General features: G+C 48.2%; 2 protein-coding genes and 1 pseudogene across 6 annotated transcripts; 2 read left to right on the forward strand and 1 right to left on the reverse strand.

The window, feature by feature from the left end:
• Positions 1 to 58,696: 58,696 nt before the first annotated feature.
• On the forward strand, positions 58,697 to 61,088 carry NEU2 (neuraminidase 2; the record flags this gene model as incomplete). The annotated part of the gene is given in 7 exon segments (XM_079924834.1): positions 58,697 to 58,897; positions 60,152 to 60,464; positions 60,467 to 60,517; positions 60,520 to 60,818; positions 60,822 to 60,881; positions 60,885 to 60,899; positions 60,903 to 61,088. Coding segments are annotated over 7 exon segments (1,125 nt in total).
• Positions 61,089 to 87,893: 26,805 nt separating this feature from the next.
• Positions 87,894 to 219,668, forward strand: INPP5D (inositol polyphosphate-5-phosphatase D). Of its 4 annotated transcripts, XM_079925061.1 has the most exons (27): positions 87,894 to 88,245; positions 109,463 to 109,526; positions 151,249 to 151,399; positions 153,718 to 153,889; positions 157,809 to 157,949; positions 166,286 to 166,373; positions 170,917 to 170,997; positions 171,148 to 171,219; positions 172,719 to 172,842; positions 180,150 to 180,256; positions 182,149 to 182,251; positions 184,393 to 184,589; positions 185,000 to 185,117; positions 188,788 to 188,884; positions 189,429 to 189,567; positions 191,074 to 191,182; positions 191,351 to 191,439; positions 196,295 to 196,376; positions 200,336 to 200,425; positions 202,881 to 202,994; positions 204,333 to 204,415; positions 205,524 to 205,611; positions 209,309 to 209,458; positions 210,567 to 210,663; positions 212,643 to 212,909; positions 216,777 to 217,380; positions 218,368 to 219,668. In XM_079925061.1, exons 1-27 carry the CDS (start codon positions 88,112 to 88,114, stop codon positions 218,368 to 218,370), a joined length of 3,564 nt encoding a protein of 1,187 aa, XP_079781187.1. In that variant the 5' UTR covers positions 87,894 to 88,111; the 3' UTR covers positions 218,371 to 219,668. The 4 variants fall into 4 exon arrangements, with proteins under 4 accessions (XP_079781187.1, XP_079781186.1, XP_079781185.1 ...); XM_079925060.1 differs by having other exon boundaries at positions 170,917 to 171,219; XM_079925059.1 differs by having other exon boundaries at positions 191,074 to 191,439.
• Positions 171,848 to 172,596, reverse strand: LOC307188356 (calmodulin-binding transcription activator 1-like; annotated as a pseudogene). The gene is made up of 2 exons: positions 172,505 to 172,596; positions 171,848 to 172,146 (listed from the first exon to the last, which is right to left on the reverse strand). The product of its transcript is annotated as a calmodulin-binding transcription activator 1-like (transcript).
• Positions 219,669 to 239,136: the final 19,468 nt, after the last annotated feature.

Here is a 239,136-nt window from a genome sequence, read left to right on the forward strand (position 1 = left end):
AAAGTATAATGAACTACCCAAATACCTATCACCAGCTCAACAGTTAAAGACTCATGGCTTATCTTCTTTTTTTTTTAATAAATTTATTTATTGATTATTTACTTTTGGCTGGGTTGGCTCTTTGTTGCTGCAAGCAGGCTTTCTCTAGTTGCGGCGAGCGGGGGCTACTCTTTTTTTTTTTTTTTAGGGGGCCTACTCTTTGTTGCGGTGCGCGGGCTTCTCGTTGCGGTGGCCTCTCTTGTTGTGGAGCACGGGCTGTAGGCGCTTGGGCTTCAGTAGCTGTGGCACACGGGCTCAGCAGTTGTGGCACTCAGGCTCAGTAGTTGTGGCTCGTGGGGTCCAGAGCACAGGCTCAGTAGTTGTGGCGCACGGGCTTAGTTGCTCTGCGGCATGTGGGATCTTCACGGACCAGGGCTCGAACCCACGTCCCCTGCATTGGCAGGTGGATTCCCAACCACTGCGCCACCAGGGAAGTCCCTTTAACTTTTAAAATTTATTTATTTATTTTTGGCTGCGTTGGGTCTTCATTGCTGTGTGTGGGCTTTCTCTAGTTGCAGCAAGCGGGAGCTACTTTTCATTGCAGTGCGCGGGCTTCTCATTGTGGTGGCTTCTCTTTGTCGTGGAGCACAGGCTCTAGGCACACGGGCTTCAGTAGTTATGGCTCACAGGCTCTAGAGCGCAGACTCAGAAGTTGTGGTGCACGGGCTTAGTTGCTCTGCGGCATGTGGGTTCTTCCTGGACCAGAGCTTGAACCCGTGTCCCCTGCATTGGCAGGTGGATTCCTAACCACCTCATGGCTTGTCTTCTTTCATCCCTACTCCTACCCACGCCTTCCTGGGCCTGCATTATTTTGAAGCGAATCCCAGACATCATATCCGTTTCATCCAAAATATTTCAGAATGTATCTCTAAAAGAAAAGGACTTTAAAATAGCATAATACCTTTAACATGCCTTAAAAAATTAATAATTTCTTAGTATCATCAAACATCTGATCCATGTTCAAATTTCCCTGATCGTCTTTGAAACGTTCCATTCCAGAAAAGGGACACAGTGTTTGTTTGGATCAGGATTCAAGTAAGGTCTATGTGTTGCAGTGGGTCGATGTTGCTTGAGAACCTTCGAATCGCTCCCTCACTTCCTTGTTTTTTCCTTGAGAACCTTCGAATCGCTGCTTCACTTTCTCGTTTTCTCCTTGTACTATGTTGAGAAATTGCGTCACCGGTCTTGTCTGGATTTTGTTGATTGCGACTGCAGTGTGTTTTACTGGTTCCTCTCGCTCCTGTGTGTCTTATAAACTGGTAGCTCTAGAGGCTGATTAGAGTCAGGCTGCATTTCTTCAGCTCGTGTATTGCCCCAAATGACTGACTAATGGCAAAACCCAAAGCAGCTTCCTTGAATCAAAGAGGCAGCCGCCAATCTGCAGTGACTCACATTTGTTTCTTGTGTTTACGGATTGTAAAGACTGTGAGGCTCTCCTAGTGACAACCCAAACTAGCATTTATGAACATCTGACAAGCTGCCCCCAGGGTTACAATACATGGAACTTGTATATTTCCATGGAAACATATACACTTTCCAATATGGAAACCGGTCCCTCCCTCGTATCAGCCTTCAAAGACTCACAGTGCCATGCACGAGCCTTTAATGGCAGTGAGGGATTTCATGGCAATGATCATTTTGGAGATGGATCCAGGGATAATAGTCACAATAGTTAATAATGAGGAAGGTTTGGCTGGAGCAAGTAGAGCAGAGCTGTTAACACGGAGTGAGGCTGCCCCTGGCTGCCCTGCGAGTGTTAACCCTGGGGTGACTCTAATGCTTAATACAGGCTGACAATCCTTGGAACAGTTAGAAACTCCTGCGATTCCCTCAGGGCACTGCCAGGAAAAGACAAAGGCATTTTCAGTCGGAAGATCAGGGGACAAATATTTTAAGAAGCATCAGCCTGCTCATTTCATGCAGAAAAATTGCCCCATGTGAAAATTTATAATGTAGTTTAATTTTATATAGAAATGTCAATTCATCAAAGCACATGTTTGAGTTCTTTTCTCATATGTGTGTATCTATATTTATCAATTTGGTACTTTTATGATATGAAATGATTTCTGGGACATTACATCTATAGTAAAGACCTAACTTATAACATCTTGACTTGAGAGGACCCTTAAGGGACCAATCTGGTGACGGACTGGGAGTGCCTCTGGGCTTTGCCCACTGTGGGCAGCTTAACAGTAACACCCTCCTTCTCACAGCCAAGTTTACCCTGGCAATACCTCCATCCAGGGCAGCCTGGGAAGTGGGAGACGATGGGGTGTGGAGTCTAAGCCTCTGGGTTCCTGGTCTGGCTCTCTTACTGGCTGTGCCACCTCAGGCTACTTACAAACTTTGAGCCTTAGTTTTCCAATCTGTGAGATGGGAATAATGTAAGAGAATTTAAAGCGGTCGTACACATAAAGACCCTCAACAGACGTTAGTTCCCTTCCTGTGCTCCTCTTGCTAGCACATCTGTCTATAGTAATCGTGTTCCCCTCCTGCTGCACTGCCCAGCAGCACCGTGAACCCCCTGCTTTTGGGCATATGGAAGAGGACTTGCAGGACACCCTTGGGTGAGCTGCAGACAATCCTAGAACCTCTGGGGATAGGCACTGACCACTAAGAAGAACATCACGTGCTTCATATCAGCACCACCCAAACTTCTAGAAAATGGAGGACTGGTTCCTTGGCCATCTGGGTCTCAGAAGACATTAATCCTCTAATCTAGCCTCCAGCCCCTACTGCTCTAACTTCCATTCTGCTGCTTCTCACCTCAGCCAAGACCCCTTTGGCATTCCCTCATGTGGGAAGCCCGGACTCTAATTACATGAGATACATTTTGGGTGCCTGGCTCTCCTTCACATACTTCTCAAAGATTCTCCCCAACACAGTTTCCTCTGAAGTGGGAATGACCTCATTAATCCTGCCTCCTGTTCTTTTAGCTGATTGGTCCAGAGCTAAACACCTGACCCAAGAATGGCCAACCAGAATTTTTTTCCTTAGAAATTCTGTCTTAGAGACACAAAAATCCACAATGGCTGTGGAGAGCCAAGCTGAAAGGTCATATCGGCTATGGCTGCCATTTTGGGTCATGTGCAATGTGACAAACAGGAGAAGCTGGTCTGAGAAGAGAGCAGGAGAATAAAGCAGTCCACAGAGCAGAGAGGAGTGGGCCCCATGGCCCCTGAGAAAAGGAGAAAGTGGCTCTCCTGATGGCTTTTCCCTTCCTATAGAGTTGAGCTTCATCTCTTTTATTTGGTTTCTTTGGGATTCCAGCATCCTTACCACATGCCTCTTTTACTTGAACAAATTTGAGTAGGCTCTGATCTTTGCAATCAAAGCAACTGTGACCAGGGAATGAGATAAGGATTCCTACTCTCACTACTTCTTTCAATATCATAATGGAAGTCCTCACCAGTGCAATAAGACAAGAAAAAACAAATAGAAGGCATGATGATTGGAAAGAAAGAATTAAAACTATCTTTATTGACAGAAGACAGGATTGTGTGTGTGGAGAATCCAAAGGAATATACAAGCAGAACTACAGTTGAACTCATCAAGGTCACAGGATACTGGGCGAACATGCAGAAATTAATTGTATTTATACATACTACCAATAAACAATTGAAAAATGAAATTACAAAACACAGACATTTAAAACAGGATGAAAACCATTCAATGCATAGGAACAAATATAATGTGTAAATCTTCTATAGTATACTATAAAATTATTGCTGGATTAATTTAAGGATTATCTAAATAAATGAAAATTAGGACATGTTCATAGATTGGTACCTTAAATTGTTCAATCTTCAGGTGTCAATAATCTCCAAATTTGTCTATAGAGATAATGCAATCTTAACCAAAATCCTAGCAGACTTTTTTTCAGAATATAAATTGACAAACTGATTCTAAAATTTATATGGAAATGCAAAGGACTTAAAATAGCCAAGACAGTCTTAAAAAAGAACAAAGTAGGAGGGTTTACGCTACCAGATTTTAAAACTTAGCATAAAGCTACAGTATTTAAGCAGTGTAATATTGGCATAAGGAAAGACAATTAGATCAATGAAACAGAATAGAAGTCCAGAAAAGACCCGTGTGTCTGCAGTCAGTGGATTTTCGGAAAAACAAAATCAAAACCAAACAAAACACCAATGCAGTTCATCGGGGGAAACAGAAGGTCTTTTTAATAAATGATTGCAGAGCAACTGGATATCCATATGGACCATAGACCTACATGTGAAAGCTAAAAGTATAAAACATCCATACGAAAAGCATAGGACACTATCTTTGAAGTAGTCAAATCTTTCTTAGAATGGAAAAGGGCAAAGAATAAAAGAAAAAAAATTGATGTTAGTCTTTGTCAAAATTTCTGCTCTTTAAAAAACAGGAAAATTAAAAGGCAAGCCACAGACTGGTAGAACATATTTGCAATTCATTTATCTGACCAAGGATTTGTGGTCAAGATACATAAGGAATCCTACAAATTAAAAAAATAATAATAAATGGGCAAAAGAGTTGAATAAGAACTTCACAGAAGAAGATACATGAATGGCCAACAAACATATGAAAAGGTACTCAACATCATGAGTCATTGGGGAAATGCAGATTAAAATCACAGTGAGAAACCACAATATATTAGAGTGGATACAGTTACAAAGATTGACAATTCCAAGCATTGGTGAGGATCTAGAGCAACCAGAACTTTGATATCTTGCTGATAGGAGTGTAAAGTAGCAGTGTAAAATAGTCAATCATTTTGAGAAATCACTTGACTGTTTCTAATAACATTAAATAAACACCTATCCTAAGACCCAACACTTCCACTCCTGAGTACACACTCTGGAGAAATGAGTACATACATCCACAAAAAGACTTGTCTAAGAACATTCGTAGCAACTTTATATTAGTTGAAACTAGAAATAATCCAAATAGTCATCAACAGAAGGATGGATAAGCAAATTGTGGTCATACTTCTCAGCAATAAAAAGAACAATCTGATAGACACACGTTGATGAATCTCAAATATCATGTTGAGCAAAGAGAGACACTATAGATGACACACTGTGTGATCCCATTGTTATGAAGTTCATGAGAGCAAAATTAATCTAACGGTGATAGAAATCAGAAGATAGTTCTGTCTGAGAGGGATGGGTATTAATAGGAAAAGGGTCTTAGCTTCATGGCTAATGTTCTAGATATTGGTCTGGTTGATGGTCAAGTGGGTGTATATGTATGTAAACGTTCATGTCTGTGGAGTGAATTGTATCCACCCACCCCGACCCAAATTCATATGTTGAAGCCCTAACCCCCAGTGTGATGGTATTTGGAGATGGGGTCTTTGGGAGGGTGGGGCCCCACGAAGAGGAAAAGACCAGAGCTCACTTTCGCTCTCCACTGTGTGAAGACACAGCAAGAAGTGGCTGTCTGCGAGCCAGAACCCAACCATGCTGGTACCTTGATCTAGGACTTCTGGCCTCCAGAACTGTGAGAAACAAATTTCTGTTGTCTAAACATCAGTCTATGGTATTTTGTTATGACAGCCCAAGCTGACTAACGCATTCATCAAGCTATATATCCAAGATTTATACATCTTGTTGTAATGTAAAATTTCCTTTAATAAGTACTATTAAAATTGCCTTTATGAAAACATTTACTATAGTGACAATTGCAAAAAAGAGGGGTAAAATATTTGGGGCCCAGCATAACACTCTTGTCCTTCTTCAATTGCTTCCAGTCTTTGTACAATGTAGGGTTCTCTTTTTTTCCTTTTTTTGTGTGTGGAGGGTCAAATTTAGATCAGAATCTTGCATTTATACACACAAATCAGCAAGGAGGTAGAGAATTATTTTCCTGGCTTAGAGCAAAGGGGATTTCAACAGGAATGGATGGCTAACAGCATTGGGAAAGTGACCATGGAAACTGAACAAGAGATGCTCAGAGTCAACCGTGGCACTTTACATGAGGCACACAGTATATAAAGATAGGGACACAAGAGATGTGGGCAAGAGCAGAGATTGAATTACTTTACACAAATAAAGATCTGAGCCTCTGCATGCCACGGTGCTGGTGAAATGAGGAGTAGTGAGTGGAAGGGGATGGATGGCACTCACCAACAGTACCGCAGATGTCTCATGTCAAGCAAATATGGATGTGGTGGTTCATTAACTGTCGAATGGTAACGTTTCCCAGGAGAAACTCATATTTGGAACTTTACCTATAAAAGCAGTAACTCAAAGCTGTGGGAGCCTGACAGCCCAGCAGGAGGTTTTGACTAGAAAGCTTTTCCATAAGTATGTTGTGACCTGCCTGACCATAGAAATCCAGGTCAGAAAACATAATAGAAACAAGTGTCACATTGGGACTCCTGAGACTGACCTAGATATGCTCCCCCAAACCTCTGTCCTCACTAAGCCCAAGACGGAAGGAAGCACAGGTGACTTCTGTGAGCCAGACTGACTCAGTGGGGAGCAGACAGAAAGGGCTCTCATCTTCCCCTCGACTCCCCACTTCAGCCTGCTCTGTGAGTTGGTACTGCCTGCCCAGCCTTGGGTGAAATCTCAGGCAGACCACATGCAAAGTTTTTCCAGTCACTCTTAGCTTATAAACAAATGGCCTCTTTTGCTGGGTATAAAAAGTGCACCTGAAAGCTATTTCAAAACTCCAACTCCTTCCCATCCAGGCCTCCCACAGCTGGGAAGCCTCTGCTTCATGCTCTGTCTTCTCCCTGTCCCCTTCGCTGCACTTTGGGCCCTCAGAGTGGGGCAATTGTAGGGGCTCCTCAGAGATACCTTGCCAGGGGTCCCTGACTGCAGTTTTGGGGCATGTGCAAAGCTCTCAAGCTGGCCACGTATGACGCCCCACGTTTCTGCAGCCACTTTCTGGTCCACCTGGCCCCTAGCAGGAAGTCTTTTGGGTGGAGTTCTTTTTTTCTTTTTTTTTGCGGTACGCAGGCCTCTCACTGTTGTGGCCTCTCCCGTTGCAGAGCACAGGCTCCAGACACGCAGGCTCAGCGGCCGTGGCTCACGGGCCCAGCTGCCCCATGGCACGTGGGATCTTCCCGGACCGGGGCACGAACCCGTGTCCCCTGCATCAGCAGGCTGACTCTCAACTGCTGCGCCACCAGGGAAGCCCAAACATAACTTTTATATGCACTGGGAAACCAAAAAATTCATGCTACTTGCTCTGCTGCAAGATTCACTTTATTGTGATGATCTGGAACCAAACCCTCAACATCTCTGAAGTCTGCCTGTATTGTTAAGTAGGTTTCAAGATGGCATGTATATAAGATCCCATTTTATGAAAAGAAAATATGCATAAAACATATAGAAAAAAAGACAAAACATTTACAACACATAAAAACCTCTGGGTGGTGGTGATGCAGTGATTTTTCTTTTCTACTTCTTCATGTGTTTAGTATCTAAAGTTTCCTAGTTTTGTGACAGGAGAGTAAAAGTGGAGCTATTTATTTTTTTTTTAAGGAAATTGTGGAGTTTTTTTTTTTTTAACTGATGCACTACTCAGAGCTTTGAGGGTGATTTATTTATTTATTTTTAATAGATCTTTACTGGAGTATAATTGCTTCACAATCCTTGTTAGTTTCTGTTGTACAACCAAGTGAATCAGCCATACGCATACATATATCCCCCTATCCCTTCCCTCTTGAGCCTCCCTCCCACCCTCCCTATCCCACCTCTCTAGGTCATATATGCAATGGAATATTAAAAGCCATAAAAAGAAATGAAATAGAGTTATTTGTAGTGAGGTGGATGGACCTAGAGTCTGTCATACAGAGTGAAGTAAGTCAGAAAGAGAAAAACAAATACCTTATGCTAACGCATATATATGGAATCTAAAAAAAAAAAAAAATGGAGTTTTTTAAAACATGAACAACTGAAAATTATTATTATTTTTTAAACACAAGACACCCTTGTAGCCCTGTTAAGACTCTGCAGAACGACCCTTGTGACGTTGTTTCATGAACCAACCCCTCATGATTTGTCTCTCACCTTGCTCTCTTGGCTCCTAGGTCTGTCCGTGTCGGTATTCTCCAGGGTCGAGTTCTGCTCTGGGGGAAATTCAAGTTCAGGGGCTCATTTACAGAGTTCCCATTTTCCAGTGAATCTGTGACATGTGAGAAATGTAGGGAGTTAGGAATGTGCATCTCATCTCCCCTTTTCAGGCAATTCTCTCTATGAGACTAGGTCAGTAGCAACTGTCACCCTGAGAGGAGAAGGAAGTGGAGTGAAGAGGGGTGTCCTTCCTCTCATGCCCCCGAAGGGGAATTTGCCACTTTTTGTGCTGTATTCAGTGACCTGCAATGCCATCACAATGAAAATCATAATTATGGTACAAGAAACTTCATAGCCACACATACGTCCATACACACATCCATCCATACGTGCATGTATAGCGGAAAAAAGAAAATCAGAAATGAGCTTGAAAACTTGGATACAAACCTGGTTGATGTCTTAGAGGACAATAGAACCATAACCACTGGTGTTGTCATTTCTACTGGACGAAAATCATTTGCAACTTATCAGTCTTTTAACATCTAACTTTACAATTTCTGAGTCCTAATAGATATTAAATAATAAGTCACCTGCCCTAGAGTGTCAGATCAACCGTAGGTGGCATTGTTAGTTAATGTTCTCGTATGACTTTGAAAGGACACCCCTTAGCAGATGAGATGGGGACTGTCCTCACTTTCCAGACCCAGATCACAAACCGTGAACCCAGAGCGCCAGCCTTCTTTCCTTGTGAGAGGTGGACGGGAGAAGCCCGGTGCTGGGTGGCCTCCTCAGCAGAACAGTGTTTTCTCCTTGGACCCTGGATCAGGGGATGCTGGGCTGTCCTGAGAGTTAACTCCAGGGAGCTAAAATGAGGAAGTCACTTTACAAATAAAACTGCGAGTCTGATGAGAGTATTTATGGTCTGAACATAAATGGCATCTTGATAAATGGCTGTGGCAGGACATGCTGTGGCCGTGTGTCTACACTGGCGTCAGCAGCCTCCACTCATCTCGGAGGCAACAAACTTGAGGCTGTCTCCCCATCAACCCCGTTTCCCTCTCCAGCCTCATCTCAGACAGAGCCCCACACCCACCTTTTCTCCTGCTCAGAAAGTCCCCCACCCCGGCTTTGGGCAGCTGATTCTGCTCTTCTCTCTGCTTTCAACGCTGTAACCCTGCAAGGTCCGATGGGGTAGCCGCTAGCCACGTGGGGCTATCACACACTTGAAATGTGGCTCATGTGACTAGAGTAAATTCTTCATTTTTTTAAAACTTAAGTTAATTTAAATGTAAAAACTGATAGTGTCATTATTAGAAATCTTTTGAGGTTATTTGGAGTAATCTGGGGATTGTTGCTACTTTGATTAACTTTTCTGGCTGTACGTTTAATAACTTCTTTGGCTGTAAACTACTTCTTTGCACATTTTATGAAGTCTAAATCCAGATCAAGAATTGCCCCTGAAAATTGAGTGTGCAAATTGAGAGAGGCTACAAATGTAAAATACCGAACAGATTTCGAAAACAGTACCACAAAAAGACTGTAAAATGTCTTATTACTAATTTTTATATCGATTATTGACGATAGGATAAAATTATAATATTTTGGATGTATTGGGTTAAATAGAATGCATTGTTAAAATTAAGTTTACTCATTTCTGTTTACTTTTTAATTTAAAAAGTTTTAAACGACGTATGTGGCTTGCATTACATTTCTGCTGGACAGAGCTGCCCTGACCCCCTTCTCCATCAGCACAGGTTCTGGGACTAGAAGAATCTGAACTCTAGATCAAGCCATACCACTCACTAGCTGTGCGATTTGGGGTAAGTGACTCTGTTTCTCAGGGCCTTCGTTATTTTTTTTAATCTGTAAAATGGGTATGGTAAGAACTGCCTTGAAATGCCTGCCTATCTTAGCCAATAAGTACCCACAAGCGCTCAGCCAAGTTAGCTGCTGCTCTTTCTGGCCACGTCCTAATGCATCCTTCAGGGCTTACCTAACATATCATCTTCTTTGGGGGAATCATTCCTAACCCTTCCAGAGGGTCTAGTTTAAAGCCTTTGCCTCTCTTATAAACTTTGCGGCATTGCTTGCAGTAAAATGACATCATTACAATATTTTGGGTTTCTTAAGGGCAGAGGCTCCCACTTATTCATGTGTGTGTGTTTTTAACTCTTAAGGAAATTTTCAAACATACACAGAAGTTGAGAGAGTAATATACTGTACCAACCACCCTGCTCCCATGACTATAGTATTCCCATTGTTGTATTTCTCTGGCTTCGCACGGTACTCAACCCAAAATTCTATGTTTGTGGTAGGTGGCAGACAACCACGCTTTCTTTGCTGCTCCTCGCATCAAGCAGTGGAGTTGATTTCTCCATCTGCTTTTATCTGGACTGGACCTGTGAGCTGCTTGGGCAGAGAGAATGTGGTAGAAGTGACTGTGCAGGCTCTGACCCTGGGTCTCAAGACCTGGAGGCTTCTGTTCCTGCTTTCTGGGAGCCCTGCTGCCATGTGAACAAGCCCGAGCTAGCCTCCTGGAGAATGGGCCACACGTGGAGCAGAGACAGACAGTCCAGGTGAGGCCCTCGTGGACCAACCAGCTCACTAGCGGCCAGAGAGGCCGTCTTTGACCTTCCAACCCCAGATCAGCCACCAACTCACTGCAGAGGTCAGACAAAGTGGCCCAGACAGAGGAGCCACCCAATCAACCCCCAGAATCAAGAGAAATAACAAATATTGTTGTCCCGTCTCTATGTTTTAAGGGTGGTTTAACATGTGGCAAAAGGCTACTAGATAGAGTTTAATGAAAGTTTTTGAACCAGTTAATGTCTCCCCAGCACACACGGAGCAGCGTGCTATCTGTCCAGTGACAGCTGCCGTACCCCAGGGGCTAAGAAACTGTCACACGGTCCACAACCCCGGCCTGCTGCCCGCTCAGCCACGTGGGCAAGTCACAGGGGAAGGAGACTCAGCTCTGACAACCCCCGTTTGTAAACGTTTCTGGTCCTACTCTGCTCAAGAGATGTGCTTTGAGCAGATGAAATGTGCTAGGAACTGGTTTAAAAGATTAAGGGATCCTGCTGCAAAGCTATTGCCACGGTATTAATCTCTCATGTTTTCAGGACAACAGAAACTCTAGCTATCATGGTGATGGTGAGAGAACAGGATAGAACCTCATGTTAGGAGAGAAACTCGTGTTCCCAGATATTCTTACACATAGACAACTGCAAGTCTCCCTTCTAGAATGCATGGAATCTGGGGGGTTTGCTGAGCCCTGGAACAAGACGGCTCTTTTAATAGAAGCCAGTCTTACTGTATCACTTGGGTCAACACTTTCTCCTGAAGTATCCACATCATCTTATTGGGGGAATTTGAATTCTTTGGATAAGGGCTTCAAAATGTTCCACCTTATTGAACCTGTCCTTGTTCATTTTCAGTGCCTTTTATTCTCCTTTCATTTAAGTGGGACTTTCAGCCCCAGTGACTCCAACTGGATGTCAAGGGGCAGCTGTGACAGTCGTCCCCGGTACTGACCTGCCAGGTGTCCGCAGTTCTGTTCGGGAGTGCCTCTGGCTTTGCCTTTGCTTCTGTGTCTCACGGTGCGATTGAAGATGGAGTTTCTCTGGATAGGGATGTAGTAATGGGGTGCTTTGTCTTGCATCTCCTGGTCGGCATGGGGCGTCCCCTCTTCTGAGAGGACCTCAGGTCTCACACTGGCCAGCTCACCAATCTCCCACGAACCACTCACTGATTTCTTCTGGGGCTTTCCCAAATCCGCAGAGTCCCTGGTCTCCATGGAAATAAGTCCAATTGTTTCTCAGCAGAATGACTGGAGAACAATAACCCCTCTCAATCGTCCCTGGTTTTGAGTGCTCTAGAATCGAAAGAGAACAGTTTTCAGTCACTGTCATCAGGCTAAAGATGCCATTCAGAGTATGGAATTCCACTCGCATTCAGATTTGAGGAAATTTGAAATAATCTCTGCATCCTGGCGACCACATCTTTGTCAATGAAAATTAACCACTGCAATTTGGATGCATTCGTGTGTCATTTTATAATTGAGGTTTGTTAATTCTATTCAGAGGCAACACTTGTGGGGAAGATGCTGAAAGTGGCTTGTGTAACTAACTTTCAAGTACTGTAAACATTCGCTGAATTAATCAAGAGAGGGTAGCAAAAATGGTGAGGGGAACAGGAAACCAAAGCAAGGGAAAGGAAGGTGTATGGCGACAAAAAGAAGGAGTCGTGGGAAGAATAGGAAGGGCCGTCAGAGAGTGACAGGTCCCAGGACAGTAAATTTAGAGACGGGAAGTCTTTTCTTAAATTGTTATTTATTTTTTAATTGAAGTATAGTAGATTTACAATGTTGTGTTAATTTCTGCTGCACAGAAAAGTGATTCAGTTATACATATATACCTTCTTTTTTTAAATATTCTTTTCCATTCTGGTTCATCATAGGATATTGAATATAGTTCCCTGTGGTATACAGTACGACCTTGTCGTTTATCCATTCCATGTACAATAACTTACATCTGCTGACCCCGACCTGCCACTGCATCCCTCCCCCAACCGCCTCCCCCTTGGCAAACACAAGTCTGTTCTCTGTGACCGTTAAGTCTGTTTCATAGGTAGGTTCATTTGTGTCATATTTCAGATTCCACATATAAGTGATACCATATGGTATTTGTCTTTCTCTTTCTGACTTACTTCACTTAGTATGATAATCTCTAGCTGCATCCATGTTGCTGCAAATGGCATCATTTTGTTCTTTTTTATGGCTGAGTAGTATTCCATTGTGTATATGTACCACATCTTCTTTATCCATTCATCTGTTGGTGGGCATTTAGGTTGTTTCCACGTCTTGGCTATGGTGCACTGTGCTGCTATGAACATAGGAGCACATGTATCTTTTTGGATTAGGGTTTTGTCTGCATATATGCCCAGGAGTGGGATTGCTGGATCATATGGTAATGAGGATTGTTTCCATAGTGGCTATACCAACTTGCATTCCCACCAACAGTGTAGGAGGGTTCCCTTTTTAGAAATGGGAGGTCTTAAACCCTGCGAGGACAAACCTCTTGCTGTCCACTGGGAGTCCAGTCTGGCTGGTGGCTGTCCACTGGGGGGTCCAGTCTGGCTGGTGGCTGTCCACTGGGGGGTCCAGTCTGGCTGGTGGCTGTCCACTGGGGGGTCCAGTCTGGCTGGTGGCTGTCCACTGGGGGGGTCCAGTCTGGCTGGTGGCTCAGTGGCCTCTCTGATAGGATGATGTATGGCAGCTGCAGGAAGGACGAGCCCTCCCGCATCCCACAGCTATCCCAGGGACTGGAGTAACAGAATGGTCACCTCCCTCTGGGGTGACCATAGGAGATACAGCATCTGAACCCACGTTTCATAGGAAAAAGGGGTGTATTAGGAACACACCAGGACTGCCAGGCAAATCCCTTTTTCCTCCCAACACAGGCCTTATTCTAGGGTAGGGGTCTTAGAGTGGAGTGAACCATGTGCGTCCTTCGAACGAGGTGTAAGCTGGTAGGGGGCTGCCAGACAGGGGAGCCAAGCTAGGAATTCTTTGTGGCTCCCCACCCACTTAGAACCTGGGGTCCCGTGGGTTCTGTGGAGGCTTAGGGGGGATGCAGACTGTGTGCAGAGGCTGTGTGTGTATACGTTTTTCTTGATTACGGGTCCAGAACCGCTATCATGTTCTCAAAGGGCTTAGAGACTCAGGAAAGAGATACATGAAGAACCGCGTCTTCTGTCTCTGCTTTCTTGCGCAAAACAGAAAGAATGGGGCCTGGACTTGACAGCACACCCCCCTTTCCCACTGCGCCCCTCTACTTACAGCCAGGTGCCCTGGCTACCCCAAGCCCCGCTTGTGGAGTTCCCCATGGGTGAGTGCTCAAACCCTCCCCTTCCCCCCGACCCCAGGCCCAACACACACCAGGATTTCAGGGCAGTTGGTCAGGTGATCTTAGAATATTCAGGAGGGACGTGGGCTACCCCCACCCCCAGGCAGAGAACATCCTTGTTTATCTAAGGCAGGAATTCAGACTTTCTGGTCAGGAGACATTTGAGTCTCCAAGACCATTCTGGTTCCTAGAACCAGCTACGTAAGGACGCAGAGCAGAAGGTTCACCCTGGGATGTTGCCTCCTGTCCTCCCTGCCTGAAGGTCTGGTGACATTCGATTAATGACCTGCCCAAGAATAATCAGCCTAGAGAACCGAGCATTAAGGTGTTAGAGATTGAGAAGCATTAAGACAGGGTCCTGCCCTGAGGCAGCTTGGTTGGGGGCAGGGGCACGGCCAGGCTTCTGGGGGCCTGGGAAGCTCCTTCACTGTCAAGGTCAGCAGTGTGACCCCAGCAAACTCCTGTAGTCCCAGCATCCAGCATCCATGTCCTGACCCATAAATGCTGGGTATACACTATGGGATCTGTTGGACAGGTCCCATCCCGCTAGCTAAACCAGACTTCCCTTGGAGAGTCAGCCTGCAATTTCTGGTGGCCAGAAAGGAGAGCGCAGTGAATAAGAAGGTCACGTTTAGGTTGCCGGACAATTAATAGGACGCCCCTCCCAGGAGCACCTGGGAGGACATTGCGTGTTACAAACACGACGAGGAACACACAGCTAGTGGGCAGGGTGGGCGATTTTCATTGAAAGCAGGTTTAACCTGAGTCAACGAGGAGATGTAACTACAAAAAAAGCTAAACTGTTTTCGGATCACGTTGTGAGACGAGAGAGATGGGAGGATGCTGTCCTGGCCAGATGAGTGGGGGACCCCTGCTCTATGCTCTGGTGAGAACCTGCCCATCCAAAAGGGGGCTGGGTGGACGGGCAGAGAAGACCCAGGAGTGACGAGGGCAAGGTCGTCACACATACACCCTCTCGGGCACGGGACAGGAGAGTGTGGAATTAGGACCATGGGCGAGGACAGACTTTAGCTTTGGATTCCAGAGCTGTCCGAAGGTAGCGGTGAATTCCCCGTCCCTGGAGATGTCCAGACAGAGACTGTTGGGATTTTAGGGTTCAGCGGCTCTGACATCTTCTCTTTTCCCTTGCCCTCTGGGCCTCCAAGCTGTGTTCAGACTCTGATACTGAGGCTGCTCTCAGCTTAGAATTGATCTGGGGGCAGTACGTGGGGAGGGATCCCGTGGGCAGGTAATGCAGGAGTTAATTATGTGTTGGGACCAGTCTGAGGAGGTCTCTGAACTGGGTTGGGGAGTTCCTACCGCATCCTTGACGACTGTGAGTGAGGAGGTAGTGGGATCCCGGAAGCTCCGGGCAGGCAGGCTGGGAGGCATCACACAGGTGTATCACCAGGTGTAGCAGATGGGGGCGGGGATGCGGAAGACATGTGAGAGGAAGGACAGAATCGCTGCCTCAAGGTAGTTTGGGGACAAGCAGGGAGGGAGCCGTCCCAGTGGCAGTGGCGGGCCAGGGTGACTGGGTGGGCCGGTGTTGGGTGGGAGTGAAGCCAGCCTGGGATTGGAGCACACTGGTTTCGGGGACGTGCAGTTGGAAAACCTTCCAGGAGGAAAGTCTGCAGTTGGAAATCCTTGACTGTTACAAACAGGGCATCCCCTGCTCTGACCACGGGGCATCTCGAAGGCCCTACCATGTTGCGGCCCTGAACACGTACTGTTTTTTGGCATTCAAGGTTACTATTATGATCATTATCATCACCATTATTATTTTAGGGTGCTTTAAAGAATTAAGGTATAATTTACATACAGTAGAATGTGCCTTTGTTAGGTGTATGGTTCTGAGTTTTGATGAAAGCATACAGATCATGTCACCACAGCTGAGATACAGGACATCAGTCACCCCAGAGTTCCCTTGTGCCCCACTGTGGTCAGCCCCTCCCCTGCCCCCAGCCCCCGGCGACCACCGATCTGTATCTGTCCCTCCAGTTTGCCTTTTCATGACTGTTGTGTAGGTGGAACTACAGCCTTTGGCGTCTGGCTTCCTTTGGTTGGCATGAAGAATTTGCCACCCAGCCCGGTTGCAACAGTAATGATCGCCAGTGTTATGAATTCATGGAAGCCAACACAATATATTGTGAAGGGCACTCGTCTGGGAGTCAGGGGACTTGGGTGCAAATCTCCTTTTCCTGCTGCCTGTAATCACCTACTTACACTGGGCAAGGCAGGGCCTCAGTTTCCTGTCCAGGAAACATGGTTTTGGGTGGGTGTTCTTGGGGGCTCCTTCGCGAACTCTCAAATTCTGTGATCTGGGGAGACTCAGAGAGCCCAGAGGGGAGCTCTGAGTGGCGACAAGAACCCTGGGGATTGCTCTGAAACGTCCCTATCATTTTCTTTAACTGAGGCGGCTCTGAAACCTTGAGAAAATGTATTCCATCCTTAAGACACCACACACGCACACACACACACACACACACACACACACACACAAGCACACGCACACACACACGCACATACAATTTGTGAAACCTGGAAAAACAACTCTGATTGCACCTCAATTACTGCCTATTCCAGGCAAATGTGTTCTGCATCTGCAATATGTTTACAATCGCTACAATTCTTCTATATCCATTCATTGCTGGAAAGGCTGACAGCCCTCCCCCACCTTCTAATGTTTTTCTTAAACTCCCAGTAGCTTTAAGCCCCATGTCTTACTGTTTCAGGTGGCCTCAGGGTGGAAGTGCGCGGGAGCGGCTTTGTGATTGGAAGGGGGGCTTATGGAAGAACTGCCCTTGCACAGTATTCATTCATTCGTTCGTTCATTCACTCATCATCAAGCGTTGCCGCCATGCTGTCCATGTCTGGCACCTGCTGGCACGGTGTACACAGCTTCATTTCCATGCTGCCCACATTCCCCTGTTAGGAAGCTCCAGAGGACAGGAATCGGTCTGTTTTGTTCACTGCTGTTCCTGGTGCAGAGGGCACACAACAGCAGTCTGTAAACATGTGCTGCTTACAACAGTGAACGTGCATGAATTACCTCCGTGAGGTCGATGGGGTCATTAGCACCATTCATAGATAAGGAAGCTTCGGTAACTTGTGCAGGATCGCACGGCTGGTATATGGTGCAGCAAATGTCACACCGCATGTGTCTGGCTTGTTTGCTGGGCCAACCTGTGATGTGGTCAAAAGATGCTGTTGTAAAGACCGGCTGAAGGCTGGCCTGGGTGAATGAAGGCAGGAGCTGGGCTCGTAGTCTTCCCTGTCCGTGCTAGCTATGTGGCTTCCGGCACATGAGTCAAGAGCCGCTGTTAGACTTCGCAGCACTGGGCTGAGGGCCAGGGGCCTCCCTGCATGAGTCAGTTGCCTGTGGGAGGTCAGGATCCATGGGAGTAGCTGGTGGGGGAGGGGAGTGGGAAGCTGACTACAAGCCCGGCTGTGAGCACGCCAGCCAGATGCTGGGGGAGGGGGGGGAGGACAGCATGGTGGGCAGGAGGAAACGCATCCTCTGGACCAGGGCTTCACAGGCACTCATGTGCAGGGGCTCTTAGAATGCAGCTCCTGACTCAGGGGGTCCAGGGTAGGGCCCAGGATTCAGGGCTGTGAGTCCAAGGACCAGCCTTGAGCAAGGTCCTAGTGCAGCAAAACCACTGCACCCGTGACAAGTGTGGGAGGGGGCCCCGGGGCACTCAGCCCTGTTCTGCTCTTCGCTTTGGCCCAGTCCGCATGGCATCGCCACAGGTCAGAGGCAGACAGAAGTCTGGATGGAGAGCAGGGCTGGGGCAGGAAGAGGGGAGGGGGCCTGAAGCAGGTGCTGTCCTTCCCCTGTCCCCTTCTGGCTCTTACAAGGGAAAGAAGTGGGGAGAGGGAGGGATGGTGGAAAACAAGAGGATGTGAAGGAAGAGCCCTCCCCAGGGACCAGGGGATGAAGCACATCTAGGCTCTAGACAGGAGAGTTGGGCCCCTACTCTGAACGGTCTCTCTGGGCGCTGGGATGGCCCAGTAAGACCTGGTCCTGCCTTCCTGCAGCGAAAGGTGCTACAGAAGGGAACAAATACTACAGGGCAGAGAGGCAGTGAGCAAGGAGGCCAGTGGAAGGCCCTTTGCGGGGAGGGTTGTGGTGAACAGATCACAGGGAACCCTGGGAGGGGGAGCTTCGTTCTCAGGCCAGTCAGAACCTCCTACAGGGCTGCGCGAGCTCGTGCCTGGAGCCGGGGCTTATGCTTGAGCTTGGGCTCGGCCGAGCAGGGCTTAAGCAGGGGGAGACCCTGGCAGCTCCAGGCAGGAACACTTGGGAAGAAGTCTCGACAGGACCACACTGAAGACCACCTTCATCTCCAGGGAGGAGCCAGGGCACTGGGACGCTGGTCTGTGCTAGCCGTCCACGCAGGGGGCTGGGGGAATGTGGTTGGCAAACGTGGCCTGAAAGGGGTGGGAGAATGAAGACCCCTTAGCTGTGACGTAACAACAGGCAGGGCCTCAATGCACTGACCCAGGGCCAGGTGAGTTGGGGCCCCTAAGAGGGAGGCAGGCCTGGCTCATCCCAGCTCACCTGCGTCATTTCAGTCCTGTCCTGGAATTGGTACTTAGACTCCTCCCTGGTCAATGGCAGTGTTTGCCTTGAGCTATAGACGACAAAGGCTTTTTTTCCCCCTTTCCTTTCCTCCCTCCCTCCCTCCTTTCTTTCCTTCCTTCCTCCCTCCCTCCCTCTCTCCCTCTGTCTCTCTTTCTTTCCCTCTCCTTTCCCTTCCCTTCCCTTCCTTTCCTTTTCTTTTCTTTCTTTCCCCAGAGCAAAGAAAGAAAGCTAGTGAGGAAGATTTTAGGCAGCAGAGGAACCACATGAAATTTCTGGTTTGGTAGAAAAGCCCTGGCGAGGAAAGGAGCTAGGAAATCTGCCCCAGAAGCTGCTCTGCTGTCAGGACGACTTTCACTGTGAGAATCCCAAATGTAACACTTGACAGTCATAGAAAATGTGGAAAACGCTGCCAACCACGAGGAAGACAGCTGTGGCCCTGCCCCTGGAGATGCCGCTGGGAACGTTTCGGTGTTCTCTGCAGGAACAGAGGAGAGGAAGGGAATGGGAGGCACAAGGAGAGCAGGAGCCTGGGAGAATCTGAAGTGGAAATTCAGAAATTGGGGAACAATGGTGGGGGAGAGGCCAGATCAGAAAGGCAGCAGGAGAAGGGGAGTTGGGAGCAAGTTCCAGCTGTGTGGTGGCCACACTGGGGGTGGGGGGGGGCTTGGCTTTAGGAGATTGTGGGGGGCAGTCCTTCCAAGACCCAGACCAGGGCGAATGGGGAAGGCGAGTGTATAGAAATAACGGCGGGGGAGGGGACGGGCAGGGTGGGGCAGGAGTGGTTAGGTTCGGTCGGGTGGCCTCTCGGTGGCCGCTGCACGTTTGGGCAGAGGCCTGAGGGAAGCCAGGGAGCGAGCCCGGGACAATGGCGGGATGCAGAGCTTCCGAAGTGGATTTGTTGACTCTCTTTTGGCTCAAGAGGGAGAAAGGCCAAAATGAACCCTGGTTTTCCTTGAAGGCTGTTGAACTGATACACTGGGAAAGGAAGCAGGAGTTTGAGGGAGACATTGGACCTGAGATCAGAGAGAGGGCACACGTGGCAGGAAGCTGGACTTGAAAATGGTCCTTCGTGACAGAGGCTGAGCCAACCAGAAGTTACCTGGAAGGATGAGTACGAATTACAGTAACACCTCACGGAGCACTGACTTAACAATAACAGTTTCTAATCCAAACAACCATCTCTTTAGAGGCAAGAACACTGGAACACCGTGAAATAAAGAGTGTTCTCAAAGCTGCCAGGCTGCTGCATCCCTCTGGGGCCACCCGCTTCCCACTGCACCACCATCAGCGCTGCTTCCTAGCAGCCCGGGCCACACACACAAGATGGGAAGTGGGTTAGACACAGCGACAAAACTCATGTGCAGGATGAAACGGATTGTGATAGATCAAATGTGAACAGCACTCCTTTTCCCGATGATGCAACAGAAATCAGTGAAATTAAGTTTAAACCTGGGAACTGGACAGTGGTATAGAGAGGGTGAGTGCATTTCTTTTTTACACGGTGGTACTTAAATGTCTGAGAGTAGTGGGACATGAACACGCATGCAACTCTCTATCTGTCCATCTACCTATTTATTTATCTATCTATTATCTATCTATCTATCTATCATCTATCTACCCATCTATCTAGCCATCCATCCATCTATCTCTCTATCTATCCATCCATCCATCCACACACACACATAAGCTGCAACATGAGGGAGGAAGAAAGAGGCTAAAAAAACAAACTAGGTATCCCTGCTGGCAAAAAGCAGTTAGCAACAAGCATAAGGGAGCAGAGATCTGAGCACAACTGAGCAGCATCCCTGTGGGCAATGGAAGAAAGAATGGGTCAGCTGAAAGGACACCAGGTGGCACCTACAGGTGGTGGAAGGCACAAGGGAAGGCAGAAAAACTTCAGATAATGAAACTTTAAAAAAAAAAAAAACTTTTACTTTAGTTTTACAGAAAAGTTGCTGACAATGGCATTTTAAACTTAGCTCTTCAAGGAACCAAAGAGCTCTGAGTACAGTAGGAAGTAGTTCATTCTTTGGCGGTCCTCACCCCTTCAGTGGGTGTTCCGTGTAAGCGAGCAGCAAGAAATTGGGAAGTGAGAGTCAGGGAGAGTGGATGGCGGAGGCTGAGAAACCCCAGCCGTATCACCACGTGCTGGAGGGGCCCTTGTCGGGGTCTCGGAGCTGGAACAGCCTGGCCTAGAACCTTCCCCCACTGCTTGATGTCTGTTCCACATGCTCTTTCCCACTCTCTTTCCGGCACGTGTTGCGGGGGGGGGGGGGGGTGGGAATTTGTCCTTCATCCTCAGAAGACCGGAACGAACTCTTGGGTAAGATGACAGCTCAAGCTAACCCCAGCTCCCTGCTTCTCACCGGATACCAGTGCAACCCTACAACAGGAAGACAGCCACCCCGCTAGGGAAGCTAAAATGAAGCATTGAGTTTATGCGGGGACTATAGCCGGCTCCTCCGCTAAAGATTCTCAGTAAGATTCTAAGTAAGATTAAGAAGCATCACTGATGGCCGGCTTGAGCTTTACCAGTTTATAAGTCAAAAGGTAAAATTGGGAGGGAAATACGTAGAGGAGAAACATCAAACAAGGTGATGGAAGCAGCACAGGGTGCAGAGCAGGATTTTTCCCGTCGCTCTGGAATTGCTGCTAAGGCCAAACAGAGTTTAGTTCTCTTCAAATTTCTGCTGCAGCTTGGGTCAGCCAGCAAACCACCCCGAGGGATTACTGAAGGAGGTACGCCTCCTCCCAGCACCCCACCTTGATAAAGCAAGAAGAGGAAGAGGGGAAGAGTCTGGCCTTTTGGAGCGCCACATGCCGTGCAAAGAGGAAAGTGGTTCCCAGGGAGCCTTGGAAAAACCCAGGAAGGGGAGACTCCCAGCCAGGAGTCGCAGAGCTGTGGAACCCATGGGCCTGCTCCAGAGTCTCCTGGAAGAGGGTTCCGAGCGCCTAGGGTGACGACGCCTTGTCTTTTTGTCACCGCAACTGTGCTTCCTGAGGTTTGGGGATACACTGAACATGGGACTGGAGGTAGCTTTGGGCTGGAGGATTTCTGAGGACAGGGGCCTCACACTGTAGGGCTTGAAGGGACCATGACCTGGTGTGTCCTAGAAGGAGACAAAGCATGCCCACTTCGTCCTTGTTCTCCATGGTGTTCGGTGAAGCCCACGCAGAAGATCCCAGAGTTCCCTAAAGTTCCTTAGAGCCCAGAGGTTGGCAAGAGGTAGGGGTAGGGGCTGCCCAGGTGGCCACTTGGCCAAGCAATGAGATGCCCAAGCTGGAGAAAAGGTTGGGAGCATACATGTACCTATAGGATCAGAGGGAGATATGGTGGCCTCTCTGGGAGGGATGGTCTCCAGTAGGGCAGGAAGGGAAAGCGGAAGAGGTACAGCTGAACACTAGCCCCAGACCACCTCGAATACTGCATCAGCAGAGGCATCAGAGCCAGGCTGAACCGGAGGGATGCCTGCTACCATGGACAGGCAGCCAGCCAAAGAAGGAGCCCTCGACTTGCTGATCACTGCTCACTGCCCAACCCCTGAGGAGGGGAGAAGCGTGTGGAGGTGTCTCCAGGCCAGGTCTCCTACCCACCACGCCCCAAACAGTCTAGCCTGTGCTATAGGGAGGGGAGAGAAACTTTGAATAGCGTGAGGTTGAACTTTGGAAAATTTGAACACGGCTGAAAAGGGCAAAGGATGTGAACAGATAGTTCACAGAAAATACAAATCCCTCTTAAGAACCTGTGAAAGATTTTTCAACCCCATGTCTGTAGGAAGAGAAGAACTCCAAAACATACTGAGATCTTTTTTTTCACTTATTATTTTAGCAAAAAAAAAGAAATCAAAACTTTGAAAAGTGATTGGCAAAGCCTAGGGGCAACAGGCATCCCCTCCCCCCATCACTGCTGGTGGAATTTTACGTTGATTCCGTATCCATGGGGACAGTTTGGCAACCTCTGTCACAGTAAAAAGCAAGTGTGCTTTAGCCCAGCAATCCCACCTGCAGGAATCTGGCCCATGGATCTGTTTGCAGATGCAGGGAGTGGCCCGTGTACAGGTGACCCCCTGCAGCATTGTCTTGGAGAAAGAGATTAAAGATGCTATGATTTCTTTCAATCAGGAACTGATCACACCAATTAGAAAAGTCTAAACATTTCCATCAGTGGAATAAGATGCAGTTGTACTGATCAAGAAAGAATCCTAAGCTATCTCAAGAAAGCAAAAGGGCACAAGAGTATTATGTTTCCACCAGTGTAAAAAGGGAAAGTATATTCAAATTTATTTGGATGTGCCTAAAAATTTCTGGAAGGAGTTACAAAAAATTAGTGTCAATAGTTACATGTATACATATTTTTATTAGAGGTGGGAGCTTGGGCAGATGGGAAATAGGATTGGGAGGGAGACAGACTTTAAAATACATGCCTTTTAATATGTATATATATTTTTAATAAATTTATTTATTTACTTATTTTTGGCTACATTGGGTCTTTGTTGCTGCACACGGGCTTTCTCTATTTGCGGCAAGCAGGGGCTACTCTTTGTTGTGGTGCACGTGCTCTCATTGCGGTGGCTTCTCTTATTGTGGAGCATGGGCTCTAGTAGTAGTCGTGAGCTTCAGTAGTTGCAGCATGTGGGCTCAGTAGCTGTGGCACACGGGGTCAGTAGTTGTGGCTTGCGGCTCTAGAGCGCAGCCTCGGTAGTTGTGGCACACGGGCTTAGTTGCTTCGCGGCATGTGGAATCTTCCCAGACCAGGGCTCGAACCCATGTCCCCTGCACTGACAGGCAGATTCTTAACCACTGCACCACCAGGGAAGTTCCCTTTTAATATTTTTTGATTTTTAAAGGTTATGTCAATGTATTAACCTATTTGAAAATTAAATAGATAAATCTTTTGAGGAAAAATGAGTAGGACAGACTCTTAAATACAGAAAAAAAAAAAAAAAAACACTTCTAAAAACTGAAGGAGACAGGGAAGTTACGGGATCTGACCAAGAAGCCACCAAGAGCCCTGCTAGGCAGCAGGGTAGTGAGCGTGGTCAGAAGAAAACTGCTAGCCATAACAGGGAAAAATAAAGCTGTTTTATGTTTATACCTTAAAAAACTGAGATTTCCCCAAAAATCAGATACAGAATAAGAATGAACTGTTAAATGGAATGTTTTAATTAACATTCTCAGAGTAATTTAATAACAGAGGCAATTTCATAATCATTAGGCAGTCTTAATACAATATAGCATATCAGCGCATTAGTGACGCAATTAAACGTGAATCTCCAGGAAAGACCTTTAAAAATGAAACTAGAAGGAAAATTCATCATGAGAAAAAATACTGTGCACGTCTCAAATGCAACAATGCTGAAAAGTCAGTGCAGGATGCTGCTCTCATTGTTAGTAACTTGTTTCTTGGGGGTTTAGCCAAAGTAATGAGACATAAACAAATGTTGTCGGAAAGGAAGATGAAATAACTATTATTTGCAGTGATTTGTATGCCTAGAAAGCCCAAAGAACCAATTAAACTATCGGAATTACAAATAATTCAGCCCAGGGCCAGAATAGGATAGATTTACTACATGTCAACAATAACAAGAAAATAGAGAGCTTCCAATCATAGTAGAAACAAAACCAGAAAATGTGGGATAATTGTATATGTAAATACAATCTATATAAAGGAAAAACTTGGGAGATGGAAGGAGCTTACATCTTTAGAGAAGCGCTAAAGCTATGGGTTTTTCTTGGATGGGAAAATGGAAAATTAAAAATATGTGAATTCTCACCGAGTTAATATAGAGTTTTAGTGCCATTCCACTAAAAAATTCCAATTAAAAAAACCCTCATTGGAATGTTTCAATAAAATGATTATGAAGTTCATAGGCAAGATTGGCGGATAGGCAAGATTAGCTCAAACTTTTTGAGAAACATGGGTAATAAAGAGTCTACTTCTCCTAAATCTCCTAAGATGCTACAATAATAAAAGGAATGTGGCACTGGCACAAGGTAGTCAATCAGTAAAACAGTGGCCTCACAAACATAAAAAATGGAGGGTTTACAAAACCAGACAAAAGTGTCACAAGAAAAGAAAAATATAGACCAATGTCTCTTATTAGTATAGATGAAAAAGACAAGGCTAGCAAACTGATATATAAAGAAGATTATACACCATAACCAAGTAGAATTTATCCCTGGAATGCACAGTTGGTTTAACACACAAAAATCATTTAATGTAATGCACCATACCAATGAAATAAAGGACAAAACAACATGATCATCTCAATAATTTGGCATCAATTAGGACTTGACAAAAATCCGACAATCCTTCATGATAAAAGTATTCAACAAACCGTATAAAGAAGAAAACTTCCTCAACTTGTTAAAGGGCATCTATGAAAACCCCACAGCTAATACTGTACTTAGTTGTGAAAGACTGGATGTTTTCTAATAAATCAGGAGGAAGATAAGGATGCCCACTCTCATCGCTACTGTTCACCATGGCAGTGGAGGTTCTAGCCAGGAAAATTAGGCAAGAAAAATAAATAAAAGATACTCAGATCGGAAAGGAAGGAGTAAAACTCTATTTGCAGATGACATGATCTTATATTTAGAAAATCCTAAGGAATTCCTTAAAAAAACTGTTGGAAATAAGTTCAGCAAAGTTTTATGATATAAGATCAATATTATTTTTTTACACTAGGAATGAACACACCAGAAATGAAATTAAGAAAAGAATTCCATTTATAATATCATCAAAAATATTTAGGAATATAAATTTAACAAAACATATATGCTGAAAACTATAAAATATTATTGAAAGAAATTAAGGAAGACTTAAATAAATGGAAAGACATTCCGTTTTCATGGATCAGAAGAATTAATATTGTTAAAGTGGTATTGCTCCCCCAAACTGATCTACATATTCAACACAATTCGAATCAAAATCCCAGCTGGCTTCTCTGCAGACATTAATAAACTGATCATAAAATTCATATGGAAAATTCAAGGACCCATGCCAAAACAATCTTGAAAAAGAATAAAGTTGGACTTACGTTTCCTGACTTCAAAACTTACTACAAAGCAACAGTAAAGATGTGGTACATATATACAATGGAACAAAATTGGGTTATTTGTAGAGACGTGGATGGACCTAGAAACTGTCATACAGAGTGAAGTAAGTCAGAAAGAGAAAAACAAATATTGTATATCAACACATATATGTGGAATCTAGAAAAATGGTACAGATGAACCGGTTTGCAAGGCAGAAATAGAGACACAGACGTAGAGAACAAACGTATGGACACCAAGGGGAGAAAGTGGCGGGGGGTGGGGGTGGGATGAATTGTATGTATAAAATAGATAACTAAATAAGAATGTGTGGTATACAATAAAATAAAATAAAATTCAAAAAAAAAGACAGTGTGGTACTGACACAAGGATAAACATATAGATCAATAGAATGGAACTGAGAAGCCATAAATAAACCTATCCATCCATCCATCCATGAACAACTGATTTTTAAAATTTTATTTATTTATTTATTTATTATTTTTGGCTGCTAGGGTCTTCATCGTGGTGTGCGGGCTTCTCATTACAGTGGCTTCTCTTCTCTTGGGCTCTAGGTGCACCGACTTCAGTAGTTGTGGCTTGCAGACCCTAGAGCGCAGGTTCAGTAGTTGTGGCGCAGGGGCTTAGTTGCTCCGTGGCAGGTGGGATCTTCCTGGAGCAGGGCTTGAACCTGCGCCCCCTGCATTGGCAGGCGGATTCTTATCCACCACACGACCAGGGAAGTCCAAGATCAACTGATTTTTGACAAGAGTGCCAAGACCATTCAATGGGCAAACAAGTCTTTTCAACAAATGGTGCTGGGACAACTGAGTATCTACAAGCAAAAGAATGCATTTGTGTCTCTACCTCATGCCATATAAAAAAGTTAACTCAAAATGGGTCAAAGGCCTAAATGTAAAAGCTAAAACTATAAAATTATCAGCAGAAAACATAGGTGTAAATCTTCTTGACATTGGATTAGGCAATGGTTGCTTAGATATGACACCAAAAGCACAAGCAACAAAAGAAAAAAGAAATTAGACATCATTAAAATTAAAAACTTTTGTGCTTCAAAGAACATCATCACGAAAGTGGAAATATAGCTCAAAATAGAAGAAAATTTTTGCAAATCGTATGTCTGATAAGGGTCTTATATCTAGACTATACAACTCAATAATAAAAATAAATAACCCAATTAAAATATGCCAAGGGAATCTAAATAGACATTTCTGCAAAGAAGTTGTACAAATGGCCCATAAGCACATGAAAACTTGCTCAACGTCACTAGTCATCTGGGAAATGCAAATCAAAACCACAACGAGATACTATGTCATAGGATGGCTGTAATGAAAAAACAGGTAATAGCAAGTGTTGGTGAGGGTGTAGAGAACCTGGAACCCTATACACTGCTGAGGGGAATATAAAATGGTGCGGGCATTTTGAAAAATAGTCTGGCAATTCTTCAAAAGATTAAATGTAGAATTACCTAGCAATTGACCTAGCAATTCCATTCCTAAGAATATTCTCAAGAGAAATGCAAACGTATGTCCACACAAAAAGTTGTACATGAATGTTCACAGCAGCATTATTCCTAACAGGCAAAAAGCGGTAACAGCCCAAATGTCTATCAACTGATAAATGGATAAACACAGTGTGGTAATCTATTTAATGGAATAATAGTCAGCTATAAAAAGAAATAGTATTGATATATGCTACAACATGAATGAACTTTGAAAGCCTTTTGCTAAGTGGAAGAAGTCAGTAACACAGGACCACATACTGTCTGATTTCATTTATATGAACCACCCAGAAAAGGCAATCCACAGAGAAAGTAGATTCGTGGCTGTCAAGGGCTGAAAGGGTTGTAGGGAGTGGGGAGTGAGTGACTGTCAGTGGGGATGGGATTTCTTTGGGGAAGATAATGACAATGTTCTAAAATTGATTGTGGTGATAGTTGAATGACTGCAAACACACTAAAGACCATTGAATTGTATATTCTAAAAGAGTGACTTGTGTGGAATGTGAATTATAGTTCAATAAAATTGTTTTTCAGAAAAGGAGCCTGTCGATAAAGTTTGGAATATTGATTAGCCATTTGGGAAAAGTATCAGTTTAGATCTAAAAACAAATCCCTCAAATAAACTCCAAAGGAACTAAAGCATTAAATATCTTCTTCAAACTATAGAATATGTTTTAAAATTACATATGACATCTTATTACGTGTTCCTCCCATTAACAATGTGTCTAGAGAATATTCTAGCTCAGTGAACTAAGTATATATACATACCCTTTTAACAGTTGCATAATATTCTATGTCATTTATATTTACATCACTTTATTATTGTTTAATTTGTTTCAATTGTCTCTTTTAATATATGTTTAAATTAGGTTCTTTTTTGTAAAAATGAAACAACCCATTCAAGTTACTTGAAGAAAAAGGAGGCTGGGAAAAGATGAACACAAGGCCTAGACTGGGCCAAGGTGTGGTAGGGACTGGCCCCTCCACCTCTGTCCGGGGTCAAAAAGTAGAATATTTTGAGAAGGAATTAAATGGTTCCCAAACGGAGGCAGTATAGGTGTTGAGAGCCTCCGTTGAGTGGAGCCGACACAGCATAGCTGTCAATCCTGTCCAGCCCCTCACTGGTTGAACTGGGCGTGTGACTTCCCCTTGGGGCCTCCTGTTCCTTGACTGTCATGTAGGGAGGACGGATGTCACCTAAGTCCTGAGACTAATGCGGGGATGCACAGTGCTGGCAGTCAGTGTGTGGTAGCTGTTTGCTTTATGTGTTATTATGCAAATTAACAGAGATAGTATTTCCCTCTATAAATATAATACATATTTATACCTATGTCTCACTTATCCAACACAGCATAAATTAAAAAGAGGACAAAAGAAAGAAGAATAAAAGGCTAGGGACATAAAACAACGAGGGATAAGGTTAAAAAATTCCTATTACAAAGACTCTTGCTCCGAATGGGCCCAAATTATCCCTAAGCTTCCCAGCAACCGTCATGGAGAAGGAAAATGTGTCAGTGACTCATTCGACCGCATTCAGGGATAAAAACTGACCAGTTGCTCAGAAAAAAGTTGTTAGTACTGAGGGATTTCTCTCAAGGGCTTTTATGGAACAGGGTGATGTAGGATAGTGATTTTCAAACTTTGAAGAGCCTGTTTAACGTAAGAATTCCTGGGGCCCAAGTCCAGATTTTGGACTGAGTAGGGCCGAAGTGGGTCTCAGGGATGTGCATGGCATAGACTGTCCTGGCTGATGCATGGGTTTCAGTCCGTTCATTCCAGTAGGTGGGCTTTCTCCTGGGCCCACAAGGTCACACATGCAAACAGCATTCATCAGACACTTCTTCCTCTGTGCCTCCTTCCGTGTAGGCTGATGGCTTCACACAAAACACAACCAAGCAGAAGTGATTCTTCAGGTGACACAGGGCAGGCTTCTGCCTGATTGGAGGATGCACTTGCCATCTTCCCCTTGGAGTTTCGATAAACATTTGGAGGGATCACCCCGAGCTGGAGCTCCTGGGTAAGTGCCTAGACGTGGCACGTCTGGTTGCCTGTTAGCTTCCCGCACAGGATAGACGAGGGGTGGAGGGGACGACACACTTCCCTGGTGGCGCAGTGGTTAGGAATCGCCTGCCAATGCAGGGGACACGGGTTCGAGCCCCGGTCCAGGAAGATCCCACATGCCGCGGAGCAGCTAAGCCCGTGCGCCACAACTACTGAGCCTGCACTCTAGAGCCCGCAAGCCACAACTACTGAGCCCACGTGCCACAACTACTGAGCCCGCCTGCCTAGAGCCCGTACACCACAACAAGAGAAGCCACTGCAAAGAGAAGCTCGTGCCCTGCTCACTGCAACTAGAGAAAGCCCGCGTGCAGCAGTGAAGACTCAACACAGCCATAAATAAATAAATGTATTTAAAAAAAAAAAAAAGAATAGACAAGAGGGCTGGGGAGAGCTGACATCCTTAAGGAAAACGAGGGGATAGTATCCCTCCAGGAGGGCCAAGAGTATCCTCATAAGGAACACTGTTTTGAATCTACTCTAGCCCACAGGCAGAAGGCCATGGAGCCACAAAGCCGCATTCTGTGGTTGTCAAGGTCCTGAAATGTCTCGCCTGGAAAATTCCTTGGCAGGTGAGGCAAGCTTCTTCTTTCGGCCTCCAACCCCACCCCCCAGAGTCAAGCATCCACAGAATGTCTTTCCTTGTGCAACACTATTTCCTGGTATCTCCTCCAAGATAAACGCATTGTGAAGGTAACTGAATGAGGCAGCTTGTTCTCTGGAAATATTACCTATAAACCAGGGGAAAATGGGAGCAGCAGTGTTGACCGAAGATGGCAGCATTAGTTTGGGACGTTTTGATCTACAGCCCCTTTCTGGTTTTAATTAGCCAGTTTGTCCTGTTGTCTATTGAGGCCACTTTTAGGTTAAATTCATAAAACCTATTGGCCAAGGATAAAAGAATGCCCAGCTTTTTATTTTCTGGAGCCAGGAGAGGACCCCCAGATCATCCCGAAGTGACTTCAGTCAATATTTAGGCTGTACATTGAAGAGGGAGGTGACACTTCTATTTCACCCTGTCGTATAGTTAAAACAAATTTTTAGATCTAAATATATAGTAGAATACAGACAGTGCCCATATTCTAAGTATAGATACCGATTGTTTACACACTGTAACCACACCCAGAGCCAGAAAGAGAACCTCATCACCACTCCTGAAAGCCTGTCTGCCCCTTCCGGCCCAGCCCCCAAGGGTAACCTCTGACTTCTAACACCATGGACTAGCTTTGTCTGTTTTGGTCCTTTGTGTAAATGGAATGGTTCAGAATGTTCTCTCTTGTAAGAACATGTGACATTAGGCCTGGAGACCCATCCACGCTGTTCCATTGACTTTAGGCCCAGGAGACCCATCCTATGACATCAGGCCCAGGAGACCCTGTGACATCAGGCCCAGGAGACCCTGTGACATTAGGCCCAGGAGACCCAACCATGCTGTTCCATTGACATTAGGCCCAGGAGACCCTGTGACATTAGGCCCAGGAGACCCATCCACGCTGTTCCACGTTGTGTGGACAGTTTGGCCTCTTTGCTCTGTGGTTCTCATGACGCAGCAGCCTCATGAGCGGAGAGTTAAATGCAGATTCCTGGGTCCCACCCTGGAGTTTCTGATGCAGGAGGCCCGGGGCCAAGAATCTGTGTTTCCAACAAGTTCTCAGCTGCTGCGGCTGCTGGTGTGGGGACCACACCCTGAGAACCACTCCTTTAATCTGGCAAGTCCCCTTTCCCCTGGAAAAGGACATTATTGCTGCCTCCGGAAGTCGTTGAGGGGCGACACGGACCCGCAGGCCTGGGGGCGGGACAGGGTGGAGGCCGGAGCTGGCGTCCTGAGCTGTTGCCAGTGGTCATCCGGGGCGGGAGAGAAGATCCAGCTCCTCTGCTGCCCTGTTCCTGACAGGGGCTGCTGTGGTTGATGACTCTTGGTCTATGAGCTGGACACGCCTGAGCCAGGGCCTCCTGGCTCCTTCAGGAGTGGGTGGAATGCAGTGGAGATCTCCAGACCATAAGCTGGTCCCACACTGGCCAGAGGCCCCAGCATCCGGCCGCACACAGCACCAATCAGCGCCTTCCCTGCCACACTCGTGCTACTGTCGCGGACTGGACACCAGGCCTCCCCAGGCCTCAGAGGGGCCTTAGGTGTGGGCTCCCCTTCCTCCAATGTCTGGCATCCTCCCCGCTGGAGACGCGAGTGGACGAGGGTCCTAGGGCCCTGCCTCCCTCCCTCTTAACTGGTCACATGCACTCCTGTTTCAGCATCCTCCCTGACCTTCTCTTCTCCTGCTGACCCCTCTCTTGGGATCTCAGCCTCCTCCGGGGCCTTAACCGCTGTTCCTCCCAGAGGCAGCCGTGTCTGATGGCCCAAGGCTTTGCCTAGAATCACTGTGGGGCCACCCACACGTGGACGCCACGCAGTCAACACGGGGACCCCACGCGGACCCACACACGGACGCCATGCAGACCCCACGTGGACCCCACGCGGAGCAACACGCGGACCCACACTGCGGACCCCGCGTGGACCCCACATGGAGCAAAACGCCGACCCACACTCAGACCACACGCGGACCCCATGCGGACGCCACGCAGACCCAACACAGGCCGCAAGTCCTCCCCTCTGTTCGGGAGCGGCTGTGCTAACAGGAAAGAAAGAGACTCCTGGTCACCCGCAGCCGCCGCCCCACCCAGGTCTCCGAGGACAGGACTCAGGCTTGAAGTGCTGAGGAGGACAGCGGCGACCTGGGCCGGGAGGTGGTGACTGAGACAAAGCCCCTGGAGGGGAAATGCCCTGGGCTGCAGACGCCGTGCCCTTGCTTCCCAGAGCGGGTCAAGCACTTTCCCTTTAACTCATTTGACCCTCACACAACCCTGGGGAGGGAAGGTACTATTATCAGTCACATGTTAGAGACTCATGTTAGGATTCTGAAGCTCAGAGAAACTTAGTAACTTGCCCAAGGTCACACAGCTGGTAAGTGGCTGAGGCAGGATTTGAACTCTGGTCTTGCAGGTCCCAGAACCCTGCCACTCCTGAGAGGAGAGGAATGAGCACAGGGGTGGGTGGAGAGACTGCCTTGGGAGGTGCAGCATGGAAGCAAGGAAGAAAGCAAAGACCAGGGGCAGAGAACACAGCAGGGGACAGAACCAGGAGCCAGGACAGACAAGCCCTGTTCTGTCTGAGGGTCAGGCCAGCAGGCTCCCTGGGGACTCACATCTGTTCAGCACCCTCTCCAGCCATGCTGTGTGGAGCCTTCATGGGGAGCCCTGGGCAGTCTGGGGGCAGAGGCTCAAACCAGTTACAGGGCTGTCCTCCCCTAAGTGGGTGGCCGACAGTTACCCATTTGCAGGCTTCTCAGTGAGTGGTGAGAGGGCGGGGTGGGTAGCCCCCACCAGCTCACTTCTTGTGCACCCCAGCTAGTGATGGGTGGTCTCCTTCCTTCCTCCAATGTCTAAGGCTGAAGCTGCAGGGCCCCCGGGTGAAGAGCATGTCCAGGCAGGGCTCCAGGGATGGGTCTCCCTGGGCCCTCGACACACCTCGACCCTCAGCTCCCCGTCTGGAGGATGATGGAACACATCAGGCTCACATGGGCTTGAACTGGTCAGTCGTGTCCTGGGTGGGTTCTGTCAACTCACATGCCAAGCCCCCACCCTGTGCTGGGCTCCAGGTCATGAGACAGAGGTGGCCCCCTCTCGCTCAGGGCCCCAGAGAGCTGGCAGGAGGGAATTTCCTAACATTCTGCCTTCATCCCAAGCATGAGCGTGCCCCTCCTCTGGCTTCTCTTTCCTTCTGGAAGCGTCTCTCATTTGTGCAATGAGAGTGCAAAAGTTAAATTGGATTATGGTCCCTGGCCTCACATCAACACCCACAAACGATACTCCCAGGCATCACATCAACACCCACAAACGATACGCCCAGGCAGCTCTTTTTACTCTTTGCCACGAGATGAATGACCCACTTGTTTAAATTGTTTTTACATTTTGGTGTTAAAAAGACTTCAAGATTATAAAACGTATATAATGTTCAAACTTAAAAACCGGTATAGAGTTTGAAAAAACCAGATCTACAGTCCACGAGAGCCTTGGTTCTGTCCTGGTGAGTGGAATCTATGCCTTGCCTCCGGGAACTGGCTGGTGGCAGCTCCGGAGTGTCCTGTCCCCTTTGGGCACCACAGTGACAGCGGCTGCTCTCAGCTGGGTTGGGGAGGAGAGGCCTCAACCTACTTTCTCCAGGTGAACTGAGAGCCAGCCGCTGCAGTGTTGTCCCGTTGTTAAGAGAACTTTCACCCAATTCATGGACGCTGGCCCTCTGGCACACGCCCCTGTCACCAGACAGGCTGTGAGCAATCGGAGAGAGTGACAAGGGCCACTCCTCCTGGGGTGAGCGGCCTCGGTCGGCCACCACCCTTGGCAAGCTCCCGCCCACCTGTGGGCCAAGGTCTGTGGACCAGCCAGAGGGAGGCGGGCCAGGGCACCCGAGCTCAGTGCAAAACAGACACTGCATAAAAGCGGGCGGTGTCCTCTCTGCAGCCAGACAGGGATCTTTATGTGTGGGAAGCTGCACTCTCTACACTGGGTCTTTGTTGAGTTCTAGCAGTAGGGCCGTTTGCACAGTGGAGCTGCCATGAACTCATCTATCGACCCAAATTCTGGAGGATTTATAAAAAGGCCTGCTAAAAATGACAAGACCAATACTGGTGTCTTAGTCAGCTAGGGCTGCCTTAACAAAATACCACAGTCTCAGGGCTTAAACAACAGAAATTTGTTTTCTGCCAGTTCTGGAAGCTGGAAGTCCAACGTCAAGCATGGTCAGGTTCTGGGGTTCTGATGAGAGCCCTTTTCTTGGCCTGCAGATGGCCACCTTCCTGATATGTCCTCACATGGCCTTTCCTGGGCTGTGTATCAGGAAAAAGAGAGAGAGGAAGGAAGAGGGGGAGAAAGAAAACTGTGTTCTTCCTCTTCTTAGAAAGCTACTAATCCCATCAGAAGGGCCCCACCCTCATGACCTTATTAACCCTACTACCTCCCAAAGGCCTCATCTCCAAATGCCATTACCTTGCAGGTTTGGGCTTTAACGTATGAATTTTGGAGGGACATGAATATTCAGTTCATAACAATTGGCAAAAGAATGAAGAGGGTACTTGCATCTCTGATTGGGAAAATCTCAGTCCCACCCTGATTTCTCAGAATGGTTCTGGGGAACAGGTATTTGTACAGAAGGCAGCCATCCTCCCCTTCTCCTGCTCCAGAACCCCTTCCTATGGTGTTTGCTCCATCCTCAGCCCTGGAGGGGGAGGACCCTGAGTACCACTGACCCCAGCCTCCTGGCCATAGCTGACCAGAACAGAGTGGACCTTTGACCCTGGAGGAGTCAAGCCAGAGGCTGGGCTGACCCAGTCAGATTCCCTCTGCCAGAGATGAGAATCGAGATGGAGATCAGGCCAGTTAGCAGGGGCTCTGGGCTGGATGGCCATGGGGGTGGGGCAGGTATTTTGAATTGGCCACAACAGGCCATGTATATGTGTAGCAGGGGCAGCTGGTGTGGAGACACAGACAGACAGACACAGAGGGAGGGAGAAATAGCTTTCCCACTTCCCATTCCTGGTTAGTCCTCAGCAAGCTGGGGTCTTTGTCTTATTCTACAGTTCCTTGTATTTTTCCAATAAAATCTCTTAAAATTTTTTTCTTGTCGTAGATTGAAGGGGTTCTTGTGCACTTCTCCCCAGTCGTCCAAAGCTGGACTTCCCTATTTGTGTAGATTTAGGTTTTTACACTGATTTAGGACATGAGGTTGAACTGGGCAGCTGTGTCCTTGTGGGTAGCATCCACTCACAAGCTGAGCATGCCTGTGTTCCCCCTGTGCTTGGCCCCCGATCTTGAGACAGACGTAGTCTCCTTGCAGACTTGGGCCCCAAAGGGCCAAGAGGAGGGAATTTCCCGACATCCCTCATCAACCTAAAAGTGCCCTTCCTCTGGCTTCTCTTTCCCTATGGTACCCTCTGTCGTCTATGTAGTGCTAGAAGCATTCCAATGGCCTCTGCCCACCTCCTGGCGAGATCCTGTGATTTCCCACAGCCCTGTAGGTAGCAGGGAGGCGATGAAGGCCCTGAGGAAGTTTTACCCAGGAGGTTAGGTAAACTGAGGCGCACGGAGGCCTGGGCTGTCAGGACCTGTTCGGATCAGGACCCGAAGAGTGTGCCTGAGCCTTCAAGGTGGGCAGAGAAGGGCGTAGGAATAGCCAAAGAGAGCAGAGGGCCGAAGGAGGTGGAAGGCGACAGAGCTGTGGTGGCAGCTGGGGCAGAGGGGCTGAGATTTCTGTGTCCATTTGGGTGAGTGAGTAATTCGAGAAGGAGATATTTTAAAATACAAACAACAGTGACAGAGTCCTTGAGGGACTGTGATTTCTTTGAATTCTCTCTCATCCGAAATAGTCACGGGATTTGGATAAAGCTAGACAGTCTCCTCTGCTCCTTCCAGGTGCGTGGGATTTAAACCAGGGGCTGGTTTTAGGAGGTGCAGCGGTCAAACAAGCAAAAAATGTATGGTTCTGTGTTTTACGTGTTTTAGAAGAAATCCAATTAGCACATCAAAGCTGAGATTTCATAGGTATTAATGCTTAGGATGAAAATAAACAGAATTTAATGTAAAGCCAATCTAGACGATATTAATAGCACAGGTGGTACATGGATACGTTAAGAATTGTAAATGTGGAAAGTAAATGACTGACATTCCGGAGACACTGAGTTGAAATGACTTGGACGAACCAGACAACACAGTTCATTTCTCTCTGAACTGAAGCTTTCTTGCCTCCCTCTGTGCCCACGGTTCCTAAAATGGGGTCCACTCTGAATAGCAGCAGCAGCATCTGGGAGCTTCTCAGAAATGCAGATTCTTGGCCCCATCACACACCTACCAGAAGCCCCGGCGGGGGAGGGAGGTGCAGCGGGGGAGGAGGCAGTCAGGCTGTAACGAGCCCCCCAGGGGTTCTGATGAAGCCCTGCTCCACCTCAGGGAGTCTGGCAATCTGGAATCGTGTGCAGGAGTGTGTCTGCAGGGTCTGAGGCTTTCCTCAAGCCCACTGCTCTCGGCCATCCCATTTCTCTGGTACTTACTTGCCGTGTTCACGAATCCATGCATTTCAATCATAAATTACCCAAAGCTTGTCAGGTGGCCGGCAGGGCATACCCAGTGTGTACAGGACAGCTCCGGTGGGTGTTTGGGGCCTCCCCACACCCGGGAGACCTCCCCACACACTGGAGGACCCAGCTGGGGGCTGCCCCCGACCACAGCAGCACTCTCTCCTATAGCCTGTATCCCTGTGTGTTTCTGGTCCTTCCTGAATCCATGCTCTCTCTCCTGTCGGCCTCTCCTTTCATCTCCTGAATGGGCTCCGGCCACAGCTTTCAGTGTAGCCTGATCCACAGGCTCCTGCCATCAGCCCTGCCTGGTACCAGCCCTGCCTCGCCTGCCTGGTCCTCCGAGCTCTATCCTCTAAGGCTCCTCCCTGGAGGGCTCAGCCCTATTCGTCCCTGGGGGCCCGAGAAGCCCGTCCACACACAGCCCACCCCCACTGGAGTCCACAGAGACTTCCGTGCATGCGTTGACCCCTCCTCTGTCAGCAAATGCTCACTGAGCACCCACGTCGCACTCCCGGCCCTGGGGATGCAAAGATGCAGGGCTTGGCCCAGGGAGATGGATGGCCACCAGAGTACAATGTGCGCATGCCAAGTTGAGGTCTCTCTGGGCTGCAGTGGGCCAGCCCCACCCCAAGCCCCAGCTGTGGGCTTCTTTGACCCCCCAGAACTTGGTACACACCATAGATGCTCAAGTCACGTTTACCGAATATCGGAGGTGAGGCCCCAGGCCGGCTGTACTGCTCCAACTTGGCCACCGCTGTGTTTCTTCACCCCACTTCCAACCTGCCCAAGTTTCCTTTTGTTCCAACAGACCCAGGACTTAATATGTGTTGGCGTTTTCTGACTTCACCTGGGCCAGGGCAGACAGATGTCACCATCCATTTCACGGTCACCGTGCAAGACAGGCCAGCGAGCCAACTTGATTTCTCCAGCAGTAGCCCCTTTACTCTCTGCAGTGACAACGTCTACCTTCTCGGGACCTCCAACCTCCCACCTCCCTCTGCCTCTCCCGGCCCTTGTCTCAAACATCAGAGAGGAACTCCCTACCATGCCCCGCTGCAGTCCTGCCTGCCCGGCCTTCTCCTCCTCTTTCTTCCTCGGACTCTGCATCCCCCCAATTTCACCTTGCCGAGGACCGTCCCCTCCTACCCCCTTTCTGCCTGCACTTCCTCATCTCTCCTGGCACCTTCACATCTGAGCATCCGTGTGCAAACCCCCAACTTTCTCCTGTGCCTGCTTCCCTCCATCCTCCTCGAGTCTTGACTCAAGGCTGATCTAGGCAGGGATGTGCCCTTCAGCCCCTAGAAGCGCCCTGTCCTCCAGCGACCAGGGCCCCCTTCTCCTTCTAGACGCTAGTGAAGGGTGCTCACCGGGATCACTAGGGCAGAAAAATGAGGTAATTTCCAGAAAGCCCAGGAAATGCCCAAACCTGGTCCTCTGAAATAAAACTAATTGCATCCCCCTGCTTACAACCCTTAAAGGGCTTTGGATAAAACCTGATTTCTTACCCCAGGCTCATCTCCCCTCCATCTCCCCTTCCCCCTCCCTCTCCCCTCACTGCTATGCTGTTCATGAGGCTGGACTTCACCGTGGTTTCCCTTCCTCAATTCGCTTGGGCGTCTTTCTTTAGGGCTACACGGACCTTTGGCTGAAGCAAAGGCTTTCTCCCAGCCCCTTTCCCAGAGCCTGGAGTCACTCATTAAATGATTTTTATTGACCCCGCCCCCAGGGACCTGGACCTTTATGCAAGCCGCAGTGGCTCTGCCTCTCCCCTGCCACCTTCTCCTGGGACTGGAGCTGCTGCGGCCTCTCACACGCAGCATCTCTCTGGCCAGCTCGCTTGCCTCTAGCTCCAGCTCCCACACCCAAGTGGACGGTCTCCTCCGGGCAGACCAGGGCCCATGAGGGTGAGGATGCAGGCTCAGGCCGACACCAGGTGGAAGAACTCCCAGACCCTCTCACCAAGATGGGAGTCATGGGCCAAGGATTGTCTTAGGGCCAGGTCACTCAGACCTCTGCCCCCAAATGAAAGGCTGGGCAATTTGTGACAGGTGACACCCTTCCCATTTGCTGCCCCAACATCCTCTCAGGGAGCTGGAAAGGGCTTCATTGGTTTCTCTCATTTTAAAGATGAGGAAGCCAAGAATCCACCAACAGACGTGCTCAGGGGCATACAGATAAGGCATAGCTTTCCCCCTGGGTTCCCAAGCAGCTATCTGCACGCAAAGCCTTCCTTCCTACTGGAAATGGCAGGTCAGGTGCACACGGGTCACCTTCCTGTTCCTTTGCCATGGCATACATTGCTAATCAATCACAGAACTTTCCCTCTGTAAGCCTAGATTTGGCCTTGTCCTCAGTAGATTCCTTGGGCAGCTGATAGCATGGATCAGAGCCAACAAGTGATGGGTCCTGCCTGCCATTTCTGGAATACCAACCTGTAAGCTGGTCAGCTCTTCGACTGCCAGAGCCTCCCCCTGGACTTCCTCATCCTCTCCTGAGGCTGATGGGTAAACCCTGTCAGTCTGGCCTGAACCTTCAAGCTTCCCCTCCCTCATCCCCATGCTGCTCCCTGAAGCGGTCGGTCCTGGGGCTCAGAGTATCCTGTGCTTATAGCAGGACAGCTCCTCTGATGTGTCCCCACGTGGGGGGTGGAGTAAGGCAGCAGTGCCCATGAGGCTATCCCTACGCACCGTAGGCACAGCCCTGAGCACCAGCAGGAAGCAGGCACTCTGCCACGCACTTCCGTCCAGGTTTTTAGTTGCAAGGAAGTCTTTCCTGACCCCCTGGATTTTTCCTCCGAGGTTGGAATAACCATGTGCTTGCACCACAACCCCTTCTCTGAAAGAACTAAACCCTAGAGGTATCACAGAAAGACCTCTTTGGGCCTCAGCCTGCTTGGTATTGGGTAGAAACATGCTCTGGGCATGTTCAGATGTTCAGGGGACAAAGGGTCTCAGACAGAAACACTGGAATTGCCAGAGGGTTTCAACAAAACACAGACAACGGTGATCTGCATTTGTCAGCCAGTTAAAAAATACAGATCTGTGTAAACATGAACATTATATGAAGTTCACTGCAAACAATCTATATTACATATTATACTTTACTTTTGATAACATGGCTTTAGCAATTAAAAATTTTTCTAAAAGTCATCCATTGTTTCCAAACATGTCAAAGATATATTTAAGAAAACTCCAGTATCTCTTGGTGGTTTGATGAATAATGCCCACTTGCCCACCCCACACCAGAATGTTCATGTTCCAATTCCTGAGACCTGTGAATCTGTTACCTTATATAGCAAAAGGGTCTTTGCAGATGTGGTTAAGAAAGTTGAGATGAGGAGATTGTCCTGTATTATTGAGGTGGGTCCAGTGTAATCACAAGGGTCTTTATAAGAGGGGTCAGAGAGATTTGAAGGTGCTGGCTTTGAAGAAGGAGGAAGAGGCCACAAGGCAAGGAATGTGGGCAGCCTCTAAAGATGGAAAAGGCTCCCCTGGAGCTCCCGGAAGGAAAGCAGCCCAGCCCACACCCTGATTTTAGCCCAGTGAGACCCATTTTGGTTTTCTGTCTTCCAGAGCTGTAAGATGATAACACTTGTGTTGTTTTAAGCCACTAAGAGTATGGTCATTTGTTATAGCAGCAGTAGAAAGCTAATATACTCTTCTTACAGATGGTTCATCCACTATTGATTTCCTCAAATTCCTTTCACACCAGCATGTACTAAACCAGTTTTTAAAACTTTTGGAGCATAGGAACATCATACTAAATGGAGAAAAGCTGAAAGCCTTTCCCCTAAGTTCAGGAACAAGACGAGGATGCCTACTCTCACCACTTTTATTCAATATAGTATTGAAACAGCATGAAGAACGTTGACCATCTTAAACTGGTTTTGCTCCCTTGAAACAGGTTGCATAACCCCTGGAGTTATTTTACAGAGACAAGGTTCCTTGCACATGTGCAAGACAGGAACCCATGTCTCCAGGATGACCCCAGAAACAAGAATCTTTGGTCTACAGAAAACAAAGAATAGAAATATTGCCACCAGAACTCTTTACGAAACGAGAAGTCCTTCAATAAGGAAAATCTGGCTTCCAGCAGCATGAGTAGCTTATATGGACTGAGTTAAGACTAGTCAATTAGCTTCCAAATTTGAAATCCCCTAACTTAAATTTTACCCCAAACCCTGGACTGGGGAGAGAGATTTGAGACCTGCCTCCTGTCTCCTTACAGGGACACCTCGCAATAAAGCTCTTTTCTCAAACGCTGGTCCCATAGCATTGGCTTCTGTGTGCGTGGGGCAGCGAGCCCTTGCTTGACAACAGTATTGGAAGTCCCAGCCACAGGAATCAGACGAGAAAAAGAAATAAAAGGAATCCAAATTGGAAAGGAAGAAGTAAAACTATCACTGTTTGCAGATGACATGATACTATACACAGAAAATCCTAAAGACACCACCAAAAAAACCCTACTAGAACTCATCAATGAATTTGGTTAAGTTGCAGGATTCAAAATTAATATACAGAAATCTACTGCCTTTGTATACACAGCAAACTATCAGAGAAATTAAGAAAACAATCCCATTTACAATTGCATCAAAGAGAATAAAGTTCTTAGGGATAAATCTAACTAAGGAGGTAAAAGACCTGTACTTGGAAAACTATAAGACATTGGTGAAAGAAATTGAAGATGACACAAACAGATAGAGAGATAATACTGTGTTCATGGACTGGAAGAATTAATATTGTTAAAATGACCATGCTACCCAAGGCAAGCTACAGATTCAATGCAATCTCTATCAGAATACCAGCCGCATTTTCCGCAGAACTAAAACAAATAATTCTAAAATTTGCATGGAAACACAAAACACCCTGAATAGCCAAAACAATCTTGATAAGGAAAAACAAAGCTGGAGGTATCACACTCCCTGATTTCAAACTATAATAAAAGCTGCAGTAGTGAAAACAGTATAGTACTGGCAAAAAAAACAGACATAAATCAATGGAACAGAATGGAGAGCCCAGAAATGAACCCACGTGTGTATGGGCAATTAATCTACAACAAAGGAGGCAAGAATATACAATGGGGAAAAGAAAGCCTCTTCAATAAGTGGTTTTGGAAAAACTGGACAACTACATGCAAAAGAATCAAATTGGACTACTCTCTCATACCACACACAAAAATAAATTCCAAATGGACTAAAGACTTAAATCTAAGACCTGAAACCATAAAACTTCTAGAAGAAATCATAGGCAGTAAGTCCTTTGACATTGGTCTTAATAATATATATATATATATAGGATATGTCTCCTCAGGCAAGGGAAACAAAAGCAAAAATAAACAAATGGGACTATGTCAAACTAAAAAGGTTTTGCACAGTGAAGGAAACTATCGACAACATGAAAAGGCCACCTACTGAATGGGAGAAAATATTTGCAAAAAATATATCCTATAAGGGGTTAATATACAAAATATACAAAGAATTCATACAACTCAACATCAAAAAAACAAACAACCTGATTAAAAAATGGGCAGATGATCTGAACAGACATTTGTCCAAAGAAGACATACAGATGGCCAACGACACATGAAAAGATGCTCAACATCACTAACAATTAGGAAAATGCAAATCAAAACCACAGTGAGGGCTTCCCTGGCGGCGCAGTGGTTGAGAGTCCGCCTGCCGATGCAGGGGACACGGGTTCGTGCCCCTGTCCGGGAAGATCCCACATGTCACGGAGCGGCTGGGCCTGTGAGCCATGGCTGCTGAGCCTGCGCGTCTGGAGCCTGTGCTCCGCAACAGGAGAGGCCACAACAGTGAGAGGCCTGCGTACCGCAAGAAACAAAAAAAACAAAACAAACAAACAAACAAAAAAAACCACAATGAGACACCACCTGTCAGAATAGCTATCATCAAAAAGACAACAAATAATAAGTGATGGCAAGGATGTGGAGAAAAGGGAACCCTTGTGCACTGTTGGTGGGATTGTAAATGGGTGTGACCACTATGGAAGACAGTATGGTGGTTCCTCAAAAAATTAAAAATAGAACTCCGTACAATCCAGCAATTCCACTCCTGGGTATTTATCTGAAGAAAATGAAAACACTAATCCTAATATGCACCCCTGTGTTTATGGAAGCAACATAAGTGCCCATCAACAGACGAATGGATAAAGAATATGTGGTATAAATAGATATACATATATATAAATACACACACACACACACACACACACACACACACACACACACACACACAAATGGAATATTACTCAGCCATAAAAAAGAATGAAATCTTGCCATTTGCGACAACATGGATGGGCCTAGAGGTTTTTATTATGCTAAGTGAAATAAGTCAAACAGAGGAAGAACAGTAATTCATGATTTCACTTATACATGGAATCTATGAAACAAAACAAATGAACAAACATAACAAAACCGAAACGGGGTTATAGATACAGAGAACAAACAGGTGGTTGCCAGAGTGTAGGAGGGTAGGGAAGGAAAGAAATAGGCCAGGGAGATCAAGAGGTCCAAATTTCCAGCTGCAAAATAAATGAGTCATGGGTGTGAAATGTACAGTATGGGGAACACAGCCAGTAACTATATAGTACCTTTGTATGATGGCATATTGTAATTAGACTTACCATGGCCATCATGTGGACATGTACAGAAATGTCAAATTATGTTGTGTAACAGGAAGTAACATAGTATTGTAGCCCAATTATACTTCAAAAACAAACGAACTCATAGAAAAAGAGATCAGATTTGTGGTTACCAGAAGCGGGGGATACGGAAAGGGGGAATTAGACGAGGACACTGAAAAGGCACAAACTTCCAGTTATGTTATAAGGTGTAACGTACAACATGATAAATATGACACTGCTGCGTGTTATCTATGAAAGTTGCTAAAAGCATAAACCCTAAGAGTCCTCATCACAAAGGAAACTACTTTTTATTCCATTTCTTTAATTCTGTATCTATATGAGATGATGGGTGATCACTAAACTTATTGTGGTAAACGTTTCACGATCTATGTAAGTCAAATCACTATGCTGTCCACCTTAGAGTTACAGCGTGCTGCCTGTCAGTTACATCTCAATGAAACTGGAAAGAAACAACGTTGGAGCATTAGGTTTTTGCCAGAAACAATGCCTTCGCTTACCAGGAAATAGTTACTGAAGGAAAATAATCATCGAATCCAATGTGCTGACTCCTCGAGGGAAACATTGCTGGGTGTGTGGTCTTCTCAGCTGACCACAGGCAGACGTGAGTGGTGCCGCGGAGGAATGGGGCTCCTCAGAGATGGACAAGCTCAGAGCCCTTGAGGCAGATTGGGCCAACTCTTCAAAGGATGCCTGCTCTCTTTACGTTTGAGGGTCCTTGTGTACACACTAGTGTTTTGTGCTCAATTCTCTGACTGTGTGAACTAATAAATTCTCTCCCTGCTGCTTTTATTTATTTATTTTTGGCTGTACCGCATGGTTTGTGGAATCTTAGTTCCCTGACCAGGGATTGAATCTGGGCCCTCAGCAGTGAAAGTACCAAGTCCTAACCACTGGACTGCCAGGGTACTCCCTCTCCCTGCTACTTAAAGTCCACTTCTATATTGGAAAAAAAAAAAAAAAAAAGGTCCATTTTCTTCCTCAAGACCTGTTGGGATAGTAGTAATGAGAACCACATTCTACTCATTGGGTAGTTCATCTTCAATTCATTCATCATCTCATTGAACACTCAGGGCGAGCCTATATGATCATTACTGTCCTTGTGCCATGTCCTCCACGTTCACAGTAGAGAACGTGGAGGTTCAGAGAGGTTAACTGACTCAGCCAAGGTCACACAGCCAGCAGGTGGTGGAGGCAGCCTGGCTCTGGCAAAGTGATAGACACTGACCCAGGCTGGGCCTCTGTTACACAAGTATCACCTTGGCCTCTACAGCCTGTGGCCACTGTTAAAAGATGCTGCACACCCACCCAGGCTACTTTATTCTGACAATTTCTGTGATATTTCACCAATGGATACACAAATCAGCTATAATAATGTTTTTCCAAGCATAGCTTAGGTGGATCTGTTTACCTTTGATTGAGCAACAAGATGGCTTCATTTTGACCCCAAGTTGGAATCCCTCCCTGTCTTACCCTTGACCTGGAACCCACATTAGCCGACTGCGAGTGACTTTGATCTTGACTCTGAATCAGTGCCAAAGAAGGCAGAAAACTGCAGAAAGTTAGTTCTAGGTGGCTGCTCTGATATTTCAGGCACCAGGAAAAACTGTCCATGTGCCAGAGGCCTTTTTAATCCAGAAACAAAGAACCTTAAAATCATTTTTTTTTTCTTGCGGTACGCGGGCCTCTCACTGTTGTGGCCTCTCCCGTTGCAGAGCACAGGCTCCGGATGCGCAGGCTCAGCGGCCATGGCTCACGGGCCCAGCCGCTCCGTGACATGTGGGATCTTCCCGGACAGGGGCACGAACCCACGTCCCCCGCATCGGCAGACAGACTCTCAACCACTGCACCACCAGGGAAGCCCCTAAAATCATTTTTAAGTTCAACGCTAACTTCCTAAAAAGGAACTTGGCAGAAAGGAGGGCTTTCCTCCAGTGTTCAAGAATCCACAAAGGAATGTCGTTGTCACTCAGATGAGAGCAAAAATATCTTTATAGATGTACTCACTTTCATGAACAGATTTACACCTAGAGAGCATCATGTAAAGCCCATTATGCCAAGGTTTTATAAATTTAAAATACTTGGAAGCTTTTTGTCCCATTAGTGGGGTTTAATGCGAATCTGTTTTGGCTCAAGAACGCCAAATGAATCAGCCTGTGAGTAGGAAATTGGGTTTTCTGAATCTACTTATTTGGACAGCAGTAAAGGGGCAGGGGCAGCTGAGGGGCTCGGAAGGAAGGTGGGGAGCTTGGGAGAGGGGCAGGGGCTCTGTCCATCTCATCACATCTTATCATGGTATTTGCGGCACCCTTGCCCTGCTGGTCCAAGGCAAGGGTGCCACAGATACCGACCGGCTGGATGAGGTGTTCTCTGAGGAGACCGTCTGCAAGGAGCACACTGCCGTGGTGGATAGAAACACGGAGATAAGCAGGTCATACAGACTAGCCTGTGGGGTTGCGCAATGCTCCCCGAGTCAGCCGCCCGAGACCAACCCTTGCCACTTCCGGACAGAGCCTGGGGGTCAAGGTCCTTAGATCCAGCTTGCATGCCTTCCTCATCCCTGCTGGTCCCTGCCCCAGTGGCTCCCCAGCATCTCTGAGCCTTTTAAGGCATGGTCCAAGCTCTTGTCTATTGGAGAGTCTGTGTTTTGAAGGGTTTATTTCTGATAGGAAACATAGTCATTAAATAATAATGCATCAATGTCCCATTCTAAACTCCTCAAAGACCTGGATAATCGATGGTCAGAGCTCCTAACTGTAGGAGACACCATTGCTGGGGCACAAACCTCCTGCCAAAAGTGAAGGTGATGGAGGCAAAGCCAGCTGGTGCTGGAGTGTGGAAGTGAGGCATGGGTGCCCCTGAGGCATGCTGGCCATGTGGACCCCTGCTGTGATCTCTGGGGACCTTTGGGGTCCAGGCCACATGGGTTGGGGCCACCTCACCACCACCTTCTCTCTGCTCTAGCAAACCTGCTCTATCAGCATCCTTTAAACAGGCCTCCTGCTTCCCCAGGTCCTTGCCTCTGCTTCCGCCATCACCAGGTCCTGTGGGGCTCCTGTTTCACCTTGTTGAAACCCTGCTGTCCTTTCCCTGGGAATGTGCTCTCTGTAAAAGAGTGCTATTTAAAGAACTTGCAACATTCAATTGGGGTTAAGTGTGAAAAAATTAGTACCTTATTTTCCAAGTTAGGGAGACTTACTTCATAATACATAAAACTCTACTCATCAGCTCTTCTCCTCTTGTAAAATAATTAAGAAGTGATGTTAGGTTGTTTAGTGATGCTCAGTTCAAAGGCCACCTCCTCCATGCAGGCCTTCCTGATATCCCTCTGATGATCCTCATTTTTTTTCCATTCCAAAGGTGAGGCCAATTAAGGTAGACACCTTACCTGCCCCAGGTGCTCGGGGATTATTTGTTGAAAGAACAAAGGAAGGACTTTTGTCTTTCTCTGGGAATGCTTGGGTAACCTTAGAGCAGCAGTGCTGACACCTACTTAGGGTGGCAGTGGGCTCACGGACACGGGGAAAGGACCCGTCCCGGCAGATGGGCTGTCTGATGCAGGACTGGCGGGCTCGCTAACTGCTGAGACAAACAGTGGCTATAGCGTCCACGGCGGAGCAAGCAGGGCGAGGCAGCTAGATCTGGCCTCCTCCTCTGAGCCTCTGGTCTGGTTCGTCCACTAGCGTAAGCTTCCTGGGCTACCCTTGCAGAGGTCAGAGAGGTCTACGGGCAAGTTCTTAAAGCAGTGGTCTTCCTCCATCTCTGGTCACTGTCATTAGCGTGACCCCCTGCCTTTCCCGTGGGGAGCCCTTCCAAGAGAGGGTTTTCAAGACAATTTGGACTCCAGGAAGGGGTGGAATTGAGGGTGGCATCAAGGAAGATGGTCTATTGTTTGTTTTCGTGGACCAGAAAGCTTGAGACATCCCTGGAGACCCCGATTTCTACTGCTGCAGGGTTAAACAATGCCAAGGGCAGCCAGGACAGGAGTGAAAAGGGAAAAGAAAATTTCAGTGCAAAAGCGGAGAGGGAGAAGGGGAGGGGAGGACAAAGCTGTGATGGGGGGGCGGGGGCGTTGGGACGTTCCCACCAGCCATCTTACTGTGTTAACATAAGCATTTTTCCAATTACCATTGTCAGAACTTGGCAGAACTGTCATAAGTATAGGAATCTGCAAGTCCCAGTGCTGTTTAGCCAGGGACTGTGTGAACATCCCAAATTTTATTTTATTTTATTAATTTTTTGTTTTGCTAGTGCAACTGATACAATAGATCTTTTCTAAAAATTGAAGTATAGTTGATTTACAATGTTGTGTTAGTTTCAGGTATACAGCAAAGTGATTCAGTTAAACATACATTTCTTTTTTCAGATTCTTTTCCCTTATAGGTTATTATAAAATATTGAGTATAGTTCCCTGTGCTATACAGTAGGTCCTTGTTGGTTATCGATTTTAAATATAGTAGTTATATATATAACTACTAATATATGTTAATCCCAAGCTCCTAATTTATCCCTCCCCCTCTTCCCCTTTGGTAATCATACGTTTGTTTCCTATGTCTGTGCATCTATTTCTGTTTTGTATATACGTTCATTTATATCATTTTTTTTAAGATTCCACATATAAGTGATATCATATGATAATTGTCTTTCTGTCTGGCTTACTTCGCAAGTATGATAATCTCATGATGCGTCCATATTGCTGCAAATGAACAAACTTTAAATCAAGGTCGAAAAGAACAACCTACCTTTGCCACATCCAAGAAAACTGTGTCCCCAGACATTTGTATCGCACCAGGCTTTGGCTTGAGGCCAGATGGCGGTGCAAGTCCAGAAGGTTGAGAGGGTGGCGCCCTCTGAGACGGGACCCAGAGCAGCAGTGCAGTGGGCTGTCACTTCACCACTGTGACTTCCGTTCCCCAGGGGTGCTTCCTGACCCTGAGATTTGAGCCACGGGTACCTAGTAATCTCAGTTTGTTCAGCACTTCACAGTTTACGTGTACATTTATTTTTTAGGGCTGGAGCCATAGGCGTGTGACCTGTGCAGTCACACAGGGCCCTGCCCTTAGAAGGACCCCTCACTTAGTTTAACGCTCTGCTGTTGCAGTTCTTAATCATTCTAAAATTCTTCATTCTTGAAATTCTTAATAATTTTTGAACAAGGGGCCTTATTCATTTTGCATGGGGCCCTGCCACTTCTGTAGCCAGTCCTGTTCATTATCTCACTTGCTCCTGGAGCCTTCACGGGAGAGGAGCCTGGAAGGAATCATTACCCCAATTCACAGATGGTGAAACTGAGTCCCGGAGGGGAGAGTGATGAAGCTAAGATGAGTGAGATCCAGGACTGTTTCCTCTCCTCAATCTCTTTCTCAGTGAAGGGGGGAGTGGGGTTGCCTCTCCCTTCACACACCTGCCTGGGGTCTTCCCTACGCGGCCCGGGCCACACCTTGGACCATTATCTCATTTCATCTCATTTCATTAAAAAAATACTAAAACCATTTGCTCACCTGTCAGTGAAGAGCTCCTGGGGGTTGGAGACCCCTGGAGGGCTCTCGCTGTCCTGTCCTGTGTCCTGTCGGGGTCCTCAGAGCAGGCCGGTGTGCTTGGAAGCCCTCTTTTCCATTCCAGAGACCCGCAGCCAGAGGTTTCGTCTTCTCCTGGAAAAGGCTCCTTGGGAAACGTTCCTGACCTTCAGACCCGCCTGGCTCAGCGCTGGCCCCGTGCCCGTGACAATCATTTCCTGGATGGGCGTTTAGCTTCCTGGATCCCATGAGCCCAGCCAGGGTGGTGGCTGCACACCTGGCCCAGAGGCCATGCAGGAGGAAAAGCGCTGCTCAGAGCGAAGGTACAGGGTAAGCCCGGCGGCCCCTTGAGACTTGGAAAGGGCTTGTGGTCCTCTAGGGTTCCATTCACTTCTTGCACATGACATCGTGACTCAGCTCCATCCCTTCCAGGTATGGAACACTTGCTGCTTTGTGAGGGAACTTGCTCCATTACTACTACTGTTGTGGTGGTGGTTGTTGCTAATAGCTACCTTCTATTCAGTGACAGGTCCTGGGCTAAGTACTTTCCATAATCGTTTTATGTAATCCTTGTGCTATCTGTATGAGCAGAGAATCATGCCCATTTTAAAGACATAGAAACAGAGGCTCATAGAAGTTGATCATCTTGCCCAAAGCCACACAGCTAGTAAGTTGGGAATCCAGGATTCAAACCCTATCTAATCAGTACCAAAACCTGGGCTCTTAACCACTACCGTCATTTGTCAAGTTTAATTGCCAGGATATCCATTTTTATATTAAACTCATATCAGCCACTGTATTAGCTATCTGTTGCTGGCAACAAACTAACCTAAGATGTAGTGGCTTGAAGCAACACACATTTGCTATCTCATAGTTTCTGTGGGTCAGGAATATGGGCTTAGATGAGTTCTCTGCTCAGGGTCCCTCACAGGCTGCGCTCCAGGTGCCAGTGGGATGGGGATCATTTCTCAAAGCTCCACTAGGGAAGGATCTCCCTCCACGTTCACGAGCTTGCTGGCAGCACTCACTTCCTTGTGGACTCTTGGTCTGAGGCCCTCAGCTCCTCACTGACTGTTGACCAGAGGCCCCACAAAGGCCTCTTCACTGAGGTAGCTTGTCACCAAGGTGCTCAACAGAGATTCCGGGAAGGTGGAAGTCATCAGCTTTTGTGGTCTCCTCACAGAAGTAACATCCCTTCCCCTTTGCTATATTCTACTCGTTGGCAGGAAGTCATCAGGTACAGCCTATACTCAGAGGTAGGGGATTACACAGAGGCATGAATCCTAGGACACAGGGATCGCTGAGGGCCAGCTTTGAAAGCTGTCTACCACAGCCCTCTGATGGCCATGAAAATATGGTTTCAGTGTTGCCTCTGAAAGCCAGATAGACTTGGTTTCTTATCCGTCCATCCATCCATCCATCCACCCACCCACCCATCCACTCACCCATCCACCCACCCGTTCTTCCATCCATCCACACACCCCTTCATTCATTCCACAAACATTTGAGCAGGACACTATAAACCAGACCCCACATTCGGCTCAGAAGTTACCAGCATAAATGCAATTATTTCCTCTTCTCCCCACTGCCCCCGCCTCCAAAGGCCCCCAGTGGAGCTTGTACACGTTCAGGGTTTGGGGGGACCCGCTGAATGCTCTGTTCCTCAGGAGGCTCAGCTCTCTTTGCTTCAACCGCGCCTCATGGGCCACATCCCTGAGATTCCTTATCTCCGGGTTCATTCGCCTGCATCGTCTCACGCCTTTAGGAAACCTATTCTAAGCACCTGCGAAGTGCACCATGTTATGGTGGCAGGTGCATGCGTGAGTGTGTATGTGTGTATAGGGTTATATCTGATTTTTTTGGGCTCACTTTCCCCCTTTCTCATTTGTAGTTTTCCGTCTCCTCTTAGGTCCCGAGGGAGGCCAGGCCCACGGCTTTTTGGAGACACCACTTCGCTGCCATGTATGCACGGAGCTCAGCTCAGAGGCTGCCTACAGTGTGGCAGGCTGTTGGTGGGGGGGCCTGGTGGGGCGAGGGCGGTTGGGCAGGGCAGGAAGCCGTGCCACACTCCCGGGTGGGCAGGGCAAGAGGGGCACAAGGGACACATGGGCCCTGGCTTCACCTGCCTGTGGACCCCGTCTCCCGACCCTGCTTCCCAGGGCCCCGGGCTGGGTGAGCAAACTCTGAGAAGAGGGTCACGGCGTCTGTGGGATTGGTGTCTTGAGGGGCCCAGCAGATGCCTGTAGGAGCTGGAGTTCTAAGTCTTCTATACAGGAGACCATTCATTTTGTACATTTTGGAGCACCTAGCAGGTATAGGTACTGTGCTGGGCCCTGGGGGTACCACTGGAAGCACCTCAAAAGTGAATCTAATTTCTCTTTTCCTCCCCCACTGCATCTCACTGCTTTAGAACAGGCCCCCATCAATTCTCACCTGTACCATTGCCACGATGTCCTTTAAACAGGTCTCCTGGTTTCAGTCTCTCCCAATTACTTCCAGTCCTCCCCACCCCATCCCACTCAATATGCCATGTGAGTCAGCTGACACAGTTCTGAACCTGTCACTTTCCTGCTCAGAAACATTTTACATAACCTCTGTTAATAGTTTCATGCGTATCCTTCCAGAAATGTTCTCTCTATGCATAATTTCTCTCTCTCTCTCTCTCTCTCTCTCTCACACACACACACACACACACACACACCCCTATATCCTTTGTTTTACTTAGGCTGGACCACAGCACGTACACACTGTTCTGTATCTATTTCTTGGTAGTTTTCCAATTCAGCACACTTTAAATCCTTCACTCTTTTTAAAGATTGTCTACTATTCTGCTATGGGCATATTTTGGGATGAAACTGAGTGTCATAGACTGAACGTTTGTATCCCCATCCCTCCTGCCCAAATTCATAAGTTGAAAACGATCCCCCAGTGTGGTGGTATAGAAGGTGGGTCCTCTGGGAGGTGATGAGATCATGAGGGCTCAGCCTATGAGGGACCTAAATGTCCTTATAAAAGAGACCCCGGAGAGCTCCCTTGCCATTTCCACTATGGAAGATACAGAGAGAAGACATCCATCTCTGAAGCAGGAAGAGGGTTCTCACCAGACACCAAACCTGCCAGCGCCTTGGTCTCGGACTTCCCAGCCTCCAGAACAGTGAGAAGTAAATTTCTGTTGTCTATAAGCCCCTCAGTCTATGGTACGTAGCAGCCTGAATGGACTGAGACACTGAGAAATCCCTTTCAAGAACTGGGATGCCCTTGACCAGAAGCTTTTGTGATATTTTCTGGGTGATAATTTTTGATAGCTCATTCATGGATTTAAAAATCATAAGCCATTTATTTTACACTGATTATTATAATTGTGCATTGGCAGAAATTGAATCTTCAAGTGTACTTAGTTTAATTCACTGTAAGTGAATTTCTTTTAAGATTATCTAATAGTTTCCCGTGTTCAGTTTGCTGTTGGGAGTGGGGAGAGGAGAGGAATTTAAAAGCTTAAAGTTAAAAAACTTGTTGTGGTTATTTGAAAAATACATTTGAGGTATATAAAGGTGATGGACCAGGTCTGGTCAAGAAAAAGAACTGAGCAGAAGCAGGAATAATTATTATAACATTTATTGACCACCTCTGGGCTAGGTTCCATTCTAAGCACTGTACATGAATTAACTTGTTTAATCATCGCTACAGTCTTATGATGAGGAAGCCCGACATACACAGGTTAAATAGCTTTCCCGAGATCACATGAAATTTCCTAAACACACAGAAGTGTTGGAAAAAATATAAAATCATATATATGTGTAGAAATATATATTTTATCTCAAGAGCAAGAAAGATAAATCCCCAGGTGCCATAAATAGATAGATTATTCTTAGGTCATTCTGTGTCTACCCTGGTGTTACCTTTCTTCAGGGACTGTTATGTGGCCAGGAGATGTGTTTATTTTAATTTAACGACTACGGGGGAATAAGAATCAAAGCCTTTAGACCTGAACACAGCAGGAAGTTTAGAGAGAAATTATGGCTCAGAAGTTGTGTGTATATGTCAATTCCAATCTCCCAGTTTACCCCTCCCCCCTTACCCCCTGGTAAACATAAGTGTGTTTTCTACATCTGTGACTCTATTTCTCTTTTGTAGATAAGTTCATTTGTACCCTTTTTTGAGATTCCACATATAAGCGATATCATATGGTATTTGTCTTTCTCTGTCCGAGTTACTTCTCTCAGTATGACAATCTCTAGGGCCATCCAGAAACGCTCTTGATTCAGGGTTGTAGTAGCAGATGAGGCATACGGTCTGCACTCATGCAGCTTCGAGTCCACCGTGATTTTTTTTTGCGGTACGCGGGCCTCTCACTGTTGTGGCCTCTCCCGTTGCGGAGCACAGGCTCCGGACGCGCAGGCTCAGTGGCCATGGCTCACGGGCCCAGCTGCTCCGCGGCATGTGGGATCTTCCCGGTCCGGGGCACGAACCTGTGTCCCCTGCATCGGCAGGCGGACTCTCAACCACTGCGCCACCAGGGAAGCCCCACTGTGATATTTTTGCTCTAATTTTTCAGAAGAGGAAACTCAGGTCCCAAGCGGTCAAGAAGTTGCTCTGCTCACGCAGCTGACCCTGACACAGCCAGCAGAGGAGCTGAGTCCTGCGTGGTTCCAGCACCTTCTCCTGTGTCCCTGCACTTCCAGTCTCACCCAGGCCCTGGGAAGTCTATTTCGCTCTGTGCAGACATTTTGCTCGATGCATCCATTTAAGAGGTGAACTTGACTCAGGCTGCGTGTGGCTCACTCTGATCCGGCATGACTGTGTAGAGAACTGGACGGATTTAATGAGAGGCAGCATCCTAACTGGGCCGAGGCTGGGTCTGTACACCGACGTCGCCTTGGAGCATGCCAGCAGGTGAGTGGGTGGCAGAGGTCAGGGCCTCCCTTAGGTGTTTATAGGCACAAGCCCGACAGAGGAGACCTCGAGGCTCCAGGTGAGGCTGGAGGAATACGGGGGCTGCATTGTTCTGGAAGCTGGGTTCCCACAGCCTCTGCTCACATCCCCGACTTCCAGCCCAGGCCCCAGGATCCAACCTGGAATACACGCCTTGAGGTACAGCTTCTCACTTCTCAGAGAGTTGACCTGCCTGTTTCTTTGTTGGCATGAACAAGAGTTCTTCTGTACCAGGTAGTTACGGAGTGATGGAGCGACGTTCGGGGATGCCTCGGACAATGGCAGTTTTCTGTCCCCTCAAGCCCCTGATGTGGCACCCGCTCTGTTCTTGGGGTGTCCAGGGGACGCATGTGGGGAGAAGGCTCAGCTCAGGAGAGCTCCTAATTCTGCCCTCAAGGTATTGCTGGTCTGAACTTCCAGAAGGATGCTCAGTGGCCTTGTGCTGGTGTGGGTGTCGAGAGAGCTCCTCTCAGCTTGGGGTGGGAATCCCAGCTAGCTGGGCCTGAGCAGAGTTGTTGAACCCTCTGGAAACGGGGTTTTCTTGGGAAGAGGCTGCTTGCTCTGCTGGTGCTGTTGGCAGACTAGATGCCCGCAGCTGCCTGCTCTTTGGAGAGAGGCATGATTTCAGCGTGGTAGCCAACAGGCAAATGCTGTACCCCAAACTGACCCAAGGGCAAGGGTTTTCCTCTGGGAAGGCTGCAGTGTGCCTCTCTCCTGCTCCCCAGGTGTACTGGCTCGCGTGGTTGTGGGCTCCCAGAACAGGGCAGGGGCCACCAGGGTTTATCTGTGTATCTGTCTTCTGGCACACACGAGGAGCTCAACACAGATTTGTAAGCTGCCAAAGCGTCTTCCTAACGTGGGCAGGTGAATGCTGACAACAGAGCCCCTCTGCTCCCAGCAGGAGACGGGCAAAAGCAGGGACCCTCCACTGCCTGCCTTTTTCGGAGGAAGCCTTTCAGCCCTCCGAGTCCCGGCTGCGGGTCTTGTGGCGTGTGGTCCCGGTGGTTACGGGCGTGGGTTCTGGAATCTGGCGGGTGCGGGCTCAGATCCACCCGTCTCCACCACCGACCCCAGGAAGCCATCCACCGCCTCCCTGACCCATTCCTCAGCTTCCCTGCTTCCGAGACGGCAGCGCTAAAGCCGGCCTCGTGGGCTGTGTGGAGATAAGGGAGCTTCCTTTGATGAGCTGCTTCACTCTGGACTCAGCACCCACAAGACCGCAAACCATGGCAGCCCTGGTAGCCTCAGGCAGGACTCGCTGAGACCGCTGCTGCTCAACTACTTTTGACCTACGGGAAACAGCAGTTTCTTTCTTTCTTTTTCATTTTTTTTAACATCTTTATTGGAGTATAATTGCTTTACAATGGTGTGTTGGTTTCTGCTTTATAGCAAAGTGAATCAGCTATACATATACATATATCCCCATATCTCTTCCCTCTTGCGTCTCCCTCCCACCCTCCCTATCCCACCCCTCCAGGCGGTCACAAAGCACCGAGCTGATCTCCCTGTGCTACGTGGCTGCTTCCCACTAGCTAGCTATTCTACATTAAGTAGTGCATATATGTCGATGCTGCTCTCACTTCATCCCAGCTTACCCTTCCCCCGCCCCATGTCTTCAAGTCCATTCTCTATGTCTACGTCTTTATTCCTGCCCTGCCACTAGGTTCATCAGTACCATTTTCTTTTTAACATCTTTATCGGAGTATAATTTCTTTACAATGGTGTGTTAGTTTCTGCTTTATAACAAAGTGAATCAGCTATACATATATCCCCATATCTCCTCCCTCTTGGGTCTCCCTCCCACCCTCCCTATCCCACCCCTCCAGGCAGTCACACAGCACCGAGCTGATCTCCCTGCGCTACGCGGCTGCTTCCCACTAGCTCTCTGCCTTACGTTTGGTAGTGAGAGGGTGGCATGTACTTATATATACTACGAACGGCAGTTTCTTGAAGTTCAACCCGACCCTGTCTTCTCTCCGACTGTTTTATGCTGGCGGGTGAGACCAGGTTGTGCTGAGGGCTCTCCCCTCCCCCAGGACTCGGGTCCCAGCTCAACCTCCTCCCTGGAGATGGAGGGGCCAGCATGGCAACCCTTATAGCTCCCTTCTTGCCAGGTGGAGAGATACAACCCAGGGAGGTGGGTTTTTACCCAAAGATACACACCTGGTAGGAGTGAACCTAGGACCAGAATTCGAAGTTTTTGACTCCTAATTCAGTTCTCTTTCCACTAAGCCAGTCTGAGGCCGCTGCCAGTTTGGAGCCAGAGCTGGGTCCAGTGGGCCAACTACTTACATGTGGTGTCAAAGCATCACTGGAAGTGTAATGAGGTTCAGGAAGATGACATTTTCCAGAACGCCTCCCGGAGACAGTATTGCACGGGGTTAGAAGTGCTTTTTAGCTCCAGCTTGGACACTGAAGCGTTGGGTGAACTCAGTTCTCTCATCTGTACAATGGGATAATAATAGTGTCTACATCACGGGGGTGTCGTGGGGATTAAATGAATAAGTATTTGTAATTTGTATTGTAAATAATACAGTTTGTAAATACAATTTACAAAACATTTTAAAAAGTATTGTAGGGTATTTAAAGAGTGTCCAGCACTTTGTAAGAGCCACTTAAGTGTTTGCTGTTATTATTATGAAGACATTTGGGGATTGGTGCTGCTAATGGGTGTGCGACTTTGGGCCAGCGCTGAGTTCCTGAGGATAGAGAACCGTCCTTAAGCGGACACTGAGGGCCCCTTTTCCTTCCCCAGCCCCCGTCCTGTGCCGGCGTTGGCTCTAAATACACACATGACAAATACTTACTAGCAGCCCATAGGGCTGGGGTTAGCGTGTGTCCACAGCTTTCCTCCTCAATGCCAACATCTCTTCCCCAGGGGCATCGTTGTCAGCCTCACAGGTTTTACAGAGCAGGGCATTTGTGGGCATTTGTGAGGTCAAGTAAGGCCATCCTTGTCAGGTGCTCGGACAGGTCCCAGCCCTAGTGACCGCTATTTGATTTGGGGCAATAATAGTAACCCCACCCATCCCCATTAGAACACAGACTCCACAAGGCCAGGGATCTATGTTTATTCACAAAGCATCCCAAGTTCCTAGAACAATGCAATGCACAAGGTAAGAACATGATAAATTTTTGCAATATGAATGAATAAATTTCTCCCCATCCTAAAAGAGATTAGAGTCTAAAAGAGAAATCCAGAAAACAGTCACAGACTCTGTGGAAATCAAGGTAGCCTATTTTAAACAGGGACATTCTCAAGTCCTCCCTAATTTGCCCTCCCAACCCTATTAATTTTACTGCTTCCCGTCTCTAGGAGCTGAGCTCCTCTTTCAGTGGTCACTGTCTCTGCTCCACCCAGGCTTTTATTTTATCTCACTTGGAAAATTGCAACAGACTCACCTTCTGACCCCTTGTACCCTGAAGCCAAAAGAAAGACTTCCTCAAAAGCTGATCAAGTGAGATCACCACTCCCTTGCCTAAAGGAGTTTGAAATCTTCCCATTACCTCCAGGCTAAAGTCCAGCTCCAATGGCCAATAAGCCCATGCAAAGATGCCCAACATCATTAGTCATCATTGCACCAAATGCCAATCAAAACCGCAGTCAGATACCACTTCATGCCCACTGGCATGGCTATTATCAAAAAAGACACAATAACCAGTGTTGATGAGGTTGTGGGGGGATTAGAACCTTAATACATTGCTCGTAGGAATGTAAAACGGTGCAGCTGATGTGGTAGCGCCTCAAAAAGTTAAAAAAAAAAGTTAAATATCAAATTACCATATGACCCAGCATTTCTACTCCTAGGTAAATACCCAAGAGCTTAAACAAACCCTTGATGAATTTTCTAGAGGACACTGTTGAACGGCACCTTTCTCCCTGATTTTTATTTCTACTTTTAATATATCTTTCATAACAAAATGTCAACTTAGCTACTGCTATGTCTTCCAAGCCCTGTTTTCTTGGACTGCCCTTTGCCGGTCTAGATTTTATCATGAAGACTTAGTTCTTCCACCCGTGTTCAGGCAATCACATATTTTTACATTGTCCAAACAATAATATTCATAATGGATTGAGTAAAATACTGATAGATTACATTTCTTTCTCAAAAATGTTAAATTAAGTTTTAAACAGATAATATACGTACATGGTAGGGAAAAGGCAAGCAGTTGGAAAGGGTGTACAGAGGAGAAGCTGTGTGACTCTTAGAGCTCACCTTGCTTTCTACTTTCCCTCCCCAAGCTCGCGTTGGAGGTGGGGCTCCCCAGGAAGCAGGCTCTGACGCAGGTGGTTTGTAGGGTCAGTGCTGTGCAAAGGAAGGGAGGGCTGTGGGAGGGGCAGATGGAGAAGCTGGGCCGCGGGCCCCAGGGAAGCCTCAGCTGAGCCCACAGGGAACTCTGGAGCTGGGACCCTTCAGAGCATCTGAGTTAGGACAAGGGGACCGGGTCTTTACATTCTGGGCAGGTCAGTCTTCAGATACAGTGCTTTCTGGGGTATGACCAGGAGGAGGAAGTTCTTTTCAGCCCCCTGAAGGGGACCCAGGTGGCCCAGCACGGAGTCCACTGTCATGCACGGTCACCAAGTTACCTCCAGCCCTTGCCACCCTTTTTGGCCAAATGTTTGTTTTTCATTTTTATTTCCTTGTAGCTCTGGAGGATCCTCTGCGTCTGAGTGAGCCCTGTCACCCAGGGCCTCCCTGTTCCATTCCCATCGCCCTGTCCCTGCCTCAGGGGTGGAGTCCACATGTGGGACACAGCTGGGCCTTAGCCTCAGGCAGCCTGGGAGGAGAACCTTAAGAATCAAGGTTTCCCCCCACTACCCTTTTATTTTTTTTTTCTAAGACAAATTTCTAGCGCTCTGGAGTTATAAAAAGCTCCCATGTGTCATTTTCTGACAGTTGGACAGCTGCAGAACGTCACTCGGCAAGCCCTCCCACCCCACCCGGGGCTCGGTGTTTGGTTGATGGGTTTGCCAAAAACAGTTGCAGGTTATCACAAATCTGTTATAAGGAGGTTTGTCAACTTGTAAGAAAAATACAACACAAAACACTCTTTTCCAGATACCCGCTCCTAACGTCTCAGGGACAGAGGTGTTGTCAAACTCCGTGGGAGGCACGTGAGGGTCGGTAAACAGGGGCTTGGAGTGCAATAAAGAGGTATGAACCCTGTGTGGGAGGAGGACAGGCCACCCAGCATCAGTCAGCTTACCTGTGAGGTGAGCTCCACCTGCCCCGGAGGGCGGCTCTGGCCCCATCTCAGTACGTGACTGCAGGGGACTCATCTCCTCTTCCCGCGCCCTCCTTCAAGCCCCATGGCGTCCTGCCCCATCCTGCAGAGGGAGAGAGTGTTCCAGTTGGGAGCCCATGCCTACAGGATCCCCGCTCTGCTCTACCTGCCTCAGCAGAAGACCCTGCTGGCCTTTGCAGAAGAGCGGACACGCAAGAAGGATGAGCACGCGAAGCTAATTGTCCTGCGCAAGGGAAGCTACAACACGTCCACCCACCAGGTCCGGGTAAGGCAGGAAGTGGCTGTGATTGCTCTGCTGGGAATACGGAGACCAGCTCATCCTTAGATGGCTGAGGTCTGGGGGACAGAGGGACCCAGGGAACCATCAAGGATGGGACAGAGAAGGCATCCCCAAGTGATCGCCCGGATCTCACATGGGTTCACCCTGAACAAGTCCGGTTCGCCTGGCTGCATCTGTTTTATTACAAATCAGTCAGGGAAACTGATTTTTGAAAGGTTTCCCTACATCCTTGAGAACCTGAGGGAGGACTAGTTCAGCATCACATAACTGGGAGGGAGTTGATCCTTTGAGTAAAATTAACCTGGGGTGGGTTGTTGGGGTGATGGCTTGCGTCCTGAAGTTCCAGCATGTAGATCGAGTAATTCTGATGAACACCCAAGGCTGGCTTTTCACATATGAAGGGTTTAATATCATTATTATCTTTACTTTGTGGTCATTATGTCCTTGTAGTTGTTTAGAGCATGGGTTTGAAGCAGATGGACCTGGGTTCAAAGTCCTGGTTCTACCGCTTACCAGAAGTACGGCCTTGGGCAGCTCATCTACCTTATCTAAGCCTCTCGCTCTATAGATGTAAGATGGAGATCGTAATACCTGTCCCCCAGGAGCTAGAGGTTAGGGTTAGATGAGACTATGGACATTAGACTCTTGGCACGGTGTCTGTCCTGAGAAACACTCACTGGGGGATAGCTATTAACGAATAGGGATAGACAGCAGAGCTGCAGCATCTATGACAGACGCCCGGGGACTATGGAAGCTCACTGTGAGTCCTAGCATCATGGTGCTGCCCCCTCCTAGGCTACATTAATAGAGGTTGGTGTATAGAAGGTGGGAGGCGATTGTCCTATTCTATCACACACAGGCAGAATATTGTAGTTATTACCAGGGCTTTACTTTTCAAGAATGGGAAGCTGGACTGAGCTGGTAAGTTGAAGGAGCTGGGATGGAGCTGCGAACGGCTGGTGCCAGAATCCTCTTTGTACTTGAGATCTAGTACATCATAGGCGCCCTGGATGTATGTTGGTGGGATTGGGTAGGGTTGGGCTGTCTCGGAGGAAGTGAAGCGGAGCCCTGGGTCCCGCTCTGGGAGGTGTTGTGAGGGTGAATGAGCGCTGGACCAAGGGCTCTCCTCCATGACCCTTGATCCTAACCCCATGAGACACACCGCCCCCCAGAGTGCAGCCTCTGTCACTGTCACTGGCCATTTCCAAGCTGTGCTTCTCCTTCTCTCCTCACTTGCAGTGGCATGCACAGGAGGAGGTGGCCCAAGCCCAGATGGAGGGCCATCGCTCCATGAACCCAAGCCCCCTGTACGACGAGAAGACAGGGACCGTTTTCCTCTTCTTCATTGCCGTCCTTGGGCAGGTGTCTGAGCACCACCAGCTCCACACCAGGGTCAACGTGACACGGCTGTGCCAGGTCACCAGCACCGACCACAGGAGGTCCTGGAGCCTCGTCAGGGACATCACGGACTCTGTCATTGGCCCGGCCCACAAGGACGGGGCCACTTTCGCGGTGGGCCCGGGACACCGTCTGCAGCTGCACAACCCTACGCAGAGCTGGTGCTGCCAGCCTACGCTTACTGCACCCGTCCCTCCCTGCAGGCGCCTACCCCTCCGCCTTCTGCCTGGTCAGCCACAACCACGGGAACACGTGGGCGAGAGGGAAACTCGTGGCCCGGGACACCCTGGAGTGCCAGGCGGCCCAAGTTGGGGATGCAAAATGGAGGGCTGTGTACCTGAACGCGAGAAGCCCCCTCCGAGCCAGGGTCCAGGTCCAGAGCGCCAACGACGGGCTCGATTTCGGGGAGACCCAGCCAGTGCAGAGGCTCGTGGAGACTCCCCACGGCTGCCAAGGGAGCATCATTGGCTTCCCCAGCCCCCATGCGGGATCAGAATCCCCAGACCAGTGACCGCTCTACACGCACCCGACTGACCCACGGGGGAGAGCCAACCTGGGCGTGTACCTCAATTGACAGCCCCCTGCACCCTAGGCCTGGTCGGAGCCCCCACTGCAGACCCCGGGCAGCTGCGCTTACTCAGACCTCCAGAGAATGGGCGCCGGCCCCAATGGGTCACCCCAGTTTGGGTGTCTGTACAAATCAGATGATTACGAGGAGATCGTCTTCGTCATGTTCACCCTGAAACAGGCCTTCCCAGCTGAATTTTTGCTGCAGTGAGCCCGCTGTGTACTGCCCGAGAGGGCTCTCTCCACTGAGAGGCTGGCCGTTTCCTTCCTCCCAGTGCCCTCTGGACCTGGGAGGCTGCCTCTCTGTTCCCTTTGTCGAAGGTGTGCAAGTGCGAGTCTGTCTCTGGGCTCCTTTCCGCCTGCGCTGTCTCAGCCTTCCCAGAGGATTCTATTTGCAGCCCAGAAACTGAAGGAACCTGGCCTCCTGGAGCCCCTTGGTTCAGTCTGCCTGCTCCCCCCAGCCAGGTTTTCTGCAGGTTTGATAAGTTAACTAGTCCAGCCCGTTTTCTCTTAGCAAATGCTCATCAGGTTCCTGGGCAAAGGCTGGGACAAAGCTGTAAATTAGCAAAGATGTGTACGTATGTTTGTGTGTGGGTGCAGATGTTTGTGTGCGTATGTTTGTGTGTGTGCGTATGTTTGTGTGTGCGTATGTTTGTGTGCGTGTGCGTATGTGTGTGTGCGTACGTTTGTGTGTATGTGTTTGTAAGTGTGCGTATGTTTGTGTGTGTGTGCGTTTGTGTGTATATGTTTGTAAGTGTGTGTATGTTTGTGTGCGTGTGCATATGTTTGTGTGTATATGTTTGTAAGTGTGCGTACGTTTGTGTGTGTGCGTATGTTTGTGTGTGTGCGTACGTTTGTGTGCGTGTGCGTATGTTTGTGTGCGTGTGCGTATGTTTGTGTGCCTGTGTGTCTGTCTGTCCATGTCTCTGTGCGTGTCCTCAATCCTTTAGAGCAGGTAGCATGGGCAACAGCACTGCAGGGGGGTAAGGCAGAGTCTAGGAAAAGTAAGCTGGCTTAGGTTGTTGTGTTAGTTTCCCAGGGCTGCTGTAACAAAGTACCACCCATTTAGTGGCCTAAAACAACAGAAATTTACTCTCTCACAGTTCTGGAGGCTAGAAGTCCAAAATCAAGGTGTTCAAAGGACTGTGCTCCCTCCCAAGGCTCTAGGGGAGAGTGCTTCCCGGCCTCTTCCAGATTCTGGTGGCCCCAGGCCTCCCCTGGCTCGTGGCTGCACCACTTTCATGTCTGCCTCCGTCTTCTCACGGCTTTCTCTTCCTCCCTCCCTGCTTCCTCCTCTGTATCTTTTAAGGACACTTGTCATTGGATTTAGTGCCCACCTGGATAATCCAGGGTGATCTAGGATAATCCTTCACTTAATTACATCAGCAAAGACTCTTTTCCAAATTATGTCACATTCACAGGCTCTGGGGTTAGGACATGGATATATCTTTGGGGGCCGCCACTCTACCCACTACAGTCATCGTAAGTTATTCTTCTATAGGTGATGTGGCTAAAGGTAGGAACAAAATTCCAGTGAATCAGGTAATTCAGAAGAATGGAGAGGGAGGGAGGGGGTGGGCTGTTGGATGTGTGCTTGTGGCGCAGAGCTGCTCTGGGGCACCCAGTCACCATGTGGAGGCTAAGAGGGGAGGGGGTTCTGGGTTGTATAGTCCTTGCCGTGGAGAAAGAGCGGGAGAAGGCTACTTCCAGGTTGTCCTGAGGTGACAACCTGAGACAGGGCCCCTCCTGTGTGGAGGAGGCTGACTCTTGTCTGACCTGCGGGGTCTTCAGGGGCCTTTGTTGCTTGTCCTTGTGGTAGAGTGGACTTGCTCTCCGCCCCCATCAGAGCTCTTTTACTGATGAGAGCAGTCTAACGGTTTGATGACGGGGGATCAATGACAGCGGCTGTGGGTTCTTACGGCTGAGCCGTGTCTCCGTGAGGCCAGGCAGTGGTTAGCTGGATTGTTCGCAGTGTGGGGAGCTGGAGATGTGGCTTTAGTTCTGGGTGTGGCTCCCGCACTGGCCTCCTAGTGCTGCTTCATTGTGTAGGATTTGAAGAAATCCAGCTGTAAGGATGAGGAATTAGGGCCTGGTCATTGCTGGGATGGAAAGTTAGGCCCCTCTGTTTGGGGGATGCCCTCCTGGTGGCTTCCAAACCCTACAAAGGGAGCTGTTAAGTGGGGGGCTGAGGCCAAATCAGGAGAGTGAGGAGAGGGCTTGCAAACCAGGGGCAGGGCACCCTCAAGGGCACTACAGTGTAGTATCCCAACTGGGACACTTTTGAGAGTGAAAGGATGATGCTATTAATAGTTATAGCAAGACAATGGGCATTAACCAGGACTGTACCAGGCACACCAGAGGTTTAAGAGGGAAAGACCCACTAAAAATTGTGCCAGGGTTGACCTCTGTTGATTATCCTGGAAGAGCCAATCATCTGTTAAGGTCTTGAGATGAAGCAGGAATCAGATAAGGCATCTGTCTACTGCCAAGCAAAGCAACACTCTCTTAAACTCTCTCCTTTCACAGAGGTCAGTGGGTCTCAAATCCAACTGCTTATTAGAATTCCCTGGGGAGGGACTTCCCTGGTGGTCCGGTGGGAAAGAATCCTCCTTCCAATGCAGGGGACGCTTGTTCCATCCCTGGTCAGGGAACGAAGATCCCACATGCTGGGGGGCAACTAAGCCTGCGCGCCAGAACTATTGAGCTCGTGCGCCTCAACAAGAGAGCCCGCATGCCGCAACTACTGAGCCCATGCACTCAGGGACCCACGTGCCACAACTAGAGAGAGAAAAACCTGCAGGCCACAACTAGAGAGAAGCCCACGTGCCTCAGTGAAAGATCCCGTGTACCACAACTAAGACCCGACACACACAAAAAAAACAGAAAAAAGGAAAATAAATAAAATATTTTTTAAAAAGAACAGAAATCAGTGATGTTGAAATTTTTTAAAAAAATTCCCTGGGGAGCTCTTAAATTATGCTGGTGCCCAAACATAGGTATTTTTTCAAAAGCTCCTCAAGTTATTCCAATGAACATAAAGATCAAGAAGCATTGGCACACGCGGAGCAGCTAAGCCTGTGCACCACAACTACTGAGCCTGCACTCTAGAGCCTGTAGGCCACAACTACTGAGCTTGCGTGCCTCAACTACTGAAGCCCACATGCCTAGAGTCCGTGCTCCACACCAAGAGAAGCCACTGCAATGAGAAGCCCATGCACCACAATGAAGAGTAGCCCCCACTCATCACAACTATAGAAAACACACATGCAGCAACGAAGACCCAATGTGGCCCAAAATAAATAAATAAAATAAATAAATTTATTTTTTAAAAAAAGCACTGGCACAAATAATCTCTAAAGTTCCTTTTAGTTCTAAATGTACATGAATGCCAAAGTCTTCTGATTTGAATGAAAAAACAAAAAAAGCAACAGTTAATTAGGTTAAAGCTGAGCTGACCTACTCATCAGAAGACACTATCAAGAGAGTGAAAAGAAAAGCCATAAATGGGATGAAGATATTTAGAATACATATATCTGACAAAGGACTTGTATCCAGAATATATAAAGAGCTCCTACAAATCAATAAGAAAAAGACAAGCCAGTAAAAATGGGCAAAAGGCTTAAACAGTCACTTCACAAAAGAGGATGTCCTCAAGGCAGCCAAACACATGTTCATCAGTGAAATGCAAATTAAAACCTTGAGATACTTATCACTAGAATGACTAAAATTAAAAGGATTGACAACAGCAAGTATTGGCAAGGATGTGAAGCAACCAGAACACTCATACATTTCTGGAGGAAGTGTAACTGGTACAACCACTTTGGAGAACTGTGTGGTAATACCTACTAAAACTGAATGTGAAATACTCCAGGACCCAGCAATTTCACTCTGAAGTATACTTCCAAGAGAAACGAATACATACAGCTGTGAAAGACACGTATACAAATGTTTTATAGCAGCTCCATTCATGAAAGTGTCAAACTGAAAACAACCCAAATGTCAGTAAAAAGTAGAATGGAGAGCTAAATTGGGGAATATTACACAACAATAAAGGAATGAACTGCTACACACAATAGCATAGATGATTTTCAGCCATTATGTTGAGTGAAAGAAGACAGACTTTAAAGAGTACACACTTTATGATTTTATTTATGTGAAATTCAAGAACAGGCAAAACCAATCTATGCCGTATAAATCAGGAGCGGCCAGCTCTATGGAGGAGAACTGTTCACTAAGAAGGGGCCAGGAGACTTCTGGGTGCTGGGGACATTCTCTTGTTTGATCTGGTGCTGGTTAGGTGGCTGATTCCGTATGTTAAAAACTCAACGATCTGTGAACACAAGATTTGTGTACCTCACTCTACGTGTGTTATACCTCAATACAAAAGTAAACTTGGAACTGAATAGTGGATTTGGTAGTTAAACCTCCAAATCAATATATTGTATTGGGTTGTAAAACTTTGGAACTGAATATTTTTAATAAACTTTCGGAGAGGAATAATTTTAGTTTTATGGAAAAGTTGCAAAGGTAGTATGGAGTGTTCCCAAACACCCCACACCCAGTCTCCCCTGATGTTCACATCTTACATAACTGTGGTACAGTTGTCAAAACTGAGAGGTTAACATTGGTACATTACTATTAACTAAATTCTAGACTTTATTCAGATTTCACCAGTTTTTCCACCAATGTCCTTTTTCTGTTCTGGGATCCAATCAAGGATACATTTAGTGAAACTGAATTTTTACTGTAATTTGTGTCCTTAGAGACACACACACACACACACACACACACACACACACACACACACACACAGATTGATACACAGTTCCAGCAGGCCTCTCCCCTCCTAACTTCCCCTAAAAACCACTTGTCAAACAAATGAATAAACAAGCAAACACAAAGAATGTGTGCTTCAGGCCTGGACCGCTGGGGTGAAAATGTTGGAAATAGTTCAGACTCTGAAGGCTGGGGAAGATGGCCCCCAAATCAATTACATGGGTCCAGGCTGTGCCACGTTGTGGGTGAGGGCCTTGGCCACTTTTCAGCCCAGTGACCCTGCCTGGGTCGTCTGGGGCTGGTGCAGTGTGTTTGTGTGTGTGTGTGTGTGTGTGTGTGTGTGTGTGTGTGTACCCTTGTGCATGGCCATTGTACATCCACTGCCAGGCCCAAGCTGGAGGGAGGCTGGTGGAGCAGCCCTGTTCAGTGCTCTGCCTGGTGACCCCAGAAGCAGGGCACAGACACAGCAGGGAGCAGGGAAGCATGGCCTTGCCCGCATTCCCCTTAGCAAAGGCAGGGAGACCTGGGGCTCCAGGTTTGGAGAGCCCCCTTGGCCCCAGTTCTCACAGGTATTCATCTCAAAGCAGCTAGTGCCCACCTCAGATCTGTGCAGCTCCCCTGTGTGGCCCCTCTGTCTGCACGCCACCTTCAACTGCAGCCTCTGGTATGGCCTTTTCAACTGTGATGGTCGCAGGAGCCTCTCCACATTTATTTCTTGGTCTTCCAGGAACAGCGACTGTGGCCTGGACTCCTGGGGCCTGGTGGACCAGCTCTGGGAAGCCACTGAGGAAGGGATTCTGAGGCTGGGAGCTGGTATGGCTGCGGACATACCTGCCACTGGGGAGGAGGCGCCGAGGCCCTGACAAGGCCTGTTTGGCGGGCTGAGTAATGACCCCTGAAGTTGTCCATGTCCTGATGCTTAGAATCTGTGACTGTGGCTAAAGTTCCTTCTAGGTCTAAATGTACACGAATGCCACAGTCTTCTGATCTGAATGAAAAAACAAAAAAGCAACAGTTAATTAGGTTAAAGCTGAGCTGACCTACTCATCAGAAGACACTATCAAGAGAGTGAAAAGAAAAGGGACTTTGCAGACGGGATTAAGTTGGGGATCTTGAGGTGGGGAGACCATCCTGAGTGAGCCGGGTGGGACATAGACGTGATCACACGTCCATAGCACAGGGAGGCAGGGGGAGAGTTGACTGCAGACAGTGAGGACGTGACACTGAAACAAAGCGCTACACTGCTGGCTTCGAAGATGGAAGAAGCCACAAGCCAAGGAACACAGCAATGCAGCTCTGGGGGCTGGAAAAGCAAGGAAGGACTCTGGAGGGGACGTGGCCCTGCTCATAACTTGACGTTAGCCCAGGGAAACTGATTTTAGACTTGTGGCCTTCAGAACTAGAGGAGAATGAGTGTGGTTTTAAGCCACCAAGTGGGGGGCGGGTTTTGTTACAGTGACAATAAAAAGCCAGTACAACCCTGCTCTTCTTGCCTCAGCAACTGAGAAGGGGGTGCTTCTGTGCTCAGCTCTGAGAGACAACACATCCCAGGACACCTCAAGGTTGCAGTGGCCAAAAAACATACAGCAAAAGAGAAGCTAGAAAAGGGATCATTTCTGTCATGTCTTCATTTAATTCCTCTCTTTGGTCAATCCTGACATCTGATGGCTCAAGGGAAGAGACAGAGGAGTTTTGACATCTATCACCCCTGTTGTCACAGCCTTTCCCGAGATTGCAGAACCCCCATCCATCCCAGGATCTTCATGATCTGGCAAGGACTCCATCCTCCAAACCCCCAAGAGAGGGTAGATAGACTATGTCACCATGGCAACCTTCCACTCCAGCCAGTCAGCCCACAGCAACCTGGGCCACGTCCCAAGAGTTACTCTCTGTGGGCAGGAGGGTAGCACCCAGGCCTTCATGGCCTCTTGAAAGCAAGGCCAAGCTCACCAGAATCCTAAGAATCCTCTGCCTGAACTAGCAGCCATCCTCCAAAAACCAGCCCCACGTGAAGGATCCGTGGAGTCCGACTGCATCCTGGGCCATCTCTGCAGCCCCTGCCTCTCTAACAGGGGCAGGATTCCTGAGGACCAGGGACCTCCTCAAAGGGGGAGGAGGCCACCAGATACCTTGCCGTCCAGAGACCAGAGCTCAGAAACACGATCAGCGCCAAGGAGTCAGAGCTCTTGTCACTATTAAGAAGCCCCAGGACAGCGTCATCATTTCCATCACGTCCCCATTTATTTGCCTCTTTGTACTGTCCAGACGCCTGAAGGTTCACGGGAAATGACAGTGGAGAATTGAGAGCTACATGCTACGGCCTCTCCTATGGCCACACACATTGCTGAGGCTTTGCAGAACCCGTCCGCTAAGGATCCAGGGGCAGAGCAGGGTCAGCAACATGGCCAAGGCCACCTTTCCCATACCACCCGCTCCAGATGCCAAGAGTTCAGTTTGCTTCCCTGGGATGGCTAAGGCCACAGATACACAATGGGGTATTGTGTCAGCCATGGGCCAGATGTTGTTCTGGGAGCTGGGGATTCAATGGTGACAAGACAGAGTCACTGTCCCCAAGAAACTTGGATGTCGTGGGATAAAGTGGATGACAGACACATAAGCAACTTAGAGGGAAATGCAACTCTGTACAGGTTAGTGATACAGAGAATGTAAACGTGGTCAGGAATGACAGGAGGTGACACTTGAGGGGAAGCCCAGGAGAAACAACACCACACTTCAAGGAGCCACAGCTGTGGACCCAGGACCTCCCCAGCATCCAGCTGGCTGCCAGCCCCCGGGAACTTAGTCTCTGGCCTTTCCCTGGGGTTGCCTTTGGGGTCCACTTCATGGGTTTCCTGCTGCCCCACAGAGCAGAGGCTCCCACAGCATGGGCCCCAGAGCAGTAACATCACCTGTGGAGTTGTGAGAAATGCAAACTCTTAGGTCCTACTGAATCCGCCAGACCTTCTGAATCTGAAACCCTGGGGGCAGGGCCCAGCAAGCTGGGTTTTAACAAGCCCTCTGCTGATTCCGATGCGTGCAAAAGTTTGAGAACTTGGAGGAACCCTGGTATAGAGCCCAGACTGCGCAGTACTTTATTTAAGATGCAGGAAGCTCCTCTCAGCTCTGCAAGACCTTCTTTGCTACCCTGGTGGTCTCACTGACACAGCTGGCGCTGGTGGGATTTAAGGCCTGGACCCCAGATGACGGTGGTGAAGTGAGAGGTTGGCAAAGTTCCTCGTTGCCCAGGCTTTCTCTCTGCCTGCAGAGGAGAAGGTACGGCTGGGCACACCTGTCTAACTTGGTCAAAACAATGAGAAGAGGATGTTCTTTGGGCCTGGAATAAAGTCCATGGGGTCTCAGTGAACCTTCTCTTCGTGCCAGTGGGTTGCAGCCCACTCGTTTTCTGCTGATCTCTTACAGCTGTGCCCTCCCCTGTTAGCCGTGGTCCACCCCTGACCCTGGCTCAACAAACCCCCTTCCGTAGCTTAAATATACGTTTCTAATTAGTATAACCTAACAGAAAGGCTGCCAGTGAATTTTTACAAGATTCTAAAGTCACGACGCTGCACAGAGTTTCTGCAGCCTTTGTGTGCACGGCCCCTCCATCCGGAGGCCGCCGCCCTCCGCTCTTGGCAAGTCCAACACCTGCTTTTGTCCTTTTTACAAATGTACGTGCCAAGTGCAGGAAGATCATAGGACAGGTCAACCACTGGACAGCCTGTCTCATGACAGCGGACACTGTCTGAAATTTGTCAAGACCCAAAGTGAAAAAGCCACAAGAGTTGTCTTTGGTGTGGTCCATCACAGTCACGGCAGAGTCTGCCTCTCCCCCAAGAGTTTTAATCATGCCAAAGCCACACACACATGCACACACACATGTGCATACACACGTGCACTCATATGCAGACACTGACTCAGAGTTTCTCTCCTATCCTCTCCTCCCCCAGGGACCAGCTCTTCATGTTGACTTCCTCAAGACCACACAGCCGCTTAGAAGCCAGGCCAGCAGAGCAACTGCATTTTCTGAGCCCAGACCAATGTTCCCACATCTGTTCTGAATTGTCTCCTTCATCTCTTCCTGAACATCCAAGAAGTTCAAAGGGGTTTGTGCGTGCGGGTTCTGGGGCGTGGAGTTCTGTTTGGCCTGTCTCCGGAGCCTGTGTCCTCAGCACCTGGGCACCATGCCGCCTTCCCCGGCATTCCCTCATCGTCTCACCAGAGCAGGCGGGAGTTGCAGCTGGGATGTAGCCCCGGTCTGCGGACTTGCCAGCCTGAGAAAGCAGCGATTCATGCAGAGCCAGGAGGAGCTGGAGAGCTCAGCGCTCAAAGGCCCCTGGGCTGCATCGTGAGAATTCAGTGCTTGGGGCCACACTGCCACCTGTGTCTCATCCCCACTGCGAGAAGAAGAAAGGAAGGAATCCAGCATTTAAATGTGATACTTAAATCACGCTGCTCCAAGAAGAGGTGAGAAAGCTGACTGTACTTTTGGCAAGGTGTTATTTTTTCAAATTCCATTTTTGGACTGTTTTTAGGGGAGGGTTTCAAAGTAATAGATGTCAAACATTTGGAAGTACAAAGAAGCAAGAAAAAACCACCCGTAATCCCACTAACCAGAAGCACGTTTTCTTCTGGTCTTTTATCTGTGAACTTTTCTTTTTTTCCCCAAACTGAGATTTATGCTGAAAAATCAGTCATGCTTTTTATCCCCACTTGATGTTATACCATACTCATTTCCTCCATATCATTTTCTCTCAAAAGATAATACATCAGAGAGACAGACCACAAATTATTTAACGATTCCTTGAATATAAGAAATTGAAGTTACATTTTTCCTGTTTTAAATACACTGAGATGAATACCTTTGTGAGTACACCTTAGTCCTTATCTGTGGTTATTTCTGTAAACTGAATCCCCTGAAAGGAATTACGGAGTCAAAGATGAATAGTTGAATCCTCTTGAAACGTGTAGTTTGTCGATGGAAAGCACAACTCCCCGCTGTGAGCTTAAAATGCCCTGAAATGGCTTTCTTCTTTTATACGTCTACACAGCTGAGCTCCCAGAAAAAATGATTAAGTCATGCATTTGTTCTTTAATTCATAAATCACGGTCCTTGTTTTCTCCCTGGTGTGGTTTATAATCTGGTTAAAGACCAGAGGTAGACACACATACAGAAAGTTCTAGAATCGCAGAGTTCAGAAGGGCCTTGAATATTACCTGTTCGACCTTCGTTCATCTGATGAGATCAGAACAGAGGCCTGAGGAGGCGGGTGACTGGCTCAGATTCACACAGTCCTCGCCTGGACTGTATCAGGCCCCTGTGGGTATCCCCACCATGACCCCTGTCTTGGACTAGAAGTTCAAGGGTCCCAGCAGAAGAAGGTGGCAACCTGACCACTGTCGCCTCCTTTCCTTTTCCCTCACTCCTTAAGGGCCATTGGTTGAGCCATCAAGCCCTCCCTTCTGCCCAAGGAAGCTCTGGGTCGGAGGGCGCTCGGCTAGCCTTTGTCACCTGAATCACATTCCTCCCACGTGGGAAGCATCTTTCTTCTTTCTAGATCTTTCAGTGACATTCTGAGTGTGGTTTTGTAACGTCAGGGCCACTGGTTTTCAGTGAGAACCTAACTTTCAATGTGCTAAATATATGTTTTCTTCTTTGATCCAACAAGAAAGCATGTATTACGTACTCATTGTGTGTCAGGCAAAGAGCTGAGGGTATAAAACAAAAGTGAATGTCTGTTGAGGCCTGACTGTGCAGCAGGCCTTATTCCAAGCCCTTTGCAGGCATTCCCTCATTTAATCCTGTGAGGCAGGTCACTGTTATCACCCCCATTTGACAGAGGAAGAAACTGAGGCAGAGAGGAATTAAGCCACTTAACCGTGATTGTACAAGCTGGTAAGTGGCCTAGCCAGGAGGTCAGGTTCCTGAGTCTGTCGTTTTCCTGCCTGGCTGGGAAGGAGTTAGACTGTGGATGTGTCACAGCACCGGGCAAGTCCCAACATAGGGTGTAAACTCCAAGATGGCAGAGGGTTTGCGCCCTGGGGTCTGGGGCAGAGTCTGGGCACATGGCAGGCTCTCAGTCAATATCTGTTAAGTGAATGAGTGAAGGAATGAATGGACACACCAGAGGTCCCGATGTGGTCACAGCAGAGCTGGAGTGAGTGCGGGAGAAGATGAAAAAGACCAGGAAAGGTGGGCGAGCCGGAGACCTTGAAGGACTTGGTGTGACCAGCCAGGGAGCTTGCATTTCATCCAACATTAGAGGAAAGGTATCGGGGGATTTCACCTGGAGGAATGGCAGACTCAGATGTGCATTTTAGAGAGAGAGCCCTGGTAGAAAGGCAGAGGACAGAACGACAGGTATGGGTGGGTGGGAAGGAACCTGAGGGAGGACGGGTTGGTGAAGGCTCTCTTAAAAAGTCCGGGGGACAAATCGTGCAAGAGTGGAATGAAACCAGCACAGGTGGGACTGCATCGAAGGGAGTGGATTCCAGAGGGTTCTATGGCTCAGTGATCCATCAGATGTGGGTGGGGATGAAGATGCCACTTGGATTCTGGCTTGGGAGACTGGGCGGTTTGGTGACAGTAATCTACATGGATAAGCGATGCATGTGGAAGAACAGGTTTTTGGTGTAAAGATGGAAAATCCAGATGAGGTGGGGCTTACGTGTCCATTGGATATGCACGGAGGCAGCAGGAAGTGTGGACGGGAGCTCAGGAAGGAGGTCAGGGTAGGAAATGCAGTTTTGGAAGCCGTAAGTGGGGAAAATGTCCTAAGAGCGTGGGATAGACAGAGAAGTTCGAGAACACAAGCCAGGGAAATGCCAGTATATTAGAGCATGGGAATGAGACGGGATGGTCAGAGAGGAAGATGGAAAACTGGACAAGCAACAGGAAGAATTGTAGGGAGGCGGGAGAGGCCTGCAGGGTCACATGCCGTGGCGAGAACTTGGAGAAGGAAGTCCTTGAAGGTCCGGATGAGAAGGTTTCAATGGGAGGTGATGACAATGTGGCAGTGAGTGAGGACAGTTTTTTCCCAAAAGTCATCAGTTAAGGCAAAGAGACAGCGTGATACGCAGGCAAGGAGGAGGCGGGCGGGTGCCTGGTTCTCAGTCTTAGCTGCCCGTGGGAGTAGGGGATGTCTGCACCCCAGCACAGAGATTTCTATTTAATTGGCCTGGGGTGGGCCAATTTCAAATACACAGTCAAGGCTGAGAACGTTGGCAGGGAAGACTGTGGTTTTTTTAAGATGGAAGAATGTTAAGCTTGCTTATAGAGGCAAGGGGAGGAATGAGACAAGGGGAGAGAAGAAAATCCAGGAGGGTCAGGGTGGCTTTGGGAGCTGTCCCAGCGGGTGACAAGGGCACCCTGGAGAAGTCCAGGCGGATGTTGGGGCTAGAGGCAGACATGGATACATTCGAAGGTGTCCTGGGAGACCCATCTACTGTTTGGGGTCAGAAAAACGAGGGTTTTTTAATGAGCTGCTCTGAAGAGTGTGGAGAGGTGAGGTAGGAAAGCAAGGTCAACTGGAAAAATGCAGCCTTTGGGAGGGCAGCCAACAGAAAAGGCAGAAGCCATGTCTGGAAGGCCCTGGCTGCCATGCTGGGTGGGAGGTGTGGGTTGGTCCTGGAGGGGGGAATTCTCTGCTGAGGGTTGACAGACCCATCAAGAAGGAGTCTGGCTGGAGGTTTTCAGGGAGGTGTGGCAGGAGGAGAGGGGTGATGGGGAGACTGAAAGCCCCGAGGAGAGGAGTCTAGGATGTGATAGAGGCTAACTGTGTGGACATGGGGAGGGTAAAAGGCGGGGTCGGGGCAAGGACTGGGGCTTATGAGAGATGGAAGGGAAGGAGATCTTGGTCTGAAGGGTGGAGCTAGGTCCAGAGGTCAAGGTTCAGGTTACGTACGTTTCAAGCTCTGCAGCTATGATGTGCAGATGTGGGAGTAGTTGCCCATCCGTACACGGAGTAAGGAGGACTCTTGCCAGGTCCCCAGGAGCGGGATGGGGAATAAGGAGAGAAGGAGGTAGTGGCCAGATGAGAGAGTCTTTGAAAGAAAGGATTTTGGACTTTGTCCTGTAGGCAGTAAGAGCTGTTCAAAGATTCTCAGTAGGGGAGTGGTGAGACCAAAGCGAGGTTTCAGGAAGAGGCACCTGGAAATCCTTTGCAAACCAGGACTTGGAACTGTAGATCTGGGACATAAATAGGTCTCAGTTACAATGAGAACGAGTACCTTCCGGTGGGAAGGGATTTGCAGTTTGATGGTTTGATGACCAGCCACGGCCCCCTCTACCACACCTCTACCAGGTGGTCAGCAGGTGGCATGTGAGTTCACAAAAAAAGCCTAGTGGATTGGGTGAGACGACTCCACCAGGTTCTATCCTACCAGGAACCTGTTCTGATTCTACAGTCCACACACGTCTCCAAGGACCCTTAAAATGGTCATCTGAAACTTTATGCGGGGGACCATCACCCCAGTCCTGGAACCCAGCTACTCCTGCATCTGTGCTTCTTCCAACAGTGGTCTGGGTAACTGTTGCGATGAGGGCCCAGGGGGCTTCCAGAGAGGATGCTGGGGAGGATTTAGGTGAATGGAGCAAAGGCTCTGTCCTAAGACTTTCAGAGTCCAGCACAGAATTCTGGGCTCACCTAAACCGAAGTGTGGAGCATGCACAGTGGTTATGAGATTAAGCAAACATGAGATAGCATCTCCGATCTGCCACTAACTTGCAGATGGATTACTTCACCTCTCTTGTTCTCAGTTTCTCTATGAGTAAAACAGCGATAATGGTAGCACCTCCCTTATGGGGTATCACAAGGAATGAATGAGGCAGTTCATGCGGACAGCTTAGCACAGTGTCTTACACGTGGTCGCTGGTAGAAAGACATTCACTGACTACTGTTATAATTCAGCAAATATTTAGTGGGTACTGCTATGGGCTGAATTGTTTCCCCTCCAAATTCGTATGTTGAAACCCTGACCCCCAATGTGACTGCATTTCAAAATGGGGGTTTTAGGAGGTGATTAAGATTAAATGAGTTTGCAATTCCACCCCTGGGTATATATCCAAAAACCCCCACTAATTCGAAAAGATACATGCACCCCAATGTTCATAGTAGCATTATTTACAATTACCAAGATATGGAAGGAGCCTAAGTGTCCACCAACAGATGAATGGATAAAGAAGATGTAGTATATATGTATACAATGGAATACTACTCAACCATAAAAAAAGAATGAAATTTTGCTTTTTGCAACAATATGGATAGATTTGGAGGGTATTATGCTTAGTGAAATAAGTCAGACAGAGAAAGACAAATACCGTATGATATCGCCTATATGTGGAATCTAATAAATCCAACAAACTAGTGAATAAAACAAAAAAGAAGCAGACTCACAGATATAGAGAACAAGCTAGTGGTTACCAGTGGGGAGAGGGAAGGGGGAAGGGGCAAGATAGGGGTAGAGGATTAAAAGGTATAAACTACTGTGTATAAAATAAATAAGCTACAATGATATATTGTACAGCACAGGAAATAGAGCCAATATTTTATAATAACTATAAATGGAGTATAACCTTTAAAAATTGTGAGTCACTATGTTGTAACACCTGAAACTTACATAACATTGTACATCAAGTATACCTCAATTAACAAAAAAAAGATTAAATGAGTTCATAAGGATGGGGTCGGTTCTAATCCTGTTGGCTTGTTGGCCTTATAAGAGGAAGAGAGATACTGCTCTCTATCTCTGTCTTCTCTCCATATACAGGTACCGAAGAAAAGCCATGTGAGGATACAGAGAGAAGGCAGCCAACCTGGGCTTCCTGAGCTTGGGCTTCCAGCCTCCAGAGCTGTGAGAAAATAAATGTCTAGTGTTGAAGCCCCGCAGTCTGTGCTATTTTGTTATGGCAGCTCATTCTGAGTAAGACATCTACTACCTGGCAGTGTGGGCCGGATGCGGCAGCCCTGAGGGATGAATAAGACAAATGTGGATTCTTGAGGAGGTGATAATTAAGGAGGGGATAAGAGAGGTACCTGCAAACAATGCAAGTGTGATGGGAACTGCTCTGCCCAAGAGCAGGCAAAGTTGTGCAGGTTCCGGGCTTGGGATCCAACGGGAGGGATGCTATGCAGCAGGAGTGACAGAAAAAGCCCGTGCTTCCGGCAGCCTGGAAGTCTGGAGCAGTCAGGGAAGGGGGTGCAGTGTGGGGTGGCGGAAGGGGGAGCGGGGCGGACGGGTGGTTCAGAGATGACTTTCATGCAGTTTTAGGAGCTGATCGATGGGCAAGGATATAGTCAGGAACACCCAGGGTTTCCTGAGACCAGGGACAGCCACGCAGGGGGAGGAAGCTCACATGAGGACACGGGGCAGAAGATCCTGATGGGAATAAAGCTGGAACCAACAGGGTGGTTTTGGTTTTAGTTTGGGTGCATCAGCTAAGAGAACTGCTGGCTATCGAAGCAGAGAGGAAGAGGAACAGAACAGGAAGCTGGGAAGGAGCTGACACGTAATCACCACGGAAAGCAAGTGGCCGTGGGCAGAACACGTTCAGGAAACACGGTAACAGTCCCTGCCGAGGGAGGGTTGTCATGATTCAGGCCTGGGAAGTGCCTGGGGCCAGAACAGAGGTTGAGGCGGCACAGGGGCCTGGGTGGCGCTGGTGCCCCAGGACGTGTCAGTGGCAGCTGGGTGGCCGGGGCAGGTGTACCTGAGTCCGAGGGCTGGAGTTGCTGTCTCCAGTGGTTGGCAAATCTGACCCCGGGGACAGAGAGCCTGGGGGCGGGGTGGCAGTTGCTCTGGCACCTCGGTTACTTTGGTTACTGGCTGTCTGGCTTTACACACGAGGTGTAGGCTTGGTACAGGGAAGATGCAAAGCTGATGGGGCCTCTGAGGTCTGTAAAGGAAGATAAAAATGGAGTCAGTATTGCTCAGAGAGCTGTCTAAAATGGAGCCGGGAGAGTTCCCTGGTGGCCTAGTGGTTAGGATTCCAGGCTTTCACTGCCGTGGCCTGGGTTCAGTCCCTGGTTGGGGAATTGAGATCCTGCAAGCGGTGTGGCCAAAAAAGAAAAATAAAATAAAATAAATAAATAAAATGGAGTTCAGAACTCTAACGGAAAACTGATGAATTCATAAAAGTGCTAACAAAAGATCAAGATGAAAAAAAATTAATCACATGGAACTGAGTGAACTGATGAGGAGGATTATAATTTTTGTTACTTTCTGTTTGAATAAAAAAAGAAAATCCCACAAGGACTCAGAGGCAAAAAATATACAAATCAATTTTCACTGCAAAGTAAAGGAGCTGTTACAGTGGAGGATTGCCGGACTGAATGTCAATATTATGACCTAGTGTGAGTGTGTTTCGTGTTTGGTAATTGCAATCATTGTTGCTTTTGTTGTGGTCACCCATTTATAATGCTTGGTGTCAGTTTATTTATCTCTTATAAAAATAAAATACAGTGTGTGTGTGTGAAAAAAAAAAAAAATGGAGCCAGGAGGCCATTATGGAGGTATGATTTAGGCACGTCTCAGCCTGGATGGAATCTGACCTTTTGACCTGATGAAGTCACGCAGAACACCTACCAGAAACTCAAGATACTTACCAGACACTTACCCTAAAGTTGCTCTTAATTTTAGGGTATGTATCTTGCAGATACCTGACTGCACAGAGCCCAAAGATGAATGGCCAGTGTGCAGGTTGTCACAAGGTTTGTGACAGCAAATATTGTTAACAATCTAAGTGTCCGTCAACAGGTGACTGGTACAATGCACTGTGCTGGGTATAGGAATAGTATGCTGGCTTTAAACAGGATGTGGTAGATACAAAAAAAGCTCCATGAAATGTTCATGAAGCATTAAGTGAAAAAAGCAAGGTGTACAACAGGGTAAAAAGAAAAGAGATCTTGCAAAAATATGCTTGCATATGTGTAGAAAGTTTTGCAAGAATTCACAAGATGCTGTCCCTCGGGCAATGGGCAGGGGGAGGGGGCTCTGGGCTGGCAGGAAAACTTATTTTGCATTGTGCTGGTTGACCTTTTACTCTGTTCATGTGTTACTTTTCAATTAAGGAAAAGAAGTCAGTCTCTTCCTCAGGAATCCCAAGGGAGGTGTGTTGGGGGAGGTGCCACCAGGAAGGCGACCAGCCGCCCACATAAAGCCAAGCTGCCCCACGGAATTTCACACACACCGTGGGGAACCAGAGTTGTCTTTTTATTTATTTAATTTTTATTATTATAAAAGTAGTATGTGGTCCTAAAGGATAAAGTAGAAGGAAGATATGACACCTCATTCTGTATTCTTCATATTCAGTGATTACCCAAGATAAAGCTTTTTCCATAGTTGGAATCAATACCTCCAATCAGTTTCCTGAGTTTTTTTTTTTTCTTTTTCTTCTTTTACTTACCATTGTATTACGAATATTTTCTGGCAAAAGACCCAAGTTGTTTTTGTGGCTGTGACTGTCCATCACCCCATTCTTCCCAAGGTTAAGCCTCATTCTCCTAGTTGCAGTTCAGGCCCATTGGGTTTTCTGGCATCTTCAGTGGAAGGGGAGGGCGGCTCATTGCCAGGTCTTTGGTACTCAAGGGACGTCCTGGAGCAGAGCTCATGGACTCCGTGGGCCCCTGGACCCCTTGAAAAATTGCTTCCATCCCTGCTGGCATGGTTACTATGGGAACATGTGAGTTGGGGCTCTCAGAAAGTGACAGCCCAAGCAGCAGGTCACACATGAACTCATGGGTAGAGGGCAGAGTTTGAGGCTCCCCCTGGTGACGGGGAATCACAAGGCTTGACCCATTTAGGTTATTTTTAGTCTCCGGTAAAAAGCACTTTTATAGAATCCTGTCCTCCTTCAAACCAGGCGCCACTGATGTCACCTACCAATTGGAGCCCACCGAGGCTCTGCCCACCACCCCCCAGGCACCTCAGAGACCTGCCGGGTTGACATCACCCACCTCACCAGGCACATTACCTCACTCCACAGGCACCCTTCAGATGCTAGATATTTGTGGCAGAGTGAGATTCAGGCCCTGGCCTTTCTCCCACGAGTGTAACTCAGGGCCTGATTTACACTCTGAAACAGAGGTATCAGAGATGTGGGGAAAAGAGGGTGGACAGTGCTGTGAATTGAGGTGTCACCTTCCTACTCTTCAGGAGGCCTGAGGCGTAAGGGCCTGTGAGAAGCCCAGCCAAGCATTCGGAGGACGGTTGAACTAAAATGTGAACCAAACCGGTGTCTGCAGGGGCCCGGGGAGAGGATCTGGAAAGGTCATCTCAAAGATGCCAGTAGCAGAAGTGGAAGACAAAGGTAGGAGGGGGGAGCCGGGCGTCCTGACAGACCCCAGAGCCACTGGGGAGGGAGGCTAGGAGAGAGAGGGCTGAAGGGTGAGCAATCCTTCCTTCCCAGCAGAGGGTCAGGGGGGATGACCCCTCAATAACAATAGTCCTTGGCCTTTGATTTGGGAGGGGCCAATGGGGGGAGGTCAGTTCTCAAGACAGAGGAGGGTGTCACTCCTTCCAGGAGTGACAGAGGAGGGTGTCACTCCTTCCCTCTTGCCCTGGGCCGCTGGTACTGGGAGGGATGGTGCCTGATCACCGGAGGCTCAGGCCTCCTGGTCCTACCGGGTGCTCTGTGAGTGGCCACTCCATCCCCTTCTCCAGCCCAAGATGCCATTTTTTTCAGGTCTGGGGTGAGGGAAGTTCACTCCTGATTGCACTGGCCAAGTGAGCAGCTTTCAAACTTCATAGTTAAGTATTCCCTTCTGTATTAGGGTTCTCCAGGGGAAGGAACAACGCCAGTGGAATGAGGAGATATAAAGAGATTTATTTTAAGGAATTGGCTCACATCGTTGCGGAGGCCAGGCAAGTCCAGCATCTGCAGGGTGGACCTGCAGCCTGGGGACCAGAGCTGAGCTGAGGCTGCAGTTTGAGTCTGACGGCAGTCAGTCTGCTGACTGAATTCCCTCTCCTTTGGGGAACCTCCGCCTTTTTCTATTTGGGCCTTCGATGGATTGCATGAGGCCCACCCACGATATGGAGAGCCACCTGCTGTACTCAGAGTCTCCTGAGTTCAATGCTAATCGCACTGATGAATATCTTCACTGAGACATCGAGAACGCTGTTTGACCACATATCTGGGCACTGTGGCCCAGCCACGCTGACACAGAAAACTGACTATCACCCCTCCCTTTGCTTCTAGTGAGTAGCCACTTTCACTCGCTGACTTCTTTCCCATAGGAATCAAGGGCTGACACCTACTTGGCCCAGGCTGGTGGGGACTCGGGTGCCCTGGGGTACAGTAAAGAGCTTCGATGAACACAGGAGGGAAAGGGAAGCATGGTGATTAATACTTAGAAATATTGTCCCACAATATTTGTGTGAAGTGACCCTGCATCTCTTCTTCATCCCTACTGCTGGGACTCCATGGTCCCTCTTCTTGTCTGACCCCTTCTCAGACTTTGAAACCCACTTTGCTTCCTGTCCAGGGTGGAAGGACACCTGACAAGCAGCTTGGTGGTGCAATGGGATCATTGCACCTCTCTCGGTCCTGTGCCTGTCACCTGCCTCCACCTGAGTTTTCAGAAGCAGAATCCTTCCTATGTCTTGGCACCTGCCATGTAAGTTCATTTCTTCAACACTGAGGGTTTTTTGTTTTTTGCGGTACACGGGCCTCACACTGTTGTGGCCTCTCCCGTTGCGGAGCACAGGCTCCGGACGCGCAGGCTCAGAGGCCATGGCTCACGGGCCCAGCCGCTCCGCGGCATGTGGGATCTTCCCGGACCGGGGCACGGACCCGTGTCCCCTGCATCGGCAGGCGGACTCTCAACCACTGCGCCACCAGGGAAGCCCAACACTGAGGTTTTGTCTGTCCTTCCCAGAGCTTCTAGAGGTGCTCTATTCAGACCCTCTGCCCATTTTTAAATTGGGTTGTTTGGTTTTTTGACATTGAGTTGTATGAATTTTTGTATATTTTGGATATTAACCCCTTGTAGGGTATATTGTGTGCAAATATCTTCTCCCATTCAGTAGGTGGCCTTTTCACGTTGTTGATAGTTTCCTTCACTGTGCAAAAGCTTCTTAGTTTGATGTAGTCTCATTTGTTTGTTTTTGTTTACCTTGCCTGAGGAGACGGCACCAAAACAAATATTACTAATACCGATGTTAGAGAGCATACTGCTTACATTTTCTTCTAGAAGTTTCATGGTTTCAGGTCTTACATTTAAGTCTTCAATCCATTTTGAATTTATTTTTGTGTGTGGTGTGAGAGAGTAGTCCAGTTTGAGTCTCTTGCATGTAGCTGTCCAGTTTGCCCAAAACCATTTACTGAAGAGGCTATCTTTTCCCCATTGTATATTCTTGCCTCCTCTGTCACAGATTAATTGCCCATGTACGTGTGGGTTCATTTCTGGGCCCTCTATTCTGTTCCATTAATCTATGTGTCTGTTTTGTGTCAGTACCATACTGTTATTATTACTGCAACTTTGTAGTATAGTTTGAAATCAGGGAGCATCATATCTCTAGTTTTGTTTTTCTTTTTCAAGATTGTTTTGGCTATTTGAGATCTTCTATGTTTCCATACAAATTATAGAATTATTTGTTCTAGTTCTGTGAAAAATGCCATTGGTATTTTGATAGAGATTGCATTGAGTCTGTAGATTGCCTTGGGTAGTATGGTCATTTTAACAATATTAATTCTTCCAATCTATATACACGATGTATCTTGCCATCTTGTTTGTGACATCTTCAATTTCTTTCATCAGTGTCTTTTGGTTTTCCAAGTACAGATCTTTTACCTCCTTAGTTAGATTTATTCATAGGTATTTTATTCTTTTTGATGTGATTGTAAATGGGATTGCTTTCTTAATTTCTCTTTCTGATAGCTTGCTGATAGTGTATAGAAATGCAAAAGAGTTCTAAATATTAATTTTGTATCCTGCAACTTTACTGAATTCGTTGATGAGTTCTGGTAGTTTTTTGGTGGTGTCTTTAGGATTTCCTATGTACAGTATCATGTCATCTGCAAACAATGACAGTTTTACTTCTTCCTTTACACTTTAGATTCCTTTTCTTTCTTTTTTTCTTCTGATTCCTGTAGCTAAGAATTCCAATACTATGTTGAATAAAAGTGGCAAGAGTTGGCATTCTTGTCTTGTTTCTGATCTTAGAGGAAATGCTTTCAGCTTTTCACCATTGAATATGATGTTGACTGTGGGCTTGTCATATATGGCCTTTATTATGTTGAGGTGTGTCCCTTATATACCCACTTTGTTGAGAGTTTTAATCATAAATGGATGTTGAATTTTGTCCAAAGCTTTTCCTGCATCTATTGAGATGATCATATGATTTTTATTCCTCACTTTGTTAATGCTTACATTAACAACGTATCACACCGATTGATTTGCAGGTATTGTACTATCCTTGCATCACTGGGATAAATCTCACTTGATCATGGTATGTGATCCTTTTATTGTATTGTTGAATTCAGCTTGCTAATATTTTGTGGAGGATTTTTGCATCTATGTTCATGAGTAATATTTGTCTGTAAGTTTCTTTTTAGTAATATCTTTGTCTGATTTTGGTGTCAGGGTGATGAAGATTTCATAGAATGAGTTCAGAAGCATTCCTTCCTCTGCAATTTCTCGGAATAGTTTGAGAAGGATAGGTAAGTATTTTCTAAATTTTTGGCAGAATTCAGCTGTGAAGCCAACCGGTCCTGGACTTCTGGGTTTGGGGAGTTTGGTTTTTTGTTTGTTTTTTTGTTGTTTTTATTTTTTACTAGTAATTGGTCTGTTCATGTTTTCTATTTCTTCCTGGTTCAGTCTTTGGAGATTGTACGTTTCTAGAAATTTGTCCATTTCTCCTATGTTGCCCATTTTATTGGTGTATAATTGTTCACAGTAATCTCATGATCCTTTGTATTTCTGTGGTGTCCATTGTAACTTGTCCTTTTCATTTCTGATTTTATTTATGTGGGCCCTCTCTTTTTTTTCCTCAATGAGTGGCTATAGGTATATCAATTTTGTTTATCTTTTTGAAGAACCAGCTCTTAGTTTCATTGAACTTTCCTATTTTATTTTTTTAGTCTCTATTTCATTTATTTCTGCTCTGATTTTTATGATTTCTTTCCTTCTCCTAACTTTGGGTTCTATTTATTGTTCTTTTCCTAGTTCCTCTAGGTGTAAGGGTAGGTTGTTTATTTGAGCTTTTTCTTTTGTCTTGTGTCTTTTAACACTAGCTTTATAAGTGGTTGACCTACTGGCTTTACTGCATGTTTGTCTTTACCGATGAGATTTTCCCTTTCACAATTTTTCATATTTCTAGTTGTGGCCTTTTCTTCCTGCTTAGAAAAGTCCCCTTAACATTTCTTGTAAAACTAGTTCAGTGGTGCTGGGCTCTTCTAGCTTCTGCTTGTCAAAACTCTTGCTCTCTCCTTCTAATTTGAAAGATAATCTCGTGTAGAGTATTCTTGGTTGTAAGTTTTTTGTTTCATCACTTTGAATACATTGTTCCACTCGCTTCTGGCCTACAAAGTTTCTGCTGAAAAGTCAGCTGATTGTCTTATGGGAGTTCCCTGGTATGTAACTAGTTGCTTTTCTCTTGCTGCTTTTAAGATTCTCTCTTCATCTTTAATTTTTGCCATTTTAATTATAATGTATCTTAGCATGGACCTCTTTGGGTCCATCTTACTAGGGACTCTCTGTGCTTCCTGAACCTGGGTGTCTGTTTCCTTCCCCAGGTTAGGGCTGTTTTCAGTTGTTATTTCTTCAGATATGTCCTCTGACCCTTTCTCTCTCTCTTCTCCTTCTGGGACCCCTATAGTGTAAATGTTAGTATGCTTGATATAGTCCTAGAGGTCTCTTAAACTATCCTCATTTTTAAAAATTCTTTTTCTTTCTTCTGTTCAGCTTGGGCCATTTCCACTACTCTGTCTTCCAGATCACTGATCTGTTCTTCTGTATAATTTACTCTACTGCTGATTCCTTTTAGTGTGTTTTATTTCAATTATTGTATTCTTCAGTTCTTTTGGGTTCTTTTTTATACTTTGTAACTCTTTATTGAAATTCTGTGTTCATCCTTTCTTCTCCTGAGTTTGGTAAGTATCTTTATGATTGTTACCTCAAACCCATTATGGGGTAGATTGTTGATCTCCACTTCGTTTAGTTCTTTTTCTAAGGTTATGTGTTGTTCCTTCATTTGGCACATATTCCTCTGTTGCCTCATTTTCCCCCCAATATTCTGTGTTTATTTCTGTGTGTTAGGTAGGTCGGTTACATTTCCAAATCTTGGAAAAGTGGCCTTATGTAGGAGATGTCCTATAGGGCCCAGCAGTAAGCTCCCCTTTGGTCACCAGAGCTGCATGCTCTAGGAGTGCCCCCTGTATGGGCTGCATGTGCCCTTCTGTTGTGGTGAGGCTAACTATTGTGGGCGCGCTGGTGGGTGGGGCTGGCCCCTGGCCCAGTTGCCTGCAAGACCATGCCTTATGTGATGGCTGTGGGGCCCCTGGAGGACAGGGTAGGCTTCTTGCATGGTTGGCTGTGTAGCCCAGAGGGGTGTGGATCTGCTGCTGGCCCAGTCGTGGGTCTCTGCATGACTGTCTGTCTGCCCAGAGGGTGGGGTGGCCTGGGGCCTGGTGCCAGCCTACTGGTGGGCAGGGCTGTGTCCCCAACACTAATATGCTAGAGGGAGGATTCCAGAATGGTGCTTGCCAGTGCCAGTGTTATTGGGGTAGAACAAGCTCCCCAAAATGGCTGCTGTCAGCATCTCCATCCCCAGGGGGAGTCCCAGTTGCGTGCTGCCTCTCTGGGAGGCTCTCCAAGATCAGCAAGTATGTCTGACACAGGCTCCTTGCAAACTACCACCTCTGCACTGGTCTCAGAAGATGTAAGATGTTGTGCGCATCCTTTGAAAGCAGAGTCTCTGTTTCCTACGGCCCTCTGGCGTCCTGAATGTAAACCCTGCTGGTTTTCAAAACCAGACATTTTGGGGGCTCTTCATCCCTGTGCAGGACCCCTGGGCTGGGGAACCCAATGTAAGGCTCATACGCCTCGTTCCTCGAGGAGAATCTCTATGATTGTGATATTCACCTCATTTGTGGGTTGCCAACCTGGGGGTGTGGGTCTTGACTCTACTGCATCTGTACCCTTCCTACTCATCTCATTGTGATTCTTTCTTTATGTCTTTAGTTGTGGAAAATCTGTTCTGCTAGTCTTCAGGTCATTCTGATAGTTTGTTGCTCTGTAAGAAAGTGTAATTTTGGTGTGTCTGTACAAGCAGGTGGGCTCAGGGTCTTCCTACTCCACCATCTTGCCACCTCTCTCGTTAACATTTTCTGGCATGCTCTGGGTAAGATATGCACTTGTGGATATCAACGAAGCAAAGGAACAACCTCAGAGGGAATCGTTGGAAGCCAGTATTCACAGGCGGCACAATGGATGAAGCAGTGTCACGAGTAATGACATGACCATCAATAAATGAATGGGGTTAGGAAACGCAGAGGCAAGAAGATCTATGCTGTCTTGAAATGAACAGGTTGTGAAATGCCACCGCATTGTGAATAAGAGCAGCACTGCTACCCTCATCTTGCTGTACGAGATACAAAATCAGCCAGGAATGGTGCATTTGACAATAAAAAGCAGGACCTGAACAAGAAGAGAGGACCTGGACATCACAAAGACTCTTCAGGTGCGCTGATTGGACACTGAACATATACATAATTACCTCTTCTCTGTCCATTATTCTAAATCTTCATTGATAAATCACTACCTTACATGGGTCCCTGAATTTTAAAATACAAGTTTTAATGAAATTGTGTATATAGACAGGGACCCTGCAAAAAATATCTACTGGGGCCCCATTCACCATAAGGGCAACCCTGATCTAGAAGTTGGGGTTTTCTGAGTGTCAGGGGCAGAAGGGCAAGGGGATAAGGAAGCTGACCATGTCAGATGGCTTAGGTAATTGGGTTGGGAAGGACTTGAAGGTGGAATGGACCTTAAAAATTAGGGAAACATGTATGACATGTATGTGTCTTGTATGTGTTGTGTGTGTGTCAAAGGGAAATAACACTGGATCAAATGGCAAGGACAGTCTCACTGGCCTCCCCAACCCTGCTGAAATGTGGGACTCAGGGGGAATAGAGGTGTGGAAGGGAAGGTGGGAAGCTGGAGAGTGCTGGGGGGAGGTAGCTATAAGTGGAAGTGTCTTGGATGTGATAGAGGGTCTCTGGGGATGAGCTGGTCGAGGTGCTGTGGGGCAAGGATTGTGGGTGGATCCTCCTGATGGACCCTGGAGTGACCCAGGGGCTTTGAGGCAGACAGCAGGGAAACAGGAGAAACCTGAGAAGTATATGGTGGGAGCAGGTCTCTTAAGGAGAGGGTTGACTTGGTGTGGGGCTGAGTTGGGAGTCAGGGAAGGAGAGCTCTCCACCAGGGGTTGCTTGCTTGGGGGCTGGCATCCCAGGGTCGAGCCAGCTTCAGGAGGCCAGCTCTTCTCCCCACCTTGGTGTCCCCATACCTAGCTCAGGACCTGGCTAGAGGGCCTTGATACATGCTCGTTGAAGGCTTGGGAGTTTTGTCCCAGGGTTCAGTGGGAGGAACCAGGGGAGGGGGCAGCGGTCGGGGAGAGGAAGCTCAGAGCGACCTGGGGAGGAACTGGCTTTGGGGAGGTGAGTGCGAGGACCCGGAAGTCTGCTGGGCTGAGCTTCCAAAAGGAACTTCATTTGAGCCCAGAGAGGGCCCGAAGCAGGGTGGCCAAGCCTTGACCGTGCTGCCCCCCATGCTGGAGGGGACCCCCGAGATGACCCCTCTATGGGAGCAGCCCACCCCTGGGGCCCCCTTAATGGGCAGAACTTCCCGGCCTCAGGCCTGAGTTAACCACCTTCCTTACTTCCTCCCCCCACTGCTCTTTCCTGAGGCGGGAGGTGAGGCCGGTCCAGGATTCAGTCCACCGGAGTCACAGGCCTTTGCTTTGATTTTCAGCATCAAGTGTTGCGAGGGCTGCTGCAGGTGGCAGGGGCTGGGGGCTCCTGGCACACCTGAGCTCCTCTAGGGGCTGCCCTCCTTAAGGCAAAGACAAGGTAACCGGGGCTGAGAGAGAGAAGAAACCCAGCCAGCTCCTGCAGCTTGAATGCAGAAGAACCGGATTTGAATGGAGGCTTGCCTGGCCCAGGCCCCTGCACGCGGCTTCTCTTGTCATGTTGGGGGGCTGAGGGCTGAGGCGGGACGGGGTGGCCCTGTGCAATAGCTGGGCACCTGCCCCTTCACCCTGGTGCACTGACCTGAGGACTGAGGACACCTCGCCTGTGGTCCAAGAGGGGTGTTCACTTTAGGGCCCTCAGAGTCTGCTGGTCCAGGATGGTGGCTCCCAGCCCCGCCGAAGGCAGCTCCCCTTTGAGCTGTGGGCAAAGGCAGCCATGCCCGGCCACCTCCAACTCTCCTGAGATGCGGGACTCAGGAAGGAACGTCATACTTGCCAGGTGACCAGCTTGCCCCATGGGGATGTGTGAGTTTCCCGAGTGTCCCAGAAAGACCCAGAGGTGAAAACCCAGTCCCCCGCCTCACCCTGCAAAAGGTCCACGTCCCGAGCCCTCCACGCTCCCTCTGTGTGTCTCTAAGCTGGGCTGCAGGGTCAGAATGCCCTGCCCTGGAGAAGGGTCGCCATGGGTTCCTTCACACCCACTGGCCCTGGGGATAAGTGTAAATGTGTCACGGAACTGTCACCTGGGCCCTGGGAGCCCTCGGGCAGTGTCGCCTAAGGTCCTCCCAGTGCCCAGGGCTGAATAGTGCCTGGGTGGCCATGAGTCTCCAATATGGGGAGGGGGCTCGGCTGGACCCCTCCCCCCAGTTTTGCTCGGCCCTGGGGCAGGCCTTAGTCCCAGCGGAGAAGCTCTGCCCCGTGAGCATCTCTTCCATGGGCACATTGGAGGGAGGGGACGGGGAGTTAAAAAGCTCTGGGGTCGGGCAGAGGGCTGAGGCTGATGTCCAGGGCGTGGCCACCCCACGGGGGCATTGGGACGGGCCTCAGAACGGCCGCTGGCTTGGCCGTGCTCCTTCAGAAGCTGGTCGTGAACCTCCTGACCCCAGAGGAGCTGACAGTTCCCCCAGGAGGACGTGAGCTGATGCTCGCCCCTCTGGGGACTGAGACCCATTAAAGGAAAGAGACAGGGCGCGGGGGTGGGGGGGGTGGGGTGAGAGGGAAAGGGCAGCAGGCAGGGGGCGGGCGGGCGCGCTGGGAAGGTGGAGGACCTCTCTCGCTTGGTCTCTGCAATGAGGAAGTTCTCTGCAGCTCGTTTCCTTTCCCTTGCCGAGTGCCTGAAACAGGAAGTCGGTCAGTGAGAGGGTGGCAGCAGCCGGGGCGGCCGAGAGGGGACCGACGGCGGGTCGCGGTGAAGGGGCCCAGCTCCCCTTGGCTGTGCAGGTCCTGCGGGGAGGGCGCCGGCCCGGCCCGGGGAGACCCACACCCGCCATGGTCCCCTGCTGGAACCATGGCAACATCACCCGCTCCAAGGCCGAGGAGCTGCTCTCCAGGACCGGCAAGGACGGGAGCTTCCTCGTGCGCGCCAGCGAGTCCGTCTCCCGGGCGTACGCGCTCTGCGTGCTGTGAGTACCGGGCCCTGCCCACCCCTGCTCCTCCGCCCTGGCCTGGCCTCTCCTGCCCAGGCACGGAGGTGATGGAGGTGCCACTCAGTAGAGGGGAAGCCGGCTCTGGGCTTAGCCAGGGGCCCGGCTCTGGGATGTGTTGTTTTTATGTCGAGTGACCTTGCACGCACCCCGGGTTTGTTGGTGGGTCCAGCTGAGGCCCATTGTGGACCTGCTCGGCCCTGGAGTTCAGGTTTTGCAGGGCTGGAGCCCTCCAGGGCCAGCCTGGGGCCTGGTCACTCGCCCCAGCTACCGGAGAGCCGTGGGGTCAGGGGCTTCCTTGGGGTTCCAGGGTCCAAGAGAAGTGGGTCCGGGCTCTCTGAGACGGGCAGAAGCTCGGGGCTCCGTGGTGGTGGGTGTGTTAGAGAGTAGCTCAGTCAGTTCAGGTACTGGTCAAAGTATGCCCAGTTCGGAAACCCTCCTGGAAGAACAGAAGTGGCAAGAGGGGACCCTTCCTGTGCCAGGCTTTGGGCCTTTGGAGGAAGCCATCGTTTGGGGAGCCATGAATAAGGGTGTGTGTTGGGGGATCACTCAAGAAAGGATTTTCAGTTCACCCAGAAGTTGTATTTGGGGCCCTTGGAGCAGAGGAAGTCACATCACCGACAGCAGGAGCCTCTTCTGTCCCCTCACAGCCCTTGGGTCTGTCCCCACCTGTTCGGGCCTCTCTGCCACCATCAACTCTCTCCGCTCCCCCTCTCTGGGATGTTGCTGAATGCGCCAGTTGGCCTAAAATCGGGAACCGGCCACTTGCTGAAGTTTCCTTTTTAAAACGCCCTTCTCAACCAATGTCTGAAGGAGGCTCTCGGCCCTGCAGCCTTGCGGTCTAACCATCCCCACTGGGGCCTCGGGCAGTGCCGGGCATGCGGGGGGAAGGGTGTGTGTCCACCTGCACCTGTCAGGTCCTGCCCCTGGTCTCACAGAAGGGTCCCTCTAAGCAGGCAGGCCTTGCTGCTGTCCACACAGGAGGGGAAGTAGGTCATGGACACGGGCCTTGTTTGGAGCGTTGAGTCTGAGCGTTTGTCTGTGCGTCGACCTGTTTCATCCTCACGACAACCTGAAGTGCGGGTCCTTTTGTTGCTCCACTTTGCAGATGAGGAAATTGAGGCTCAGACGGGTTAACCGAGTGATGACAGTCAAAGCCAAGGACATCTGCCCCCAGAGGCTGCACCCAGACAACCAGACTGCTGCCACCCCACTCCTGTGCCTGGCAAGCCGGGTGTGAGCATGGGTTCCGGGTGGCAGCAAGAGAAGCCAGGGCGTTTACAAGGGCGGCTGGGAGCATTTAGAAATTAACACAGGCTCTCAGGGGTCACCCGGCCCGAGCGCTGACTGCGTCCGAGCCCCTGCCCCCAAGGTCGGCTTCCTGGGCCCCCAGTTCTCACACCCCAGGGGAAGCGAAGCAGACCCAGGTTTCCCCGCAGGCACAGCCCCTGTGGGGACCAGTTGACGGGGCCGTAGAAATAGTGAGGAGATCCTGATCTGTCTCCACTCGGCCCACGTGAATCTCTCCCCTCCCCTGGGTGTCTGGAGAACTTCCAGGCTCCAGCTCGCTAACCTTCACAGCAGCCCTTTGACCAGGGAGCTGTGGTAGTGCTCAGGCTACAGATTGGAACGTGGGTCTCTCTGACTCCAAACTGGGAGCCTTGTAACAAGCCAGAGCTGGGAGAGGCCTTGGAACCTCTAGTCCCACCACCCCTGACTCTACAGGTGGGCACACCTCAGAGGGCTTGAGGCTTTTGTCCACACATCCCTGCTGGCCGGTGGCAACCTGGGATCCAGTAATGGTGTACAGTATTCGTTCCTCCACCTTGCCTCTCCTCCCCTCCCCTCCCCTCCCCTGCACTGGGTTACTCTTGGAGCCTCGGCCGATGTGCCTCTTAGGGAGGGTACCCGTGGTCCCCGCAATGTCCATCATCCTCTTAGCCCAGGGCTGGGCTTCTTGTCAGTCTCCCATCCCCAAGGCCCCTTTAGCTCCAGACACCAGGACTTGGAGCCCTTCCCAGTGAGTCCAGCCGTGAGGCCAGCCTCTAAGCCCAGGCCCAGGGGTCCCCTTCCTCCTCCGCTCTGTGGGGGAAGCCACCCTTCCTGCAGGGTCAGGAGGCCCTGTAGGCTGTGGGATACCACGAGCCACCGAACCTTCCAAAACCCTGGGAGACCTAATTTTGCCATCACCCGTGATGTTGCCCATTAAGGAGGTTTAAAAACGAAAAACTAGCTGAGTGACAACTACCTGCCACCTTTCAGCAGCTCATTTCATGAAAGAGAGTGTCCTTTAACACCAAAAGGCAGGAAGAACATGCTCTTTAAAAGTAAATAAATGAATAGAGCCAAAAACCAGTCCTTTAAATCAAACAGGTTTAACTTCCTGAAAAACACCCCCTAGCCCGGCCCTATCCTTGGTTTTCTCTGTTCCTGGGACGGTGAAAACCTCACCCCACGCCCTCCTGGCCCACGGCCAGCGATGGGAACCCCGACGGGTTTCACAAGCGTGACTTTCACAAGCATCAGGCTTTACCCTCTGCGGTCTCTCTGGAAGTTGCTGGGAGTGCGGGAGCCTGAGTGGGGCAGCTGTGGTGTCAGGGCCTTTTAAGACCCTGTTCCAAAGGGAGGCAGGAAGCCTCCAAGACTGGCCCTTCTGCTCTAGAAATCTCCATATGGGGAAAGACCTCAGGGCCCAGGGTGCCCAGACCTGTCCTGCCTGGACCCCAGTGGCTGGAGCATCTTCCCAGCCCCTCTCATGAGTGAGGGCATGGCAGGGGGCTTCCCACCCCTGGTTTAGGCAGGGGCGTTTGGAGCTCCAGGAACTGAGGGCAGCTTCCTCAGGAGTGGCCTTCGTGCTCAGGAAAGAAGACAGGATTTGACTATTTAAATGGAACTAGGGAGGGGGTGAGAGACACTAAAAGACAAGGCTGCGATTCAGCGTGGCCCACGTGACCGAGGAGTACACATTCACCCTGGGCCTAGCGAACCCACACTTCCTCTCGGGAGGTCAGCCCTGCCACCTGCCACTGGGCAGGAAAGTGCAGATCTGTCCTCAGCAACTCAGAAAGCCCTGCTTTAGGGGGATCCCGAGGCCCATCTCGGGGTGCAGAGAGCTGGAGGAGGAAGATCCCAGGAGCTGACCACATGGAATTGAGTCCATCTCTGCCTTCTTGCAGCAAGGGCCTGAGAACGTGATGGGCAGAGGGCTCCTAAGTCATGCTCACCCGGCCCCACTCAGACCAGCCAGCAGAGTCGGCCCTGCTCTAGGGAGGCCAGGGGGGCTTCTTGAGGGGGCCGTCCGGCCCCTCTTGTATGGAGGGTGCTAAGAGAGGCTGTCAAGCTCGTGTCCTCCTCTCCTGCCAGGACTGTGCTTCCACGTAGGGACCAGCTCCCCTGTCAGGTGCTTTACGCTGCAGAGAAGAGATACGCCTTTGGGGATGGGGGTTCCTCAGCCGGGCCAGCCTCTCCTTGCCCTAGCTGCGCAGGCAGAACGAGAACAATGGCTCAGTGGTGTTGCGGATACACCTCCCTCTCTGTAAGAGCAGCCCGGGCCCTGAGAGCAAGCCTGTATACGACTGGGTCCGTCAGCCACCATCCAGGATGGAGCTGCCTAGTCGGGTGGCATTCCCACCAAACCACACCGGAGAGAGTTGGCTTCCCTCCCAGGGGAGGGGGCAGATGCATGCTGTCTGTGACTCAGAAACCAATGCCGGTCCAGCCAGCTGTGGCGGGGATGCTGTCTTGGTTCCCCTCAGCACCTGAGCTGCCCAGGCAGACCTATGACCTCCTTCCCAGGGACAGTACACCAGGCAGCCTGGACTTGGTAGCCTTGTGAGCACAGCCAGAGAGGTGAAGAAGCACCAGGAGGACATGTAGTCACCAAAAGTGCCCTCAGAGAAGGCATTCTACTTGTTAGGAAGAATGTGATGGCCCACTTGAGGTAAAGGCAGGCCACGAGGCTTGCTGTACAAACCAAAGGTAGTTGCTAATCTGTTCTGCCTAAAAATAACAGCAAAAGACTTATAAAGGGCACATGTGTGCTGGGTTCTGTTCTAAGCTCTTTGCACATATTAACTCACTCACTGTCCACAGTGGCCTTTGGAGGAAGTGTTATTATCCCCACTTTACAGATGCGGAAACTGAGGCCCGTGATGTTAGGTAACATGCTGTGTTTACAGTACTAATTAATGGCAGGGCCAGGACTTGAACTCGCTGTTCTTGGGAGGGAGAAAGAGAAGCCAGCAAGTCTGGGTGTGTGTAGGAGACCCCTGGTGACGGAGCCACAGAGAAGGGACTTGGAGGGCAGAAGTGTCCAGGAGAGGTGTAAAGCCATTTACTGCAGTGTGAATGGGTGTGATGTAATCCGCCTTCCTCCAATCCCCTTTCAAAGTTTAGTAAAGTTTACACTGATCGTGCATTACTTTTGTGCAAATGCAAAGGAAAACACTGTTTTTCCTAGCTGGTATTGACAAAGTGGGGGGAAAATGCTGGCCCAGGCAGTAGTCAGAGCTGGAGGACCTCAGCTCTTGAAATCTGGTTTACATAAGAGGTTGTCCAAGGACAACCGTTCTGAGCGTTCTTTCTGCGTGCAGGACCCGGAGGAAGGGTTGTGCCCGGGAAGGCCTATGTATGTAACAGATTCCTGGTTCCTTCTGTGTGCAGTGACTCGGAAAGCCCATGGTAAATTCGAGTGTCTCCAGGTTTTCTGTGCCCTTGCACAGCACCCTGGAGCAATCCTTCCAGAACCAGAGTAGGCTCTGGCTTTGGTGTGTTTTGCAAGCTTGCCTACTTGACAGGTGAAATTCACCTGTGCACAGACGTCGGTGCTTCTCCGTTGAGTGGTCCCATCTCCTGGGGTGGTGATGAGAGGTGATGAGAGGTGAGGCTCTAGGCCTTCCTCCCTGCCCCAGAGATGGAGTAAGATGAGGTCTGCTCTTCCCTCCCTAATTCAGGCCATGTGACGCAGTCCTTAGGGGCAAGCCCTCTGTGGTTGGCTACCCCTGATGTGAATTCTAGCCTTTGCGAGATGCTCACCTCCCTGTGCCCACCCAGCATCCTCACTGGCAAAATGCACACTCGTTGGGTTAATTTTTTTATTGCAGTATAATTCACATCCCATAACATCACCCTTTAGGTAGTATACAATTCAGTGGTGTTTAGTACATTTATAATGTTGTGAAACCATCACCACCATGTAATTCCAGAATATTTTCATTATCCCCCCAACCTCGGCAAAACCCTCTGAACCCGTCAGTCGTCACTTTCCCTTCCCCTTCCTCCCAGCCGTTGGCAACCACTGATCTACTTTCTGTCTCTGGCCATTTGCCCATTCTGGGTATTTCATATATATGGAATCATACAATATGTGGCCTTTCGTACTTGACTTCTCCCACCTGGCATAATGCTTCCGGGGTTCATCCATGTTGTAGTACGAATCATTCTTTTTATGGCTAGATAATAGCCCATTATATCAATCTACCACATTTGATTTAGCCATTCATCAGTTGATGGGCATTTGGGTTGCTTCTCCTTTGGGGCTATTAGGAATGATGCTGCTGTGAGCATTCTTGTACAAGTTTTTCTATGGACGTGTGTTTTCAGTTGTCTTGGGTGGAACTGCTGGGTCCTATGGTAATTCTATGTTTAACTTTTTGTGGAACTGTCAGACTTTCGCACAGCAGCTGTGCCGTTTCACATTCCTGTCAGCAGTGTGAGAGGGTTCTAATTTTTCCACATCCTCAACAATACTTAACAGCTTTTTGATAATGGCCATCCTAGTGGGTGTGAAGTGACATCTTACTGTGACTTTGATCTGCATTTCCCTAATTATGAATGAAGTTGATATCTTTTCATGTGCTCATTGGCCATTTGTGTATACCTGCTTTGGAGAAATGTCTCTTCATACCTTTTGCCCATTTTTTAAAAAATAGGGTGATTTGTCTTTCTGTTGTTGTCACTGGATAATTGAGAAGATAAAATGGGAGAATGTGGGCAACACGTGTACAGAGTCAGCATGCTGAACACTGGCCGTTACCTTTTATGAGCTACGAAGTGAGTAATGACATCTCGGAAGCAGAGGCGTGCAGGGCCATCTGTAAGGAGCATTCCGCAGCAGGCGGAAAGAGGACAGTGGTGGCTGAGTGTCACTTCTGGAGCTTCCTGGAGGCTGTGGGAGCCTCCAGGGACACTGAGCTGTCATGCGGGGCCTCCTCAGAGGAAGTGCTCAAAGAGATGAGGCAGGAAGAGGGCTTGAGTGACGCGCCAGTGGCCGGTGGCTGCTGGGGCCCGGGGCGAGCTCCTGGAGCTGTGAGGGAGAGAAGGGTCAGGGGCACAGGTGCCGGGAAGAACCGCCGAATGAACCGCGGAGAATGAAGAGAAAGTGGAGGAGTGGAGGCCATCTTAAGAGTCATTAAGGACCAATGTAGGAGTGAGGGGCTGAGGGAACTAAAGTCCTAGGACTCCGAGGAAGCCCAGCAAGTGGATGAGCTGGGGAAGGGGTGTCGACAGCCCAACAGGTCAGGCCCCTGGTCAGTGAGCAGGACAAGCCTGCCGCTCTGTGGCCCGGATCCCTCCTCCCTCCCCTGCTCGTTTCACACTCCCTTTGTCCCATTAATGAGAAAAACATTGCTTTTAAGTACCAGCATCCAAACCATTTGGGTTCAATTACTTATTATAAATAACACCAGACAAGGCTGGCTCCCACAGGATCAGCTGCTCCGGCCCTTTCCCTCGCCAGCCAGAAACCTGCCCTCCGGAGGGGAGAGGCTTGTTGAGGCCATCTCAGGCATCGATGGCAGTGCAGAAATAGATTCTGATAAACGGGGCAGCGTTCTTTCAAGTAACTTTAAAAAATACAGTATTAAGTATAACATACAAAGAGTGCAAGGTAAAGGAGAAAGTAATCACCCAGTCACTGAGATGAGAGACTAACATAAATGCTGTTAATTCGTTGGCATATTTTCTCATTCATTCTCTCTCTCCCTCCCTGCCCCCCATATGCACACACACACACGCACGCACAAGCACATATATATAAGCTCTGTAATATATACACCTAATACCATATAATATTAGTCTGTATTTTCTAGCAACATTAGCATTTTCCCACTTAGTTAACCTTTCTTCCTAAATATCATATTTAGTGGATGCACAAATTCTATTACATTATGTGCCATAACTTATGGAATGATTCTCCTATTGTCAGACATTTAAGTTACTAACAGTGTTTTGTTGTTATAAATATGGCAGTGATGAAGGTCTTTGTGCAGATATGTGACATTTCTGGTGATAGATTCCCAGGGGTGGAATTACTGGATCAAAGATAATGTTTTTAAGGCTTTTGATGAAAATGGCAAATTGCTTTCCAGAAATTTTGTTACAAGTTATGCTCTGGTAAGCAGTACCAGAGAGTGCCCACCTCATTCCCATCTCCTTATACTGAATATTTTCATTTAAAAAAACATTATTAAATTGCAAGGTGAAAGGTGGCCAATTTCTGTTCATTTTGATTTGCATTTCTTGATCGCAGTCATGGTAAGCTTGTTTGGATTATTGACCTTCATCATTTCTCCTTTGTGGATGGTCTGTTCCATTCTCTTTGCCATTTTTCTTTTGAAACGGTAGTTTCTCTGTTATCTATTTGCATGAATTCCTTATATCACATTTGTTGCAAATATTTTCACTGTGGTTTGCCTTTAAACTTTATGACCTTTTTCTTTTGTTCAGAGATTGTAAATTTTTGCCAAGTGTATAAATCTTTCTGTTCTTGTCCTTTTGTGACTTTTTTCCCCCTTTGCCTTCCAGTGCAGAGAGTCCCTCTGCACACAGAAATTTTATTCTTTTTCTTCCTGTGGGGGGCAGGGCCTTTGGAGCTAATAGGCTTGGGCTAAGGGATGACTCTGCCTTTCCAAGCTCTGGCAGGTTGTCTAGTCCCATGGGGCCTTGGTTTCCTCATCTGCAAACCAGGGCTAAGAATACCCATGTAGCGGTGTCGTTGGATGGATTGAGTGAAAGTGTATATCACATACTTGGCACAGTATTTGGCAAAAGCAGATAGATTATAGGTTTTTTGGTTTTGTTTTGTTGCTGTTGTTGTTTTACATTGAACACTTTAATCTTTCTGGAATTAATGAATGGTGTAAAACAAAGATTTATGTGTATTTTTCTCAATGAACTATCTTTCTCAAAACCTCTTACTGAATAATTTATTCCTCTCCATTTGTTATTCCTCTCTTACCATGTATTAAATCTTATATACCTCTTTTTTGCCTGTTTACCCTGGTCCATGTATGTCTGCTTTTCTTACACCAATTTCATACTGAATGCATTACCACAATTTTATAAACTATTTTATTTTAGGATTTGCATATCTAGTCTTTTTAAGTATTCTTCCAGGTGAAACAGATAATAACTTTGTCAAGTTGGAAAAAATAGTATTGGGACTTTGTTTGGAGTTGCATGAAATCCACAATACAACTTGTGAAAAATGGACCTTTTAGTATTATTCAGTCTTAACAATAAATATAGCTATCTCTATTATTTTAAATTTAGTAATTTTCTTCATAGATCCTACATATTTCTTGTTATGATTACTTCTGATTATTTCATAATTTTGTTACTGTTGTGAATACCTTTTCTTCTACAGTTACCCTTCTGGGGTAACTGATAACATACAGAGAAGTTGTAGATTTTATAAATTCACCTTTTATTCTATATGTTTACTCCTCATTATTTAAAATTATTTTCATTTGCTTCTCTTGGATTTTCTTGCTAAACCATCAAATCATGTACGAATTATAATCATTTTGTTGTCTACTTTCCAAATACTTATAACTCATTCAGATTTCATAACTTATTACTTTGGCCAATATTTCTAAAATATTACGGTGAAGGATATGGGAAAAAGAAAATGTCTACCTCAGACAGAAGTAGTGTGAGAATCAAACTTGATGCTGCCTGGGAAGGACTTCATACAGTATTTGGCACATAGTTAGCGATGGAGAAAAGTCAGTTGTTCTTTCCATGTCAAAGAAGGAGCTGTCTTTTCCTAGTTTTATGAAGAGTTTGGAAGAACTGAACATTAAATTTTATCAAATGCCTTTTTCATGTCTATTGAGATGATTAAGCTGTTTCTCTTCTTTCATTAACTGGTTAAGAGCTTGATTTTATAGATTTCCTAATAGGAACCATTTTTTTTTGCAAGATTAAAATGAACTGTTCTTGATTATGATAACTTTATTTCACTCTGAATTTTAGCATATGTGTTCATAAGTGAGATTGATTTATATGGTTTTGATCATGTTATGGTGTGAGAGTCATGTGTGTTTTGTAAGACATCCTGGAGACATTTATGAAGCGTCATCATTATCTGACTTTTTTAAATACAAAAAAAATTGGCAAAGGTGCTTTTCCTCAGAGCCATTTATAGAGATAATTCTTTAATATTTACTTCAGTTTCTTCTTTGGTATTGATTTATTCTTATTTTCTATCTCCTCTCATGTTACTTTAAAAAAAATTTTATTTTAATGAAGTATAGTTGATTTATATACACATTCTTTTTCATATTCTTTTCCATTATGGTTTATCACAGAATATTGTATATAGTTCCCTGTGCTCTACAGTTGGACCTTGTTGTTTTCAGGTTACTTTTGATAAGTTATATATATTTTTCAGTAAACAGTTCGTTTGTTGAGATTTTTCAAAGTTTCTGGCATACAGTTATTCATGGTTTTCTATAATTTTAAGGTTTCTCTTTTATTGCTGTTGCTACCTTCCTTTACTCATTACTGGTCTTGCTTACTAGTTGTGTTGGCCAGGATCCCAGCAGGGAATAGATGGCATAATCGAAAGGGGTGCTAGGCGTAGGGATGGTGAAGCAGCCTGGGACCGGCAACCACGGGAAGCTATTTCCACTCCTGGCCCTGAATAGGCAGGGCCATCTGATTTGAGCCCTGGCCCCCAGTGGAGGAACTCAGCCACTGCTGATCTGCAGCAGGTGGGGTGGGGTCTGGGGAATAGATACCACTATCTCACCATCCTCTCACTCTGTCAGTGCCTCCCATTAGCTAAACCTTGGTGAAGCGGCACATACAGGTCAGCCTGCTGGACACAGGGCAGGTGGAGAAGGATAGAGAGTGGGTCTACTGGGGGTCGGAGGGGAGGGTGAAGGAACAATGGCCAGCTCACTTGCACTGTTTTCTTTTTGCTCTTCTGTTTGTCAGAGGGTTATTCATTTAATTTTCTGCATTTCAGGTCATATGCTCTTAGATTTATTTATCTGTTCTGCTTTTCTTTTTATATTAGAAAACTACCTGTGCGTTCAGGAACCCCTACTGTATATATGTTTGAGGACAGAGCTATGTCTTCTATATTTCTCATCTTCCCTCTCCTTCTGCACCGATTTTCTCAGATTTATCTTCTTCCTTGTTGAAGTTCTCCAGAACATGAAGCTGCTATTTACTGCCTCTCTTGTGGTGGTTAATGCTGACTGTAGGACTCTAGGTTTTTCACTTCTGATCAGTTCTTCTTATCTCATGTTGCTCAGTTTTCACAATTGATTTTTCCAGTTTCAGAAGTACAATTGTCTCTTAAATCTTACTGAGTTCGCAAGTCAGATTTCTACAGAATGTGTTATTTTCTTTTTTTCTTTTTGCAGCGATTTTATGTAACAAGGAGGTATCACTTTGAGTTCTTAGAAAAATGATACCCTTCCTTTTGAGTGGTGATGTTTTCAGTAAGTCTGGTGATTTTTCTTTTCCAACAAAGAATTGTCAGGAAAAATTTGATCAGTTTTTTTTTAGAGATTGGAGTGGGTTTCTGCCTGAATCTTCTTCCCAAAGATAAAAGGATCAGCAGGGATGGGGATGGGAGCCCCCGATCCAGGATCCACCTGATGGGATTGAGTGATGGGGGTGTGGTGTGTTGCACGGATAAGGGGGTTTCCTCCCAGGGGTCTCATGAGAAGAACCCTCTGGACCCAGAGGCTGCTGGGGTAGGTGCTGGGCCGGTCCCTGATGACACTGTAGACGTCTCACCCCCAGTCCAGGCAGGCCACCTGGACTGCCTCCTCTTGCTTCTGACCTGATGGCTTCTTTTTCTCACTCTTTGGCTGGGATTCTTTGAGGTTTGGGTGGTGAACTGTGAACACCCTTGGTTCCTAGGGCATACGCACGTTTTCTCTTATCTCTACATGGGGTCCAAGTGGCTTTTTTTTTTAACATCTTTATTGGAGTATAATTGCTTAACAATGGTGTGTTAGTTTCTGTTTTATAACAAAATGAATCAGCTATATGTATACATATGTCCCCATACCTCCTCCCTCTTGCGTCTCCCTCCCACCCTCCCTATCCCACCCCTCCAGGCGGTCACAAAGCACCGAGCTGATCTCCCTGTGCTATGCGGCTGCTTCCCACTAGCTATCTACCTTACGTTTGGTAGTGTATATATGTCCATGCCTCTCTCTCACTTCTTCCCAGCTTACCCTTCTCACTCCCCATGTCCTCAAGTCCATCCTCTACGTCTGCATCTTTATTCCTCTCCTGCCCCTAGGTTCTTCAGAACCATTTTTTTTTTTTAGGTATTTTAGGTATTTTTAGGTATTTAGGTATTTTAGGTATTTTTTTTTTTAGGTATTTTACGGTATTTGTTTTTCTCTTTCTGACTTACTTCACTCTGTACGACAGACTCTAAGAGGTCCATCCACCTCACTACAAATAACTGAACTTCGTTTCTTTTTATGGCTGAATAATATTCCATTGTATGTATGTGCCACATATTCTTTATCCATTCATCTGTTGATGGACACTTAGGTTGCCTCCATGACCTGGCTATTGTAAATAGAGCTGCAGTGAACATTTTTTTCAATGTCTCTTTTTCAATTACGGTACATGTCTCTTTTTCAATTACGGTTTTCTCAGGGTATGTGTCCAGTAGTGGGATTGCTGGGTCGTATGGTAATTCTACTTTTAGTTTTTTAAGAAACCTCCATACTGTTCTCCATAGTGGCTGTATCAATTTACATTCCCACCAACAGTGCAAAAGGGTTCCCTTTTCTCCACACCCTCTCCAGCGTTTATTGTTTGTAGATTTTTGTGATGATGGCCATTCTGACTGGTGTGAGGTGATAACTCATTGTGGTTTTGATTTGCATTTCTCTAATGATTAGTGATGTTGAACATCCTTTCATGTGTTGGTTGGCAGTCTGTGTATCTTCTTTGGAGAAATGTCTGTTTAGGTCTTCTGCGCATTTTTGGTTTGGGTTGTTTGCTTTTTCAATATTGAGCTGCATGAGCTGCTTGTATATTTTGGAGATTAATCCTTTGTCAGTTGCTTCGTTTGCAAATATTTTCTCCCATTCTGAGTATTGTCTTTTTACCTTGTTTATGGTTTCCTTTGCTGTGCAAAAGCTTTGAAGTTTCGTTAGGTCCCATTTGTTTATTTTTGTTTTTATTTCCATTTCTCTAGGAGGTGGGTCAAAAAGGATCTTGCTGTGATTTATGTCATAGAGTGTTCTGCCTATGTTTTCCTCTAAGAGTTTTATAGTGTTTGGCCTTACGTTTAGGTCTTTAATCCATTTTGAGTTTATTTTTGAGTATGGTGTTAGGAAGTGTTCTAATTTCATTCTTTTACATGTAGCTGTCCAGTTTTCCCAGCACCACTTACTGAAGAGGCTGTCTTTTCTCCATTGTATATTCTTTCCTCCTTTATCAAAGATAAGGTGACCATATGTGCATGGGTTTATCTCTAGGCTTTCTATCCTGTTCCATTGATCTATATTTCTATTTTTGTGCCAGTACCATACTGTCTTGATTACTGTAGCTTTGTAGTATAGTGGCTATTCGGGGTCTTTTGTGTTTCCGTACAAATTGTGGAATTTTTTGTTCTAGTTCTGTGAAAAATGCCACTGGTAGTTTGATAGGGATTGCATTGAATCTGTAGATTGCTTTGGGTAGTATAGTCATTTTCACAATGTTGATTCTTCCAGTCCAAGAACATGGTATTTCTCTCCATCTGTTTGTATCATCTTTAATTTCTTTCATCAGTGTCTTATAGTTTTCTGCATACAGGTCTTTTGTCTCCTTAAGTAGGTTTATTCCTAGGTATTTTATTCTTTTTGTTGCAATGGCAAATGGGAGTGTTTCCTTAATTTCTCTTCCAGATTTTTCATCATTAGTGTATAGGAATGCAAGAGATTGTGTACACTAATTTTGTATCCTGCTACTCTACCAAATTCATTGATTAGCTCTAGTAGTTTTCTGGTGGCATCTTTAGGATTCTCTATGTATAGCATCATGTCATCTGCAAACAGTGACAGTTTTACTTCTCTCTGATTTGGATTCCTTTTATTTCCTCTTCTTCTCTGATTGCTGTCACTAAAACTTCCAAAACTATGTTGAATAATAGTGGTGAGAGTGGGCAACCTTGTCTTGTTCCTGATCTTAGAGAAAATGGTTTCAGTTTTTCACCATTGAGAACGATGTTGGCTGTGGGTTTGTCATATATGGCCTTTATTATGTTGAGTTAGGTTCCCTCTATGCCTACTTTCTTGAGAGTTTTTATCATAAATGGGTGTTGAATTTTGTCAGAAGCTTTTTCTGCATCTATTGAGATGATCATATGGTTTTTTATCCTTCAGTTTGTTAACATGGTGTATCACATTGATTTGCATATATTGAAGAATCCTTGCATTCCTGGAATAAACCCCACTCGATCATGGTGTATGATCCTTTTAATGTGCTGTTGGATTCTGTTTGCTAGTATTTTGTTGAGGATTTTTACATCTATGTTCATCAGTGATATTGGCCTGTAGTTTTCTTTTTTTGTGACATCTTTGTCTGGTTTTGGTATCAGGATGATGGTGGCCTCATAGAATGAGTTTGGGAGTGTTCCTTCCTCCACAATTTTTTGGAAGAGTTTGAGAAGAATGGGTGTTAGCTCTTCTCTAAATGTTTGATAGAATTCTCCTGTGGAGACATCTGGTCCTTTTGTTTGTTGGAAGATTTTTAATCACTGTTTCAATTTCATTACTTGTGATTGGTCTGTTCATATTTTCTACTTCTTCCTGGTTCAGTCTTGGAAGGTTATCCCTTTCTAAGAATTTGTCCGTTTCTTCCAGGTTGTCCATTTTATTGGCATAGTGTTGCTTGAAGTAATGTCTCATGATCCTTTGTATTTCTGCAGTGTCAGTTGTTACTTCTTTTTCATCTCTAATTCTGTTGATTTGAGTCTTCTCCCTTTTTTTCTTGATGAGCCTGGCTAAAGGTTTATCAATTTTGTTTATCTTCTTAAAGAACCAGCTTCTAGTTTTATTGGTCTTTGCTGTTGTTTCCTTCATTTCTTTTATATTTATTTCTGATCTGATTTTTATGGTTTCTTTCCTTTTGCTACTTTGGGGTTTTTTTGTTCTTCTTTCTCTAATTGCTTTAGGTGTAAGGTTAGGTTGTTTATTTGAGATTTTTCTTGTTTCTTGAGGTAGGATTGTATTGCTATAAACTTCCCTCTTAGAACTGCTTTTGCTGCATCCCATAGGTTTTGCGTCATCGTGTTTTCATTGTCATTTGTTTCTAGGTATTTTTTGTTTTCCTCTTTGGTTTCTTCAGTGATCTCTTAATTATTTAGTAGCATATTGTTTAGCCTCCATGTGTTTGTATTTTTTACAGTTTTTTTCTGTAACTGATATCTTGTCTCATAGCGTTGTGGTCGGAAAATATACTTGATATGACGTCAATTTTCTTAAATTTACCAAGGCTTGATTTGTGACCCAAGATATGATCTATCCTGGAGAATGTTCCATTCACACTTGAGAAGAAATTGTATTCTGTTGTTTTTGGATAGAATGTCCTATGAATATCAATTAAGTCCATCTTATTTAATGTGTCATTTAAAGCTTATGTTTCCTTATTTATTTTCATTTTGGATGATCTGTCCATTGGTGAAAGTGGGGTGTCAAAGTCCCCCACTATTACTGTGTTACTGTCAATTTCCTCTTTTATGGCTCTTAGCATTTGCCTTATGTATTGAGGTGCTCCTATGTTGGGTGCATAAATATTTACAATTGTTGTATCTTCTTCTTGGATTGATCTCTTGATCATTATGTAGTGTCCTTCTTTGTCTCTTGTAATAGTCTTTATTTTAAAGTCTATTTTGTTTGATATGAGGATTGCTACTCCAGCTTTCTTTTGATTTCCATTTGCATGGAATATCTCTTTCCATCCCCTCACTTTCAGTCTGTATGTGTCCCTAGGTCTGAAGTGGGTCTCTTGTAGACAGCATACATACGGCTCTTTTTCTGTATCCATTCAGCCAGTCTATGTCTTTTGGTTGGAGCACTTAATTCATTTACATTTAAGGTAATTATTGATTTGTATGTTCCTATTACCATTTTCTAAATTGTTTTGGTTTGTTTTTGTAGGTTTTTTCCTTCTCTTGTTTTTCCTGTCTAGAGAAATTCCTTTAGCATTTGTTGTAAAGCTGGTTTGGTGGTGCTGAATTCTCTTAAATTTTGCTTGTCTGTAAAGGTTTTAACTTCTCTGTTGAATCTGAATGAGTTCCTTGCTGGGTAGAGTAATCTTGGTTGTAGGTTTTTCCCTTTCCTCACTTTAAATATGTCCTGCCACTCCCTTCTGGCTTGCAGAGTTTCTGCTGAGAGATCAGCTGTTAACCTTATGGGGATTCCCTTGTATGTTATTTGTTGCTTTTCCCTTGTTGCTTTTAATATTTTTTCTTTGTATTTAATTTTTGATAGTTTGATTAATATATGTCTCGGCATGTTTCTCTTTGGGTTTATCCTGTATGGGACTCTCTGCGCTTCCTGGACTTGGGTGGCTATTTCCTTTCTCATGTTTGGGAAGTTTTCAACTATAATCTCTTCAAATAGTTTCTCAGACCCTTTCTTTTCCTCTTCTTCTTCTGGGACCCCTATAATTCGAATGTTGGTGCATTTAATGATGTCCCAGATGTCTCTGAGACTCAGTTCTCAGTCCTCAGTTCTTTTCATTCTTTTTTCTTTCTTCTGCTCCCTGGCAGTTGTTCCCACCATTTTATCTTCCAGCTCACTTATCCGTTCCTTGCCTCAGTTTAGTCTGCTATTGATTCCTTCTAGAGTACTTTTCATTTCAGTTATTGTGTTGTTCATCACTGTTTGTTTTCTCTTTAGTTTTTCTGGATCCTTGTTAAATGTTTCTTGTATTTTCTCCATTCTGTTTCCGAGATTTTGGATTATCTTTACTATCATTACTCTGAATTCTTTTTCCGGGTAGGTTACCTATCTTGTCCTCATTTATTTGGTCTTGTAGGTTTTTACCTTTCTCCTTCATCTGTAACATATTTTTTTGTTGTTTCTTTTCTTTTTTTGATGGGTGGGGCTGTGTTCCTCTCTTACTGGTTGTTTGGCCTGAGGCATCCAGCCCTGGAGTTTGCAGGCAGTTGGATAAAGCAGTGTCTTGGTGCTGAGATTAGGACCTCTGGGAAGCTTCCCTCTGGTTAATATTCTCTGGGGTCTGAGATTCTCTATTAGTCCAGCCATTTGGACTCGGAGTTCCCACCATAGGAGCTCAGGCCCGACCTCCGGCCTGGGAACTAAGATCCTGCAAGCTGATTGGCACAGCAAAACAAAAAAAAAAACCAAAACAAACAAACAAAAGGAGAAGTACAATATCAAAGAATAAAATTAGAAAGATAAAAAATATATTAGGAAAAATAAAAATATAATTGAAACAACTGGTCACTGGGGGTTCCTCCTGTCCCCTTAGGTGTCCGTGGTCCCCCACCAGTGCCTGGTAGGTGCCCTAGCTGTGCGGAGACATGAAGTACACATCCTCCTAGTCTGCCATCTTGACTCCCCAAGTGGCTTTTTTGAATGCAGAGTTTCCAACCCTTGTTCTCCCATCCCATCTTGTCCAGATGTTTGCAACACTCAAGCAAGAAAAAAAGAGAAAACACGTACAAACAATTAGAAATTAGAACTGAAATATAATGAGTTACAAAGGAGTTTAAAAAACAGTTATAGAACATGCTAAGCAGATCAGCAGAGTGAGACAGACACTAATGAGGCTCTCGAATTTCAGAGTTTGATTTCTCTCTCTCTCTCTCTCTTTCTCTCCCCATGGGGCTCACCGTGGTAAAGGATGCTCTGGGCATGCATGTCAGTGGTTATTTGGCTAGGAAGAGCCACACGGAAGTAGTAGTTTTATCTGAGAGAATGCATAAAATGCCATGAAGTAGTTTCTTCCTATTTCCATTTGCTTATCCTTTTACATTTGAGCAAAGCTTCCCAAACCATGATTTGAAAGTGCCCTTCCCGGGGGAAGCATCTTCCTGCTGAGAACAGTGTAGGCACCTGTAGTCACCCAGCAGCTGTTGGGAGTCACATGGGAAATTTGCTGTAGGTACCACTGCATTTGAGAGTGGAGTAATCTCATACGGACCAGGGACACGGGAGACTGGGACGGCCCAGGACCATCCCAACCTGGGTGTCCAGCGGGAACATTTCTAACACGCTCGCCCTGAAATGTGACCCAATCACTAGAAGGAGTAGCAGCTGAGGACTGTTGTCAGCACTCTAAATGTTTACTAAATCACCATAAAGAGGTGGGAAAGGCCTGGATGGAAGCCATTGCCCCCATGAGCACACTGTCTGCATTATGTTCCAGTGCAGCGGTTGTCAAAGATGATTTAGTTGTGGGATCTTCACTTTAAACATTTTACATGGAAGATTTTGTGGGTGCCTGTGTGTGCATGTGTGTGTGCTTATGTGTATATGTGTATGTTATGTATCTGTATATGTGTATGCACATGTATGTATATGTTTATGCGTGTAGGACCAGGGTGAAGTGCAGCTGCTGGTGAGTGCAGGAGGCCAAGGGGTGCCCCCCTCCACCTCCCTGCAGAGTCCCCAACACCCCATGGCATGCTTTCCCAGGGGTTGTGTGTGGCAGGGGTGGTGGTGGTGGTGACACTCTATGCTTTCCCTTAAAGATCTACTGATTTGGCCCCAGGGATGACGTGGGGGCCCCACGCATTGGAGATGCTGAGATATTACTATCTAAGGGGAAAGTATCCTCTTTTCCCATTGTGCTAGCTTTTGAATTCTCATCTGTTTGAGTAGTATGGAGCTGTTTCTTTGTTTCAGTGTTGCTAGAACATCTCTGAAAAAGCCATGAAGGCTTGTCTGCCACACTTGATTAACTAAAGGGTCTTCCTGTTCTGTACGCTGTCTCTGTGCCTTTCCTGGTGACTCTGTGTTCTTTCTTTCTTTCTGTTTACAAGCTGATGTTTGGGGCCTGTTCAGTCTCTTCCACAAAGAAGAACCTAGGGGTAAGATGGAAGTAAAGACACAGACCTACTAGAGAATGGACTTGAGGATATGGGGAGGGGGAAGGGTAAGCTGTGACAAAGTGAGGGAGAGGCATGGACATATATACACTACCAAACGTAAGGTAGATAGCTAGTGGGAAGCAGCCGCATAGCACAGGGAGATCAGCTCGGTGCTTTGTGACCACCTAGAGGGGTGGGATAGGGAGGGTGGGAGGGAGGGAGACGCAAGAGGGAAGAGATATGGGAACATATGTATATGTATAACTGATTCACTTTGTTATAAAGCAGAAACTAACACACCATTGTAAAGTAATTATACTCCAATAGAGATGTTTAAAAAAAAAATTAGCTGCCCTCACCCAAATAGGGCACCGTTCTCCCCTGGCCTTATTTGCATATCTACAGGAGGAAGTGTCACGAGAACAAGCAGTGAAAGATAAGAGCAGAGCAGACTTCCAGCTGTCCTCCGTGTGTAGGCACCTGGCAGGCTCTGCAAAGAGGGTTGAGGCTGCAGGGGATGGGGATGGGGGAGTTAGGCTGGGGTCTGTGATGGTTCCCTGCTTCCCGGGACATCTGCAGGAGGTGAGGTGGTACTAGACTACGGATTCATCCTGGCCATCTCTGAGATAAGCCAATTGTGGTGTCAGTTCAGGCTCTAAAGACAGGAAGGGGAGTGGAAAGACGGGAATTAAAGGGATCAGAGGAAGAGAGGAAATTTTCCTATGAGAAACGAAGAGACATGTGGAAGTGAAATTACCCAAAACATTCTCCAAAACTTTCTTTTAACATTCATTGTTTCAAAAGGCTTTAAAAATTGTAAAATTAACTACTTAAAATTGTAAAACTTCTACACAGCTAAAAAGAAAATAAATCAGTAAGCACTGTTAAAAATAAATAACTCCAAAATATATTGTAGTATATTTCAAAGTCTTATGAATAAGTAAGCAAAAGATGATTTTAAAAATGTGAGACAAAGACATGAAAAGGAATTCATGGGAAAAGAAATACAAATAGTGAAACATATGAGAACACATCAACCTTTCTCATAAAGAAAGGCAAATTAAAGCAAGCCATCATTTTTCTTTCACCTCTCAGATTTGCAAAAGATTAAAATGTCTGATAACAGCCAGTTGGCAGGGTGTGGGGAAATAGACTCTTTCATATCCGGTTAGCAGGAGACACAATGTGAGAACTTCATTGGAAGGCAATTGTTCATCTCTATCAAAATACAAGGTGCCTGCGTCCTTCAGCCCAGCTCTTCTTCTTCTAGTGATTTATCCACAATCTCTAAGAAATGTCAGCACATGTAGTGTTCAGTGTGTTGCAGGCATTCTTCTAAATGCTTAATCTACACAACAGGTAGATGTTGTTTTATCATTCTCTCCTTTTTACTGGTGGGGAAACTAAAACTCTGGATTCATCAGTGTACACAAGAGGTAGGAACAGAGATGTTCACTACAGCATTATTTATAATAGTAAAAAGCCCCAAATAACTACCTGTCCATCATTGTAGTGTAAAATGAACAATGGCATGGCCACACGGTAGAACATGACTTAGGCAGATTGCTAATGTTTTTTTGGTGAAAAACAGCAAATTTCAGAACAACGTATATAGTATGATGTTATTTGCATTTAAAAGATATGCATATATAAGTTTGTGTGTATGTTTAAACATTTTGGAATGATTTACAAGAAGGAGTAGGAACTCTAAGGAACTCATAGGAGCCGGGGAAGGAGACATTTATTTTTCATTTTATATCTTTCCATGTGGTCTTAAATTTTTTAAATTAGTGTATAATTTTAAAATCTAGTTAAACAATACCATAAATGTTTAGGACTGGGCACATAGGAGGGGTTAAATGAATGAAACTTTTGTACTGAATCATCTCCTTGATCGCAGAAACAACATGAGCGTCTGTGAGCTGGAGTGTGGCCCCTGCCTGGGGGTCCAGCAGGGGTGGGCAAGTTTTCAAGGTCTGTGAGAATCCCAAGTGGGGGAAATGGGGGCAGGGAGGTTATGGTGGGTGAGAGAACAGACCAGCCATTTCAACTGAGAGTGTAAGACCCAAGTAGCGTTCTCCCAAACTCCTTATGCCTGTGGGCTCGGCAGCCGAGCCAGTGGACCTCCGTGGCCATCTGCTGTCACCAGGCTTCTGTAGGCTGGGTCCCCCACCTGGACCACCCACCAATGGGCCCCTTTCCCAAGGTGGTCAGACTTGACAACTCCCACTTCCTCTCAAAGCTTTTAGGAGAATAAAAAGTAGCTCTTCTTCCTTCTCACATTGGAGACCTCTGGACCAGAGGAAGGTTGAGCTTCTGGAAAGAAAAGAGAATCCGAAATTCCTTGCACTTCTGCGTTAGAAGCAACCCTAAGGCTCACCCACCTGCTGCTGGGAAAATCTGGGTCTCTGAAGGGATGGTGGCTGGCCTTTGGGAGGATGAACCCATGGGGCAAAGTCTCCAGGAGAGGCAGCCACAGGGGGTAGTGGAGCTCCGTCCAAAGCTGACTGAGCTTTGCCCTGCCAGTGCCGCCCCTCTGGGGCAGTGCCCACCACCCATTCGGCATGTTCCCGCCATGCTCAGCCCCACTGGAGTCTCATTTCTTCTTGAAACACCCCTTCTGGCTCCATTCATTTGGCCAACATGACAGCCCAGAGGTTTAGGAAGCCCTTTCAGATGGCGGACTCCTCTAAATCAGACCACACAGCTAGCTGTCAAGCGCCAACGTAAATCACGTCCCAGAGATCCCACCTGCCTTTTCCTGAGGCTCCTTGAGTGCTGGGGGGGTGGGGAGTGGACAAGCAACCCTGACTTTGCCCAGGATTGCTTGATGTCCAGAAAAAGGAATGCATAGGTTCTAATTCAGCATTTGGTCTATTTCAGGTACCGGAATTGCGTTTACACTTACAGGATTCTGCCCAATGAAGATGATAAATTCACTGTTCAGGTAAGTCTTTTAGAAACTTTGAAATCTGACCCTGACTGGAACGTATATTGGCAGAGAAGGAGTGAAAAAGAGGAAGAAGGGAAGAAAGCAGGTGCCCCAAGCCGCCTAGACACGGGAGCTTGTCTTTCTCCTAGAAGAACCTGGGTGGCGTTGCTTAGCGGGTAGACTGTGACCCTGCAAAGGGACCTGCCCCGGGACATGATGGAGCAGACACAGCAGATGTTATCTGTGTTCATGGGTGTGAAGGGGAAATAACAGAAAGGAGGATACTCAGAGACCAAGGACAAGTGACTGTGGCTTGTTGGTTGTTTTCTTCAGTGCATTCAAATGCATGACAGTCAGTGGGCCAGGAAGGAGAGAAGGGAGGGTACTTGTGGGAGAACAGATCGTAGTTTCTGAGGGGTTAGAAGACTGCCCTAAGGATTAGCATGAGATAATATCTTTCAATTTGTAGAGATCTGTTCTGTCAGAGGCTGATGCTCATGGCATCTGATTTCACTGTGTAAAGTCCAAACGTGTAAAACTTGCATTAAAGGTTAAAGAGCGAATTCCCTGGCAGCCCAGTGGTTAGGACTCGGTGCTTTCACTGCCGTGGCCCCGGGGCTCGATCCCTAGTCAGGGAACTAAGATCCCGCAAGCAGTGTAACGTGGCCAAAAAAGAAAGAAAAAAAAAAAGTTTAAAGAAAGCCATACTAGGTGCGCCAAGTCCGGGAAGACCACCTTCCATACAGTTTGCGTGACAAACACCACGGGTGTTGTGTGACCACAATGCATGACAACCGAGTGATGTGGAGGCCAGGGGAGCTATATGTAATCTGGCTGCACCAAGAGAGCAGGGGGTGGGCAGGAAAAAGGGGGTGATGCTCTCGGTGTCCACGGTGGGAGCAGAGGAGTCACACTCAGCTCTTGAGCCCTTCGTGAGAGGCACCCACAGGCAGAGTGCCCCACCCACATGCCAAGCAGAGCAGCCAGGATAGAGAAGGGTTGGGACACCATGTCGTGGAGAAGCAGCGACAGAGTCTGTGGGGTTTAGTTGAAAAGAAAGTAGAGGTGGAAGGGGCGAGGTGGCGTGTAATCACTGATTCCGGAGGTGAAGGGAACCATGCATTTTGTGCAGAAGTCGGATGCAGCGGTACAGACGCAGCTGGAATCAAGGGCAGGACAATAGGCAGGTCCCTGGGGCACAAATCACTGGAAATCTGTCAAGAGGGAGTTGTGTTGAGTAGAAAGCTTCTGGGAGACTATTTATGGGGATCAAAGAAATCATTTCAGTGAGCCACTTGGGACAGAGACAGAGACCTCGGGGCCACGCGTGAGCCAACCCAGGTGATCACGACGCTGCCTTCTCGGAGGCTGGGGCTGTGCTGCAGGGCTTCCCTGGGGATGCAAGTTTGGGCTCAAGCAGAATTGCTTCATGTCCTAGAGGTCAGGCTGAGCGCTGCTTCTGGCTTCTTCGTCCTTCCTGTACATACATGCATCTGCACTGGTATCTAAAGAGCATTCATTGGAATGTTTTTGGATCGTCTAGGATGCCTCCATGTCTCAGCCTCGGCACCAGGGACAAACGTTGGTACCTTAATGTTGGACAGTTCTTTCAAGACTTGGCAACCACTCATCAGTGGGATGGCTGCCTCTCCTATGGGCTCCTCACCCATCAGGGATGAGGCCGCCTGAAGGGAGGCCTGCCCGGGGCAGGCAGTGGGGCTCACTGGCCTCGAATTTTTTCCAAGTCTAGGACTGCATGGACTTCCCCACAGAGGTTGGCGTCCTTGATAGGTGGTTTGCTGAAAGGAGTCTAAACTCTCTTAAGTTAAAAGTTAGTTGGTGCTTTTGATCTTTTTTCCCCTTGTGGTTTTCTTCTATTCCTTCAAAGGGAAGAAGAATTTAAGTATGACTAGGCCTTAAGCTGGAAAAGACATGACTTTGTGGCTTCTATAGAGTTTGTACGCACGGCTTGTATACGTCTAGACTGCGTCTAGGTCTGTTCCCTCTGGCCTTTACCTCTTGCTGCCGTGGCGTCGCATGTTCCTGGGAACGGCTGCCAGTCCTGCAGCAGCTGGGGCCTCATCAGGCTTTGGGGGTTGAAAAGAACAGAGACTTGCTTTGGCTAACTTATGCAAGGGGGGTGGGCGGCCCTGGTGGAGATGCTCGGCGCAAGGAGGGAGAAGGCTGGGGCCTGGGACCAGAAGGGTTGGGGCCCTGCAGCCCAGGTGCTACCTGCCACGACTCAGCCCTTCTCAGTGGGTCTGCCCTTCCCCACCAACAGGCTCACTCCTGAGTTGCCAGTCCCAAGAGGGAGTACGGTTGGCTCGGCCCCATCAACAGCTTCCTCTGCAGGGGCCCTTGCAGGTCTGTGTATGGAGCAGGGGCTCGCGCACGGCTCGTAGAAGGGGGTAGAGTTGTGGGGACAGAGCATGGTTACCTGGGCCCAGCCAGGGTGGTGGGCAGGCAGGTGTCACAGAAGAGCTGGCACCCTGCTAGACGGGTCTGCCCCCGACCCCGGCACTGGGCCCGGGACCTCCTTGGTGGCCAACACCAGGTAACCAGGGGACAGGGAGCTGGGGGACCTAGGCAATTTTCACTCTTAAGGATACACCTTCCTATAAAAATACAGCACCTCACGAGATGATCAGAGTAGCTATGCACCCACGAGCAGGTTAACGCACGCGCACTGTTAGGCCGCGTCTCCGGGTTGTCGAGCCCCAGTAGTTACCGTTCGGGGTTTATTTTAAATCCAGTTCCTCTTTTCATGTTGAGGCAAAACCTCATACTCTTTTCTGAGCTTAGCCACAGTTTCTAAATAACTCATTCCTTACACCTGAATCTGTTTGGTGCTACCAGAATAGGAGGCTCCCCGCATAAGAATCTGGCCTGAAACGTTGCCAAGTGAAGCAGCAGAAGCTTTCATCTTATTCTAATTACCTTATAGCTCTTCTCACTGGGGCCTCTGGCTTTCTGACAAAACCAAAGAGCCACTCGGTCTTCACTCCTTGCAGAGCGACCTCATGAAGTCGACCGCGGGTTGTGGCCCGTGACAGTCCATGAGGCTCAGGAAGGGGAGCGATCCTGACGCCTGGTTACTTCGTTCTCACTCCACCTTTCTCTGACTTACAAAAAATCAGAGATGGGAGGGAAGTGTGTAAGCTGTAACTTCATTCAACCCCCGTGCTTTAAGCATGGACGTGGCTGAGCCCTGCAGAAGCAAGGCCTCGGGCCCCGTCTCCAGACCTGCCCGGCTAAGCCGTCTTTCTTGGACCCCAGAAAGTGTGTCCAAACCCAGCTAGGTGTTGAATCCCTTAGAGAAGGACAGACTCTGCCCCAGGAGGACAGGGAGACAGGGAGAGGTAGCCTCTCAAAGGGAGAGCCCTCTTTTCCTGCCACCGTTGTAAATATTGATAACGTTTGATCACACGTAACATTTGGCCTTTGGGCTAAATCAGTGAGGCACCTGGAACTCAAGCAGACCACCCTGTTCCCAGCTGGTTCAAGTCAAGAGTGTGCCAGCCATGCGGCCTTGGGCGAGAGTGTGACTCTACTGGAAAGTGGGAATCACGCACATGCCTCCCAGGGTGCGTGTAAAATACCCAGCCCCGGGGAGTGGCCGGCGTCGGGGAGTTGCATGGCCGTTACCGTCTTTATTTGCTGTGAGAGGGAACAGACCTCCAAAGGGACGATGGCATCTGTGAACCAGCATAAGTCAGTTCTACCTTGTGCTCCACTGAGGGAGGAGGGAAGAATGGCGGGAAATGGGATGGAAAGAGAAGGAGAAAGACAATGAAGAGAGAGGAAAGAAGGAAGGACCGAATGAAAGAGGGAAAAGGAGAGAAGGAAAGAGAAAGCTAAGAGGGAGGAAGAAAAAGTGAAGGAAGAACGAGGGAGGGGTAGAGGTGAGTGGGGTGGGCAGTTCTGACAGAAGAAAAGATGGAAACAGGCGTGGGGCACAGAGGCAGCAGAGAAGGGGAGGGGAAGGGACACAGGCGGTGTTCTAGAAGGTTCTAGTCAGTGACTAGGGGTGGCAGGAAGGGGGCAGTTTTCGTGGCAATCAGGCTCCCTCAGCTCTGCTTCTTGGGCTGTGGATTTCCACAGTTTTCTCAGCAGCCCGTGGATTTGTTAAGTAGCTGTTCAACAGCCACCCTTGACCCTGAGAATCTTCCAGACTGGAGGCTGAGCTGCCGGTGCTGGGGGTGGGCAGGGCTCTGAGCGCCACCCTGTGAGGCCAGAGGAAGGCGGGTGCGCCCAGCCCCTCAGCCTTGAGTTTCCCGCACCGAGAGTGTGGGTTTCTCATAAGGCCCAGGCTCCCTCCCCGCCGTGGACAGGGAAGTGGCACTCCCTGGAATGAACTCTGAGGCTCCCACTGCCTTTTGCAATGACCCTCCTCCCTGGGACATCAAGGCCCAAGTTCAAGGCGGGACGTGCAGTCCTGATGGGCCAGCTTGAGCAGAACTGAGGGGAGGGCCGAGGGCTGTCACGTAAACGGCCCGACGCCACAGTCCAAGTGGATGGGGCCCTTCGGCTCCATTCCTACGACCCTTCAACTCTTGCTGTTTTTCTCACATCCTTCCTACCAAGAAGAATAAAGCAGAAAATAAAAACTGCCCCTGGCCCCCCATCACAGCGATACATTCACTACAAACTCCCTGTCTTTTCTCAGCGTTGAGATTCTACGCAGGATATTGACTGTTGAAATCAAGAGCGGAACACGCACAGGTTTTAAGGCAAGTTTAGGTGAAGAGGGAATTGGAAACCATGAGCCTCATAGACTCTCGGTCTCCTTTCCCCATTTAGAAGAAAACCCCGGCGCTTTGAGCTGTTCGGGTGAGAGACTCATGGCTCAGTTCCTGCTCCCCGATGGTGGCTGTCACGTTGCTCTGGGCAGTGTGGCTTTTGGAGAGAGAAAACAAAACAACTTTCTAAAAGCCGTTCCGTCACAAGTGTCCAGGAGGGTTGACGGTTGAGCCATTGTTATTAAGCTCAGGAAGAGGGTGGCAGCTGTTACTGTTCTGAGTGGTCACCAAGTGAAGTAAAGATTCCGTCTGAGCTGCCGGGCGAAGGATGTGGCTCGAGAACACACTTCCTGACATTGCACAAGAGGGAGCAGAAGAGGCACAGGCGACAGAAGCCATACGCGGCCGGGGCCACGTCGCAGGACTCCGCGGCCATGCTTGAGGGCAGGGGGCCCGGCAGGCCCCACAGAGGCCAAGCAGTCCCTTTAGGCCATCGCTGCCACATTCTAGAAGCGTGCATTTTAATGTAATTTCATCTCAGTTCATTTTAGTTTAACCTGCTGTAGAACAAGGACAGGTCTGTTTTCCAAGCTTCTGAACATCTCAAAACATTTTCCAGTTGCCTTCAGATTGAAAAGGAAATTTGATGGAGATGAAATTCTTGGGGACCGAATTTCCCCTCAAAATTCTATAGAGGTGGTGTTCTACTGCTGTCAGAAATTTATGAGTTACAAATAGCCCCAGATACAAAATCCAAGGTCAAGCTGGTACCAGTCGCACTATAGGGAACCAGGCTTTTTCCTTGTTTTGAGTTGAAGCTGGTGGGGATTCTTCACCACCCTTATCATTTCCCTTTCATCAGTAGTTCTGGGAACGTGTTCAGCCTTTTCGCTTTGCAAACCTGGGTCTTTCTTTGGCTCAGAAGGCTCTTCTTCTGTTTGGTCTTTGAGTAAGTTTTGTGGGGTTTTTTGTTTTGTTTTGTTTTAATTAATTTATTTATTTGGCTGTGCCGGGTCTTAGCTGTGGCATGCGAGATACTTAGTTGTGGTACGCGGGACATAGTTCCCTGACCAGGGATTGAACCCGGGCCCCCTGCATTGGGAGCACAGAGTCTTAACCACTGGACCACCAGGGAAGTCCCTTGAGTAAGTCTTTATTCCAGCTCTTCTGGTTTCTCTTTGCCCTCTCTACCTCCAAATGACTGTCTTTACTCTTCCCCCCTCCCCACTGGCCATGTTGTCCCTGCTTCTCATGCTCCAGGACTTCTAGTCCACCTTGCCACAGGACATGGGACCATTTCCTCTTTGTTGCCCGAAGCAGAGCCCACATGGGGACCAACACTAGCTGTGGTTGGTGGGTTTAGGTACAGGGATAATGTAATATAACGTAATTGATAGGAGTAGCATGCACTAGTAACCAATGAGATGTGAAGGGAAGTGTTCCACAGGGCTTCTGGTAAAGATTTCTTTTGTCTTAGAAGGAGACCCAAGGATGAAATGGTCCCTTTTCTACCTTTGGAAGCTGTCGTAGGATGTGATAGCTGGGGCTGCTGCTGCCACCTTGCAACCAGGAGGGGAAGTAGCTGGAAAGGGAGGCCAGTATGCAGAGGACAGAGCAGGAAGATGAAATGAACCTGGGTCCTCAATGATGCCATTGAATTCACCAAGCAGAATTAACCAGCCTGGTCATTGCCTGGCCTCTAGACTTCCTGTTTGTGAGATAATTAATTCCTCTTTGTTCAAGTAGTTGCATTGGGGTTCTCTGTTACCTGCAGCAAAAAGTACCTTAATATGCAAACGTTTGGCCTATCCTCGGGGAATTTCAAAAGAGGAAAAGAAAGTTTTTAACTGAGCATCAAGTTTCACTGCACCAGAAGCTCATAATCCATGATCTGACACTCATATCCCCGACCCTCCCCTCTCTTCCGCCGTGGCCTGCGCCGTGTTGCCAGGCCCGCTCCAATCCCGCTCAGACACTTGCAGTGACTTGTCTCCATGCCCCACATCCTAGGGGTCGATACCCCTTTCTCCAGCTCTAACCAGAAAAAGCATAAAAACCAATCAATATTTTAGCAACAACTTGCTTCTTGCAGAATGGTTTAGCGTCTTCTCTCAACTTCGCTCTCAAGATCAGGTTCTGGGTCTAACCTTAGTACATTAAGAGGCTACTTAAAGCTACCCAACAGAAGAGAGTCTTTCCTCTAACAAAATAATCCCAGAAATAAAGACGCAGACGTAGAGAATGGACTTGAGGACACAGGGAGGGGGAAGGGTAAGCTGGGACGAAGTGAGAGAGAGGCATGGACTTACATATACTACCAAATGTAAAATAGATAGCTAGTGGGAAGCAGCCGCATAGCACAGGGAGATCAGCTCAGTGCTTTGTGACCACCTAGAGGGGTGGGATAGGGAGGGTGGGAGGGAGACGCAAGAGGGAGGGGATGTGGGGATATATGTATATGTATAGCTGATTCACTTTGTTATACAGCAGAAACTAACACACCATTGTAAAGCAATTTTACTCCAATAAAGATGTTTAAAAAAAGAAAAGAGAAGAAAAGAAAAGAATCCCTAATTACTCCATAAAAATATCTACCTGCTTCCTGCCGCCCACCTACGGCTCCCGAACCCCTTACCTTCCTTTACCTTCTTCATGGCACTTGTAAGTACCTGACTTTATATACTTATTAATTGATTTTTGTACTGCCGGTCTTAGAACTGTTCCTGGCATATAGTGGGCACTCAGTAGATATTTACTGAATGAATTAATTCTGCTGACACCCTTAAGAATGTAGAACTGGGCTCCCCTGGTGGCGCAGTGGTTGAGAGTCCGCCTGCCGATGCAGGGGACACGGGTTCGTGCCTCGGTCCGGGAAGATCCCACATGCCGCGGAGCGGCTGGGCCCGTGAGCCATGGCCTCTGAGCCTGCGTGTCCGGAGCCTGTGCTCCGCAACGGGAGAGGCCACAACAGTGAGAGGCCCGCGTACTGCAAAAAAAAAAAAAAAATGTAGAACGACTGTGTGTTTCACTTAAAATTAGGACCTGATTTGCCCTTGCTGCTGTTATCATTCTTAACTGGGTCCGCACTATCCACCATAGCTACTGACTCGGCACTCGTTTTTCATTCCTTGTCAATTGCCTCTGCATCCTGGGCAGGTTCTCTGTTCCACAGTCTTCGTTTTGCTGTCACTCCCTCCCATGTGGATTTTAATGTCACCACGGAGTTTTCCGTGTTGGAGCCAGCCTGCATTATTGGCTGAGCTCCCTCTTTAACTGGTGCTGTTGTCTGTTCACCTCTCCCATTTTCTTCTTGTGGATTTTCACTTCTGGGTCAGAAAGGCCTTGCCTTTTCACATCCATGTGATGATGTCAGATGCTTCCCAGGATGTTTTACTAGTTCCTGCAGCAGAGGATTGAGAGAAGCCTTCCTCTGGGTCTTATTCTCTCCAGCCCCCATTTCCTCATCTGAACTATGGGGATAATGGCATTACTCACGTAGGGAGATTTCCAGGACCAGAGATGGTTTGTGTGAAGCACGCAGTGCCAGACACGTGCGTAACCCAACGAGTGATGGTTTTATGATAACTAGGAAGTGGGGAGAGAGGCACGGAGGCCGGTCAGCTGAGCAACACCCAGGCGAACTATGCAGGCAGAAGCCCAGGCCTGCGGACTGAGGACGCCAGGCTCAGGGGAGGGAGAAAGTGCTGACACTTGGGGACACAAAAGATTCAGGAGTCCTGAGACTGGTACATGATAGTGCAGGAGGACTTGGAAAGAAGAATAAGTGGCCAGGAATCCCGACTGGCCCCAGATCACGGCCCAGGAGTGGGGAGGGGATGGAGGTGCCAAGTTCAGGCCCCTCTGTCCTCTTTGTATGAGGACCCACTTGAGTCCTAGGTCTGCTCTTTGGGCCAGTTGAAGAACTGGGGAAGACAGATGCAGGCGCTCAGGGCAGGGGCTGGTCCCTGCGTCCCTCTGGGCAGCAGTGAGAGAGAACTTGAGGATACCAGAGGGGCCAGGGAAGGTCCTATAACCGACCCTCCCCGGGACTTACCTTATCTCTTTTCACCATTGTCCCCATTTATTGAGCCCTTCTTAGGAGCCAGGCACTTAATATACATTCTTTAATCCTGGGAGGGAGGTGTTCTTAACAGTACTCCCATTTTAAACACAAGGAAACTAAGGCTCAGGTGGGAAAACACTGTTTGCTCGGTTCATACAACTGGTCAGTGACAGAATAGGGATATCACCTGACCCGCCACGCTGTGGCTTAAGGGCAAGGCCACCCTCCCCTCCTTGGCTGGGCTGTTAGTCACGGAGGAGTCCAATGGGGCCTCCTGGCTGGAGGGTGAGCACCAGATTAAATCTGACGCTGCCGCCATGTTCGGCTACTGGCCTTTGCTTTCCCAACCCCTGAAGGTGGGCCCCAGCCTTGGAACCAGCTGTGAGTTGTGTAGCATTTGAGCCATTAACCTTCTTGAATGAGGCTCAAGGTGACCCTCCTGTTAAGTTCAGTCCAGGCGGTGTTACAGCCGTACCTCCCGTCCATGTTCCAGAATGACTTAGCTGAGATGCCCCACATCCATTGATTCATCCTCACTCATTCAGCACATACTAGTTGGGCACAGTCCCTGCCCTCACAGGACATTCAGTTTAGAGACCGATGGCAAGCATTCAGCAAGATGATCCCTGCACCCCAGGTCTAGAGCTTGAAGTAGAGGTGTTTTAGGAATCTTCTACAGCAAAAAGAGTTCCCCTTCAATAGGAGGAAATGAATGTCCCAGCCCACGCTCCAAAAAATCATCACCCTCTGTTCTGTGCTCCCAAGCACTTCCCCTCTTCCTGCTACCAAGCCCTTGCCCTGTGGGGTGGTGCTCAGCCCTGGCTGTCGACCCCTGTGAACTGTGGGTGCCTCGGGAACAAGGTGAGGGTCTCATTTGCCTCTGTGTCTGCCCTAGAGCCCAGCCCAGGGCAGCCTTCATGACCACTCATTAACTGAAAGGCCCAACTGGACTTGGCTTGAAAGTGCTGCTCCAATTTACCTCTCAGTACTCAAGAGATTCGATTGGGTCCACCTAAATAATTCAAGATAATCCTCCTATCTCAAGGTCAGTCATTAGCAACCTTAATTCCCTGTGCATCTTAATTCCCCCACACCCCATAACAAAACGCCTTCACGGGTTCCAGGGATGGGGAAGTGGGTGTCCTTGAGGGGCTACTGTTCTGGCCACCATGGCGACTGTCTTTGTGATTTATTGGCCTACTCATTTGTCATCTGTCTCCACCATGAGGATGGAAGACCCAGGGGAGCTAAGGCTTCATCTGTCTTGCTCACCCCTGTGTCTGCAGCTCCTAGGAGAGCAGCTGGTACAGAGTAGGTGCTCGATTAGTATTTGCTAAACTTTTGAATGAGGTGTAAATTTATAGTATGAGCAGGGAGGAATGGCTTTCATTTCTTCACCTGTAACAGGAGGGGAGTGGACTAGAGACCTCCAAATGCCTGCATGCTCTAGAATTCTATGATTCCTTCTATAGCAGTGACGTCAACGGAGAGGAGAGGGGAGTGATGGGGGGCAGCCGTTTCATAATCTGCTCTGCGGCAGGGGCGCAGTGGGTGCAGCAGGACGGGTCTGGGATGAGGTAAAGGCAGCGGGGGAGCTTGGGTGGGGGGGCGCTGCAGGTTCATCAGGAGATGCTCCAGGCTTCACCTGCCCCGAGGCTGCTCTTCTGCAAACTGACTCCCAGGCTAAGGACACAGAGCTTGTCTGCCAGCTGTCATTTCTGTCTCTCTCAGAGCACCTTGAGAGTTTCACAAAAAGAAAAGAAAAGCAAGCTGGAAAGAAAAGCATCTCAGGGATATGTAATTAAGGCTAAAAATATCCCTCCTAAGCTCCCAGCAATGAGAATGCTCCTGTTCCCAGGACCACTGGGGCCATGAAGCCTTTTGAAAGGTAATGATTAGTCCAGGTTTTTAGTATCGATGAGCTTGTACAAGTATAAATACTTGCTCTATCCAAGCAGTGCCAAGAGATGTGTGGTTCACTTCGTTCAGGGGAGGAGTTTAAACCAGGCAGCCTCTTTAAACCTAAAAAGGTCCCCTTTCAAGCTAAGCAGGACCTTTGCTGGGGGTGAGAGAAAAGGGGAAATGGAAACAGTGAACAAGAAGAGCTTCCTTCATTGCATGTGTCAGAGGGAAATGGCTATTTTAAAGGCAAATTTTGCATACTGGAGGTGGAGGAGAACTTAGAAACTCTCCTTCCTTCCCCACCCCCCACCCCCTCCTCAATCTTGAGGTGGACTGAGTGAAATCACGGAGCCCCAGGCCTGTGACAGTCTCTGGCCCCCAGGTGGCCAGGGCCACCTCCCCCAGCACTCCCCATCCCCACACCACGCTCAGCTGTCTGCACCCTTCAGCCCCACGCTTTGCACCCAAAAGGGTTTATTCCTGCTGGCATGGGTGAACAAATTTGGACTCCATGATGAAAATGGTTACACAGGAAGAAGCAGAAAGATAAATCAAGTAGCGTGTCCTGAGAGAAATGGAGAAATAAGCACATTTCCAATCTGAGTGCAGCACGAGGTCCTGTGGTTTACACGGCCCGGCTTGGACCACAAAATTACTCTCTGAGTTAAGTCTTCTTTTTTCTGTATTAAGAAGGAAGGATTCCTGCAGATCAGTATTTGTTGTCTCTGCTTTTTCTTTTAGGAAAGTAGCAAGTAAGGGTGAGGAAGTTCAAATTGAAAATATAAAACAGAAATAAAATCCCCTGACCTTGAAACATGCCTTGCTTCTTGGGAAACTGTCACTGTATTATGTGTTTCTCTAAAATTTAACTTTCGAAACTGTAATATATTTGGTATCTTAAAAATAGTCTTAAGGACCTTATCTTAAGCACTTTGAGTACTCACTCAGGCTATCTTTAAATGTCAACAGTCCTGCAGTATTGGGGGGAGAAAAGATTTGCAAAAATTTGGCAATAACAGTATCATACCTGGTCAGCTAAAGTGAACAGTGCACAATTTTAAGTGTGCTGTGATTCCCTTTAAAAGTGAAGGTAGTCAGAAGGTACAAACTTCCAGTTATAAGACAAAATAAGTCCTGAGGATGTAATGTACAGCCTGGCAACTATGGTTAATAACACTGTACTGTATATTTGAAAGTCGCTAAGAGAGTAGATCTTAAAAGTTCTCATGATAAGAAAAAAAACTGTAATATGTGCAGTGATAGATGTTAACCAGACGTATCGTGGTAATCATTTTGCAATATGTACATCAAATCGTGTACACCTGAAGCTAATATAATGTTGTCTGTCAATTATATCTCTTTTCTTTTTAATGTAAAGAAAAGTTATTGGGAATCTTGCCTAAGAACAGATAGTGATAATAATAATAATAATAATAGCATCGTTGCTTGGAGTCCTTATGCATCCAGAATTCCTTCCTACTGCCAGTCTAGTGGCGGCTTCAGGCCATACATCCTTTGGCTGATAAGTGTGTTCTCACTACTGCCTCCTGGTGCCCCTCTCCTGCCTCCGACCCTCTTAGCCCTGTGCCGTTCCCAGGGGTCTGAGAAAGAGACATTGTTCCCCCACCTGGTAGAGCCCAGGAGATTCTCCAGAGCTGGGCCATGCAGCCGCCACTGGCCGCATGTGGCAGTCGTGCACATGAAATGTGGTTAGTAAAATACACCCCAGATTTCAAAGGCCTTTTTTCAACAAAAGAAAAAAATGTAATATATCTCATAACTTGTTATTTATTGCCCATTGAAATCCTAATATTTGGGATGTATTGGGTTAAATAAAGCCTAATCATCAAATTAGTTTCACCTGATTATTTTGAAAATTCTTTTTAATGTGGCTACTAGAAAATTTGAAATCACATGGAAGGCTCACATTTTATTTCTATTGGATAACATTGCTCTAGAGCCTTGCTACTCGAAGTGTGGTCCGCGGACCAACATCTGCATCATCCTGGAGCGTGTTAGAAACGCAGAGAATCAGGCCCAGACCTACTGGTTCAGGATCAGCATTTAAACAAGATCCTCAAGTGATTCGTGTAGATAGATGTTAGATTCTGAATACCATGCAGAGGTGGGGGAAATGGCAGTAAGAGTCACGTCGGATGGGCAGGAATGCACCTCGGGGCTAACGCCCTGGAGGGCAAATTGTCAATATCCAAGAACATCTGTGGCACCTGGTCCCCATGAGGAATGACACCCTCCCCCCAGGAATGTGTTCAACAGGTCACATGAGCAAAGATACATGTACAAGGACATTCACTGCAGCCTCACATCAAAATGGGGACCAAGAAGAATCAGCAAGCCAGGTAAATGTGATGAATTGGGAATGGTTACATGTAGTATAGTCTGACCAGTTGTTTAAAAAGTTAGGGTAGAGCTGTGTGTAATAGGTTGGAAATATCTCCAAAATTTAAAAGAAGAAGGTGCCGGATGATATTAACGTATGAGAGTTTTGGGTTTTATTTGCTGAGGGATAGAATATATACACAGTATTACACATATATCAGAGTTGACAGGAAAGATATCTGAGAAGATATCTTAACAGTGTGGCAAGACTAGGAGTTACCATTGTGGGTTACCAACGGCAGGAGGGCTTCTACTTTTCAATGTATACCTTTAGTGCTGTTTTAATTCTTTTTAACCATGGCCAAGCTATAACTTTTATAATAATACTTTATAAAAATTTTCACTTCTTGTCTTTATTTAAAATTTTTCTATTACAAGAAACAGGATTATCTCAGAAAATTTGGGGGTAATGTTGCTGTCACATGGGGTCCCAAACAGGAGTACCAGCAGACAAAATTGGGGGGAAAAAGTTTGAGATCAGACTGATACAAAGGGCTTGAGCACTGGACTGGGAGTTTGGAGTCTGTTCTGTAGATGGCAGGGTGCCCTGGGAGGGTGGTGGTTGTTTGTTTTTGTTGTTTTTTGTACAAATTGAGGTGAAATTCACATAACTCAAAATTAACCATTTTAACGTGAACAATTCTGTGGCACTCAGTACATTCACAATGTTTTGCAAAGGAAAAATTTTTTTAATTACCTTTTATTCCCTACACCCCTCTGGGAAAAGCATATGTGTTGAATTTAAACCACCCAGGGCAAAAACTGGGTGGTGGGGTAATTTTTTGGTTTTTTGAAAAATTTGTTGTCATTATTATGTAAAGCTCTACTAGTGGTGGCCATGCTGTGTGAACGGGGACAAAGCCCCCAAGGCAGGGCCCCCAAAGCCCCCTGCTTGTTCTCAGGCGGAAACTCTTCCGGGTCACCAGGTCAGGGGCAGGTGGAGAGACCCCAGCGTCAAGACCCTTGTCCGGGGATGGCAGGTCTGCTTACAACAGATGCTACTGTTTTCTTTCTTATTCTTTTTCTTTTTTTTTTTTTTTCTTTTTGCTTTCTTTTTCAACCCAAGGGAAACATGAATATATTTTTTAAAAGCATTCAAACAAAACAGAAGCACAGAGAGTAGAAAGTGAAAGTCTGCCCTCACCATCCCCACCCGCCTCTCTTCTCTGCAAGGGGAACCACTGCCAGATGTGGCATTTGCCATTTTGGGTGCATTTACATAGAAACGTGAGCCTGTACAAATATACAGGGTTTTGGTTTTTTTTTTAATAAATGGGATCATGTTTTCATATTGTTCTGCAATTCGCTTTCTTCCCTTAGCAATGTATCTTTGAGATCTAGCCAAGTTAATAATATATTTGAGTTAGTGTTTTTCAACTGCCATGCAATATAGTTCATCCTCCTACTCTTAGACAATGTCCTTTTTTTTTTGGCTATTACTACAAAAAACAATACTGCAATAAGCAGTAGGTTGGTCTGTGCTGTGCACATGTACAAGCTCTCTTCAGGATGAGATATTACTAGGTTGAGGGAATGCATGTTTTTATTGTATTGATAGATACAGCCAAAGCACCTTGCAAAAGCCTCTTCCAATGAGCCATCTTTGCCATCTGATGCCACTTTGCACCCAGCATGTCCCCACGTCTTCTCAATACTGGACGTTACCAGTGTCTGTTATTTTCATCAAACGGTGGATACAATATGCAATCTCAATATTTTATTTTGCATTTTCTTCTTTAGAAATGAGGATAAGAATATTTTCACATAGGCATTGGCTATTTGTATTTCTTTTCCTGTGAACTGGCTATATATATTCTTTGTCAGTTTTTTCCCTTTTAAAAATCTTTCTGATTATAAAAAGCTCTTCATATGCTTTGTATATTAATTTTGTGTTAGTTCTAATGTAAATATTTTCTCCCAGCCTGTCATTTTTTTTAAACTTCGTTTATGGTTAGTTTGTCATGTGGAAGTTTACAGCTTTTTGTAGTCACATGTTTTCATTTACGGATTCTGGGTTTTGTGAATCACTTATCTCAATATTACTTATCCAGGGAAAATATTATTTTCTCCTAACACTTTTATAATAAGCTTTTATGTTTAGCTCTTTATTTTTGCATTTGGTACAAAATAGAGAATATAACCCCATCCTCTGAATGGATAGCCACACCATATATTAAACAATCCATCCTTTTTCCATTGATTCACAAGGCCATCTTATCACATGCTAAATTCATGTAGTCCTAATGTAGGGAATCTTCCTTCTGTTCCTCTGACTGGAGGAATCTATTCTTGCTGCTGTTCCGTAATGTTTTTGTTGTTGTGGCTTTATTGTGTGTATCCAGTGGACTGAGTTCTATTTATTGTTCCTCTCTTTATTCTTTGATGGTTTCCATGCATTTTCTTTTCCAGGTGAGTTTTACAATCAGCTTGTTAAGTGCCCTAAAAAAATCCGGTTGGAATTTTTATATAATTACATTGAATTCATAGATTAATTATCCTCATACAATCCTTATACAATCGTGTCCTTATACAGTCGTGTCCTATCAGAGAACATGGCATATCCCTCCATTTATTCAGGTTTTCTTTTTTATCTCTCATGTGCTGTCTTTTATATTTTCTCCATATAGTTCTTATATCTTCATTGTTACTGGGTGTGATGTAGTTTTAGTTACCTTGGCAAACAGAACCTGTTTTTTCCGTGACATTTTCTGACTGGGTTTTGTTGGTGTCTATAGGGTGATCTTACCTATCTTTCTGAATTATGAGTTTTAATCATTTTTTGAACGTATTCTTTTGGCTTCTCTAGGTACGTGATCTTGTTGTCCGCAGATAATGATAAACTTGTCCCTTCTTTTCAATACAAGTAATCTGAGGGGAAGAAAGTTGCTTTGGCTTGTTTCATGCTGGCTGGGGCCCGCAGTGATGCAGATTAGTGGCAATAGCAGTCACTGTTGCCTTGCTCCCGATTTCTGAGGATGTTTCTGCTCTGGAAGGAGGATGCATAACAAAGACAAGGAAATAAAAATTTTAATTAAAGGGGGAAAAAGGAGAAAAATGGCAGTGCCAAGAGGAAGGCACCAACCAAACGATGCCCAAACTGGAATGGCAGAGTGGATGGGCCGCTGATAAGTATAGCCAGGTTGTCAGTGCCCAGCAGGGCCTTCTCTCTGACCCAGCCCCTTGCTCCAGATCACTGAGCTCTGCTTTGACCTGGTTCTGTCTGTCACCCAGCATATTTGAAATGCCTCCTAGCTTGGTGATAGCCACACTTTGGTAAGTCCACCTCCTGGATCCTAATCGGAATCACTGACGTAAATGAGAGGGAGACCCCAATAGCAGCTGAAACCTGTGTCCAGGCTGACAATGGCATCGTCTCACCCTAGCCAATATTCCTCCATGTGGTTCTCAACAAAAGATCACGGATGAAGATCACAAAGTGCTTTATTGAAATCTATATAGATTATACCGGAGATCACAAACTGGTAGCCCCTGCGTTGGATTTAGTGTTCTGCTTGCCTGACATACGTTTTTTAAAAATTATGAGCCAGTTAAAAGCATTTTAAAAACTTCCGAGATTTTGGGAATTCCCTGGAGGTCTGGTGGTTAGGACTCGATACTTTCACTGCCGGGGCCCAGGTTCAATCCCTGGTCGGGGAACTAAGATCCTGTAAGCTGTGCGGCATGGCCAAAAAACAAAAATAAATAAAATAAATAATAAAATAAAATTTTAAGATTAAAAAATAAATTTAGAAAAATTCAGAGATTTTATATAATATTCTGAATTTTCAGCCTCCCTTGAAAATTCTGAAGCTCTGATACCCTAAGACCCACATTACCCAGTGTGATGCAACTGGAGCTGAGTGGAAGCTTCCGCCTTTCCTAGAGGCATTTCTCTTTGATATGCCACAGTCCCCACCTCTCCCTACTGCCTCACTCCCAGCCGGTTTCTCTCATTTACATCACCTGACCAGCCTCTGTAGGCAATTGAGCCATGATCTCTATCAGATGCAACAAATGATCTAATTCATTAGGCTAGCAAACATGCATTGACCTTCTACTATGTAAATAAAATAAGACAAACAGGTTCTCCCAACTTGGTCTCTTCCCAGTGAACCCCTGCTGGTTCCAAGGACTGCCACTTGCTTTTTTTTTTTTTTTAAGAAGATTGGAAATGATATCAAGTATCTTTTTTTTTAATTTTTATTTAATTTATTTTTTATACAGTAGGTTCTTATTAGTCATCCATTTTATACACATCAGGGTATACATGTCAATCCCAATCTCCCAATTCATCACACCACCACCTTCCCCCTGCCACTTTCCCCCCTTGATGTCCATATGTTTGTTCTCTAAATCTGTGTCTCTATTTCTGCCCTGCAAACTGGTTCACCTGTACCATTTTTCTAGGTTCCACATATATGCGTTAATATGCGATATTTGTTTTTCTCTTTCTGACTTACTTCACTCTGTATGACAGTCTCTAGATTCATCCATGTCTCTACAAATGATCCAATTTCATTCCTTTTTATGGCTGAGTGATATTCCATTGTATATATGTACCACCTCTTCTTTATCCATTCGTCTGTCGATGGGCATTTAGGTTGCTTCCGTGACCTGGCTATTGTAAATACTGCTGCAATGAACATTGGCGTGCATGCGTCTTTTTGAATTATGGTTTTCTCTGGGTATATGCCCAGTAGTGGGATTGCTGGGTCATATGGTAGTTCTATTTTTAGTATTTTAAGGAACCTCCATACTGTTCTCCATAGTGGCTGTATCAGTTTTCGTGGGAATGTAAACTGATATCGCCCCTTGCTTTGACACGTCTTACAAACCATGCTTTTAGTAAGCTGATCTAGCATATCGCCGAGGGTGGACACAAATCTCACTAAACTGTAAACTACAGAAGAAACTACCTTACCCACTGTGCAAATCACAGCTTCTGGCCCCCTCCTCTTTGACTTTCCGCACGATTGGGCTCTCTCCTGAAGTTCTCTTCTTCCCCTGGGATGAGGCTTGGATTCTGTAGAAGCAGGTATAGTTGTATTCCCCTTTTCTGTCCTGGGCTTCGGTCCCATGATGTAAGGGTGCCTTTGTCACTTCCTCAGAGCAACAGGAGCCTGCAAACGGTGACTCTCAGTTCCTCTGCGGGGCGCAGTGTTTACCCCGAGCTGCCCGTCCACTCCTGTCTACCTAAACTGAGCCCCTCTCCCCCAGAGGTCGAGGGTGAGCCCAGCTGGGCAACTGGTGGACCCACATTTGTCACTGCACCTTGCCAACCAGAGCACTTTGCTAGTCTTCCGGTTCAGCACCTCGTAGCTTCAGACAATCCCACCTACCCAGCAAGGCAGGCTGAAAGCTTCCTGTTTTGATCTGTGCGTTTGCCATCTTCATTAAAAAGTGTTTTTCCTCACTGAACAGTAATCCCCTCTGCATTCCCCCAGTGAAACGTTAACCATTTTGTGTCAACGGTATTCCTTCCTGATCCAATGTTGCTTCCAGAGATCGGGGCCGTGAAGAGGGTAAGGCAAGTGTACACACGAAACCAGGCCCTCTAAGAAATAAAAGGATGATTTTGCCAAAGCGATACATGTCGCTGGGCCCCCTGCAGTGGCAAACATTTGACCACCGGTTCTCCAGGGAAGAAAGCAAAGCCCTGAGTTGCAGCGTTTGCCAATTTCTGTGGCGTAAATCCTCTCACTGTGGCTCCCACCATAGTGGCCACAATGAACAATCATCTCTTGGGGATCTGGAAAAATTGGATTTTGAACCAGAACAAGTAGGCACAAGTGGGCATGAGCCAGCCTCAGCACATCACTGGTCTGTGTGTTATGGATTCATACCTACTACTGCCCGGGTGAGGTCTGTTGCCTCTGAGACCATAGATGTCTTTATTAGAGACTCCTGTTACTTGTTAGGGGTCAGACAGATTAATAATCACTTCCGCTTTACTTAGAGCCCTTTTAATCCCCAAACCCTTATTTATAAGTTATTTTAATTCAGTTTTACCCATTTCTTTTTATCACATTTGGAGAAGATATTTTTTTTCTACCTGACGCTTCTTAATTTTCCAGTCCTCTGAGCTTCGGTTTACTTGTCTAAAAATTAGGAGTTGATACTGTATTAGTATTCAACACATAGCAGGTACTCCCTGATGATAGTGAGGCCACGCCCTGGACTTATTGTATCAACTCATTTTAACACTGAGCAGATCTGAGACTCTTCATCCATGAACAAAAAAACTGGCTCAACCTTAGAGAGCTGAATGCCATTGTCCAGGCCATACAATTACTTAATGGTGGAGCTAAGGTTTGAATTTGTGGTTGACAGGGTGTTTTTTAAAAATTAGTTGCAAGCATTAAAAATATGAGATTTCTTCTAAGAATCTCTATTTTTACCTTCCCTTGAAGGTTTTGAAATTCTGCCAACTCTCGGCCATGGGAGTTACCCCATGGGAGTATAACTGGAGCTAAGCGGAAGCTGGTTCCTTTGAAGGGACATTTCTCCAATGTGTCATTGTCCCCACCTTGCCCTAGTGTCTCGCACCCTGCCTGCTTCACTCACACATTAGGCTTCAGATTTTGTGCATTTTCTAATGGGTCACACTGCTTTCTAACTGAATATTACGTCCCCTTGCCCACTTTTTCCTCCCCACTTGACCAAGGAAGAAACTGAGACCCAGAAGCTTTTGCTAATTAGTTCAGGTCAAATCAGAAAGGCCGCAACAAAGTACCTAACTTCTGCAATCAGGTTATGTGATCAAAGCCGCAGTGCCTTCTCACTATAAAGCAATGTCTTCACCAACTGTTTTAATCCCTTCTAGCCCCACACCGCGCTTGCATAACCCTCCCGTTAATAGGCAGACATCGAGTGGGTGTCTTTTTACTTGAATAGGTTCTTACAAAATATGTATTGCTGTTTTGCATGCATGCATTTTTAATGAGTGATACCATAGCCCCCATTCAATTTTCTTAAAGTGATACCATAGCCCTCATTCGATTTTCTACTTTCTCTGCCAAAGGACCCTTCCTTGTTACTGTGTACAATCCAGTCGGCTTCTGACTGCTGTACACATCGACCACATTTTACCTGTCCCCTCTCCCCATGATGGGCACCCAGATCCCCCCACCAGATCTCTGCCACCACAAACAAACCTGTGATGACCGTCCACATAGGTGAGCCCTGGGGCACATGCCCAGGGGTGAAATTGCTGGGTCATAGCATATTCACATACTTCATTTGTCTAAATGGTATCTGATTGCTCTCCAGAATGGCTGCACTGGTCTACACTCCTGGGATTCTTTATACAGCACAAGATGTTGAGGGAGGGAAGGAGGGAGAGAGACTTTTAAACGTATAATATCCATTAGTAAATAAGGTCCTTTGGATGGAGTTCAGAATAGACTTGCCTCGTACCAAAGGTGCCAGAACACACAGGCAGAGAAACTGGAGCACAGCAGCCTTTCAGAGTCCAGGAGCTCAGAACTTAGAGTGAGGGACCCGAGACCTGGGTTCGGGTCGCGGTGCTGCCACTTACAGGGCAGGTCATTCGGCCTTTCTGAGCCTCAGTTTCTTCATCTGTAAAATGGGAAAACCAATAGAAACTTAAGTAAGGTTGTTTGGTTTCTCAAAAAAATGTTCATCCTTCCGTTCATTCATTCTCAAGGCTGAGGTGAATACGTGATGCATTTTGTCACCTAAGTGCAGAGTTTCCGAACGTGCCCAGTCTCATTGGACACCCTGTTTTCCCTCTTGTCAGCCTAGGGGCTCACAGGACCAGAGGCCCAGTCACAGAGTAGGATTTTGAACTGGTCTGTGCAGACTGAGGTAGGGTGTGTGCCGAAAGCCTGCTGAGCCCAGCGGGGAGGATGGGGGGGTAGGGGTGGGAGTGGTCTTCATGGGCACCCATATTGGGGGGAGGAAGAGGAAGCAAAGAACTTCAAGTCTGATCAAGTCCTTTGTAAAGTGGGGTCCAGATTCTTCGCTGTTGGTGAGGAGCTTTGCTGTGGGTTGAGGACTTGAGGGTAAGTCCTTGGATCAGCTCTTGACGGAGGGCTTAAGATAGACAAGTAAAAAGCACTGATTTGGGGGGTTGACCGTCAAAGGTCAAGTTCTTCCAGAAGCCGACCCCACGCTTGGGTACCAATAATTGATTAAAGAAAGGCTCCCAGGAGAATCCAGTGAGAGAGTGGGGGACGCAGGATGGGAAAGAAGAGAAGCCAAGCAAAGGTACAATTTCAGGTGAAGTCTCAGACCCAGCCTGACGCTACAAGGAGCTCTGGAGTATGAATTACACGTCGGGGTTTGTTCTGCATCAGAGCAAAGAGCTGGGCGTTTGCACACACTCTCCAAGCACAGGTTGGCTGCCTTGGGCATGGGGAGTCAGAACGCTCTGGTTTCTCCTGGATCTCCTTGTGAAATGCGGTGGCGCCAGTGCGCAGGGGGAATCACCTGAGGTTGCAGGTTCAAGCCGTTAGCAGCAAAGCACAGAGCTGCCAGAAGAGAGGGGGCTGGGGGCATAGATAGTAAAGGGACCTGGGAACTGGGCAAGACACCAGCCACATTCCATGTAACGACCTGTGATTAGAAACCACGCATTCATATTGACACCAGCACTGTGCACACGTGCTGCTCAGTGGCTCTGCCTGCCATGATGCTTCTCCCTCTCTTGGCCTGGGCAACCGCTCTCCATCCTTTGCATCTCAGCTTAAGTGTTGCGTTTTTAACGAATAATTCCCTGACCCACTAGGCTGAGTCCCCCTGTAATACCCTCCCAAGGCACTGACTTCTCTCAGCCTCTGTACCTTGTCATTATTCCCTTGTTTATTGTATCACATCTTGCTTCTCTGCTAGGCTATGGGCAAGACCTGGGTCTGTGTTGGTCCCTGCTGAACGCCCATGGCTGAGCCCTGGGTGGGGTTCATGGTAAGAGGTTAGTACATGTCAGGGGGCTGCCTGCTGGCTTGACAAGCCACCGGCTCTGGTCTGCTCCAGCCCTGCCCAAGTGCAGAGGGTGGGCTGGGGAGCTGAGCCTGGACAGTGGCTTCAGTGGGCAGGGCCTGCAGATGTACAGGGCGTGGAGGGAGCCATGGGGACAGGATCTCTGGTGCCAGGGTGGGGTTCAGGCTTGTCAGAAAAATGACGGGGCCCTGAGGGGCCTGGAGGTCTACACAGAGGATGAGATTGCAGGGCAGTGGCCACTGGAAGCTGGAGAGCAGATGTGGCGAAGATGAGGGCGTGGAACTTGGAGACGTGTCCTTACAGCAGGTCCTGGTGATCAAACAAGTCATGTGACGTTGAACAAGTTACCTGAGCTCTTGGCTTCAGCTTTCTCATGAGTAAATGAAGAAATTATGTCATGAAGCTTCAGTAAGAGGTAGAATCTCAGGAAAAGTTCATTCTTCCCTTCAGACTCGTATTTGTCAGCATTTGCTGTGTAAAAAGTACTCAAAAATCTCAATAGTTTACAGCAACAAACATTTCATTTTCCTCTCCTGGGGCTGTTGGTTGAACTAGGCTGGGCTCTCCTGGACTCAGCTGGACCAGGCTGGGCTCCAGGTTTCCAGTCAGATCTGGGTGTGCTCCTCACGCCTTTATTCTTGGCCCATGCTAGAGGGCTGGAGGCTGCCTGGGGCACCTCTTCCCATCAGATCACAGGGGCCCAGGAGGGGCAAGCGGAAACCCACAATGCCCATTAAACCCTGAGAACTGGTGCTTTGACCCACATTGCTTTGGTCAAAGCAAGCAGCATGGCCAAGCCCAACACTGGTGGGATAACGATGTAAGTTCTCTATACTCTAAAGCAGTGATGGTGCTCTAGGTACCATGATGGAGGATATGGCTGCAAAACTCTACAGTAGGGCAGGGCTACTCTGCCGTAGCCCTTCTTCCTCATCATCCAGGCAGCTGTTCCTGTGAGCTCTTGGAGAAAGCGTAGAAACCTTTTCCATAGTTAGCTGACAACCTCTCTGCGATGCTGGGTGTGATTCGGTCTCTAAGCTGTCAGCTGTGATTCTACTGACAAAGGACCCATCCTCTTCCGGGGTCTTCATTGTGGGCCTGAGGTCCCCAGATGAGGGTTCCACTGTTCAGATGCGCAGACCACATGCTGGCAGACAGCACTGTCATCCTCTGCCCCCTTACTCTGGCTGCGGTGACACCAACCTCAGATGATGCATCTCAGAGCTGTCATTTCAATACAAGCCAGAGATGTAGGCGTGTAGTCTTCCAGCCTGCAGCTCCTTTGATGTGAGAGGTTCAAAGCATTTTACAGCTGCTCAAGGCTGCCAGGAGAGTGCAGGACTCACTGCCACTACACAGATATCAGAGAGTGAAAGGCAGAGATTCGGGGCCTTATGATCTCAATCCCTGTGGGGATCCCAGCTCACAGGCGAAAGAAATGAGCAAGCCTGCAGGACCCCTGAGTCTAGGAGTTAACCCAGCGCCCGGGGTTTCCCCATGGGAGAGTGCCGCGGGCGGGATTGCCGGGCCACTGGCTCTGTTGGGTGGGTGGCAGGGTTGGGGGCAACCTGGGGAGGAGTGGCTACAGGAAGCAGGGACTGAGAACTGGGGCGGTGAGTGGTTACGAGCCCAAGGAGGGGGCACGGGTTGAGAAATGGGGGCGTCAGCTCTGAAACTCAGGGAGGGACGTGGATTTAGAAATGAGTGTGGAGACTGGCGGGCGAGCGGAGCCCGTGCCAAGCCGTTCTGGGAAGTCTGCCCAAAACAAGGCAAGAGCAAAGCTGAGGAACCAAGCCTCAGGAAGTGGGGGCTGATTGGAACAAGGTGGATGGGAGACCCCAGCCTGCTGGCTGGGCGCGAGACAGAGCCCATCCCCAACAGTGCCAGGCCCTCCAGACCTGGGCAGAAAGGGGCCAGGGCTGCCCGGTGCAGGCTCGGAGCAGAGATGTCCCGTTGGCTACCGCTGGAGGGGGGAGGGGAGGGCGGGGGCTGTGCCGGCCCGGCACTCAGTTTCTCCTTTTCTTCCTTTAAGCTTCATGCCTCATCCCAGAGATGTCACATCCCTCCCTTCTGCACGGAGGAGACTCAGAACAAGCCTGGTGTTGGCTTTTACCCTCTTCAAAGCCCCAGACAAGTGGCTTTAGGACCCTGTTGTGGGTGGGCAGTGGATGCAGGACTGTGCCCACAGATAGCAAATGCCAGCCTCCCCACTCCCGCCACCACCCATCACCGCACGGAGGGTGCCTGCTGCCACCCAGGATAAGAGCTTCTCCCACACGCCGGCTTTCACACCACCCAAGCCGCCCACTGAGCCGCTAGAGGCTGGAGTCTGCCAGAGGATCCCCAGCCACCTGGTTGCACCCCGAGCTGGCGGCACCCCGTGTCTGGTCCCCGCACTCCCGTCTAGCTAGTCGTGCCACCCACCACCTCCCATCCCCTTCCTCATCTTGAAACGTCCTCCCTGGGTACTGTTCTTCTGACAGCGTCTCTGACCACCAGGCAAGTTGTTCAACCTCCCCGAGACTCAGTTTTCTCATCTATAGGATGGAGCAGTGGCACCCACCTGTGATATTCGAGAGACTGTAAATTATTATTTTTTAATATGTATTTACTTATTTGGCTGTGTCGGGTCTTAGTTGCAGCACGCGGGATCTTCGTTGAGGCATGTGGGATCTTTCGTTGCGGCGCGTGGGCTTCTCTCTAGTTGTGGTGCGCAGGCTCTAGAGTCCGTGGACTTAGTTGCCCCGTGGCATGCGGGAGCTTAGTTCCCCGAACAGGGATCAAACCCGTGTCCCCTGCATTGGAAGGCGGATTCTTGACCACTTGACCACCAGGGAAGTCCCGAGAGACTGTAAATTAGACAACATACCTAACACGCCTCGCCCGGTTCCAGTTTCTTCCTTTTGGGGAGTGGGACCCTCACCTGGGAAGGGCCAGGGAGGTTCCAGGAGACCCCTCAGAGGGCCCCCTCCCCTGCCTCTGACACAGGACATACAGCAGGGAACTGTGTCCTTGTCACCATGACCTATCTTTCGTCCTGAGTGACTGATACCCAGGATTGTCCACAGTTTCAAAGCAAGACCAAGGAAAGGAGGCCTCAATCCCCCGGACCTGGACCCAGAAAGCTCACCTTCCCCAACCACCATCTCCGCCCTCCACGTACCCCTCTCACAGCTCACAGCCTGTGAGCTCCCAGGAACCTGCAACACCAGGTCTTTTACGAGATGTGGCAGCTCCAGTTCCCTGCAGCCTGACTGCCAGGAGGTAGCCCCTTCAAAGGTCCCATGAGTAGCTCTGAGACATCCTGAAAGACCCCTCAGCGTGCCCTCTGCTGGCTGGCCAGCTACGGCACTGCTCAGGGCATCCTTCCCCTCTCCTGCTTGTGCAGGGCTGTGGCAGGCTAGACACTTGAAGCAGCTGTGCGCTGCCCTGTGCACCACGAGAACACCAGGGTTCCTCCCTGCCTGGGGCTCTGCCAGGTGCCAAAGCCTGGCTCCCAGCCTGCGAGGTTCTGCTCCTCCAAAGTCCAGGCTTCAGTCTCCATCTCTCTCTCGTTCTTCCCAGAAGCTAAGCCAAGCCCACGGGTCCTGGGAGAGAAAGAAGCAATGTCAACGTCTACCCCAGCTGCCTGCCCTTCCAGGCTCCCCCCCGTCCTGGTCACACAACAAAACCTGCCGTGCTCATCAGTGGATGGGACCTTTGCAGGAGCCCAGCTCCACTCCCCCACGACCAATTGCCCAGGGCACCTGGATTTCAGCCCCAGCCCGAAAAGTGTGTGTAACTGAAGCAAGTGCTACCCCTCCCCACTGGTCAGTCCCGAGAGCACACCTACCACGTGGCTTGTAGGGCTGTGGCCACTGCCTCACCTCCGTTCGCTCGTGCTGAGCGACTCTGTGATTGTCTTTTTATTTTCCATACGTCAGTACTATTATGGTTAATTGAGCATCAAAGATGTTTCCAAGATACAGTTTTTGTACAGAGGCTTCCAGATGTATATAGACCAGAAAAGCTTTTGTGAAATTAAAAAAAAAAAATCAGACACTTTTAGACAAGGTGGATTTTTTAAAAATTGAAGTATAGTTGATTTACAATACTGTGTTAATTTCAGGTGTACAGCATAGTGATTCAGTGTTTTTGCAAATTATATGCCATAATTCTCTGTGCTATATAGTAAGTATATCCTTGTTGCTTATCTTTTTTTTTTTTTTTTGCGGTACACGGGCCTCTCACTGCTGTGGCCTCCCCTTTTGCGGAGCACAGGCTCTGGATGCGCAGGCTCAGCGCCCATGGCTCATGGGCCCAGCCACTCCGTGGCATGTGGGATCTTCCCGGACCGGGGCACAAACCCGTGTCCCCTGCATCAGCAGGCGGACTCTCAACCACTGCGCCACCAGGGAAGCCCCACTTATCTATTTTATAAACAGTAGTTCATATCCCATACCCATACCCCTAATCTGTCCCTCTCCTCTTCCCTCTCCAATTTAGTAACAAGTATGTTTTCTATATCCGTGAGTCTTTTCTGTTTTGTATAAATATTCATTTGTATTATTTTTTAGATTCCACATATAAGTGATAGCATATAGTACTTGTCTTTCTCATTTCACTAAGCATAATATTCTCTAGGTCTAACCACATTGCTGCGAATGGCATTATTTCATTCCTTTTTATGGCTGATATTCCATTATATATGTATACTACATCTTACTAATCCAGTCGTCTGTTGATGGGCACTTAGGTTGCTTTCACATTTTGGCTATTGTAAATAGTGCTGCTGTGAACATTGGGGTGCATGTATCTTTTTGAATTAATATTTTCATTTTTTTCAGATATATACCCAGGAGTGGAATTGCTGGATCATATTGTAGTTCTATTTTTAGTTTTTTAAGGAACCTCCACACTGTTTTCCATTGTGGCTACACCAATTTACATTTCCACCAACAGTGTATAGGAATTCCTTTTTCTTCACATCCTCACCAACATTTGTTATTTGTAGAGTTTTTGAGGATAGCCATTCTGAGAGGTGTAAGGTGATACTTCATTGTGATTTTGATTTACATTTCTCTAATAATTAGCAATGTTGAGCATCTTTTCATGTGTCTGTTAGCCATCTGTGTGTCTTCTTTGGAAAAATGTCTTTCGCAATCTGCCCTTTTTTTATTGGATTTTATTTTTATTGAGTTGTATGTCCTATTTGTACATCGAATATTAACCCCTTGTCGGTCACATCATTTGCAAATATTTTCTCCCCTTCTGTAGGTTGTCTTTTCGTTTTGTTGATGGATTCCTTTGTTGTTCAAAAGCTTTTAAGTTTAATTAGGTCCCATTTGTTTATCTTTGCTTGTATTTCCTTTTCCTTAGGAGACTGATCCAAGAAAATATTGCTACAATTTATGTCAAAGAGTGTTCCACCTATGTTCTCTTCTAGGAGTTTTATGGTTTCATGTCTTACATTAGGGTCTTTAAACCATTTTGAGTTTATTTTTGTATATGGTATGAGGGATTGTTCTAATTTCATTATTTTATGTGTGTCTGTCCAGTTTTCCCAACACTATTTGTTGAAAGAGACTGTCTTTTCTCCATTGTATATTCTTGCCTCTTTTGTCATAGATTAATTGATCGTAGGTACATGGGTTTATTTCTGGGTTCTCTGTTCTGTTCCATTGATCTGTGTGTCTGTCTTTGTGACAATACCACACTGTTTTGATCACTGCAGTTTTGTAGTATAGTCTGAAATCGGGGAGGGTTATACCTCCAGCTTTGTTCTTTTTCCTCAGGACAGCTTTGGCAATTTGTGCTCTTTTGCAGTTCCATATAAATTTGAGGATTATTTGTTCTAGTTCTGTGAAAAATCTCCTGGATATTTTGATAGGGATTGGACAAGATGACTTTTAAACCCCTCCCTGTTTGGGTGTGTGTGTGGGTTTTGTTTTTTTGTCTGTTTTTTATTTTATTTTTTATACAGCAGGTTCTTATTAGTTATCTATTTTATACATATTAGTGTATATATGTCAATCCCAATCTCCCAATTCATCACACCACCACCCCTGCCCACTGCTTTCCCCCATTGCTGTCCATACATTTTTTTCTCTACATCTGTGTCTCTGTTTCTGCCCTGAAAACCAGTTCATCGTTACCATTTTTATAGATTCCACATATATGCGTTAATATAAAATATTTGTTTTTCTCTTTCCGACTTACTTCACTCTGTATGACAGTCTCTAGGTCCATCCACATCTCTACAAATGACCCAATTTCTTTCCTTTTTATGGCTGAGTAATATTCCATTGTATATATGTACCACATCTTCTTTATCCATTCGTTTATTGGTGGACATTTAGATTCCTTCCATGGCCTTGCTATTGTAAATAGTGCTGCAATGTATATTGGGTTGCATGTGTCTTTTTGAATTATGGTTTCTCTGGGTATATGCCCAGTAGTGGGATTGCTGGGTCATATGGTAATTCTATTTTTAGTTTTTTAAGGAACTTCCATACTGTTCTCCATAGTGGCTGTATCAATTTACATTCCCACCAACAGTGCAAGAGGGTTCCCTTTCTCCACACCCTCTCCAGCATTTGTTGTTTGTAGATTTTCTGATGATGCCCATTCTAACCAGTGTGAGGTGATACCTCATTGTAGTTTTGATTTGCATTTCCCTAATAATTAGTGATGTTGAGCAGCTTTTTATGTGCTTCTTGGCCATCTGTATATCTTCTTTGGAAAAATGTCTATTTAGGTCTTCTGCCCATTTTATGATTGGGTTGTTTATTTTTTTTAATATTGAGCTGCATGAGCTGTTTATATATTTTGGAGATTAATCCTTTGTCCGTTGATTCATTTGCAAATATTTTCTCCCATTCTGAGGGTTGTCTTTTCTTCTCGTTTATGGTTTCCTTTGCTGTGCAAAAGCTTTGAAGTTTCATTAGGTCCCATTTGTTTATTTTTGTTTTTATTTCCATTACTCTAGGAGGTGGATCAAAAAAGATCTTGCTGTGATTTATGTCAAAGAGTGTTCTTCCTATGTTTTCCTCTAAGAGTTGTATAGTGTCTGGTCTTACATTTAGGTCTCAAATCCACTTTGAGTTCAGTTTTCTGTATGGTGTTAGGGAGTGTTGTAATTTCATTCTTTTACATGTAGCTGTCCAGTTTTCCCAGCACCACTTATTGAAGAGACTGTCTTTTCTCAGTTGTATATCCTTGTCTCCTTTGTCATAGATTAGTGACCATAGGTTCATGGGTTGATCTGTGGGCTTTCTATCCTGTTCCATTGATCTATATTTCTGTTTTTGTGACAGTACCATATTGTCTTGATTACTGTAGCTTTGTAGTATAGTCTGAAGTCAGGGAGTCTGATTCCTCCAGCTCCATTTTTTTCCCTCAAGACTACTTTGGCTCTTCGGGGTCTTTTGTGTCTCCTTACAAATTTTAAGTTTTTTTTTTTTGTTGTTCTGTAAAATTGCCATTGGTAATTTGATAGGGATTGCACTGAATCTGTAGATTGCTTTGGGTAGTTAGTCATTTTCACAATATTGATTATTCCAATCCAAAAATGTGGTATATCTCTCCATCTGTTTGTGTCATCTCTGATTTCTTTCATCAGTGTCTTATAGTTTTCTGAGTACAGGTCTTTTACCTCCTTGGGTAGGTTTATTCCTAGGTATTTTATTCTTTTTGTTGCAGTGGTGAATGAGATTGTTTCCTTAATTTCTCTTTCTGATCTTTCATTGTTAGCGTATAGGAATGCAAGATATTTCTGTGTGTTAATTTTGTATCCTGCAACTTTACCAGATTCATTGATTAGCTCTAGTAGCTTTTTGGTGGCATCTTTAGGATTCTCTATGTACAGTATCATGTCATCTGCAAACAGTGACAGTTTTATTTCTTTTCCGATTTGTATTCCTCTTATTTCTTTTTCTTCTCTGATTGCCGTGCATGGCTATGACTTCCAAAACTATGGTGAATAATTATGGTGAGAGTGGACATCCTTGTCTTGTTCCTGATCTTAAAGGAAATGCTTTCAGTTTTTCACCGTTGAGAATGATGTTTGCTGTGGGTTTGCTCTATATGGCTTTTATTATGTTGAGGCAGTTTCCCTCTATACCCACTTTCTGGAGAGTTCTTATCATAAATGGGTGTTGAAGTTTGTCAAAAGCTTTTTCTGCATCTATTGAGATGATCATATGGTTCTTATCCTTCAATTTGTTAATATGGTGTATCACATTGATTGGTTTGCCTATATTGAAGAATACTTGCAACCCTGGGATAAATCCCACTTGATCATTGTGTATAACCCTTTTAATGTGTTCTTGGATTCTGTCTCCTAGTATTTTGTTGAGGACTTTTGCATCTATATTCATCAGTGATATTGGTCTGTAATTTTCTTTTTTTGTAGTATCTTTTCCAGGTGGAATGGTGGCCTCGTAGAATGAGTTTGGGAGTATTCCTTCCTCTACAATTTTTTGGAAGAGTTTGAGAAGGATGTGTGTTAGCTCCTCTCTAAATGTTTGATAAAATTCACCTGTGAAGCCATCCGGTCCTTTTCTTTGTTGGAAGATTTTAAATCACCATTTCAATTTCATTACTTGTGATTGCTCTGTTCATGTTTTCAATTTCTTCCTGGTTCAGTCTTGGAAGGTTATACCTTTCTAAGAATTTCTCCATTTCTTCCATGTTGTCCATTTTATTGGCATAGAGTTGCTTGTAGTAGTCTCTTAGGATGCTTTGTATTTCTGCGGTGTACATTGTAACTTCTCCTTTTTCATTTCTAATTCTGTTGATTTGAGTCTTCTCCTTCTTTTTTTCTTGATGAGTCTGACTAAAGGTTTATCAATTTCTTTTATCTTCTCAAAGAACCACCTTCTAGTTTTATTGATCTTTGCTATTGTTTTCTTTGTTTCTGTTTCATTTATTTCTGCTCTGATCTTTATGATTCCTTTCCTTCTCCTAACTTTGGATTTTGTTTGTTCTTCTTTCTCTAGTTCCTTTAGGTGAAGGTTAGATTGTTTATTTGAGATTTTTCTTGTTTCTTGAGGCAGGCTTGTATTGCTATAAACTTCCCTCTTAGAACTGCTTTTTCTGCATCCCATAGGTTATGGACCATCGTGTTTTTGTTGTCATCTGTTCCTAGGCATTTTTTAATTTCCTCTTTGATTTCTTCAGTGATTTCTTGCTTATTTAGTAACATATTGTTTAGCCTCCTTGGTTTGTGTTTTTTACGTTTTTTTTCCCTGTAATTCATTTCTAATCTCATAACGTTGTGGTCAGAAAAGATGCTTGATATGATTTCAATTTTCTTAAATTTACCGAGGCTTGAGTTGTGACCCAAGATGTGATCTATCCTGGAGAATGTTCTGTGTGCACTTGTGAAGAAAGTGTAATCTGCTGTTTTTGGGTGGAATGTCCTATAAATATCAATTAAATCTATCTGGTCTATTGTGTCATTTAAAGCTTGTGGTTCCTTATTAAATTTCTGTCTGGATGATCTGTCCATTGGTGTAAATGAGGAGTTAAAGTCCCTCACTATTATTGTGTTACTGTCAATTTCCTCTTTTATAGCTGTTAGCATTTGCCTTATGTATTGAGGTGCTCCTATGTTGAGTGCATATATATTTATAATTGTTATATCTTCTTCTTGGATTGATCCCTTGACCATTATGTAGTATCCTTCCTTGTCTCTTATAACATTCTTTGTTTTAAAGTCTATTTTACCTGATATGAGTATTGATACTCTAGCTTTCTTTTGATTTCTATTTGCATGGAAAATCTTTTTCCATCCCCTTACTTTCAGTCTGTATGTGTCCCTAGGTCTGAAGTGGGTCTCTTGTAGACAGCATATAGATGGATCTTGTTTTTGTATCCATTTATCAAGCCTGTGTCTTTTGGTTGGAGCATTTAATCCATTCACGTTTAAGGTAATTATTGATATGTATGTTCCTATTACCATTTTCTTAACTGTTTTGGGTTTGTTTTTGTAGGTCCTTTTCTTCTCTTGTGTTTCCCACTTAGAGAAGTTCCTTTAGCATTTGTTGTAGAGCTGGTTTGGTGATACTAAATTCTCTTAGCTTTTGCTTGTCTGTAAAGCTGTTGATTTCTCCATCGAATCTGAAAGAGATCCTTGCCGGGTAGAGTAATCTTGGTTGTAGGTTCTTCCCTTTCATCACTTTAAATATATCGTGCCACTCCCTTCTGGCTTTTAGAGTTTCTGCAGAGAATTCAGCAGTTAACCTTATGGAAGTTCCTTTGTATGTTATTTGTCGTTTTTCCCTTGTTGCTCTTAATAATTTTTCTTTGTCTTTAATTTTTGTCAATTTGATTACTACGTGTCTCGATGTGTTTCTCCTTGGGTTTATCCTGCCTGGGACTCTCTGTATTTCCTGGACTTGGGTGGCTGTTTCCTTTCCCATGTTGGGGAAGTTTTCGACCATAATCTCTTCAAATATTTTCTCCGGTCCTTTCTCTCTCTCTTCCCCTTCTGGGACCCCTCTAATGCGAATGTTGGTATGCCTAATGTTGTCCCAGTGGTCTTTTAGACTGTCTTCATTTCTTTTCATTATTCTGTTCTGCGCCAGTGAGTTCCACCATTCTGTCTTCCAGGTCACTTATCCGTTCTTCTGCCTCAGTTATTCTGCTGTTGATTCCTTCTGTTGTATTTTTCATTTCAGTTTTTGTATTGTTCATCTCTACTTGTTTGTTCTTTAATTCTTCTAGGTCTTTGTTAAACATTTCTTGCATCTTCTCGATCTTTGCCTTCATTCTTTTTCCGAGGTCCCGGATCATCTTCACTATCATTATTCTGAATTCTTTTTCTGGAAGGTTGCCTATCTTCACTTCATTTAGTTGTTTTTCTGGGGTTTTATCTTGTTCCTTCATCTGGTACATAGTCCTCTGCCTTTTCATCTTGTCTATCTTTCTGTGAATGTGGTTTTTGTTCCACAGGCTGCAGGATTGTAGTTCTTCTTGCTTCTGCTGTCTGCCCTCTGGTGGATGAGCTGTCTAAGAGGCTTCTGCAAGCTCCCTGATGGGAGGAACTGGTTGTGGGTAGAGCTGGGTGTTGCTCTGGTGGGAAGAGCTCAGTAAAACGTTAATCCACTTGTCTGCTGATGGGTGAGGCTGAGTTCCCTCCCTGTTGGTTGTTTGGCCTGAGGCGACCCAGCACTGGAACCTACAGGCTCTTTGGTGGGGCTAATGGCAGACTCCAGGAGGGCACATGCCAAGGAGTACTTCCCAGAACTTCTGCTGCCAATGTCCTTGTCCCCACAGTGAACTGCAGCCGCCCCCTGCCTCTGCAGGAGGCCCTCCAACACTAGCAGATAGGTCTGGTTCAGTCTCCCCTGGGGTCACTGCTCCTTCCCCCTGGGTCCTGATGCGCACACTAGTTTGTGTGTGTCCTCCAAGAGTGGGGTCTTTGTTTTCCCCAGTGCTGTCAAAGTCCTGCAATCAAATCCTGCTAGCCTTCCAAGTCTGATTCTCTGGGAATTCCTCCTTCTGTTTCTGGACCCCCAGGTTGGGATGCCTGACGTGGGGCTCAGAACCTTCACTCCAGTGGGTGGACTTCTGTGGTATAAGTGTTCTCCAGTTTGTGAGTCACCCCCCCAGCAGTTATGGGATTTGATTTTATTGTGATTGCGCCCCTCCTATCATCCCATTGTGGCTTCTCCTTTGTCTTTGAATGTGGGGTATCATTTTTGGTGAGTTCCAGTGTCTTCCTGTCAATGATTGTTCAGCAGTTAGTTGTGATTCCGGTGCTCTCGCAAGAAGGAGTGAGCGCACGTCCTTCTACTCCGCCATCTTGAACCCTGTTCCTGTGTGTGTGTTCTTGTGTGCATATTAATTTAATGAGCTAGGTTACACAAGCTAATTTTTGTAAAAAAACTTTTTATTATAGTGTATAGCTCAAAAGAGTTATTGGATATAACCACTCTCGTGTTTAAGATATAGATCATTTCCACCCTGATTGTCTCCTTCACTTTTTATTTTAAAAATAACTTCAAACTTACAGAAATATTTCAAGAACAGTACAAAACAGTACAAAAATTTCCTGTATTCCCTTCATTCACTTTCCCCAATCAACATTTTAGCATAATAAGTTTCTCATTCTCTTGGTCTCATATTATTATTATTTTTTTAATTATTGGAGCATAAGTTGCTGACAGTGCCCCATTATTCCTAAATATTTCAGTATGTTTTCCCTAAATGATAATACTCTCTCTTACATAACCTCAGTTCAACCATCAAAATCAGGAAATTAACCTAGATAAAATACTATTATCTAATCTTCAGACCCCATTCAAATTTCCCCAGTTGTCTTAATAATGCCCTTTATAGCAATATGTAGATATTATTTAAATATTTATATTAAAAATAAATATTTGTTTATATATGTTTTTCATATATTTTACATATTTACAAGTATATAAGATATATATATATATACTTATATATAATATATGTAAAACTCATATGTAAACAAATATTTATTTATTTATACCATCCCCTCTGGACCAAAGTTCAATCCAGGATCACATGTTGCATGTAATTATCACATCCATTTAGTGCCCATTAGAGGCACAGTTCCTTGTCTTTCATGACCTTGGCATTTTTGCAGAGAATAGGCTAGTAATGTTGCAGACTGTCCCTCAGCGTGGGGTTTTTAGATGTTTCCATGCAACTGAGTCCAGGTGCTGCATTTTGGTGGGTGCATCACAGAAGCGCTGCTGTGTCCTCTGTGTACCCATCCCAGGAAGGCACCATGTCACTTTGTCCCATTACTGGTAAAGTTAACTTGGTTAAGGTGGGGTCTGCCAGGTTTTCTCATTGTAAAGTTACTCTTTTCCCCTTTAAAAGGATTAACTCTTTTGTGGGAAGACACTTTGAGGCAGTCGAGAGGGCCTGTTCCTCCTCAGATGCTCACCCGCTAGTTTTAGCGTCTTTGGCATCTGTTGGTTCTTTCCTGAATCAGCTATTACTATGAAGCTTGCCAAACGGTGACTATTTCCATCATTCCTGTGACAGTTACTAATTGGCATCTAATGTGAGAAAGAGCTTTCCCTTCTCATTTATTTATATGGGTATAGACTCATGAATTCTTATTTTATTCAATGAATTATAATTATTTTTATTATTCATTTTGATGCTCAAATTGTGCCAGATGGTCCTTTCAAGTGTCCCTTCAGTTGTCTGCTGACTCCTGTACCCTTTTGACAAATCTTCATCATTTTGTGAACATTTCCTTACTTTCTGGGGCAACAGATGTTCCAGGCCCACATATACCTTTCCTGCCCCAGCCCTAGATTCAGCCCGGCCCTCTCTCCAAGGAGTCTGGTTCTTTTTGTTGGAGGGTGGTATTTAGGTGGGTTCATGGCCACTGGGATGTTGTTGCTTCTGGATCCTCTCAGAAGACAGGGCCGGGAAATGTGTGTGGACACACACACGCACTCACACCTGCATCAGTATTTACCTGTGTATAGTAAAAAAACCCTGAGTTCACAATGAAGCTTCCCCTTCCAGCTGAACACTACAGACAGAGTTCATTCTAACCTAACTCCCTTCTCTGGCAGTGAGAGATCCGCCCCCGTTTCTCCATATATTTCATTTGCTCGTTTCCTGCTCTGCTGCCCCTGGGCCTCTGGCCAGGCCGGCTTCTAAGGCTCCGATCACTTCCCTGCCCCAGCTACTTCCTCTGCCCCCGACCACTTCCTTGGCCCCAGCCCCAAAGCCCCACTGGCTCTGGCCACTTCAAAGGAAGTGCAAGGAAAGAAAGAAAAATGATACGTGTCTTAAAGAAAAAAGGAGAAGGGAAGGGAAAAAGGAAGAGCTGATCGGATTTTAAGGAGACACATCCTGGGGTCCATTCCAGGTCATATGGCTGAAGAGGGATTTCTGGATCTGAAGCTTTTCTCCAGGGCTCTTCCCCAACCTGCCTGCGCACCCCGCTTTCCCATCTCATCAAATGGCAGCGACATCAGCCACGTTGGAGTCTGTGATTCTTAGGAAGAGGTTTGGGGGAGAGGAGGTGCTTAAAGGTTCAGACCAGGCTTGAGGGCAGAAGAAAGACCAAGGAAAGCAGCTCAGGGGCTGGCAGAGGTGCGGGAGGGCAGAGGCAGGGCGGGAGGAGGTAGCTTCCAGACCGTGCGAGGTGGCCAGGCCTGGGCGGGGAGTCCTGCCCCTGCTGAGCTGATGTCTGAGTGGAGGAAATGCTGCTGGGGGCGGGGACTGGGCCTGGACAGCCAAGTTCCACATTACCCCTCGCTCTGCTCCATCAGTGCAGCTGCCTCTGGACGTGTGGGAGCCCCAGGGCTGGGGACTCCTGGGCTTGGGCTGAAGCCCGCCACTGCCTCTGAGGCCTCCGACACCCTTCCAGCCTCCACGGGCCCAGGGTCTCCCCACTGGGAAAACAGAAACAGTAATGACACCAGCGCCTCCCACCCCGCCATTCTCGTCACAGCAGACAAATGGTATTGTTTCCCTGCTTCAGATCTTTCTAGTGACTTTCCCACCGACTTCAAAGAAACGCTTTGCTAGAGTTGGGATAATAAGCACACTGCCCCACCACCACTTCTGCACACTTTCCCATTATTGGTAAAATTTCCACAATGCTTGTATATACTTTTCGTTTTAAAACGAAGCCTGGCAGAGCCTGAGGAGAAGGTGCCGGGCAGCAGTGTCTTCCTGGAGCCCCCTTGCTGGCTTCCTCCCAGGGGCCTCGCCTTCTTTCAGTTCCCCATTTAGTGACAGCAGACAGCACTGAAGTTAAAATTACCCTCTGGGAAAGTTCGGCCTGTGGGGTGCTCCGCCTTCTCCCGGAGGGTGTCTGAAAGTCAGAGCCCAGGAACTAGTTCTGGAAACACCACATTTCTCAGAGGCCGCAGCCCTGAGCTTCCAACAGTCTGGACATCAGCTGTCCTTTGTTTTAAAGACCCTAGTGGTCTGGGGCCTTGTGGGGGGGCAGCCCTGTCCCCTTGGTCCGCACTTTCCCAGGAGTACTGTACCTGGACGAGCACAGGGGCCAAGCTGTAGAGTGAAGGGGTCTCTCCCTGCAGAGTCCAGTTCAGCAGCGCACATCGCAGTGTGGGAAGCTACAGCCTTTCAACTGTGAAGTCCCTTTTAGGCACTGCACACGTGTCTCAAAACAGGGGTAAGGCCTGTCACTAGCCGCGCAAGGCACCTGGGGGACTACGTGAGGCTGAACCTAGCAGGGTCCCCTTCCTTCGAAAACTTATAAGCTTGTGGGGAGGCAGGCACGGCTGGGCTTGGCAAGGCGCTCTCTGCAGGGACTCCCTGAAATGATCTTGCTGGAAGTCACCTGGAAATTTCCGTAGACCTGGCAAGAGGAGGCAAGAGAAGAGTTAGGTATCTTGTTTCACGATCTGAACTAACCACGTTTTTTTTCCTGCATCGCTTTTGGTGATGAACATAAATTCCTGTCCGTTGAGTCGATCCCGCAAACCATGAGGGACGTCTGCTCTTTGCCCCGCACGTCGTAAGTTCAGAGCCGACTGAACGCGGGAATCGCTGCTCTGTGTTTTTCAGATCAAGCTTCTGCTCTGTGCGCTGGGGATCTGCCACAGAGAGAAGAAGTTTGTTCCTGGTGGTGGGAGAGTTGCCGCAGAGCAGAAATCCCATCACTCCCCTAGGGACACCACCCTGGGGGGCATCTGTAACTGTGAGGGCCGCTGTCTGCAGCAAACGGCTAGCGTGGGGCTTCAGGGTTTCCTTCTCTGTTTCAGAATGACTTGGTGAATCTCTTCAGAAAGGCAGCGGCTGTGGAATGAGGAATTGAAATCTGGTGGCCGTTAAGGATCCAGGGCAGCCCCCTGTCCCAGAAGCATGGCCGGTCCCCCTCCTGGGGTGAGGGCTGCCCTTGCCTGCAGGACACGCAAGCCTTACTTTCCCACAGCTTTCCTGGGCGTCTTGTCACCGTGGGCTCCGTGGGCTGCTTCTGTGCTGTTGTGTCTCACGTTCGAGCCCAGACCCCCTCCAAATCCCCTGGCTTCCGGTGGCGTTTGGAGGATGAGAGGCACAGCTGCATGGTGGGAGGGGGGGGACCACCGCTGCTTCCTCCCTATGGGGCTGGCTTCGCGGAAGGCCTCAGCCCCGGCCTGGCAGCCGTCTCTGGGTCCTGCATCTGCCCCCCTTATGCTTGGATCAGGAGGGAAACTGCTCCCCTACTTCGCAGGTGTATTCCTACACCCTGTCCACTAAGTCCTTCTGAAATCCCCCCAGGCGAATGTGGCATCTGCTTCCTGCCTGGACCTGACTGATACACATGACAACCTTGTAGTTAGACATTTTACTTTTTTTTTTTTTTTTTTTTGCCGTACGCGGGCCTCTCACTGCTGTGGCCTCTCCCGCTGCGGAGCGCAGGCTCCGGACACGCAGGCTCAGCGGCCATGGCTCACGGGCCTAGCCGCTCCGCAGCATGTGGGATCCTCCCCGACCAGGGCACAAACCCGTGTCCCCTGCTTCGACAGGCGGACTCTCAACCACTGCACCACCAGGGAAGCCCAGACATGTTACATTTTAAAGTGTTGGAAAGGCATCACCTTTGGCAGATCAGATTGAGGATGAAGGAAGGGGGTGCTCCCCTGCTACCTACCCTCCCCCCAGCCATTGCTCTGTGTCCCCAGTCCCAGGCCCACATAGGGTCCTCTCTGACCATCTCTCCCCCTGACTCATCCTGACCCTAATCCTGCAAGTCCATGCAAGCACTAATTGCTGAGCATCCCACGACGGCCAGGCCCTTTGGCACCATCTGGGGACACGACAGTAAGCAGATCTGGCCCCTGGCTATGGGCTGCATGGGCAGGCGGAATCACACTTGACCAGGCCCCCATCCCCACGGGGCCCCAGTCCTCCTGCTGGCCCTGGTCAAGGCACTGTCCACTTGGAAACCCCGACTCCCACTCCTGGCTTTGACTTGGCCACCCTGCCTGACAGAGGGCCCTTCTCGGCCCAGCTCAGGAGTGAGAAGGCCGTGGCGGGGCTGCTCCTTCCTAGGCATACGGAGCTTCCGACCCACCTGTCCAGATTGCACTCCTCACCCCCATGAGTGGGGCTGGGATTGGACTCAACCCTCATTCTCTACCTTCCTGGGAACCTGGGCCACCTGGGCAGCCAGCAGCGGTCGTTCACCAGGCCCTGGCTCCCTGGCCTCTGTGACCAGTCCAAGCACACGCAGCGTCCCAGCAGCTCTGTCTCAGCGCTCAGCACCCGCCCACCTCCTCCCTCCCTGGATCCATAGTGTTCAGATGAATGTTAGAGTGTTCTGTTCTTCTGCACGCTCAGTACCCCAGCGTAGTTCATCAATTCTCAGGTGTTTATTTTGTCATATTAACATCTGCGGAATCAGTTGCACCCGCGGCTTCATGGGGTGTCTTGGTTTATGCTTTAGCTCCTAGCAGTACATAAAGTAATAGTGTCTCAGCATTGGTGCATCTGAAGCGCCATAGCTCGTGTGCTCTCTCAAACGCACATTCCCCAGACATCCTCCAGCTGAGAACCCTTTTCCAGACTCACACACGAGTCGTTTGACTTTGACTTTCTTTGATACTTTCACATCCTTTATCCATACGCCTAATGGCTTGTCATCCATTAGCTGTAAATTCTTTTGACAGAATGACACTTGTCACGACTGCTTTAACTGAATCGAGTTCATCGACCTTGTGTCGTGTCAAATTATTTTTGTTATTCCGCTCACTTTGGGTTTTCAACCTATTTCAGTTACTTTTTAGAAGGCCCGGCCTTTTGCTAAACGCTACTAATTTACTGAATAGCTTGAGCCACACGCTCAAACAGAGACGTGCCCTCACGTACAGATTTATACGTGCGTGCGTTGCATCCCCCACACAAATACGTGTGGGGAGAGAGAGACGAGGGGAGGCAGAGAGGCAAGTGTGGAGCCTGAGTGAAGGTGAGTGACGGAGAGACGGAGTCTCTGAAGGCGGTGGAGTCTCTGAAGGCAAACGCATCCTCACCGCTACTTGGGGTTACCACCAGGAACTGGGCTCAGGGACAGGTCTGAGTCCTGGTCCATTCCCAGATGTCTGCATCTGTCCCGGTCTGGGTCGTCCTGCCTTGTCTGCTCTCCCAACCCCACTTACCTGTGGCCCTGATGACTCCCACGTCAGTGCCAACCGTGCCGGAACAATAGGCACCTGACTTGAAGGTGGGCGAGTCAAGACGATCCAGCCTCGCTCAGCCCAGACCCCACCGACCTGGGTGGGCTTTCCAACGTGCACCCTATTTCCCTATTCTCCTTTCCCATGGGCGATGGGTCCCAGCAGCAGGCAGCCCCCGGAGGAGCAGTTGGGCCCCTGACCTCCAACTCCAAAGACAGCCCCTCCTCAACTCATTTCTAAATCACATGAATGTCATTGACCTGTTAGCTACTATGATAATGGGGGTGACTCATAGGCACTTAGTGATAGGACGTGGGGGGCGCTCTGCTCCTTCAAGGCCTGGGAAGCCCCACCCAGAGGGGGAGCCTCTTTGGGGCTCATCCCTGTACCCACCAGCAGCCTGATGTCCAGCTGCCGCCGGCTCACTGCGCTTCCCTAAAGCCCGACTACATCATTCTCCTCCACCTGGGGCTGCAACCTCGCTCAGCATCTTCTTGGCTGGATGAGGAACACCCGGCCTTACACTGTCCAGTTTTGCCATCTGTGCCGGGGGAGGGAGAAGTCCTCTGGGTTTCTGACTGGGCCAGTGGGGAGACAATGGTGCCGTACCTTGAGATGGAACACCAAGGAGGTGTGGGGCAGGGGACTGGACAGGGAGGATGGACGGGATGTTGGGACATGTTGGGTTAGGAGCAGTAGGGTACAGCACTGATGAGACCCTAAGCCTCCTGCTTGCAGTTCTCCCATCCTACCCTGCTGCCTGATAGCCCACCAGGGGGAATCACAGAGGTGGGGCCTTCATGTGGGCAGGGCTTCAGCAGGGGCAGGGCCTCAGTGGGCGGGGCTGGCTGCCGAGGGAGGAACTTGAGTTTCCTGCTGGAGCCAGCAGGCGATAAGGAGACCTGGCCCCAGGGCATTTGAACAGTCCAGTAGAATTACCCTCCTGCTCTTCTGTCATCAACAACAGAGATACAAATCAGGGAAGATTTTCGTGCAGCCTCAACCATTTTCTGAGTTTTGACAAAACAGAATTATATCAAATGAAAAATATAAAAATAAAAGCAAAACAATTGCTATAATAGATTTTCCCCGAGTTTAAAAATAAATGATCTTGGGGGTGGGGTAATAACTCCCCCCACCGAACACACACAAACATACACACAAGAGGTCTAGAAAAAATATTCTAAACTATTAAAAATAGGTCTCTTGGAGTTGTGGGACTACAGGTGATTTCTTTTGTTTTTTTTTTAATTCTGTGTTTAAATTGTTTTCCATAATGAAAATGCGTGACTTGGCAACATAATACTTTTAAAAATAAAAGTTTTTTTTAAACTGAAAGAAAAAAGTCTTTAAAACTGTCCTATCTGTGCCTTTTGCAGAGCGGCTCTTAGGGGCTGTGAGGGTGTGGGCGTCGCAGGCAGGCCCTGCGTAGGAGCCCAGGGCTTCTGACGGACTGTGGTCACTCTCGGCCTCGCTGGTCTCTGCTGCAGGTGGCCTTTGGGGTTGGGTGATGTTCCAACCTGTTCAATGTGCTTCTGCTTGGGATTTGTCCTCAGGCATCCGAAGGCGTCCCCGTGAGGTTCTTCACCAAGCTGGACCAGCTTATCGAGTTTTACAAGAAGGAAAACATGGGCCTGGTAACCCACCTGCAGTATCCTGTGCCCCTGGAGGAGGACGACGCCTGCGACGAGCCAGAGGAGGAGACAGGTAGGAAGGGACGGAAGGGAAGGTGCCTCCGGGACCCCGCCTGCCATCTGAGTCCCACAGTGAAGTTCTGGGGTGTTTCTCTCACTTCAAGTGCTTGTAGATTGGGTGGGTCCGGTTATCAGGGAGGTGACATGGTGGTTAAAGACCAATTAGGAACACAGGCTCTGGGTTCAGACAGACCTGGGTCAAACTTCCTGCACCCCATATTCTCAGCTGTGTGACCGTAGGTGAATTACTTAACCTCTCTAAACCACAGACCTCTCTTAAAGAGACACGAAAAATAATATCTGCCTCTCAGGGTGTCATCAGAGGAGTCAGTGTAGATCCCAGCGCCTAGTACATAGTAAGCACACAATAAATGCAGCTAAAATCATTGTCGAAATAATTAGCTGAATTTTGCTGTGAAGAGAATGAGGAAGGAGATTGTTGCACCAAGCTGGAAGGATGAGAAAGGATGTTGCTTTATATCATCATTAAAAGAAAATAAAGTACAGCCCCTAAAAGGTATGTGAGAGTCAGTCCTACTGTTTAAACAGGGGAGGAACAGACTAATAGAGCGAGCGTCGGGCAGAGAGAGGCAGTGCAGCCGGGAGCTCCCCTTCTCTTCCCCTCAAGAGTTCATGTCCTGAAAGAAAGCCCTGACATACATAACTGAACCTCTGAACTGGTCAGGGCTCCTCCTAAGTCCCAGGGCTTGGAACCGAGACCCCCGGCGTCTCCCCTGAAGGACAGATTAGACCAGAGGTGTGGGGTCCCTGGCCTGACTCCGCCCATCCCTGGCTGCTGCCCGCCACGTGCTGGGCGTCCTTGCAACCACCTCCGTGAGCCACCCTTCCTCCCACCTGCCTGGAGACCCACCGTGAGCGATTGCACAGCTCATCGGCAGCCTCCTCTGAGAGTAAAGTCCAGTTCCTGGAGGAGACGAGGGCTAGGCAGAGTGTTTCAAAAGGAGCGCAGGTCTGCAGAGGTGAAGGGGACCCAGGCAGCCGTGTCCCTCGTCGCCTCCCTGGCCCAGTAAAAGGCGCCCTCAGCTGTGAAATAGGCAGAGCCGACATGTCCACGTGTGAGTCCAGGGTCACTCGCCAGTGCTGTGCCCGGGCCGTGCGTCCCCCAGCTGCCCCCAGGAGCCCAGGCTCGGCCTCGACACCGAGAAGCCATCATGCAGAAGTGCCCTCTGCACTTCCCTCTCACCCCCCACGCCAGCTTTTCTGTCCCTCCGGGCACGGCCGTCTAAAGAAAGACCCCAACACTAGAAAAAGACCCCCCAAAAGATCCGGAAAGAGAAGCACAATCTCAGGACGGCTGGCTTCCCTTCCCAAAAAAGACCCACTGTCTGCTTGAACCCAGGCGTCTCCCACCCCCAGTCCAAGGGGTCGGATTTGGCTCAGGTCTTCTCAAGGTGATGTCAGTCCCCATGGGGCTCAAAACGGGATCATAACCCTTGAAAGAACCCCAAGCCAGGTGAGGAAGGGAAGGAACGGCTCATCCTTTAAAGAGAACGTCCCCGGGCAACTCTGTGTCCAGAGCCGTGGGGCAGCCACCCCGTGTGAAAAGACGCTCGGACAGGAGGTTGCAGACCCCAGGGGCTCAGGACCCTCACCCATTTGTGGTACGTGCAGGATGGAAGCTTTCAAGGTGAACAGGTGGGAGTCCCATCTCCCAGGCCAAGTCCAAGTCATTTGTTTCGTATCTCAGTTCCCTGGGTGGAGGGAGCCCCTCACTTCCTTTCATTGTCTCTGGGGGTCTGGAGGGAGAGAGAAAGAAGGACAGAGGCTGGAAAGAAAGGGCAAAGAAAAGGGGGCCAGGGTGGGAGAGAGAGGGGCAGTGTGGCTGGACCTGCCTGCTCCCCGGCCCAGCTCCTCCCATGACGGGAGCCCAACCTCTGCTGGTCCAGGGCCCCTGCTCTGCCCCGAAGCCGGCCGTCCTGCTGAGCTTCTGGGGCTGCTGTCTCCAGCCGTCCGCGGCCAGCAGCCCTGTCCGGCGTGGCCATCGGACCTCAGCAGGTGTTTGCAGAGCTCCTCAAGGGGACAAACTCTGTGTTGGGCCCCGGGGCAGAGACCACCAAGACCAGGTCCCTGCCCTTGGCAGGCTCCCTGTCTAGCCCAGGGTCAGCTGGCAAGGGAGCGGGGCCAGGAAGGGACAGTGCGGGCACAGACAGGTCTGTAGCTGGGCGCAGTGGCCTGGACCCCACGTGGCGGGTGGACAGGATCACCGCACAGAGGGCGGAGAGGGTGGGCCACGTGCCCCTCTCCGCAGGCGGTGATCCTGAGGGAGGGAGCGGTCAGCCCAGACGGCACTCCTGCTCTTGTCTTGGGTAGAAGGCGTCCTGTCTCCCCCCGAGCTGCCACCCAGAAACATCCATTTATCTGCCGGGCCATGCGAGGCCAAGGAGGTCCCTGTTTCCAACGATAATCCTCGAGCCACGGAGGTCAGCCGGCCAAGCCTCTCAGAGACGTTGTTCCAGCGCCTGCAGACCATGGACACCAGTGGGTGAGTCCCCACCTGGCAGGCCCCACGACACCCAGGTAGCTCACCCCATGCTGTCTCCTGGAGATGCCGCTTCCACACTAGGACAGGTTGCTGTTGAGCCCACCGGCCTCCCGACGGTGGGTCTGAGGGAGCCCAGCTCGCGGGGCAGCTCTGGCTGCGCGGGCACTGGATGGCCCTGCTCAGGGGCTCCATGTCTACCAGGCCCTGTGGCATGTCAGGGGCTGGTTCTGGAAGGATGGATGGCTCTCTGCTGCAGACGGCATGGCCCTGCCCCAGGCTTCAGGGGCCTATGCTGGGGCTTGCTGGGAACTCACATGGCATCTTTTCCCGTCCCAAAGACTCCTCCCGCCATGCGGTCCACTGACTCAGATGGTCCCAGTGGAGGAGCTGCCTGCACTGCAGCCTGGACCTGCTCTGGGCCCCATGCAAAGGAGGCCAACTTCCGTGTCACCGGGAAATGGGTCAGAGCAACCGTTCCATGTGTGGTGTAGACTGTGAGGTCTACACCGCGTGCCACTCCTTTCTTTGTGGTGGAAGGAGTGAGGTGCAATCCTTTTAACACTTTGTTTCACCTGCCCTGATCCAGGGCTCTCAGGATCTGGCCCCGTATGTGGTACCAGACTAGTCCATGTTGATGAGGTCCTGCAGCCCCTTCGCCTCCCTCAGCAGGCCCAGGCTGGACGATGGGAGGTGGAGGTATGGCTGGGAGGGGCGTTGGTTATTTTGCAAATCAGAGGCCCTGACTTTAACACAGGCCAGGGGATGGCTTCCACAGGGAGGACGCTCCGTGAGGGGAACTGTGTCCCCAGCACCCAGCATGTCACCTGGCACGGAGTCGGCACCCCCTAGATCTGTGTTGAATGAATTAATTAGTACACAGCCATCTCCATGTGTTACAAATTGAAAAACACTTTTTGTTTCTTCATGAGATAAAGGCCTCCGAAGAATATCCTATTGGCAGGGCTAATGCAACATCTCCAGCTTGAAAGATTAATTTGAGACAGCCAGGGCTGCTCACCTACCATCTGATGTAGCCAGATACGAAGCAAAGGCCTGAAGGTACACACAGCCACCGGTTGCCAAGATATCTGGTGTTTCTATACTTCCTCCTTGACATCTCCGGGCCCGCCGGGTTATATTCTCTGCACGCTCCTGGAATTCCTTGTGCTCTCCGGGCCCGCCGGGTTATATTCTCTGCACGCTCCTGGAATTCCTTGTGCTCTCCGGGCCCGCCGGGTTATATTCTCTGCACGCTCCTGGAATTCCTTGTGCTATTTCTCCAGAAGCTTACTATCCAGTGCTTTGAATATGTTGGGCCATTACCATGATTATCCTGATGTATGTATCCATATAACAAATGCTTATTAAAATAGTTCAGGCAGAGCCCGTTGTTTAGTTTCCTTGAGATTCTATTTCTCTCCAGGTTTAGGTGTTAAATGCAGGGCAGTCCTTGAGGAAATAGGCAAGGATGTTCAATGGTGCCACTGCCGCCCATCACCTCCTGACTCTCCCACGCGGTCTGTTGGCTACATCTCCTTGTCAGTCCCTCCTCTCTAGGGACAGGTCTTCTCTAGGGACTCAGGGCCCAGTGGGGCAGGACAAGGTGTCCAGCCAAGCCTCCCCTCAGCCTCCTGAGAGGGGACGGGGGCAGCTGAGGGGAAGCTGGTGTGGCTTCTCAGCTAACAAATGGCCATGGAACTTGCCTAAAGCTTCTGCTTGGAGATGGAGGTGTGTGGGTGGAGCACATTGGAGGGACCATAGTGCCTGCCCTCAGTTCTCTTCTGGGTCATGAAAAACTAAGCTTCTGCCTTGTGTTTGCAAGTTAATCTGCGTTGCTTGTAAAATAGCTTTGTACACAGAGGACTGCCTTTAGATTATTCTTAATTATAAGACAACCTGCACAGTCTCTTGTGCGAGTTAATTAGATCTAATCAGTTAGGTCATAGTTAAGAAAAGACTGCTGAGTAACATCAACCTTCTCTGATAAACAGAGTTTAACGTCTTTATGTCAACACTTTTCTACAACAAACATTTTAACAAATACCGCTTCCTAAAGCAAGTACTGATGGTCTCAAAGTTAAAGCCAATAGGCACGAGAACTATTAAAGTACATATCTTCATGCTGTAGGAGAGATTTTTCCTTTTCAGCAAAACAGACTGAGGCAGAAACTGGATTTTTTTATGGTGTCAAGACTCAGAATAAGTATAGATTAAACTTAAATATTATGACAACTGGTACGTAAATAGTTGCTGACTTCTCAGGCTAAATAAGTCAAAATGGCTAATCTATGTCTTTTCGGTCTTTCATTGAACAGCTGTTGCTGTTCAGGAGCAACAGCCTTTCATTCTTTCAAGGATCCTAGAGAAGAAAATATCCTGTGACCTCTAGCTTCAACTTGTTGCAAGGCTGCAGCAAAGCTATTTGAGGCTTGTATGAATTTCTTCACACACGTAAATCAACATCCTTGAGCCTTCGTTTCCTTGTTTGTAAAATAGGAATAATAGTAATATCTGGCTCATAACGTTGATTTGTGGATTCGAGGGGAAAAAAGAGCATAAAGGGCTAAGCAGAGTGACTGGTATGTTACGCTCAGGACATACTTGCTGTAATTATAATGTTCATTATTATAGGAACAAAAGCTCAAAAGTTATCCAGGAAGAAATGCTGCTGGGTGATAGAATGTAAAGGTGCGATCAGACCTCGGGGGCAGCCCTGGCGCGACGCGGCCCGGGCTCTGCCTCTGCTGGGCCATCCTGTGCGAGGCGAGGGCAGGTCCTGCCTCGGGCCCATGTGCTTCATCCGTAATTGAGAGGGACTGGACCAGACCAGGAGCAAGGGCTGGGGGTGCAAAGGCCCGGCACCTAGGCTGCCAATACCATACCCCCAGCCCCATCACTCAGCACAGAGACTTCCCCTCGGGGCCTCAGATGACTGGGAACCTCCCTGACACGGAGTTCCAGGTGGCCCTTGGCTGTGAACTTGGAGTTGGCCTGTGAGCTGTAGCCATTTGCCATCTCTGGACTAGAGCATCCCTCAGCCCTCACATCCGATCTTTAGGAACTGATGAAGCAGGAAAACAAGTCCTCTGTACATTTTCAAAGCTGTTCTGTCTCCTTTTCAAAGGATAAACATTTCCCATCCCCAGCCGGTATCACTTCCTTCCACCTATAATGTTCATTATTATATATTAATGTTCATTATTCCCAACCTCCACTCTTAACACTTTCCTTCACTCTTTATGCTCCAGCCTCACAGACTTTTTGTTCCTCGAGGCTGGCCTCATTCCCACCTCAGGACCTTTGTACTTGACATCCCGCTGCCAATAGCTGGATGGCTAGCTCCCTCTTGTCACTGAGGTCCCAGCTCTGTGACTGCCTCAGAGAGGTCTCCTTGACCCCCAAAGGACACTAGCACCCTCCCACCCAACGTCTCTCTAGCACTTTTCCCTATTTTGCCATGATGTTTACTAAAATTATCTTGTTTATTTACAGACTTAATCTACCGCTATACTTCCTTACTAAGACATCAGCTCCAACAAGGTCTAAAGAGCAGGGACTTTGTGCACTGTGTTTATTGCTGCATCCCAGCTCCCAGAATAGAGCTCAGGGCAGGCTCTCCATACATATTTGTTAAGTGAGTGAATGAATGAATGAATGGATGAAGAGCTGTTCCAATCAAAGCAGTGGGTGGGCTTAGAGGCAGCCTCCCTTGGGGCCCTTTACTCTTGTCTGACCTGATCTCCACCCCTTCAGTAAGACCCAGGGAGCCTGTCCAGGTGTGCGAATGTTCTCCTGGGGCCGGTGTCTCAGCTGGAGACTCTGAGAATTCAGATTTCTTCTTCTGCCTGTTACTGCTGGTGTCTATCGTTTAGGAACCGAAGAAGCATGCTGTTATCTCTCCTTTTTTTTTTTTTTTCAGGCTTCCAGAAGAGCATCTGAAAGCTATCCAAGATTATTTAAGCACTCAGCTCACCCTGGACTCTGATTTTGTGAAGTCGGGCTCCTGCAGTCTGCCTCATCTCAAGAAACTGACCGCGCTCCTCTGCAAGGAGCTCTATGGGTAATGGCTGCCGTGAGGATGGGAGAGGGGGGACAGTGGGTGAGAGAACTAGCTCATTAGGGTGACCCCTGCTCTTAGCCCCGGTGTCCAGCTCCGGGTAATTGGGCTGTTGGTGGGGGCTTAGAAATCTGGTTGTTGGAGGTTTTGTTTTCATGGCATTTGAACTTGGTGGTTGTTGGCTTTTTTTTTTTAAACGAAAGTTAATTCGAGGCCAGTTGCTATGGGAAGGGGTGGGCGGGAGTACACCGCCAGCCCTTCCACACTTGCTAAGGATCCAGAGGCTACGGCTTCTGCTGCCATTCGTCTTTCTTGCTGCAGCCGGCACATTTGATAAGCACGAAAGGGCACCAAGAGGAGATCAATTAAAATCAGCCTGTTTTCTACGTGGGTGGGGATGGCTCAAGATTGCCAGTGACGGCAGGTTTTTAAAGTGAGCCAATTCACCAAAACTTGAGTGTTCTGCTATTGAATTCACTGAAGGACCAATTGGTAAAAATTCCAGTTTCTTTTAGTGTTTTAATTTCATTATGTGCTTTCATTTCATTACCATTAAAATTAAGTTGAATTACATTTTAATTGTTAAAAGTGCAAACTTAAAGCTGATACACTCTCTGAAGAATTGACAAAAGGATTTTTTAAATGCTTGAAAAAAATAGAAAATCACATTTAAAAGCATCTGAAAGAAATCACAGGGACCCCAAACAATCCCATGGCAAATGAAAGGTCAACATTTTGATTGGAAAAATAGCTTTTCATGTGGGTGAGGTTTTATCAGCCTATACTGTTCTGTGTTTTATTACATACACAGCAGTTTCAAAATTCTTTTGTCAGTTTCTCTGGCGCCATATCTATCTTAGCTTAGTTTCTATGCAAACAAGAATCTTTCATCAGCAGTAATCAAATTGAACTTTCCTTCTAAAGGCTCTTAAAAAGCACAATCTGTACATTTGGTAAAGTTAACGAATAATTTCTTTGACAAATTGAGCCCTCATCAAATTGGCCAGTCAGGTTTACTTTCAAGGAATTGGCTTTCGACTGACGCAGTTTCAGCCAATTGGACCCAGAGCCGTCATTTTTAAAGATTTCCACAGAGAGTTATTGCTCCATGTGATGCTGTTGTTATAAATCATTCATCACTAGGAAAAACACACACACACGGCACTTCCTTTTCAAGAAACACAATTTCATCATGACTGGTAGCGAGCTTTTATTTCTGCGCCAGTGGAAATCCTGTTCTTTGCTGCTTCCTTGTCCAGAGGAGATCTAGCTTTAAGTCTCTCCACAAGTTTCACCCAGTACACTCAGCACATTTCCCCAACACTGCTTTGCTACCTGGACTTTCCTAGAATCTGGGTCACCTCATCCTTATGGTGACAGCAGCTTCCTCAACATAGCTAGTTCTCTAGTTTTCCACAGGCCTTTAGTTACTGAACAGTTAACTTCGAGTTAGAAGTAGAGAGACCGCGTGATGTTCTAAATGCCCCCCAACATTTGTTTGTCTTCACTTCATAGGCAAAGTGATAGTCAGGCTTGAAGACGCGGTTAGGGATGGACTTTTAGAAAATCTTAGGAAAAAATTATGTTTCCCATCCCCCTGCAAACCCTGCAGGTGTTGTTCCATGAAACTAACTATAAACTAGTAGATTTCAAACTGCTTTGATTGGAACAGCTCTTCATTCATTCATTCATTCATTCACTCACTTAACAAATATGTATGGAGAGCCCGCCCTGAGCTCTATTCTGGGAGCTGGGATGCAGCAATAAACACAGTGCACAAAGTCCCTGCTCTTTAGACCTTGTTGGAGCTGATGTCTTAGTAAGGAAGTATAGCGGTAGGTTAAGTCTGTAAATAAACAAGATAATTTTAGTAAACATCATGGCAAAATAGGGAAAAGTGCTAGAGAGACGTTGGGTGGGAGGGTGCTAGTGTCCTTTGGGGGTCAAGGAGACCTCTCTGAGGCAGTCACAGAGCTGGGACCTCAGTGACAAGAGGGAGCTAGCCATCCAGCTATTGGCAGCGGGATGTCAAGTACAAAGGTCCTGAGGTGGGAATGAGGCCAGCCTCGAGGAACAAAAAGTCTGTGAGGCTGGAGCATAAAGAGTGAAGGAAAGTGTTAGGAGTGGAGGTTGGGAAGAGTCAGGTGTAGGGTGGTCATAGTTAGCAAATAAAAACACAGGATGGCCAGTTAAGTCTGAACTTTAGATGAACAGCAAATACTTTTTTAGCATAAGTATATACCGTGCAATATTGGGATATACTTGCACTAGTAGATTATCCATTGTTTATCTGAAACTCTAATTTAACTGGGTGTCCTGTGTTCTACCTGGCAACGCTAGCAGGAGCCACATCACACAGGACTCCCAAGGCCTGGTAGAGATTTTCAGGATTGTGCCATAATCTGAGTCAGGGCGGTGGAGACTGGGTCTTAGGAGGCAGACCCAAAGCAGCAGGCAGTTGGGAGCTACTATATTTGTGACCTGATGGTGGCCCACGAGAAGGGAAGCAAGAGGAGGCAGGGATTTGTATCTGCTTTGCATCCTGCTGAGTCCTGGGTTTCGACAGTGCCTGGCACACAGGAAGAGCTGATAGATATTAGCTCGATGACCCAAGGCTTGGGAGCATGTGGGTGCTGAGAGCTGGTGTGACCCGGGGCGTGTGTGGATGGTGGAGCTGGCAGATGGATGTAGGGTGGGGGGAAGACGAATCGAGGGTGACCCTTGGGTTTTTGGTGCGAGCAGCTGAGTGGTGGATGATGCCAGTTACTTAGATGGGGAAAGTCAAAGAGGAGGGGGTGGAGGAGGGGCATCTTTCTCTGAGCTACCATTGGCTTGAGGCACTATTAGACATCCTGGGAGTTGAGCCACCAACCAAGGATTTAGTTCTAGAAGTTAGAGCCCAGGAAACGTCAGGGGTAAGGGTATATGTCTGGGAGTCATCAGCATGCGTTGGCACTTGAAGCTGGGAGATGAGTGGGGTAAGGTCACCACAGAGGGGAGTGCAGATGGAGGGGAAAGGGGGCCCAGGGTAGACGTTGAGAGGTGGGGTGGAGGAGAAGGAACTGGAACGGGGTGCTGAAGATGGTGCCAATGGTGGCCAGTTTTCTCCACTCAGACCACTTGGCCCAACACAAACGCTGGGGTGAGGATGGGAAAGTCACAGAGAACTGAGTGAGAAACAGTGCAAGAGCCTCCTCTGCAAAAATGTCATTACAATGTCAGTACCTGTGTCTGAAAGAAGGAACTTCCGCAGCACAAAGGTTCGAGGAAGATTTGTAACCCTAAGTTAGATTATCTAGAACCAGACAGAAACTTTTCCAGAGAAAGAGAATAAAGAATTAAGTCTCCAGAGTCTGGAAATACTTGATACCCCATGAAGTGGAGAAATGAGGAGGATTGTAAGTAGAAATTTAAAATAAAATGTCTAAGTGTCAGAGAGGTTATTGTATCAATTAAGTGAGAGCAGGGTAAGGATTTTGATAAAGAAACCAACCAACCAAAACAAAAATACCATCATTATAACTGCTTCATTGGAGGCCATAAAATGAACCCATAGTTTTCAAATCAAACTTGAAAATCAAATCACAAAACAGAGCAGAGTGTCAGGGAAGTATATATAAAAAACATGAGAGGGCTTCCCTGGTGGCGCAGGGGTTGAGAGTCTGCCTGCCGATACAGGGGACGAGGGTTCGTGCCCCGGTCCGGGAGGATCCCACATGCCACGGAAGGGCTGGGCCCGTGAGCCATGGCCGCTGAGCCTGCGCGTCCGGAGCCTGTGCTCCGCAACGGGAGAGGCCACAACAGTGAGAGGCCCGCGTACCGCAAAAAAAAGAAAAAAAACATGAGAGGACTAAATAAGCATATGCCAAGAATGTGTGATTAAAAATCAATAGTCTTTGGAAAGAGGGCATAGAGATTCAACTTATAGCTGGTAGGGTGGGCTCTCCAAGAAGTGGGGAAAAAATGATGTGTAATTGATGACTAAATATATAAAAGAAAAAAAATGTTTCCAGGTTTATAAAGGAGCTAAATCCAGGTATTGAGAAGCCTCATAAAGACCCAATGACAGAACTACCAAACAGCAGCACCAAAACCTCTTCTTATAATCTTCTAAACCACAAGGGAAGATGCGCTCGGAAAGTAAATAACTAGGAACAGCACCATTAGTTTTACAAATTACAATACTTACTATTATTCATACTCCTTGATGATATAATAAAAATTCTGAAGCAGTATCTCCAAGGAGAAGACTACTGACTTCTCCTTGGGATTAACTCAACCTAGATATCATTCAAGAGCCAAAGGAGTCTTTGCAGATTTAAAAAATTGGTGAAAATGTACTAATCACAAGGCTTCACTTCAAAACGTTTCCAAGAATCTTTTTCCAGAAATTTTAGAGTGCTGGTAATCCTAAAAATAAGAACCCAGCAGCCTACTGAGCAGCTGGATATGAATACACCCAAAACAAAAGTGTTCTTTCTGTGTTCCCAGAACACAGTATGATGAAAATAGAAATAAGTAACAAACTAGCCACAACTACCCAGCCATCTGGCCTTTCTTGATCATCTCCAATCACCGCTGAATTAAAGAAGACACTTGACACAACAATAGCCTATGTGGGATAGGTTTGGAAACGCGGGGTAATCAAGCCTCTGTATATCAGAACTCTAGATGATGCAGCCAAAGCACTACTTGGAGGAAAAGCCATAGCTTTAAATGCTCTGTTATGGAAAGGGAGGCGTAGAACAATAAGTCAAGCATACAGACTTAATCCAGGCTCTCAGTCTCCTGAAGGCATCATGGGTCATACCCCGATTGCCTTGATATTTCCATGGTCACGCAAAGTACTGGAAACAGTAATGTATTCAATATTCGTGAACAAAGATTGAATGTGTGCCAACTACGAGCCTCGCACTGCTCCAGGGGCTAGAGATACAGCAGTGAACAAAACAGAGTCTTTAAGAAATCTCTGTTAAGCGAATGAACAATAACAACAACCGGAAAGGAAAAGAGCAGGGGGAAGATAGTTAAAAACAGAAATAAATTAAGAAAAAGTCAATTAAGGAAATTTTAAAAATTAGAAATGTAGGAGATTTAATAATTTGCATTAAAGATTTCCAAATCAATAAAGAGTACAGTGTACCATTACGTGGCTACAAACCTTCAAATTATAATTAAATGAAACAAATATTTTATGTGAAATATGAAAGGTAAAAATTACCATGTATACCCTCTTTGAACTTTCAAGGAATAATAACCATGATTTATAAATTATTCGGGAATGACAAAAATCACCTAATTCAATATTCAAGAAAAGTATAATTCAAATCTGAAAACCTAATCAAGATAATAGCCTGAAATAAACTATATCCAGTTTCATTTATTAATATAAATGTATAATATTTCAGTAATATTCTAGCAAATATAATTTAAGTGATATGAAAAATGTAGGTTTTATCTAAGAAATCACTGTAAGCGTGAGTCAATATAAAGAAAACACTGTAATTTAGCAGGAGATTAGAGATAAGGGAATCATTTGCATAGATGTACTAATAGACCTGATAAAAGTCATTTCTAATTTTTAAAAATCATTTTTTAAAAAGGACTAGAAGTATCCCTCCTTAATAATACAATATGTGTCAATGTAAAACCAATTACACTTAACAGGGAAACATTAAAATCATCCCATTAAACATTTTAATAAAAGAAAAAGAGATGCCCATCATCACCTGATTATTTAATACTGTATGAGAAATTTTTGCTAAAGCAAAGAGAAAAAGAAGCAAAAAATCAGAGAAGAAAAAATTAAGAAAACAACAAAGTATCAGAATGTTCCTTCTGAGTCTGGAGTTCCTGGTTAGGAGACACTGGATGTGCTAGCTGGAAACTGAATGGGAATCTTGGGGAAATTAACCATCTCTCTGAGACCAAGGTGGGAGGAGCCTCTCCTTCTGGGAGGGCTCCCTCAGGGGGCCTAGGCCCCTTCTGGGCTGTGTCTGGGGTCTGACCTGCCTGAGGACTGCAGCCCTCCCTGTCTTTGCTCCCCGTCTTCCCTTGAGCTGGTGACCTGAAGCTGAGACAAGCTTCCCAGGGACCCTGCTGATGGTAACTTCCCGGGACAAATCCTTTCTGTATGATAAGACCAGTTCTTAAGTCTTCCAACTCAAGTCCCTATGTGTCTTTGGTCATTCTGACCCTAACCAACCCCTCCAGACACGTCTGAGAGCCAGATTTCTCAAAATTTTACCAAGGTTAGAAATACAGAGATAACAGCATTATTCTTAGAAAAATCCTAAAGATTCAGTTTGTGATATGTACTTGTGTTTTTAAAATAACAGTTTTAAAAAGGAGAACAATGAGGGAGATCTATTTGATGGTAAAGCATGTTCTGAATTAGTGCTTTAGAATTTCTTTTTTTTTTTTTTTTGGCCTAGAATTCTTTTATGAAATGACAGTTTAAACAGAATACCACTATGTTAACAGAGTAGCGCAGTCGGAGGTGGGAAAGAAACTGAGAACCCTGTCTGCCTGGCACTTCCCTCCCCCTCCCCAGGCCAGTTACCTCCCCCCACCCCATCCTTGGCCCCCAGAGGCATCCCAAGGGTGGCCAATCAAAGCCAGTAGGCTACAACACCATCCTTGCAATGGTGAGATGTGTCAATCTATGAACATGACATTGCCTAGTACATATGAGGCACTCCAGAGTTTTCGTTGAATGAATGATATGAACTGAAAATAAATCCTATCATATTTAAGATGAGCTTGTGCAATGATCTAGCCCAAAAGAACTGTGGAAAAAAGAGTAAGTGCAGTTGAGTGAAAATGAATAGCAACATGGAAAAAGGTGAACTTATTTCCACCACATTTTTTTTTTTAATTCCAGATGAAGTAAGGAACTAAAAAGATATAACAACAACCCCCCAAAACCCTGTTTATAACATAACTTTTAAGAGTGAGAAACCAATTTAAAGTGAGCTACTAATTGCTCACGAGTAAATGCTGATAAATTTTTAACTAAGGTAAGCAAAAAAATTTCCAAGGAAAAGGTGAAAAATAGAACAATAAAAAACTATAAAGCACTTTATAATGAAATCCAGCCTACCTAGGGTGAAAACAACAGAATGGGGGAAAAAAAAAACTTACAACACCTAGATTAAATAAAAAGCAAAGCAATAAGTAGGAGTTTATACCAATGTATAAAAATACCAGCAAAATTCCCAACAGAAGACCAACAATGGACATGAACAGTTTATAGGAAGAGAAATACAATAGAAACCAACCAGATAGAAAAATACTTAGACATTAAAGATATGCAAATCAATTCATCAGTATTAAAATGCACTGTTATGCCCACTAAAAGAGAGAGAGAGGAGAATAACAGAATTCAGACAGCACAAAGGATGAGCAGGCTGGAACAGTGGCCAAGGCCACCGTCACTCAAAGGCTTAACGATGATATTGATCAAGAGCCATAATCTCTGGTTATCTTAAGACTGTAATTGAAAATAAGTAAAGAAGAGTTATATGAACAAAGCTGTTCACAGCAGGCTTTATTTATAATCACCAAGATCTCAAAATTACCCAAATATCTAGCAATTGATTTTGGTACATTTAATTGATAGAATATTTTGAAACCACTAGGAATGTTGAATGTGTAAAAACATGAAGTTTTTGATGAAATAATAGATGAAAAATAGAACTCAAAATTGTCTGCCCACCCTGCCCAAAACAATGAGAAAATAGAAAAAGATGAGAAGGGAACGAAGGATCAATAAAGCCCTGGTACTGGAATTGTCAGCGTACTAGACAATGACAGATCTCTCTGGGCATCCACCTTAGCTGCTCAGAGGAGATGTGAACCAGAAAGCACAGACTGCTGGCACGCGAAGCCCCTGGGGCATCAAATTAAAATGCAGATTCCAGACCAAGTCAGGTTGGGGCCCAGACATTTGCGTTTTTAACACTCGATGAGGGTGTAATTCTTACAAACGCTAAAGTTTGGGAACCATGGACGACTACATTATTTCTAAGTAGTTTTGTGATTCTAGATTCAAATTTTCTACAGGCTTCGTAGTTGAGTGTGGCTAAACAAAGGTGAATCAGGTTTACGCATCACGGCTCCAGTTTTGTCCTGGTCAGGACGCAAGGGGTGGGGGGTTCTCAGGAGATGGACCAGTACCGGCAGGCCTGGATCTTTGCCCGGGCTTGTCCTTCTGGGGAGGATCCCTGCCTTTGCCAGAGTGGGTGTGACCACGCAGCGTCTCCAGCTGGAGCCTGTGTGTGTGATGCCTCACTGGGTCCTCACTAATCCTTGACCTTCACCCTGTCCCCTACCCCCAGCGAAGTCACCCGGACCCTCCCTACCCTGGAATCTCTGCAGAGACTGTTTGACCAGCAGCTCTCCCCCAGCCTGCGTCCACGGCCTCAGGTAAAGACTTTGGGATTGGACAGATGAGATTGATAAAACCAGTGGGGCAGGGGTGGGGGCTCAGATGGGGCATGGGGAGAAGAGGTAACCAATGTCCCGAGGGCTCAGAAGGAAGCACTGCCTTTGTTGGACCCCCAGAGTATAAGGGGGCCGGGGAGCCTCAGCACCCTGACCTCCCGCCCCCGCTGGATTTTGATTTGAGGAATAAAGATTTCAAATTATGCAACCGCCAGCAGAACTCCTTATTAGTGCTGAATAAGGAGGCAAGGCAGGACCTTTTCCCACCATTTCTCATCAGAAACTGAAAAAAACATGAGGTGCCTAAATGCTTGATCCCACCTTATGCCCCAGGAAGAGCAGGTGAAGGCAGGCCCCCCGCCAGACACACAAACACACACACACACACGTGCACACACACGCACGCACACACACGCGCACACACACGCACACACATATGCGTGCTCACAGCCTGGCAGGGGGCCAAGGCCAAGTTGTCTGTGTCACAGAAGGTGTCCTCGGCAAAGGTAAAAACAAGCACAGATAGGACTTCCAGAGAAAGCACTTGCAAGGGACAAGGGTTTAAAAATGTTTAAAAAGCAAACCCTTCCAAGCACGATTAAGTAAAAGCAACCAAATTTTTTAAGTGGGAAGAGGATTTTAAAAGCCTGTTTTACTGAAGAGGGACTGGGAATAGCTGGGATGCCCTGGAAAAGATGTTAGTTAACACCTCATGAGTAACTGGAAAATGACCTGCAAAGCAGGGAGACCTCTTCTTGCCTCTCAGACAGGAAAATTTGATTGGTGAAGCCAGGACTTGGCTCTAACATGAGGGTCAGGGACTCACAGCTGAGAGTGGAAATGGCTTTCCTAAAAGGCACTTTAGCCGTCTGCATGAAAATGTTTAATGCCCGGAGTCCTTCAAGTAAGCCATTCTACCTGCAGGCAGCTGCCGTAGGGTCTACGTGTTTGCATAGAGATGTTGACAGAAATGTTTATCACAGCTTTGTCTCTAAAAACAGAAACGCTGGAAACACAAACAGAGAGAGAAAGGGTTAAAGTATGATGCAGAATTCTGTTCTAAGGCGGATGCACTGACTCCAAGGCATACTGCTGAGTGAAAAAAGCAAACGGTAGAACAATATATAAACTAGGATGTAAGTCTACACGTGGAAATCGTACCAGAAGTGTTTATACCCGAAGGGCTACTCTGTTCACGAGGAGGGGGTGGAATTGGGCCAGAGGGGCCTGGGTCAGGGGAGACTTCAGGTTTGCCCAAATGGTTTTTTGGAGTTTTTTTTTTTTACTGAGAAAATTTGTGTTCTATTTGTACAACTTAGAATTCATCAGGATAAAAAAAACAACAACAATGTAATTTTGCTTTCCTTGAAGTGAATGGTGGGTTAATTTCCGGGAAAGTAAAAGCAAATCTAGACAAAACAGAGACCCTACCAGACACTAAAATTTAAATCGTTTGAATACAAGACCACACACCCAAGTCTTTGAAGTAGGATTGGATGAGGGAGAAGCTTCCAGAGAGAAAAGCTGGTAACAGCCACGCCCCAGCATGATGCCCTGCGTGCAGAGGCCAAAGTGTTTGCATTCGGTGGCAGGACAGAGTAGCGATGGGATGGGAGGTGGCATCAGGATTTAGAGGAAGGGTTCTGGCTGCCACCCTCCTGTCTGAGACCCTGACTTGTCAAGAAAAGCAGACAATGTCTTGATGCCTCCAGAAATTCACAAATGGAAGAGGGAGTTCCGAGGCTGCCTGAGGTAGAGGAAAGAACACTGGCCTCTGGATCAAAAACACCCAAGTTCAGTATCTAACTCACCTGCCTCCCGCCTGCCCCGTCCTTAGTTGCCTTATCTGAGAAATGGGCATTGTCATATCTGCCACTGCAGGGGTATATGAGGGAGTAAATGAAATTGCTTGGGTGAGACATCTGGCCATGGTAGCCTCTTACCAACACTAGGCCCTTTCCGTTAGGTAGGCAAGATAAGATGGGGACCCCTGCGCGACATTTATTTGAGAACTGCTGGGAGGTGCAAAATGCAACATTATCAAAATGACTGCTGGTCCGAAGTTTGGGGAGAGCCCTGGGTCTGCCCTATGTAAGAACAGAGAGTCGTTAACCTTGGAGCCCACATCCTCCGAAGTTGAACTGAAAAGCTAAGTGCAGTAACCAGGTCCGCTTCTACAAACCCACAGGTGGCCCTCAGACCAATTCGCCCACATTGAGGCTGAGTTGTGAATTTTGCCCTCAACCTCAACGCTAGTGACATTTGGGGCCGGATCTTCTTTTGCTGTGTGGGACTGTTCTGTGCATTGTACGGTGTTAACACATGCTGGCCTCTACCCACTAGATGCCATTAGAATCCCCCAATTTTCACAACCCAAAATGTTCCAGACATTGTCAAATGACCCCAGAGGGCAAAATCTGTACCAGCTGAGACCCACTGGGCGAGATCTACATTCAAATCTCAGGTCAATACCAGCTTTGTGACCTTGAACAAGTGACTCACCACTCTGACTCAGTTTCCCCATCTGCAAACCAAGGACTAGAAGAGTCAATACATCTTAAACACGCTGGGCATAGCATACGAACCCATCACATGGTCATATGTATTCTGCCTAACGAGGCAGTAGAGGCTAAGCTCCAGCGTTCTTCTAATACCTTTTGTTCCAAGAACTAACTCCCACTTGGTTGGTAGCTTCATTTATACTTTGTACGTCTTTACCAAACCTGCCCCAAAAGACATAGATTCGAAGAGAGAGTGGGGAAGACACCATCCTACCACCAGGTGATGGGCTGGGTAGTAAGCAGGCGATCTCCAGTGTCTGAAGGAGGATGAGGGGGTTTGAATCTGCCATCTTTTCAACTCTTTATGAGAAAAACACCCCTAAAACAAGGGATCCTGTAGTCTCCCACCTGCTGTCCTGCTCCATTCTTACCTGCATCTCAGCTCCACTCTTTTGAGCCCTCCTGCTGACCAATAATAACTGAAGACTGATTGAGAGCTTTGTCGAGGAGCAAGGGCCAAACCAAGAAGAATTAGAGAAAGTTGTGACGGAGAGTAACTGCCACGATGATGGCGGTGATGGCTGTGCTGGAGGTGGCCGTAGCGGCAGTACTGCTGATGGTCAGAAGTGACGGTGATTGGTGATGGCAGAAGGAGAGAGCTAAAGCGGCTGCTGGGAAACTGAGGTCAAAAGCCTCTGTAGGGACTTCCCTGGGGGTCCAGTGGGTAAGACTCCGCGCTCCCAATGCAGGGGGCCTGAGTTCCATCCCTGGTCAGGGAACTAGACGCCACGTGCCGCAACTAAGAGTGTGCAGGCGGCAACGAAGATCCTGCGTGTGGCAACTAAGACCCCGGTGCAGCCAAAATAAATAAATAAAAATAAATCTTTAAATAATAATAATACTTATTTAAAAAAAAAAAAAAAAGCCTGTGTAACCTGGCTGACTTATTCAGGAAGGGGGGGGGGGGGGTAAAGGGACATCTCCTCATCGGTGACAACCCTCATTCCACTCTGCTTGGTGTTCAAGGTTGTCAAGTCTGGTGTTCTTGTCCTAGTGGAGGGCGGGGATGGTGCCCTTTTAACTCTACATCTCCAGCACCTTGGGAACGTGTCTGGCACAGAATAGGTGCTTTGTAAGTATTTGTTCTGTGAATAAATGCTTGAGACCGTGGACTTGGTGCCAAGCAGACATGGTTTCCTGGCCTGCTGTGCCGTTACTAGCTGTGTGACTTCTGACAGGTAACTTCAGCTCTCTGGGCCTCAGGCATGCATTGAACAGCTTTACCGAGCATCTTCACCGGCCAAGCACCGATGTCACAGCACCGGATACATTTCTCACGGTCCCAATTCTCACAGTGTTTACATTCTAGCAGGGGAGATACACAAAGAGCAAATAAACAATCGTGGTGATTGGTATGAAGCAAAGCAGGGTGATCTAGTAGAGATGATTTTAGCTCGTGTGGTCAGGGAAGACCTCTCTGTGGCTCTGAGACCTGAATGACAAGGAAGTGGCCTTCTCAGGTGACATCCATGTTTCTAGGGATTCCTCAGAAAGTGTAGCTCAAGGCCAAGGGCAGATAAGAAGTGAGGATGAGCATGGCTGGGGCTGAGGGGTGGATCATACAGAGTCTTTAAGAGTTTGGATCATTTCCTCTCAGTGGTGGGAAGCAGCTGGACCAGGGGGTTTCGAGCCGGGGACGGCCGTGTTTCGGAAGTCGAGCCAGGAGCACCGATGCAGTACACGTAGGAGGGTGGAAAGGTTATAATCGAGGACAGGCCTCGGTTTTGTTTAAGCAACTGAGAAGCACCGGGGAAGAAGCAGGTTTAGAGGGAAGAAGAAAGGAAGATGCATTTTTTGGTCATCATAATTTTGAGACGGTTGTACATATCCCTGATTTCCTTGTCTTCAAAGGGGGACAGTAATCGTACTTGTGGGGTTGTTAGGGAGATGAACCAAGATGAAGCATGGAAAGCGCTCAGCGGCTGGCACTCAGCATCCCGTCCTTATTTGCTCTTATGTACCAGGTGCCTGGTGAGGCCAATCCAATCTACATGGTGGCCAAGCTCAGCCAACTGACAAGTCTCCTGTCTTCTATTGAAGATAAGGTATGTGGGGGACCCTGCAGCTTCCCTGGACTTCTCTATGGCCCCCTCTTCGCTTGGAGAATGCCCAGGTACCCCTGTGACTCTGTCCCAACCTGTACTGCCTTCCCTTCCCCTCCCAGCCTGAAGGGCCCCGTGCGTTTCTGCCCACAGGTCAAGGCCTTGCTGCATGAGGGTCCCGAGTCTTCCCACTGGCGTTCCCTCATCCCACCAGTCACCTTTGAGGTAAGTGGCTGTGGACTTGTGCTTCACAGGAGGGGGCTGGGGGCGGTTCTGGTCCCTGGGGAAGGGGGGCTTTTGATGGACCCCCAGTCCTTCCTCAGGAGGGAGCCCAATGGCTGGGCTGAGATTGACGGTCAGCGGAACCAGCTCCCTGGGAAGATGATTAAACCTTAGAATGGGTGCCCAGATGAACCTGTGGAGCCTTCGCCATGGGGAGGCTCCCAAGGAAGGAGCTTCTCATTGGCCCAAGATGCCAAAACTTCTTCCTTCTCCAAATGGGGGCAGTGAGTGTCATCAAACAGAGGGCCTCCCCGAACTGGCTGGAAAATAGTGCCTCAAGGAGGGATTAGGGGGAAAAAAAGTGATTCCTGTGACTTCCCCGAAAGTGACTGAGTTAGAATCTCCAGGCCCAGAAATTTGTTTTTCTTTTCGTTTTTTTTTTATCGCTCAAAGGGGTATCTCTATTTGAGGAAATCAACATGTGACACTTTGAGAGATGAAATGTTACAGCTTGTACACCAAAATCAAAAAATGAAAAATTAAAAAATGAAACGGTTACCAAGGTAATGCAGGTCAGGGGATCAAAGGTGAAGGGTCACACATTTTTAAAAAATCCAGAAGGACGGCTGCATCATGATCTCTCATTAGTGTTCCAACGGTGCCTCTCTGGGTAAACTTGAACATTTCGGCAGACATTCAAGCAGCTTTTTCGGTAAAAAGATTTTTACATGACTGTTGCTATTCCCATGATCATCTTCTATAGGTGGCGCGGTGTTGAGAACACAGTAGGCGCGAGCTCCGCGGAATACACTTTGGGAACCGCCCTTCCGGCTTGTTTTCAGCAGCCATTTCCCCCCCCCGCGTGCGCATCCTCCTCCGCGCGACCGGGACCACGAGCGGGCTGTTTTCTTCTTTTCTTTTTGCGCAGCACTGGTTCCACATTCAGAAACAGGACAGGATGCCCACCCCCAAATCCTTCCTAGCCCTGATGACAATTCGATTTTAAGATGTATTTCCATCTTCTGAACATGCCTAGGCAATTGTCTTTTTCCTAATTATTATCAGTGAATGTTCACTTATGGGTTGTAACGAGGCCCAGGAGCATAAATCTGTTACTAAAATCCTTTGTGGAAGTAGATGACACATCAGATTAATGAGTGTTGCCACATTCAGCTGTGAATAAACCATCTTCCAGTCGTTCATCCGTTCCCTTCACCAGACCTGGCGGAATAGCTGATGTGCACACGGTGGACAAGCTGGGCTCCTCCCACGTTTCAGGGACTCTCACGAGCTGCCCATGGAAACTCCCTCTGCGGCAGGGAAGCTCAGAAACAGAAGCCCAGTGGTCCCGTGCAGCAGGGACACCAGGGCTGGACACATGGCCAAGGGCTGCCCAGTCGTATCGACAAGGGATCACGGACTGGCACTGTGAAAGCACAGAGAAGGGATAACCAAAATCTCCTCTGCCCCTCCCCTCCTTCCCCCCCACCTCCTTTCCACAGGTAAAGTCAGAATCTCTGGGGATTCCTCAGAAACTGCAGCTCAAAGTTGATGTTGAATCTGGGAAACTGATAATTAAGAAGTCCAAGGATGGTTCTGAGGACAAGTTCTACAGCCACAAGAAAAGTAAGGCCCCCTCGTGTCTGTAAAGTTCTCATTCTGCTAGTGCCCTTACTGCGGCCGCTCAGCAGCAGGCTGCTGGGAAAGTAAGTCCTGCCAGGCACCTTCCACCCTCTGCTGGGGCACCCACCAACCCTCAGCCTGCCTGTGGGAACCCCCAGTCGTAAGGCTCCCCTCTCGTGTCCCCTCTACCTTGAGGCCTGCCCTGTACGCTCCACCTGCTTCCTCCCACCCTGGGGAAATGAGCTCATACTTGGCCCAGGGTGGCGGTTCCACGTGTGTTCATGCTCTTCCCTGCTAGGAGCCACACTGACGCGTGTGGTCATCATTATGCCTGGTTCAGGCCCTGCTGGCCAAATCAGGCTGCATCTCTAGGGTAGCACAGACAGAGAAACAGTTTAGCATGGCATTAAAGTCTTGAGCTCTGTCTGAATTCACATCCCAGCTCAGCCACTTAGCACCAGTGTGACCTTGCATGCGACACTTAACCTTCCTGGGCCTCAGTTTCCTCATCTGTAAAATGGGGATGATAAGACTCATGTGAACGGATCTACGTGTAAGGCTCCTTAGGAAAACCTAGCACATAGGAGCCAACTCTGGGCAACTGAGGCTTTGCATCTCAAACAAACTCATCAGTAAAATGGAAAATGTTCACACGCCAAAAACTTATAGAGAAGCTGCTGTGGGCCAGGCACTGGGGATCCAGGGCAAGCAGGATGGTCGAAGACTCTGTCCACGTGGAATTTACATTCCAATGCATTGAGTGGCCAATAAATATGTCAATACGATGATTTCAGCTATTACTGAGTGCTCCGAAGAAGGCCACAGGTTGGATGGAGAATAACAGGGGAGGGGGCAGGGAGGCAGTTTTAGAGGCAGAGTCTAGAATTGGCAGCCTTGATAGTGAGAATGGCAAGTGACAGCCTGCAGTGTGGCCAAGGTCAGGGGAAGAGAAAGGCTACAGAGAGGCTCCCAGGGGAGGGACCCCTGGAGGACAGCAGGGCTTTGGGCAACAACCAAGCAGAATGGGGGAAAATGCTCAGATGTGCCCCTGGCATCACTGGCCTCGGAGGCTGGCCTGCCAGGGAGGGGGCAGCTCCAAGCCTCAGTTTCTCCATCTGTACAAGGCGGGGAGCCTATGCATCGTAACATGGTATTTTCTGAGCCGCATTTCCTTACTTGATCTCATTTTATCCTCACCTGGCCAACAGGTTCCCTGAGATACTTGGTAAGTGCTATGGACTCTCCCCTCAAATTTCACACAGCAGTTTGTATTCCAGCCCCTGAAGACAAAGCCCCTCTGGTCTGTAAACAGTATTTTTTATTCTGCAGGGGCTCAAAATTTGCTTAGTAGCATATAATTAGGGATACCAGATTAGCAAATAAAAATACAGGATGCCCAGTTAAACTCAAATTGCAGATAAACAATGAAAAAACTTTAGTATAAGTATGTCCCGTGCAATACTTGGAACATACTTGTAGTGAAAAGGTACGCCTTTTTCTGTAAAGGAATCCCAGTCATCCTGTATCTTATCTGGCAGTTCCAGGCATGATCAGTATCTTTTGTTCTGAATAAAGTAGTGTGAGAAGAGAAAGAACAGAGAAGGAGAAACCAGAAAACATCAAAGCAGAGAGTAAAGGTAAACATTCTTTCATGAAACTTGTGTTGTAGTTATACATACACATGCACACACACATAGAAATTATATGCATGTGGTCACCATGTAAAATCTTTTTCCTGCTGTCTGGAAGCAGAGGACTCTCCTCTGGTTCTGTTAGAAGCCTGACTTGTGGGATGGAATGTTCTGGAGGCAGGTTCTGGTTGGAGACCGTGACTGATGGCTGGTGTTGAAAAGTTGGGAAAATCCCGTTGCTCTAGCCTTGCCAAGCAGATGCCTGTAGGGAGCGTGGGCTGTGCTTCCATGCTGTCTGCCCACTGTCATTTAGCCCATGAGTTGGAGTGGCCTTCAGATATTGTCCTGGGTCACCACCACCCACTCTGAAGCTCTCGCCAGCAGAGATGGCAAATGGGAGCAGGTCACAGCACATCCCACAGGGGACTCTAGGGGACATGACATGAGCCACAGCCTCGCCCCATCAAGAACACTGGCCTGAGCTGTCTATTCAGATGGTGGATACTTGGCCTGACAGCCAAGCCCTGCAGATACCACTCGTCACCCCTAGAACCTCCTAGGGCTGGACATCCAGGCGGGACGGGAAGGGGATTGTGTGTTCAGCACCAACTCGATGTCAGACACTATGCTGGGAACAGCAGGACAGAGGATAAGAGCACACATGGGCTCCGGGGCTAGACGTCCCAGGTTCAAATCTAGGCTCTGACACTTGCTGGCTGTATCATGTTGGCCTAGTTGCTTAACTGCTCTGTACCTCCATTTTCTCATCTGTGAAATGGGAATAATAGGCTTGTCATGAGTAGACGAGCTAATGCCTGTAAAAGTACATCCCATGAGCCCAGAGGCAGCACTGACCCCACGGCAAAGTGTCCAGGTAGAGGCCATGGGGGCTGCCCCACAGGGGCCTGCCCTGTCCTGCAACCTCCTGCTCCTGAGTCCCACCTGGGCTGTGGCACGAAGGTCCAAGGGATACTCTCAGGGCAGCAGGGGGGATGGAATTCTGGGGACCAGCCCTGTGCAGGAGGTGGGGTGCAGAAAGGAGAAGAGTGGTGTTAGGAGCACAGGGAGGTGTTAGAAGCCCAGCCTTGAGTCCCAGGTCAGCCACTTGTGACCTTGGTCTAGGGCCCTCTCTCTGTCCTCAGTTTATTATTCTGTCAGATAGGTATAGTAGCGTCCTGTAGGGCTGCCGTGAGTCTTCAGTAAGTAAACGTCAAAGTCCACAGTGTCTAGCATCTAGTAGATGCTCAAATAATTGGCTGCTACCACCATCATCATCATATAATTATCCCTCCAAGGCAGCTTTGAGGAAGGTAGAATCGAGCAGTGAGGAGGACGACGGATCAGGAAACGAAGTCCCTGGACACTGGAGTGTGACAAGCTGTCATATTCACGCAGAGTTCGATCGCAGTGCCGGGGCAGGACCGCTCCGTCCACTGCCAACTTGGGCAGGAGAGCTGGGGACTTATTGAGGGTGTGAGCGGGGGAGGGCTGTTGAAAGTGACGGGCTTAGAACCATACTTTCCTCTTAACGGCCACAGAGTCTAACTTACAACTGAAAGGAATGGACCCAGCTTTGACAAAATGAAACAGAAACGAACAATGAGTAAGGAGATTGTCAGAGAGTGCCTGACGGCTCTAAAAACTTGAGGTTTCTGGACTGAAAGAAATGGTCGTCAGGATTCTGAGGAGCACTGTGAATTCTTGTCAGCTAATTCAATGCACATTTCTCTTTTGAGCATCTTCCGTGGGCCAGCCCTGAGTTATATAGCCCTCCCTCAAAGAACCTGCAGTTCGGGAGGGAAAGCTGACGTGTGCGCATGTCTTAGAATGTGGGTCAGATGTGAGGTTAGCCCTGGAGGAGGACTGAGGAGCGCTGTGTGGGGCTGTGCGGGGAAGCTTCACACCACAGAGGTGGCTCTGCCTGGGGCTTCGGAGGATGAAGAAACCACCGGGCCTTGGTGACCCGGGGTGTGTTCTAAGTGCAGTGAGCCACTGTTTGGAGGTTTCAGGCAGGGGAATGGTGGGATCCCCTCTAAAATGAGCTCTGGCTGCTGTGCTGAGAATAAACGGTGGCAGGGGCAAGCAGAGACAGGGAGACCAATTAAAGGGCTGTGACAGTGGCTGGCAAGAGGTGGTGGTGGCTTGAGATGGGGAAAGATAGGCAGGTTGGGAACGTTGTGGAGGTAGAACTGCTCAGACCGGCTAATGGAGGAGATGGAGAGGGGCAAGGGAAGAGGAACCGAAATGATTCTATGTTACTAAGTATGGGAACAAGTGGGCCACTTACTGACCCTGCCACTGACACTAATATTAGTATTAATAATACTAATTCTGAGCAAGCAAGATGTCACGTCCCAGGGGCAGCCACACAGTCCTACAAAGAGAAGGAAAACCAGAGATTCGGAGGGAGGGAGACATAGCCTAAGAGCAGCAGATTTGGAGAAGCTGGGCGTTCCAGTTGGCAGCAGTAGGAGTCTGTGGCTGCCTCTGACAAGGCTGAGGGGACTTCTGAGAGCAGGGGCCCCCCACGAGTTCCCTAGAGTGAGACTTCAGCTCAAGATGGTGGCTGAGCACACACACGATTGTCAGTTCCCTTCCTAAAGGCAAAACTGACAGGGACAGAGAAAACAGGAGGGCAGGTAATGGCAACACAATTCTGAATGCTGAAAAGCAGATGGATAATGAGAACCAATTTATAGGAACCAAAAAAGCTAAATTTTAAGTATGGCATAGGGAAAGTTGAGACACCTGACATACCACAGAACCACAAAGGGCATAGGAGTCAATAGCAACCGGGGCCCCTGGAGTGAGGGTGAAGCTGGGGTTATAGACAGCAGGATTGGATGAAAATCTTTTTAAAAGAGTTAGACCCACCAGATCCCTGTCCATGCCACACAGCTGGCGGCTACCCCTCACACGTTAGGCAGAAGACCTGAGGTTCATTCTCTGGAGGAGGTAAGGGAGTGGGAGACACCAGCGTTACTTCTGAACGCTGAGACGCCAGCCTTCACCCCTGCCCAGCTCGGGATGCTGCCAGCCAGGCCCACACCCTGCAGGCAGGCAGTTGGAAGATTCTTCCTGGACCACATGACCAGCCCAGGAACAAAAATCTAAAGACACTGCCATGAAGAGGTTCCCCACAAGTCCACCCATGAGACCACCCAGTGGAGAAACCCTGCTGGACAGTCCCCCACTGGCACTGTTGGGATGCACAGCTAAGGACCACCAGACAGTGGAGAGAAGCCTGGAATAGGAAACAATGAGACTCAAGGCAGAAGTAAGGAAAAAAGACAAAAGACTTGCAGGAAACAAATGATGACAGTTAAAAGAAATTGGACCAGGAAACAAGAACAGAATGCTATTAAAGGAACACTCCGAGAACAAAATAAAAATGAAGAAAAAGGAGAAGGAAGGGAACAGGAGATTAGTAAGGAAAAATAAAAACATTATAGCAGAATCTTTTTTCAGAAATTTTAAAAATAAAAACTCAAAGGAAGGGTGGAAAGATAAAGTTGAGGAAAGCTCCCAGAAGGTAGAACAAAAGGACAAAGTGAGGAGACATAGGAGAGAAGGGATTTTTGAAAATTAGAAGACCAGTCCAGGAGGTCCAATACCAATGTAATGAGAGTAAGAGAAGACCGGGAAACAGTGAGAAAAAGCATTAAAGAAACAATTCAAGAGAAGTTCTCAGGACTAAACAGTTTCCAGACTGAAAATGGCCCACCGAGTGGCCAGCACACTCTGAGGCACATGCAACATTGGAAAGTCTCATAACGCTGGATTCTAAGAAAAGATCCTAAAATCTTCAAAGCAAAAGATAGATTATAGCCTGGGTCAGGGGTCCCCAAGACCATGTCCAGGTACAGTGAGTGATTCTCCAGGAAGACTCCCAGGACTCAGTGTAGAGTCATATAGCTGTGGTTTATTACAGTGAAAGGACACAGCACAGTCAGCAAAGGGAAAATGTGCCTGGGGTGAGGTCTAGGAGAGACCAGGCACAAGCTTCCAGAAGTCCTTTCCCTGTGGGGGTTGCGCAGGACGTGCTTAATTCCTCCCTTGATGAGTTGTGACAACACATGTGAGATGTCATCTACCAGGGATGCTTGTTAGAGACTCAGAATCCCAGCATGTTACTGGAGGCTGGTCATGTAGGCACCTTCTGCCTGGTACACACCCAGACTCCCAGGAGGAAAACAAATATTCAGTGTAAACCACACTGTTGGTACAAACATCACAGGCACAGTGAGTTGCTCTTAGTTCTGGGGATGCTGGGAACCCTCCCCAAATCCAAGGTCCTAGATGCCAACCAAGGGCCACCTTCAAGCTGGCTTTCCAAGGATAGCAGTCAGGCTTGCCCTGTGAACTCTTCTGCATACAGATGGATCAGAAGGATGTTTTATTTCTCAGCAGCAATGCGGCAAACTAGAAAGGATGGAGCAAGGTCTCCAGAGTCCTGAGGAGAATTATTCCTAACTTAGAGTTGTGTCAGTGAAGCGTGAGGGTAGAGTTTTCAGACATGCAAAGCTTCCAGAAATGTATCACCCCATCCCTTCTTTCTTGGAAAGCTACTAGAGCTGTTGCTCTACCAAAATGAAGGCATAAACTGAGGAAGAGGACGACATGGGATCCAATACAAGAGAGACAGAGGTGATTGGATTTCCCAGATGATGGAGAAGGAAGGCCCTAAAGTAACGGCTCTGCATCAGGCCTAGAGGTCACCAGTCTGGAGAAGAGAAGGCCCAGAGGCTCTGGGAGAGGCTCCCTCAGGATGATGAAACTGATGAAAGTGATTGACCACACGGAAAAGAGAGTTACAAACTGAGAGAGTTAGGACCACTGAAAAAAGTACGGCAATTATTAACTCCAGGAAAAACAGAAAGTTGTGTAGGAAAAAGAAAGCAGTCAGGCCTTGTCTGTTAAGAGCACTCCCATAATAACAAACACTGAATGCTTATCTGGCCAAAATGATGATATAATTATTAGAAGGATGATGGAGGGACTAAACTGGCAGGGAGAGGGGAATGGTGAGGTGGGGGAACAGGTTGTAAATGTGAAAGAGAGCTAAACCTTCATCTTCTATAGTGGGAAGTCACTATGTAATAGGAAGTACCTAAGACTGAAACACCAGGAAGTAGCAATATAACCATCGTATTTAGAGTCATGAAGTAAAATTCCAAAAGAATCCACTAAAAGAATTGATAGTGGTTGCCTCTAGGGAGTTGGACATTGGAGGGAGGTGGGGTTGGGGAGTGCAATTGTTCGTAAAAATCTTGTAGAACAATTTGAGTCTTTTAGTCGTTGATAGAAGTGAAAATATTTAATTTTTCATTTAGATATAAATTCAAAAGCACAAGAGGGAAGGGAGGAAGAGAAAGGAAGGAAAAGAGATAGGGAGGAGGAGAGAGAGAGAGAAGGAAGGAAGAGAGGGAGGCAGCTGAAAAGATGGACAGTCACACTGTCTCTGCTCCGGCCAGGCCACCCTTCCTGTTCCAGGCACCACCCTTCCCAGCCATGAACTCCTCCCTGTAAGAGGAGCAAGGATCTGGGAGACCAGGCACAGGTCTGGGGCTCAGCCTGGACACGGAAAAGTCAGGGCTGTTGATGGTCAAGTGCCAGAGTGTAGTGGAGGCTCTGCGTGTTGGGTGATGATGAGAAAGATGAGCTTTCTTCCCTCTTCAGTCCTGCAGCTCATCAAATCTCAGAAGTTTCTGAACAAGCTGGTGATTTTGGTGGAAACAGAGAAGGAGAAGACCCTGCGGAAGGAATATGTTTTTGCTGACTCCAAAGTAAGTGACGACAAACCACTAAGATGGGCCGAGAGGGGAGTGAGGGACGCACAATTTCTGAGGCTTGCTGTGTGCCTGGAAGTCGGTACCATGGGCTCACTCAGCTCTCACAACCCATTTCCCACCTGGGAAAGCCAAGCGCAGGAAGCTGAGGGGGTGCGTTCCAGGCCAGCTGGGATTCAAGCATCACAGCTCCATCCTCTCCCTTTGCTGCCACGCCTGCCCCTGAGAGAGTGCACCCTTTATCATCCATGTCTTACTAGCCCTGAGCCCCACTGGGGGGCTTTGAACTTCCCCGGGATGCACCCGGAGGCCCTCAGGGGCACCCCAGATTTAGATCTGAGTCTCAACCAGCGCTCCCTCCATTTCTACACTTTGCCCCACTCTGCAGAAGTGAGAGTCCCTGCCAGGCCTGGCTGCTGGAGTAAGAGGTGGGTGGGCAGATGGAGAAACTTGGGATCTGGGCGTTGTGGTGGGCCTCTGTACAGACAGTGTCTCTGTGACCTTATCCCTCACTTCAGACATGCCAACAAGGGGCTGAAACCCACCCTTGCGGCCCTGCTGTTTATCCTGCAGTGTACGACTCGTATGAGACAGGGCACAGAGAGCTCCCAGCGTGTGAGGTGTTGGCTGACCGTGTCAGCACCATGGCAGAGGGACAGAGCTTCTATCATAGGCTCACAGGGACAGCCCCATCGAGTGCCAGGACCCACCTCTTTCTACCTGTCTGGCAGGGGTGGGCTGCTGGGAGGCCAATGGGGGGGTCCAGGGGTGCCCAGAACTGGCTGAGAGGGTGAAAAGGACTGGGAGGAATGATAGAGAAGGAACTGGGAAAAACAAGGAAGTGGGGGCCAGACAGGTGGGGGGAGGCAGAAACCTGGCTGGGCAGCGTGCTGGGCACGTGGGCAGAGGTCCAAAACCCAGTTCTGCTCATTGCCGCAAGCTCAGAAGGATGAGGCGCTGAATATTGAGCCATTTGTAACTAAAAGCAGGTTTCCGTAAAGACAGCCATCACAGTTCTTCGTGAGCTGCTTTCTACGGAGGGAACTTGGATTTGCCATTAGATTGAATCATGTGAAATTGTCAAACGTTGGTAATTTCATATGGTGCAGCCTGAACCTTGGGGGCATGCTTGTTTGGTCACCCTGCCCTATTGGACTGTAAGCTACGAGAGGGCCACGTCTACTTTGTGCCCTACTGTGTACCCAGGACAACTAAACGAAGACTGTTAAGAAGGCTACGACAGCCTTTGTGTGTTCTTTCCTTTTTAATTCGTTTCTTTGATTTAAATTTTCTTTCATTACGTAAGTAATCTAATTCTCATTAGTGAAAAAGTATACAGAGAAACAAAAAGTTTAAAATAGAAACAGCCCTATACCACTAGTAATCCTCGGACTCTATCTTTCAGGATGGTTTTTGTTTGTGTTTTTTTAACACAAATGCAGTGGTGCTGTTCATAGTGTTTTGTCAACTGGTTTTTCATACTAAACAAGGTATCTTGACCGTCTACCCTTGTTGATGAAGTACTTCTGCCCCCCAATTTTTAAAACCTGTGGTCTTCTAGCATATGGATGACCCATAATACAGTTAGTAATTCATCTCCTAAGACCGGACACGAAGGTTCCTAATATTTTCTGCTGCAGTCCCCACGATGTAGTCGGGTCTTCGAACAGTCCCTGATTCTTTCCTTAGTCAGGTCCTTGCAGTGGAAGGGCTGGGTCAGAGAGAAGCCGCTCTCTTAAGACCTCGGACACGTATTTCCAGATGGCTCTCCTGGAAGTCCACACTGATCTGCGCTCCCCTCAGTTTTCTCGAAGCTGACCAGTCCTTTGAAAGTAGCATGTGCAGGGAGGCAGAGGCCTGTCTGAGTCTGTCTGCCCTTCAATCCCTAGAAGAGAGAAGGCTTCTGCCAGCTCCTCCAGCAGATGAAGAACAAGCACTCAGAGCAGCCGGAGCCCGACATGATCACCATCTTCATCGGCACCTGGAACATGGGTGGGTCCACATGCCACCCCGCCTCCAGGCACCTCCCCTGGGGTTCTGCTTTGCTGCCTCAAGCATCCTTGCCTGCCTCCCCCCCACCCCCAGTCCCGAGACCTGGGTACCCATCCTGAGACAAGGGGTAAGAGAAACAAGCCCTGGGATTCTCATACCCCAAGTGCAGCTGAAACGGGTTACGTTGCTTGTCGAAACTGGAAAGTCTGAATATATGGGTGAAGAGGCTCTTGGGCACCTGCCAGCCTGGGGCAGCTTGCCAAGGGGCTTCAGTCCTGGAAGGAAGAACTCCCTTTTTGATTTGGGCTGCCAGGTTTATTGAGCAAGAAAGAGAAAGAGAGATGATGCCTAGTTGAATTTGAATTTCCTATAAACAACAAATTATTTTTTAGTATAGGTGTTTAGCTAGAAATAAATGCATACTAAATATATATTATGCTAAATATATATACTATATATATTTACATACTAATATATACTAAGTATATATCATATACTAAATATATAAATATATTATACTGAATATAAATTATACTAGATAATTATTTAGTATAACTATTTGGCTAGAGGTAAGTGCAAATATACACCAAATATGCATTGTACCAAACATACACAGTATATACTTAGATGCTAATACAAATTTTTATACTAATATGAATTACACTAAATAATTATTTGGTGTAAATATTCAGCTAGACATTTTAAAAAATTAAGTAGATACAGAACGTCTAGTTAATTTAAATTTTAGACAAACAGTTATTGCATGGGACATACTTATTCTAAACATTATCCATTGTTTATCTGAAATTTGAATTTGACTGGGCCTCTGTCTCGCCTACTTTTGTCTGGAGCAGAGTCAGGACCACCTCCCAATGCAGCACAGTGTCACCCAGCAGCCCCCCGGGAGGAAGAGGCTGAGCAGAAGCCCTTCGTGGAGGGGGAGGGGGACAGTCCGAAATAAAAACGCAACATGGGACTCCTGGCCTGTCGCTTGGTGGAGGATGGGCTGGCGTTCCAGGAGGGAAGTCAGGAGAGCTGCCCACCCCGATTCCACCAGACCCAGCCTCCCCAGACCTTCACGCCCAGAGATTCCAGGGGCCACGGCAGCGCTGAAGTAGAACCCTTGCCCAGTTCCTGTATCCTTCTCTCCCCACCAGTGTTTCTTACTGGCCACCTGATTTCCTCAGCTCTCACACTTGGGGGTTCATGCACGTGGGCACCGGCCCCTTCCCGTTTTTCCCTCTGCGAGCCTGGACGTCTTAGATTTGGCTGGGCACGGTTCAGGCCGTCCAGGCGCACAACTGCAAGGGGTGCCCTTCACACGGCATGGAAGGAGCTGGCCAGGACCCTGCCTCACCAGGGCAGCATGCGAGGGTCTCCCCAAGCAGAGACCACCAGGCCCCAGGGTTTGTGCTCCCATCCTGAGCCACAGTGGGAGCAGAGCTCGGTGGCAGTCAGGTCACTCCAGCTTTTGGCTTCTAGGCACTTGTGAACCAAGAAAGTTATCTCTTTGAGAAAAAAGTTTACTCAACCTCCAAGGGCATTTTGAGGGAAATAAATCTTTATCATCATTTCTTTATTGAGCTGTTTCAGCTCAGCTTTTGAAATGGCACTAGGTGGGCCTCCGTGCTCTTCCATTTCTCTGGCTAACTCCCGCACATCTCTTGGTTTTCGGCTGAGATCTCTCCTGTGCAATGCAGGCACTGTTGTCTCCTAACCATGGGTTAGAAGCCTCCATGCTAAACTTGTCAGCCTACAGCGTTCTCTCACCACCAATGGAATGTGAACTCCTCGAGGCCCGTGTCTCAGTTATCACTAAAGCCCCAGAGACTAGGACAGTGTCTGACATCTTGTGCTACCAGTTCAAGTTACAGAATCTTCAGGTGTTTCTAGTTTTGAAACTTAACTTTATCTTTACAAAGAAATGTAACTGAGGGAACTACCTGGCAGTCTAGTGGTTGGGACCCCACACCTTCACTGCTGAGGGCCCGGGTGATGATAGTACCTAGTTCTTTAAGGTATATTTCATTGGGGGAACTGAATGGTTTCCTGACTATGTGAACCTCTCCCACCCCCCACGTCTGTTTTGAATTCTCCCGATGTACCACTGACTCACTTGGTGTTGGGTTTTGCTGTTGAAGGTAACGCCCCCCCTCCCAAGAAGATCACGTCCTGGTTTCTCTCCAAGGGGCAGGGAAAGACGCGGGATGACTCTGCTGATTACATCCCCCATGACATTTACGTGATCGGCACCCAGGAGGACCCCCTGGGAGAGAAGGAGTGGCTGGAGATACTCAAACATTCCCTGCAAGAAATCACCAGCATGACTTTTAAAACAGTGAGCAGTGGCCACAGTCCTGGGTGGGACTCTGGGGCAGTGGGCTGGGCAAACCCAGGAGCATCTCAGAAGCAAGAATGTGCTCAGTGGGCCCCGCCGCTTCCAGGGCCAGAGAGGGGCACCTGTATCCAGAAATTAATGGGGTCCGTGAGCATTGCTCATCACTGGGGTCCTCCCTCTTCCCTGCCTGAGCTTGTAGGTCATCTTTACTTCATCGAAATCTCATCAGTGCCGGCTCTCATCTCCAAGACCCTTTGTCTCATCTGTGAGGCATCCTTAGGAGTCCCCCAAAGTGTAGGGACTACAGACAGGGCGCCCCACACCTGGGGCGAGGGATGGGTGTGAATCTCTTGCTCTGGGGTCAAGCACTGTGTCCTGGCCCAGGGTCACAGCCTTGTCCTCCCCGCCAGGTCGCCATCCACACCCTCTGGAACATCCGCATAGCGGTGCTGGCCAAGCCGGAGCACGAGAACAGGATTAGCCATGTCTGCACCAACAACGTGAAGACGGGCATCGCCAACACGCTGGGTGAGCGGGGGGGTGGGTGAGCGGGGGGGTGGGTGAGCGGGGGGCCGCGTTCCACATAAGCTCGCTCCAGCCGACGCTCGCGTGTCCATCCCACCTGGGGTGGGCGGTCCTCCGGGCCTAAACGTGCTCGGGGTCTACACCAGTGCTTCTGGGGGTCTGGCAGAACGTGGGTTCTGACTCAGTACATCTCAGGAGGAGCCCGACATTCTGTGTTTCCAACGAGCTCCCAGGTGGTGTCAGCACTGCTAGCGCACGGACCTTACCTTGAGTGTCACGGACCGAGGACAGGGGTTGACAGACATGCTGTGAAGGGCCAGGTAGTAAGTATTTTAGGCTTTTCAGTCCATGTGCAACTCCTCAGCCCTGCTGCTGACACAAGAGAGTAGCCACAGACAGCAGGAACATGAATGAGCGCAGCCGTGTTCTAGAAAACTGTATTTACGAGCAAGTCGTAGGTTCAGTTTGGCCACAGACTGTAGGTTATGATCCCTGGTCTAGATCTAGACAGACTCAGGTTGGAGGTGGAAACACTGGTATCAGCTGAGCCTGTGGGGACCAGTCACAGTGCTTCAGAGAACTGAAAACAGCAGAGGGCTGCATGCCTGTGAGTGTGAGTGTGTGTGTGTGTGTGTGTGTATGTGTGTGTGTGTGAATCTGTCAGTCTGTGTGTGTGAGTCTGTCAGTTTGTGTGTGTGTGTGTGTCTGTGTGTGTGTGTGTGAGAATCTGTGTGTGTGTGTGAGTCTGTGTGTGTGTGTGTCTGTCAGTTTGTGTGTGTGTCTGTGTGTGTGTGAGTCTGTCACTGTGTGTGTGTCTGTCTGTGTGTGAATCTGTGTGTATGAGTCTGTGTGTGTGTGTCTGTGTGTGTGTGTGAGTCTGTCAGTCTGTATGAGTCTATCAGTCTGTGTGTGTCTGTCAGTCTGTGTGTCTGTCAGTCTGTGTGTATGTCTGTGTGTGTGTGAGTCTGTCACTGTGTGTGTGTGAGTCTGTCAGTCTGTGTGTATGAGTCTGTGTGTGTGAGTGAGTCTGTCAGCCTGTGTGTGTCTGTCAGTCTGTGTGTGTGTGAGTCTGTCACTGTGTGTGTGTGAATCTGTCAGTCTGTGTGAGTCTGTCGGTCTGTGTGTGTCAGTGTGTCAGTCTGTGTGTGACGGTGAGTGTGTGAGGGCAGGTGCACCCACCCGGGGGCCGTGGGTGGAGCTGAGGGCGAGGCCAGCGGTTTCTGGTGGCTGGTGTCAAGGACAGGACAGAGCCCCAGAGGTAAGAGGAAATAGAATAACCGCTGCAGTTGAACGTGAAAAGCCCTCTCAGCCTTTCTGCTGACAGACCGCAAGCTGCCCGCGTCCACGCCCACCCGCCCCCCTTCCTTCCTGTGGCAGCGGCCCTGCTCTGAAGCCCATGCCCTCTGCTGCCCAGGAACCTCCTCCAGTCCTCGATCCTCGGCTGCCTGGGCTGCCCGCCCCCTCCCACCAACCCTTCCCCAGCCTGCACCGCGTTCCGACCGCCCGACACAAGGCCGGCCTCCCCCCGGCCGCTGCCCCAGCCCTGGTTCCCGGGACGGAGCCGAGTGTGCCCCCAGCCCCCCGGCACGGCGCTGGGCCTGGGCTCCTGACCACCGCACGCGGCGGCCTGCTCCCACGGACAGACGGGCGGCGGGACGCTTGCGGGAGTGAGCGGCGGCAAAGCGTGTGTGGCGGGGACTAGAGCAGATCCGAGTACTACCTGAGACGGCGTCCAGGGGCCTCTGACAGCGGGGCCTTGGGACCCAAGTCCGAGGGCAGAGAAGGGTCCTCGTGGGCGGGGTGTTCCACGCAGGGGGAGCAGCGAAGCCAAGGCCCCGTGGTCCCTGGGCTCAGCTCTAGTGGGTGATGATGGGACAAGGCCAGAGAAGGAGGCAGGAGTCCCGGGCAGTCGGAGGGCAGCTTGGAGGTGGAGGAGTTCCCCTGTACCAATCCCCCCCACCTCCCCTCCCCCGTCTCCTGGGGCTGGTCTCCCTCCTTACCTCCCCCAGAATGGCTCCCCGCCATGGTCAGCACAGGGCAGGAGCTCGGTGAATGCTGGCTGACCGGCGGAAGATCTAAGACCTCTTGGAGAGCTAAGACCTTGTACCCTGTGCAAGGCCGCGTGCTAAACGCGTTCCGGCTATTACTTAATACAGGCGCCCTGTGTGGGCAGGGACTGTCATCAGCCCCATTCGCAGACAGGGCTCTGGAGGCTGCAGTGATGTTCCCTAACCTGTCCGAGGCCCTGTGACAAGGAAGTGGTGGGCAGGGATTTAAACCCAGGCGGCACCGCAGGGTGGGGAGAAAGCTGAGAGGAGGGGCGAGGGGAGCAGGGCGGGGTGGGGGTCGGCGGAGTGGGGGGGGGGGCAGGAGGCCTGGCCTGGCTCGGCCACTGGCTGGGCTGTGAGTCCCAAGGGGCAGAGCCGGGTGATCTCCAGGGCCCTTTTGCTACCCAGCCCAGACAGAATGTCAGCCACCTGGGTGGTTTTAAATTTTGAGTACCAAATTCAAAACAGGAAAAGGAAACAAGGGAAGTCGATTTTAATAATATATCTTATCAAGCCTCATACGTTCAAAATATTACCATTTCAATAGGTATTCAATATAAAAATTTATGAGATATTTTACAGTCTGTCTTCCTTACCGAGGCTTACAATTCCGATGTGTCTTTTACACGTTTACATCTCAGTCTGGACCTGTACATCTCAAGTGCTCAGTACGTACGGCTCACAGATGCCGTGATGGGTGGAGCAGGTTCCCAGACTTCAGCATGTGTCAGAACCACCTAGAGCAGGGTTGGCAGACTTTTCCTCCAAAAGGCCAGAGAGTAAATATTTCAAACTTTGCAGGTCATGCAGTCTGTGTCATAATTACTGGATTCTGTCTAGGCATAACTGTGTTCCAATAAGACGTTAGTTATAGACTCTGAAATTTGAATTTCATACCATTTTAATGTGTCACAAAATATTCTTCTTTTGATTTTTTCCCCAACTGTTTAAAAACATAAAAACCATTCTCAGCTTGTGGTGGGTCAGTGTCTGCCTAACCCCTGTCCTAGAGAGGACTTGCTAGACATGGAGTACTGGCTCCCACTTCTGAAGCTCTGATTCAGTAGGTCCAGGGCGGGGCCTGAGACGTGTGCTCCTAGCAAGTTCCCAGGTGGTGCTGATGCTGTTTTGGGGAACATACTCTGAGGACCACTGGTCTCAGTGTGGGTTTTGGTCTCTCCAGGAATCTGGAGTTAGCTGGTCACCACCCGCTGCCCCCCAGCCCTGGTCTCCTCCTTCTGAATCTCCTTCTCAAGGTTTCTGGTTCCTTCTAATGGTCCTGCTTGGGCATGTGGAGAAACTAACACCCCACCCCCCCCACCCTTAGAGGGAGATGCCAGGATGAGTTAACACCAGTAGCCTCCTCCCTCAGCCCTGCTGAGAACCCCAAGGTTGCTGGCCGCTCATCCCATTTTCCTGTTGTCCTGGAGGAATCTCGCCCCCCAGTCCCTACCACCTGTCCCATCTCCCACCCGAGACGAAGCTGTTCTGCTCTCTTCCTTGGCCTCCACTTTCCCGCAGCGGCTCTCTCCCTCCTGACGAATGACGTTGCTTCACCTTGATTTCCCCCCACTAGGCAGCTTTCCCTGTTTGATGCTCTGACTTCTCCCTCCCCCTCCCTTTAGGGAACAAGGGAGCCGTGGGGGTATCGTTCATGTTCAATGGAACCTCCTTGGGGTTTGTCAACAGCCACCTGACTTCCGGAAGCGAAAAGAAACTCAGGTAATGGAGCTCATGCCCCCGGAGCAGGGGTTGGGGTTATTTGCCCAGACAGACCTCAAACCCTAAACACCATAAGGACGGCTCAGCCCTCGGCTGGGACCCTGTCCGGTCGGTCTCTAAGGGCTTTTCCCGTGTTCTCATCAAAGGCAAGTCCAGCTACATCCACGTGTGGCTGAATCTTGCCTAAAGGACGGAACAGACATTTCCTCATGTCGCTAACCCAGCAGACACCTAAACAACACTCCGTTTCTCAAGGGAAAACCTCATCCGGGGCGCCCTTACGGATGGGCATTTTGCCTGTTGGTGGCCCAGCCACGCAGACGGCCATCTAGAAGACTGAGGATTCTGAGTCCCTGCGGAGCGGATGCTCCCGGGGCCCCGCCCTGCGTTCCCAGTTCAGCCCAGGGGCTGCATAAGTGTGGTTTGCTGCCACAGGGCTGGAGATTTCAGTCTCACTCCCCGACGTGTCCCCTCTGACTTCCTGGCACGGGCAGCAGGGAACTGATGCCCCTGTGCTAAGCGGGCTGCTTTTTTGTTTAATTAGGCGAAACCAGAACTATATGAACATTCTCCGGTTTCTGGCTCTGGGAGACAAGAAGCTGAGCTCCTTTAACATCACTCACCGCTTCACCCACCTCTTCTGGCTCGGGGATCTCAACTACCGCGTGGAGCTGCCCACCTGGGTGAGGGGCCGTCCTCCTGGGGCTGGGGATGCGCAGGACAGAGGCTCCTTGCATTAGCTCAGGGCAGGGGGTCAGGGAGACACACGACCGAGCTGGGCCAAGGCAGCTACTCCTCCGGGACTCGACACTGGTCCCATTACGGAGCCCCTGCCTTTCTTTACGGCTGGTCTCTGCTCACGCCTACCTGCCACATAACTGTCCTGGCCACCCCACCTCACCACCTGTCTGCCGCTCTGGTCCTCTAGCTAACCAGCAGTGGCCCCTCGACTTGCCAGTCCCAGATGCCCAGGAAAGGCTGAAGTCTGCAGAGACCAGCTCCATTTCCTCCCCAAATCATGGGTCACCGGGCAGCCTGAGGAAGGCATTCCTGAAGTTGGATGCCCATCCAATGAGCAGCAGTCAGAGGGGCCACATGGCACAGATGGCCTTGCTCACTCAGGGAGGGCAAAAGATTCCCTGCGAAGGGAGTGGGCAGGCATGGCCCCTGGACACGCCTGGAGCGAGACTTGGTTGCTCCTGAAAGATGGGGCAGAGGCCAGGCATGGGAGGAGAACTGTCTGCCCCTTGTGTACCAGGAATACTTTGGCACTGCTGTCTGTGAGGGGAGAGGGGACGGCAGAAACGGACCTGATTTTATAGGGGAGAGAGGCTCCTGGAGCACAAGCGGCCTGAGAAAATGGCCTTGGGTTGGTTACAGGCCTCTGCCAGTTGGGATTGAACTCCCCTCCCAGATGTTTGCCCAGCCCTCCCACATCCCTCGGCCTCCTCGGCCTGTCGCTGCCACAGCGGCTTTTAGGGCCCGTCTGTGCCCCCCTCTGCCTCCCCGGCCACTCCCTCCCTCACAGGGTGCTCCTCGGGAACTTTCCTTCTCTCCCTCCTGACTGAGCAGGCAGAGGGGAGAGGGCTGGACAGAGGCCCCACAAATCCTGACCCTTCACAGTTTAAGGGGCCGTCCGCCCAATCACTCCCCGGGAGGTCAGCCAGGTGCATTCGCCAAAGCGTAGGCAACGTAAGTCTCAGGAGAGAGGACAGCTGGATTCCAAGGACGGCACACCCCACCAATATCACGCCGACTCTCGGAGTCCGAGCCCGGATCACGGAGGCCCAGTGCCCATAGCTTTGGGGGCTGGGGTTTCAGATCCTTTCATGGCTTTACAACAGGCTGTCTCACAGAGAGAACAGGCAGCCAGGGAGACATACCTACCCATCTAGAGAAGCCTTATAAAAATGATGCTAGAAGTCGGTACACAAAAATAGTATCCCTCCGTAAAGTTAGAACAGCCAGGAGCTTATGTTACTGAGTTGATATTTCACTACGATTGCAGGGTTGTCCGTATAAAACGGTGGAGTGTAAATAAGCACCAGCCCAGCGTCCCTGGGACCAGGGCCTCGTGCAGCTTCGGGGACTCGGGTCCTGGCGCGCCAGGCAGGAAGGTGGCGACGTGCCTCTTACCACGTGGGTGAAAGGGTTGTCTCACCAGTGGCTTGGCCGTGTCTTTGCTCCAGGAGGCGGAAGCCATCATCCAGAAGATCAAGCAGCAGCAGTACGCAGACCTCCTGGCCCATGACCAGCTGCTCATGGAGAGGAAGGAGCAGAAGGTTTTCTTGCACTTCGGTGAGAACCGCCATCCTTCTCTCGCGGGCCCTCTCCCTCCAGCATTCTGTCTCCCCTTTTCCCAAGTATCCTCACCGGGGGAAGGATTATGCCTGGAAAAGAGGGGAACTTGGCCAGACGTGAAACATGGGAAATCAAAACTGAAACCGTGGTTTTGTTTGGTCGCAGAGGAGGAAGAAATCACATTCGCTCCCACTTACCGTTTTGAAAGACTGACTCGGGACAAATATGCCTACACTAAGCAGAAAGCCACGGGGGTGAGTCCTCTTCCCTGCCCTCCGTCTCCACCCCCCTTGCACACCTCACCCCTCTTTTGTCCATGCCCATAAAGGTGAATGGGAAGTGAAGAGCACCCTCATCCACTAGGTAACAAAAAAAGAAAGAAAACTAGAAATCATATGTTGATCGTGTCACAGAGCAAAACCCTCCCCTAAGGAGAGGCTGGGCAACCAGACACGCACACTGCAAGCAGTTGCCTCATGACGCTTCTGTCCATGTGTGTACGTGCGCGTGCGCGCGTGTGTGTGTGTGTGTGTGTGTATGTGCCACATCTTCTTTATCCATTCATCTGCTGATGGACACTTTGGTTGCTTCCATGTCTTGGCTATTGTAAATAGTGCTGCTACGAACATTGGGGTGCATGTATCTTTTTTTTTTAAATTAATTTATTTATTTATTTATGGCTGTGTTGGGTCTTCATTTCTGTGCGAGGGCTTTCTCTAGTTGCGGCAGGCAGGGGCCACTCTTCATCGCGGTGCGCGGGCCTCTCACTGTCGCGGCCTCTCTTGTTATGGAGCACAGGCTCCAGACGCACAGGCTCAGTAATTGTGGCGCACGGGCCTAGTTGCTCCGTGGCATGTGGGATCTTCCCAGACCAGGGCTCGAACCCGTGTCCCCTGCATTGGCAGGCAGATTCTCAACCACTGGGCCACCAGGGAAGCCCTGCATGTATCTTTTTGAATTAGAGTTTTCTCCGGATATTTGCCCAGGAGTGGGATTGCATGATGATATGGCAACTCTCCTTTTAGTTCTTTAAGGAACCTCCATTACTGTTCTCCATAGTGGCTGTATCAGTTTACATTCCCAGCAACAGTGTAGGGGGGTTCCTTTTTCTCCACACCCTCTCCAGCATTTATTTGTAGACTTTTTGATGATGGCCATTCTGACCAGTGTGAGGAGATACCTCATTGCAGTTTTGATTTGCATTTCTCTAATAATTAGTGATACTGAGCATCTTTTCATGTACCTGTTGGCCATCTGTATGTCTTCTTTGGAGAGATGCCTGTTCAGGTCTTCTGCTCATTTTTTGATTTGGTTGTTTGCTTTTTTGGTATTAGGCTGTATGAGCTGTTTGTATATTTTGTCTCTCTTTTAAGTCCTGTACTCAAATATATTTGATAATCTGCCAAGTCAATCATCATTACACAAGCTTCTCTGCTGCAGGACTTATCAGAGCCTTTACAGGTTTATGAGCATGTGGTTCTCTATGGGAAAATTCGTGTGCCAAACTCAATTGGTCATGAAATATCAATTAATATCTTATGAGCCCACTTGTGTTCCACTAAACAGTGTTTGCGGAAACTGCAATAAAGCATCCCTTCATTCTTGTTCAACAGATATTTATCGATGACTTATGATGGGCTGGGCGCTGTCCTAGGTCGTGGGAGATCAAAGATGAGTCAGATGTCTGCCCTCAGAGAGTTTGTAGTAGGAAAGACAAGACAAGATAAATACGCAACTAACTAACCAGAGGTAGAATATAATGTGGTGCCCAATGCTGTGAGGAGAGGTCACAGAGGGAAATGACCATCAGGGCAGGGAAGGATCGGGGAGGCTTCCTGAAGAGGGGCCACTTGTGGTGCCTGAGGGTGCTTGGATTTCGACAAGACAAGGGCTGAGGGGGCCTGATCCACTTCAGGTAGAAAGAATTGCCGGAGCAGATGCCAAGGCAGGAAATCCTGGCATCCATCCCCTTCTGGGGCCCAACCCAGGGGAGCCAGCCCCATGCCGGGTCCTGGGGGTTAGAGGTGCTGCAGTGATGAGCTTCCCTGGGGCCACTAGAGACCTGGGGAAATAGAGAGCATTCTGGGCATGACCTGGACTCAGGGGCACATGGGAGACTGGATGGAAGTGGGAGAGAAAGGCCAAGAGTTGGGGAGATGCCAGAAGAAAGCAGGAGTTAGAGGAAAAAAACACACAGACTGAGAGGAGGAGAGCAGACTCAGCACTGCTGCCGTGACAAGGCTGAGACCCGGGACAGGACACCTTGTGAGGTGCCCACTGGCTGCTGTGTGCCTGGGCTCGTCTGGTTTAAAGGCACCCTCAGGGCAAGTCCCTGGGGGTACATCTGGAGGCAGCGAAGGGATGGTCTGGTTGGATTTGAATATGAGGAGAAAGAAACTGGGGCCTGAGGTGGCAGAGAGGGGGGTCCTTGATGCAAGGCAAAGCGTCTTCACCTGTTTGATGGGCACCTGTTTCAGGAAGCCACTGCAAGTTCTGCTGAGGGGTTAGCACTGTCACAGTGATACACAGAGAAGACTGGTCTGCGTCAGTGTAAAGGATGAGGATGATGCAGGGGACCAATGAGGAGGCCAGTGTGGAGGCTCCAGCTGAGAAATAACTGGGCCCGAAGCGGGGGGTGGGGGGGAGCCCATGAAAATGAAAGAAAAGGAGGAAAGCAGGATATGTTGATAGATCTGATTGACGTTGATAGAAACTGTGAAATCAGAAGGCAGGGCTGGCTCGGAGGGGAAAAATAGAGCTTGTTTTCAGATTTACTGTATAACACGACTGGAAAATCCCAGAGAAAACATCCAAAAGGCAGCTGCAAACACCAGACTGATGCCAGGGCTGAGTTGTAGATTTGGGAGTTGTGTGCACAGAGAAGATGGTCAGATCATGGGAGTAGGTGAGGTCACCAAGGAGTACACGGACGATGAAAATAGAAGAGCTGTGGACAGATTTGCGGGTCGTCTCCATTGAGAGAGGAGAGGAAGAAGCAGAGACAACAAAGGAGACAGAAGAACCATGTGTGTAGGTGGTGGGAGGACCCAGCAGGCAGCTCGCAGCATCACAGAAGCCGGGGCTGAGAGACTTGCCAGGATCAGGGGTCACCAGCATGGAATGTGAGTCAAGGAGAACGTGTGTGGTCACTGGAACCTTGCACAAGCAGCTGGACTTGGGTTCAGGGGTTGGGTGGACACTGAAAGGACAGTTGACATCGAGCCTTGGAGGTGAAATCCAGACCGCAGGAGGGTAAGGGTGGCTCTTTACCAAGAGTGTGCAGGTGAATCACTGGTGAATCTTTTCAGAAATACAGGTGCCTGGACCCCCTCCGCAGAGGTTCTGATGCAGCACGTCAAGGGGTGGGGCCCTGCTTTCTGGGTCTTTGTGAAGCTCCACCAGTAATTCACCGGAGCAGCCGATGCTGAGAACCGCAGTGTTAAGAAGTAACAGTTTGGCAGCATCTATGAAATCTAAACATGCACCTACCCTGTTCAGCAATTCTACTTCGTTGTATACCTGAGGGAAAGTAGTGCATTTGTTCCCCCAACGACAGATACAAGAGTGTTTATAGCAGCTTTGTTTATAATGTCCAAAAACTGGGAACAGCCCTATTTCCGTCAACATGAGAATAGATCAATGTGGTGTATACGTACAATGGAATACAACTACTCAATAAAATGAAAGAACTTATACAAGCAGCAGGGTGAATAAGGTTGAAAGAAGCCAAGTGCAAAAGAATATATACTAAGTCCATTTATAAGTTCAAGAGTTGGCAAAGTTAATCCATGGAGACCTTGGCCCCAGTAGTGTTTGCCTCTCGGAGGCAGTATTGACAAGGAAGGGGCCTGAGGGAACCCTTTGGGATGATGGACGTTTTCTATATCTTGATCTGGGTAGTGGTGAAGTGGGCGTATACAAATGGAAAAGATCCTCGAGCCCTACAGTATAGATCACTACACTTTACTGTATGTAGGTTGTACCTCAAGTTAAAAAAGAGTAAATGGGCAGTCCAGAAGTAGAGACAGTGAAAACAGAACATTCTTGAAAGAAAATTGGCAAAAAGAAGAAAAGAGAAAAGTAACTGAAGGCTCTTTTAGGATGAGAACTTTTATGTTTGTAGGCAGAGGAGAAAGAGCTAGAACTTAAGTGGAAAATGGTATTCCTTAAGGAGGGTTGCTGTCATTGCCAGTTTGCCTCGTCTGTCACACCCAGTGTACACTTGCTCACAGTGTAGCTTGGAGAGGGCTCATCATAGTACATGTTGTTTGAAAGATTAGATGGGTATGTGGAGGGGTGGATGGATATGTGGATGGGTAAGTGGATGGATGGATGGATGGATGGATGGATGGATGGATGGGTGGGTGGATGGGTGGATGGATGGGTGGGTGGATGGGTGGGTAGATGAGGGATGGATGTGTGAGTTGACGGGTAGGTAAGTGGATGGATGGATGTGTGAATGAGTGTGTGGATGGATGGTAAGTATATAGGCGGATGAATGGGTGTGGGGGGTAGCGGGAGTGTGTTATTAAAGTGAGTGGCTGGGTTGAATGTACAGGTAGAGGGGTTCATCTGAGTCAGAAAAAAACAGTAAGAGAATGTAAAAATACAAGAGATTCTGAAATAGTGAGGAGGGTAAGGAAGCACAGCCAGGTGAATCGATCTCATTCTAAAACAGGAGTCCAGGGCTTCCCTGGTGGTGCAGTGGTTGAGAGTCCGCCTGCCGATGCAGGGGACACGGGTTCGTGCCCCGGTCCAGGAAGATCCCACATGCCGCGGAGCGGCTGGGCCCATGAGCCATGGCCGCTGAGCCTGCGCATCCGGAGCCTGTGCTCCACAACGGGAGAGGCCACAACAGTGAGAGGCCCGCGTACCGCAAAAAAAAAAAAAAAAAAAAAACAGGAGTCCAGGTGTCTGAAAGTGTGGGGCGTGGCCGTGGAGCCAGGACTTAAGGCAGGCGGAAAGGGTTTAAAGCCACCTCTGGGGAAATCCTACAAAAACCAGCAGCAGATGAATCCAGGATTACAGATGCAATGCCTCGATCTCTTCTTTTACGGTGTATCTTTTAAAGTAGCAGGCATTTTACAAAGCTTTGACTTTGACTTGCAGATGAAGTACAACTTGCCCTCCTGGTGTGACCGAGTCCTCTGGAAGTCTTACCCTCTGGTGCACGTGGTGTGTCAGTCCTACGGTGAGTGGCAAGTTGAGAGGTTTGACTGCCCTAAACTGAAGGACTCCAGTCTGTCCATCTGTAAAATGGGAGATCTCCCTGCATCCCCAGTCAGGTGACCTTAAAAAGGTGATGCATCCTGTCCCATCTTGGGCTGCAACAGAATAAATATCTTCTGGTTTGGGAAACATTTGAATTATGGAGCACTTTTTAAAATAAATCTAGATTTTTTTTTTTGAAAAGAGCCTGTTAGGTTTGAACCATATAAAAGTGGTGTTTTCATAGATCAGAAATCGTTAACTATTGGAAATTCATATGGTTCAACCGAATGCATATCATGACTACACACAAGTGTTTGGGGGAGATTTAAAGATAAACCGGGGTAAATTGATGACAAAGACACAAGATGCAATATTAAAATAAATAATTACGGAAAAGTTATCCAGCCCCGTTTCACCCCCGCAGATTGGAGGTTTTGCTGCTGCCCAGCGGCCACCTTCCTGGCTCCCACCCTCTGTGGGGACCCTCAAATCCCCACGTTCAATTCAGGTCCCATAAAGTTGAACTGGTTTCCATTCCTTTCTTTTGTGCATGCCTTCTGCTGCCCAGAAGGGACCACAGCAGCTACGCTGGGCTAGTTTAAGGCGCGCACCCTTCAGTCCCCCGGCCTCTGAGCTCTGTGCCCAGGAGGGACTCCACTCCCCTTTAGATGCGCGGAAGGGCAACCCACTCCCACAGCCAAGGAACTGTTCTGCTTCAAAACCTACAAAGGCCCACATCCCACCCTCTGCACTCAGCCTTCTCACTTGTATGTCCCCTCCTCATACCCCATCCACACCCGCACTCTCCAGGCCTGTGACCCTTCCTGCCACCGGCCATCACCCCGGTCCTCTCTCAGCGCTGCCTCTGTCCCTCGTCCTGCAGCTCCACGAGTCCTGCCAATTCTGCAGTCAAGTCTGCCTTCCAGCCACCCTCTGCAGAAATTCAGGAGAAAGTGGTGGCTTGTGGCATTACTGCTTTTTGAGCCTAAATCCGGTTTTCAAAACGACCCTATCATGGAGGTTTTTAGAAAGAAGGAGGGAGACTCGTCTGGCAAGTGGCATTGAGGAGCTAGGAGGACACAGCTGCTCCCTGTCTGGGCTGTGCATTAGCGAGGGGGAGGAAAGCCAGGCCTCACCTGGGAGGCTGCAGTGACTTCCAGGAAGGGCCAGGTTTGAAACATGAAGGGAAAGTTTGAAGAGGTAAGGAATTTTGCTAACAGTATTTCATGGAATGCTGGCGGAGGGTCTCATAAGTTGTGAGTGGGCAGAAAATTGGGAAAGAAAAGGGGGTGAATGTCCAGAGCTCAGGAAATGGGGGTAAACTTTGAGCTTGAGTCTCATGGTGGTGACATCAATAGCATGTATCAGTTATCTATTGCTGCGTAACAACTACCTTAATATTTGCATATCATCCAGCAGGCTAGTTCAGGCTGCTGCTTCCTGGTACTGGGATTCCCAGCTGACAGTCCCGGATGTGGAAGTACTTTTTAGGTCTCTGCTTGCCACACATTTACCAATGTCCTGTTGGTTAAAGGAAGTCACCTGGCCAAGCCCAGACTCACTGTGGGAGGGTGGACCCACAGGGCGTGGTTATAGGGAGGCCACCTAGGTAGGAGTCCACCTCCTAGGTTTCAGGCACAGTTACTGTAGTGCTAATGCTATCACGGTCAATAAACATCTAAAGTATTTTTAAGAACATTTTTTAAAACTCTGCTTGTCCACCCTTTAACTTCTCCTCTTCTGTTGCCACCACAAACTTGTAGCCCCTCACTCAGCCTGACCCCTGCTCCTCCGTCGTCTCCCGCTTCACACAGCACCGGATCCTCGCTGATTTCTTCCTGCCAATGGCCAAGCATGCTTTAGACTGCTGCTCCTCCTACACCTTGCCTCCTGTCTTGGGGAAAGGATGCCCTCCTCCTTGCCTGGATAAGCTTTTCACCTGGGCCCTTTGCTTCATGCTCTCTTTCTAGCCCAGTCTCAGCACCTCCACTGTCTCCAGTCCCAGCGACCCCACTGTCCCCAGTCCCAGCATCCCCACTGTCCCCAGTCCAGCACCTCTACTGTCCCCAGTCCCAGCAACCCCACTGTCCCTAGTCCCAGCGCTTCCACTCTCCCCAGTCCCAGCAACCCCACTGTCCCCATTCCCAGCACCTCCACTGTCCCCAGTCCCAGCGACCCCACTGTCCCTAGTCCCAGCGCTTCCACTGTCCCCAGTCCCAGCAACCCCACTGTCCCCGTTCCTAGCACCTCCACTGTTCCCAGTCCCAGCGACCCCACTATCCTCAGTCCCAGCGTCCCCACTGTCCCCAGTCCCAGCACCTCCACTGTCCCCAGTCCCAGCATCCCCACTGTCCCCAGTCCCAGCACCTTCACTGTCCCCAGTCCCAGCACTTCCACTGTCCCCAGTCCCAGCATCCCCACTGTCCCCAGTCCCAGCACCTCCACTGTCCCCAGTCCCAGCAACCCTACTGTCCCCAGTCTCGGCATCCCCACTGTCCCCAGTCCCGGCACCTCCACTATCCCCAGTCCCAGCGACCCCACTGTCCCCAGTCCCAGCGACCCCACTGTCCCCAGTCCCAGCATCCCCACTGTCCCCAGTCCAGCACCTCTACTGTCCCCAGTCCCAGCAACCCCACTGTCCCTAGTCCCAGCGCTTCCACTCTCCCCAGTCCCAGCAACCCCACTGTCCCCATTCCCAGCACCTCCACTGTCCCCAGTCCCAGCGACCCCACTATCCTCAGTCCCAGCATCCCCACTGTCCCCAGTCCCAGCACCTCCACTGTCCCCAGTCCTAGCACTTCCACTGTCCCCAGTCCCAGCATCCCCACTGTCCCCAGTCCTAGCACTTCCACTGTCCCCAGTCCCAGCGACCCCACTATCCCCAGTCCCAGCACCTCCACTGTCCCCAGTCCCAGCATCCCACTGTCCCCAGTCCCAGCATCCCACTGTCTTTCTTCTTCTCATTCTCTTTCTCCATCCATCTCACTGTTGTTTTAAGTTGTCTTTTGACGGTTGTTTGCAAGCGAGCAATTATTTTTTCCTGTTTATTGGCCATCTATATTTCTCTTGTGAATTTTCTGCCCACATCCTTTGGTTGGTAGAGGAGTGGTATGTTTATTTTTTCTTTGCCGATTTGTAAAGGCTTTATTGGGAAGGACTTATATATGTTTATTGCCTTCTCGGTCTCCTGTGCCGTGTCTCCTTTGCCCACTGATGCTAGGTGTGTCCTGGAGTTTCATCCTCATCTTTTGTCATCCTTCATGTCTTCCCGGCGGGGCCAAAACGTCCTCTAGGCCTCTGCTTCCACCTAACATCATGACTCCAAATCTGAAGATAGATCTCCATCCCTGAGTACCCAGCCAGACATTTCCACATGACATATCAAAAGCACATGGGACTCAGGATTCCTAGACCTCTGCTCTTTCTCTTAACCCCTCCAAACATGCTCTGCTGCCTTCCCTTCTCATCTAAGCGCGAAGCTCCTTAAAAACATTGTCTGCACTCAGCGTCTGCACTTTATCACCTTCTACTCTCTCCTGAAATGGCACCTTCAGTGGAAGGTGCCACTTCTCACCGATGGGCTCAGTGACCCTAAATGCCCATCCCACTCTGGGCTGTGAGTGCTTCATCAATACAACAAAATGCTGAGACCAGAAAAAGCTCCACAGTTCATACGCGCAGTGATCTATATATTTAAAAACTCACAAGTCTTTAGGAAAAACTACTACAGCCACAATTAGCCATGGAGGAGACAGGGTCCCACGCTTTCACTACTTTCAAGTGTGGTTATGGAAGGTCAATGGAGCAACAGGTACAAAACCATGACACTTCTGGAGGCTTCCATAAGTGCAAGTTGATTTCTGCCATGCGTTTGCCATCCTTGGCTTGACCAGAAGGGTTTCTCCTTCCCTGCTCAGAAATTCCTTCCCTCCCCTGCAGGCAGCACCAGTGACATCATGACAAGTGACCACAGCCCTGTTTTTGCCACATTTGAGGCAGGAGTCACCTCCCAGTTTGTCTCCAAGAACGGTAAGCGGTGGGTGATGTCCATCCCTCTGTTCTCCATGCGGACAGAAGGCCTGGGTGCTCATCTTCTGGTTGCAGCAATCAGTCGTCTGTGTTAGATAAAGGTTTATCCTTCCAGGCAAGTCCACAGTCCATCCATCGGGTCCCTTCACGTCCAAACCACATCATGATTTCAGTCCAGAGCATGTTCTTGCTGTCTTTGGCAAATATGCCAGCTTTTTTTAAGCTTCAGTGTTAATACAGTCTTTAAAGTTGGGGAAATGAGTGTTTTCCAAGGTTGCGGCACGTGTGCCACCAAAGACAATTCCGGGTGGGACATGGATGAACAGTTATTAGTAAGGCATTTATTTTAATACGTCTTAAATATGACTCTTCTGTGTAAGGCAAGAAACACTGGTTTTCCATTTAGTCTTATGATATACCTTTTTATTTAAATACGATTATTTAAGTTTTAAAAGCGAGTCTATTTAAAGAAAACGTTAAGTCAATCTTAGTGCATGTGCGTGGTAGGCGGTAAAAATTGTGAAGATAGGATGCGGGTGACTGAGTTTGGGGAAACATCAGAGTTAATAATACTCCATAGATTTGCAGGTAATTTTTCAAGCAATCCAGCTCGGCCCTGGTAGCCAGGCCAGCCTTGTCCCGGCAGGGGTCTGGGTGTTGTCTGTGGCACGTCCAGCCCTGGGTCTGGGTGACCGGGGAGCCATGTTGTCACCTCCTCTGCCCACCCCCCACTTCCGTGGTCAGCAGACATCATTTAGGAGGGCTGAGTGCAGGGCCCAATACAGGTTGGAAAAGCCTGTATTCCTCTGTGTCCTTGGTGCCCTGAGGGGTGTAGGTGAGGCTGGAACCCTGTCTTCTGGGACACTCTTGCCCACAGGCTGTTGGGTCTAACATCCATGGCCCCAGCAGTGTGACCTCCACTCTCAATACAAGCCTTGACCCACCATCCTGCCTCTTTCCTAGCTCGGGTCACTGTGCCTTTCCAGAACCTTCCACCTCTTCTCCAATCCCCACCCATCTCTCCTGTCTCTGAGTTCCTACAGCGTTGGTGGGGCAGCCTATGCATCACAGCCTTGATGAGGACCCTCATCACATCCCTAGAGTGAGCCTTGCCCTCCCTCCACTGGGACTCGGCACACAGCAGATGCTCACAAACACCGATTGCCGGGATTGAGCGTTGGTTGAACGTCTACCCAAGCAGAGCCTGGCCTTGGTGCTGGGGAGTTAAAAAAAGAAAGGAAGACTAAGTGAAATAAGCCAGACAGAAAAACAAGTACAAGATACATATATAGTATCACTTATACGTGGAATCTTTTTTTAAAAAAAAAAAAAAAAAAGCCAGCTTCATTCAGAGAGTACAATGATGGTTGCCAGGAGCTGGTGGGGTTGTGGGGAGGAGATGTAAGTCAAAGGGTACAAATTTCCAGTTATAATATGAGTAATTTCCAGGGATCTAAAATTCAGCTTGGTGTGACCATAGGTAATGATACGGCATTGTACACTTAAAATCTGCTGAGTAGATCCTAAGCGTTCTTACCACACAGTTAATTATATGAGGTGACGGATGTGTTAGTTATCTTGATCTTGATAATCATTTCGGAGTGTATATGTATATCAAGTCATCGCGTTGTACACTTTAAGTATACACAATTATATTTGTCAGTTTGTCTTCAATAAAGGGAAGAAGAAAAAGAAAGGAAAGCAGGAAGGATGGGAGGGATAGAGGAAGGGAATGTGTGTCCCTGCTCTCTGGTGGCTCAGAATTTATATGGAGGGACAGAACACTGTTCAAAGCCAGCCTAAGGACACTTGCAAAAGCATCATCTAAATGAAGAGCATACCTGCAAGTTACCTGGGTACAGGTAAACAGAAGGAGCTCAGAGTAAGCAGCAGGGGTAACTTTGCCCGAGGAAGGGGGACAGGCATCCCTCACTACGTGAACTTAGAAATGAGACAGATTATATGGGAACATACGTATATGTATAACTGATTCACTTTGTTATAAAGCAGAAACTAACACACCATTGTAAAGCAATTATACTCCAATAAAGATGTAAAAAAATAAATAAAAATGGGCAAAAAAAAAAAAAAAAAGAAATGAGACAGATTTGGGTGTCAGGCGCCTGAGCAGTCAGTACACAAGCTCTCTTTGCAAGAACCCATGGGGAGGCTGAGGCATTGAGGGCGCTGCTCAAGGCCATACAACTTTAGTGGCAAAGCTGAGCGTAGAACTCTTCCCGCTCTGCTCTGCACCAGCTTTGATTCGTCAGAGAGGCTGTTACCATCATCGGGGATGCTTGGTGTGGGTGGTGGGATTTCAGGAGAAACCTCTCCCTCCACTTAGACTCTCAACTTCCCTGGACCCTAGGAAGGAGCTCGGTGTCCGGGGGCTGGTTTGAAACACTCCATCTCCAGACACGTTGTGGAACCGAATCTCTGTTCTCACCTGTTCCAGGCCCCGGGACTGTCGACAGCCAAGGGCAGATTGAGTTTCTCAGGTGCTACGCCACACTGAAGACCAAATCCCAGACCAAATTCTACCTGGAGTTCCACTCGAGCTGCTTGGAGAGTACGTGCTTGCTGAAATGCCTCTTAGGGGGACAGGCACGGCTCTTCCACAAAAGCCTTGTCATTGATGGTGCCTTTCTCCGCTCTCTGGGAAAGACTACGGATCAGCCTCAAAGCGGGGCGGGGGGGGCGGTGTCACAGAGTGGGGCTGCAGGTGCAGGTGGACGGTACAAGGAGACACCCAGTTACTACAGGGGCCCCCAGTATCCCGCGATACTGCTGCTCCAGCCCCAGGGACGGGTCAGTCACTGGTGCACAGACCCCTCGGCCCCTTGTAGACAGCTGGGCAGCTGGACCCTCTCCTTGCCCCTCCGGGCAGAGTTTAGCCCACTCGAGGGTCCTCCAAGCCGGGGCTCCAACTCAACCAGAGGGTCTTGCGCAAAGGTCCAGAGCTTGTGGAAGCCAGTGCTGGGGCCAGAGCGGCTGCTGGTAATCACTTGTTCTTGCCCCGGGGTCCTCTGCTCTTTGCTACATCACAGGCATCTTTCTCAGGTGGTCTGAGCATCCAAAAGCAAACTAGAGATGGACGGCCGCCCAACAGCCAGCAGCAGTTCACACAAACTGTTTAGGAAACACCCTTTCTAGGTGACATTTCTAGGCATATTGTCTAAAGCTGTCCCACGGTGAGGGCACCTGTGTGGTTTCTAGCTCTCCTTGCTGAGATGGTCGGGGGCTGGGGGGTGGGGGGGAGAGGCTGGCAAACCAACGCCACAGAAGGAGGCATTTTGTGACGGGATGACAGATGCTTCCAGAAATTGGGAACAGGACCACCTGTGCCACCAGCTGCAGTGTTGCTCCGCCCTCATTCCTCCTCAGACCCAGCCTGGGCTGGTGACAGATCCGCCTTCTCCAGGAAGTCTCCAGGTCCCAGTTCACCCAGCAAGGGCAGAGCACTTCCAAAAATGATGAGGATTTTTGTGCGGGTGTTTTTAATAAAATATCAAGGCATTTGCATACATTTCTATGGAAACAGCATATTAGGAAGCTTAAATTAGCATTTCAAAAGGCTGCTATCTTGAGTGGGAGGAACCATCATGTTTCCTAATCTCCTTGCCTGTGATGTGATGATTTCTTTGTTGCCTGGTTTGTTGCAAAGTGGAGCCAAAAAGGAGGGGAATCTCTGAGTCTCCTAAAAATAATTAGACCCTGTTGGCAAATGACCATCCCGTGCACCAAAACAAAATCCCCGACAAGCCTGACTCCTAGACGGTGCTGCGGCCCCTGCAGATACAAGAGGAAGGAGGGTCTCTTCACTGGTCCTGGTGGGACAACCCAAGGAGTCTTCTCTGTCCGGTTCTTGTGCTGTTTTCTGAAAGCCAGCCTTCTTATCCTCGGACAGGTTTCGTCAAGAGTCAGGAAGGAGAAAATGAAGAAGGAAGTGAAGGGGAGTTGGTAGTGAAGTTTGGCGAGACCCTTCCAAAGGTAATTCAAGAACAGGGAGGATTTTACGTTCGTCAGCCAGCGTTGCTGGCCAGTGGCGGAGCTCTGGCCGGGCCTGACCAGAGGGGGTGGGAATCCCACGGGCCAAATGCAGGAGAGGCTGCCTCTCTTTCAAGGCAGCTTATGACGCCCTTCCCAGCAGTGGTTAAACATGGGCCTGAGCCTAGTGGCCCCAATATTCGTAAATGAATTTCGATTCCCCTGATGGATTGTGGACGGGATCTGGAGGGTGCCTCATCTGACCAGGTGACTTTACAGAGAAAGGACCGGAAGCAGATCCCACAGAGGCTTGTTCATGGTCACGCGGCTGCACTGATGTTCTGGAACTTTCTGAATGGAGATAGAGTCCATCCTGTCAGTCAGCATGCACCCAGAGGCCTGCACAAGGGGTGTCTTGGTATCTGTGGATGGAAAGGAAAGGGGCAGCCTGGGACCTTTTCATTAGGCCTTACTGTGTTGGGGTCTGCACGAGGAAGGCTTAAGGTGTGAGAAGGTCACAAGCTGTAGCCAGCATGTAGGAGTGAATCCAGGATGTGTGTCTGTCCCTCGCGGAGTCACCCTCCAACAACCCACAGGACAGTCCAGGCCCACGCGAGGGGCTCCGCTGCAGGTGGACACAGGCCTCCTCCTGCCCAGATGGAGGGCAGGCCCCATGGTGCCCCCTTCAATGCAGCTCCACCCCGGGAGGGGGCCGAGGAGAGGGCTGTACCCTGCTGGGGGGCAGGGAGTGGGGTGCGTTCAGACCTGGCTCCTGGTCCCACCAGAGTCTGTGTATCGGCCCGGCCCCATCCCCCTTGGACCTGGGGTGGGCAGAGGAAGGGCAGGGAGGCAGGGGGGTGAGGCATGTTTGGAGCCAGGCCCTCTCCCCGGGGCCGGGGCGCAGTGTGACGGGGTTAAGCCCGCCTTGCTGTGCAGGGTGGACACATGGGTTCCTTCCTGCTCTCTAGGGGCAAGAAAATCAGGGATTCGAATTTGTTTAAAAAGAACGTCTACAGTCCTTTTTCCCATGCATTCCCCTCCTCTGGGCTGGCAACCCTCACCCACCTGTCCCCCACCTGTCCAAGTTAATCCTGTGCCCTTCTCTCTGCAGCTGAAGCCCATCATCTCTGACCCTGAGTACCTGCTGGACCAGCACATCCTGATAAGCATTAAGTCCTCTGACAGTGACGAATCCTACGGTAAGGGTTCCAGGACAGGGGCTGCAGGTGTCACACCTGCTGATCGAGGCCTCTGATGTAAGGGAAGCAGTGGTATCTCCTTCACAAAAGCCCACCGGCTGCTCTGTTCCCCATCCCTGTGCTGCCAGAGGGACAGATACTGGAAAGCTATCCTTCTGACCCCATCAGGCTCCTGGGACTGACAGCGGGCCGCCACAACACCTCCCACCTATGGAGCCTTTCCTGTGTCAGATTCCGTGCTAGGTGCTTGCATGTATTACTTGATTGATCCTGACATGACCTTGTGAAGCAGATACTGTTCTCTCAGTTAGTCGATAAGTAAACTGAGGCTCAGAAAGGTGAAGTGACTTGCCCAAGTCACACAGGTTGTAACCGGCTGAGTCCTAATTTGAACCCAGGTCTTCCCGGCATTGCTCAGTGCCCAGACCAGGCAGGCTTGAGAACGCCTGTGGCCCCGGTAACGGTCCTCCTAGAGAGACACCATCTTCTGTAAAATCTTCAGCCTGTCCGTGGCTCCAGGTTGCCCTTGCACTTGGTACATTCAGCGCAGCTAGAGCGTGGAGTGAGGGGAGAGGTAGGCAAAGAGAGTCTGGAGCCAGACCCATACAAGACAGGCTAGGGGTAGATATCGTATCCTGGGGACGGAAGGGAGCCGCAGAAGAGTCAGGCCAGATGGCAACATGGTCAGCTTTGCGTCTTAGGAATATGCGTTTGCAGCGATCATCACGAGAGATGAGGGAGCCAGGATGAAAGCAGCGATGGTTAAAAAAAAAAAAAAAAATGGAGAGACAGGTTAAAATTGAGAGGTACTGAGAAGGGAAATTGTTTGACCACGGGAATCGGGGGAATAGGGTCGAGCATGGCCCTGAACCTGTGGTTTGAGTTGCTGGGGTTAATGTTTCCGTTTCCTGAACTGGACTGGCTGTGGTGAGTAGCAGGCAAAGGAGACTAAAACGGTTCAGCCAGAGAAGTGGGAGGAACACCAAAGACTGGGGTCGGGGACGCGGTCAGAGCTGTTCAAGACGACATGGTTGTGATAGCAAATGTGGCCGAGGGATCCAACCAAATAAAGCCCAGTGTCCTGCAGACAGAGGGACTTGGGGACTTGTGGGCTTGGGAGAGCCGTGTGCACGGCGAGGGAGTGAGCGGGGGTGGGGAGGCCGAGGGCATGAGAGACCAGGATGTGCAGCTGGGTCCAGGGAGGGTGTTTGTTTTCAATGGAAGGAATTTGAGGGGGGTTAATGCTGATCAATGGAAGCCGGGAAGCAGAAAGAGGCTACAGACAGGAAGGGTGCCCAGGTGTGTCTGTCACCCACGGTGCAGGCTCTGGATGTACGTTCCGTCACCACCCTCATTGCAGAGGTGGGAAAATGAAGTGACTTGTCCAAGGTCACACAGCCACTGAGTGAGTTTGACAAGCTGCTCTGTGACCTTGGACTTGAACCTAGGCAGCCCAGCTCCAGAATCGTGCCCTCCACTCCCTCCCAGTGCAGCACTGGGAAGAGGGTCCCTGCACCAGGGCAGGGGCGGGCAGAGCCCGAGGACTGTGATGGAGCAAAGAGAGAGGATCCACGTGGGTGCCAGGGTGTCGGGAGGTTTGCTGACAGGAAACGGGAACACAGGTCTGACGGTTCCATTTTCTTTTCAAACACTGGCGTTCTCCTTGGTCTCCTCCTCTTGGTATTCATACTGACAAACAGCATATCATACTAATAGCTAGGAAAAAAATCATCCAGCCATCTCATTCCTTGCTACAGCAATCATTTTTATTTTGCTTTTCCACTCCCGTGTTCATCCACAGGCACACATAGATTTCTATATGAATAATTATCACAGAGACACCATTTATGTTCTGCTTTCCTCACCTGGTATTAGATGATACACATTTCCCATGATCCTCCGACCCAGCCTTCATGACGGTTGCTTTTAATGGCGTCATAATATTCCACGGATTTACTATATCCTCGGTTTTTAAAGTGCTCCTTACTACGACTACTGAGGCTCTGCAAATTATTTTTGTCAGTGTTATCAACAATGCTGAGGTGGATCTCTTTGTGGACATTTTTATTTTTTATTGAGGTATAGTTGATTTACAATGAGTTAGTTTCTGATGTATAGCAAAGTGATTCCGTTTTATATGTGTGTGTATATATATATATATATTCTTTTTCATACTGTTTTCCATTATGGTTTATTATAGGATATTGAATATAGTTCCCTGTGCTATTCAGTAGGACCTTGCTGTTTATCCATTTTATATATAGTATCAATAGTTTACATCTGCTAATCCCAAACTCCTAATTTATCCCTCCCCCACCCCTTTTCCCCTTTGGTAAGCATAAGTTTGTTTTCTATGTGAGTCTATTGCTGTTTCGTCAATAAGTTCATTTGTATCATCTTTTAGATTCCACATATAAGTTATAAGTGATATCGTATGATATTTGTCTCTGACTTCACTCAGTATGATAATCTCTAGGTCCATCCTTGTTGCTGCAAATGGCGTTATTTCTTTTTTATGGCTCAGTAGTATTCCACTGTGCACATATACCACATCTTTATCCATTCGTCTGTCCACGGCCATCTAGGTTGCTTCCATGTCCTGGCTATTGTAAATAGTGCTGCTGTGAACATTTGCGTGCATGTATCTTTTCGAATTAGCGTTTTCTCCGGATATATGCCCAGGAGTGGGACTGCTGGATCACATGGCAACTCTTTTTAGTTTTTTTAAGGAACCTCCATCCTGTTTTCCCTAGCGGTTGCACCCATTTACATTCCCACCAACAGTGGAGGAGGGTTCTCTTTTCTTCGTTGTGGACACCCTTTATTTTCCTTTGGCTACATTTGTTATTCTTTTGGGTGGTCTCTTTAGGGCAAGTTCCCGTGTCTGCTGGCTAAAGGGTATACATATGTGTGCGGTTGTTGGTGCTCGGCACCCAGCTGATGGCTGTGAAGGCTCTGTCTTGCCTTGTGGACCTTGCCACATCCCCGTGTACAGGTTTCCCCAGATCCTTGCTGGTACTGGGTATCCTTTGCTTCTGCTTTTGTTCATTTCATGTCTGTGGGAGAGTCTCTTACTGCTGCCTTAATTTGCATTTGTGATGGCTCAGCAGACTGAACTAGTTTCCATGTACTGAAATCAACCATCTACGCTTCTTTCTGTGGAAAATGTCTGTGGGGTTATCTGCCCATTTGTCTGCTGGAGATTTCATTTTGAGGAGTGCAGATAAAATACCCTCTGTGTGAAGCTGGCTGCAACTAATGTTCCCACTCAGTCCTCTTTGCCTTTTTGTTTTTTCTCTGTGCAGAAGTTTTAAACTTTTCTATCCTATCTGTCAGTGTTGTTTTGTCATTTCTCACACTGCTTCAAACCTTGGGAAGTTATTCCTTCCAGCAATCAGATTAGTACTTAATTCTGGTTTTCTGCCGGATTTTCTATGATTTACTTTATTTTATATCCACTAATCTGCATGGAGTTCATTTTGCTGTAAGGTTTGAGATGTTTTCCCCAAATTGCTGAGGAGTTGTTCTGAAAGTTTTGTTTCATAATCCCTGCCTTGGCCATTGTCGCAAAGGATCATCTCTGGGCGGGAGAGCTAAATCTCCAGGCCAAATGCATGGTGTTTCTCCGGTGAAATGGCAGGGCTGGGTTGGGGGGGGGCGGTGTCTTGACATGACTACTGTCTCCCCACCTCCCCAGGCGAGGGCTGCATCGCTCTACGGTTAGAGGCCACGGAAACTCAGCTCCCGATCTACACGCCTCTCACCCACCACGGAGAGATGATGGGTCACTTCCGGGGGGAGATTAAGCTGCAGACCTCCCAAGGCAAGAAGAGGGAGAAGCTCTATGGTAAGTGGGCACGACCCCTCCCCTGCTCCCTCTTCAGTGCTGCTGGGTCGGGGACGGGAACGGAATAGTCTCTCTGCTGTGGCCTCAGACGGAAATGCAGCATCGGAGGGGATCTCAGAGGCAATCTGGCCCAACCCTTAGCAGGTTCGAGAATTTCCCTACAGAACCGCAACACCTCACAGCCACAATCACCCTTGCCTGGCCCCAGTCTTTCTTCCTTTTCACACAGGCAAGAGGTCATTTTTTCCTTCTCCTCTTTGCTTTACTTCTTGCTCAAAAGCACTCAAATCACGATGCCTAAAATGCGTCGGGCTTTAATTTTCTACTTGATCTATGAAATGATCAACTTATAAACGTTGTCTCATTTATCTCTCACCATAGCTCTGAGAGCCAGGTGCTACCCTTGTTCGGTAGATGAGGAAACTGAGGCACAGAGAGGTTAAGTGACTGGCCGAAGGTCACACACCGAGTAAGTGGCTGGCCCAAGGGGAAAGTGCAGGTTCACTCACGCAAATCCGTAAACGTGACGGGGGCCTCTCACACAAACAGTGAGACAACAAGATGTGGGACGGTCTGACACCCCCTGCTCATGGGAAGGCCCTGGGCCATCATGGGTGCTGCCTCCCTTGGATGGGGCTCCTCCTCTGCCCTCTGGGGGCTCCTTTCTCTAGCAGGATGTAGACCTGAAGGGGGGACTTGGCACCCCTGCAACCATAGCCAGAGTCAGATATGAAGACGGGGTCCCAGTTCCCCATTAAGCTCGTGAACAGGTTGGCTTTGGGCACCAAATGCTCTTGTGTTTCTTTTATTTAGATCTGCCAAGACATATTTGTCTGTTTTATCCCTTGCTGACACCAACAAGTTGGAAATGCTGCATGAAATGACAACTCTGGGTCACACGTGCCAACTCTCCTCCCTCTGGAGGCATGCAGGCATAACTAATCCATCACCGAACTCACACAAGGGCTCAGAACTTGCCCCCAGGCAGCCATTATTCACCTTCCAGCTTCTGCTTGCCAGCGGAAACCTCTCTGCCATCCTGGCCCAAACCCTGGGAGCTGGGCCCTTGCATGCTCTCACATGCTCTTTCCTGGCCCTTTTCTTGCAGACTTTGTGAAGACAGAGCGGGATGAGTCCAGTGTACCCAAGTCTCTGAAGAGCCTCACCAGCCAGGACCCCATGAAGCAGTGGGAACCCACCAACAGGTAGAGGGGGGAGGTGGGGGGGGTGTTGCCAGGGCTTCACTGCAAGCTAGCGTGGCTTTGCAGACCCGGGACTGGGAGTGGGGAACTGGAGCAGAGAGAAAGCAAGGACCCAGAGGGAAAGAAAGCGCTGGCCACGAAAAGCCTGTCATGCTTCCAGCTCCGAGGCTTCTAACCACAAACCCCTGGTGTGACTGCAACAAGGCCAGGGAGGCTCTTCTGTGCTGCAGAGTTCGGTTCAGTTCAACAAACACTGGCTGAGCACTTCCAGGTGTCAGGTTCTAGAGAAACCAAGGCAAATTAGGAGGAGTCCCTGCCTTAGGAAGGTACATCCTACTAGGAAGATGCCCAGTCCAGGAGGCAGCAGCCCCAGAGATGGGCGCATGGAACAGCTGCAGTATTTCCTGAGGACCAGGGATATGAGCAGCCACGGCTCCAGGGCTAAAAGCCCCAGCCTGTGACTAAGGCGGAAAAGCATTGTGGGGAAGTGCGTGCAGGCTGCTTTGGGCAGAGACCGAGCTGGGAAGAATCTGGACATCAAAGCCTGGATTACGAGGGGGACAGCAGTCCCCAAATAGCAGGGTCACCACAGCGCACTGATACGGTCTCAAGTTCAAGCCAGTGAGGTTTGTCATGGTGTCCACGCCAGTTTACCTGCCGAGGGTGCAAAGCTGTGCCAGGTAGCCGAGCGAAATCCCAAAAGCCACCGCCAAGCCCAGCTTATTCCTCTCCTCCTTTCAGCCCCCACTACCTGTCCCTCCAGCCCTCGCCTGCCCCAGCCCCCCACCCCATGCACAGCAACTCCCACCCCCCTCCAGCCTCTGACGGTAGCCCTAGGCATGAAACTATCCCTTTCAATCTTTTTCGCCTACTACAATCCCCTCGATGAAAGCACTGCAGCTCTCAAATGTCTGCTTGACTCCAGAATCAGGATCAGTGTAGGTTAACAAAGTATTTTCCATTGGACCAGCATTAGAATTAACACTTACTTCTGAAGCAGGCTCAATGGATGGGAGTGGGATGTGCTCAGAAACAGGCTGGCTGAGCAGATGGGAGCTGGAGAGCGTGTGTTACAACCTGGGGAGCTCCCAGATGGGAGCTGGGGAGCGTGTGTTACAACCTATATATGCAGAACTCTACTTACTAGTTAGCTCTCCTGAGAGCGCCATCTTACAAGGAAGGATGACACTCCTGTCACCAAGAGGCAGCACAGTGTGTGTCTCAGGGTCACCTCACCAGGCCTGGCCAGCCCCTTGACAGCTGTTAGCTGACTCCCCCACAGTCGAGGCTGCAGCCTTGACCTCTGTGACCTCCATGCTCATCTTTCCAAACACCTGCATGGCTGTCTCCATCCTGATGCCTCACAGACGTGCAAGCCGGCTGTCCCAGATGGAACTCTCCATTTACCACCAACACCCTACCACCACCAACAACCCCCATAGTCACTCAGCCCTGCCGTCCACGCCAGCCTCTCATTCCATTCTGCCCACTTGCTCACAGGCCTTCAGACTGTTGCTGGGACAGGTCAACCCCTCATACCGCAGGGCCTTTGCACTTACTGCTTCTTCCCTCCCTCCCTTCTCAGAGAGGCCCTCACGGGCCACCCTACGCCCAGGTGGTCCCAACCCTAGTCTATCTCTGCTCCTTCTGTTACTGTCAGTCAGACTTGAGCAGTGTATAAATATCTCGTTTCTCAGGCACGGAGCTTGTTTTGTTTGTCTCCCCATCATACGTTGGTTCCACGAGAACAGAGACTGTGGCTATCTCATTTACAACCATATTTCCTCCTATTGTTCCTGGTGTTACCAGGCACTCAGTAACTATTTTGTTGTATGAATGAATGAACGAATGAATGAATGAATCCACCACCCCAGAAGTGAAGGCGTTGAGGAGAGCCTGAGCGGGCATCAGAGGACACTCTCCTCAGGCTGGTGCTGACCTGGAGGAGCCCTGAGGTGTGCCTGTGTGTGTCTCCCCCGCAGGGTCCCTCCATGCAGTGGCTCCAGCATCACTGAAATCATCAACCCCAACTACATGGGCGTGGGGGCCTTCAACTACATGAAGCAGACCCCATCCCCCGATCAGCAGCCCACCGCCTGGAGCTACGACCAGCCGCTCAAGGACTCCTCCCTGGGGCCTGGAAGGGGGGAGAGCCCTCCGACACCGCCCTCCCAACCGCCCCTATCACCCAAGAAGTTTTCATCATCGACAGCAACACGGGGCCCCTGCCTCAGAACGCAGGAGCCAAGGTGAGCATCGTCTTCACCAAGGTCTCTCCCTTCCCTAGGTTTTCACCACCAGGAAATCTGGCCCTAGAATAGAAGCTGCGTGAGAGCAGGGATGTGCATCCACTTTGGTCACTGACTCATCCCCGGGGCCTAGAACACAGTAGGCTCTCGAGAAATGCTTGTAGAATCTCCGATTCTTAGCCTATTCGTGTAAACCTGAAAGGTTTTTTAAAAACAGGATTTAAAAAGTTTAAATATAGTGCCTGAGAAAAACACACTCCTGTAAAAACGACCTTCATTGAAAAATACGTTTCTGTAAGTAGTGAACCCTCGTCAACCTCCCACTCCCTGGAGGGCCCTGCAGAGCAGAGGTGGGAATTTCCACGTAGGAATGAGTCCCTCCCCAGCTCCGAGTTCCCCTCTCTCTTCTTAACCACGAGGGTTCCTGTTCCCATGCGCAACCCTCCTGTCTCTCCTGTTGAGGCCAATCTGAAAAAACAGCAGCTGGGACCAGGAATTCCGAAGGGGAGGAGAACAGCTAGCCTGCAGAGGGAGGGGGTTTGGCCATGAAACTTCGGGGAAAACCCAGCCGTTAGAGAGAACTGACCTGCATCGAGAACTGGTCCAGGCATCACGTGCCTGGAGGCCCGGAGCCGGGGAGGAGCTCGCAGAGCCGCCGCCTTAACCAAGCAAACCCACGCATGCGCGCCTTGGGCAAGCAAACCCACGCATGCGCGCCTTGTGCAAACGCAGGATCGGGAGCCCCCCAAGTTTCTAGTAACCACACGGTGACAGATGGAAACTCAAAGTGCAGACCTTAATTAACAGTGATTGAAGATGAACAAAATATCGTTCGCATCAGCTTCCTTTGGGGGCTGCCTGTACTGTTTATAATGACTTCAGGGCGCGGCTCTGGGCCTGTCTTCCCCTCTCTGAGGTCCTATGTTCCCCATGGCATTTTCCGTCGTGTGCTAAGAGGCAGGGAACGGCATGTTGTCAAGCACTGTTCCCCTCATCTCCCTCCACTTCCAACCCTCCCGCGCCTGGCCTGGCTGGAGTTTCTTCTGGATTGAAGGGCCATTTACAATTCTCTTTCTTAAGCTTTTTCTCTTAAAAAAAAAACACTGGACAAATGGAAGGAGGAAGGGACGGAGGGAAGGAGGAGGCGGGGACAGGACAGGGCCTGCCCCCGAGCTCAGCCTTGTCTATCTCTGTACCTCCAGTTTTCACAATTTGTTGATAATATTGTGGACCCTGGTCTTTCCGTAAGAAACCTGGGGGAAGGAGAAGGAGCCTCAGTTTCCTCTCCTGGAAAAATGAGGACAAAAGCCACGTATGGTGGGTCCTGTGGCACCTCTCTGGCAAAGGTCACCTCTTTGGCGACCCCAGGAAACAGAGCCGTAAACAATTACAAAGAACAAGGGGACCGTTTAAGTGAAATGTTTTAAGTTCCCAAAGTTAATGTCTCTGTGTACCCTCCTAACTGGAACAGAGCATATAGCTTGGAACAAGGAGGAGAGCTGTTTCTCCGGTTTCACGGGTGACAGCTTCAGAATGGGGACATCTGTGTAGGCAAGGGGCCCAGGCTGGGCTCTAAGCTCACTTCTCAGCAAGGAGACGATTAGAGGCAAGAAGCTGGCAGCTCCCACGCCTGCCTGCCACCCTCTTTGCTGCCCTTGACCCCCCCCACTGGGCCTGAGAAAAGGCTGTGGAAGAGGGGGTATCACCAGTCCTCCTATCACTGCCCCATAAAAAAGTAAGGGACCAGCTGTCCCAGTTTGCCCAAGACTGTCTCCTTTTTTGCGCTAAGAATCCCTCATCCCAGGAAACCCCTGAATTCTGGGAAAACTGGGACGACTGGTCACCCTGGACCGAAGTCATATGGTTAGAAAGAGGGCTCTTCTCAGACCCTGCTCGACACTTCACTCCTTTAGAAAACAGCCGACTCCGGAATCTGAGGAGTGAAATCATTGTGGCACAGGAATCAACCCTGTGCCCTGGGGATGGGTTCGCTCACTCCACAGCCGTGGCTGCTATGGGAGCTGGTTTCTTTTCACCTTTGGTCAGGGAGATAAGACTTTTCAAAAGTGGTCTTCCCCAGTCTCCCCGCCCCCGCCAAGCCTTCCCCTCTCTGACAGTGACAGAAGCCCCCTCCTCGAGGGAAGACTTGCCCCATCTCCTGCTCTTTTCCCGGGGCAGCGAGCTTTGCAATCACCAAAATGCTTGCACCTGGGGTCCTCTTCCTGGCCCCGTCCCTAATGCTCTGAGGCGAGACCTCTCCTGTCTCCTCACTGAGCGTGGGCTCCAGGTGGCAGGCCACACATGTTTCTTTTCTCCTTGCCTCTTCATCAGAAACTTCCGGTCAGTGCCATTTTCATCCTCCTGCCCCTTCCTCCCTGTGCTAACTCATAGCAAAGGTCTTTGAGGATCCAGAGGGGGTGCAGAGGCTGGCCCAAGGGGGAGGGGCAGACTTCCAAAGTCTTTGTTCAAGGCCCCAACATTTCTGGTTATATAACTGCTTCCAGGTCTTTCCAAAGAGTAATGAGCAAAAGACCAAGTCTACATATCCCTGAGGCTAGCCTCCCCGACACCCCACATCATCTTGTCTCACTGGCACCTGTGCAAGGATGACATCTCGCCTCTGTCCCCTGCCCACGCTCACTCCCCGAAGAGTCCATTAGCCGTGGCTGTTTGGCAACTTCTGAGCAGTGTTTCAGCACACGCTCCATCAGTACGAGGCGTCACGGCCTGAACAGTTCAGTGCGTTTTCCAAGGGACCCACATTTTCTTCTCAAGAGCTTCCTTATTTTGCAGAAAGCAGAACCCAGAACACTCCCCCTGGGAAATTATGCCGTTGGCCAGAAAGTAAAATGTGTTCCCATTCCTGATTCTCATAATTCGCTCAGCGGGAAATCACCTCCAGCAAGAGCAGTAATAAATCAGGAAACAGACCAACAAAGGAAGCTCTCACCTACTTTGGGGACACCATGGAGCTCCTTCGCTGTCCATAAGTCAAACAGGCATATTTTCTCGCTACTGGCTTGTTTCTTGATGCATATCTCCAGGTTGCTTCTGATTTTCAACATGAATGCTGTCCGTTTTCTCCTTCTCCCTCTGAGTGAGGACACGAAGGAAAGCACACTCACCAGGCGCTCTCCGGGGAGAGGACTTTACGCAGAGGAAAGAATACTGTGTTAATAGGGAATGTCGGTCCCCTGAGCACAGATTTCGGCTGGTTCACAGCCGCCTCCTGCACCTGGGGCAGCGTCACACACTTGGGGGGCTCCAACACGGCTGTTAAATGAAGCTCCTTGACCTGGGACCCTCGATAAGCACAAGACTTCTGTTCCCCTGAGGGTCAGAGGAGAATTTGCTGAAGACGTAGAGGAGAGGCTGCGGGATTCTTGGGGGAAGCCAGGAAGGGAGGTCTGTTAGCAGCAGGGATGGGGGCACTGACTGTGGAGGGCAGGCTGCTCCGATGAGGATGAAGCAGGTGGTTTTGGATTGGGGTGCCATGTAAGCCCCCCTCATCCCTTCAGTGAAGTCCCCCTTGCTCACCGATGCTCTGGTGTGCACAGTTTCTGTGGTGGAAAATGTCCAAGGCAAGAGGTGAGGTTACCTATGAGATCATCAACATAGGAGTAACAGTTCATTCTCCTGCCTTTTAAAAAAAAAGTTTTCTTTTTAGTCACAGTGGAATTCACATAACATAAAATTAAGCACGGCATGTTTCAAGTGAACGACTCGGTGGCGTTGAGTACACTCACAGTGCTGTGCAGCCACCACGGCCATCTGGTTTCTTTATCACCCCAAAGAAACCCCAAATGCATTGAGCAGTCATTCCCCACGTGTGTTTCTTCCCTGTGCATCCTCTTTCCCACGCTCTAGGCCCGGCGATGTGGGGAAGAGCGCGGGGGAACCTTTGCCTCCGGAGGACCCGCAGCTGACCAAGCCCGAGATGTTTGAGAACCCGCTGTACGGGTCTGTGAGTGCTTTCCCTAAGCCGGCTCCCAGGAAGGAGCAGGAATCCCCCAAGATGCTGAGGAAGGAGCCCCCGCCCTGCCCGGACCCGGGAATCTTGTCGCCCAGCATCCTGCTCTCCAAAGCCCAGGAGGCCGAGGGCAGCAAGGGGACGGGCAAGCCTGCACCCGCACCCACGCCCTTCCTCAGCCCTACGCCCCGGCTCCGCTCCTTCACCTGCTCGTCCTCCACCTCCGAGGGCCGCCCACCGGGTGGGGACAAGGGAAGCCCAGGGAAGTCCAAGGCCCCCGCCGGCTCGCAGGTCCCGGTGCCAGCCAAGAGACCCATCAAGCCTTCCAGGTCAGAACTCAGCCAGCAGCCCCCGGTGCAGCGGCCACCCCTCCCGGTCAAAAGCCCGGCCGTCCTGCACCTGCAGCACTCCAGGGGCCGTGACTACCGTGACAACGCCGAGTTCCCCCATCTCGCCAAGCACCGGCCCGAGGACGCGCCGCCCGGCCGGGCCGCCATGCAGGTGCGCTCGGGGCGGAGCGGGTGCGCAGGCGCGGGCGTGTGATACGGGTGCACGTGGGCGTGCGGGCACTTGAGTGATCAGCACCACCGTGGCCAGGAGTGCGCTCAGGTGCACATGCACGGGTAGTGCATGTGTGTGCACGTGTGTGATACAGCCTACCATGCCTAGGAGTGTGCTCGGGTGCACGTGGGCTCTCCTCCATGTGCGTGAGTGTGCGTGTGCATGTGCGTGATACAATGACCCGGTCCAGGAGTGGGTTCCGAGAAACGGTGTTCTGGGAGCTGAGAATGAGAAAGGAGGTAGAGACAGAATTTGAACCCAGACTATCCCCAAAGTCCCTGCTACTACATTGAAAGGGTTAAAGGAGGGCCTGGGGGTAACTCTGAGTCCTGTAGGTCAGGCCCATAGGAATAAGGCTTCATAGATACAAGAGCCCAGATCATTTTTGTTACGTTATCATCATTAGTACTTAGAAATTTTCCAGTATTTTAGGGACTTCAGACTCAATGTCCCCTTCCTTCCTATAGAATAAGATTTCTTTATGAGCAAAACTAATAGTGGTTAAGAACAGATTCCGGAGCCGCACTGTCTTGGGTTTGAATCCCAGCTGTCTCACTTTCTGGCTCTGTGCCTCAGTTTACTCATCTGTAAAAAAGGGGGCAATCAGTGGAACCTGCCTCACAGGTTTATAGGGAGGATTAAATTTTATTATATATCATTACTATATGTGACAACTTATATGTAAAAGGTATGTATCATCCATTGCATATTGTTTCATAAGTATTATACATTACTCCGTATGCGTATAATATATATGCACGTATATTAGAATGCGTGTAAGTACTTAGAACAGCGTGCTGGCCCCCTTCAGCACTAGGTTAGCACTAAGCCTGCTCTAGCCCGGGGCATGCAAGGTCATGGGGACCTTTAGTTAAATCTGGCCTGGCGAGAATGCAGAGCTGACAGTCTTCTGTTTTTGTCCCACAGTGAAGCCCCTGGTGAGCTGCCAGCGAGATGGGAGCCCAAAGGAGCAGCACGAAGCTGCTGGGACCCTCTCCCAGGACCCCTGTTCGCTCCTCCTACCCAGCTTCCTACGCAGGGCTTCGTCTTTTTCAGGAGAGGGTCTAGCTTCTGTGTGGTCAGCAAGGTGCACTGGCTGTGAAACTTGACACCCAGCACTGAAGTTGGGAGGAAAAACCCACCTGATGGGCACCAAACAACCCGCACACCTGGGCCCCCAGCTTGATCTTGGTACTTGGGACCCAAGAGCCTTGTTCCGGCTGCCATTTTGAAGAAAGGAACTAAAGCGCTGATTTGTGGGTAGGGATATAAATAATAATAATAATAATAATATTAATAATAATAATGGCTACATGTAGGGAGCACTCAGCACCTGCCAGGTACCGTGCTAAGTGCTTTATGAACATTATGAGTTGAGTCTTTAGCCAACTAAAACCACATTCCCAGACCCCTCGGTTCAAAACAGTATGTCCTGAGTGGTTTGGACAAAGCATTAAAAATTAAGGCTAGTGCCCTCCTGTTGTGAGACAGCACTTGGCCTTTAGGGAGCTCTGAGGAATGAGTGGTTAATTTAGGGTACAGTGAACCTGGCCTTGTCTAGCTTCAGTGATGCAAACTGCTTTAGCTAAAGCTGCCGGGGTCCGGCAGAGCCGGCCCGGAGAACAGGGATCCCTGGGTCATCCTAGTTCTTTAGTTGGAAGAAGGAAGAATGTCAGCTCCTACTCTCCGGTGAAGAGATGTGGCTTCAGCCTGGACTGGCGATGCCCAGGCTCGTGCCAGGCCCCCCATGCCCTCCTGCAGGTGGGCAGGCACCGCCAGGTCATGGAATGAGCCACACCCCGAGCCTTATCTCATCATGCTAATAGAAGAGTCTATGCTGTTCGTTAGTTACTCCAGAAAGCCAGCTTTCCCACCTGGCTGCCGGCGAGGGCGGGCCTCTTGGTTCCCGGCTCTCAAAGCAGTGCAGCCTTTTCTTTCCAAACTCTGTGGCTTCTGGCCCTGCTTCCTTGGTTACTAGGAGAATGGATTGGTGATGCTTGTTCTTGTGTTGCTTTTTGACATCATGAAATTAATGTAGGAAACCAAATCCAGAAGTGCGTGTGAGTTCAGGAGGATGGGTGCGCGCCCCACATCCCCATGTGCGTCAGTCTGTGTGACCAATAAATTGTGCCTTTCTCACCTCTCTCACCTGCGTGGCATTTTTTCCTGACATTCAGCCACAGACATGCTTCTAGGCTGTCAGGGCTGCAGAGCGGCAGCCCAGGGAGGGGGAGATATCGAGGTTCTCGGTAGAGATGGGCCAGCATTGTCCTGACCAGAGGGGACGCGGTAGAAAGAGCTTGAAGTTGGGCATGGACCAGGACCAGTGGGAGACATCACACATCTCCGTGGGACTCCAGGCACACCCTGCAGCCACCAGACTTCCACCAGCATTGTCCCATTGCCACCACCGCCTGCTGTCCTGCAGCCACAAGTTCCTCCTGGCTTTTGTTAAGTGTTCATTGCTGAGCTCCAGAGACAGTAAGCACATGTAGACAATCGCCAGGTTGTGGGCCTCCAGACCCCCACGTTCAGGGGCAGCTTGCACTGCTTACGGGTCAGGGGGCAGCACCCAGCCCAGAGGGCCAGTGTGGGTGCTGCCTGGCCCTGCTTCCAGGCTGCCTTGGTCTGGGCTGCTGTCCCCACCACCTCAGGCTACTCGGCCTCTGCTCCTGTTCACAGATGCCAGGCCTGGACTCCAGGCAGAGCCTGAGACAGTGGTGTTCTTGGCAGCCACGGAGCAAACCATTCACTGCCCTTCAATGATAGCACGTGGAGGCCGGCAGGGGCGGGGCTGAAATCCCAGCGCAACCGAGGCTCGTCGTCCACTCAGGTGCGATACCCTCACCCCGAAGGCTCACTTCCTGGTCCCTACGTGGAACTTGATCCGAGTCCCCAGGCACCCACCTTCTGACCTCATAGGCCAAGGGCCGAGGTGGAGGGGCAGCTGGAGATACCCAGACGTCCTTTAGGCCAGCCCTTCCTACACCTGCCACCCCACAGCTGAGGACCGGGCCACTGATGGCCATGGCACGTGGGGGATCCACCGCTGCCAGGGGGTGCTGGCGTGCTATGAGGGGCCTGCAACTCCCACCCCTACCTGGAATGGACACCCAGGCCCTCCTCACCATTTCTGAGGGGTCCCAGGAGAAGCGAGTCCAGGAGCAGCAGTGCTCTGAGTTCCGGCGGCCTGAGCAGGTACAGCGCCCCCCTCGCCTCTCCCCCAGGCTCCAACGCCGGCTGCGTCAGCACCAGGCAGGCTTGGGCTGTAGTGGGATGGACAACGGGGCCCACTGTGATGCTTGGAACTGGACACTGGAAATCGTGAAATTTAAGACGTTTTCCTCCTTGTCCTTCCAGCTGCTCAGCCCTGCACCCACCCTTCGAGGTCCCTGACCGCGTTTCTCCCTGGGCTCTGGTCCCCCACCGTCTCCTGGGGCCAGATTTTTCCGCCATGTCTGCTTTGCTCCCAATCCTGGGCCTGCCAGACACCCAATTCCCCTTCCAACAGCAGGATGAGAGGGGAACCCAGAAATCCCCACCTCTTTGTCATCTAAGTAATTTACCTCTATTTTGTTTCCGCCTTTCTTCACCAAGCTCCCTAACCAAGGAGTTGAATTAATAAGATTTCCTCACAAAAGTGTCCCCTAACCCCGACAGTGAATTCCATGTTCCCTGAGGTTACAGAAGCTGCTGGAATCACTTTTTCTTTAAGAAGCAAATTTTTCCTTCTTTGCATGACATGAAAGCTGGTTGAAAACAGCAGATTTTTTGGCAACAGAAAGGCGTTGTTGTCCTGATGGCCTTTCCCTAATAGCAGCCCGCGTTCAGCATCCCCACCGCCAGCACAGCTGCTGCAGCTCCAAGCTGTCTGCCCAGGGACCGGGGTCAGGGGCAGCTGTGCCGCTCCTCCTTCATGGGCTGTGATTCTTTTTCCACGCCATTTTTTCCACCCGATAGGAGGGAAATTAGTGAGTCATTCAGAAAAGCTCTCTCCCACAGCTACCTTCCCTACCCCAGCCTACAGGGTCTCTCTCTTCGCACGTCCTTAAAATAGTTTCTTTCTCTGTCAAACTAATTTCCATGGAGATCCAGCAATCTGAAGGTCTCGAAGCCTTCTGCAAGCCCCAGCTCGAAGCCTTCACTCTAGCAGAAAGAAACCCTTTATCATGCAAATGTCTGGTCTCAGCCCCACAGACACCTCACCACCACCCTACCCCCCACCCCACCAGGGTCCTTTTTGGGAAACCTGCACTGTGCAGGGAACAACGCCGGCAGGTAGAGTCTGGGCAGGGACAGTCTTCTGTGTGGTCTGCACTGGTCAGCTCTTGTCGCTCAGATCCCAGCACCCAACCGCTGGGCCGGACTGGGAGTGGTTTTACACGGGTGTACACAGCTCGTGGTCTCCTCTCAACCGCGTGCTGATGGCGTGTGCTGGGCTTTGGGGTCAGCACATTCAGCAAGGGGGACCATGGCGGGGAGGGCTGGTATATCTTGGGCTGTGGCATCGGAAGGAATGGGGTTTAAATATCTTGTCTTTCATTTCCTAAAAACACGATTTTGTACCAGGCACTTAGCTTTTCTGAGCCTCAGTCTCCTCATCTATAGAATGGGGAGAAGGGAGCCTTTGGCAGGGTGTGGTTGTACGGATTTGGTGGGCTCGGGTCTGTGCCTGGCCTGTCACAGGCGTTCATTGAACCTCAGTCCCCTCCCTCTTCCTGGGAGACAAGACTGTGTGGGAGGGCCCCGTGGGGATTCTCCACACAGAGCAGGAGGAAAAGGTCCAGGCCTGCAGGGAAGTCCCGGAAGGAGGTCGGTAAAGGCCTCCCCCGTGTGGGCAAGAGTATCACTGACAAAGAAGGACGGGAACCAAGGGGCAGGGCGAGCCTGGGCAAGCCTTGAAGACAAGAGACCTTGAGGCCAGATGGGCTAGTTGAGGCCAGGGAGACTAGTTGAGGCCAAGGGGACCAGTTGGGTCTCTTCAGCTACACAGACCAAGCTACTCCGAGAACCTGAACCAAGGGGAGTGGACCTGGGGACATGCAGGGAGCCCCTGAGCTGGCACCCGGCCGTACTCCACAGCGGTGCTGGCCGGGGCACCTGGCCACTGGGACGAGCTGGCAGTCATCCCGGTCACCACACAGCAGCTCCGTGACCCACGCAGTCCTGGGCTGGTCTGACCCGGTGAGACTTGGCTCCGGCATGTCTGTTTCTCCCTCCATCGGCTTCTTCCTATTTCCCTAACCAAGTAGATGACTCATAGCCCATGCTTTACCCTGCAGGGACGCGAGCAGACAGGGACACGCAGCTGTTCACGTGTTTAGGAAGGTCAAGAGTGGGGTGAGGCAAGTGAGGGACCCAGCGCAAGAGGTGAGAGGCGCTTACTCTCAGGTGCCCACCTGGACGTGCTCCACCTGGAACTTAGCGTCCCAGGGCCTCGCTTGCCTCACCCCAGCCCTGGTCAGCAGAGCAGGTGGAGGAGGGGTCACCGGATGCCAGGAGGAGTGACAGGCAGCGACACACTGACCTGCAGCTCCAGCAGGGCCCCTGGGAAGGAGCGGGGGTGGGCAAAGGGGCAGCCAGGAGAGGCCATCCTCTGCATTAGGTGGAATTGGGTTTTAGTGCACAGGATGTAAATTGAATATTCGTACCTAATTTTGAGCCTATCCCCAGGAATGGTTTGTCTCACTTGAGTTATTTTAAAAGAGCGTTCAGTGTAGGTAGTGGCTGAGAGCACAGACTCTGGAACCGGACTGTCTAGGTGTGCCAAAGTGTGCCAGTCTCTGTGCCAGGCCCTGAGGATCTGTGAGGAATAAGGAAATAGCCCCGGCTTCCAGAAGAGGCAAATGCACAGGCCAGAGGTTATATTGCCACGTGTGCGGACAACGGGTGTGTGGACAGAAGACCACGCAATGGTTTCCTCCAGGGCCTGCTGGGAGAACGTTTTATGATTTAGTGTTTAGAACGATCGCCGCCGTGGTGCTGAGGATCTTGGACTCTGGGGGACCCGCAGCCCCACTGACGACCCACTTTACTTGCCGACCCAAGTACTAAGTACTTATCTAAGTACTCAGCCTGCCATTGCCTCCTTTCTTCATGTGTACAAAGGAGAGAAGAATAACATCAACCTCGTGGGGTCCTTGGGAGGAAGAGAAGACCTACTAGTGATAACTAACCCCGGCTGCACGTCCACCCTCAGCAAATGCCAGTTGTGATCAATGTGCTCATCTGACAAAACCACATAGTTCTTCCCGTTTCCGTCTCAGCCTCGGATGCTGCAAAGGTCACAGATGTAGAAGCTGCTATGAGCCACTCAGAACTCCACCACTCCTGGCTTCTCAGGCCAGGTCCCGGCTCCAGATCTGACAAGCTGCATGGTGTTGACCAGGTCACTTCTGCGAGTCGCACCCAAGACACCTGAGACAGGAGAACCCAAGCCACCAAGCCTGGCCTCGGCGCCAGCGCCCAGTGCCACAGAGGCCCCATCAACACCAGTCTCCTTGCTCTTTTCCCTGGTCCTCCTATGTTTTTTTCCAATTTGTCGCCGGGAATCTGTCCTGTCCAACCGTGGATGGACTCGAACAGAGCCACAGCAGGCCTGGCACAGACAGGCCTCCGTTTGCAGGTTGACTCCTGGAGAAGCTAACCCTTCTGGAGCTAAAAGTAGAGAAGAGCGCTGCTCACCACGGGGCCAGGCTCTCGGCCTTAGCACCATTGACATTTGGGGCCGAATCTCTCTTTGCCGGGGGCTGTTTGTGCATTGCAGGATGTTAGCAGCACCCCGGCCTCTGCCCGCTAGATGCCAGTACGCCCCCCACACCAGACACTGCTAAATGCCCTCGGGGGAGGGGAAGGGGCAAATCACCCCCTGCCATGCCATGCTTCCCCCGAGACTGTTTTTTTGGGAGATAAGAACACTAACAACCACCACTAAAAGCAGGAAACTAGGAGGAAGGACGCGCCCCCAACAATATTATAGACGCATCACCAGGCCAGTTGGTTCCTTCCATTTCAAGGGACAAAGATGCGGAGGCCACCTCAGGGGGTGGGGTCTGCCACCAGGATGCATGGGAGGGGAGGGAGTCGCACAGCCCTGCACCAGGGAAACGGGAGCAACAGCCCCTGAGCGGACAGGGTACAGGAGACCCTTGTGAGCCCAGCGTCAGCCCTGGGGTCCCCTCCCTGACAGGGTACAGAAGACCCTTGTGAGCCCAGCGTCAGCCCTGGGGTCCCCTCCCTGATTGATGCACGTCTGCTGCTTTTTGCCTCTCCTTGGTCCACAGTCCTGGCCCTCACTTGGTATACCTGACATTCAAAACTTTCAGGGAGGCCAATTTAGGGTCAGCTAATCTCCATTAGCTGTCTTACGAGTTTGGATTCCCCAGAAACAGACTCTGAGACAAAGCTTCAAGTGCAAGGGAAGTATTTGGGAGTAACTCCCAGAAGCACTAGAGAGGGAGTAGGGAATTGAGACTAGGAAGGGAAGGAAGCCAGTAAAGGATGCTCTCAGAGCGGGTAGCCACTGTGGCCAAATGGGGCTTAATCTGCGGGTGCCAGTGTGGAACACAAGCCTGTGTTATCCCATCCAAAGAGGAGAGAGCTGGGTGCCTGCACACCCTCTCTCGTGAGCCACAGTTAAGGGCTGCCTCTGGGGGGTGTTAATTCCTCAGCCGATAATATAGTCTATGCAGCAAAGGCGTTTCCGACGACCAGAGAGCGCTCTCGGGCCCGAAGAGCCACACGGGCGTGATGCGGGTGGGGTCCCAATGTGTCTCTTCTGCCACCTGATAGGATCAGTGCTACCGGACAGAGCTCTAGGACCATGCCAGCCCACCAGCACTGGCCTCTCCTACTTTTCTTCTGTGCTGAGATTCCCGAGTGCTCAGAAAAACGTCTCTGAAGAGACATTCAGTGTAAGTATGTCCCAAACAGTACAATGAGAGACTGAATATACACACAGATAATGGTCAGACCATGTATAAAAGCAGATCTCTGACCCACGACCTGCAGCAACCTGCCCGGAAACCAAGCCCAGGAAGGCAGCCTGCTGTAAGCCAGACTTGGGGGAAGTGAGACAGCTGTCTCTGCTGACAATGCAGGAAGCCAAACAACAACTCCTGGCCCCAAACAGCCAGAATCTGATTACTAACGGACAGCTTCCCAAATGTTTGTCCCCATTTCCAACTTCAGACCAACCAGAGGAAGCCAACTATGGAGCCCTAAGCCAGCCACGTAACACACCTCCCTCGTAGTTGGCCACCTCCAGCTTCCCCAGGCCCACTGTCCCCCATCAGTCCCCACACCCCAAGCCCTCCCTTTTTCCACCAGAAAGCTTTCCCACTCCTCTGTCTGCCTGTGGGTTGCTGCCAAAACACAGGTGATGGTGGCTGACCCCCTTGCCGTAGCCAGCTCTGAAGAGATAGCCTTTACTCTTCTCATTTGATTGGTCTTTATTTCTACAATAAGTATGTCTCAAATAAGTTACCCTAAAAATTTATGGGGTTTTATCTGATATTGAAATTGAACTGGGCATCCTGAATTTTATCTGGAAATGCTAACGCTGCTTCATCTACGTGAGGATCCAAGTCAAGGCTCCATCCCCTCGGGTTGGAGGACTGCTGTGTTTCCACAGCTGGAAGGAGAGGCTTCATAAGGTATGTGTCTGTAGCAAGCAAAGAGCAGAGACAGTAATTACCACCAACTGCAGACTGTCTTCCCATCAAAAAGAACCAAGTGGAAGCTAAGGGAGTATTTGCTTTAGGGTTGAACTTTTAAACATAAATGGAAACTTAGAGCAGTAAATATTCCCTGTCAAAGATGCATTTAACTCATAAGTTATCTAACATTAATTACCTATTGGCTGCATGACTTTGGACAAGCTACTTTACATCTCAGGGGAGAGAGGTTTTGCAATCTGAGTTCAGCCACATGAACTACCTCTTTTTTAAAAAAAACAGTCAACACTCTTCAGGGGAACATAACAGAATTCTGAGGATCTGCAATTTATCGTTCACAATATCCAGGATACGATATCATTCATCATGTCCAGGATATAATCCAAAATTGCTTTATATAAAAAGAATCTGCAAAAAAAAAAAAGAATCTGCAAGATTCTTAGAGGAAAGAAATAGAGATCAACTCCATTCCAGATATTGGAATTAGCAGATAAAAATTTACAGCAGGGCTTCCCTGGTGGCGCAGTGGTTGAGAGTCCGCCTGCCGATGCAGGGGACACGGGTTTGTGCCCCGGTGCGGGAAGATCCCACATGCCGCGGAGCGGCTGGGCCTGTGAGCCATGGCCGCTGAGCCTGCGCGTCTGGAGCCTGTGCTCTGCAACGGGAGAGGCCACAACAGTGAGAGGCCCACATACTGCAAAAAAAAAAAAAATATATATATATATATATATATATTCACAGCAGTTATTATAATTACTCCCAAGGACATAAAGGAAAATATTCCTGAAATAAATTAAGAGTTAGAAAAATCTCAGCAGAGAAATAGACATTTAAAAAAGTCTACACAATTCTAGTTGAGTAAAAATATCCTTCAAGAATGAACATGAAATACAGACATTTGCACATAAGAGAAAACTGAGAGAATTTGTTGCTATCAGATCTACAACCAAAAAAATGCTAAAGGAATTTTTTAGGCTAATGGGATATGATAATAGGTAGAAACTCAGTTCTTTAGGAAAGAATGAAAAGCATTGGAAATGTTAAATATATGGATAAATATAAAAGACTCTTTTCTCTTAATTTCTTTAAAATATACTGTGTAAAACAATAATTATAACATGTTATTATAGGGTTTATAAAATATATAGATGAAATACTTATGATAATTGCAGCTTAAAGGTAGAGGAGGTGGGAAATGGAGCTATATGATGGCCAGGTTTAAACGTTTCACATGAAGTGGCACAATATTAACTCTAAATAGACCGTGAAGTGTTAAAAGATATATGTTTTAATCTCTAGAACAACCACCAACTAAGGGAGCTATGTGTCTTCCAGTAGCCTCCAATTCCGCCTCCATATTTCTTCCATATTTCTGGGTTTTGATCCTTTTCTGTCCTTTGCTGGTCCCTACCCCAGTTCATTCACTCGGCAAAACACCACCCATGAGTGAAAGCCCATCTGTAAGACAGACTTCACTGAAATTTGGGGGCAGTGTTTTGTTGCCACATCACAGACAACGATTTACAAATAACTATTATACATCTTTGTTCTTAAAATTCTTCAGTCACCTGGCCACCCGAAATTTCTCTCTGAGCTACTTTCTCTGGGGTGCCCCCGCACCCTGCACTGGCCCTCCCTCTGCTCAGAACTCTCCACAACCTTCTTATTTTGTCCTATGGAACCACATGGTTCTCCGTTGCATTCAAAGCCCATCCTTGCCAGGATTTGGGGGTCACTACTTCACAATAGCCATGACCTTGCAAGGTGCAAGAAAATAGTTTTCCCTTTGAAAAATTCCACTACTAACTTTTAGACACATGTTTTCCTCTTTTTTACATATAGATACACAACTGAGCAGTCTCCCAGCTCCCTTCTCTATTAAATAGAACAGACGATCTCCAATCCAAACTTGCGTCGTCCACTCATCCAGGTTCTGAGCCAAAGAAACCTGCCCTCGACAGCCATTGTTACTGAAGTAACTTCTCCGGGGCCCCATGCCCCACCCCACCTGGCTTATTTGCTCTGCCAGCATATAAATGTATTAAGCATGTCCCACATGCTAGGCACACAGTGCTTGTCATAATATTGTCATAATATTACATATGTAACTCTCCCTAAGAGGGGTTTTTCAGCAGGCTGCTAAGAGTATAAAAAAATCTTCTCCCCATATCATCTCCTTGTTACTGATGGACACTGGGCCACCTTAAGGCCAGTTTGAGAAACCTTAGTCTGACCGTTGCAGTCATCCATTGCCACATAATGAACCACTCCAAAACTCGATGGCTTAAAACGGCGACGACACTTATTTGACTCATAAATCTGCAATTCGGGCAGGGCTTGTCGGGGACAGCAGAAACCTGCTTTAAAATCCTCAGTGCCGTCCTCCCCTACCTGCTCCACTTCCTGGTCCTCTCCTCTCTCCCCCTCGCCCTCCTTCCCCTCTCCACCACCCACCTCTACACCCATCCTTCCTCACTCCCCTCTCTCTGTCCTAGTTCATGCAATCCCTTTTTTATCAAGTTAAATTTAGACTCTCACGTTTTTCCTTTCCCCATGGTCCATTTCTATCTTTCCTCAATGCAACCAACAAAATTTTTCCTCGTTAGGAAGGTGGAAGAGGGTGGGTCGTCACTCTTTACTATTTTTCATATATATATATATTTGAAAATAAACCGAATAATTTTAATTCAATAGTTATATTTGCAAATTAACCTAGTATTTTGGGTAGACTAGACATCTTTGTATGTGCATGACCCATGATCGTAAATAGATGCACCTGAACATATAGGCTATGGCACACTCAAGAGAGACATTAATGAAGAGATTATAGGGGTGCAGGCATCGAAGACAACTAGCAAAGGATGTTGAGGCACCCAGGGATTAGCAACAGCAGAAAGCCATCACTACCCATAGATCTGAAGCGGCGTGGTGTTACCCAAGGCAGTGAGAGCTTGAGCCGGAAGAGGGGTCCCTGTCAGAAGCTATAGTCACAAGAAACAAACCGAACAAACAACAACAAAAAACCCCACCAATAACAACAAAGAAGGGCATGGGTTAAAAACACCTTGACTTCCCTCTTCTCCTGCCTTTTTATTCCCTGCTGGTTCTTCCCATTGGCCAAACCCAACCAGAGGCCAGAGTGCAAGGGAGCTCAGGTGGTGATGCTGTCACAGGGGTCAGCCTCCAGACATGGAACACACTGAGAAGGGCAGAGAATGGGGAGGAGGGTGGGCAATGGGAGAAAAACCAGCACAACTTGTTACAAAAATGAGTTAGATCACGGTAACTCTTTCAAACTATGCATACATCAGGAGTAAAAGAAGGCGAGGGGAGGGGGGAGGCACATGTCCAAACAATTAAGAAAAATAGACATTGACAGCAATTGGCATGACAGTCATTCTTAATTACATGAGCTAACAAAGTGGGATTCCTGGCATGACTTACTACAAAGGAATTTATATTTGGCTTGGAAAGCAGAATGGTTCTTATAACAGATTCTTCTAATTATGTTTTGCTTGTGCTAATACGAAGATTTGCTTCCTCAAGTAAATACCACCTGATCACAAAGCAAGATGGCTCAAAAGTACACTGAACTCCAGGTGGAAGCCAGGCTGGGATTTGGCAATTTGCGGCAGATGATGCTCAAGTAAGTGGAAGTTGTTGCTTTGGTTTCATGGGGGCTGCTCTCTCCAGCTGGTCTGTCAAAGCACTAGAGACAGCTACTGTGTCTCGTGCTTTTTCTGGGTGCCTCAGAAATAATGGTACTCAAAGTTCACTAGGCATGAGAGTCACCGGAGGAACTTGTGAGAGTGCAGATTCCGAGGCCCACCAGAAGGAAGGATTCCCTTGGTCTAGATGGTGCCTAAGAATCTGAATTTCAACATTCATTCCAGACCATTCTGATGCTGGTGGTCAGGGCATCACATTTAGGGAAACGCTATTCCAAAGGCTGAACACACGATTCATATGCCAAGGAGACAAAGAGGTGTAATAGACAAAGTGGGTGTCATAGACAAAGTGGGTATCATAGATGATAAAGTGGGTATAATAGATAAAGTCAGGAGATGATTTGGGTCCAGAGCTGGGTTCAAATCCTAACTTTGCCCTTGATTAGTTGAGGCCAATTACTTCCTCTGATTGGCATTTTCAAAAAGAGTAAAAAACAGGGGCTTCCCTGGTGGCACGGTGGTTGAGAGTCAGCCTGCCAATGCAGGGGACACGGGTTCGTGCCCCAGTGCGGGAAGATCCCACATGCTGCGGAGCGGCTGGGCCCGTGAGCCATGGCCGCTGAGCCTGCGCGTCCGGAGCTTGTGCTCCGCAACGGGAGAGGCCACAACAGTGACAGGCCCGCGTACCGAAAAAAAAAAAAAAGTAAAAAATGTACCTGAGAGTACACTTGAAGGTAATAAATGAAAAGTGAAAATCATGATTAATATCCAGTGACACTCACCATTTGTACCCAGAAGCTCCTTGAGTGAGGTTTTCTCAAGATGACAGGGCTCTGGGGGTCCTACCACAAAAGACCCATGAGGACGGCATCTCTGAGGCCCAGGACTATGTCCTTGTGCCCACGGAGCGCCATCCTGCAATACGGTAGTTCATACATTTCATAGATTTTTAGGCTTTGCTCTTTCCTTGTTTCCATTCAGGAAGTTATTATTCATCCTGCAGCATATGGATAACAGGTTTTTCTACCCATTTTCTCTCGTCACTGGCATTACACCATTAAACAATATGGTGTTAACAAAAAAATATTAAAACTAGCCATCTTAGTTTTTTGGTTCTGGGTCATAGTATAGCAAAATGAAAAGGAAAATCTTTCACACAGTCCCAGTGGTGCAGAAACATTTAGAAATGATTCTAAATATAGATTTCCAGCTGACAGAGGGGTTGTTTTATGTCATTCTGTAATTTCCTTTTCACAGCGTGTTCTGTGTGCCGGGGTAAAGATTTTTAATGAAGTCAGAATGCTAAATTTAAGTAAACCTTTGCTCTCCGTTCATTGCAGAAGCATTTCGTTACCATTCAATTGGCTGTGCATCTTGGCATCAGACGCCCAAGCAGCAAAACAGACATCAGACCTCGTAATGCAACAGTCTTGATGATGCCCAGATTCTAACTATCACTGTGGGTCTTTCCTAATCTTTCACTTAGTAGACTTTCAGTGAATACATGTACAAAGAGGTTCCATTTTTCCTATTAAATCATCCTAATTAGACATGAATATGTGATAATATGACTTGAGGAATATTTTACATAATGCAATTACCAATATTAGATGACATATAATAAGCTCCGAATTTTGTGGTCAATGAATAGCCTACGAATACCGCTTATTGTCGGGAATAAATTTAAAACGCAAGCTGTCCCAAGCAAGCCATACAAAACGTTTACTTATAACTCAGGTCCCAAATCTACAGTCACCTGTTAGTGACTGTAAAATCTGATGGAGCGCTACTGGACCTTCAAACGTAGGTGTGCATGAGAATCCCCTGAGAGGCTTTTAAAAATACAGGTTCTGGGGCCACCCACGGAGGAGTTGATTCAGCAGCTCTGAGGGTGGGGGAGAGGTGAAACGTGCATTTTAAACATCTCCCCAGGTGATGCTGGTGTAGCTAGCTGGGAACTAACTAGTCCATTTTTCCTGGAGGCCCTCCTCTCTCCTTTGTTCCTACCCATGGGCCACTCCCAACCCAGGTATCCTTTTCAACACTGGCCTGGAGGCAGGTGTGTATCTATGATCAAGGAATGTTCTTCCAGCTCTCCAACTCTTGGCTTGACCCCATGGCAATCTAATCACTAACAAGGTAAATTCACACAGATCCAACAGGTTACCCCCAGAGAACGCTCAGAGAGGTTCTGGATGCCTTTGGGCCAAACAAAAATGCACAGTCATGTGCGTTCTTTTCTTGATCCTCTCTACCCTGTAGGGTGGGTCTTATGTGTACTTTACAGAGGAAAAAGCTGAGATTCAGAGAGGTCAGGGCACTTGGCAAAGCTCACACAAGAAAGGTGGAGAATTCTGAGCCTGTCTCAGGCTCCAAACCTGTGCTTACCTTGTCAAGAGCTCAGTTATGTTGCCAGGATATGTGGAGGTGGGTTAAGCATTTTACATAAAAGAATAAACCAATTACCTCTCGGAATTAATTTTCTATACAAGAGGAGATTACTGTACATTCACAGAATAGCAGCTACACAGGAAATGATTAAAATTCTAAGAAACATCTCCCTGTCTCTAGCTTCAGACCTTTTACAATGCTTCCATCTTATGGTTAGGTGTGAAAACAGAAAATTAAGTCCTGGTTTGTCTCCCGTTTTCAAACCCTTTATCAATGGCCCAAGGACATCCTGGCTTGGGTGGGGGCATTGCAGGAGCTATTTCCCAACAGGATCAGAAAAGTGATCTTCATAAACGTAAGGCTGGAATTTTCAAAGCTAACTTTTGCAGTTTTGACGTTTTTGCAGTTTTGATGGTATTCTCAGACTCCATAACAAAATAACATACCGTTCATTTTCTGGTGAGAGCCCATTTCCTGGTTCACAGACGGCTGTTTTCTCAGTCTTCACATGGCAAAGAGAGAAAGAGATTTCTCTCTCCCTTCCTTTTCTTATAAAACCTATTGGATTAGGGCCCCATGCTTATGACCTCATCAAAATTTATCTCCTAAAAGCTCTATGTCCAAATACAGTCACCTTGGATTTAGGGATTCAACATATGAATTTGGGGGGCATACAATTCTGTTCAGAGCAGATGGATTCAGTAATTTTCTAGAAAAGCAACTTTGGAGAGATGCAAATAGGCAGCTTTTCCTAACTGAAGACAGTAAGCTCTGAGAAGGTACACTTCCAACCCTTTTGTGGAAAAATGGATGGTGTATCAGGAAGTCAACACGTGGGGTTACCAGGCCTTAGGCCGGAACCCGGAAAGATGCTGTGGCTGCTGAATCCGGTTCCATAGTGTCCGAGGCAGAACTGTATGCAAATACGTTTGAATATGTACATTTCTCAGGGAGGTATGCTCTAGCCACAGTGGCTTCCCTGCTGGGTTTTGGCAAGCTATGGTGTTAGGGCTGTCTTAGGCTGGGTTCCCTAGAAGCAGAGCCTGAGACTGGGATTCTTGTGCCAGCAATTTATTGACAAAATGCTCTCAATCCAGACATCAGGATAGGCATTGAGGAAAGGAGGATAGGTCAGGGGAAGAAATTAGGCAGAATTGTAGTTTTTGGAGAAGTCTGTCCTCAGTCTGTCCCATGGGGCACTCCGGAAGATATATTGCATCACAGAGAGTGTCCTGTTCAAAGGCAAGGGCACTGGGCACCCAAGCCTCCTCCTATCAGTTAGTCATTGACCACCTTCTAGGCATCTCTTGGAGGGGAGCTGGCTCTGGTCAGCCAAGGGCAGTCCTCCAGAGAAGGGGACAGTTGTGAGCCTTTTGCTGTCAACACCCACTTCAACACAGGACTGGGTGCACTGGCTGCTGCAGAGGACCAGGTGGGCTCCAAATGCACCTGCTACAGAGCCTGCTCTAGCTGAGCCCTCTGCCTGGATGCTCTTCCGCCAGATAACCTTTTAGCAGACTCCCTCCCCTCTGTCAGGTCTTTGCTAAAACCTCACCTTCTCAATGAGGTCCACACTGGCCACCCTGGCCACCTTACTGATGTGCAAACTGCACCTCCACCCCCTCACCAGCACTGTGACTCTGATCCACCCTTTCTTTTTGTTCACAGCTCTCATCGCCCTCAGACATACATAACTTATGTCTTTCATATGTTCAGTTTCCTTATGGTCTGTATCTCCCATTAGAATGGAAGCTCTTCATAAATACTGGTCTAGCTTTAGCCCCGAGAATACTGCCTGTCATATGCAAGGCACTTAATCAATGCTTGCTGAGTTAATTATTTAAGTCACAAAGGGACCCAGACCAAAGAAGAGAGGAGGTCAAGACTCCAAAAGAAGAGAGGAGGTCAAGACTCCAAAGAAAAGACGGTCTAAAAGTACAGTAGCCAATCCAGTAGGGTGCATCTTGGGTCCTACAGGAGGGGTAACACCACCTCCATCTTCGGGTCCAGATGAATGTAAAGTGGTCATTAAAATGGCTCTGTGTGGCTGCTCAAAGCTGTCTGCCCAATACGGTTGCTGTAGTGGAGGACTTACTAGGCTACTACTGGCACTTCTGAAATAACTTTGTCGTATTCTCCCTCAGAAGACCACCCTGATGATAAGACCTTAGTTAGCAGAACTTTTCATCCTAAGGTACGGAAATGCTAAGATATGGAAACACTCAGATATGACAGTGCTTCATAGATACCAAATGAGGAATTTTTACAGCTTCCTTAGAAGATGCATGCTAACGTGCACACTCCCATTAGTTCAGTGACAAGGTCCACCACGTCCTATCTGCCTCATAAAGAAGAGATCTTGGACAAATCGTGAAAAAAATTTTTTTAATCATCTCTTCCTTGCCTTCCCCCCCCCAAAAATTCACAGGAAATGGTTTATTCCTTGCCTAGACAAAATGGGCAAAAGATTTAGATAGAGATTACCCAAAAGAGAATGAATCATGAGTAACCAAATAGATGGGAAAAAGTTCAATTTTACCAAATTAAAACAACAGTCAAATACGATTGTCATCTATCAAATAGCAAAGTTGTTTTTCATTTTTCGTTTTTTTTTTTTCTATTGTACTACCAAAACTGGCAAAGAAATGGTTCTACACATGGATGGAAGTATAAAGTCGTAAAAGCCTATGGAAAGTTATATGGTCAGATGTATTTGAAGACTTTGCTGTCTTCATAACCTTTGACCTATGAGAGTCAGAACCCTGGAGGAACCCAATCCTACCAAAATAATCAGAAATTCAGGGAGAGAAGAGCCTTTTGAAACCAGCCATAGGGGTTTATAGCAGGACTAAAATGCCAGGAAGAGGAAAGAAGAGAAGGAGACTCCTTGGGTAAGATGCTGATAGATTCCCTCAAAATTTCTCTTTGGTTTAACTTTCTATCACTAGGACAAATTTTCTTTAACAAACCTGTCAGTAAAATGTACTTCTGATAACAAGTGTGTTTTCAGGTCCCTAAGACATTTTACAAATCCCCACATAATTGTGTGATGAAAGGTCATTTACTCTGTCAAAAATATATTCTGTTAACTCAGGCTGAAACGTCACGTAGCATTTTCTACATTTAACTTGACTTTGCCCATGAGTTGGATAATAGATCTGAACCCAGCATCGAAATATGCAAATCATCCCACCTGGGAGGCAAATGTCAAATATGTAGAGACAGACTTCAGAAAACATTGTGTGTGTGTGTGTGTGTGTGTGTGTGTGTGTGTGCAAGGACAACTTTTGTCACATTTACCCTGTGGCCCAACAAATAGACCACTGGTATTTAGTTTCATAGTTGTATTTGCTGCTTTCATGTGCTTCTGACTTGAATCTTGTTTCCGATAGTTCCCAAACCTTCCCTGTGCATGGCTCTTAGTAACTTGGAGCCATGTTAATAAATTTTATTTTCAAAATTCAGAAATTCAGAATTCAAAACAACAATTTAAAAAATTCTCTGTGGAAAGGGGCGGGGGTGCAATGAATTGGGAGATTGGGATTGACATATATACACTATTTATACTATGTATAAAATAGATAACTAGGGCTTCCCTGGTGGTGCAGTGGTTGAGAGTCCACCTGCCAATGCAGGGGACACGGGTGCGTGGCCCGGTCTGAGAAGATCCCACATGCCACGGAGCGGCTGGGCCCGTGAGCCACAACTACGGAGCCTGCGCGTCCGGAGCCTGTGCTCCGCAACGGGAGAGGCCACAACAGTGAGAGGCCCGTGTACTGCAAAAAAAAAAAAAAAAAAAATACTAATGAGAGCCTACTGTATAGCTCAGGGAACTCTACTCAGTTCTCTGTGGTAACCTAAATGGGAAGGAAATCCAAAAAGGGGGGGATATATGTATACGTATAGCTGATCCACTTTGCTGCATGGTAGAAACTAACACAATATTGTAAAGCAACTATACTCCAATTAAAGTTAATTTAAAAAAAAGGAAAAAAAACATGAATCAATAGACAGGATGTGTTCGTTTTGTAGCCTCAGCAAAAAGGACTCCTATGTCTTATGGATATGATCACAAATTTCAAACGAATAAAGTGAAAATTAATGAGAAAAAAACAAAAAATTATTTGGGGACTTCCCTGGTGGCACAGTGGTTAAGAATCTGCCTGCCAAAGCAGGGGACAGGGGTTCAAGCCCTGGTCTGGGAAGATCCCACATGCCACGGAGCAACTAAGCCCATGCGCCACAACTACTGTGCCTGCACTCTAGAACCCGCAAGCCACAGCTACTGAGCCCGTGAGCCACAACTACTGAAGCCCGCGCGCCTCGAGTCTGTGCTCCCCAACAAGAGAAGCCACTGCAATGAGAAGCCCGCACACCACAACGAAGAGTAGCCCCCACTCACCGCAACTAGAGAAAATCCACACGCGGCAACGAAGACCCAATGCAGCCATAAAAAATTAATAAATAAATAAATTTATTGAAAAAAAATGGGGATCCAGGCATCACCCACCTTCTGACAGCCCAAAACACTGTGGCTCAGGAGGTAGCCTGAATATCCTCTGAAGAGCACCCCTAGGAGAAACAAGCTTGACCACTATGCCGTCATCACGTTCCCCTCACCACGGAGTCAGCCACGAAGAAAATAGAAGACAACAACGCACTGGTGTTCATTGTGGATGTCAAGGCCAACAAGCACCAAGTTAAACAGGCTGTGAAGAAGCCCTATGACATCCACATGGCTAAGGTCAACACCCTGATCAGGCCTCATGGTTAGAAGAATGTATATGTTCGACCGGCTCCTGACTATGATGCTTTGGGTGTTGCCGACAAAATTGGGATCATCTAAACTGAGTCCAGCTGGTTAATTCTAAATATAAAAGTCTTCGCTATTAAAAAGAAAGAAAAAATAGCTTCAGCCCATAAAACAAGTGCTCACCCAAAATGGGATTTAAGGGTTTTTGGGGTTTTTTTTAATCTTTTGGCCACGCAGTGCGGCAGGTGGAATCTTAGTTCCCCGAACAGGGATCGAACCTGAAACCCCTGCAGTGGAAGCGCGGAGTCTTAACCACTGGACCGCCAGGGAAGTCCCAAGTTTTTGTTTTTTAAATTTTTAGCGGAAAAGCTGCTTAAAAGGTTGTTGGCAGTTCCCAGTTTCTGAAGGCGGAGCCTGTGCAGCAGAGGTGTTAAAAGGTTGTTGGCAGTTCCCAGTTTCTGAAGGTGGAGCCTGTGCAGCAGAGGTGTTCCCTGATTACTCCATGAAAGTATTTACCCAGACTTCATTTACTTTGGAAAAATTAATAGAAATGGGCTATTTAGTTACCCAAAGGTGAAGCAAATTCCCGCCCATTGATCTTGGAGATGCTGTGAAATCACAGCAGATGGGAATGCAGTGTTGCTGGGGAGGAGTGGAGAAGATTCCATTCACCCCCATCCCACCACAGGAGACCTGCCTTCACGGCCCTCGTGTGAGAAGTCACATGGGGTCTGGCAGGGAGGGCAGGCGGGCCCCCCACATTGCAGCATGAGGGGCTGTCACCTCCCCAGTCATGAATCCGGGCCTGAGAAAGGACACAGCAAGGCCGTCTTCCCCAGCTAGAAGCCCCCTTACTCCAGACCCAGGACCTGCAGCAGCGCTCGGTTCATTCCCTCAGATCCTGGCAAAGGCAGACAGGACCAGGAGGGAATTCCCTGCTTTGAGCCTCTGCCATAAAATTATGTTTAAGGGCCTTTCCAGCTGTCGAATTCTGAATTTCCATTGTAGTCAAGGATCTCTGCTTACAAGGAAGAGAAACGAGCTACAGGTGGAGATGGAGCAATGGCAGAGGCCAGGGAGCACTGATGACATGCAGGCTCAGACACATGGTGGCGTGGGGAGTGGGGCTCCTCCCTGGCTCTGGTCTTCCCCAGACGTTTCCTCTGCCCACTTTCCTTGCTCCCCTCTCCTTCCTGGTCTCCCTGGCTTTGCTTTGGCTCCACATAGCTGCTCGAACCCTGAAGTCCAGCTCCCCATGCCTGGACCCCAGGAAGAGGAACCTGGCCCATCTTGGGTGTCCACAGCTGCTCCAAAGAGCGATGGGTCACATAGGTCCAGTCCCGTGGTGGAAACATAAGCACCCACACCCATGATGTTATTAGAGGGAAAGTAATTAGACTTGGGGGGTCAGGACCCCCAAAATGTCTATAGCAGAACTGGCAGCTCCCTCCTTCTCCCATTCTCTCCTGGTACTTGGGTTTCATCACAACCTCTGGTTCCCTGACAAGCACATGCCAAGGCAGGATTAGATGTAACAGATTTACTGACGGAGACACCTGGGAGAGGAGATGGGGGAATGGGTGTCTCTGGATGAGGCTAGAAGAGCTGTCAGACCATGTGCAGGCCAGACCCTGGGAAGGAGAGAGGGAGGAAGGGAGGTTGGGAAGGAAGGCCCTCAGCCTGCAGTGAGTTCTAGCAAAGTTTCAGCAGGGCTGATAGGGCGTCTGTCTTAATCAGCTCTGGCCTCTTTAACAAGATACCACAGACTGGGCGCTAAATAACAGATATTTATTCTTCACAGTCTGGAGGCCAGGAAGTCCAAGATCTATGTGCCAAAAGATTCTATGTCTGGTGAGAGCCCTCTTCCTGGTTTGCAGACGGCCTGGCAGAGAGAGATCATCTCTCAGGTGTCTCTTCTTATGAGGGCACTAATCCCATTCATGGGGGCTCCACCCTCCTGACTTAATCACCCCCCAAAGGTCGCACCCCCTAATACCATCACATTGGGGGTTAGGGCTTCAATGCATGAATTTTGGGAGGACACAAGATTTAGTCCATAACAGTGTCCTTGAGGCAAAGTCAGTCAGAGGAGTCTCACATGTCTCAGGAGTGACTTTGCCTTAGTTCCCCTGCTGTGCTTGGTCCCTGGTTGAGGTTTCCATCAGAAATGTGGACATGGCTTTATTGCAGCGGTGGATTCAGAGAGCAG

The sequence above is a fragment of the Stenella coeruleoalba genome (genome assembly GCF_951394435.1).
Source record: "Stenella coeruleoalba genome assembly, chromosome: 6".
NCBI lineage: Eukaryota > Metazoa > Chordata > Mammalia > Artiodactyla > Delphinidae > Stenella > Stenella coeruleoalba.

What these genes read in the sequence shown, in the direction of transcription:
- INPP5D (XM_079925058.1), top strand. Translation starts at nt 88,112, where the DNA reads ATGGTCCCCTGCTGGAACCATGGCAACATCACCCGCTCCAAGGCCGAG. An exon ending in CAGACCATGGACACCAGTGG is followed by an intron (nt 153,890 to 157,808) that starts GTGAGTCCCCAC and finishes TTTTTTTTTCAG; the next exon opens with GCTTCCAGAAGAGCATCTGA. An exon ending in GAAGAGGGAGAAGCTCTATG is followed by an intron (nt 209,459 to 210,566) that starts GTAAGTGGGCAC and finishes CTTTTCTTGCAG; the next exon opens with ACTTTGTGAAGACAGAGCGG.